This window comes from Diadema antillarum, unplaced genomic scaffold (assembly GCF_040938485.1).
Source record: "Diadema antillarum isolate AM-2024a unplaced genomic scaffold, OU_Dant_1.0 seq00001957_RagTag, whole genome shotgun sequence".
In the NCBI taxonomy this organism is placed as follows: domain Eukaryota; kingdom Metazoa; phylum Echinodermata; class Echinoidea; order Diadematoida; family Diadematidae; genus Diadema; species Diadema antillarum.
The window spans coordinates 244,818-533,175 of NW_027272617.1; the positions used below are offsets into that span (position 1 = coordinate 244,818).

General features: G+C 39.1%; 11 protein-coding genes and 1 non-coding gene across 13 annotated transcripts; 9 read left to right on the forward strand and 3 right to left on the reverse strand.

Annotated features, from left to right (window-relative positions):
* The first annotated feature begins 14,793 nt into the window (after positions 1 to 14,793).
* On the forward strand, positions 14,794 to 22,875 carry LOC139713399 (uncharacterized). Of its 2 annotated transcripts, XM_071625134.1 has the most exons (4): positions 14,794 to 14,982; positions 17,900 to 18,112; positions 19,528 to 19,615; positions 21,319 to 22,875. In XM_071625134.1, exons 1-4 carry the CDS (start codon positions 14,913 to 14,915, stop codon positions 21,998 to 22,000), a joined length of 1,053 nt encoding a protein of 350 aa, XP_071481235.1. In that variant the 5' UTR covers positions 14,794 to 14,912; the 3' UTR covers positions 22,001 to 22,875. The 2 variants fall into 2 exon arrangements, with proteins under 2 accessions (XP_071481235.1, XP_071481234.1); XM_071625133.1 differs by lacking the exon at positions 14,794 to 14,982 and having other exon boundaries at positions 17,784 to 18,112.
* Positions 22,876 to 25,974: 3,099 nt separating this feature from the next.
* On the forward strand, positions 25,975 to 27,203 carry LOC139713395 (paraneoplastic antigen Ma3 homolog). The gene has a single exon (XM_071625130.1). The coding sequence runs from the start codon at positions 26,166 to 26,168 to the stop codon at positions 27,201 to 27,203; it is 1,038 nt and encodes a 345-aa protein (XP_071481231.1). The 5' UTR covers positions 25,975 to 26,165.
* A 24,525-nt stretch (positions 27,204 to 51,728) lies between these two features.
* LOC139713411 (protein aveugle-like) lies at positions 51,729 to 74,997 on the reverse strand. Its single transcript, XM_071625146.1, has 4 exons — positions 74,816 to 74,997; positions 57,359 to 57,485; positions 56,064 to 56,130; positions 51,729 to 54,383 (listed from the first exon to the last, which is right to left on the reverse strand). The coding sequence occupies exons 1-4, from the start codon at positions 74,978 to 74,980 to the stop codon at positions 54,278 to 54,280; spliced, it is 465 nt and encodes a 154-aa protein (XP_071481247.1). The 5' UTR covers positions 74,981 to 74,997; the 3' UTR covers positions 51,729 to 54,277.
* Positions 74,998 to 79,876: 4,879 nt separating this feature from the next.
* LOC139713396 (BSD domain-containing protein 1-like) lies at positions 79,877 to 90,032 on the forward strand. The gene is made up of 8 exons (XM_071625131.1): positions 79,877 to 79,953; positions 80,129 to 80,195; positions 82,187 to 82,303; positions 82,820 to 82,987; positions 84,839 to 85,006; positions 86,322 to 86,481; positions 87,087 to 87,752; positions 89,126 to 90,032. Exons 1-8 carry the CDS (start codon positions 79,943 to 79,945, stop codon positions 89,260 to 89,262), a joined length of 1,494 nt encoding a protein of 497 aa, XP_071481232.1. The 5' UTR covers positions 79,877 to 79,942; the 3' UTR covers positions 89,263 to 90,032.
* A 7,770-nt stretch (positions 90,033 to 97,802) lies between these two features.
* Positions 97,803 to 154,548, reverse strand: LOC139713410 (DNA primase large subunit-like). Its single transcript, XM_071625145.1, has 12 exons — positions 154,358 to 154,548; positions 153,148 to 153,257; positions 152,366 to 152,445; positions 151,740 to 151,860; positions 149,944 to 150,096; positions 148,471 to 148,551; positions 147,288 to 147,434; positions 146,535 to 146,717; positions 144,592 to 144,718; positions 136,765 to 136,847; positions 135,162 to 135,327; positions 97,803 to 98,229 (listed from the first exon to the last, which is right to left on the reverse strand). Exons 1-12 carry the CDS (start codon positions 154,509 to 154,511, stop codon positions 98,042 to 98,044), a joined length of 1,593 nt encoding a protein of 530 aa, XP_071481246.1. The 5' UTR covers positions 154,512 to 154,548; the 3' UTR covers positions 97,803 to 98,041.
* On the forward strand, positions 102,825 to 123,796 carry LOC139713412 (uncharacterized). The gene is made up of 2 exons (XM_071625147.1): positions 102,825 to 103,172; positions 120,745 to 123,796. Exon 2 carries the CDS (start codon positions 121,073 to 121,075, stop codon positions 123,572 to 123,574), a length of 2,502 nt encoding a protein of 833 aa, XP_071481248.1. The 5' UTR covers positions 102,825 to 103,172; positions 120,745 to 121,072; the 3' UTR covers positions 123,575 to 123,796.
* Positions 154,549 to 154,789: 241 nt separating the features above from the next.
* LOC139713394 (enoyl-[acyl-carrier-protein] reductase, mitochondrial-like) lies at positions 154,790 to 163,277 on the forward strand. The gene is made up of 8 exons (XM_071625129.1): positions 154,790 to 154,950; positions 156,000 to 156,097; positions 156,675 to 156,806; positions 157,818 to 157,961; positions 159,839 to 160,041; positions 160,818 to 160,891; positions 161,622 to 161,755; positions 162,899 to 163,277. Exons 1-8 carry the CDS (start codon positions 154,799 to 154,801, stop codon positions 163,057 to 163,059), a joined length of 1,098 nt encoding a protein of 365 aa, XP_071481230.1. The 5' UTR covers positions 154,790 to 154,798; the 3' UTR covers positions 163,060 to 163,277.
* A 27,350-nt stretch (positions 163,278 to 190,627) lies between these two features.
* LOC139713404 (voltage-gated purine nucleotide uniporter SLC17A9-like) lies at positions 190,628 to 208,889 on the forward strand. The gene is made up of 9 exons (XM_071625139.1): positions 190,628 to 190,734; positions 192,309 to 192,435; positions 194,888 to 195,107; positions 196,477 to 196,576; positions 198,224 to 198,511; positions 200,193 to 200,289; positions 201,294 to 201,420; positions 203,603 to 203,719; positions 208,555 to 208,889. The coding sequence occupies exons 1-9, from the start codon at positions 190,649 to 190,651 to the stop codon at positions 208,722 to 208,724; spliced, it is 1,332 nt and encodes a 443-aa protein (XP_071481240.1). The 5' UTR covers positions 190,628 to 190,648; the 3' UTR covers positions 208,725 to 208,889.
* Positions 208,890 to 226,139: 17,250 nt separating this feature from the next.
* Positions 226,140 to 227,703, reverse strand: LOC139713405 (uncharacterized). The gene is made up of 2 exons (XM_071625140.1): positions 227,392 to 227,703; positions 226,140 to 226,824 (listed from the first exon to the last, which is right to left on the reverse strand). Exons 1-2 carry the CDS (start codon positions 227,700 to 227,702, stop codon positions 226,140 to 226,142), a joined length of 996 nt encoding a protein of 331 aa, XP_071481241.1. The 5' UTR covers position 227,703.
* A 5,128-nt stretch (positions 227,704 to 232,831) lies between these two features.
* LOC139713407 (somatostatin receptor type 3-like) lies at positions 232,832 to 233,866 on the forward strand. The gene has a single exon (XM_071625141.1). The coding sequence runs from the start codon at positions 232,832 to 232,834 to the stop codon at positions 233,864 to 233,866; it is 1,035 nt and encodes a 344-aa protein (XP_071481242.1).
* Positions 233,867 to 258,287: 24,421 nt separating this feature from the next.
* On the forward strand, positions 258,288 to 258,360 carry Trnat-ggu (transfer RNA threonine (anticodon GGU)). Its single transcript has one exon. It is a non-coding gene; the product is annotated as a tRNA-Thr (tRNA).
* A 24,666-nt stretch (positions 258,361 to 283,026) lies between these two features.
* LOC139713408 (trace amine-associated receptor 6-like) lies at positions 283,027 to 284,034 on the forward strand. The gene has a single exon (XM_071625142.1). The coding sequence runs from the start codon at positions 283,027 to 283,029 to the stop codon at positions 284,032 to 284,034; it is 1,008 nt and encodes a 335-aa protein (XP_071481243.1).
* The last annotated feature ends 4,324 nt before the right edge of the window (positions 284,035 to 288,358 follow it).

Genomic DNA, 288,358 nt, shown 5'->3' on the forward strand with positions numbered 1-288,358 from the left:
ATTATCAGTATCAGCAGCAGCAACAACATTTTCATTATGACCATAATGCTATAAGTGTTGTCGTCGTGTTTTTTTTTTACTAACAAAAGTAATAATATGCATGCCTATTTGTTTCACCATCGTTTTCTACCTTGCTATTATAAGACCAGAGAGGGGTGACGCCTCTGAGTGCTACGGTATCGCCTGCAGATGACTAGCCATGATGGTTTATGTCTCATGCCCTCCTCTAACAGACATACAAGCGTATTATCATTTTTGGGGGAAAATGTCTGGATTGATCCCGCAAGATGTGGACTATGTAATGTGAACATCGTCATTCTTGTTACAGTTAGACATGATAATTCACACTGATAGTTGTTTAAAGACAGTGGATATCTATTATCATTTTTAATCATCGACACCATGCACCATCAATGTGCGTGTGTGGGTGTGTGCGAATGTGTGTGGGTGCGTGTGTGTATGTGTGTGTGTTATGTTTTGATTAGTGTATGTGTTTTGTCTATATGTGAATATATGATTTGTATGACGTCTTCGCTTAGGAAGCAGTGGGTGCTTGCGAGCGGGTAACCACTGGGGCTTGTTTCACACTTAGTAACGCCAACTGAGTCGATCTTAACATTTAAGATTGACTAAAAATCATGGTATGCTGTGTGTGTCTTCAACGATGCTCAACTTTCTAATGAAAATGAAGATTTTGGAGACATGTTTATGTAGCCATTGATAATACAAGATAAAATAGGTAACAAAGGAATTATTCTGTATAAACATTAATGATAATTTGAAGTGGGTGGTGAATAGGCTAAGAAAATTGAATAGGGAAAGCAGTGGCGTACCATGATTTTATGTAAATCCTATAATTTCAAGTATGACTTAAATTCTTTTGGAAACACCCCCTGAACCTTAGTCCCCTCGTGCAGAAGACTATATAATGCACTGGGATAGGATGGAGTGCATTGCTTGAAGGGCACAACCGTACTGTCAGGGAACTCGATCCGGAGACCTTTATGTTTTGGTAGTCGTGGTCTTATGGGGTACACGTCAGGAGTTCGACACCCACGAATCATGCAGCCCACGAGTCATGTACATCCCATGAGTTCGACACCCACGAATCATGCAGCCCACGAGTCATGTACATCCCATGAGTTCGACACCCACGAATCATGCAGCCCACGAGTCATGTACATCCCATGAGTTCGACACCCACGAATCATGCAGTCCACGAGTCATATACATCCCATGAGTTCGACACTACACAAACAAAAGGCCCACGACCGGCACATGAAGCCCCGTGTTGTAATGCCGAACTTGTGGGCACTGTTTTTACCTAGCATGCCTAGTGTCGAAATCACGGGCTATGTAACTCGTGGGGTGTATATCTCATGAACCTTTTTTCCAATGCGGAACTCATGGGCTGTATGACTCGTGGCTGTCGGTCTTGTGAGATGGTCCCGTCTTATCTAACCACTGATCCACTGAGCCACAAGGCACACAGTGCTTATGTGTGTGTGTGTGTGTGTGTGTGTGTGTTTGTGTGTGTGTGTGTGTGTGTGTGTGTGTGTGTGTGTGTGTGTGTGTGTGTATCTCACATTGCATGTATTATCTTGTATCTTTTTTTTTCATTCTGTTATTTTTCCCCACTTGGGATATTTATCATTCTACATCAAACATCTATTCGTGTTTTGTACAACGAGGTGACACCCAGTTCTGTGTGGCCACTGCTCCAGCCGCCAGAACCCGATTTAATGGGACAATCGGTAGCTTCTATCTGCCCGGCGATGTACTGACCTACAGCTGTGACGTCGGCTATCGGCTGAACTACGCGAATCCAATCAGTTCATGTATCCAGACTCCTTCTGATCCTAACACGGCCTCATGGGAGCCCAGTGACATCAGATGCGACATAGGTATGTACAGAAACTCATACGATCTGTTTGTCACAGTCGGGTTTAGTTCGTTATTCCGAAACACACAAATTCCCTATAGGTACCCTACCTAGAGGTTTGGTAATCCGAAAATGAAAAAGGGTTCAAACATTTGTGGCGTTATTCCGATGGTTCGTTATTCCGAAGGTTCGTTGATCCGACAATGAAATAGGGTCCGTAAAGAACCTTCGGAATAACGAGCTTTGTTGTATTTTCGGATTTACAAGCCTTATTTCATTTTTTTTTTTTGGATTAACCAGGGGCGGATCCAGGAATTCTGTAAAGGGGGGGGGGGGGGGGGGCGTGACTAATATTTCTGGTGGCACTTCCGGGTGTCATTTCATCGTTTTCTTTTTATTTCTTTTGTTTTTCATGAAAAATAAAGGGGGCGCGTGCACCGTTTGCGCCCCCCTCTGGATCCGCCACTGTTAACGAACCTTCGGAATAACAAACCTTAACACATTTTCTGATAAACGAACCTTCGGAATAACGAATCTTCGGAATAACGAACCTTCGGAATAAGGAACCTTCGGATTAAAGAACCTTCGGAATAACGAACTGTAACCGTCACCGTCATGGTCTGCAGAGGATGGTGTTTTGTGCAAGTTCCCCCCCCCCCCCAACTGCATCACTTGCACGATAATCCAAAAAGTAAACACTTACACCAACACTATCTACATTTTCAAATTCTCACATCTTGAATTACCTCAATCACAAATATTTCCAGCTTGAATCTTTTAACTCCCCTAAAACGACTATTCAAAAATGACAAAAGAGTGTGTATAAACAAATTGTCAAAACTTGGCGGAATAATCTCTTCATGTATTCTCTTTTGTGCGTGTTAACCAGAGTTTGCTAGCTTTGTCATTGCGTTTCGCTCTGAACTCAATAGAAATACAATGATCATTATTTTCGCTTATCTGAAAGCTTAACCTATTATAATTGTTGTTGTGAATGCTCTGTTTTTAATGTTTTTTTTTTGCCTGTTCCCCTCTGTTTGACTTCATAGAAGGATTGATTTTGATGCATAGATACCAAGCTTTGTGCAGAAATGCAGTGCTGGATATCATAGTAAACCAGTTTCGGAGGGAAAATCGTACCTTTCTAAACAAAACTTTCACGAGTTCGACACCCACGAATCATACAGCCAATTAGTTAAACATCCAACAAGACATACAGCCCATGAGTTCGACACTAAGCAAATAAGGCCCAAGAGTGCGACACTAGGCAAACAAGACCCACGAGTTCGACACTAGGCAAACAAGGCCCACAAGTTTGACACTAAGCAAACAAGGCCCGCGAGACCGACACATTAAGCTCCGTGGTATAATGTCGAACTCATGGGTCATTTTACCCAGTGTCGAATTAGTGGGTCTTTTTTAGCTATAATGTCGAACTCGTGGACCTTGTTTGCTTACAGTAATAATTTGAACTCGTGGGCCTTGTTTCCCTGGTGTCGGACTCATGGGCCTTATTTGCCTATTGTCGAACTCGTGAGCTGTATGATTCGTGGTGGTCGGTCTCGTGGATGCTAGGACCCCATACAGCCGTAATGGATTGACTAGGCTGGAACGTTTCACGATTTTAATATGTACATTTTCTCCAACAGACGTAGTCTCTCTTGCCGTCGCGTGCGTTGTCGGTTTTGTCGCCGTGGTGTTGATGGTCATTGCTGTAGTGTGTCTCGCACGAAAAAGGTATAGGGTCCTACTAGAGTGAAAATCGGCTGCATGTTTAATTTATCTTAACCCTTAATTTGGGTCCCAGAAACTAAACTAATAATTTGGTTCCCAAGTGTTTGGTACAGTGTATTTCTAATGTGATTTATGTTATTCTTTGTTAAGGTTTCGTAAGGTACACGTGTATTAGTAAATATATGTGTATACAGGTAAATGTACCATCAAATGTATTGTTTCTTCGGTAGAAATTTGAGAAACCTCTTTAATAATAATTTCTTTCCTGATACTTAATTTGGAAACAGATTTCAAATTCATGATCATTTTTCTTTTGTAAATTTTTGTGAAATTCCGAAGCTTTGGGATTTTTGTTTACTGAAATAGTTGCTGTTTCGTAATATTTTATCTTCCGTTTTATCTATATAAACGTCAATTTGAACAAGGGGCGAAAATTATTTTGGTAACAATGTTGTACTGTATTTTTTGTATGCCTATTAAAGCAAATCTATGTGGCCAACACTGATTCTAAAAGGACTGCAAGTTAGCATAGAGGCATTTGCTTGTTTCATTTTGTTGGTTACCCGGTAATTCTGACAAAGTGTGAATCAAAAATTGAATGAGGACACTAATGGACATTGGATATTCATTTCTTATTCTCATATTAGTTGCTGTTGTTATTCGCTTTATTTGCTTCCCTCTTTTTAGTTGTTTGGTGTGTGTCTGTGTGTGTGTGTGTGTGTGTGTGTGTGTGTGTGGTTTTGTTGATATTGTTGTTACTTAATTCCCCTCTTTTGATCATCAAGTTCTGATTTCGTTTTTTTTTTTTTTTTTTTTTTTCAGCGGCAGAGCTTCGTCGGCACCAAAGGAGCCAAAGGTGAAAAGGCGACGACATGATCCCGCGTTTCTTGAGGGGCGGACGACAACGTCCATGTACGACTCCATCGTGATCGACGATAACCAAACGATTGTGATGGATGACAGTACGGGTCAGGCATCGTTCGTCAATCGCGCCGCCGTGTACGAATCCACGATGGTGACTGACGGCGAAGCTGTAGACGGCCGCGGTGACGAAACGGGCGAGACAGGTGATCAGCGCCCCCAACGACCACTTTCGACAGTGGCACCGGTTAAATCTCACCACGTCGACGAGAAAACTGGGCATCGATACGAGAATACGATTATCAAGCCTTCTGGTAAAAAGACTAGCAAACCGAGGTCAGATGTCAATGAAAACGTAGATGCAGTCGATGGCGATACCGGCTATGATCAGCTTAGCCCAACATCAGCCGCGCCTTACTCTGCACCTGAAGGGACAACGACTGGGAACCCAGCGGCGCAGTACGATCAACTACTACCCAGAAATAGTGGGCATGTTGACACCCATGCAATTGAGACTTCGTTCCCGGGTGGAGGGAAAATCGAATTGAGACGCCCACAAGAAATGCACGAGAAAAGCCTCAAGGAAGGAACAAAGCCGAAACACGACTACGATTCTAGAATACACCGTACGCCGAATACCTGGAAGGAGGAAACGAAGTCGACGCGCCCGAAGCACGACTACGTAAATACCCCTAAGAAAGAGAAGACGGGACGTTAATTATGATCGACTAGAATCACTCTGAGTGCTATTTTCGTTGTGCCATCTGACTCTATAGGTACAAAGTTTAATCATAGTGACATGAAACAGTATCGTATTACATTGACACTTCTTACATGATTATCATTTGCGAGCTCTTATCGTGAGCATTTTATGTGGGCTCCCAAAAATACTATATGAAGGAATACATGAAGAAAATATAGGTGCCTGCTGCATATCTGACCAATTAAACGGCCACCTGTCTCAAGGCTGGTACCAGCTAGTGGCCGCTTAATAGTTCACTGTCTTGTATAGTGGCATATAGACTCCGGGTTGTGTTATGTCTGTCAAAGTACAAATTATTGTTTATTATATACCTCATATGTAGATTCCTCTCATCTGATTGCTTAAAAGTGGAGTCATGAAAATAGCTGTGCCCCATTTTTGATCAAAATGACGTCATGAATTACTATGCCCTGTAAATAGGTTTGGGTCGAGACAGTCACAACCCCGTACACATAGATCGCTCATAATAATTATGTACGATATGTACGCACCAATGATACGACCGCCGCGCTGTCGATCAGCGTTGATTGCGAGTCCTTCTTTAATTCAGGTAACCTTTTAACCAATCAGATAAGAAGAATCTATATTTTCGGTATATAAAACAAATAATGACAGCTTGATATTCGGGGCACAGTTAAGATTATGAAGCCCTCGGTGATGTAAAAACCATAACTATGCCATCAGCTTCGCTTCGGGCATAGTTATGATTTTGATATCACATTGGGCCCATAATTTTAACTGTGCCCCTCATAGCAGTCATTTGTATACTATTTCAGTCTCGATCTCTAAGTGAATGCTATACTGTTTAATCATTATTCTTTATGCAGGGACCAGCCAAATTGTTAACCGAGAGTGGAAAGGGACACTATATTATTATTGTTTTCTACTCATATTTAGTCAGTCTAAATGAATAGTCCAAATTATTATGGCACTTAGCAGCCGTAATGTGTATACGGGAGACATACACCCATGCGCGTAACGTGACTTGCAGAATAAGATGATAAAAATAATAATGATGGAATCAATATGTAAAAAGTGTCCACCTCTCTGCAAAGGCCAACGTTTTGCGCTTCCATCAAAATGGCCGCTATATATACACAGATTCGACTATATATCATCAAAAGATAAAATGCATTCATATCATATCGCACGTATTGACTGTGCAGTATCATAATATGCAAGCATAATATATAAAAATAAAAGGAAAAAAGAGCATTTCAAGTGGCCATGCGCAGTTACACTACGTCGCATTTAATCGTATTGACAATTAAGCCACACGCCTAAAGTGAAATTCATGTTGTGTATGATACAAGGCTTCCGTCACAATAAACTCTGGGATGTTTTCATGATTGGTATATCTCTCACGTATACGTGTACAACCAGAATGATTTAATACATGTATTATCTTTATTTTTTTATGCATTATACTGTACCATTGTATTATTTGGATTTGCAGTCTTGAACAACTCGATGATCAATCAGCGGTATCCGGACGAAAATAGATGACCTGAGCTTGGAGTTGTGTATAGTTTCTATCGCATCGCACGAGAAAAGATAAAGATATGTATAGGCCCTATTTTGCGATTCAATTATTTAACCCAATTTCCTCACTGTTATCCCTTTTTCTACTCAATGGACATTTATCATAGATCCAAATGCGATAATAAAAGACGATACTTCTTAAAAACGAAACTTGGACCTATATAGCAGACAATACAATGATGTGAAATGAGCGTTTGGAAGTGCATAACACATGTACATGTATTATTCGTATGAAAGTAAGTGTATACTTAACCCCTCCCCACCCCCCTCACACACAGACACACATCGGAGTTTAACTCACATGATTTCATCGAAAGGTTTATAGTCAATTGAAAGTGAAGTATCGAGTGTCATAAAATAACGACTATGAGGGGGAGGGTCGTAAAATACACTGGAAGTAGTGAACAATATTATGTGGCAAACTGGCGAAGTAGAATAATAAATTCAATATGTCATCATGCATTCTCATCCGTCGATAATATCATACTTTCATTAACTCAGTCATGCGCTGACTAGTTCAGGGCGGGCGATACGTTTTTAAAAAGTGAAGGGGCCCAGTTTAGATTTCTGGTGCCACTTCCGAGTTTAATCAGCTGACAAGAAAAAAAAAGGCTTAACCGCATTTTTCTGGTGCCACTTTCGAGGTGAAAAAAAAAATGGGGGCCCAAGTTGTAAGACCCTATATTCCTATTATGCAATTATGTATTATGCAAGAACAAAACAAAACAAAACAAAAAAGCAGGGCCTGTATAGTAACTACACACGCACATCCTAATCCGTTCTTTTATGCGCTAGCTCTTCTAGTACTTTGTCAGTCATGATAGTAGATTTTTTTAATTTGTTTTCTGCACGTCCGGAAAATAGGGAGAATTATGCTGGTCTTTCATCATAATCATGTAAATTTGTCAAGACTGAAAACTGGTGATCCGTTCAAATCGTGATCGGGGCAATTAGCCATGCAGTTTCTGAGATGTTCAGCAGAGAACAGATACATGTATTCGCACCTGGCATCTTGCGGACAATAAGCTACGTGTTCAGCTCATTCACGATGAGTATTATGCACAAAATCTCACTAATTCCAGGCCTAAGCTTTGATTTCAGTCCAAATTCTATACTTAGTCTTAATATCCTTAATCATGATATACTTAATCATGACATGTCATTATAATAAACAAAGGACACAACTGAAGGGCGTGTTACAAAAGCTTTAAGTATGAGCCTACAACTTATCGAAATCTGATGGGAGAAGTATAGATGTCTAAGGATAAGTGAGCTACTGCTCAATGAATACAGTCATGTGCATTGGCATTAAAAAAAAAACAAGGAAATTTAGAAATTACACGGTGCGTAATATATGTCCCCGCCGGAAGTAGCATTTAGTAGCAAAATGTACAATATAGGTAAAAAATCAAGGTCAAAGGTCAAAGAAGTCAAAGGTCAAAATTCTGTGTAGAAGTTCTGAAGCCCTCACCTAGTGCCATCACATATAGCAAACGGAATCGAAATCGGGTTAGAAATGGCGAAGGAGTAGCATTTTGTAGCAAAATGTCCAATATAGGTCAAAGGTCAAGGTAAAAGGTCACAACTGAAATTCTGTGTCTAGAAGTTTCAAGGCTCCCATGTAGTGCTATCATATAAAGCAAACAGAATCAAAATTGGCTCGTAAATGACAGAGAAGTAGCAAATTGAACATTTTGATCACACACGGACGCACACACATACACACACACACATAAACACGGACACACACACACACACACACACACACGGACACACACACGTACGGAGCCCGTTTCATAGTCCCCTGCTCGAACTCGTTCGGTGGGGACAAAAAAAAAAAAAGACTACCATGGAGACAGCACGTATATGGTCAAATTTTACATGGTGAACTTTAATCGATTTTTTTTTTTTTACGATGATGACGCCATTTTGTTGAAAAACTGTCAGAGTGACTTCGATGGGGGGTGGATTCAGCTACAACATACTGAAAGTTAGTCGAAAATCAGTCAAGAATGTGAGATATGCTTTAAAAGATTGACATTTGATGACGCCATTCCGTAAGATTGTCAAATTTTAGGTTAACTTCAATTAATGATTTCATTGATGAAAACGGTCATAATTTACAGGGTTAACGTTAAAAGAATGGTACAGTTTTGGTTTAGATGGGGCTTCAAGTTTCCAACTTTTTTATGGTGATTCTTAGAGATAATGAGAAACATCTTATGATAATGAAAGAGCATCTAATTCTAGAATAAGAGGAATTCAAAGTTTATTTGATGAAAATTAGTTTTAAAATGGCCGAGATATCCAAAACAGAGCAATCCTAATAAAAGGTGTTACCCACCTTTTATTGGGATCGCTTTGTTTTACTTTGTTTTCGGATAGCTCAACCATTTCAAAACTGATTTTCATCAAATAAACTTTGAATTCTTTGAATTATCTAAGCTATCCATGACTACGCCCCTTCATACCTACAGAACCTAATCTCCCTCCGATCCTCATCAACTTCTCCTGCATCTCAACGTCTGCTCGCCAATGCTAATATACTGCCCATCTTCGTTACCCGGACCTCGCACCAAGACACGCTACGGAGATCGCTCATTCCCATATTGATTATTTCCCTAAGTTAATGTGCTGAGCGTAACCCAATTATTGTACATGTGTATGTGTTTTTTCACGGGTACACACTGATGTATGTCATATCATTCTTACTTATACAAGTGTATTTTGACTTGTCACCTCTCGTTTTTCATTTTTCCTTTCGTCTTTTCCCTCTGCGCTTCGAAACATTGTACACGTATCAAGTGTACTACAAATGCAATGTATTATCATTATTATGAATTTCAAATTAAATCAAAGAAACGGGACATGATCCCTTAACCCAGAGTATCAGCTACAACATAATGAAATCTGGAAGAAATTCGTCCACGGAAAAGCGAACTTTTGCTCAATTAAGTCATTGTCAATTGGCATTTCGCAAAAAAAAAAAAAAAATGTACAGTGTACTGTCATACCAATAACATGTAAAATGGTCAAATTTTGCAAGGTTAATTTCAATCAATATCTTCACAATGACCTTAAATATATATATGTATATATATACATATAATATACATACATACATATATGTATAATCATATATTGAGAAAAAACACACAGGCGAGTTAAAAACAACATTTGACAATGATAACTTTCTAAGCAGACAAATTACTTTTATTTCATGATCAGTTCAGCTCATCAATAATATAAAACATAAACACACAAAATCTGCTATACTTTATTTTCAATCAGATCATTTCATATGAACTGGTGCAAGATATTTACCTTCTCAACTAGTGAACATGACAGTCCACTCCCCCCCCCCCCTTTCCCATCCAAAGATAATGGCCAATTCTTGAGCTCAGATGAATACATGTACTTCTTTCAAACTCATAGAGTTCTCATTATATTAAGGCACAAGTTTTCATTCTTCATTTTGGTTGTTGTAGTTCCCTTCCCCCTCCGCCCCCCACCGGCATCCCACCATTTAAAGGTGCCTGCTACACTGACCAAGGACTGGTAGATCAGCCCTCCAACCATTTCCAATGCTTGCCGACAGTACTAACCCAAAGTCAACTGACCCAGGTCAAGGTCAAGTGACCCAGGTCAACTAACCCAGGATAGCATCAATGCACGTCATGTATTGGAAGTGGGATGGGGGCTTAAACATAAATGTACATTACAACATTAGTTACATTCAGACGGTGATCCTTAATAACTTCAGGAATAAACTTGCAGGCAAGTATGGAGCGCCAAGTGTAGCCTGGTCTCTTTCATCACAAAATTGGTCATTTCCTCACGAAATGACAATTCTGTCAACGGAATGACAATCTCGTTGACAAAACTGTCATTTCGTGACAAAAGAGATCATGCAACACTTAGCGCCCCATACTTCCCTACGAGTTTAACCTTGACGTTAGCTTATCCTTGAAGTTAGGGATCGCTGTGGAAACAAAACTAACATCAAATAGGGAAATGTTACATACAGTCTACATTATCATGAGAATGGAACAAGTAGGAAGTAACATGGGGTTTTCCAGTTTATACATCAGTAAACCTTGAGAAGAGGCAAACATTTATAATTTCATTCCGTCATGGTCTCTTTGTTTTATTATAATTATAGCGGGTGGTATCATTTTCAGTAGTGCAGAACAGTATCACAGACTGTAAGGCTTTATCCAAGTTTTGTTATCATTAGTTGACAAGTATTCAAGAGTCCTGTTGTGTTTCTTTTTTCTGCACTGCGATGACACAATACATCCCATGACATCCACTTATAATTGACTAATCATCTCGTCAAAACTAGGTTACAATCTGCAAATATTGTTAGAAACTGAGCAATCACTTGTTAGATATAAAGTCATACAGTATGTAGTTGCCTTCAGCTATTGTATCACAGACAATTCATACTCTTGAAGGAATTGTGAATATTCCTTTCATAATAATCAGCCAGAGTCTACATGAGAAAAAATCCTGAAAAATCGGAAGAAGCTTCAAATTTTATCTTTCAAGAATGTTAACATTCTGCAAGGGTCAAAGATGAAGGCAGTATTGTACAAGCAAAGGCCCTCCACAACAAAAGTCTGCAATACACGGTTGTACTATGATCACTGATACCATGTTATCTCAACTGGTAACCATGAGACACTGTACAATGTAACTGTTGTACACTCCTCTAAAAGGACAGCAATAAGGCCAAGAGGGTTGATTGTTTGTCAAAATATTGAATATCGATCAGTAGAGTGGGCTGATAAAGTTACCGACATACAATATTTCCTCCTCTGCAAGTTGACATGTATTCATACAGCATTGTTGAGTGTGAAATACAGTACATTTGAGAACATTATCCTGAAGCTGACCACACAAAGGGAGTAAGAGCTCTGGAATATTGAATACTGAACAGGCTAGGAATACTAAATCACATTCCAGAAATTAATGGAACTAGAGGAAATCATTCTTCATGGTGATTTCTCAAACTGCACTTGCTCTATTCCTTTGGTGCCCACGGGTACATACTATAGTACTAATATATACCATGATATGCATATATAGACGTAGAATTGAATGTGCACAAATTATTGGACAGAAACAATGTCATGCTCATATTATGGAAAATGTGTATCCCCAAACTCTCATTTAAATGTCCTTTTCGCCAGCTTTACTACAAATCTACTCACAAATCTGCCTTCTGGGTCCTGTTGCATAAAAAGATACAATTACACATACTTCAGAAAATCAGACATAAGTCAGGTATCAGCCAATCAGTATTCAGTACTCAAAGACTTATATTAACAGCATGTTTGATCTAAACTTTAATGCAACAGGACCCCCTGTTATAGTAGCCAATCATAATTATGTATCAATGGCACAAAAATGAAAGCTGCCAGTTGGCTTCTTCACAGTGTCATAAAGATTTCATGTAATGACACTTTATGGGTTTTCCATGAAGCTCACTGAACAACTCTTTCAATTTCGAGTTAGCACATTCTCTTGTTACAGAACCCTTGCTCTTTTGTTAATAGGAATACAGTTTGTTTTATTTCCTCTCTTTTGTCATGCGTTTTGTCATTGTGACCTTCTGATACCACAAATATCAAAGACAAGCAATTCCTAAACCTCCATTTACCATTATATTAATGTGCTTGAACATGACAAATGCGATACATTAAAGATAAAAACACCAATGTGCACGCAAGCCAAGAAGGTGTAATTGTAGAAGCAAAATATAGTCGGGACCGCAAGAATTTCTCTCTGTAACAAAATCTCATCAAAATGGACAAAATGTTGGTAAGCAAAATAATGAGTTTTATGGGAAAATTTCTTTTTCTAAGAAAGTCTTGTATCCGTTCTGGTTGTAACAGGGTTTGCCTGTAATTGGGAAATTTCATTCCAGTATTTGGTCACAATACACTGGGAATATCTGAAACATGCATCAAGACAATACTGTCTAAAATTCTTCCAGTGTGAAATACTTCAAAACCTCTCACAACAAAATCTGTCTTCACATGACAACTAAAATCTACAAAAAGAACTTGCAATATCAGTGCTAATGGCGCGTTTACACCGAGCATGGTACGGGCAACGGGCCGGGTTTTTGCTATGGTACCCCAAAAGGAACCATGTCTGGATCTGTTAAAACGAATCAGTACTTCGGTAAAAAAAATCACCCAAAATATATTCTTAAGTCAAAATCAAGAGCAACAAAATCAACAGTAGAGGATCAATTTTGTAACAAATATTAGCGGGAAGTGATATTGTAAGAAAGTCAGACATAATTCTTTTTGGCGCAACACGCAGCAAAATCCCAATTCCTTGACCCATGCTGGATTTGGTGTAAATGTACCAGTGCTACTCACTTTCTTTTTCTCTTGTCTGATAAACCTAACACACATCACGTGACTATCAAATTGATTGTGAACAACTGTGCTTTGTTGTTGTTGTTGTGGTGGTTTTTTCTTTTGTTGATAATGATGTTGTTGTTGTTGTGACCCGGTTCTGATGAAACTAAGGGCATAATCATCCCGAAGTAATGTGGGATGGGCGCTATAATTATGATCAGACTGATTTTGCGAATTATTCGGTTTGTAAGCCTTCACTAAAGCGGAAATGTCGCTTTACAACTTCATCCCTTTGACTGATGATGCCACATAATTCTTCCATTGTTTACCTTTTCCGATGCCCCCCCCCCCCTCCCTCCCCCCCCCCCACACACACACATACATACACATCCCGTTAACATGATATATTTATAGGGAGACTAATCAGGCATCGGTGATCTTAACATGTAATTTGATTAAAGTTGATTAAAGTTGCGACGCGGGGACAGCCACAAGAGATCCTATCTTTTTTACGACTGACCGTCCACACTCCCCGCGTTCATATTGGTCCCCGCAGACGCGGGGAAAGTCCCACGCTGTGCTGTATCCGGCGTTCAGTCTGTACGTTTGTTGCTCGAGGAGAAGCGTATATTTGCGCTTTTCATGTTACATCAATAGTACAATATGACATGTGACACAAAGCAAATATATCTCAGGGGCGGATCCAGGAATTCCGTAAAGAGGGGGCGCGTTTACAAAATTAAAGGGGGGGGGGGCGCACGCACCCCTCCCCCAATTTTTTTTCTTTTTATTTATTTTGTTTCAACAAAAAATAAAGGGGGGCGTGCGCCTGTTGCGGTCCTCCCTGGATCCGCCACTGTATCTGATTGTAGGGTAGCTGTGTTTCGAAAAAAAAAATCCCCAAGGACGAAAATTCCCTCAGTTTGATTGCACTCTGAGGCTATAGGCGCAGTTGGTTCGTTCTTGGTACTAGGGTGTTGACTATGGGTTCTGCACAAGTACCCTTTGACATGTTTGATAAGGCATGGTGTTAAAGGCAGCCGATCGCCATCCCTAATGGTACGTAAACTCCGAACGACCGAAGTTTGTGTAATGCTACCACTGAGACAAATTTTAGTGTATGTGTGTGCGTGTGTGTGTACGCATCATACACAAACATTGTCACCACGAGCTGCGGTGACTGGAGGAGAGAGGCCAGAAGACGCTGCGGCGTGTGTGTGTGTGTGTGTGTGTGTGTGTGTGTACGTGTGTGTGTACGCATCATACACAAATATTGTCACCGCGAGTTGCGGTGATTGGAGGAGAGAGGCGCTAGGCCAGAAGACGCGTGGCTCTTTTGGCCTCTCTTCATGCGCATGCGCACTGAGAGTGTGCGTCCATTCGGAAGCTCTCGGGGCTCGCTGGGACAGCCATTTTGGGTTAGGAGATGAGCACAGGGAGCTCTCTTGTAGCCTACCGTATTTTCGCTGACCCATTGAGCCAGCGCTATTCTCATTCGGGGGTCACTACATTTGATACAGAATGGGGGAGGCAGCGTGTTGCGTTCGTCTCCGTGCCGCACAAACCACTCGCCACGACTGAGTGTCTTTAAAATGAATGGACTTTTATCATCTTCTTCCGTCTATGCAGTTGAGATACATAGTGGGACGCGCACGAGACGCGGTGTAACAGGATTACACTTGCGGTTTGTTGTGAAGACAATCGGATAAGTAAGCTTTCAGTGTTCTGCCAGTATCGAGAAAATTTGATTAAAATGAAGAACCGGACGATGATGGGATTTTGGGCTGCTGTTCTCCTACTCATGGGATGGAATGTATTGCAAGGTAAGACACCAACGATAACCATTTTTTCTTCTTTCTCCTCCTCCTCCTCCTTCTAATTTTCTTTTTACGTGTTGGAATCTCCACAAGGTGGAAGAAAAACAGTTGAAACATCGCTCTATTATGTATTCGATGCCAAAGTTACAGGAATGTGGATAAAAACAGTAGTTTACAGAGAATACAGCAATCCTCATAACTGTACTAAATCAGCTGCGATATATATCTTCTGTATAATGATGTGATCACTAGCGATGCAGGGGGAGACTTCGACACGAGACTACATCTGTTACTTCTATTATACTGCCTGACTATTCCTACTATTCTATTATGTGCTACTACTACTACTATACTACTACACGTACTACTACCAGCATGACCAGTGACTACTGGTGCTGTTGCTGCTGCTACTACTACTATACCGTATGTATAACTATTACTACTACTACTTATACTACTGCTATACTACTACTACTTATACTCATGATGGTAATAACTATGGCAGCCATAACTATAATCATTATCAGCAGCAACAGCATTATCATTACCATTTTTTTTTTCATTGTGACTACAATGATATAATTATGTTATTATCGTGATATTTTCTTTTTTATAAACCAAAGTAATAATATGCATGCCTACTAGTATTTGTTTCATCATCGTTTTCTGCTATTAATATAAAACCAGAGAGGATTGACACCGCTGTGTGCTACGATATCTCCTACAGATGGCCAGCCATGATGGTTTATGTCTCACTTATATAGGCCAAGTGTATTATTATTTTTGGGGGAAAACGTCTGGTTTGATCCTGCAAGATGTGGACTATGCAGTGTGAACATCATCTTTCGTGTTATAGTTAGACATGGTAATTCACACTGATAGTTATTTCAAGACAGTGGATAACTATTATCAATTCTAATCATCGACACCATGCAGCATCAATGTGTGTGTGTGGGTGTGTGTATGTTTGTGTGTTATGGTTTGATTAGTGTATTTGTTTTTGTCTATAGAATATGTGAATATAATTATTATTTGTATGATGTTGTCGTTTAGGAAGCAGTGGATGCTTGCGAGCGGGTAACCACTGGGGCCTGTGTCACAAAATAAGCCAAGTCTATCTTGAAATAACTAAGATTGACTAAAAATTGTGATATGCTGTGTGTATTTTCAACGTTGTTCATCTTTCTAATGAAAATGAAGATTTTGGAGACTGTTTATGAAGCTATATTTGTAATATAACAAGATAATATAGATTAAGAGGAATTATTCTGTAAACATTAAGGATGATTTGAAGTGGATGGTGATTATCAATAAAATTGAATAGGCAAACCAATGGCATACCATAATTTTTAATCAATCTTCAATTTTGAGTTTGACTCAAATTCTTTGTGAAACACCCCCTGAACCTTCATTTTTTTTAGTCCCCTCGTGCAGGGGACTAAGCACTGGGATAGGATGGAGTGCATTGCTTGAAGGACACAACCGTACTGGGCTCACACCTGTAAATAAAATGAAATGTCCCAGACCCCTTCACAAATTCGTACCAAAGATACCAAAATAAATGAAGACAAAAATTAATTGAAATCATTAATGCAGCTTGGCATAAAAATAACTAGCTGCAGATGTTGTTTGTTGTTGTTTTAAAGGAAGAAAGAAGAGAGAGAAAAAAAATGGGGCCCTATACAAATAATTTGCCCCAGACAACACTATAACATATACCAAAACAATATAAATCTTAGAGATATAAACAAAAATATTAGATATACCAAGTCTCCACAAGGGAGCTGCAGATATTGAGTAGGATTTCCTCTACAAACTGCATTTCGGTTTGAATATGAAAGCTTTTCTCATGGAATTTGAAGGGACTATATTTCATTGGGTGCATGTGCGGAAAATAGGTGATCTTTTTTTGAGTGACAAGAACTCGTAGTCTGGCTTTTTTCGGACCCTTGGACAGAGTTTGAGCCGATGAACCCACCTTATCCAGGTTAGTGAAGATGAAACACCGTATTTCTTCCAGCTATTTTACATAATTTTTTGAATTTTGAATTTTAACACACGTCTCTATGGGGAATTATTAATAATGATAATAATAATAGCTGGTTTTTGTATAGCGCATTTCACACTTAAGTGTCTCAATGCGCTTTACAGACTATCATTACCCCGGTCACTGGATACATGATTTCCAACCAGCACTAAACAGTGCTCATTCTCCACTCCCTGGGGAGCATTCCAGCCAGTCGCAGCCATTTTACAGGCGCGCACATGCTGATCAACCAACATAAGCTTTCTCATCCTACCGGGTACCCATTTATACTCCTGGGTGGAGAGCAGCAATGTGGATAAAGTGCCTTGCTGAAGGGCAAACGTGTCGGGCTTGGCATGGGCTCGAACCCACCATACCAGGCTCATGTCGTTCACAGACGAGCGCTCTTATCCACTCAGCCACGACACCTCCACTTAACCCGTGTAAGCCCTTCTGCAGGAAACTCGTTCCGGAGACCTCATGTTTTGGAAGTCGTGGTCTAATGGGGTGCACGTCACGAGTTCGACACCCACGAATCCCACAGCCCACGAGTCATGTAAATCTCATGGGTTCGACATTAACGCAAACAAGGTCCACAAGACCGGCACATGATGAAGCCCCGTTTTGTCATGTTGAACTTGTGGGTTGTTTTTTTACCTATATCGTGTCGAACTCATGGGCCTTATTTACGTAGTGTCGAAATCACGCACGGGCTATATAACTCGTGGGCTGTATTTCTCATGGACCATTTTTTTCCAATTCCGTGGCTGTAGGTCTCGTCTTATCTGCTGATCCACTGAGCCACAAGGAACACTGTGCTTATGCATGTGTGTGTATCTCACATTGCATGTTTTGTCTTGTATCTTTTATTTATTCTATTCCTTGTTGTAAAACGAGGTGACACCCAGTTCTGTCAGGCGACTGCTCCGGCCACTGGAACCCGATTCAACGGTACAATCGATAGATATTATCGGCCCGGCGATGTACTGTCTTACAGCTGTGACGTCGACTATCGGCTCAACTATGCGAATCCAATCAGTACATGTATCCAGACAACGTCTGATCCTACCACCGCCTCTTGGCAGCCCAATGACATCAAATGCAATTTCGGTATATACAGAAACCCATACGATCTGTTTATCACAGTCATGGTCATACAGAGTACTGTAGTATGACTTTTTGTGCAAGCTCCCCCCCCCCCCCCCCACTGCATCACTTGCACTATAATCCAGCAAGTAAACACATACAATAACACTATCTACATCTTTCTTCGAAATTAATGTGTTTCACATCTTGCATTACCTCAGTCAAAACATTTCCAGCTTGAATCTTTTAACTCCCCTTGAACAACTATTCAAAAATGACAAAAGATTGTGTATGAGCAAATTGTCAAAACTTGGCGGAATAATCTCTTCATGTATTCTTTTTTTCGTGTGTGTGTGTGTTGATAAAAGTTTGCTAGCTTTGACATTGCGTTTCGTTCTGAACTGAAAAGAAATGAAAAGACCATTTTTCCAGTTATTCTTCAAACTTAACCCATTGTTGTTTTTAATGCTCTGTTTTTAGTGTTCCCTTGCCTGTTCCTCTCTGTTTGACTTCATGGCAGAATTAATTTTGATGCATAGATACCAAGCTTTTTGCAGAAATGCAGTGCTGGATATTATAGTAACGAGTTTCGGAGGGAAAATCGTACCTTACAAAACAGAACTGTCACGAGTTCGACACCCACGAATCATACAGCCCATTAGTCATACAGCCAACGAGTCATACAGTCCATGAGTTCGACAATAAGCAGATAAGGCCCAAGAGTGCGACACTAGGCAAACAAGACCCACGAGTTCGACACTGTTAGGCAAACAAGACCCCCAAGTTTGACACTGAGCAAATACGGCCCGCGAGACCGACACATTAAGCTCCGTGGTACAAAGTCGAACTCGTGGGCAGTTTTACCCACAGGCCCGAATTTACGAAGGTGGTACAAATGAAACCATGGTTTAAACCATGGACAAAAACCATGGAGCGCCAAGTGTCGCATGGAATATTTCGTTACGAAATCAGTCATTTCGTCGATGAAATGATTATTTTGTAACGAAATGACAAAATTCTGTAACTAAATGAACATTTCGTCCGCGAAATGATAATTTCGTTAGCGAAAAGGTCATTTTGTTGACGAAATGACCAATTTCGTAATGGAATATTCCGTGCGACATTTGGCGCTCCATGGTTTTTGTCCATGGTTTAAACCAAGGTTTCATTTGTACCACCTTCGTGAATTCGGGCCATAGTGTCGAACTCGTGGGTCTTTTTTTTGCTTAGTGTCGAACTCGTGGGCCTTGTTTGCTTATAATTTTAAACTCATGGGCCTTGTTTCCTATAGTGTCAGACTCATGGGCCGTATTTGCCTACTGAACTCGAGAGCTGTATGACTCGTGGTAGTCGGTCTCGTTGGATGACCCCATATAGCCGTAATGGACTGAATAGGCTGGATCGTTTCACGATTTTAATATGTACATTTTCTCCAACAGACGTTCTCTCTCTTGCCGTCGCGTGCTTTGTCGGTGTTGTCGCCGTGGTGTTGATGGTCATTGCTGTAGTGTGTCTCGCACAAAAAAGGTATAGGGTCCTACTAGAGTGAAAATCGGCTGCATGTTTAATTTATCGTAACCCTTAATTTGGTTCCCAGAAACTAAATTAATGGTTTGATTCCCAAGTGTTTGGTACTGTATATTTCTAATGTGATTCATGTTATTCATTGTTAAGGTTTCTTATAAGGTACACTTGAATGAGGAAATATATAATGTATATAGGCCTATACAGTTTTTTTTTTCATTCGAGGTCTATGTTACTAAAACTATTAACTGTATTGTTTCTTCGGCATAAATTTGGAAAAGCTCTTAAATAATAAATTCTTTTCTGATACTTAATTTGGAAGCAGATTTCAAATTTACAACACAAAAAAATATTTAGTAAATTTTTGTGAAATTCCGAAACTTTGGGATTTTTGTCTATTGAAATAGTTACTTTTTTATCATCTGATTTTTCTTTTTATCTATATATAAACGTCAATTTGAACAAGGAGCGAAAATTCCGATCAGTGGATCCACGCAATAATACACACCCATATGCAAACATACAGTACACACACACGCGCGCGCGCAAATACACACACACACACACACACACACACACACTCTCATAAAACGATGGCAGAGTAACGTATTGTAGTGGGTGTTCGAACACTATATTTATGCATCGTCTTGTCATGCATCCCTGTGGTTACACACAAGAACTGCACTCCATATTCTTGACAGTCATAGGAAAAATCATCACGCACACGCGCACACACACACACACACACATGCACACACCCTTACAAACACACACATACACACACTCTAAATGTTAACTGTAGTGTGACAAGTGTTATATTCTACTGTAGTACAAGAATATATTTAAAACGCTGTCATCGCGTTCTCGATTACTCGCATCTACATTTTGTGTACAAAAGCGAAAAGTTGGTATTCAAATAATGATTCTTTGGATAAGAGTTGTTTATTTGTTTTTTGTTTGTTTGTTTGTTTGTTTGTTTTTTCAAGTGATTGACAAAGTGCCCTTCATCGACGTAAATATACCAATACCAATTACTATTCAGCTTAATTATTCTTTAATTGCGACCTCTGCGTGCAAAATACTGTCAACTATTATGCATATTTATGACAATAATTATGCATGAAGCCAGCATGACTAACTATAGATCATGCCTTACCGCTGTAACTTTGACTGCCGATTGTAACTTGTACATGTATCAGAAAATGTACAGTGGTCTTACGTTCTTCCTTATAAAATAGTGTAATCGTTTACTATACAAATGAATAACTAATCATACAAAAATGTATATAGGATATGCTTGGGTAGATTTTTAAGCAAAGGCTGCCTGGAGTTTACACATTTCAGTCACCCCAAAAAACGGCATAACGACTCGATCTAAATGCTCACTGACACACACACATCTTAATCGAAAGCGTCATGGTAACAATGTTGTACTGTATTGTTTGTATGCCTGTTCCTTACCCGGTAATTCTGATATAGTGTGAATGAAAAGTCAAACGAGGACATTACAATATAATTATTATTTATGGACATTGAATATTGGTTTCTTATTCTCATATTAGTTGCTTTCGTTATTCGTTTTGATTATGTGCTTCCCTCTTTTTTGTTGTTTGTTTGTATGTGTGTGTTTGTTTGCTACTTAATCCCCCCTCTGATCTTCACGTTATGATTTCTGGTGTTGTTTGTTTGTTTGTTTGTTTTGTCAGGGGTAGAGCTTCGTGGGCACCAAAGGAGCCAAAGGTGAAAAGGCGACAACATGATCCAGCGTTTCTTGAGGGGCGGATGGCAACGTCCATGCACGATTCCATCGTGATCGACGATAACCAAACGATTGTGATGGATGACAGTACGGGTCAGGCATCGTTCGTCAATCGCGCCGTGTACGAATCCACAATAAAAAGGACTGACGGCGAAGCTGGAGACGGCGGTGACGAGACAGACAAGACAGGTGATCAGCGCCCCCATCGACCACTTTCGACCGTGTCATCCAATCAATCTCACTACATCGACGCGAAAACCGGGCATCTATACGAGAATATCAAGCCGTCTGGTAAAAAGACTAGCAAACCGAGGTCAGATGTCAATGAGAACGTAGACGCAGTCGATGGCGATACCGGCTATGATCAGCTAAGCCCAACATCAGCCGCGCCTTACTCTGCACCTGAAGGGACAACGACTGGGAACCCAGCGGCGCAGTACGATCAACTACCACCCAGAAATAGTGGGCATGTTGACACCCATGCAATTGAGACTTCGTTCCCGGGTGGAGGGAAAATCGAATTGAGACGCCCACAAGAAATGCACGAGAAAAACCTCAAGGAGGAAACAAAGCCGACGAAACACGACTACGAGTCTAGAATAGCGGTTAGTTTCGATTCAGAAGTATAGGGATATAACAACGAGACCAAATGGGTTAAAAATTCATTTATTATGACTAAGCTACTCATTTGGAAATGCTATCATAGCTTGATAAGCATATCCTATGCCCGACAAACAAAATGACACCAAAAAGGTTTTGCCACCTCAGATGGTACCAATATCTGGCCTGGCCCATGGACTAAGAAGACGGGACGTTGATTATGATCGACTAGAATCACTCTTAGTGATATTTTCGTTGTGCCATCTGACTCTATAGGTACAAAGTTTAATCATAGTGACATGAAACAGTATCGTATTACATTGACACTTCTTACATGATTATCATTTGCGAGCTCTTATCGTGAGCATTCTATGTGGGCTCCAAAACATACTAAATGAAGGAATAGATGAAGAAAATATAGGTGCCTGCTGCATATCTGACCAATTAAACGGCCACCTGTCTCAAGGCTGGTACCAGCTAGTGGCCGCTTAATAGTTCACTGTCTTGTATAGTGGCATATAGACTCCGGGTTGTGTTATGTCTGTCAAAGTACAAATTATTGTTTATTATATACCTCATATATAGATTCCTCTCCTCTGATTGCTTAAAAGTGGAGTCATGAAAATAGCTGTGCCCCATTTTTTATCAAAATGACGTCATGATTTACTGTGCCCGGGGCATAGAATCAACTGTGCATGCCCTGTAAATAGGCTTGGAGACAGTCGCAACCCCGTACACATAGATCGCTCATAATTATGTACGATATGTACGCACCAATGATAGACCGCCGCGCTGTCGATCAGCGTTGATTACGAGTCCTTGTTTAATTCAGGTAACCTTTTAACCAATCAGATAAGAAGAATCTATATTTTCGGTATATAAAACAAATAATGACAGCTTGATATTCGGGACACAGTTAAAATTATGAAGGCTCTCGGTAAAGTGAAAACCATAACTATGCCCTCAGCTTCGCTTCGGGCATAGTTATGATTTTGACATCACATTGGGCTCATAATTTTAACTGTGCCCCTCATAGCAGTCATTTGTATACTATTTCAGTCTTGATCTCTAAGTGAATGCTATACTGTTTAATCATTATTCTTTATGCAGGGACCAGCCAAATTGTTAACCGAGAGTGGAAAGGGACACTATAATATTATTGTTTTCTACTCATATTTAGTCAGTCTAAATGAATAGTCCAAATTATTATGGCACTTAGCAGCCGTAATGTGCATACGGGAGACATACACCCACGCGCGTAACGTGACTTGCAGAATAAGATGATAAAAATAATAATGATATGGAATCAATATGTAAAAAGTGTCCACCTCTCTGTAAAGGCCAACGTTTTGTGTTTCCGTCAAAATGGCCGCTATATATACACAGATTCGACTATATATCATCAAAAGATAAAATGCATTCATATCATATCGCACGTATTGACTGTGCAGTATCGTAATATGCAAGCATAATGTATAAAAATAAAAGGAAAAAAGAGCATTTTAAGTGGCCATGCGCAATTGCAGTGCGCCGCATTTAATCGTGTTGACAATTAAGCCACACGCCTAAAGTGAAATGCATGTTGTGTATAATACAAGGCTTCCGTCACAATATACTCTGGGATGTTTTCATAATTGGTATATGTCAGGTCCTGTTCCCTCGCTGTTGACAAATATGGCTCAGGAATATGGATTGACTTAATTCCTCTTGTTGATATTGAGTATATTGTAGGAATAGCATTAAACATTCTACCCCAACCTTTTTTTAAAATGTTATACAAAATGCATTAATTGTGTGTACATACTTTTTGATCGCATGTTTATGTGCAGTTTCCCCGCACATTATTATTGTAGATGGAAGGAGAACCCCCTCCCCCTCTCCATCCTTATGAGTATAAAGCTTTCAACTCTCGTCAAGTATGTTACATCATTACCAAGAATGACCTCCAACCCTAAACGTTGGAATGTAAGGGTGAGGCTCAGCCTAGCAGCTGTTTCCATAAACCAGTGGTTTTGAAGAGATTGCTCTCACTCACTGAGAGCACATTCTGACACCAGCGAGTGCAGACGCCTTTTCACATACTGTCAAAGATCCCTAATTTTTGAACAGTGAATAGCTCTCATAGCTGGTGTATTATCTTCCCGAAACAGGTAAGCTTGAATTATCCTTGTTTCATTGGTAATGTTGCCCACTTTGTATTGGATTACCACCTTGTATAGGTTGTATACATTTCCAGATCACTACTGATCTTTCCAGTGATTAAGTAATGATTTCATGTGGGATATGTGTCTTACCACCTTTCAGAAGAATAATAATTACAAGTTAATCTGAAAGTAGGACTGTGACAAGTCATTTCAAGACGTGTAATTTGTCATTCTGACAAACCAATTTTAATGTATATAGCATTTGCAGATTCGCAAGTTTATAACATTGTATTTCATAATTAATGATCTACAGCAGTTATACAATTGCAGTTGTTTTAAATAGCCAGATACATATGTAACCCCGGTGATGGCTATTTAATTGTTGAGGTAGTTTATGGTGAACAGTGACACAAGGAATGATCACTTACTCTATAGTGTAAATTGTTACATTGTACTATTTGTAGGACAACAGAAGAGAAATTAAACATGGACTGTTAAATGATGCGGTAGTGCATGTTAATATACCATATATCAGTTGATGTATGTCAAGTACGATGATATCATAAAGTTATGCCTATCGGAGAATGTTGTAAAAGCCAAGCGCTGTAGATTGTGACAGTTTGAAGTGTGAATGCTCAGGCTGCCCTTTAATGACATCGAGCCTTTAATGTGCACCTCTGCCATGACTCTGGCTGGTGATGTTAACCAAAATCCCCCTTGCCTAGCTTTTCCATTCTCTCCCTCTCTCTCTCCCTCTCTCTTCCTCTCTTTACCCTGGTGGTGGTCAAGCTGTCCACCGTAAATAATGTGGAATGTTCGGCCTTGGGTCTCTCTCTCTTCTCGGCCGGAGAAAGTGGAGAAAACTGAGAAAAAGAGGAGATTGTGGAAAAAGAGGAGTTTGGTCATGTTAGTTGCGTTTAGCTGTATAACTTATTTTTTCAGAGTTACTTTTATCCTGCAAGTTTGTAAAGCATTAAATGTTGTTAACCAAGACATTATACAATAGGAGAGCACATTCTGACACCAGCGAGTGCAGACGCCTTTTCACATACTGTCAAAGATCCCTAATTTTTGAACAGTGAATAGCTCTCATAGCTGGTGTATTATCTTCCCGAAACAGCCACCCCCCTGATTTCTGACTGGTTTCGAGTGTAGCACTGTGGGTCTCCACTATTCTGTCCCGTCGCCAAGGCAACGCTCTCCACCCTGGTCGACTGAGCTGACTTGTCCGAAGAGAAGTTTATATTGTCAACCACCCTCAGTTGTGAACGTCAATTGTTAATAACTGTGTTAAATTGAAGTAACAGTGGATAATATTGTGTAAACTCAGTTGTGTACATTGAGCCATACTTTCATTCACATACCAAGGTGTCATTATATTTTACTCAACTCGACACTGCGGTCGAGAGTGAGATAAAATAAATTAATATCTTTGCAGAAGAATCTGGCACCAAAGATGATTGTGTGAAGATTGTTTTATTTATGTAGTTTCTGTTATCAAATCTCCTGTGAGTAATCTAAAACCCGAACTGGGCCAGGTTATGAATTAACCTGTGACAAAAATGGAGGCACTGCCCGGATTGTAATTTTGAAGAGAAATTTTTGTATTACCTTCAAACTCTTTCAGATTTGTTGATAACCTTTTTAAAGCAGTTAATTAACTTTTTTTTTGCACCTTATGCTAATTGCACACACAGAATTGATTTGAAGGGTTAACTTTGATATATTTGTTCCTTGTTGTGATACTATGAGGTAACTGCAATTCATGTAACCCCAAGTTGACATAGCATATCTTTATGTTTAAGTGTGATCATTTCAATAATCACCCTTAATTTAAAGTCATTTGTGCAGTAGTGGCCTACTACTGACAGGTGTCAATTTCTATACATTGTTAACTTTATTTTAGTTGTTGTGAACACTTTATAGTTTTGACACAATTTTTCCATAATATTTGAATTTTGAAATTTTGGTGCTTTCTTGTTCAATTCTATTTGTTTTTGCTCTGCAATATTTTCGTTCCTGTCGATAAGCTAACAAAGATATTGCAATCATGTCCCAGCAAGAAGAGAAATCTGATTTCCAAGCTGCCCTGGCTAAGCTACTTGGAGAACATGGAAAAACCCTTGCCGATTTGTCTTTAGATCCCCCTGTATCCTCCCAGTCAAACCCAGAGGTGACCATACCAAAAGCTGTCCAAGAAACCATAGTCAAACACGTCGTGACGTCATCTTCCATCCAGCGAAGGAGACTCAGACTCTTCTCTGGACGTTCCCCTGTGCCAAGTGGGGAGTTTGATTTCGAAAGCTGGCGGCGTCCTGCCCAACAGCTCGTGGAGGATAGAGATCTGTCAGACTCCGAAAAGTACAACAGGATTGCTGAATCGCTACTCCCACCTGCCAGTGACATCATTTGGGCACTGGGGAAGGATGTTACAGCAGCCGAGTGTCTTGAAGGTCTTGAGAAGGCATACGGGTCGACGACTGATGGGGATGAACTCTATTTGAAATTTAGCGAGTGCTACCAGCAGGAGCATGAAGCGGCAGCTGAATACCTCCTTCGTCTGCAAAGTCACCTCTCACGAGCCCTTGATGCCGGCGGAGTTGCCAAAGAACGAGGAGATAATGTTAGAGTGCAACAGTTTTTGAGAGGTTGCCTTTACAATGATCCTCTTCTGGTGGCACTCGACCTCAAACGGCGATCTACACCCCCCACTTTCGTTGCCCTTCTCCAGGAGGTTAGACAGGAGGAGCAGAAGCAGCTTGACAAGGCGGAGCGCCGGAAGGGAGGACACATGGGCAAGAAAAAGGCTTTTTCGGCTGAACAAATTGCAGCCTCCCCTTCTGATGAACGCATTGCTGAGCTTCAGAAGCAAGTCATGTCACTCCAACAACAGCTGGCAGCAACTACCAACTCATTTCCAAGGGGCCCCCCACGCAATCAAAGAAGAAGGCGGACAATGTTTTGTTACAACTGTGGCGAGGATGGGCACCGAATGGAACAGTGCGAGGGAGAGACGAATGCCGCCCTTGTGCAATCCAAGATGGTGTCGCGAACCCAGTCCACGGGAAACGACGGCGGCCACCAGTAGTGGGACAACAGGTGGCCAGAAGGAGAAGAAGACGTCCCACAGGGCGAGTCAAGACAGTCCAAGATCAATCTCATCAATCTCCCACTAAAGTGGGATCCCAAATTCTGCCTTCCTCACTTGTGGGTGATCAACCCATAGTCACGGTGGAGGTTGATGGGATTTCTTGTGAGTGTCTGATGGATACCGGCTCTCAGGTAACCTGTGTGTCTGAGGTGTTTTACCATAAACATCTAAAACATCGCCCCCTGGAGCCTCTCGACAACTTGCTTGTGGTTGGTGCAGGTGGTACCAAAATACCCTACATAGGATACATTGAAATCCACTTGTACTTCCCAGCAGACAAAGCCGGTGTTGAGGTGGAGACAACCACCTTAGCACTGGTAACCCCTACAAGAGACGGCAGTGAGAAAGCACCCCTCCTCATGGGCACCAATACCAATGTAGTGCGAAGGATGCTTGAAGGCTGCAAGCAGAAGATGGGAGAAAATTTCCTACAGACCATGAAGGTGAATAACGCCCTCACTTCAGCATTTCACCAGCTGGATGCAACATCCAATGATGTTCCGGATATTCAGCCACCTGCAGTACGACTCCCCAACAAGGTGAGTGTTCACATGAAGGCTGGCGAGACCAAAGTGGTTACAGGTGTTGTCGAAACCCCTCTCCAATCCTCCGCAACCGTCATGATTGAAGAAGGAGAAGGATGTTTTCCACCAGCTGGATTGCTGATCAGAAGGAGCGTGATTACTTTGCCTCAAGATCCCAACAGTGACGTGGATGTAATCGTCACCAATACATCTCAGCATGACATTGAAATTCCAGGAGGATCGATTATCGCTACGGTTCATACTGCTGAAGTTCTAATAGACCAATTAGAAACTAGTGCTCCCCAAGAACCCCAGCCTTTTTCTCCTCCAGTAGGATGTGATGCTACTGAGATTGGCGAAGCTGACCAACAACGCTTAGCCAAGCTGCTCCAGTCCTATCAAGATGTGTTCTCCAGAGACGACCTGGATATTGGCCGCACATCAGCAGTCAAACATCAAATCCGCCTGACAGATGATGCTCCATTTCGTGAGAGTTCCAGGCGTATTCCTCCTGCGGATTATGCAGATACTCGTCGCCATTTACAAGAGCTCAAGGACAAAGGGATCATCCGTGATTCGCAAAGCTCATTTGCATCACCAATTGTCCTCGTTAGAAAAAAGAATGGCGACTTGAGGCTCTGTATAGATTACAGGAAGTTGAACAGCAGGACAGTACGGGATCAATACAACATACCAAAGATAGAAGATACCCTCCACACCCTATCTGGAGCAGTCTGGTTCTCAACACTGGACCTTAAATCTGGATATTACCAAGTGGAAATGGCGGAAGAGGACAAAGCAAAGACAGCCTTCTGGTGCCCTCTTGGCTTTTACGAGTTTAACAGGATGCCCCAAGGAATAACGAATGCCCCAGCCACATTCCAGCGTTTGATGGAAAAATGCATGGGAGACATGGCTATGACAGATGTGCTGGTGTATCTTGACGACTTGTTGGTCTTCTCCGCCACATTTGACGAGCACCTCACCCGCCTCGAAAAGGTCTTCACCAGGCTTAGAGAATTCGGCCTCAAACTCAACTCGGAGAAGTGCTGTTTCGCTCAAACCTCAGTTAAATGTCTAGGACACGTGATCTCCAAGGAGGGAGTGAGCACCAGCCCTGACAAGGTGTCTGCCGTCCAGCAGTGGCCAACTCCTGCAACAGCTAGAGAGTTGAAGTCCTTTTTGGGCTTCACTGGATACTATCGGCGTTTCGTTCCCGAATATAGCCGAATTGCAAAACCACTCCACGACTTGATGAAAGACTACGACCCTATCAGAAGGAGGGGGAGGAAGCCAACAAAGGCACCACTAGCCATGAGGCCCAAACCAACAACGCCCTTTGGTGAGAACTGGAACTCACAATGCCAGAGTGCTTTCAGCAAACTGAAGGAAATGCTCACCTCAGCCCCCATCCTTGCTTTTGCAGATTATGCTGCACCCTTTATCCTTCATACGGATGCAAGCACGAGTGGGCTAGGTGCTGCGCTCTATCAGCAAGTGGATGGGAAGGAGCGGCCTATAGCCTACGCCAGCAGGGGACTCTCCAAGAGTGAGGCCAACTACCCGGCTCACAAGCTAGAATTTCTGGCTGTGAAGTGGGCTGTCACTGAGAAGTTCATAGACTATCTCCATGGTGCCACATTCACCGTAGTGACAGATAACAACCCTCTCACCTACGTTCTTTCATCGGCAAAGCTTGATGCGACAAGCCATCGTTGGTTGGCAGCTCTGGCTAACTTTGACTTCACACTCAAGTATAGGCCTGGCAAGACGAACGCAGATGCAGATGCCTTATCCAGAATACCCCAAGCTTCTCTCGGGGATGACGAGGAATTCATGAGCACACAAGAGAAGATCTTCAGACTCCAAGAACGCCTCAGAGACCCTAGTGATGGTATCTGTTCACAAAAGGCATTCCGAGCAGTCTGTCAGAGTCATGAATTCAGCATTTCTGGCCAGGACACTGAGGGTGAAGATGCAGAGAATGATGGTGGAGGGTGTGCCCTAGTGGATGTCATTACTGATTCAGAAGGGGCCATTCCTGATGACTTTGCCTCAGGCGGTTTAGGAGAAACTGCATTGCCAAGCTTAAGTCCTGCAGACTGGAGAAGGCTGCAGCTAGAAGATGACCCCATCCGCCAAGTTATCGAGTTCATAGAGAGTGGCACTCCTCTAACAACGAAGATGAGATCAGAGATGGCAGAGGAAGCCAGAGTGATCCTGCGGCATCGTGAAAACCTCCAAATGGACGACGGTGTATTATACAAGGTGAGCGCCGCTCCTCGAGGCAACCGGGCAAGACAACTCGTTCTACCAAGTAGCCATCGAGCAGAAGCGTTTCGCCTTCTCCATGATGACGTTGGCCACCTGGGACAAGAGAGGACCTTCGACCTCCTTAGATCCAGGTTCTACTGGCCGCGTATGGATGCAGAAGTAGAGCACAGATGTCGTATTTGCGAGAGGTGTGTGCAACGGAAGCAGAGAGCCCAGAGAGCAGCACCCCTAGTTAATATTACAACGACTGCCCCCATGGAACTAGTATGCATGGATTTCCTGTCCTTGGAGCCAGACAACAAGAATACTTCCAACATACTAGTCATAACTGATCATTTCACCCGTTATGCGCAAGCATATCCAACCAAAGATCAGACGGCCAAGACTGTTGCAAGAGTGCTGTGGGAACAATTTTTCATCCATTACGGGTTTCCTGAGAGGCTGCACTCCGACCAGGGGAGAGATTTTGAAGCCAGCCTTATTTCGGAGCTGTGCCAACTGGCTGGCATCCGTAAATCCAGGACGACTCCCTACCATCCTCAGGGGAATGGCCAAGTAGAAAGGTTCAACCAGACCCTTATCAACATGCTTGGCACCCTTGAGGACGACAAGAAGCAGCAGTGGCGGCTCTACGTTAGACCCCTGGTGCACGCGTACAATTGCACGAGACACACCTCTACGGGAGCATCACCCTACATGCTCATGTTTGGGAGAGAGCCCCGTCTACCCATTGATGTGCAGTTTGGCATCACCACGCCGCAAGCCTCCGCCAAGTCCCATCACAAGTACATCCAAGACCTGCGCCGCCGCTTAAACCAAGCCCATAAGCTTGCTGCTACCCAAGCCCAGAAGAATGCGGCCTACCAAAAGAAGCGTCATGACGTGTCTGTTCGGGACCATGCCCTGGCTGTTGGAGATAGAGTATTGGTGAAGAACGTTGGCCTCAAGGGCAAACACAAACTGGCAGACCGGTGGAGAAGTAAACAATATCGCGTCATTCGGCGAATCAGTGCTGACATGCCTGTTTACGTCGTTAAGCCGATGGACGATGATGGCCCTGAACGTACACTCCATCGAAACCTTCTCCTCCCATGTGGTTTCCTTCCATCTGAACCAGACATCCCTGTCACACCCCCAAGACCAGCACCGACACCACGGCCCAGGACATCCAAGCGACTAGCTGCTAAGAACCCTCAGCCATCTCGTGTCCCTGATAATTCATCTACCGACTCGGACATTGTATCGGACATTGTAGTACATGATACTTTGGACCCTGTTGTCATTAAAACTCGTCCAACCCCGGCTCCCCGCCGACGTCTATCCATTAGTAAACCAGACCAGCCCACTCCCATCTTGAATCCTCATGCCGAGGAATTCATACCTGAACAGAGGGAGCCTGAAGAAGAATTACCCGAAGTGACTGATATAGGCGAGGCAGAGGAAACCATTGAACATGAAGCTACGGATGACACATCGGAAGATGAGTCATTACCGTCAACCCAGTCCGATGTAGCGGAAGAACAACCCATACCTCCTAGACGGTCTTCAAGGCGTCGGGTTCCACCTGACCGACTTTGGTATGGCACTCTGGGGAGTAGGAAGGTCAAGCTCATTGAAGAGCAGTTGGCTTTGCAAAAGCAGAGTCTTGCCTTGCTTCATGCTTACTTACTTCCATAGCGTCATGTCGGGACGACATGATTCTAGGAGGGGAAAATGTCAGGTCCTGTTCCCTCGCTGTTGACAAATATGGCTCAGGAATATGGATTGACTTAATTCCTCTTGTTGATATTGAGTATATTGTAGGAATAGCATTAAACATTCTACCCCAACCTTTTTTTTAAAATGTTATACAAAATGCATTAATTGTGTGTACATACTTTTTGATCGCATGTTTATGTGCAGTTTCCCCGCACATTATTATTGTAGATGGAAGGAGAACCCCCTCCCCCTCTCCATCCTTATGAGTATAAAGCTTTCAACTCTCGTCAAGTATGTTACATCATTACCAAGAATGACCTCCAACCCTAAACGTTGGAATGTAAGGGTGAGGCTCAGCCTAGCAGCTGTTTCCATAAACCAGTGGTTTTGAAGAGATTGCTCTCACTCACTGAGAGCACATTCTGACACCAGCGAGTGCAGACGCCTTTTCACATACTGTCAAAGATCCCTAATTTTTGAACAGTGAATAGCTCTCATAGCTGGTGTATTATCTTCCCGAAACAGGTAAGCTTGAATTATCCTTGTTTCATTGGTAATGTTGCCCACTTTGTATTGGATTACCACCTTGTATAGGTTGTATACATTTCCAGATCACTACTGATCTTTCCAGTGATTAAGTAATGATTTCATGTGGGATATGTGTCTTACCACCTTTCAGAAGAATAATAATTACAAGTTAATCTGAAAGTAGGACTGTGACAAGTCATTTCAAGACGTGTAATTTGTCATTCTGACAAACCAATTTTAATGTATATAGCATTTGCAGATTCGCAAGTTTATAACATTGTATTTCATAATTAATGATCTACAGCAGTTATACAATTGCAGTTGTTTTAAATAGCCAGATACATATGTAACCCCGGTGATGGCTATTTAATTGTTGAGGTAGTTTATGGTGAACAGTGACACAAGGAATGATCACTTACTCTATAGTGTAAATTGTTACATTGTACTATTTGTAGGACAACAGAAGAGAAATTAAACATGGACTGTTAAATGATGCGGTAGTGCATGTTAATATACCATATATCAGTTGATGTATGTCAAGTACGATGATATCATAAAGTTATGCCTATCGGAGAATGTTGTAAAAGCCAAGCGCTGTAGATTGTGACAGTTTGAAGTGTGAATGCTCAGGCTGCCCTTTAATGACATCGAGCCTTTAATGTGCACCTCTGCCATGACTCTGGCTGGTGATGTTAACCAAAATCCCCCTTGCCTAGCTTTTCCATTCTCTCCCTCTCTCTCTCCCTCTCTCTTCCTCTCTTTACCCTGGTGGTGGTCAAGCTGTCCACCGTAAATAATGTGGAATGTTCGGCCTTGGGTCTCTCTCTCTTCTCGGCCGGAGAAAGTGGAGAAAACTGAGAAAAAGAGGAGATTGTGGAAAAAGAGGAGTTTGGTCATGTTAGTTGCGTTTAGCTGTATAACTTATTTTTTCAGAGTTACTTTTATCCTGCAAGTTTGTAAAGCATTAAATGTTGTTAACCAAGACATTATACAATAGGAGAGCACATTCTGACACCAGCGAGTGCAGACGCCTTTTCACATACTGTCAAAGATCCCTAATTTTTGAACAGTGAATAGCTCTCATAGCTGGTGTATTATCTTCCCGAAACAGCCACCCCCCTGATTTCTGACTGGTTTCGAGTGTGGGTCTCCACTATTCTGTCCCGTCGCCAAGGCAACGCTCTCCACCCTGGTCGACTGAGCTGACTTGTCCGAAGAGAAGTTTATATTGTCAACCACCCTCAGTTGTGAACGTCAATTGTTAATAACTGTGTTAAATTGAAGTAACAGTGGATAATATTGTGTAAACTCAGTTGTGTACATTGAGCCATACTTTCATTCACATACCAAGGTGTCATTATATTTTACTCAACTCGACACTGCGGTCGAGAGTGAGATAAAATAAATTAATATCTTTGCAGAAGAATCTGGCACCAAAGATGATTGTGTGAAGATTGTTTTATTTATGTAGTTTCTGTTATCAAATCTCCTGTGAGTAATCTAAAACCCGAACTGGGCCAGGTTATGAATTAACCTGTGACATATATCTCTCACGTATACGTGTACAACCAGAATGATTTAATATACATATATCATCTTTATCTTTTTATGCATTATACTGTACCATTGTATTATTTGGATTTGCAGTCTTGAACAACTCAATGATCAATCAGCGGTATCCGCACGAAAATAGATGACCTGAGCTTGGAGTTGTGTATAGTTTCTATCGCATCGTACGAGAAAAGATAAAGATATGTATAGGCCCTATTTTGCGATTCAATTATTTAACCAAATTTCCTCACTGTTATCCCTTTTTCTACTAAATGGACATTTATTATAGATCCAAATGCGATAATAAAAGACGATACTTCTTAAAAACGCAACTTGGACCCATAGCAGGCAATACAATGATGTGAAATGAGCGTTTGGAAGTGCATAACACAATGATGTACATGTATTACTCGTATGAAAGTAAGTGTATACTTAACCCCTCCCCCCCCCCCTCCCACACACACACACACACAGAGACACATCGGAGTTTAACTCACATGATTTCATCGAAAGTTTTATAGTCAATTGAAAGCAAAGTACCGAGTGTCATAAAATAACGACTATGAGGGGGAGGGTCGTAAAATACACTGGCAGTAGTGAACAATATTATGTGGCAAACTGGCGAAGTAGAATAATAAATTCAATATGTCATCATGCATTCTCATCCGATAATTATCATTCTTTCATTAACTCAGTCATGCGCTGACTAGTTCAGGGCGGGCGATACGTTTTTAAAGAGTGAAGGGCCCAGTTTAGATTTCTGGTGCCACTTCCGGGTTTAATCAGCTGACAAGAAAAAAAAAAAGGCTTAACCGCATTTTTCTGGTGCCACTTTCGGGGTGAAAAAAAAAATGGGGGCCCAAGATGTAAGACCCTATATTCCTATTATGCAATTATGTATCATGCAAGAACAAAACAAAACAAAAAAGCAGGGCCTGTAGTAACTACACACGCACATCCTAATCCGTTCTTTTATGCGCTAGCTCTTCTAGTACTTTGTTAGTCATGATAGTAGATTCTTTTAAGTTGTTTTCTGCACGTCCGGAAAATAGGGAGAATTATGCTGGTCTTTCATCATTTATCATGTAAATTTGTCAAGACTGAAAACTGGTGATCCGTTCAAATCGTGATCGGGGCAATTAGCCATGCAGTATCTGAGATGTTCACCAGAGAACAGATACATGTATTCGCACCTGGCATCTTGCGAACAATAAGCTAATACGTGTTCAGCTCATACACGATGAGTATTATGCACAAAATCTCACTAATTCTAGGCCTAAGCTTTGATTTCAGTCTAAATTCTATACTTAGTCATAATATCCTTAATCATGATATACTTAATCATGACATGTCGTTATAATAAACAAAGGACACAACTGAAGGGCGTGTTACAAAAGCTATAAGTATGAGCCTACAACTTATCGAAATCTGATGGGAGAAGTATAGAATATCGTCTAAGGATAAGTGAGCTACTGCTCAATGAATACAGTCATGTGCATTGGCATTTAAAAAAAAGACAAGGAAATTTAGAAGTTACGCGGTGCGTAAAATATGTCCCCGCCGGAAGTAGCATTTTGTAGCAAAATGTACAATGCAGGTCAAAAATCAAGGTCAAAGGTCAAAGAAGTCAAAGGTCAAAATTCTGCGTAGAAGTTTTGAAGCCCTCACCTAGTGCCATCACTTAAAGCAAACGGAATCGAAATCGGGTTAGAAATGGCAAAGGAGTAGCATTTTGTAGCAAAATGTACAATATAGGTCAAAGGTAAGGTCAAAGTTCAAAACTGAAATTCTGTGTAGAAGTTTCAAAGCTCCCATATAGTGCTATCATAGAAGCAAACAGAATCAAAATTGGCTCGTAAATGACAGAGAAGTAGCAAATTGAACATTTTGATCACATACGGACGCACACACATACACACACACATAAACACGGACGCACACACACACACACACACACACACACACACACGGACACACACACGTACGGAGCCCGTTTCATAGTCCCCTGCTCGAACTCGTTCGGCGGGGACAAAAAAAAAGACTACCATGGAGACAGCACGTATATGGTCAAATTTTACATGGTGAACTTTAAAGGGGATGGCTAGTAACCGATCAGTGGGAATCAGTGGGAATGCTGAGGGATGATTGTTCCAATCTTTCATGGGATTCATTTAAGAGTACATTATGTATCTACTGTTGTGTGAAAATTATTTGCATCAGAGCGGTCTGATATTCAAGTAATGAGCAGATTAATGTCCCGTCACTGACCAGGCATGCTAACCTGGAAACATTAAACTGCACATTACTTGAATATGAGACCATTCTGAAGCAAATAATTTTCACACAACAATAGATATTGTACTCTTAAATGAATCCCACAAGGATTGGAACCATCAACCTCCAGCATTCCCACTGATTCTCACTGATCAGTTACTAGCCATCCCCTTTAATCGATTTTTTTTTTTTTTTTTTTACAATGATGACGCCATTTTGTTGAAAAGCTGTCAGAGTGACTTCGATGGGGGATGGATTCAGCTACAACATACTGAAAGTTAGTCGAAAATCAGTGAAGAATGTGAGATATGCTTTAAAAGATTGACATTTGATGACGCCATTCCGTAAGATTGTCAAATTTTAGGTTAACTTCAATTAATGATTTCATTGATGACGCCATCATATAAAAAAAGCCCATAATAAATAACTTCGACAGAATGATAATCAATCAAATCTAAACATACTGAAGTCTGGTTGAAAATAAGTCAAGAATGAGTGGAATAAACACAGATAAGTTTGACATTAAACAGTCCAAGCAAGTACCCTGTGAGGGATAAACCTGAAATACCCTCTCAGGGCTATTCAGCGGCTCAACGAAGCGTTGCGATCGTTATCTCTGTTCTCATTGCCGGTCGTTCCGATTTATGACTGGAAATTCTGCGGATTTTGCTGGCTCGTGCGAGCGCTGCACGCTCGCCGTGAGCTGGGTGGCCTTGTACACCCACATGCAGGCCGGACAAGTCGCAGCGTCACGTACCAGCGTCACGTACCAGCCGGGGAGATACCAAGGAGGTACTAGGCTCGCCTAGTACCTCCTTGGAGATACCACACACAGTCTTCACATCCACCAAGTATAGTAACCCGCGCTAAGATGGGTTTAACAATTTGCACAAATCGAAAACTACACTAAGTGCACATAGTCGCTGCAGGATGATAACAAATAATAAAATAAAGATAAAAATAAACAAAATACATCGTCCCCCACACTCACGTACGCACACAAGCACAAGCACCCACAGCAAAAGCAACAAGGGTGTCAACAACATCAAAAGCAAAAACAAAACAAAAACTGGCATCATTCAGAACGTGTTGAATTCGGAGTATCAAGATACAGTTGTGACTTATATCTTGAGAAGAACGTATAACCATTTTTTCTTTTCAAATCATGTTCATGATGTATCAATTATTAAATCTGTATTTAATAGTCACATCCAGTATCAAACCGTATCACTCTGTGACTGAGAAAACAGCCATCTGCAGTATCTATGATATAAGAGTAAGAACATCTTCTATAGACGATCAAACGCAATTTCAAAACCCAGTTTTGGCAACTGAATGGATTTCGTTCTCCTACCTTCCCGTGGCCGGTACACTTGCCGAACTGTAAAGACGATGGTATCACACATCTCCTCAACTGGAACTACAGCTGTATTTTCAGTTATGATTCTATCACAGTCCCAAGTAGATATAACACAAAACGCCATCTTAGTCTCCAAAAAATGTTATCGATGCAGTCATGGCAACGTATATTCCATACCATCAGGGAGGTGGAAAGAGAATTGAATAATTATGCCTAGTTAGTGCACAGGGATAAACTGTACCGTGCTAATGGTCTCAGTGGCAGCTGACTGGAATCCAGGAAACCCGACTACGGAATTAAGATAAAAACACAAAAACAACATCACTCCCCCACCCCCACCGAAGAACCCTGGATGGTATGTGTATGTGTTTCACAGTGATTTTCCACAGCAGACACTCTGCCGAGCGAGACTGCCTTTTCAATGTCACAGCACTTTCCCAAGATCAACGCAGGGACGTGATCAATGCACATTTGATTTTTCTGATAAACTGCGTTGATACCATCTTTTAATGTCTCCTGAAGATCATACTATAAAGATGTAAGCATCGATTTCATCCTACATAATGTATTTCCAAAATTTACAGTTGTGATTACATGTACATTATATCAAATGTGAGATGAGTGAGGTTCCTTCGTACAGCAGGCCCAAAACCACTTTTTCGGCACAATTGGACAATCACAAAACGGGAAAATTAAAGTTGTTAGAACAGGTTTCATTTTTATACCAATCCACGAGACAAATATTCAATTTTGTAGTTTAAAAATATGAACACATAATTTTGCTTTATTTTTGTGGTGTGATAATTTCTTTCATGAGGCGTAAATTTCATCATGTAACATACGTTACCAATGTCATTCTATTTCAAATGCTTTAAGATTGGTGACTACAGTCTATGATTGAGATAATTATATAACTATATAACAATAATCACATTTGTGGCACAGACACTATGGGGCCAGGTATGCCAAGAAAATTGAACGGAAAGGAAGATATGCAATCGGCGCCACAAAAAACATAACGACAACAATAACAACACAAAACACAGAAATAACAGAACTTGAGGAAATGCACTCAGACAGATACTAGACAACGAAGAACGAGGAAAGAGGAGCAGGGAAGAATAGAGAAGGAAAAGGAGAGGGATGGAAAAGGTCTATGGACACACTATACAAAATCTCAAGGACAAGTGAAACATGACGGGTTTTTTCATTAGACAAAATTAACTGGTATGTTTAGAAAGCAAATACTTTTTTTAAGTTTATACTTAAATGTAATTAACTTCACAGATTCTTTTAAATCATTATCCAAGCTATTCCAAAATCTGGGTCCGGCGTAAACAAATGTATTTTGAGTGTGTACAGTTCTCACTAAGGGAAGATGAAATTCTTTAGATTGTCTCGTGGGATAATTATGTACGTGGCTGTTACGGTGCAATAAAGAATACAATATTTTGGGTAAATGGATGCAGTTATAATTAAACATGAATTGACCAAGTTGAAACAAATACAACTCTTTTATTTCTACCCCATAACACAACAGTGAGACAGGCTCCCAACGTTGTTTTTTTTTTAACTTTCTGGTTCAGCGCGTTCATTGTTCTCGAAGAGCAGAGAATGACTCCACGATTGTATTGCAGCCCTTTGTCAAGGCCGATGTGACTTTTGTTAGAATCACGGCCTGGTAATGTAGGTGCCACTTCTCAAAGTCGAATGTAGGCTATGTACATAGTGACTGCAGATCCCTTTTCGAGGCGTGGGAAAATACGTTCTAGGTGCTTCAGCGAACGATAGCCCACGAAAGCGGCAACCAAGCAAGCAAGGCGAGCCAGAGAGCAATACGATCGCCATTCCACGTGGGCTAACTGCACGGAGGCACGCGGTGTGTGCGCGTTTTTCTCTGTTTCAGTAGCGATAGCCTGACAAATTCAGGCCGGATTGAATGAGGCTAAGTGGACAAAATTTTCGAACATGTTGTGCTATGAAAGAGAGCGTGTGAATTTTGCTCACCGCGGATTATCCTGCAAAAGGGTCTATGAAAGGAAAGACTAATAATCTTCACTCTGAGGGAAAACGAGCGCAAGCCGCGGTGAGCAAAATACACCGTGTGTGTTTAAACACACGCATGTCGAAGCGGTTTTGCCGGTTCCCATAGACTTTACACGTGAAGGCGATTCGCTTGGCACTGAGCCAAGTTCGGCGAGCTCGCTCGGTCCTCCCCTTTTATCCTCTATAGGGTATTTCGGCGTTATCCTTCACAGGGTATTTGCTTGGACTGTTAAAGACATCAACATGTAAAACGGTCATAATTTACAGGGTTAACGTTAAAAGGATGGTACAGTTTTGGTTTAGATGGGGCTTCAAGTTTCCAACTTTTTTATGGTGATTTTTAGAGATAATGAGAAACATCATATGAAAATGAAAGAGCATCTAATTCTAGAATAAGAGGAATTCAAAGTTTATTTGATGAAAATTAGTTTTAAAATGGCCGAGATATCCAAAACAGAGCAATCCTAATAAAAGGTGTTACCCACCTTTTATTGGAATCGCTTTGTTTTACTTTGTTTTTGGATAGCTCAACCATTTCAAAACTGATTTTCATCAAATAAACTTTGAATTCTTTGAATTATCAAAGCTATCCATAACTACGCCCCTTCATACCTACAGAACCTAATCTCCCTCCGATCCTCATCAACTTCTCCTGCATCTCAACGACTGCGCGCCAATGCTAATATACTGCCCATCTTCGTTACCCGGACCTCGCACCAAGACACGCTACGGAGATCGCTCATTCCCATATTGATTATTTCCCTAAGTTAATGTGCTGAGTGTAACCCAATTATTGTACATGTGTATGTGTTTTTTCACGGGTACACACTGATGTATGTCATATCATTCTTACTTGTACAAGTGTATTTTGACTTGTCACCTCTCATTTTTCATTTTTCCTTTCGTCTTTTCCCTCTGCGCTTCGAAACATTGTACACGTATCAAGTGTAATACAAATGCAATGTGTTATCATTATTATGAATTTGACATTAAATCAAAGAAACGGGACATGATCCCTTAACCCAGAGTATCAGCTACAACATAATGAAATCTGGAAGAAATTCGTCCACGGAAAAGCGAACTTTTGCTCAATGAAGTCATTGTCAACTGGCATTTTGCAAAAAAAAAAAAAAAAAAATGTACTGTCATACCGATAACATGTAAAATGGTCAAATTTTGCAAGGTTAATTTCAATCCATAATTTCACAATGACCTTAAATATATATATATATATATATATATGTATATATATAATACACATACATACATACATACATACATACATATATGTATAATCATATATTGAGGAAAAAACACACAGGCGAGTTAAAAACAACATTTGACAATGATAACTTTCTAAGCAGACAAATTACTTTTATCTCATGATCAGTTCAGCTCATCAATAATATAGACATAAACACACAAAATCTGCTATACTTTATTTTTAATCAGATCATTTCATATGAACTGATGCAAGATATTTACTTTCTCAACGAGTGAACATGACAGTCCACTCCCCCCCCCCCCTTCCCATCCAAAGATAATGGCCAATTCTTGAGCTCAGATGAATACTTCTTTCAAGCTCATAGAGTTCTCATTATATTAAGGCACAAGTTTTCATTCTTCATTTTGGTTGTTGTAGTTCCCTCCCCCCTCCGCCCCCCACCGGCATCCCATCATTTAAAGGTGCCTGCTACACTGACCAAGGACTGGTAGATCAGCCCTCCAACCATTTCCAATGCTTGCCGACAGTACTAACCCAAGGTCAACTGACCCAGGTCAAGGTCAAGTGACCCAGGTCAACTAACCCAGGATAGCATCAATGCAAGTCATGTATTGGAAGTGGGATGAGGGCTTAAACATAAATGTACATTACAACATTAGTTACAGTCAGATGGTGATCCTTAACTTCAGGGATAAACTTGCAGGCAAGTATGGAGCGCCAAGTGTCGCCTGGTCTCTTTCATCACAAAATTGGTCATTTCCTCACAAAATGACAATTCTGTCAACAAAATGACAATCTCGTTGACAAAATTGTCATTTCGTGACAAAAGAGATCATGAAACACTTAGCGCCCCATACTTCCCTATGAGTTTAACCTTGACGTTAGCTTATCCTTGAAGTTAGGGATCGCTGTGGAAACAAAACTTATATCAAATAGGGAAATGTTACATACAGTCTACATTATGAGAATGGAACAAGTAGGAAGTAACATGGGGTTTTCCAGTTTATACATCAGTAAACCCTGAGAAGAGGCAAACATTTATAATTTCTTTCCGTCATGGTCTCTTTGTTTTATTGTAATTATAGTGGGTGGTATCATTTTCAGTAGTGCAGAACAGTATCACAGACTGAAAGGCTTTATCCAAGTTTTGTTATCATCAGTTGACAAGTACTCAAGAGTCCTGTTGTGTTTCTTTTTTCTGCACTGCGATGACACAATACATCCCATGACATCCACTTATAATTGACTAATCATCTCATCAAAACTAGGTTACAATCTGCAAATATTGTTGACTGAACAATCACTTGTTATAATATAAAGTCATACAGTATGTAGTTGCCTTCAGCTATTGTGTCAAAGAGAATCATACTTTTAAAGGAATTGTGAATATCCCTCTCATAATAATCAGCCAGAGTCTACAGAACAAAAATCCTGAAAAATCTGAAGAAGCTTCAAATTTTGTCTTTCAAGAATATTACATTCTGCAAAGGGTCAGAGATGAAGGCAGTATTGTACAAGCAACAGTCATCCACAACAAAAGTCTGCAATATACAGTTGTACTATGATCACTGATACAATGCTATCTCAACTGGTAACCATGAGACACTGCACAATGTAACTGTTGTACACTCCTTATAAAAGGACAGCAATAAGGCCAAGAGGGTTGACTGTCTGTAAAAATACAGTGCACTCCCGTTATAACGAAATTCTCAAGACCGGCAGTTTTCTTTCGTTATAACGAAATTTCGTTATAACCGAACAAATACAATGTATACCGAAAACAAGGAAACCATGTATATATATATCATATTCTGATTGCTGAATACTCATCATACACTGGAAAGCTATGTGAAATGTGATGGGATATACTAGTAACTGTATTACATTCAATAAACGCAAGTTCCCCTCAGAAACTGTGCGTGACACAAGGAGCGAACACACAGTGGTGTGAAGCGTTCACCCATGCAGAGACGCTGTAAATGCTCGTTCCGCTACGTATTTTCGAAAGCAATTCGCATTTTTTTATAACGGAGCACATTTCTTTTGTTTTTCTTTGTCTGTGGTGCTCGGAAAAGACTTCGTTATAACGGAAACTTCGCTATAAGCGTGTTTGTTATAAGCGAATTTTGCACCATAGATTTTAATGGTGATAATTTTGGGACCAGAAGATTTACTTCGTTATAACGAAATTTCGTTTTAACCGTGTTCGTTGTAACAGGAGTGCACTGTATTGAATATCGATCAGTAAAGTGGGCTGATGAAGTTACCGACATACAATATTTCCTCCTTTGCTAGTTGACATTTATTCATACAGCATTGTTGAGTGTGAAATACAGTACATCTGAGAACATTATCCTGAACAGTTGACCACACAAAGGGAGTGAGAGCTCTGGAATATTGAATACTGGACAGGCTAGGAATACTAATCAAATCCCAAAAATTAATGGAATTAGAGGAAATCCTTCTCCATGGCGATTTCTCAAACTGCACTCGCTCTATTCCTTTGGTGCCCACTGGTACACACTAGTACTAATCTTTACCATGTTATGCATATACAGCGTGTCCCAGAAAAAACGAAACCGGGTTTCCATGCACTTTTTTACTATCGAAATCATACATGTTATTTATGGGATATACATCACCGGAAAGATAAACTTTTCTTCTTTCATTTGATATACAACTTAACGTTCATCGTTCATGCATGACTGAGTTAGAACAATGAACAGTGGTGCTACCAAATTTTCATTTGCACGCGCAAATGGTGAATTGAAGTGACATTTTCAGACTTTTAACGTTACGTTTTCGAAAAACAAAGTTCATAACCCAAATATTACTATTTTCTTCTTTCATATGAGACCATACGCGTCAAATATGAATTACGCATACTTGAGAAAAATTTGCATGAAAACATGCTTCATTTCTACCGATTTTACGGATAGTCGAAAAACGAGCATTCAGCTCTCCCGACTTAGCATTAGACAATAGGCTCATGAGCACCACTGAATTCACACAAAATAACCGCAGTGCTACAGTGAATGTTGTTGTTGGGGGGGGGGGGGGTATTTACAGAAAATGCTGTTTGAGACGGAAAGCCCTTTGTTGTCATTTATTTAGAATAAGCTATGAGATATACAGTACGCGCAATAAGAAACGCCTCCGTCAATTTCGTTTTCCAACGAAAGTTCGTTATCGATCGAGTAGCAACGAAATTTGGACGAAATTTGGACGAAATTTCGTTATCGATCCAGTAGCAACGATTCTGACGCTTTGTGGACGCATTTCACGCACGACCGCCCGCTCAATTTCGTTCGGCAAATGCGTTGCTCGTTCGGAAAATGCGTGTTCGGAGCTCGGCAGTTTCGTCCAAATTTCGTTAAAAGCGTCCGTGATCCAAGGCGCACATGGAATACAGTACACACGTGTGTGTGTAGTGGCCACATCCACAGCCGCAAGAATCACTGCAAGATTAGACTCAACAAGTACTAGTAGTAGCACAGCGGTCGGGAATGAGAACAGTAGACAGGCGTGGAATTCACCTGATTCACATAATACTATTAAGAATGGTAACATGTATACATACATCGATGCCGTTTTCATTGAAGCAATTTGTAAAAGTTTTAGTTTCCCTTACCCTAGCTGTAAGTACGGCACCGTTAGCAGATTATTCACTGCATTTGTAAGTCACCTGATACATCACATGTTGGTATGCGGGCTGCATGTAACCAGGGAATGTGCACGTGTGGGAAAGGCGAGTGCGCCGTATGTGCGTCGCAATTGCCATGGCATGGCTCGCTCGGCTGAACGAAACAGAGATGTACGATACATGACAAGACCCAGTATAAGGCCTACTAATTGTTCACGTGTTGTTTTTTGTTTTTTTACAAGCAGAAAATAAACAACTGTTGATCATGAAATAGACTAAATTACCAATCAGAGATCATTCGGGTTCATAGTATTTAAGAGAAATCACGCAATTTTGGCGAGGGTGAACCCACAGGAACCCACAGGAACCTTATCGTAGAATGCCGACCAAAAAGAAAATCAAATGGTTTCACTAAAATTGCGTGTACGTAAAATCCATTTGAGTATAGAAAGAAAATTAACCCCCAAAAAGAGGAAAAAAGAAATTAGAAGGATTTGTTCGCCGTTATTTGGTCATTAAATATATTTTCTTTCTTCAGCAATTGCGCGTTACATTGCCCGTTTTTTTATTGAATCAGGGCCCTGTTGCATAAAACCCTTACCGCTGGACTTACCGCTCCTTTCTATGCGGTAAGTCTTAAATCAGCGGTAAATTTTATAATCATTGATGCTGACGGTAGTTACTATTGAAATTCAATGGTAAGTTTTATGCAACGGGCCCCAGAAAAGCAAAAAAAAAAAGTAATATTCAAAACAAGACAATAAGTTTAATTCTTAGTTTGATATCGTTTATTTCTTTATTGGACAGAGAGATAATTCAGACGGTACGTGGAATTTTCAAAGCGACTAATTCAGACTGATTCTTAGTTTGACTTGGCTCTTTCTTTCTTTCTTTTTTTATTTTATTTTTTTTTTTGGGGGGGGGGTTTGAGGTTCATGTTCGTTGTACCCATGCACCCATAAGGTTCATTAGGACGAAAATGAAACATTCAGATACACGTGACTTCCCTACACGAAAAATAGATGTTCGTAAATGTGATAGTCAAATTATGATTCATAATTCGAAAATGCACGAATGTTTGTGATTGGATAGGTGCGTTATTGTCGGATTAGCAAACCTTCGGAGTACTGTAGTATCGAGCCTGTTGTATTCAAGGATAAACGAACTTTTGAAATAATGAATTTTACATTCAGAGTAAGACAATAAGTTTAATTCTTATATACCTGTAGTTTGACATCGTTTATTTCCTAGTTGTGAAGCGGGAAGCGAGAGATAATTCTGAAAAGAAGTATATATACAGTCATGCAGACGGAACGTGAAATATTCAAAGCAGCTATGAGATTAAATCTTAAGTTGTTTATTCGTTTGTTTGATTGCTTGTTTGTTGTTATGCTCAAGCGTTGGTGTAATTATATATACATTTTTTTTTTTTTTTTTTTTTTGGGGGGGGAGGCATTTTTGTAGTACCCAATGCACGTAAAGTTCGCTGATGCGAAAGTGATAAAATGTTCCGTAACACGCAAATTCCTTACACCTTGTAGATGTTCGTACCTAGTGTGAAAATAAAATGTATTACTATTATTTTGTTTCCCCCATTGTTCGATGGGTATAGCAAACCTTCGGAGTGTCAATCCTTTCGTTTTCGGATAAACGAACTTCCTTAACTCACAACACCATGTTTCAGAGTAACAAACTAGTCATTATTTTATTCGGGCATTGGGAATAGTTCAGGAATAAAATATAGAAGGGAGGAAAATCTTTAAGGCAAGAATTACGATGGATTCTTAGTTTGAAATCATTTATTCATTTCCGTGGTGTTCATTATTCCGAAAAAAAGAAAACGGGTGCGCTATTCCGATGGTTACGGCTTATTTCGAATCCGAAACACGCATATTCCTTGTGCCTATCCATGTTTGTTGATTCGAAAATGTAATCATGCTGCGGGTAATTGCTACAGGGGGCCATATATTGTTTTATTTCTGTCTATTGTTATATTATTATTATCATTATTATCATTATTATTATTATTATTATTATTATTATTATTATTATTATTATTATTATTATCATTATTTTTATTATTATTATTATTATCGTCTTTAACATTATTAACCAATGTTTTGATTAACGAGCATTTTGTGGGCTGTTTTTTTTTTTTTTTTTGGGGGGGGGGGCATTGCCCGATTAGCAAACCTTCGGAGTGTCAATCCTTTTGTTTTCGGACGAACGAACTTCCTTACCTCAGAAGAAGAAATCAGTGTAACAAACTAGTCATTATTTTATTCGGGCATTGGGAATAGTTCAGGAAAGAAATATAGAAGGGAGGAATCCGAAACACGCATATTCCGTGTGCTTATACGTCATGTTTATTGATATGCTGCGGCTAAGGGCCTATTGGAGGTCGTTATACCTTTCGTTTGGTGTACGATTTCTTTCGTTTCATATCACTTTATTTGTTCCTTTCATATTCTGAAATATTTAAAGGTAATCTTTCAATTGCCTCGCACTGTGTATATATACATGCATTTTCGTAACGGCGATTTCGCGCTTTGCTGCAGTATTTCGAAGGGTGTTTGATGCCAGCCGCTTCGGTGTGCTCTGTGGTAATGTTTATGTGGTTGTCAGGGAGGTTGTTGATACTTTGTCTGTTGACATTTATTTTCGTACAGGCATGGGCGGATCCAGGAATTCTGTACAGGAGGGGGGAGGGGCGCAACTAATATTTCTGGTGCCACTTCCGGGTTTCACTTCTATTTTTTTTCCACGATAAATAAAGGGGGCGTGCGCCTCATGCGCCCCCTCTGGATCTGCCACTGCTACGTGTTTATCTCGAGTGATGGTGATCGTGTTTCTAAATGTTTATAAAAAAAAAAGGACAAAATTATCCGAGTGATGCCTGATGATAGTGCAAGTGATGATAATCAACGATGCTGATGTAAAAGACGGCTTGCTGTGGATGCTGAGCGTACGTGCCCTTCGTTTATTTAAATAAGTTTTCCCTCTTTTACTCTTCTTTCCCCTCCCAAGAATGATAAAAAAAGAAAATACCTACACCTCACAACAAAAGGAACCACGTGTGAACAACCATCGTTAAGTTCAATCGAAATGTTCATTATTAGCAAAGAATAAGGGGAAAACACGAGTGACGGAAAATGATAGAAGCGACGAGATTGTCTTCTTGTGTATAATGCGGTCTCTTGGGATTGGAAAAACCCCACCCTCTCCCTTTGTGGAAATTTCCACAAAACCAGGTGCGTGCCAGACCCCAGGTGCCAGACGAAAGAATGCGCGCATTTGGTGTAGTATATCGATCGAAGAACTCGCGGGTGAGTTGAGTTAAAGGAATCATTGCAAAGATGTTCTGATGTTCTGGTTCCCGAACTGTAAAAAGGAATTGATTAATCACTCAAAAATGCAATCACAGATTTATATGAAAAGTCTCATATGCCTAGACAAATTCACTGAGATGTCCTATGTGATGCAGCCACCACCCGATTAAACGGCAAAATCATGACAATAAAATTTCACGCTCATCAAAACTGCCTATTACTTTTCATATGAATTTTGGTTATCAACACTCGTTCGTGGATTTGTTTGTTTGCATGTTTTGTGTGTATTATTCCTCGATCCTGAAAGACGTAATAATTATTCGCATCGAACGTAAACTGTTTACCGTAACTAAGCCTATGGCGCATTCGATCCATTCAACTTGCAGTAACCTTTAAGGCAGTACAACTGTAAGTAGCACATGGTGCATTCTTTTGAACCACGTGTTTCGCATATCGGCACATCCAAACACATTAGCGATCGTCCTTATGGCAAACTTTCCGATTTTACAGTCAGGGGAGAAGAAATCGTAATACTGTACATGTACTTACGAAAGTGATTATGCTTAAGATCAAATAAAATGAAGAAGAAGAAGAAGATGTATTACTGCTGGATTTCTCCAAGGCGTTTGATGTGGTCCCACACTCAAGACTTCTGTACAAACTGCACTTCTATGGCATTCAGGATAAAACCCATGACTGGATCTCTGCCTTCCTCCGCAATCGCACCCAACAAGTCACCCTGGAAGGAGTTTCATCAACCACAGGCGGGGGTATGCATGTAACTTCAGGCGTTCCACAAGGTAGTGTCCTTGGTCCCTTGCTATTCCTTCTATATGTCAATGACCTACCAGAATGCATATCTCCAGAAACCACTGTACGCTTATTTGCAGATGACTGCATGTTGTACCGTAACATCAAGTCTGAGGCAGACACAGTCAAGTTACAACAGGATCTTGACTCATTACAGCAATGGGAGGAAGACTGGCTCATGCAATTCAACCCCAAGAAATGCCAAACTCTTCATGTAACCAAAAAGAGACGTCCGATAACCAAGTCCTATAACATCCATGGTCAGACCCTCGATCAAGCTGATACTGCAAAGTATCTTGGTGTCCATCTCACTCAAAACTTGAACTGGAACCATCACATCAATGTCATAACAAAGAAAGCAAACTCAACCAGCGCCTTCTTACAACGCAATATCAGGTCATGCCCAAGAAACACAAAGGAGTTGTGCTACAAAGCACTGGTACGCCCCATAATGGAATATGCATGCACCGTTTGGGACCCGTTCACTCAAGACAATATACACAAGCTCGAGATGGTGCAACGTCGCTATGCTCGCTTCATCTGCAATGACTACAGACGAACAAGCAGTGTTGCAGCCATGCTCCACCAGTTACATTGGCCTACACTTCAAGAGCGCAGGGCTCAATTCAAGGTAGTAATGCTGTACCGCATCAAGTACTCACTCATTGACATACCCCCAGATATCATACACCCTTCTTCATCAACATCACTCCGCGGACACTCTCACAAGCTCTTTATTCCATATGCACGAACTGTTAGCTACCAAAGGACATTCTTCCCAGACACAACCAGACTATGGAACGCTCTGCCCCAGGATACCTTCAACTGCACCACTTTAGCTCAGTTTAAGCAAGTGGTGCAGGATATTCAACTCCGCTAGAAGGGAATGGGATGTTTTTAGCTGCACTCTAGAAAATGTAGTCATTTTAACCTGCACTGTACATAAACACCTCCACACCATGCCTGCCAACAGTACGACAATACACCAAAGGTGGACTGTACTGAACAGGAAGAAGAAGAAGAAGAAGAAGAAGTTTGAAAACAACTTGGCAACACTCAATCAAGTTTTGCATTCTCTCACACAAAAGCTCTCTTGAGAAAATGAAAGCATTCCCTCTCCCCTGCTAGATAATGGAAGTTTTCATTACTAGCCCAGCAAGTTTTGGGAGTGTACATGAATGTTTTTAGGATAGAGTCAAAAGGGACCTAAGTTTTCGATCATAGCAGAATCTTCGTCAGAAGCAAAATGGCAAATAGGCAGAAAAAGCAACCACACACATGTAAAGCGACTTCACACAACAAGAACAGTCAGGAACAGGCAAGGGACAAGGAACAAAGAAAACAAAAGGAGAGGGTAGGATGTCATGGGCAAGGAGCCCAACAGGTAAAGGGAGGGGGATTAGAGCAGGAGGATGGACAGACAAAAGGCAGGGGAAGGTTAGTAATGGTCGTGAGGGCCAGGGGGCAACCATTGAAGGAAAAGGATGAATATGGAGGCAACATCAAACAAGATAAGGAACAACAGAGAGACAAAGAAAGGTAAAGAGTGAAATAGCAACAGCAAAGGGGGGGGGGGGGGGTGAGCAAACAGCAAGCCCTAGAAAGGATCTGTACAAGTACCAAGAGGAGGCAACAAAATGAAAGTTAGAGTCAATCAACAAATGCAATTAACCATATCAAAGTATGGTAATATTAATACAGCAATAATGATGATATTGACAAAACAAATTAGAATAATCATTAAAGCACATAAAAAAAGGGGGGGACACAAAGTCCATGGGAGAGAAAATGTATACTTGCAAAGCAAGTATCAATAGGCAAATTAAATACGTTTCAAAGAGCTGGTTCATATGAAATCACCTTTGATTTATGATTTTACAAACAAGAATTTTCATTGCTTACTTATTTCTTTTATTACATGTACTTTAGTAATGTCATGATATTTCATGATGGTATGTGTTCTGTCTTTACATGGCAAGATAGGGTTTTTTTTTTTCATCCAGGGTCAAAAGAAGAAAGTGATAGAAAGATAACTGAAAGGATAGAATGGAACACCTACTCAGCAGGCAACACTAAAACAGCCCCCAGGGCCAGGCCATGTCGTCAGTGTCACTCTCGTCTTAGATCATTACAGGCCTACATTGTACATGTATAGGCTACTCGTTTCGTACTCGTCATCGCCAACGTCATGATGGTCGGTCACACGAAATAAATTGCATCATCATAAGAGCTCTTATATCAACACCACTAGATAGTGTAGATTCATTATCATTATCACTATCATTCCAGTCGATCTCATCCACCGCGAAACCCTCAAAATCCTCAAAATCATCGTGGTTAATACTCTCCACAAAACACATCTGTAAACGATTCAGACATCGCAGACCTAGCTACACATCTTGCACACAAAAATGAAATGGAGGTGGAAAACTACGATGAATACACTAAAAATATCGACGATGGCATTTTACCGTAGCAGAAAATACACAGAGTATCTTGCACCGGAAAAAAAAATGGATGTGGAAAACTACGATGAGGAAAACTAGGGTGAAAACCCGATGCGTGAAGACGAACGATGAAGACACTTTACGGTAAAAATACTTACACGGAAACAAACGAGTGGGTACGATATTCTCGCACACACGAAGATAATCGACACATCGTTCAATCGAAAAACTCAACAAACACTCGAACAAAAACTCACCCCAAATTGTGGCAAACACGGTAATCACTTAATAAAAATGAGAAAAAATACTCTCTAAAGTATGATTGTACTCTGAAAAGAAAGGGATACAATGATACGAAAGCAAAAGAGAGAAAATGAGAGAAATGGACGGGAAACCTAGAGAACTTCGACGAAAGAAGAGCTAGCAATTCGCGATTAGAGCTAACTTTCCTGTGTGTGTGTGATCGCGTGTAAAGGGTTGAAAGCGTTGAAAGCGCTGAAAGCGTTGAATGCGTCCACAGCTTCGGAAAAGCGTTCGGGGATTTCGTTGAATTCGTTGAATTCGTCCAAAATCCGTCCATGAAGTCTGGACGCAAAAAGCGTTGAAAACGTCCCCGACGAAATCAACAACGAAAAAAGCGTTGGGACGAAATTTGGACGCACTTTCGTCGGGCGTTTTCTATTGCGCGTACTGTAACCAATAATTGAAGACTAATGTCGTGAGTATTATCAGGCTGCACGCAGTCCAGTGGCTATGGGAAATCAACATTGCAACAATGATACACATTTTGATGATTTTGTACCTCAAACTTATTTCACTGTTTTCATTCCTCTCCACATTTCCCTCACGCGTGGTTAGTCCTTCATCACTGACAGGGTTTTGAAGTTTTTGAAGGGGGAGTCGAAGCAGAAAGAGAGAGCACAGCACTTTATTTATCACTGAACTTGCGCTTCTAACATTTGAAAGGTACTAGTGCAGGGCAGAAAGTCGTCTTTTTTTTTGGGGGGGGGGGGGGAGGGGCTTGGAAGGGCTTTTTCGGTCCGTTACTTTCCCAAACATTCCGCTGATGAACACCCTTTGCTCTGTAGTTAGCTGCATGGTCAGGCAAACTCATGATCATGTGCTAATTAATGTCCCTATTCACAACCGAGCTGTCTGTAACAATCCTTTTTACCCCTCCCTTCATGTTTGTGTACATTCATTGAAGCATGAAGGCCATTGTTATCTGCCAAGTTGGGCAGGTGTTGGGAAAGCTAACTGGCTCCTTATTTACTATCTATTTATCTGGATGAAATGGAAGCATATTTTCAAATTAAGTTTTCTCGAGAAGGCGTTGATCATTTTTTATGCCTGGGATATCATATGAAAGAAAAAAGAATGGATATTAAGGCTATGATTTCATTTTTTTCAAAAGATTGCTGGACAAGTCTGAAAACTTCATCCAAAGTCGCTATTTGCTCGTGCAAATGAAAATTTAGTAGCATTATTGTCTATTGTTCTAACTCAGTCATGCACGAATTTTGAACAATTAGTTGTGCATCAAATGAAAGAAGAAAAGTTTATCTTTCCATTGATGTATATCTCATAAAGAAAATGTATGATTTCGATAGTAAAAAAGTGCATTGAAACCCGGTTTCGTTTTTTCTGGGACACGCTGTATAGATGTATAATTGAATGTGCACAAATTATTGGACAGGAACAATGTCATGCTCATACTATGGAAAATGTGTCACCCAAAAACTCTCATTCAAATGTCCTTTTCTCCATCTTTACTACAAATCTGTTCACAAATCTGCCTTCTGGGCCCTGTTGCATACAAGAGACAATCACACATACTTCCGAAAATCAAACATAAGTCAGGTATTAGCCAATCAGTATTTAGCACTCAGAGACTTACAGTATGTTTGATCTAAACTTTAATACAACAGGGCACCTACAGTGTATTAGAGAAGCCAATCATATATGCATCAATGGCACAAAAATGAAAGTTGTCGGTTGGCTTCTTCAGTGTCATAAAGATTTCATATGACACTTTATGGGTTTTCACATATGATTAGTTGTAACATGAAACTTCTATAAATCCACAAAGCTCACTGAACAACTCTTTCAGTTTCGGTTTAGCACATTCTCTTGCTACAGAACCCTTGCTCTTCTGTTAATAGGAATACAGTTTGTTTTGTTTCCTCTCTTTTGTCATGCGTTTTGTCATGGCGACCTTCTGATACCACAAATATCAAACACAAGCAATTCCTAAACCTCCATGTATGAAATATATTAATGTGCTTGAGCATGACAAATATGCTACATTAAAGATAAAAAACATGAATGTGCATGCAAGTCAAAAAGGTGTACAGGTATTTGTAGAAGCAAAATAATCGGGACCACAAGAATTTCTCTGTGTAACAAAATCTCATCAAAATGGACAAAATGTTGGTAAGCAAAATAATGAGTTATATGGGAAAATTTCTTTTTCTAAGAAAGTCTTGTACCCACTCTGGTTGTAACAGGGTTTGCCTGTAATTGGGAAATTTCATTCCAGTATTTGGTCACAATACACTGGGAATATCTGAAACATGCATTAAGACAATACTGTCTAAAATTCTTCCAGTGTGAAATACGTTCCTTCAAAACCTCTGACAACAAAATCTGTCTTCACATGAAAACTAAAGTCTACAAAAAGAATTTGCAATATCAGTGCTAACTCATGCCCTAAATAAGACACCCATCCACTAAACTAAGTGGACCGAATATGTTCACCCGTCACGACATCATCTTCAGTAGTTTGACAGCATTTAGGGATGACACTCAATTAAATGATTTGGGTGTCCAACATTTAGCCCTCCACCATTCATACAGCTCTTGTGCCTTCTAACATAAAAGTGTTGCAGTGCACAAGTGCTGAGGTCATGGACACACAGAACTTCACAAAAAAAAAAAGTGACGAGGCCACTTTAAAATACACTTAACAATTAGAGAGTTCATCCACAGTACAAATACATGCACTACCCTTTATGATCTTGTTTGTTTTCAAGAAGACTCTCAGGAACTGGCACAGCTCTTACAAGTTTTGGTGGGCAGCACACAAGTGATCCCAACAATGTACACGTGTATATGCATCTTTTCAGTACATTGTATGCCATCAGACAGTCAAGCCGTGGTACATTGATAGTAAAGTGTCTGACACATGACGCTCAGAATATCAAGAAGTCACAAACTGTTCCAATCCATGTCACAGATGGTCATCTGCACTGGAAAGATGACAACTTTGGTATTCCCTGCGAGGCTCTTCAGGGGGTCAAAGGTCACGGTCTCTGCACAACAATTCCTCTGTCTCCTTTTTTGAGGAGTTTCAGCTCCGTCTGTTCGTGCTTGATGCGTAGCCGCACTATGTGAACGTGAATGTCGGTCCTGTGAACACGGTGAAACAACAAATATAACATTTTGCATTACATAAATAATGTACTAAATATACAGTGCAACAAATGTTACAGTTACAATACAGTACAAGAACATTCAGTATTCTTGATAACATACAGTGTACATTACTAGGCCTACAGACCGAGCAGAGGTTATTGACCGTCACACAAAGACTAAGTTGAAAGTGTAAAAAGTCTTTCTTGCATAAAACCTATTGCAACCAACACTATATTGATGAAAATGTTATTACTTTTACTGTTCCTTCATTTTCTATCACATTTATTCTTCGAGGAAAGCATACTTGTGTATCAAAGCACAAAATGTATGTAGGCTTTCTTGTTGAGCTAGTGAGATATAACACCAGTGACCAGTAGATTCAAATCTCACTGATCTCGACTGCCTACCAGTACAATTGTATATACATATGTTGTAGCCCAGCCTGAGGGTACAGTAAATGAAGACCTTTGCAGGAGATGGCTTGTATCCTCCAAACATTCATACACAAATTTTTAGTTTTAAATACAAATTACGCTTTTTGTGTGTATCTGTGTGCGTGAATTACATGCTTAACAATTAATTTTGGGCATCAAAGTTGATAACATGATAATGATAATGATAATGATAATGAATAACATTTATATAGCGCTTAATACTGATGTTTCTAAGCGCATCAAATCGGGGAAAAATAATACATGTATATATAACGTAAAAACAAAATACAGCATTATGTACATATTATGATAACGACAGCAACAACAACAACAGCAAAATTAAGGTTGTGTAAACAGATGAGTTTTCAACAATGACTTAAACCTATCAACATTTTCAGCGTTACGAATATAAAAAGGGAGTTCATTCCAAAGAAGTGGGGAAATAACTGAAAAGGCCCTATCACCATAACGTGTACAGGTGCGGGGACCACGTGATAATTGGAGAGCGGAGGAAGAACGAAGAGAACGGGTTGAAGTGGAGGAGCGGAAGGAACTTAAATCTTTAAGATAAGATGGGGCAAGATTATTACATATCTTGTAAACAATAAGGAGGATTTTAAAAGTGATACGTTGATGGATGGGGAGCCAGTGGAGGGATTGGAAAACTGGAGTAATGTGGTCAGATCTTTTTGTAAGGGTCACAAGCCTAGCAGCTGTATTTTGAATTCTTTGAAGTGGTGCAGTACTTGAAGCAGGGAGACCAACAAGAAGAAGAACATGCAAGGAAGTGTTTTAGTATAAATTGTACAAAACTAGGTATATATTCCATTCTGAGAGGGGAAGTGTGCAAGCGCATTGTAGTCTTAATAGTATTAAAAGAATACTGTAAACCCTCTGAATACCAGTGTTTACAGCCAACAAACAATTGATATTAAAGCAACTTCAAAATATTTTGGGGTCACACTGCTGCAAATGGTGACAGCAAAGCTGGTATTAACAGTAGAGCCACTGAACCCAAATGCTGAGTACATGTGCTCAAACTTTGGTCTTAATCTCCAGTCTTCTTGCATTGTATAAAAGCCATCAAGAGATAAAACCAGAGTCAAGATGATGGCTACTGCCTGGCAAACGCTTGGAATGGGGCGAAATAAAAAGCATGAAAAGGTTTGTGTGTGCACGTACACTCATGTACATTGGGGGGGGGGGGGGGGGCAGGTGGGGTGGGTTCTCTAGATCTTACCTGTGTTCTTTGTTCTGTATACCCATTCTTTCCAGCTTCATCTCATTCAGTCTTACCAGGGCCTTGCCTACAAATGACAAAATAGAAATAAAGCCAAATGAATATATTTGTGTGCCTCAAACAAGTTCGGGAGGAGGCACGGGACAGCTGTACTTCACACATTCTAAATCAACAGGGCAAGCCATACAGCACAATACTGAGACAAAACTCAATGTGAAAATAGAAGCTGTAAGTTGGCATAATATTCTCAATTTGTTCATAGCAGTTCCACTGATTTTGTTTCACTACCGGTACTTTTTACTCAAAACCAGTAGCTATTGAGGAAGGCTGAGGTCTGTAATCATTTTATAATCACGTTTGCATTCTGCATATCATTCAAATACATGTTTATGTGATCCATTTCATGGAGCATGTTAAAGTACACCTAGGTACTACAAGTTCTAAGTTTACATCAAAGTTTAAATATAATGTGGCTAAAAGTTTGAAGCAGGCATATTCTCCACACTGGCCCACAAAAGCAAATGATAATTTTACATCTACACCTCATTTCACATGCCAGCAAAACTGTTCTCAACTGTAGTGTCAAAAAGCAATAAGAAACACTACAGACAGCAGACAATAAGAATGGACAATGAAAAACTAATCATGCATTCACTGTCTCCTGTCTGGAGTATGCAGGAGTACAATTTCTTGCCAAGGCATACAACTAAAGAGCTAATCTCTGGCTGCAAAACTCCATACATGGACCTCTTGTGTTCTAAGGAGAAACCACATTTATAGCGACAAGAAATGATGCTACACCAGACACTTCCTATCTCTGATGGACTAAGGGGATAACAAAGTTGTCTAGGAAACCAATGTATGATCGTGAGGTTCAAGTTACACTGTACATCCCAAGTGTTAGCATTTTGACAAGTTCCCAGACACTTTACAATCAATAGCAGCAATAAGCAGCTGAAGTGGTTTCTAGAATAAACCATAGATCCACAGTTTGTGGTTTATGACTTCTTGAGCAAACTATCTCCTTATTAAAATTTGTGGTTTTATTGTGAACCTTTTATATGAAAGGCTGTCTTGTGATACAAATGAGCTACATGCACATCAAATGTGATAACTCATACATTTTTTGAATCACTGCTCCCAATGGTAACCTACACATATAGTGCATCTAGAGTACCTTACAACTGTACAGTATTTATCTTCCCTTCATATTTACAGTGTACACACATGTACTGTATTTTCCTAGAGATATCTACAGGGAGAGAGAATTACGTAAAATGTATTAAATTGTATACCTGATATATCATGTTCCTCAAAGAGACCACCATAGAGGTCTAGGTACTCCCGGTGCTTCTTCTGAAGCCATGACAGAACATCTCCCGTGGTCCAGAGGTAGACTGACTTCTTGCTCCTAGAGGGCTTCTGTGGGGTCAGAGGTCAAAAAATATGTGAAATATATGTGAAGTGTATAATTCAAAAGAACATGAACATGATATTGTGTACATGTTATCACCTCAGCAAATTACAATTGTAAAGATGAGTACAGGCTAAATACAATACTATGTTGTACTTTCAGATATTTGAAGAAGGTGTAAAACCTTATTTGTTTCCAGCTTCATGGACTTACAGATAGTGATATAAGCAGATCACGCCATTGTTTCAGGGCTTTACTCAAAATGGCTGCTTTGAAGTGGACAGACCTTCACTGACAACACATATGATGTAGATTAATTTTACCTAATCCTCATAATCCCCATTGTGTCACCATGATCTTCCTGTCAGGCTGAGGCACATTGCTACAATTTGTACATCCAATTCAATTCAATTCATTTATTTTTCATTCTTCTTTTTTTTTTCAACAAAACATAACGCATAATATATTTGGAATTACATCATAAACATAAACATTCGACTTTGTAAAAAATAAATGATACAAATAAACAAAAGAATGCATACTGGCAAAAAAGTACAAAGTTATGCTTCAGTTGAGGAAAAAAAAAAGAACTGAGAGGTCCACTTTAGTGGGCCTGCCAATCTACATACAGTATGTCCCAAAAAAAATTACAACGGGGCCCTCCGCAATGATAGTCCATCAATCTAAATACAAATTCAGGGTATGAAACTATAACTCATTGCCCACATCTTACAGAAAACCCCACTCGATTTGCTTCAGTGGTCAAAGAGAAATATGGAATTTTGTAGAGGATATCGGGAATCTCTTCTGTCCAAGTTCTGTCTATTATTCACACACAAGATCATCGAAATGCTTAACTCTAAAGAATCCGATTCATGACATGCTTTACAACAATCCACATTTCTCTGTGACCGCTGAACCAAATCGAATGGGGATTTCTGCAAAATAGAGCTAAAATGTTATATTTTAAGACCCTGAAGTAGCATTTTCAAGAATTAATCATATTGGGCATTATCATGGAATATCAATGCGAATATCTGATTGTATTTTTTTTTTTTGGGGGGGGGGACCTTCTGCAGTAAGTCACCCCAAAAATTACAATCAGATTTTTGAATTGATAACACCTCATATGATCAACCTGTATTTGAAGTGCTACTTCAGGGTCTTAAAATATACAATGTAACATCTTACATGTACATGTAGCTCTATTTTGCAGAAAACTCCATTTAATTTGGTTAAGCGGTCACAGAGAAATATGTGTGGCGCTCCGACAAAATGAGTCATAAGTCGCACGGGGAGTTTTCCCGTAATGAGCCGAAAATGAAGGGGAAGCACTGCTCGGGTCGAAATTTTTTTATGACGGATTTTGATTCCTTGATGTTTTATCTGTTTGTACAGAAGATTTCAGCGTGTAAAAATGAGTACAAGTGTCCCAAATCACAGTTTTTCTGAGACAATTTTTTTCGGTTAAATTTTTTTCGAACGCTCGCCTTTGCGTTGCGTTTCGCACCTATTGTTCTTGCCCGATCGAGACTCCGCCTCCGTTGCCAGGGTGTATGCTAATGAGGCATTGCTCTTGACCCCATTAAAGACAAAACAAGCATGGTGCGCGCGGCGGCGTCGGCGGCCAAGCGGCGAGGGCTTTAGAATTACGCAATAATAGCGAGCTGACCAAGGCTATCGATTGCATGACCAGCGAGTTTCGTTTGATACATGCACTCCATTTCATGAAGTGGTGATTGATGTGACGCACAAATCGCGCTGAAAACTTAATTTAAACGAACGATCACGCAAAATTTATGATACTTTATCTATGAGCTAATACAATTATCACATATCGAACTTGAAACCTCTTTATGCGTGTGTGTACTCTTACAACGATTATTAATTGGCCTCATTAATGAATTCATTCAAATAATCATAATTTTCGTTCCCTGGCATGTGACTTGCTGTTTTAAGTTCATCTCTGGAGATATAGTAAGGCCTAAGTTGTCAATTATTCTCGTTTTTATAAAGTCGACAATGCGTGTGATAATTCGCCAAATGTATGTAATACGTACTATTATTTCCCTGGTTAATAAAACTTATTGCCCTATTTCTTATGATGGTTTGGGCCGTGACGGCATGGAGAGAAATCGGAAGACAAACATTATTAATGCCCAAATAGCTCGTGTTCCCTTTGGAGGATATTCTCACCCTTGTCATCTGTGTATTTATTAGAAGTAGGACCTATTTGAGAAAGGGACAGAAAGCTGTGTTGCTACTCAAAATTTTATGTGCTTCTTCATTTTGTTTTGTTTTTTAATCAGAATGTTTGTAATGATAGCTGTTTGTCGTGTATTGCGTGTAGCTGACATGTGAGAGGTCAAGTCTGCAAAGAATTTGGCTAACAGCTTTGCGAAGTAGCAGCGCTAATTGCCCATTGAATTTCGTATTCTGAGGAATTTCGAATGAAAGAACTCGGACGACACTGTTCACGCTTTGTATCCTAGTAAACCCCGCATCAACGAAGCCTTAAACAATGAAAGGTAAACTTCCTGCTATCAAGGGGTGGATAATCACGCAACCAGTATTCTTTCTTCGCCATTGATAGCAGAATCAATGACGGAATGGAGCAACAGTGTTGGAGGATCGGCATTATGTCTGCTAATTTGTAAAAGAATTTTTCAGTCCCCTTTTGCGTTCAGAATCACAGTCAGGGACGCTAACTTCCCTATCTCCTACAAGCTATCGTTACTATCTTAAAACGTGAATTTTATGAAAGGTTAAAAGTGATCGCGGAATCAGTTCTTCTGCGTGACACATGCAGGCTTTTATAATAGGATACCAAGCTTACCTTTATAGAAAGGGCGGGGATACACGCGTATCGCAATCATCCGGATTTGAGAGTGATACACTCTACTACTTTTCTTCATTTTTCCCCCGACAAAGACCATGGTAGTTCAAAACAAACAAACAAACAAACAAACAAACAAACAAACAAACAAACAAGCAGTTGCATTTGGGCAATTCCATAAATTCGGACGTACATTTTGAACACATTATTAAGCTGCCAAAGATGCAAAGATTGAGAATGTGACACTTTTTTCTGGCCATGATATGACAAGTGGTTAGTAGAAAACAATTAACTATGAAAAAATTATGTCAAGACCTCAGTGACCTTGGAATGATTAAAAGATAGCATGTGTTCGGACGTACACAGAAAAAGTGAATTTTCTGACTTCATAAGTTCAGTCACAAAGTTCTGTGAAGTATGCAATAGTTTTCTAAAAATTCACATTACATCAGTTAAAGTAGATGTGAAATGATGTAGAAATGTAAAAAGAATTAGCAATTTAAACAATTAACATGGAAATTATTATGTTTGTTTTTTGTTTCGGACGTACAGTTTCGGACGTACACGACCGCCGTTTCGGACGTACACTATGTACGCCCTCAACAAGACTTATAATAAATGCAAAAAGAAATTTGTTACATGACTATTATTCATCCTAGGCCCTTCTTAGATGATAGCACTTGTCTATCATGTCAGCATTACCAGTGTAAATGAACAAAATAGCTTCAGAACATGAAAACTACTGTGTACATAGGGTCTGTGCATTATCAGCTGCCTTAATACATACTGTAACAATATTCAGGCGTGATAAGTATTATGTACTTGTATTACAGAACCAGAATTCTAATAACAAACTTTGTGATTATAACACAAAATACAGCCTAAAAACTAATTGGCCAGAACAACAGAATCACATGTGTTGCAAACTGTAGGTAACCAATTACTATATCAATTATAGAAATGTTGTATTTCTGTTAATTTTTTTTTCACAATGAATGTGATCAAGGCACAAAATAATGTACCATCAATGAAGTACTGTACCAGATGTATTTATTTACAAACAGAAAGAAAAAATAGAATCCGTGGAAAATCGAAAGATTTACATACTTTAGTAGCCAATAACTGCTTGTAACATACTGACTAGATATTTGTTACATGTATACCATGGTGGCAAAACAATACTTTTTTTTTTACAGACAACAGTAGAGTAATCCTGACACAATGGATATTGTTCATGGGCAAGTCAAAGCTATTTGATTTTGCCATCTTATGGGAAATAAGAGTAAAAAATAGGCCTGTTTTGCCAATATTAGAATTACACCCTAGTCTATATTAAAGCATATTGCAGTAGTAAACACGGACCTTAACAATTATGGGAAAAAAATAATCAAAAGAAACCATTTGCTGATTACTTTATGTTGATTCAACAGTAAGTACATGAATTGAACCAGAAAATTTTACATGAATTTTTACTCTGTTCTCAAAACTCTCTGAACTTACAATGAAAAGAGCAAAGCAAAAATTGCATGGTCAAATTCAATTTATGAGTGATTTATGTATTAAACACAACATTCAGTGTAATTCAAACATTATGGGTTCCTTTTTATGTGAGGTCAAGCTCACAGAAACATGCATGGTAATGAAGAAAGTAACATATGGGACAGTTTTGCATTATGCTTGGAATATTCTGGTAATCAAAGGCCTTTTGATGTTGTTGTTTTTTAGATATTAGATTTAGTGAAATGTTATCGAGTACCTGCTAAACAATTGGCTCTATGCAGTGTATTTTTGTTGCATGATTTATTTTATGGAAAAATCTTATTCACTCTGAAATATTTATCATTATTATTATAAATCACTAACACTATCATAACCATCTTTATGGCGAGACCTGCTCCAGTACTCCTTCGGCAGCAACATCAGTCTGTAATTTTCCAATGAATGACTAAAGTGCATGAAGATAAATCACAAATTAGACAGGGCTGCACACTTACCCATTTTTTCTACTGGTGGGACTGGTCTGTCAGACCAGTAGGTACCCAGTTTTTCCATCTTTTACTGGTCCATTCCTTAAAAAAATTACTGGTCCGACAGTAATTTTTACTTGTCCAGGACCATCGGACCAGTGCCAGTGTGCAGCATTGAATTAAATCACTAGATTAAAAAAATATATGATAGGACATGGATACTACAGTAGACCAATCAACCGATTTTGAAAGAAGATAAATACATCATAGCTTTGTCAAAAAAATTGACAATTAAGGTTTAGGAACTAACCAAAGTGAATTGAACATTGTATGTCTATGAGGTCTTAGGTCGTAACAATGATGTACATGTATATCATGTCTATTCTTGTCTAAATTGCAGGCTGTTTGTCCATATACCTGTAATCAAAATGCACGAAGATGCAGATGATAACTTCAAGTCACAGGATTAGGATTGTAAACACCAGCTGACAAAAATGGTAGGAAACAGTACATTGTAGTATTGCAATGTGAATGCAAGGTGATAAGAAGCTGAAATATTACAGTCTTGGCCAAAATAGGAGGGTATTTCATACAACAAGCCACCTTCTCTGCTCTATGTAAGTAAGCAAGTAATCAATATCTGTCCTTGTAAAGACACATTGTCTCAAGCATGTCTCAGAATGTTGATATATGACCATTCCCTACTGTTGGTGGTTTTCATACATTCCACAGTATCAACTTCAGACCACGCTTTCTGTTCAGCCTAACTTGTTTGTGTACACACATACAATGTACATGGACAGAATTTGTTTATTTAATAAATAAATAAAATTTTATTGAATATTATATACCTATGTATACAAGAGGATTAAACACAGAAATGTATTCCTTAAACATGTAAGCTCAATAGGATTGTTTTCAATGGGTTCCAGAGCACAGTAAGAAGTCAACATGAGAAGTGTTTCGGACGTACATAAAAGTTGTTTCGGACGTACATAAAAAAGTGTACGTCCGAACACATATTTTTTCATTAATTAGAGATAATTACAAAATTCTAAAGTTACACATTTGAAAAGCAACCAAAACTTGCTTTGCATTGAGATTTTGCAGTTTGCTGGCATTCAAGTTTTTATGCAAGATTAAAAAAAGGTGTTTTTTTGTTTCGGACGTACATTGAAATAATGCATAGAATAAAAGTGAAGAAGACAACATAAATTGTCACTTTCACATTCTCTACCCTACGGATATGGAAAAAGTGATTCATTACCTTCATATTGAATGATGTAGTGAGTTGAAAAGTTTCCTTTTCCTTCACAAAAAATATCAAATGAAATAGTGGATGATAAAAGTGGTTCCAGAGCAGTTGTTAAATGGCTTCATTGAAATCACTCCTGTGACCTTGACCTTGGTTAAGTGCATTTCTAATTTACATTTTTGAAAAGTTTAAACAATTCCCATCAAAATGATATATGATTTGTGCTGATAATTTCATTTTGAAAAATTGACCCTCTGGTTGACAAATTTATGGAATTGCCCATTTCAGAACGTACAGAATTTTTGTTTCATGTATGTATAGGTCATCTCTTGATGTATAGCAGGCATTTGTTGTCGTTTTTACAGCGTTTCCTAATAAATGCCTATAGCGAAAACCCAACACAACTTTTATCAAGGAGGGAAGGGAACTTAAATTTGAATATAACATAGTTTACAGAAATCAGACATGTAAATAAGGCAATCATATACATCCGCACGGCCGAGTGTAATCTCTTACTTTGATTATCAAACATGATCGCCTGCATTTACGTGTTTTTTTCTAATTTCTTGAAATTTGCCTCATTTTCTCTTTTTTTTTTTAAACAATTGCTCGAAACATTTAAATATCGTAACACAGTCTGCTGTCCCACAACATAACATTCCATTTGATTTGCCACTTATTGTTGGTCGGGTGACGCCAAATGGTGGAATCTGGAGCGATGATACACGGCATTTTGTTTGTTGGTTTTCGTCTCGTCGCTCAAAATAATTTTGACTACGATTACAGAGGTATCATCTACAAGACATAACTGATGGTTTACAGAAGAGATCATCAATTCAGTAAAAATTAGTCAAGTCATGAATTCACTTTACCCATCATGTCTAATCGACCTACAAAATTGTTTGGGTAACCGCGCCTTTTTATTCTCATAGTTCAAACTAATTCTTGACATAATCAAAACAAATAATTCTTTATATAATTTCTCAAAATACTTTCTACAAAGATGCATACGGCAATCTTTACTGGCCTAAACAAGTTTTCTAGAGCCATCAGTTCCCCCTATGACGATGACTTCGATTGCGTTTTGAACTTGTATCGAACTACTTTCAAAACAGCTATTACCTTTATAGTTCGATTAATAAACCAGTCTTTTGAATTCATAACCAACATTCGTAATCGTAACCATACAGTAACATAATACTGCATGTCAATAAAAGTTGAAAAATGTAAATGCTATAATAGTAGCGCAAAATAAATGAGTAACGATTATCTTCATACATTCTAATTCCTAAGTGATGTCGCTACGAAAATGACACATGGTTTGACGACTGCTTCAAGCAAATCCAAAAAAAAAAGAAAAAAAAAAAGGAATGGGATATACTTCTAATGATAGTACCACGCCGTACAATGCATTTCACTGTATTTTGGTACCGTTTGGTTACGTTTCTGTGCGCTTTACGTACGGAAAATAAAAGGTAGATTGATGCTATTAACATGCTTACACACGACGCATTCAAAATGTTTTTTTTTTTTAATACACCGTGTACTCATGTTATAGTATACGGTTTGAAACTTTTAATTTGCGAGTCCTATATGAAGTTATAAGCAGGGTTATTACATTATCAAGCAAATATCAAAGTATTTAGGGATTCGGATTAGCGCAGAAGACTAACAGTGCTATAATATGGCGATCGTTCGCAACAGAGACAATCCTCTTCAATAGATATACAATGTAATTCTGTTTTCATGAATTGAAAGAGAAATGAAAAGAAGTCAACTTTTTAACTTCATTTAGCTTTCTCACCAATTGAACTTGATTTGATCTGCCACGCATGATCGCTGTGTGTTCTATTAATTCTCTTAAAATATTATTTAATCGGCGTGCTTGTTTTTTTATGCAGAATGTCACAGGTAAGTTTAATTCATTGAAGTTCATAATGTTTGTACATACACTGTATGGCGTAATCGTTGTTTTGTATTTTTACTTTTATAATATTGCATGTGTCCATTATCTGATTCTGACCACGAAAATATGGCGACTGTTTAAATGCGGAGCATGTACTGGAAAACTGTAATGTCTCCTGCCAGTATAGACAAACTAATTTCTAGTCTATCCCCGCTTGAAATGGAAATGAAATAAAAAACAACAACAACGAAGTTCGACCTTCAGTAGATTTCAACCGTTTTGTATAGTGCCTGATTCATGTGATGGACACAATTCTTTAGCACATAAGCAATCACACAACTTTCGGGAATAGATGTGTGTCTTAATGATTGTATCTCATGGAAGAAAACTCGTCTCCTTGCCTGAATTTTAGCTTTTTCCTGTTCAAGCTTGCGTGAAAGAAATAGTTGAACATCAATCGCAATCATTGAGAGAGGCACATCCTTAAAAATAAGCACAGGAGTACTGAGGCACACTACGAAATAAAAACGGGCCTTTTATCACTATTGACAACGCATGACATTGAACTGTTTTTTTTTTCTTGGGGGAGGTGGGGGGGGGGGAATACAATTGATTATTCTGAAGGTTCGTTAATCACACAATGAAATATGGTTCACTATTAGCTTAGGTTCGTTAACAAGAAAATTAAATGCGGTTCCTTTCCGGTCATTGCCAATGGTTCCTTTACCCGAAGTAATCAAGCAGTATTTTTTTCTAATAAGGTTTGTGAATACAAAACGAAATGAAGAAGGCCTAAGTGTTAATTCCGAATATTTGTCAGTATTATTATCTATACTCCACTTCTCAAATGCAGAAAGATTGTAACTGCAAATGTGATGTTAAAAAAACAAAACATTCAGCTTAAGCTACAAGTTAATAGTTTTTTATATGCTATGGTATTACAGAAGTGACTGAGAATAAGAAGTATATTTATGATACAATCATTGTAAACCCAACGTGAAGCTGTCAAGCCTACATCAACCATTGCTTCTGATACGTATAATATGTGCAGCATTGGCAAGCGTGATAAGCGATAATTACTGTGCACGCAACGCCTATAAAGGAAATGTGTCTAATATGGCGGGAATTCAGAATGTTACGGCTGTATACAGCTGCGGCAGAACAGACGCGAAAGAAGTCTTTGATGCTCTGCAACATTACGACCATGTGCGTAATTTGAGAGTTTTTAGTACACGCAAAGAACACGATCTCAAAAGACGACTATCGTTAATTAACTTCATTGACTTTTTCTACCGATGCTGTCTTTTTAACCCCCGCCTACATTAGGTTCTCAGGTTCTATTTAGGTATTGGTACTTGCATACTAAACGCATCCTCTTTAGTTTCCATTGACAACAACATCGGAGGAGAATGGAAGCGATGAACGCCCTCGCTACAAGACGCTTCTCGTAAGACGCATTGCGTGCCCGCCTACAATAGGTTCTCAGGTTCTATTTAGGTATTGGTACTTGCTAAACGCATCCTCTTTAGTTTCCATTGACAACAACATGGGAGGAGAATGGAAGCGATCAACGCCCTCGCTTCTCGTAAGACGCATTGCGTGCCTTTTTTCTTTTTACTGTTTCCTATTGTTTGTGAGTTAAAAACTTGCGGCAAACCACAACGCAGCCGACACACAACGCGTACCGACTCATTCATGCGGCGGCAGCGGCACGGACACAAACGCGCCGAAGTTTACATTCGGGCTGCCGTATTGGTCAGAATCGTTAATGACAGACCTGTCCTGCGATTGGTTAATTATCTTACATACCCAAGCTATCGCCTTATACGGTAGTGCGTGCGATGGAGCGTAAACGCCGTCGCTAAGCAGGACTGCTGTATTGTTTCGTCCCGTGAAAGAAACAGGTTGTGAGCTTGAACGTAGCCTGAACTTTGAGAGCGATTTTCTCTGTTATTTAGAAAATGGACTGACATCATAAACGTAGTTTATATTCGTTTTTATGATCTATAGGGATATCGAAATGAGTTGTATTACATATCAGTGTAAAGCTTAGAGTCTGTAGAATTCACATATAGGCATAACTACGATTTCGTTTTTTGCGACTTTTGACTCATTCCGACGGAGCGCATCACATATGGATTGTTGTAAAGCATGTCATGAGTCTGATTCTTCCAATTTTAGCAATTCATTGCTCTTGTGTGTGAATAATAGACAGAATTCGGACAGAAGAGATTCCCGACATCCTCTACAAAATTCTGTATTTCTCTTTGACCACTGAAGCAAATCGAATGGGGTTTTCTGTAAGATGTGGGCAATGAGTTATAGTTTCATACCCTGAATTTGTATTTACTGTAGATTGATTCACTATTTTTAAAGATATCATTGCGGAGGGCCCGTTGTAATTTTTTTTGGGACATACTGTACTATGTACAGTTGTAGGTCGAGTTTGGATGGCTCACTGAATGCTGATAAAAAGGGCTTGGCAAATTAAGCTACTGTACATGCTATTGCAGAACTGAGTGTGTCAAATAAATATGTTAAGTTTGATTCACTTAATCATTGGCAAACAATCTGCCCTACCACTTGAGAAGGAAAGATCATACTTAAAGATAATATAAAGTTTTGGTACCTCAAAAGTTTCCCTGAGTTTCCTAGTCTTAGTTTGTGTTTCAGGTTAAAGTACCTTTCATATAACTAACACTGTGAGACTTACTCGCCCCAAAGTGCTCTCATGTCTTAGTAATCATGCAATAATGGTTTCGTATCGGAGCAGAGCGGGCTCTGAATAATTCGAACGAGCTGTTAGTTTGACTCGACGCGACACCGCGATAATCAATGTACAGTACACGTATTGTACAAAACCATTATTGCATGATTACTATTGTACATGAGAGCACTTTGGGGCGAGTAAGTCTCACTGTGTTTTATGAAAGGTACTTTAACCTGAAACACAAACTAAGACAAGGAAACTCAGGGAAACTTTTGAGGTACCAAAACTTTATATTATCTTTAATCAATGACAAATTACAATAATGATTATGTACATTGATAAACTTTGTATTAGAAAATGCATTCTCCCTGATGTTTGTTTCTTTAATCAAAGACTTGAAACAAGGTATATATGGTTCAACTGCACTTTATAGAATCTAATACGCCACATTTGATTTCAATGAGCACAAACATGTACAGTGTACATCAAAATGTAAGTGTGTGTACCCTGGTATCCTTGTAAAGTACACCCTTTCAATGACAGTACACTGACAATGTGACATATAAAATTACACAACGTACACAATATATGCATATACACATACAATTGTATGATACACACACACAACACACACTCAAATAAATGCATCTACAGAATGAATTGTGAAATCCATATTATCCAAATGTAGTTTTAAATGCCACAAATCATACCAAGTTATTAGGGATTCTTGCTGTCAACTTTCTGGAGACATTCATATTGTATCAATGAGAATTCATTCAAGAATTATGTGCATGTGTGTATGCGCATTAACCCGTCCCATACTGAGTTCTGAAATGCCCAGACTTAAAACGCAGGCCACCAGGTTCCCAAATACATGTAGAACGGGTTAAGAAACATGCCCATCTCTTCTTACATACTGTGTTCATTGTACCAACAGGTCAAGAGGAAGTGCTACCACCATTTACTTAGTTCCCTTTGCAAATAAAGAACGCAATGGGGCATCCCAATCACAAACAGCAAGATTGCCATATAGCACCTTCATGCTTTAACTTAAAAACCCCAGTAGATTCAAAGCAAACTCGGTGCACTGAGATTTATAAAGAGCACAATGTTTGCTTAATTCAGATGGGGTTGTGGAACTGCACCGTGGGGAAATTCCCTTTTAAATCACTGTACAGCAATTAAATTACTGTTCTGTTATACACTACACTGTACATACACTCTGCCCAAAAGTCGCGTAAACGTGATACATGCGCCATTTGCGCATTTCACGAGTTTGTCTGACATGGAACCTTCGTAGTTGTCCGCCGATGTGTGCAAGATCGGCGCTTTACGCGATTCCAGGTTTTGAGCAGCTCAAACTTGGCTTCCAGTAAAAGTTTACTCAGTACTGCGCTATTTTACGTAATTTTTGCATAGTTTGCGTAGTTCTCATGCGAACACTGCACGAAATACATCTTGTATGCGTGGAATATCAGTGATCGTTCGCGAAAATATTGCCTCTATCGCATTTAAGCACGAATCATGCACGATTCCTACTCAATTCATTAGTGATAATGCGCAGATTATGCGTGGTATTCCGTGGACCTCAGTCGTCTCGCACAACCATGTATTTGCCCTGTTTGGGGCCTTTGCGTGCCTTCAATGTATGCGCTGAAAGTGCATGGTTTGTAAGTGATTTTTGCGTGATCTTTCCATAGTTCTTGCACAATTCATCAGTGATTTTCATCACATAAATCAGCGAAAATTCTCGACGGACAAGCACGCCCAACCAAATTTCTTGCATGATTCATGCATTTACGCTACTTTTGGGCAGTGTGACTGGGCCTTTACAGGGTACAAATGTTATGTAATGCATACAATTTCCTTTGATACACGAGACTTTGCTTTCAAAATCACATGCCAGTCTTGCTACAATGTATTTTGATTCTCTAAACCCTTTTTCTCCCCCACTTGATGACGATACTACATTGTAAGAAAATAATGACTAAAGTTAAACCTGTCTTAGCGGCCACCTGTCAAAAGCAACCACCTGCTTTATAGCATTCACTGAAAAATCCCCTGCATGAAATTGTTGTATATGATTAGACCCTCTATGCACCTGCCCAAAGCAGCCAGCGGCCACTCATTTTGTATCCCGTGGTGAATATCTAGAACTGCATTGATAGCAGCCACAAAAATTTACATGTAGCTAAACCATTACATCAGCAATGAATACATTAAATTTTATGTTCGTGGTGTGAATTCATCCAAGTCTTATGAAAAAAACACAAGCAGGCTAATAAAATCCAAGATAATTGTACACACACACACACACACACACACACACACAAATCCCCAGTATAGCTGCTCTGTTTTTTAAGAATAATATGCGGTATTTCATGCTATCATTACATGCAATGTTGAAATTCAAAATGGCTACCGACCTGTCTATAATGGTCACCTGTCTATAGTGGCCACTTCTGCCATTTCCCTTTGGTGGCAACTATCTAGTTTGACGGTAAACAAATCAGACATTCAATGACATTGTACTACAACTTGTATGTCTCACTAGCTTGTGGCTACAACATGGGAACATAACATGCACTTCAAAAAAGACTCTAGAAGGTCCATTGTACAATTGCTGTATGTACACCCCCTATGCTGGACAAAAACATCTCTGCACTAGAGATAAAGTTACTTCCTTGGGCATATCCTTGGATCAATGTTCAGGCCCCATTATCAGGAAGTGAACGAGAGGTGATAATTACGTTCCAGTGTGGATACAATAAATCTTGTGCTAGGTAAAATGTCTTCTTTCATTTTTTATACTGTGTACAATAACCTACTCCTTCGAAGTTGAACAATGTACAGCGTACATACATTTTATTGTATCACATGTTTGCCAGTGGTTAGGTACTGTATAGTGTCATAAGCTCACAGACAGCTCAGGAAATAAATCATAGCAAGCTACAAGCCTAAACGACTAAAGATTATTGCACAAAATGATCTTTGAACAGGAAAACTTAATAAATCAGGACAAAACCTATAGGTTTATGAAGAACTACACATCCTGTACATACCAGATTCTAACCATTTTTAATAAACATTGTATTTACTGATGGGACCAACATTTGGCACTTACAGCAGTTACTGTACTGTACATTTGTACTTGATTCAAGAAATACTTTTCCAACTCAAATTTGATTAGCAACTACAGCTGGGGTTCAAATGGTATCCTTCATAGCAACACTTCTAAGAAAGGAGAAAGCTACACACAAAAAAAAATTTCTGTGTAAAGATGGAACATGACTTGGTGGATACACTGGACATGAAAGTGTGCCAGTGCCCATTCAGTTCTTACTTCTTGCTTGTACACTAAACAGGCTTGAAAAGTGCACAAACAATTTACATCATTTTCTCACTACACAGATCACATTATCTTTAACAAACTTTCAATGTCATGGACATTGAACAACAGATCTACAATGTATTGTATCTTAGCTGCCATTACTACAACTGTTTGTGGTAATTCTCCTTGATCCTCATTCTTACAAGTTTGGTTTTAAAAGGGACTGTACAGTACTGGTTGAGGTAGGGATTCATGTTTTGAACATTCCTAAGTGAGATAATGAAAAGCCTCTTATGAAATATGAAAGAGCATGTAATTCTAAGAAGGATTCAACGTTTATTTGATGAAAATTGGTTTTCAAATGGCTGAGATATATCCAAAAAAGTGCTAATAATAAAAGGCGACATGCCACAACTTTATTAGACTCTCTTTGTTTCACCTTGTTTTTGGATATCTGAGCCATTTCAAAACCGATTTTCATCGAATAAACTTTTGATACCCCTTAGAACTGCATGCTCTTTGACATCTCATGGAGTGGTTTCTGAATATCTCGCAAAATGTTAAAAGCTAAATCTACACCTCGACCAGAACTGTACACACCTTTTAATGTCAAGTGTAAAGAAACCAAACAAAAACGAAAACAAAAACAAAACAATGAATGTAGACTTGATTTTCTTTTTCCATCAGATACAGTTGGACATTGGAATTCTAGAATCATAAAATATGAAGACTGACTGTGAAAACAGTCTGTGCTTGCCAAAGCCAACCAAACCCTACAATGTAGGTCTGTTGCGGATGACTCTGTCTCCATGTTCCCAAGAGGTGAAAGCCCAAGCCTGCAAGTTCCTTGTCCACCCACAACTTGAGTATGGAGTACAGGCCTGGAACCCTACAATGCTTTATGAAGTTACAAGTACTTCTACCAATCCATGCCTCTGAAACAGGTACAATAAGCTGCAGCCCGCTTTGTTATCTGAGACTTTAGACACTCAACTCCTGTCACACCATTATTATCCAAGTTGAACTGAATCCTGTTACGCACTCAGTTACCTAGTGCAAGCAACAATGTTTTATAAAATACAACACAACCTGGTGAACACCTCAGGACTACTGCTCAGCCAAACCCTCAGTCGAGATCACTGAGGGTTTGAGCGTTGTACCTTTCTGCATGCAGTAAGCTGCAACACCCTATTCATCGCTGCTCTGAAGCTCACTCTAACTAAATAAATGTACAACCTGGCCAAGCTTGATGACCTCATTAACCAATTCATGTCACACCCCCCTCATTAATAGAAACACTATCACTGTTCAGCAACACAAGCGAAATCAGTAATTTTGCCGACAAAATGACTATTTCATTAACGAAATGTTAACATTTCGTAACGAAATGACTAATTTTGTAACGAAATAGGCCATGCAATACTTCGAGCTACATACAAAAATACATAGTACATGTATGGTCTTTGTCCATGGTTTAACCAGGGAGGTGTCACCTCCCTGGTTTAATGTACAAACATTGTACCACCTTCGTGAATTCGGGCCAAGAGGACCTCAAAGAAAGGATCAATATCAAGCCCTCACTTGCATTCTGGATACACTGGACCTACAACAACCCTAAGATACTCTACCCCTCGAACCCTCCATCCCATATCATCTGGCAGGCCTTGATATAAAGAGCCCAACTCCTGTCATCCACATACCTGTTGCCGAACAAGACTCCACAAGATAAAGAAGGAAGTGGACCCCACATGCCTACTATGCAAAGAGGAAGAGGAGACTGTACATTTTGTTGCCACACCACTGGAATCCGCCAAGAGTTCATCAAACAAAACTTTAGTGCCTACATGTACTGGACCACCCCTATTTTGTTCCAATGACTCTCTTGCACCCAGACCACATTTCTAATTTTCAGTTCACTTTATTACCTCCGCCAAGGGGGGAGGTTATGTTTTCGTTACCGTTGGTTTGTTCGTTAGTTCGTTTGTCCGTGTGCAAAATAACTCAAAAAGGAGTTAACGGATTGGGATGAAACTTGCAGGAAAGATTGGAAATGACACAAGTAACAAACGATTAACTTTTGGTAGTGATCCGATAATTTTGGGGGAATTGATGAAGGATTTTTGATATTTTGGCAGGTAGGGTCAATGAACTTGGGAGTTCAGGCTGCGCGTATTTGAGGTTTGCCTGCGCGCACTTAAAGTGCATGTTCTAGTTTCTGTTAGGGCGAGGCACGCCGTGCAGCTGAAGGTTTATGACGTAACAAAGGCTTCTATATTGGGAAATTGGGTGACTTTCAGCACACAATGCTATAAATACGTATGGGTGGAAATCACTGATATCTCTGTGGAAGAACAAGATCAGTGGTGGAAATGAGCTGCATGCTTGGCGGAGGTCTGCGCTCTCAGAGTGCTTTTCTACTGTAGTTTTATATGCCACAATGACCCTAACCTTGGCCTCAGTCTGAGTAATGATGACATCCTGATGTGCTTCATCCATTTTAATGATCTAACTCCACATTCCTAAACCCATTGAGGATGGTTAGATTTTACTGCAACACGCATTTCCCATAGACACCTGCCCGAGTATACTCGGCACTCGTCCTCAACGGGTTAAAGCAAGGCACCCATAATTCGACCACAACGCCATCCAAAATTTGACCGGCCGCTAAATGTACATTAAAAGTAAACATAAATTATGCTTTTGGCAGATTGCGTGTGGTTGAATTTTGGCACGGGAGGTCTCACAGTCGAACCTTGGACAATTTGTTTTAATTATCAAACAGAACAGAAAGTGCCTACTACTGACTCGTACTGGACCACCCCTCTTGTTCCTATGACTATTCATTGCACCCAGACCAATTTTCAGTTTAGAAATTATACCTTTTTATTTTATATGCCACAGTTTTTTTGTTTTTTTTTTTTGTTATGACCCTCCGAAAACCCGGGCCTCAAAGTCTGTCACTCTGTGTCAGTCTGTAATGACATCTTGATGTGGTCAATCAATTTTATCTTTAAACTCCACATTAACAGATTGAATCACAATCTCTCCAACTCTGCTCCTTTGACCTTGATTATGACTAAATCTAATCTTGGGAAGGTGTCCACTCCTCACTGAAGATCTGTCTGCAACCGACACTCGTCAATCTCCGACATAAATTGAGGGAGGAAAAGAAGAAGAAGAGGAAGAAGATGACAAGGAAGATAAAGACGGAGAAGATGAAGGAGGAGGAGGAGGAGGCGGAGTAGGTACTAGGATCTGGACTCTGGAGGAGGAGGAGAACAAGTAACACTATGTGAGTATGAATTCATGATGTTATCTTAGCTTTTTCGTTACCTGCAATTGTTGTCTCGACCCATGATGATGGGCATGGGAATAAGGTTGTCCTTGCTGACCCCGTTCTCGTAGAACTCTGCTATCAAGGGAACCATTTGAGAGACCAACACCAAGCCGTCCTTTTGAGTTTATTTCGGTCCGGCTCCCATATTTTGGGTTGCTCATCTTGCGTATTGAGCGAGTCTGACCTGGCTTCACTCCGTTCCCGTGCGGTGGTGGCGATTCGATCACTACTGATCACTAACGTTAGGACCTACACAAAACATGAGCATGATCTATGATGAACAGACGAGATCGAGATCGAGATACAGCCGAGCAAATAAACTGACTGCGACGAACACACTGCACTGCACTGGTTATCACTTCAGTTCAAATAAATTTCTGCGTAGATCTACTTCTGATTTCTAACCAAATACAGCTCAATTTTAGGTCGAACCCAAATAGAAGCAAAGTTATCGGCAATGCTCAAACCATTTTAGTAAATGAGACTCCACCAGATGACAGCGCTCACACCCTTGCTTCGGTACAGTCATGTTTACATACACTGCATGCTGCGGTTCCCTGACTTTTGTACACTCGAGTCGAGTATACTAGTACTACATCACATACATAGTACACTCGCGGATCGCCCGGGGCCGCGCCGCGCCGCAAACTTCCCCACACCGTGCACCTGTGCCTTTTGCACGGTCAACGCAACATGCACACAAAGCAGTCTGCATTTTCGCGTGAACGAAGGAAGGCTTGTAAATCTATGACAAGCCAAAAATGTGCGAAGTATTTTAATAACGAGGGATTTTGAACATGCTGACAAGTGATACCACCGCCAAGGAAGAATGTTGTGTTTTCATCGGCGTAAAATAGAACTTGTTTGTTTGTGTGCAAAATGATTTGTTTGTTTGTTTGTTTGCTTGTGTGCTTAAATAATTTATTTGTTTGTTTGTCTGTGTGCAAAGTAAATCAAAGTTGCGGATTTGAATGAAACTTGCAGGAAAAGTTGATAATGGCACAAGGAACAAAAAAATGATTAAATTGTGGTGGTGATCAGGGGATTTTTAAAGGAAACCAAAACCCAAAGAGCAATGTGGATTGAGTGAAAGCAGCAACATTGGTAGAACACAACAGTGAAAGTTTGAGGAAAATCGATGTGAAAGTTATGCATTTTGAAAGTTGTGGTGTTGAAACCACTGGATCAGGAGACTACTAGACGTTTACTAGTAGTTCATGACTTCATGTGTAGACAACAATTTAAAGAAAATGTAAAAAAAAATCCAACATGCTTTCACTTTTCTAGCGTAATGAAAGAACACTTGACTAACCGCTTCTTCTTCTTCTTCTGATTAAGTCTGTCTCCTTCAAGAGGCTGAAGATTCTTGCAGACTGTAAGAAAGCAGGGGGAACTATTTCTATACCCTTAACGTAATCTAACTATCAAGTTGATGGAATGTGAAATTTTCATGAAAAATGATTTTTTTTTGTGGAGTTCTTTTTATATTTTCTCTTTATTGTTCTCCACACATGACGTCATGAATAAATTGAGCAAAATGAGCAAAAATTTCTAAATGTGCGTCATGATCAGGGTCGTGTCTTTTTGATTCAGCATTCTCATTGTTAAAGGGACTGTAGGGCCTACAGTACTGGTTGAGGTAAGGATTCAGGTTTATAACATTCTTAAGAGAGAAAATGAGAAATCTCTTATGAAATATGAAAGAGCTTGTAATTTTAAGAGGGATTCAACGTTTATGTGATGAAAATTGGTTTTCAAATGGCCGAGATATCCAAAAAAGTGATAATAATAAAAAGCGACAGGCTACGCCTTTTATTAGGATCTCTTTGTTTCACCTTGTTTTTGGATATCTCGGCCATTTCAAAACCGATTTTCATCAAATAAACGTTTGATACCCCTTAGAATTGCATGCCCTTTGACATCTCATAGAATGGTTTCTGAATATCTTGCAAAACGTTAAAAGCTAAATCCTCACCTCAACCAGAACTGTACACATGGCACCCTTTAAAGCATTTGAATATTTTTGGGTGGCGATTGTTGTGAAGAATTGAACCGCGCATGTTTTGAATGGTGTATAGTTTGTATCTCGAGGCCATTCAATATTCTTTGGGCCTGTATACTGCATCGCTCCACATGCGCAGTGCATTATATAGGCATATAAAACTCTTGAAATTTTTACTGTCACCATTCGTTTGATCGCTGTATAATTTTTCGTTTTTTGGCAACTAACTGCACGAATCTGTTCGATTGGGACCGCAACCTAGATCACACACACACACACACACACACACAAATGTTATTTCTATTTTAACTGCTAAAATTTCAAAATTTGGTTCGCGATCAGGACCACCCCACGACCCGAAAAAAACCAACAACAACTTTATTTTGAGTGGAAATGAGAACGGTTTTTTTGTCAAACTGGTATAAGATTCCATAACGTTCCCTGTTTCCTGGACAATCCACGATCTGTGCGCTTGATATTACCCTATTGTTCTTTTAGTTTTATTTAGACATGGTGTTGGTTTTCTACATGTTATCTCTGGAGTGTATGTGTTGCTAAGAAATGACTGGAAGCACGAGGATATACGATGACTATATTTACACAGTATAAAATCTATAAAAGAAAATGCTCTCCTACACTCCTAAACAGTGAGAGTCAGGTTTGAGTTTCTTCAGTTTGTCTCCCTCAATACAAATGAAAATTTGTTAAGATCGCAACTGCAGATCAGCAGTTGCAATCTTTTTAACAAATTTTCATTTGTAGAGGGAGACAAACTGAAGAAACTCAAACCTGAGCCTTCACCCCTCTGAATAATATCTTTCTTTCAAAATGATACTCATTTTAATTACAAAAGGAAGGAGGTTATGTTCTCATCGGCGTTTGTTTGTCTGTCTCTGTGCAAAATAACTCAAAAAGTTGTGAACGGATTTGGATGAAACTTGCAGGAAAAGTTAATGACACAATTAAACACACGATACTTAAAAGGCGTTTACGCTGATCAGTGTTACATGATAATTGTGTATAATATGTTATTATATAGGCCTCAGTTGCGGATCCAGAGGGGGGCGCACCGGGCGCACGCCTCTCTTTATTTGTCGTTTAAAAAAAAAGAAATAAAAGGAAAAAATGAGATGAAAATCCAGAAGTAACACCAGAAATATTGTTTGCATCCCCCCTCCCCTTACGGAATTCCTGGATCCGCCCCTGGGCCTTCAGTAAATTCCCACGTGTTGGTGTGATGATATCATCAAAAATAAAACTGAAACCAAGTTCATGCTGTAGGCCTAATAATCACCAACAGTTTATTTCGGCACACAATGTTTCGAGCGATTCGCTCTTTCTCCAAGAATCGCTTGAAAATTTGTGTGCCGAAATAAACTGTTGGTGATTACAACGTGAACTTTGTTTCAGTTTTATTTTTGAAGATGTATTTTCTGTTAAGGGCAGCACTTAAAAAAAAAAAAAAACAATGATGAAAAATATAGATAAAGAGTTCTCTAAATACATCCAATAGTCTGTTGTACAACTATATCTGATGCGTTTAGAGAACTCATTATCTATATTGGTCAACCATCCTTATGAACTTATTTCGCAGTGATGAAAAAAACTATGTACAGTATAGTGATAAGACAGTAAAGATATAGGTGATGACGATAGAATAAATGATAGTCGTTATTGATATCAACAACATAATCATGAACGCAATGATTCTTATCAGCATTATTATCTTGATGGTGGAAGATAATTTACTCAGTGCCAGTTAATTGATCAGCAGCAATCTATGGCGAGAAGTGGGAAGAAAAACACCGTTAGATTATTACTTTTCTGATCATCAAATAATCCGAGCAAAATGACTTTCGGAGAGATTTCAGAGACAACAAAAAGGCCCCAATGCCTTATTTGATAATGACCGTGATGTTTCAGAGGTATTCTTAGTGTATCTGTATATGATAAAGTAATGCAATTTGTACAGAGACATGGCAGCGGGCCATATGAACCTCAGACTTTGCTAGCAACGATCTTGTAACATAATCTAAGATGTGTTATTATAAAATATATATGAAGAGTTTGTTCGCAAAAACCAATAAGTCCATATTTGCCAAATGGAGATATTTGCGATTATAGGTCAAGAAAAATAAAGAGAATGATAAGAAAATTTTTACTTCTTTTGACCATAACTTAAAATATATACCTTTATATGAAGTGACAATATATCATTTAAAATGTATTATTTTGTACTTTATGACAGAGATCGTACTTCAAAATCTTCAAAAATGGACTTATCGGTTTTTGCAAACAAACCCTTCATATTATATATATATATATATATATATATATATATATATATTACTAGTTCGTACACATAGTCAGGGTAAACGTATTTTAAATGAGGAATGGACGTTTCGGCATGGTTACATGATTTCTTCTCCAAAAGAATGTGAACGGTAATGTATGTCACAATGATATCATTTTAGAGAAGGAATTATGTTGCCGCCCAGAAACGTTCATTCCTAATTTACAACAGGTATTGAACAAAATCACACTAATACCTCGATTCCTAATGCTTGAAGTGGAACTTTGTAATATCCATGTAAAGAAGTCCAAACATATAGTAATGCATTTCAGGAATTTCAATGAAATAAAATACAGGCTTCTTGAATAGATTTTTGTATAATTTCTGATATCAACTCATAAATTCATTAATTCATAAATTCACCCCACTGTAATTTCTTTAAAAATTGAAATTGAAGGAAAGTATTCTGTTATTAGATAGTCATTTTTTTAATATGATATACACGTGTACATTATAATGATGACCACCAACCTACCTGGTATATTGTAGCTCAATGCAAAAAATACACTACTAGTATAATTATGATCGATGGCTCGTTTCTAATCAACCCGCTCTGCTCGTTTCATCGAGCTCCCTCTACGGTCGAATAAAGTTAAGATAGGATTGCCAGCCAGCGAGTAACATGTATCACAAACTGTACACAATGCTATGAGAGCTAGAGTATGCCTGTAAAAGAGATCGTCATAAGGTCATACATCATCGCATCATCAAAACAAAGCTATATCTGTGGCTGTGAGCTGAGCTAGGTGCTGTACTGTGGCCGTCAAAATGGCCGAGAGGTGAGTCCTTGCCCGTAACTTTTCATATTGTGCTTATTTATATGTTCCTGATGATTTAATCAGTATAAGTACCAGTACTTTTGGAACGAAGATATTCTAGTCAATCTTACAAATTGTAATGTAACTGCAGCTGCCATTGGCTAACCAGTGCCTTTCTTCGGATTTTGCCTTGCAGTAACGAGGAAGCGGGTGGATGGTGGGGGCACGATTGGGGAGGCTGGCTGAAAACTGTCCAGGAAAAGGTAAGAAAGCTTCAGAATGCAACATTTGATTTGTACCTTTAAATGGTTCCTTTGAGTTAAACTGATCCAACCAGATGATCTTCTCTCACTCTCAGCTTTTGACAACAGATCAATTCATGTTATTTCAATTGAAGCAATCCTGCAATGATGGGTTTTCTTTAACGTTAGAGTCTAGAGAGGCTTAAATACTTTTACCCCCTTATACAGTTAAAACCCAGGATTGCCTCAGTGCAATGGATGCTGATATTGATAAACAGTCAGTGTACCCGTAACTGGTAGAATTCTAATGCAAACTGCCCATAATTTGACCATAACAACAACATAGACAGAAAGATCCGTCTCTGTCCGGAGGATTCTTTTATTTTTTGAACGTTATCACTCTCTGGAGGGGATCCATGAAGCCAGACGCAGTCTCCGCGGAACATATCCCCGACGACCAGATATAGACCGATCTTTCGGTCAAACAACAACACAACGCTATCCAAAATTTGACCGTCTGCTACATGTAGAAACCTATGCTTTTGCGCACAGTTGAACCTTGGCATGGGAGGTCGAACCTTGGTGCGGGTGCTGATATATGCATGTACACAAAGTCATATAGTCCAAACCTCAACATCAACAGTATAAAAAGCAAAAGTGCAAAGCCAGTCAGATGCATGGTAGGATGTACATACCATAACATGAAATAAATGATGGTGACATATTGCACACCATACAGGAAGTTCTGATGTTGAAGTTGAAATTCTTAAGCATACATTGTAGTCCATCTGTCAAATCATCAGCTGTTCTGAGTGTTCTCATATGAACAAAACCTGCAATTCAATTCAATTCAATTCATTCTTGTCATTGTATTGCCATGTTTTTGAGTCCCAACATGCTCAAGCCAGGGTGATCAGAAGGGAGATATGTATGTGCAAAATGAACTTCAATGAAAGGAAAAGAAGTTTTAAAAAATTAGATAGTAAAAATGAGATGATTTATAAAACTTTTGACTTTTTCTAAAGTTGTAGTAGTAATGATAATACCATGACAACCCTACGACAGTGTTCTCTTTTCCTGTCTATAGTGTATAGAATGTAGCTGAACTGGAGTGTCCTGCACATTTCCATAATGCAGGTTTTGTTCATATTTTGTGCGTACACTACTGTACAAAGGTACACCTGTACATCACTCAGTTGAGGGTGTTCTGCATGATCCCATTACAGCATTCATTTTCTGCCTTTATACACTTTGAAACAATACAACAAAGTGTTGAAGATCTAAATGTAAAAGTCATGTAGAACCTATAACACATAATAGGTTCTGTATTTTGATGCATACGGATAATTGATGCAACTCTGATATCTAAATCGTAATTTGTCAGTGCTCAAATACTTCAATGTTAGCATATATTGGATTATGGTACCTCTTTTACCTAGTATGTAGATTTGTAAAGCAAAAGAAAAGAACTGCCAATGATGCATTTTGATAAACACAACCATATTGATAACTGGGAGAAAAAAAAGAGACAATAAGCACTCATGATCGTGTGAATGACAATTGCTTTTGTGAGTTTACTATGGAGGGAGGATGCAAAGGACTCTATCATGAAATAGCCATCCCCCCCAAAAAAAAAAAAAATAAATAAATAAAAAAAAATAAATAAAAATAAACAAATAAATAAAAGAAGAAAAGGAAGAAAAATACAAACAAGTATGCCTCCTGAAAGTTGAGATTTAGACTAAATTGCTAAACCTGTGCATGACAGACTTCCAAATCCTGCCTCAACTCAAGAAAAAAATAAAACATGAAAAGGGTAATTTTTGAATAAGTGGTTATGCATTGAAAGCGGTTTTTCTCATTGAGAGTTGGAAAGGTTGCTGTTTGTTTTTTTATTTTAGTTTGTTTCAGAGTGTGTATGTGTGTGTGTGTGTGTTGGGGGGGGGGGTGTCTTTTCCTAATATTTTGTCTGTCTTTACACTTATATTGTTGTGACCCATTTTCTTTCCTAGTCTGGCCAGGCCTTGGAGCAAATGAAGAAGGATCTTGGTGAGTTTGGGTCCACCATCCAAAAAGATACAGCTCAAGCAGCCGCCAGTACAGCAACACTAATCAAAGAGAAACTTAAGGTAATTTAACCATTCTTTTTTAAAAGATACAAGGAATTATAGTATCTTTCAGTCACATTTGTGTCTTCTTGTGCAATGCATTATGTGGTTCATAATTTGAAAATGAAGAGAAATGTTTTATTGTACAGGAATAATTTTCCAACTCAAATTTGATAGCAATTTCAGCTGATGAACAATATTTCAAATGGTATCTTGTACACTTCAATGGAAAAAAACTGCTACACAAAGAGTTAATTTGTGTAGCAGTGATGTAAAAATGCTTAGCAAAATGTGATCTGATGCAAGGAAAATTATTCCCTGTGGAAAGAACCATACAGTATCACTGATACCGAAAAGGGAAGCTATGAACGTTGTCTGCTTGTCGATCTACCAGTTCCATAGATGTGTCTTTGTGTTTCTGATTGTGATATCTATGATAAGTAAGCCTCTCTTTGTGCATATTACAATATAATATGATTTATATGACTTTAAAATGATAGAAGAATGCCTAAAATATATATAATCCATCTCTCAAAGGTACCTGAGGATGAGGATGACGTGACGACTACTGCCCGGATGAAAATTGGCTTCTCCAACCTCCTGACTGGCCTCTCCCAGAGTCTCACTCCGAGCGAGAAGACAGAGAGAGGGGAAGATGTTGTCCCCATTGCCCAGAAAGATCCCCACATCTTTGACAAGGCCAGGGTGAGAGTGACCGACTTTGCCTTCCATACCCAGTCATGCTGTTTTAAGGTCCAGGGCCCTGCTTCGTGGGATCTGGGAAACTATATCAAACGATGAACCCACAGTTGGGACAGATCCAGATCAGATCTAATTGGGAACGATAAACAGAAATTCAAGATGTTTTCTGGAACACAGCAAGATGGGCCCAAGATATTGTTGTTCCCAAATGGCTTAGTGAAACAGTTCCTAACTTCTGTGGACTGATTGATCCCAAAATTGTTCTGAAGATCAACAATTGAACTTAGGATTATTTTAGAGCTTAGTGAATCAGCTGTTTTAACCCTGTGCTTATGATTAACTTGGAATATCATGTACAGAGTCTATCTTGGATGGCTGTTTCTCAAAGACAATGTATTGTCTGGTCATGCCATCACATCATAGAAGATACTAGTATTATAATCTGCTAGCCCTCAGAATATTTGTTATTATTACCTATACGAGGTAGTTTTGCGAGGCAATTAAAGTTGATATTTTGCAGGGTCGTGAGTTCAGCAGGCAACATTAGAGCATATCACGAGCATCCGGGGTTTTACATATACAGTGGACTCCTGTTATAACGAAATCCTCGAGACTGGCAGTTTTTTTCGTTATATCGGAATTTTGTTATAACTGAACAAATAAACAATAAAAGAGCACAGAGTGGAAAACGTTGCGGCCCGAATTTTTACTTCGTTGTAACCGGAATTTCGTTATAACCGTGTTCGTTATAATTATAGGAGTGCACTGTGAAACAGGGAGGTGGGAAGAGAAGGAGTGGAATCTCTCTTCCCATCTTTCTGCTTTACATGTAAACATTCCGATCGACCACGAAGAGAAAACATTCAAGGAGGTCGCTGCGTGTCGATTACACGCACCGCAGAAGAACGCCGATAAATCAACTCATACAAGGTCGACAACTTCCAACAGCACTACTCGTCAAACGATGATTAGTCCATTTGTGCTCAATAACTGCACAGTGACCATCAGTTATTACAACTCTCCAAACTGAATTAGAAGCAAAAATAAAGTGCAAAAGCGTTCAGATGTTTGAAGTTCGCCTGTTACAACTACATACACTGTATGTATCTTTGAAGTTGGAGTTCAATGATATACATTGATGAACAATTTTTCAATTATTCGACATGTTGGCGATGATCTACAGGTAGTCAAATGTGGCTTGATCTATATCATAGTGCATAGCCGTATTCACATATTTTCCTAATTTACCTAGGGGATAGGTAATAATTATGATATTGACTGGCCTTGAGGGAGATACCAGATAGATATTGCCCGCACTGAAAGAATATTTTCTGGTAACTCCCTAGAGGCCAGTCAATATTGTGTAAATATTTTGAATACATGTTATGATTTCCTTTTGAATACTTGTTATCATTTTCTTTTGAGTGTTGCTGTGATAATTCAGAAAGTGTTCCAAAGCTGCTGCAATGATATTTCCCCATCATTAAGAGTTGATGGCAACTGAGGCTGCTGGATGGAAGATTTTTGTTTTTGTTTTACATTTCTTATTTTGTGAACAGTTTGATTATTTTTGAGGCTTGGCTAGCTAATGGGGGCTTTCTTTTTTGTATTTTACTGAAGATGTTGAACCATTCCTCATATAGTATTGCTTTATTGGTTTCTTTCTTGAAACTGAAATTTTCTGGTATTCCAGTGAAATATATTTGTAGTGATTATATTTTGGCATTTTATTTGGTCTTTTTCTAAATCGTTCTCAAGGGGAAACGCTTTCAAAAATCTGTAAATATGTGAACTCTTTGCTGAAGAATAGCCAGTGTACCAAACTTTCTGCTCCTTCAATATTCCGTCACTCAGGCTCGCCTGCATGCCATGCAGACCGATCCAACCACCTACTGCAGCGATCCCGATGGACACCCAGATTTCCGTGAGTGGCTGGAGTCTTTCAACGTGGAGTCGTACAAGGGCGACATCTCCGAGCTGCTTGTGGCCAACACCGAAGTTCGAGCACTCTACACCAAGCTAGTAAGCCTTGCTTCCTGCAGAAATCTCCCAAGAGATATCCTGTATCATGGTTAATCCATTGAATATATACTTAACCCTCTGGGTGCTTTGAGTGGCGGAAAAACAAAAACAAAAAAACAAAACATAGCGAAGTACACACTGTCAAAAGCCCCGGCACAAAAAAAAAGGTTAAAGAGCAAACATTGTGTTGTACAGGCTCATGTCAAGTGTCATGGCAAACACATGTTTTACTTACTGTTGTTCTGTCAATGCCAGTGAGGTACTTCTTTACATTGTGTTTATTACACTTGATCACTGTGAAGGATTCCCTACATATGACAAGTTCCTTTCCAAAAGGTGCCAAATCCATTTTTAAAAAAATCAAATTGGACTTTTTGACAGAAATGTACTCATTTTTAGGAGTTGCGTACAATAATCTCTTCAAATGTTTTGAAATTCTTGTGAAAAAATGGAGAATTCAGGCAATGAAAAATAAGTTTGGTTTCAGGTGCCGAGTCCAACAGGATCCAATCAGAGAGCCGTATGCATGCTTGAACGCACTTTGACCCCAGAGTAAGGCCAAGCTGGATAGCTTCCCTACCTGTGTAGCATTTCAGATGACCCTTATTACTGTATAAGCTGTTATTTTCACGAATATCACGAATCACTATTGGATCGCGAATTAAGCAACACGCAAAAATGTTGCTATACGCTATGGTAGCAATGCATTCATGATAGCTTCGGTGTCGATCAGTGAAAACAACCTCCCGCGAAAATGTCTGTGACTTCCTAATTCACGAAAATATCTGTATGTGAAAGTAACAGCTTACAGTACTTGATTAAGAAAAAAACTGTGAAATGTTTCATTCCTGTGCATATAAGTTCTTTGATGGGATTGGGTAGAAATTACAAATCATCCCAGAAAATTCACAGCCACAGAAACTAGTCACTAAAACAACTTTTACATGTTGTACATTACTGTGCTTAAATTTTTGTTCCAAAAAGTGCTAAATCTACAAAATCCTCCAAAATATAAATTCTTTAATAATTAAATGACACTATTTATGGGACATAAAGTCTCATAGAGTGAAAACACTTTGAAGCATTTGAAATAAAAATCCAAGTTTTCCCCTTTCAAATGGATTTAGCACCTTTTGAAAAGTAACTGTTCATGTATGCAGTTATTCTGTTCCTGAGACTCTCACCACATTATGACAATCAGCTAGCCACTTACAAACTCTTCCTAGCTTCAGAATGTCATTTAACGTTTTTCTACCTCCATAACCACAAAGTGTCTGGAAGTGTTGATGTGGATGTTCTCTCGCCTTGTGAACAGGTACCGGCTGCTGTGTCCCATGTGGAGTTCTGGGGGCGCTATTTATACCGCGTCCAGCAGCTGAAGCAGGACGAGGCACGGAGGCGAGCGCTGAAAGAGCGGGCCGAGATGACGTCATCTCAGAAGTTTGAAGAGGAGGACCTCGGCTGGGGGGATGAAGGTCTCTGGAAGATCTTGTTACTTTGACTGCAGAATAAAACTGTTCTTTGTAGAAAACACATGAAATCAGTCCATCAGTATCTCATAGTCTTGTGTTTTCTCTCTTTCTAAGGAGTTCATGTTTACATCCTGTCTTTTTTAAGGTGACAATGTTCAGCATCTCATTGTGGTAATATTAGTGCCATTTATTCTTTATTTTTATTTTTTGTTTTGCATTCAAGCATTCAAAATTTTCTCTCATTCTCTCTGGAAAAGAAAATTCTGGGTCAACCTTCACAACTGCCATTGCACTTCTATGTTGTTTCTTACAAGGTAGTGACATCATTGCCAGATCTATTTGCATCTGTTATTGTGTTATGGTAACGCTGTTATGCAAAATCAAACAAAATTTGTACAATTCAAGAACTTTCTCAGTTTTTATCCAATTTTAGTGGCTGTTTTGTTTATATGGCATCTCTGCTCTTGTGAAAGTTTTCTTAAATGCTGATAGGCAGTTGCTGATAGGAGTTGTTTTTTTGTTTTTTTAATTCTTCTAAGAACATCTCTATCAGTTTACCAAATGAAATGCATTATAATGGCAAATTTTGATTATCCCTTTTCTGTCAGACGAAACTTGGGACACCATGCCAGAAGCTACCAAGAACCAGTCCGGAGTCGAACGATTTGTCGTCCTACCGCAAGATGCGGAGCAGCGGCTCAGCGAATGCGGTGCTGAGGGGGAGACAAAGTCACAAGTGGACCAACCAAACCGATCCTCTGCTGACCAACCCGAACAGTTGCGAAGTGACAGACCAGTAGAATCAAATTCTATGATGCAGGACTCAGAAACAAGTTCACAAATAGCCAAGGAGCAGACTATACCTTCGCAAATGCCCACGACTTCGGCAACAGACTCTAAGACAACGGACCAGAAAGTTGAATCGACGGTATCTTCAACAAGGACTGATGAAAACCTGGAAACGATACAAGGGCAGAAACAGGAACCAAGCAGAGAAAGCAAATCGATGGAGAGAAAAGAAGAGGCAGAATCGAACAGTTCCGATCCCACACAAGTGTCTTCCACAGCCGAAGATGGTGCGGAGTCCCTACCACCAAAGGAGGCTGTTGTTGCCGCGGAGACGGAGAGGAAAAGTGACACGGACATGGTGACCCACAAGTCCAAGGACACCCTGAAACTTGAGGAACTCACAGTGGAAACACCAGGTGCAGAGGATGGCAAGACTGTTGAGACGGAGCAGACCTCACCAGTAGCTTCTGAGGCCAGCAATAGAGGTAGGGCTGTGGAATTGCCATGGTACTGAAATATGATGCATTTCTTTTTTCTTTTACACACCATACCCACCAAGCATTCGGATTGAGTGAATGCAGCAATATCAGAATGCATCAGTAAAAGTTTGATGAAAATTGGACAATCTGCTCAAAAGTTATGAATATTTAAAGTTTCTGAGCAGCTATCGCTGGATGAGAAGACTACTACAGTTTATGATGTCACGTATGTACAACAATATGAAAATATAAACAGAATTCAGCATATTTTCATATTTGTAGCAAAACCAAAGAATGCTTGCCTTACCTCTTCCAGAAAGCTGGGGGAACAATGTTATCCTAAACATGTGTCAGTAACAAGTCCAGGGAATGTGTACATTTCACAAAGAATGAAATTTTGTGGAATTCTCTTCATATTTTCTTTATATCGTGCATATGTGACATCATGAACTGTAGTAGCCTGCTCATCCAGCAGTGGCTGCACAAAAACTAAAAAACTTTGGAATGGATTGTCCAATTTTCCTCAAACTTTCATCAGTGTGTTCCACTAATATTGCTGATTTACTCAATCTACACATATATTTGGGTAAACTTGTCCTCTAAGGCAGAATTGTTCACTCTTCCGGTGTGCTTGAGGGTAAAGATGCAAATGTGAAACAAATAGAAGTCTTTCCGATGGTGTCACACCTTTGGTTAGATGCGTGAATGCCAAGTCCAACATCCTGGTATTTGATTAGCGTAAATTTTGTGAAGTTTAGGCATAGTTAATTATCCTAAACTGGATGGGAGTCTTGCATTATTTCAGTTACTAAACCTTAATTAGCAAGTTGTGGTACTTAAATGTCACTTTCTTTTTTGTGATGTCTGTAAATATAAGCATAACTATTTTTCCATCAAAATATGCCCAGCAGAGTTCAAAGCTCTAAAGTGATAGACTTATGCAACAAAATGTCAGACTTGCATGTTGTATGTTTGACTTTGTTTGAAAGTTGAATTTCCAGTGTAAACAAAAGAAATATTTCATATTGCTAAATGTTTATGAAATGAAAAAGCAGAGAATTAAGCAAAACAAGTGTCCAGAGAACATTACTGTTTTAATAGTGGATGAAAGACGAAAAACTAACAATTACAGTTGCTATTATTTTGCTATTGTGCACTAAACATATGTTTGATGTGATAAGTCTAACTGTCTGGGGTTTCAACACCTTGTGTATAAGCAAAAAAAAAAAAAAAAGAGAAAAAAAATTTACATTTTCAGAGGTGCTATAAAGCTGTACATATTTAGGTGCTCTGTACTCGAGCATATCTTTACGTATGCTGTGACATTCAATTTGCTATTGTGAACATTTCGGATTCCATACAATGTTGTCCTTGAATAGAATCCAGCTTGAGCGACGACTGGGAGAAGGACTTTGATGACATCGAGGTCACAGAGGAGGACATGAAGAACGCCTCGACGAAGCTGATGTCAACTGTCGATGATGACCTTGACGATGACTGGGAGAGTTGGGAGTAGATCCATAATTTTCTTGAAAAAACAAGTCTTTTGTCTCTTTCTCTCTCTATGTCACTACTTACCTAACTTTAGGTTAAGTTTATTTTAACAAAATGATTAAAAAAAAGAATGGAATTGAGACATCATGTCAGTTGTATGGGTTCATGCATGACCACTCAAGCAAATCAGATAGGTGTTGTATTCTCACGATGGAGTAGATCTATATTTCTCTGAAAAGAGCACGTGTGAGGCAAGCATTGCCTCAAGGTTGTGTAAATAGAGTCAGAAATTATCCTACCTTAGGTATGCCAGTTTCTCTCAGCTGCTTTCATCATATGGAAATACTGTATGTCTGACTCTGTGCGTCACAATGTATCTGACATGTTAGGGTATTACGCTTCAAGGTGCTTAGAAAGAAACGCTTTGATAGAATACACCATACTCTGAACAATTCCATTCATCATTCCTTTTTCTTCTTTTTTGCTCTTTTTGTATGCTAATGCACTCCTACTGGCTTACTACTCACTCTGGCCTTGAATGATCTTTTATGGAAGCAAAAATCTTGAACAGTGCAATTTCAACTCAAAATTCCATCTGGGACTTTGTGTCTGTATTCTTATTGATTATTTTTTTGAAGGGAAAACTTTTTTGAGCTATACACTTGAACAAGTTGGAAAAATGCTGACATTTCGTGTGACGAAAGAAGTTTAGAAAACCTAGAGTTTTGACATTTCAGCTGTCACACATATTGATGGTGAGGTTTGAGATCAATGTTTTTACATTGTTCTATGGAGGAGTTGATCAATGACTCTGATTCTTTAATTAAAAAAAAACAAACAAATAGAAACTGGTTTTTCCTTTTGGACGAAAGCATGATTGCAATATGTTAAAGCCAGCAAGTACTAAACAAAATACCAAGAAATATAAACAAAATTAAATAAAATTAAAAAATACCATTTAATGTATGTATGAGAAAACTTATGGTTTATCTGTTTTTTTAGAAATTCTGAGGGTCAGAGATATTCAATATTAAATGAAAACATGTTATTTATATCAAATAATGAGCAAAGACTAGTACTGTTGGTATCTAAGTTATTTGTTTGTTAATATTTCCATTGAGTTGAGCTACACACCTTTCTGATTTACTGGAAGCGAGGTTGATTGATCCTCTATTGTTCTCCTGCATTCATCATGCAAACTAAGATTGATACTGTACTACAGTACATGCAATGCTGCCTGTAGAGGGCAGCAGACATACTTGCACTCCTGGGTCTGTATGTTTGGCCCGAGCATTCATCCTATCAAGCTTTTATTGGGAAATGGGTTCTCTGTAGACTGATCTTGAAGGTTGACTAAAATTATGAAATGTTCACCTAGCAGTGCACATCTTGGTCCAACATACATTGTACATGAAAATCCTACTAGCCTGTGGACAAGAGTTGAAAAATGAAATGTGATTTGTAATCCTGCAAATGTGGATCTCTAGATGATGGGTGCTGGAAGGCTCACAGCATAATTTATAATGGCAAATACATGTAGAATCATATTCAGTGTGTATCAAGGCACCATACACCGTGTAGTGGAAGCTTGGTATAACTCGGTACTCTGTAAAGCAGGATATTTTCAGGGCATGAAAGTTTAGCAAATTGGAGCCGACGTCTTTTTTTCTCGGCGTGAAATGTTCATTAATTGCCATTGGCATTCAGTGCATGTAATGTAGACAACAACTTTCGTGTGCATGTTAATTTTGCAAATCTTAGCTGTTGCTAAATTTGCAAAATTGAAATGCACACGAATATTTCTGGTTTTTACTGTATGTATTTCCTAGGTACAACAATTTTGGGCATGAAAAGAGTAATTTCTGTCATCCTATTAAAATGTACAAAATGTATGCTTTTTAGGGATGTATTGTCTTCTTGTAACAGATACATGTATAGCAAAATCTTTAATGAAATGAACCAGATTGCCAAGTCCTCGGGATCTATATCAAGTTTCAGTTGTGTCAAACGATAACTTCCAACTGGAGTGTTGGTTTAGGGAAGGTAAAATGTTGGGTAAGCTTGTGGAAAAACATAGGTTTCAAGGCCATTTATGTCAAAACCAGTACCACCATTCATCATGCTTTTCCTGTGTACCAAGTCCATTTGTCTTGGTAAAATGGAAATGTATAAATCATGCTACTTCAAATTAATCTTCTACATGAACTCGAGGAAGGCTCCAAGGACCCATTGCAACTTCATTATCAAATTCATTTGACAACATCTGACTAAATTTTGTTTGAGTGGTTACACTGGATTGCAAGCTGTGTTAGTAGAGTTGGTGTTTCGACACTGTTTAATATTGCCTTTTAAGGGGAAGTAGTTGCTGGGCTTTCTTGAAACCTTAGGATATGTGCTTGCACACATTCTTATCATTATGCCTGTTCACATTGCTTTGTATGGTTCCTCCTTGTTCAGACACTGCAATGTCAGTATGAGAGAGAGCAACATGTGACTGCAAATTTACCAAGATGATTAGATTTACTTATCAAGACATTTAAGAGGTGTATCTATCAATATTATTGTGTCAATGTAACTATTTTTTTTTTCATTGTGTACATTAAAAAGAATATTGTCGGATATTTAATTCATCTATTAATTTTTTTCATTATTTTTTTTTAATCGGTATTGAATGCTATTTTTAAGATTTTGTTTTGTACAGGAAATTCAAAATGTGTATGTATTGTATGATGTATCAGACTAATGGACCTTCTTTCCTCTACTGTTACTACTTTAAATATGTGTACCTACTTCAACTGTCTTATCAAAAACTTTAAGGGCATTGAGTACATACTTTACATTTGCCATTGTAGTAAAGCTGTGTTGTATGATGGTGAGGTTTCAAAGGAAAAAGCTAGGAGGAAAAGAAAAATCGACAGAGCCTTCATGTAACAGAAATTCTCCTGACCTTTAACATTGCTTTCAAACTGTGCTAACTTCTTCGTTTTTCAATGAGTGGTATCCTTTTTACGTTCAATGTGAATGGCATTTGAGATGATGCTGAGATAGGCTTAAAGAGTATAAACATGGATGTATGTGTATGTGGAAAATGGCATTTTGCAAATACATTTCGTAGAAGTGCAAAGTTTACTTTGTTAAAAATCTAATACAGTGGACTCTCGTTATAACGAAGTTCTCGGGACTGCTCGGGACTGGCAGTTTTCTTTCATTATATGGAAATTTCATTATAACTGAAAAAAATAAACATATAAAACATAGAGTGGATGTTGTTGCGACCTGAATTTGTACTTTGTTGTAAACGGAAATTAGAAATGTGTTCATTATAACGGGAGTGCACTGTATTAGTTGAGGGATGTGCATCAAGAAGATGACACAGATTGAGCAATTATCAATATCACTTACTTTTACAGGTGTGACCAAAACATATAAACTTCAAAGGAAAGGGTCTAATTCATGTATGAATAAGTGAAGTAAAGGAAAAGTGACTATCAGAGCTGCCCCCTCCAAAATTACAAATTCTTCTTTTATCCTCTTTTTTTTTCACCCCTTTCCAATTGATGTGTGCTCCAGTTGTGGAATATAGAAGTACAGAGAATGGATTATTTAAACATGATTGACAGTAAAGTTTTATTCTTTTGTGAGGTAATGTCTGTAGTGTTAAATTGAAGTTATATTGACAAAGTCCATGTGAGACTTGCTTTGCATATGCCATGTTTAAATCTTTTAACAATACATGTATTGCTTGTAACATCCATGAAATTGAATGAAGTATTATTGATGGCTGAAGAATCAATTTTGTTGTCAAATTATAGAATAACCATTTTGCGAGAGGAAAAAAAAAAAGAACATCAGTGGATGTTACGAAAAAATTCCAGCAAGATATGGGTTCTTTTGGGGCTTATGACAAAGATCTATCTAAAGGTGTTGCAGGGATTTATTTCAAAGTACAAATTTACAGATGCCTCTCAGAAAACCACAGATCGGTCTCATTTTTTTTTCTTTCCTTTTTTTTGTTTGTTTGGTACCTCTAAGTTGTGAGGTAAAGAAAGTTTATGATGTGTCAAACGTTGTGGTCATGGGTTTCATTCCTCCAAATATTGCAGTGATATATGAAAGAATCTTTCATCAAGAGCTGTGACTGAAATCGCCGCCTCAGAAATAATATCTGTACAGAATGATGCAGAATTCAAAACCATGAACGTGAAATGTGATGGTAGTTATGATCTATTGAGGCTATTTCCCCCCTCCTTTTTGTTTTGATCACTGTTCACTGGATGGCATTTGTCCAAATAAGTTGTATACAGAAAAGCTCCCTCTTCTGTGGCCCGTTGCATATAAGTTACAATTATGGTAACTTTGCCATCCAATGGTAACTTCCATGGAATTCTTGATTTTGATTGGCTGTTGATTATTGTTACCATGGTAGTTACCATTGGATGGCAAAGTTACCATAATAAGTAACTTTTATGCAACAGGCCCCAGCTCCCGTAGCTCAAGTGTAATGAGATGGCAGACTGCCATGGTTTAATCCACGTTCATGTTATCACTGTACATCATTGTGTGTGCAGTCAGAAAAAAAAACCAAATAGTTCACTGCCAATGCCCCCTCTCTTGTCTTCCCTTTAAGTGAGTCCATTAGATCCAAACATACCATTCATTTGTCCGTGTTGGTACACATATTCACCAAACAAAATTGTTACTGTAGCGCTGGTGTAGCTGACAAAGACGGGAAACTGTATTGAAAATTGAAGGGATGAACTTTCATTTTCCCCAATGTCCATGGAGATTCCACATTCCTATTTTTTGTTATTTGGAAGATTCTAGTGTCATGTGGTTAATGAGATGTCTTCACACCTATGTGTCAGTGTCGTAATCTGTGGTGTTACTCAATCCCAATCTAAAGTGTGTAATTTTCAGTTTTAACAACAACAAAAAAAAGAAAGAAAGAAAAAGTGTCCACCTTGTGACATCAACCGCCTGAAAATAATGAGCAGATGACAGCTCACATGCTATTTCCCCTCTGGTCCATTTGTGGGATTGATTACAATTGTGTCCAGTCGATAGGTGCCGAGTTAGTCGAATGTCCGTCAGGAGTTTTATCAGTACAATGACACACTAATGATAAAACAATCCTGATACTAGTAGTTTTATGACTCTTGCTTCAGTTTTTCACTCTTAGCCAAAAGATATTTTTGTTGTTTTATTTCTACAGTCAACAGATGGCATTTATTTTGGCAGTATCAAGTGTTGATATGTCAAAGGAATCAAATTCCTGGAAAGGCACGGTTGATCCTGTCATGGGACCTTTGATATCATGACTACACTTGCTAAAGAAATGTTGCCAGGAATTTCAAGGATGGGTCCGCTTTAAATGGCATCTAGAATGACACACTTTTGAGTGTTATCTGAGTGGTGACATAAGAGCTGCTTAACAATGAACTGCTTATGTTAATCAGCAAAGTATATTATAATGTAAGAATATGAAAATAAAATCTGTAAACCATTGGAAAGATATACAAGATTATCCCCAGAGCGTCATACATGTACTCTTTTATCAATGTCAGTGAGTTTGATTTTAGCGGTGAAAACACTTCAATAAGTCTGCCTAATGGAAATTACAATGTAGGTGTAATTCAAACACAACCACATATTCACGTCATGTTAGGCACATACAGCATGCTGTGTACATGTGCATCATTGCAATCTATAAGAGTGCCTCAAAAGAATTTGCGATGAACATCAGCTGAAACTCTCATATATAATGCACTTCTTAATCATGTGGTTTTGACAGTCTGCTAACATAAAGTGGAACAACTTTTTTTCCCGGTTACACACATTATGCATAAATTATTGTCGGGTGCTTACTGAAAACTATGCTAGTACTGTGTATCTGGAAAGAGGTTTTAACCCGTTCAAGACTAGTACTGAGCATACTTGGGGAGATGTCTGTGGGGAGTGCGTGTTATAGGAGAATCTGCTCATCTTCCAAGGGTTAATGAAAGCTCGTTATCATCCCCACAAAGCTCTTGATACTTCCTACTCGTGTGGCCTATCCTACCTATGACGTATGTTCCACTCATATCACATATTGTAAAGTACCGATATCTACAGTGTACAAGAAGATCTTCCAAGTGGTGGTATTGAAAACTTTGATAACCATCTGCTCAAAGCTTTCTTGTACAGTAGGCTTGCAGTCACATGGTATGACTGGGCAATGATGTACATTTAAAACATAACAGTCCAATTTCTTGTTACACTCATAGTAGCTGTTGAAGTTACTGAAATCTATAAAAGTATCTTGAAAGAGTTTGCAAGGAAAACTCTGTTAGCATCCTCAGGAAGCTCTTGTAAATATATATATTTATATATTTCCTTGTTTTTTTACATTTATCGCTCACATAATGCATTACCCATAGAACTTCATTATTCCCACACACATATCTGATCCTTTTTAATATTTTGTACATTTCTTGCTCACATAATGTATTATCCATAGAACTTCATTATTCCCACACACGTATCTGATGAAACAGATTATGCTCACTGATACTCACCACACACTTGTTGCTTCCAAAAGTTGACATTTTTGCCAGAAATCTGGGGTTCTTTTATGCTTTTTGCTTCTCATATAATATGTGCATTGATGAAGAAGCAGTACAATGTGCAAACATTTGTTTGTTTTTCTCAGACATATTTAATAGGCTACACAGAAATCAGAACTTAACATCGGATTGAGAATAGGTAACAGTATGGCTATAACGTCAGTCCAGCATAACTGGCTTGTCTACATACATACACTGTATATTTATTGAATAACGGCTTAAGTTTGTATTTACAGCTTGCATATATGCAATCTGAATTTCCACATGAAAGCTGGTCTTGGTAAGCTCAGCACCCTACATGGTTGGTCAGAATGAGTGCTGACGTAACATCTATATTTATAGGCATTGATAAGGAGGTGTCATTTAATAGTGAGGAAATCGGGCAGATGTATACCTGAGATATATACAGTCACTTTGGCAATGTTTCATAATGAAATTGAGACATGCATATTTAGCATAACAAACACAACAGGTAATTGATCTTATGCAGTCATCCAAACAATTTGTGTATTTTAGGAAATATGAGTATTAAGAAAATATGAAACATTTCAGACCATGTGTGCTTGAATTATCACACAGTACCATGGTTTGGTTGTGGGCTGTTCTGACAAGGTATAGGGTTTATTGATTGTTTAACCACTCCTTAGCCCTTCCGCCCCCCCCCCCCCCCCCCAAAAAAAAAAAAAAAAATCCCGGTCTTCGTAGGTTTAGACTTAATTTGCTACATTTTCTGATTTGTTGATACGTCCGTATCGACTTGCACCAGATTCCTTGTCTATGACTCATTTTCACTTGCGGTATTCACAAATTATCACTGCCATTTTATTCATGAGCGTCCGACAAATTATGATGAAATCTCACATAGATTTTCCTCTCTCCACAACTACCGTATCCATATAATAATATTTTCATCTTTAAATCTATAACATAATGAGTATGTTACCATTATCAATATCATCAACATTTTTATAATCACTGTGATTATCCCTAGAATTATTAGCATCGTTATCACTACATATGATATAAAATTGTACTGTACTATAAGACTGACTCTTATTACGGAGATCTTTGCGTGAAAACAGAGCACATCACTGCAGGCATGTTCAAGAGGGTTCTGGATGGATTATATATGATTAAATATTCCTAAGGTTGCTATGGCATTTGTCATCCAATACCTCCAAAGATCTCATGACATATCCCATACATACTCTTATACTTCCATTAGGAATTATCCTGCACAAAGTATATGAGGCATTTTAGAGTAGTGGTCCCTTAGGTCCATCAAATTTTGGAGTAAGTTTGTGCAATTCTCAGATTTATTGCATGCACCATTTGCAGGAGAAACACATAAAGATAAGCTATCCTCACTTTATTTACTCTCATCAGACACAAAGAAGAGAGAGAGAAAAAAAAAAAAATCCTGCACAAAGTTTCTGAGGTATTTTAGAGTAGTGGTCCCTTAAAGGTCCATCAAATTTAGAAGTCACTTGTTTGACAAGAATTCTCTTATTTACCACACATGTCGTGTACTATCTGCAGGAGGAACACATAAAGATAAGTTATCCTCACTTTATTCACTCTCACCTGACACAAGAAATCCTGCACAGAGCATCAGAGATATTATAGAGTGGTCCCTTACAGAGTCAACAAATTTGGAAAAAGCTTATCTGACAATAATTATCTGATTTTTTGCACGCACGTGCCAACTGCAGGAGCAACACATGCATACATGTATAAGATATGATATCCACACTTTTTTCTGTTTAACCACACACAAAGGAGGAAGAGATATCACATCTTAAAAGCCTTTACTAGGCGCGGTCAGACTGGCAAAAGATCGAGAAGTTTAAGATCGCAAAGTTTGGGCCATTCGTACGCGCGGAAGAAAGGATTGCGCCGTCCGATGGTTGGTGATTGTGACGTAACAATGCACATCTGTACATGACAATGGCTTCGCGCTTCGGAGACACCGCCCGCAAACAGATCGAGAAGTTTCGCGGAAAGTTTCGCGGGAAGTTTGCGGTCACACTGGCAAAACTTCGAGATCTTATAGATAGCGATCTTAAACTTCGCGATCTTTTGCCAGTCTGACCACGCCTTTTGGGTGTGGAAGTTGATGCACTTTTTGTGGAAGTGTACTCCGATCCTGGCCACACGGGAAGAGCTGGTGGCGCTGTGAATTGCCGTCTTCAGTTCTTATTAGGCAGAAGCCTCCGTCAGTGCCTTCTCCAGTGCCTCGGCCTCCTCGAACGAGATATCCATCTCGTCGAACTCCGCCTCGGGGTCCGTCTTCACCGTCGCCTGCGATGACTGCGACGGGGGTTGCGAGCGCTGCGACGACGAGTAGCGCATCGTAGGTCTTCGACCGGCCGGGGTCGATGAGAACCCTGGTATTTCGTACAGAAAAATAGAGATAAACAGAAATTGCATTCACATAAAGTTACAGAATGATACAAGGGGATTTCTGCTTGGTCCCACACAGATACAGATGTATGCAGTTATATATGTATGTTGATAGATGTACAAAGAACTAATATGATTACTCAGTAAAATCTGTTAATAATAATATTTAAAAAAAAACGCACGCAGATAACACACTGAAACACATTCAAAATTTATTTACATTTACACACAATTCAATCTCAATAAAAATGGCATCAAAACAACATCTCTAATAGAGAAATGCATGGAGATTTGCAGAGAAGAGAAATTTAGATACATGTAAAAATTAAATCCATACAGCTGAAGTGAGAAGGGGTATACGGTTTTAAAGTTCGAACAGTATCCGCCGCTAGTGCAAGGAGGTAGGCTGCCTACGTAGGCGCCTACGTAGGCACCTACTACTCGCTGGCTAGGCGAGCCTCGTACCTCCATGGTACAATCGTGATCTAAAACGTTTCACGTTTTGAACACGCACAAGTTTTACGAGAACCATATTAAATTCGCGATCCAACTATATCATGATTCGTGAAATTCGCGAAAATTAAACCCTCGCTAAAATAACAGCTTATACAGTAAACGCGCATTCATTTCACTGTAAAGACTGACGGGTAGATTGACTCTGAAGGATGCACGAGGCTTTTGAGAGTAACGCTTCGCGCCATTCGCCATTACCAACCCGCAACTTCACGGACTTGAATTTGTGGGAAGTCATCTCCGGTTATCTGTCCATTACAAGATTACAACCTCAATTAAAGCCTCGAACAAAGAAAGCGTGACACGTGCATCAATTAGCTCCATTTATCCAGGTGACACACATGCAGCAAAAAACCATTCACACACGCACGTAGGCGTACACACACTGCCATGTTGCTACAACACACACAAACAAAGGGGGACTGTATCAAATTCAAATGAAACTACATTGAGCTTGAAAACTCAACATTACAAAATTTAAGATTGTAATGCATACAAGATGGCTCTATATGACTGGCGGTTTAGCTAAAGAACATTCTTAAAAGATATAAAAACCTTACCCTAAAATGATATGAGAAATAATCGGAACAGGTCTCCTCGTGATATAATATTCTTTTTTTCTTTTTTTTTTAAAACTAGGTTCTATCAAAGGGCTAATCAAACTTTGTCTATTTTACCTTACTCTTTACATAAACAAATGAAAAACAAATGAACAAACAATAAAACAAATCGGTCAAAATTTTAATTTAAATCGAGTTATAAAGTATAAAAGCAGAAATTAGATATATTGTACTAGATAATTTATGCGAGTACAGAAATTTCATTGCTACAGATAGAGCTGAACAAACGAAGTGATGTTTGAGGAAAGTTGGTCGATCCAGCTTGTCTATTAACATTTCCTAAAATTTCACGGATGTGTATTTCTGCATTTACAGAATCCACATAATATTTCGGGTTAAATCCTCTTTAAAAATTGTCTATCATATGTACGCATGAAGAAGGTCTATATGAAAAAATTTGGAAGCCGGCCCACACACCTCGCACTGCTATATATCATAAGCCCTATCTGTGAAGGCTATGAGCCATTTTAACCTTTCAATGATAATCCAAAATTAATATGAAATGATGCTCTGCTTGGCGTTTCAGGGAACTATCCTCCTTATTTTCGACCCCTCCTCCATTAATCACACACTCTCACTGGTCCACGAACATGTTATACTTATCTCATAAATATATACTAATAGGAAGAAGAATGGAACCCAGAAATTCCCGTTTCGTTGAAATAAGTAATTCGTCATTAGGAAACAAGTTTGTTTTCTCGTGTTACAGGTCTATAAAGTAGTTGGTTATGGACCATTCAAACATGGCAATAGACGTATTCTGAAAGTCAATCAACAATTCGATAGAACGATCGTGCATTGAACTTATTTCTCCGGCAGAAAGAAAAAAAAATCGTCCCACTGCACTTTTTCACAGCAATCGTGTTTTTTTTTTTCCCAAAGTGATCACCGAAGTCGTATATTTTTTTTTTACTCCGAAAAGCATTATAATTCAAACTATAGCATTAGTTAATGAAAGCAAGAGAATATTACTCAGAGGGGTGAAGGTTGAGGTGTGAATTCATTTGTATAAGAGGAAGACAAATTGAAGAAAATTTACACCTCGTAGCGTTAGCTGTTTTGTAGTCAAAAACATTAATGATAATATCGTCGCTTTCTTCCTCACTCTAAAGAGAGAGAGAGAGAGAGAGAGAGAGAGGGAGACGGGAAACCACTCTTGCTTGCCTTCATTACTCTGACAACACTGGAGAGAATTAAATAACGAATATATTCATCTGAGTTGTTAAACTATGACGGTTGCTATAAATTGTGATATATGAAACATTAGCACACATCAAGTATCCGGACGGCAGAAAATATGATACATGATACAGACCTGCTAAACCGTTAAAGGCATAATTTACCATTTGCAGATAAAACAAAAACCCAGCATTAGTGCTTCAAAATAGTTCTAAAATGTGAGTTAGGGCTAGAAACAACCACTGTAAAAATTTTAAGCCGTATAATCGATGTTAAGTGTTGTTAAATGCACAAAATGTGAACAATAGTTATAATAAAGATGTTTCCAGATTAAACCGTCTACAGTTACGGTTTATTGAGAAAAACACTTATATCTCCTCATATTTTAGCATTTATTGCAAAAATTTCATATGATAGGATGTTTTGTGATACGACAGACCTACACATATGCATCAAGCGTGATATCTTGAAAATTTTTGAAATCACTACTCCCAAAGGTAAACGACCTTTAATACTTCCCCTATCAAGAATTACGTTTTTGATACCTCGGCAGAAGAAGAATCGGTATATTAGTACACTCTAACCAGGCTGAAAACTTAAGATGATGAAAACTCTGCACACAGCATAGTATCTCGTGAAGGGTAAAGTTACTCGACTTTAATATGTTGTCAAACGACAGGAATATCCATGGAGATTTTATAGGGCTGGTGAACGGAGATGAAGATTAGGCTTTTAACTTTTTGCGAGATACCAAGAAACCACGTATGAAATAATTCAGAGCATACCATTCTAAGAGGAATTCAAAGTTTATTAGATGAAAATCGGTTTTGGAATGGCTGAGACATCCAAAAAGAAGAAGAAGAAGAAGAAGAAGAAGAAGACGAAGAAGCAAAACATAGCAATCCTAATAAAAGGTGGGTCGAACCTTTTATTAGGATTGCTCTGTTTTGGTTATCTCAGCCATTTCTAAACCAATTTTCATCAAATAAACGTTGAATCCCTCTTGGAATTACATGCTCTTTCATTGCATATTTCATAAGAGGTTTCTCATTACTCTCATCAAAAAATATTGAAACCTGAAGTTAGGCCTCAACCAAAACTATGATGTCATCCCTTTAAGATGAACCAATAAATCTTTCAATTGCTGATTCTCAAGCACTATACATGTAGCTTTGTAAAATACATTAGTTTGCAGTTAGGCCTATAATCAGCGTATCATACGATATTGTTCACTCGAAAGCATAGCAATTAATCAAGCAACAAGGGATTTCGTGTCTTGATGTCGAGGAACAGCATACGAGGAATCACCTTTTGACATTGTCTAAACTAGACTCAACACCCCCCCCCCCCCCCCCCCCCAACACACACACAATACTAGTACACGTATACGAACTGAGTACCGGGTAAGTAAAGTTGGTGAATTTTAACAGAAAACCGGACTACATGGCGGAATCGACAATAATTATGTTGTGACATGTGAATATCTTAAATTCATGTTATTTTTCCCCCTTTTTGCTAAATTTTACAATTGTGCAAGCAGCAGACTACTAGTACTCCTCCCAGCTGGCATTATGAAAAAGAAACGTAGGCCTACATGTATGTATTTAGTAATGTTTAATAGCGTCACACAATCCACTCCCATGGTCAACCAAGAAAGCATTCGATCTCGCGTCGTCCGTGAACCTGACGTACGTGACGACGGAACGGTCAACTTGTGACTTCCAGGAAAGAAAATTGGTTAATCAAATCGGATTCGTCCATTCAGAACACTATTCGTGCCTTTGACAAGTGAAAGAAATTTCAATCACTTGTATACGGCACCCGGTCTGTGTATTCACTTTTGGGGCATCATGACTGCTTTACTTGTCACTTGCAACCTTTGTCAGTCACGGAATTTCGGTTTCGTTTGTGGATGAATGTGGTGAATTCTTTCCTTCCACATTTTATCCAGCTCCACACCCCTTTTCCAAGATCGTCATCGCAGAATCAGATATTGAAAATGGAACAGACCAATCTACGCGACTTCCACCTGAAAAAAAAAAAAAAAAAAAAAAAAAAAAAAAACCCGCAACGAACAATATATCTATCAACAGCAATGCAATGCAATATGACGATAACCCGCACACAGCTTCCGGTGTTGGGTGACTGATAACACGCACGAAATCAGGAAGGGAAAAGTGACAAAGGTGAGAGGAAGGAGGAGATCAAAATTACCCTACAAAACGGTTGTAAAGACCCCACGGTCGACACTTAACTTTAAAGTCGTGTTTTGATTTGAGCCGAATCAGTCGCATATGCCGCGTCGAGCCGCGGCTATAATACGTTTAGTATGTCATCGCCACAAAATCTTACGGTAGCGTGCCGAATTACGAGCAGGTAAACGTTCAAAGGATGCGTGACTTCCACAGTGTGGTAGTACGGTACATAAACGTTTTCCATCGCATGGTAACCACACTACCGGTCCTGAGAAGATCCGAGATTCCATACTAAACCAACGGTATTGTCGTCGTTCGCGTTCGAAGGTCGAATAACTCTTCACAGCACGGAGAAAAGGTCTCTCGATAGTATAGGAATCATCACTGATGCCGGCTATCTCATTTTTCGCTTTTTACGCGGTGAGTTCATATCACACTAGGTTCTAGTCCAACTCGTAGATCCAACTAAAGCAAGAATCGGTTCGGGTCATATGCTTTCTAAGTTTCTGGCCTAGACAGATGACAGTGCCTTTGACACAATGCAATGACCGCCTCCACGAATTCTCACGGGCATTGACAAGTGCCATGTCAGCCCTACTATTGTAGCATAGCAGGGACCTACACATTCTTTACATGTAGGCCTAGTTAGTTTACACGTAGCTGGTGATATTGCCAAAAAGGCATTTTGTAATGTAAACACTGCCTAGTTGTGGGCATGGGGCTAACTCATGCATGTGGGCTGACATCTAAATTAACTTCTTAGACAGAAAGATCCGTCTGTCCGGAGGAGTCTTTTTTAAATTTTTTGACGTTATCGCTCTCCTCCATAGACGGATCCGTGAAGCCAGACGCAGTCTCCACGGAACATTTCCCCGACGACCAGATACAGACCGATCTTTCGGTCGACTAATTTCGAAGCCTGTTTCTGATAAAATGAGATGCTTACAGTGTACATTTATTTCAACTCAGGGCACATGTGCTATCCCTAATTCCCCTCTCTACTGACTCTTGGCCTATAATTAAGATTTGCTTCACTCTAACTCCACTATCTCTATAAAGAGACCAATAATACAGTAGAGTAAAGTAGGGCCTACACTGTATTAAATTGTCCACAACACTTCATAATACCACCAGTATCGGTTGGAGTGATTCTTTGTCATAGTCAGTTATCAGCAAGTGCAAAAGGCCACATAACATAAAATATTTTCAATTGTAACTACAGATGTAGGACTCGAGGAGTGGCTGAAAATGGAGCTGAAATGTGATCTTTTAAGTGCCTTGCTTCTATTTGGATTAACACTTGCAGGAAGTTTGCAGTTTGTGACTACTGTCTGTGTGAAACTAATGACCAAATAATTGGCAATTTAAGTAAAACATCACACTATATTAAACGATCACAGGCTACCGAGTGCCAACAACATGTGCTCTGAACTGCAAAAGGTTTTTGTCAATATCATGCTCTAGCTGGGCTACAAAGCGAACTGCAACCACATTCCTTGAATTGTACAGGGCATTATTCGGCCGGTCATCATCGACCAAAGGCGTTTCTCAATCGACAGTCGAGCTTTGCCTGATTCTTGGTGTGTGTTTGCAGTCTGAATGGATTTACCACATGTAGGCCTACTTTTAATGTGTGTTTGGAAAAGGTGGAGCTGAGCTTTTGACCTGGTAATGGTATTTGTAACAACTTCCACCATGCATGGTGCAGACAAAATTGTACACATACAGTGTAATATTTTGATGACTCTTAACCCATTGAGGACTAGTCCTGAGTATACTTGGGCAGGTGTCTATGGGAAATGCGTGTTGAAGCAAAATCAGTCTGTCCTCAATGAGCTCAAAGGGTTAAGGTTTACACGTAGTATTACAATGTACAAATGTATGTGCTGAACATACACTGTACAGTGTAACATTCATTTCAGCTGTAGCTCGAACCCTGATGTATAATAAAATCACTGAAAATGTGTACAAGTGTAAATGTGTGAGTGCAAATTACAGCAGTCAAGTTATGGCATTTTTTTTTTTTGTTTCGGGGGGGGGTGGGGAGGGGGGGGGGGGATTGTGGTTGGTGGCCAGTTTTCAAGGATATCAACCATGAGTGCATTGTGCCCTTACAGGCTGACATTTGACATTTTGGTCTTTTTTTTTGGGGGGGGGGGGGAGGGGTTTTATGATACAGATGAATCCCGATGAGTAACAGAATTTTTGTACATCCTTTTCATGGAACAAGTTGATAAGCTATTAACTTTGAGGTGTGTATTGCATTATTTCATGGAAAAACACAACAACAGTGTAACCCGAAAATGTGTATGTGTGCTGCATTGAAAATTTAACTTTTAAATTATTTTATTTATCTGTTGTTGTGTTTTTTTTGGGGGGGGGGGTGGTGGGGGGTGGGGATTCTTGTTCCTGACTTCTCAAGCACTCCAGCTAGTCTAGATTGTCTGCAAGTACTGTATACAAATTGCATGTGTATGTACAAATGTACACTGTACAACTGTATGTGTACTGTACACTGTTTATTTGGCAGTATTCCTATATTTGCATATTTTGCGAGTGTACTAATACTTGCTATTTGTGAAACCAATTTGTGAAAATAATGCCTTCGTAACTTCGTTCACATGAATTGACTTAAATGGGAAATTAGTCTTAAATACCTACACTGTAAATAGCTCTTTAGGGCAATAAAGAGAAGATGAAATTAAAAAAAAAAAAAAAAACAAGAAAAGTTAATTGTCCCACATGATTAGCTTTAGCGATAAAGCAAGCAACCAGCACATTTAGCAGCCAACTGCATGCCATTTTGCTTGTCTGGCTGTAAACACTGATTGTCCATTGAAGAGTTGGCACGTGAGTCACTCTGTGATCTTGCAGGGAATTTGCAAGATGTACGTATAGATTAGAGCCATTGATATTACCCTTCATAACACTGAAATGTGTATAATAGTTACTGACAGTTTGCTGCATTAGTCCAGACAAGGAAAAACGAAAGATACTGTTTAGATGACAACTATTCACAGTTATGGAGCACTGCCAACGCTAAGTAGCGACAATTTAAATCGTCACAGCACCTGTGGGCATGCATGCTACAGAGGAGAGCCAGCATTTTTCATATTGCTGGTAGTTCAAATGCTTGCTCAATATGAAACAGGTCTACATCTCACAGACTCTTAAAATCTAATGGCAAGTCATGAGTTTGATTTCATTGTCTGTAATCACTTCCAACATTTTGATACATGCTGTGAACCAAGTGTGAGATGATGTCTTTCTAATTAGTGCGCACTATCAATGTAAATATTTGCTGTTATCATACGTGTTGAGGAAAGCACTGAACTTAATCAACATTCATGTTGTATGTCTTGAAATTTGGAAGAAAAATTCATGATGAAATAATACTTTAAGAGAGCTGGCATGAGTGATGAAATTCGTGGAACTACACAGTGTACCGTCAGTTGCTTCATAAGGTTTGTTTTCACCTCTTCAACATACCAATACTGTTCTGTAGATTTCTTCAGTTTGATTTGTGGACAACCCAAAGAAGGAATCAGGAAAGTTTACAGAATGGGCTGTTGTACCAATACGCAAGCTTTGCCTCCATTCAGGAAGTAGCTGTGTTGCAGAATGATAAGAGCAGCACTGTTCGTTGCTCATTTCTCTGGTGTATTACTGTGGTATTTGGCCACTCATGTACTTTAGGGGAGTACATGAATCAAGTTGTGGTATGACATTCAAAGTACTTGAAAGATGTGTTTGATACAATGCATTATATGTGACATTGTAAACCTCAAGTCATTTGCAAGTCTTGCATCCAGTTTACATCATGTATCCCAGATACTGAATATCAATATACTATACATATGCACATAATGTTTTGATGTATACGCATGTACAGAAACTTTTCCAAGGATTAAACATTTTGATCACTTAATCTCTACAGTGTAGATTACTTTTCCCCTGTTTTACAGGACATTACCATTAGACTCACTTGCCAAAAGCTCTGCTGTGACTTTGTACGAATGCTGTATTCAAGTATACATGCTTTGGGTGTCCCTTTTTGGTGCAAATTTAGCTTTTGATCCTGTCATGATCCCATGATTCCTATAGACACCTGCCCGGGTATACTCGACGCTCATCCTCAACGGGTTAAAGAGATGGTATAGTATTGGTTGAGATTCATGAGGATTCAGCATTTTACTTTTTGAGAGATACTAAGAAACCTGTATGTGAAATATTAAAGAGCATACAATTCTAGGAGGAATTATCCAGCCCTTGATGAAAATCGGTTTTGAAATGGCTGAGATACAAGCGTATCAAAAAACAAAGTAAAACAAAGCGATCCTATTGAATAGAAGATGGGTCCCACCTTACATTAGGATCGCTTTGGTTTGGATATCTCAGCCATTTCAAAATCAATTTTCATCAAATAAACTCTGAATTCCTCGTAGAATGTTATGCTCTTTCATATTTCATTAGAGATTTTTCATTATCTAAAAAAAATTGTAGTCAAAAAACATTGGAAACCTGAAGCCCCATGTCAACCAAAACTATACCATCCCTTTACTGAAGTCCTTGGGAATGGCAGTTTTCTTTTGCTACATCTGAAAGGCATTTTGCCCCATCATAGACTTAATAATTTTGGAACCTGAATTTTTACTTCACCATCACAAAATTTTGTTATAACCCTGTATCAAAAAAGTTGTAGAGTATCCTGAGCAGTATTACTGTAAGAAGAGATTTAGTAGCATTTCACAGTTTGTTTTCGAACTGTATATTAAAAAAGAAATAACAGGATTTCTTTCAAAATAATCCTAGAAAAGCTACTGAAGCAGACGTGTCATGTTTTGTCCTAAGAATTGGAAATAGCCAACTAGTGTATGTGGATGTGCTCAAGATTTACAGTACATGTACATGTACAATGTACTTCACATTAATGGCACTGTACTGTGACTGATCTGAACACCTGTGAAATTTGGCACTGGCTGTTGCTAATATTGAAGTTTGTTTTAGCTGTGGGTTCTCTGGCAAAACCATGCCAAATTCCTTCAGTATGTATGTAAAAGGCTAGAAAATAATCAAGTCTGCATTTTCCTGGAATCACAGTGCATCATGTAGTTTGTTAAAGTACATGTTGCTACCCGATGTGTTTAACATCACCCATGCAAGTGCCGTGAAAGGTTTGTATGCACTTTTGGCAATGTTTGGTGTCGGCTATAATGTGTGTGACATGGCAAGACCTGAGAAAGTACAATGCTCACATTAATCAATTATGCAGTCCTCATCAAAATGCAACTGTTGCACCGTGGGTCAGGTCAGGTGTAGTACGTGTATACATGGATGCTAAGAAACGTGTGCCACAGCCACAGGAATACATGTCATCGCCCGCCGAAGTACACCTGCACCCAAACTGTGGAAGCCCAGAGGCCATTTCCTCCCCGCATTTGATTTCCATATCCATATCCTCTGACAGATGCTTTTAGCTTTTAGTGACGGACAAAAGGAATGAGTATAAATAGAAATAACTTCCACAAAAAATATGTGCAATGGCATAGACTGAATTGAGAACAATGCAGGCAGAATCCTGGTGCTGCTGAAAGTCTAATGAGCTGCGGCTTTGTAACATTTATGCTCAGAGTAATGGCAGGGGTAAGTTGAGGGAGAAGAATGCACTTTGTAAGTGCGAAGTGCGATGATTCCTTGGGCCAATATTCTTTGTTATTGGAAGCAACATCAATTCAAATGCACAGTGTTTCAAACACAGATAGAGTCAGGTGAAAGTGGAGTACATTGTTGTGTGGAAAAATCACAGAAATTATGCAAAACAAAGAAACTGATAATTGTGCCCTTTGATGTAGATTGTATGTTCTTTCCTCAAGGTGTGTGTGAATGGATGTACAGAAAGTACACAGGCCCCCAAAGTATTGGTCATTCCAGTCAAGGTACAGTGGTGTACCTGTATTTGGCATCAGGACCATAAAAGGGAGTCTTTAAAAAATACAGTGCATCTAGACAAGCATTATTTGGCGGGTATCGTGAGACAAAATTACCTGGTATGCATGTATCACATTCAAGTGGGGCTCCTACTTCAGGAGTGCCCTATGTATGTTGACCTACATTGTACTGGTATGCAAGTCAGCACTCACAAAAACAACAACAAAAACCAATCTGTATACTATGTTCCATAGAGAGCCTACTACCAATAGTGAGACATACATTGTACACTGTATGCTTCATTGCCCAGAGAGGAAATGGCAAGTGATGAATGTTGCTGTTTTTACCACTTTTATTCTTTGCAAATATAGAAAATTGTAATTTTCATTTTGCAAAACAACTTTCGCAGTTTAGATCTCCTGTACTCGGGGAATATCATATCATGGTACCTACATTATGTGCGTACTGTATGACTGAATGTCATGACATACATTATGTACATTGTACATTATGCACTTGAACCCTGTACTGATAACTTGAGTAAATACATAAGTGTGCATTTTATAACCCGAGTTCACACAAACTTTGATTGATGATGTACAGTACCTGCACATGTTCCAAATTCATTTCATTCTTCATCTTTTGTTTTTCTGTATTCTGTTTACCAGTATGAGGTGTAAACAAAGCACATATAGACGTGTGTAGCACATAATTTTGTCACATTTGAACAGAATTCCCACTCCAGCAGGTCCCGAATATTGGGAGTGCACTGTATTCAGCGCTAAAATGACTTGCCCAGTTGCATGATCTGCACAAGTCATTTCGGTATGGAAGGGAAAAAAGGTGCTTAATATCAACAAAGATACGTGTATACATGTACTTGCCCCTCTAGGCCACTTACATTTTCAGTCACTACAACACACCCAGTACAGTGTATTATACACATAGAGAAAACATGCCAATTCTTATTAATTGTAATTATATTTTTTTTTTGGGTGCGACAAGGAAACATAACTTTTGAACACAAAATGAGTCATATTTTGGAGATGTGCCAGACATACAGACAATAAAGAGTGAAGCGCATTCAGCCTACAATGTACAAACCTATTTGCCAAATCAAGTGTAGGAAATGAAGCAGTGATGAGGTCTAATCAAAGGTAGTGTTATGTGTTTGCCCATGAACATTTTATTGTCTAAATAGTGTCCAGTGTTGCTACATGTGCCTGCCAGGTGTAGATGTTCAGTTGATCAGTGTGTTGATGTTCAATCAGGGGGTGAGTGGTTCCCTCAATTTAACAAAACTTAAAGGACAAGTTCACCTTCATAAACATAAGGATTGAGAAACTGTAGCAATATTAGTAGAACACATCTTTGAAAGTTTGAGGAAAATCGGACAATCCGTTCAAAAGTTATGAATTTTTGAAGTTTTTGTGCAGTAACCGCTGGATGAGAAGACTACTGCAGTGTACGATGTCACATGCGTACATACAACAATGTAAGGAAAATATAAAGAGAATTTCACAAAACTTCATCTTTTGAAAAAAATACACATTCCCTTGACTCGTTACCGACATATGTCATGGGTAATATTATTCCCCCTACCTTTAGAAAGAGGCAAGTACATGTAAAATGCTCTTTTATTATGCAAAAAAAATGAAAATATGTTGAATTTTCTTTACATTTTCTTTATACTGTTGTACTCATATGACATCACAAGCTGTAGTAGTCTCCTCCTCCAGCAGTTCAAACACAAAAATTTTAAAAATTCATAACTTTTGCATCGATCATCCAATTTTCCTCAAACTTTCACTGATGTGTTCTGTTAAATATTGCTGCATTTTCTCAATCCTTATGTTTATGAAGGTGAACTTGTCCTTTAAGGATTTTCAAGGAAAAGAGACAGCCTTTTGAATAGTGTATTGATGTCAAAGTTAGTTTGTCTTTCTCTGAATGGGTTGAACACCAATGCTGTAATGTCTATAGTTACATGTATAATGTGTCTTGCAGAAAAGAAGAAAAAAAAATCATAAATCATACATAATTGTCACAACATAATAGTGGCAAAAGTCACTAGTTTTCTGAAGTCTGGTCAGGCCCAAGATGTGTCATTCTGTTTATTTTCAAGCATCTACTGTACTGTAGTACTGAAATCATTTTAAATGAAAACTTTCTCGTGACTTAAAGTTGATAACTGGTAGCCAGATACCAGTACTTCAGTTTTATTGCACACATGTACAAGGTTGTCTATGTGAACTTCCTTTGTAAACCCCACCCATAGAATGGGAATTCAATATTGACATGGAATATTTCTTCACTTTGCTGGCTTTGGCAGTTTCCTTCAGATACCCAGGGATCATAATTGATTTTCCAAACCCTGTCTGTGTTCAAAAGAAGAAAAAAAAAAAGGATTTTTTTTTTTCCAGGACTGATCCCAGGTGATCTAGGGATTTATGCTGTGTAAGGAGATTTCCTGATTCACTGTTATAAATTTTTTTTTTCAAGAGGGAATATTAGAGTAAACATACAGTATTAAAAGCATTGTCTGTATGGTGACATCCATTGTTTAAACATAGCACAGTTTGTAATCAGGCAGTAATGAATGGTTTTTATAGTAAAGGGAAACCAAATTAGCATTGTACATCAGGCTCATATGCGGGGTACCGCTTCTAATGAGGCAAATCTGGCAGTCTTGATTTTCCATTTGTCTGCATTGTATTTATTGTAGGTTTACGAGATATCAATTTTATACAGGGGAAACTCGGTATAACGAACACTGCTATAACGAGATATCGGTTATAACGAGGAAATTTTCTCGGTCCCAAATTTCCTTCCACACAAGTCTATGTAAAATGCTACTCTTATAGCGAGATCGGCTATAACGAAATAACTGCTATAACGAGATAAATTTTGTGACTTCCAAACAAAGAAAAACATAGTAAATCAAACCTGCTATAGCGAGGTAAAGCAAAATACCTTCGGTAAAGCTTTACTTCGCCTGTGCTATCATCTTCCGAGATTGTAAAGCTTCACACGCCAAAAACTGTCTTGTACATACATAACCATTTTCTTCAGTGCACTCCAGCTAGCACTGCATGTTGTACATGTGAAGTGTGTGTGTGCACGCACACTGATACAGTGTACATGCAGAAAATGTGGTGGGACGGCCATAATACATGACATCATCATGACGTTTAGCAGGTGTGAGGCAATCTGATGCTGTGATTGGCCTTCTACTTAGGGAATTCCCCGTCTTCACACACACGCAGTCATAATGTACAAATGTACATGCAGAATGTGTCACATACACACACAGCATTGTGCAGACCATATTCAAGCTTTCCACACAACACACACCCATACGATAACCACATTACCAATCCATAGACGATCTTGATACAATCGCAAGCTATATAAATTTACAAATTCAAACATCTGCAATTAATAAGAAACACATTCTTGATATTGGATTTCCTTGGCGAAAAACATCTTCTTACCCATAAAGGTGAGTGATTTTCTCACACACAATATCAAGTTATTAGTATTGATTGAAATATGGTGAGTAGTCCCACATGTGCAAATTAATGTCTTTATTTTATGCCTTCTTTTATGCTTACTGATATAACGAGATATCGGCTATAACGAGGAAGATGACTTGGTCCCGACCATCTCGTTATATCGAGTTTCCACTGTATAAGGAGGTAACATTGGTGGACCTGGAGACCTCTTTAAATAATGGGGATTCCCTGAAGCTGAAAATTGTCCATAGTACAATCTGTAGGTGCGCAAATTAAAAATTTGAGTTTGCATTCCAATGAGAGAAAAACCCTGCCAAACCGCAGGCAAAATGTACACTTTAGAAGTTTAGGTTGCATTTCAATGTGATCTTCGCAGTAGAAAATGAGCAATGGTGCCATACAAGATTTACAACCATACAACACAATAGATATCTTTCACTGTCACTTTCTGTCAAAGTATCCCACAGCAAAATCATTAAGTAAAGGAGAGAAATGTGTTACTTGTATTGGTATAACTTCAAGCCCACTTCCAAGGTATGCTTACTTTTTATTTGAATGCCGCACATGATTGGCGATGAGCTTGGCTTATTACAGTAAACAAAGTAATGGGTCTAAGACAACACCCCACACAAAAATACATCAAAATGCTGTTCACAGTTTCATCAAGGAGTTATCAGGTAACTCTTTGGTTACATGATACAGTTTACAATTTCGCAAGACATGGGAACCCTCAGACAAGACAGAGGAAAGTTCAGGAATGCCAATTCAAGTCTGATTTTTGCATTCAAGTGCCAACTTTATCACCTTTGATTTCTTGCCATAAGAGGTCTTGCCAAAGAGAGACATTTGATATAATGTATGCCCATAAAGCTATGAGCTAATTGATCTTTAATCATAGTCAAATCAATCAGTCTGAAAAAAAAAAAATCTTGCTTTGATTTTAAAGAGAGAGTATGACCTTATAGATATCTGTGGATCATGGTAAGTTTGAGAAATCTCAAACTGCTTTACAAACTTTGAATATCATGGGAGTGGAACACATGGACAGACTTTGATAGATTCCCCCCCCCCCCCCACCCCCGAAGAAGCTCATTCAACTTTGGGGGGAAATGGGTCAGAAAAAATGCAGAATAATCAAAGGCATAATATAAAGCTACATTGTACATGTTTTATATATAGTATATATATTATATATATAGGCCTACTTATACATGTATATTAAAATATACATTTTTTTTTTTTTTTTTTTTTTTTGGGGGGGGGGGGGGTCCTTTCTGTAAGGTAAAAAAGAAATACATGAAGAACAGGTAGATAATGTTTATTATGGTGTCTTGCAATACCAGTATAGGACCTAAAAGGAGCATCCCATAAAGATGTATGAATGTTGTATGAATCTAGAAGTGTACGTACATGTACTATTCACTATTTTTTATTTGTCATATTTTCTGTTCTTCAATGGAGGACTCTTCTGTAATTTGACCTGGATAAGGACCAACAACAAATGATTAAAATTATGCATCTGTGTCTGTGCACTGTGCATAATGGTGAATGCCAGAGATTTGTTTGAGTTGACATGACGATTGTATGCATGCATCATATGGCAGATGCTACTAAACATATCGGTTTCTTTTACCTTGGGCTAGTTTACGAGAGTTAAAATGAAAAGAGTGACAAGTGAATGTATATTTAATATGAACATCCTTCCGAGTTACACCACATCAATTGCTTTACCTTGAGCGCATGTGTTAATGCTGTTACATGCAATCCTTGTAATGGTGCAAAAATGTCGGTAAACGTTCACAGCAGGGCAATCAGCAGGCGCGATAACTTGCAGCCATGTGGAAATCGCATCAGAAGCATTCAGTTTCGTTTCCTGTTTCACCACATTTGTCAGAATGTGACAAGTTGTAAAAGTTGTGGCTGGCCAGTGCATTTTGTATCTCACACAAACAAAAAGTGTGTACAACTGAGCATGTTTTGAGTTTGCTCCAAGTTTGCATGGTGCTAACTAATGATAAGCATTCAATGTACTGATTTCATCTGGGATCTGGCGCTTGACCTATAATATGAAATGTAGGAAGGCTATTGGCAGAGGGAGTTTATAAGAACTTTTTTGGAAGTGCATACTTTCCATGGACAGTAGTCGCCAAAATGTAACCATTACTAATGTACACTGTACATGTATTTAGAATACATATTTTGTTGTAAGTTTTATGTACGATGCTTTCCAACTGGCACCGGTCTAACTGGCACCTGTCTGACGGTCCCAGACCGGTCAAAATCACTGTCGGGCCAGCAACTTTTCAGGAACTGCCAAATTTATTAGTCTGACATGACTGTTAAAGAAAAAAAAAATCATTGGGGCCAGTCAAAAAAGAGAGAGAGAGAGAGAGAGAAAGAACAGGACCAGTAAATTATAGATTCGGACTAGTTAAAAAAAAAAGGAAAATTGGGCATCTCTGTTTAATAGTCAAACATGTTCAAGGCTTGCAATGTATCTCAAAATGTTATTCTATCTGTACATTGGACAGCATAATGTATACCATTCATTTAACTGGAAGTAATAGCGCCAGGAAAACCCAAATGTATGGTTTGAATTTTGCTCCAGATAATTTTCCCTGAGCAGATGTCTAGATCCAGGTTTTAGAAGGATCGTGACACAAGCATATTCAACTAAACATTTGTGTCCTAAAGAATAGTCAGATGAAATAGGACATTTTATTCTCAGAAATGTCCCATTGTCTAAATTTGTCGGTTGTGACAAGGGGAATTGGATGTCTCAGCTGCGTGTCCTGTTACAGTATGTTCCAAACAGTTATATGATTTTTTTTTTAAGGTTACAATGTAGTAAAGTATCATGCCCCCAAATTATCATTAAATATCTACATAAAATAATATGTACTTTATTTGTTTGGCTGTAACAAACTTTTGATATTCAAAGAAAAGAAACTGTGGCTTAAATTACCAGACCCAAGGACTTCACTATAATGGGAGTTGCCTGTACTGTCATTTGCAAACTGCATTTACACACTTACTGCTCTATCTGGTTTTATGATAACTTGTAAACTGAAGACGCCGCATCACACGCACATATAGAGCTGGTTTCATAGTACCTTGTAACTGAAGGAAATGCATTACATGCACACAAATTTTTGCGTGCATGAAATTTTCATGAATTTCGTGAGGAACCAAGATTTACAGAATTAAAATTCACGCAAGTTCTTGTCTACTCTACACGTAGATGCATCACTTAAATGCCAGCGACAATTCACAAAATTTCATACAGTGAAGGAGGCTGTATTATGTGGGCTTGTATTCACGAAAATTTCATGAGCACTGAATGCAAAGAAGGCTGTCGGCTCCAATTCGCAAAAAAAAAAAAAAAAAAATCCATACCGCCATTACTTCTAGTTTTGCGGTGATAAATGCTGGTGGACCACAACCTCTGGCCGACTGACTGAAATTCAGGAACACAGGCAAAAGGAAGCGATTATGAACCATAAAGGAAAGGAAGCATAGGCTATCTTTCACATTATCTTTGTCACATGTCTACCCATAGTTTATCTTGTGAGATGTTACAATGTACATTTGGCAACTTTTCGATACATATACAGATATTATAAGTTAACTCACGGTCAATTGTTTTCAGGGATTACATAAAATGAATTTGAAGGTTAAAGGGGGTGTACAGTACTGGTTGAGGTGGGGATTCATGTTTTTTACATTCCTATTAAAGTGAGATAATGAGAAACCTCTTACGAAATATGAAAGAGCATGTGATTTTAAGAAGGATTCAACATTTATTTGATGAAAATTGGTTTTCAAATGGCTGAGATATCCAAAAAAGAGTGTAATAATAAAAGGCGACATGCCACAACTTTATTAGGATCTCTTTGTTTCACCTTGTTTTTGGATATCTCAGCCACTTCAAAACCGATTTTCATCAAATAAACTTTTGAAACCCCTTAGAACTGCATGCTCTTTGACATCTCATAGAGTGGTTTCTGAATATCTCACAAAATGTTAAAAGCTAAATCCTCACCTCGACCAGAACTGTACACACCCTTTAAAGGGCAGTTTGAAGTAATTTACACGAATTTTATATTTAATGGAAGAAAATTCAAACAACAGGACATCTATTTTTGAGTGCAGAGATACAGCAATCTACAGATTTACACCTTTACTTTTTAATCAAAAAATAAAAATGGGTCTGAATACTTTGTCAAAACCTCATAAAGTTAATTTTTTGCATAGAGATGAGAAACAGAACTGTTGTATACAAAGTGTTACTGCAAACCTTTCTTTCTCAAAATTATAATCAATTTTTGTATTTCAAATGGTTGAGCTCTTTTAACAATGTCTGTTTTGCCTGAAATTTTACCTGTAATTCTCCTTGCACACTAACTTTGTCTTGATTGATTATTCACTTGTGGTATGGCTTCCACCTGTTCATTGCAAATTGCCCTCCCTCAACAAAGAGGAGCTTAGTCAGAACGAGGACACTTGATTAGTTAGTGTAGGCGTGAGCAGCAAGTACAGAGGAAGGCACTATTGCAGGAAGGAAGGACGTTTTTCACTCAGTGACCAGGATACGGGGAATGGGATCGTGGGATTTCTGTCCACCGCAAATACCGCACCGATAGATCTCTTTAATTTTCCAGGTCATGACCAGATATCCACACAACCTGAGACTAGTCTTGAATTTGCGGAAACCAGCCCAGCGCCATTAAGTAGCCGTGTGGTGGCACAAGTTTACAATCTAGAGTATCTTTCATATCTTCCATTGTGTTCCATGCCTCATTTAGTGTCAAATCACAGAGGTTGGCGATTGGTTCAGGAGAGACTTAACGTACACAAGATGAATCCACATACTGTATATCGTTTATACCCACCATTGGAAATAAAATATAGTTAGGATGTGTCCTGTAGCACGGTCTTTTCATTCCTTCATATCATACAATATTTACACCATGTACAAGTTGTACATGTACCAGTACACAGAAAACCTAAAATGGAAATATATATTCAAAAATTAAAGGTATAATTGGAGTCTTTTTCTACTGATTATCCATCAGTCTTACAACAAACAGTAAAGCGCTCATTTTCATTTCCTGATATACCAGCACGACTCTGACTTGGCAAAAACACATGCAGACGATGGGATAATTTGCATTTCACCATTCAATTCAGGAACTTACAATATGAAAATCTAGCCAATGAGGAAACATACATCTCTTTCTGTCTGATGTACAAACGTATAGAATAAGATGTGATGAAACCTATACTTCTAAAGATTTAGGTGTAGAATGTTCCAATTGTACCTGAAAATGAATACATGTACTGCCCCTCACTAAAAAAATTGTGTACAATGTATTCACACCAGTCCTTGGGGTATAATCAGGGAATGTAAAGTTTTTAAAATGCTACACAGTAGATAACGGTAATACGTATAACTACGAACACATTGAAATCTTTCAGTTATTATAGAGCAAGTGGGTATGGTTGGTCTAGTGGCATTTACATACTGTATGTGTGCTACGTGTCTTTGCATTGGGGAGTTCTAAAGTTGAACTTAAATACCAGCACATGTGGAGGCTCAACAAGAAAAAGTTGAACAAGTTTTGGTGCGCCTTTCTGTATTTAGGTGTACCTTAAAGGATGTTTTCAAAGAATACCAGTCTTGGTGCACTGCTCCTGGTGTTAATACTGACTTTATATAGTGCTGAAAACATAGCAGACATTTGTTTGCTTTGTGAAGACAAAGGCTGATCCATGATACATTACAGTGGATGCTCTTTGCTGACTGTGCATGTTTCGTCAATCTGACAGTGATATTCAGTATTACTGAGCAAGTTTTGTGATGACTTCTTGGAAAAAGCTGGTTTGTGATATCCTTGAAGGAAGGTGAACCAAAACTTTGCTTGCTTGATTGGAGTTAATTTGAAAGAAAAGAGTTTTAATGATCAAAACAAAAACATGGAGTCTTACGTATTGATGACTATCAAACTTGTTTGCCATATGATAGCTGTGAGTATGTCTAACATTTTTTCATATATCAAGGATGTGATTACCCATAAATGACACCACGCAAATGGGATGGTGAAGATCAAGCGTGTACTGTCAATATTACATGTACACTGTAAGTACAGTATCATGTGGATCAGCATGCAAAGTCTAGCACGCGTGGAACTACAGTATAGGAATTAACCTCTTGTTACAGGTGAAATTGATTTCCCTGCCCTTATTCATCCACACAATGTACATGCAAACACACACACATACAGACTCCTAGTCCTATACATCAGTATGTAGTGCTGTATGTATCAATCAATACACAGGGCAGTTGGGCTATCTGTCATATCCATTAGTAAGGGGGGGGGGGGCAATTTCGGATTACGTCAGCAGTGATTGTAATGCTCACGTACATCAGGGAACAACCTGATTGGTCCATCCACCCAGCCATCATTAGGATCTGTCTGAAAATCAATTAATTTATGTTGCATTACCTTTCCATTGTGTACAGGAAGAGATGACGTAAACTGGTGGACATAGTATGTGTTCTTACCTGTGTTTTAATCATGACCTTGCCTTTACTTTTAATTCAGGTTCTTAACACAAAACTTCATAACCCTAAACGCTGTAATACCAATATTATGACATTTTAGAATAGTGTAAACTGTTCATACAAGAAGACTGTGAATGTCCAAGGAGATACAGCTGTAAATAAGATAAGATTGAACATGTATTTACAGTATAAATGTTAATGTATCAGTGCCTTCGTATTGTATTTGAAGACACACAATCCCGTCTTCATGCATGTACTGACCAAAACTCTTAAACTTACAGTTGTATGAGAAGTCGGGTAGTCTTTGGCTATAGTCTTTGGCTATGATTGCACATATTGTACTTGTACTCATATGATAATATTCATCTCCAGCAATAATAAGTTTTCTTTAATACTGATCAGCCCATCATTTTTACAGGGAAAGAAGTGAATTTTACAGATCCCTTTCGGCTGTCCTGTGTTAGATTTGCATCGAGTGTGATATTGTCTATTCTTAGCACACTGAAATGTCTGGTCAGGTGGACAGCAAGTCAGTATTTTAACGATCTGTGACGTCCATCATGTGACTAATTTGTTTGGCTACGTGCGCACAAAGGATCCTGTTACACTGTTAATTTATGCGATTTGTCTACTGGTTTAATCATCCTGTCCTGCCTGACATTTGGCTTGCCAGATTCTTACTACCTCAATATGCGTCATCATTTGTGAGACATAGAATTGTAGAAAAGGTGTAATTGCATGGATTTACATGTATGACATCCCATGCTCAAAAAGAGACAAAATCATTGTAAGTGTTGGGCGAAAAACCACGCGAAATTACCTGTGATTTGTCCTGAATTATATGCAACAAAATGGATTAGTATTGAGTAGAAGTAAAAATGACAAATATCAGTGACTTGTCCTGGAGAACAATTGTGTGAACGTCTTTACTGGATGCAAAGCTGTTTTGTTTTTTATTTTCATTATCAGGTTATCACAGGGATTTTCTGTCCTTATTTTGTATATTTTCAGGTCTTCCTACCTTCCTATAAAGTTTACTACAATGTAAGTGTAGCTTCCTAAGTTGTGCAGTTTACATATACATCAACTCAGAAATTTCCAGGTGATTGTATGCTTCAAGTCAGCTAAGTGTTGTGTGTCACAACAAACCACTTACCCATTTATTTTGAAGCAACGGGCAAAAGAAGCAATTTCTTCAAACCCCCACACCATTGTCTTCTACTGGTTTCCAATAGATCAACTATGAACACTCAGAAAGCAAGGAGCAATTAAAAAGGAAGAACTTTATGTACACACTCTTGAGATAGTTGGTTTCACTCTACAAAGAATTCACAAGTAACCTGATAAGTGATTGAAACATGTTTCTGGAGCTTTTGATTGCACGAACGCAATACTGTGTGTTCAAATGTCTGCCCTTTGTTCAAAGTTTTAGCAGCTAGTGGTCTTTTCATATATGAAATCCAAATAAAAATACATTAAGATGATTATAATGTATGATCTGAAAAAACATGAATGTGATAATGTACATATGTGATACTAGAAATCTTTACTCTGAAAGGACATGAAAACTAGGAAAATGCACTTTAACACATTTTTAGCTACTGAAATACTTTCCCAAGACAATGTAATACTCCTTAAAAATGAACCACAACTGTATGTGCTTGGCAAACTCAAGTTAGAAAGCTTTCAAATTAAAAATGTGTGGTAGGAAAGTACAGTGCACACACTGCTCAGTGACATGAAATGGGTATAAATGTACAGTTTAGTATGAACTGGTACGTTCATTAACTCAGTATCCTGTACGTGATTCCCAACCTTTAATTTAACTGCACATATGTTTATATTGCTGAGTGATTGCTGCCATATTTCCATTAAATAGTACTTTAATTAATCAACCATCCATTTGCCCTTTCCCTATATCCTTTGATCCTGGCTCTGGCCCACATTTCACTCTTGTTGTATTGTTTGTTTGTTTTCTTGCCAGGTGTTTGCAGAAGAAACGTGATCAGCACGGCCCTTTCCAGCTTGGGTGTTGCACAGACATTTGGAAGGATGACACTTCCTGGTTGACATCACAAGCTGCACAAGGCCAACCACTGACGTGCGTGCATCATAACCCATGTCATCAGTTCGTCAGTTCAGTTCAGTGAAACTGAGAGATCGAGTGACTGCCGTCATTGGAGGGAAATGATTAGATCTGTAGACAGTGAATAAAATAATCCTGTTGATTCTCATGGTGATCCATAAGTGCTGATCTTCGATTTCCTCAAAATTCTTTTGAGCCTCAACATCAGGAGTTTGAATCTGTCACAATGGCTGAGGAAATACAGAGACTGCTGGAATGCCCTATGTGCCTGGAGCTCTTCAACTCTTCAACACGATGGCCAAAACTTTTGCCATGCCAGCATACTCTGTGCTTGGAGTGCATGGACATGCTCAACCAGGGTAGCAAGCTGCAGTGCCCTCAGTGCCGGCAGGAACATGCATGCCCAGCAGAGGGCCCTCAGCAGCTTCCCAACAACTTCACTATGTTGGCATTACTTGAGGTTCAGCAGAAGTCTGGCCCATCCCCTGCCACTCAGAGTTTCAAGGAACATTTGCCATCTGCTCCTAAGTCGGTATCAAAGCCTCCAGCTATAAATGAGGGAGTGCGGAACTCTATCGCTCTGTTGGCAAAAAAGCTCCAGGAAAAGTCTGTGGAACTAAGTAAGATTGATGGCAAGGAAAAGCAAACTGAAGAGCTGTTTCTATCTGTGAAAAGTCAGGTAGACAAAGCCTTTGAAGCAAGGACTCGTGAACTGCAGATGCGTCGGGATCAGATGATCAAACAACTTGCCAGTGCCCGGCAAGAAGAACTGGCTTTCATTCAGGGTCAAAGAGCTAGCGCATATCAGTACCTGCAAAAACTCCAAGTGGACTTCTCCAAAATGCGGCAGTCTCTCATGTCATCTGTTGAACCACGGGAAGCTGACTTGATCAATCTGCTGAGCATGTGTCGAGGATACCTTGCACAGATTGAACACTTTGCTCTGAACATTGACCAACGAATCTGTAATGTTGCATTTTCAGATCCCAATCAGCAGCAACTCTCAATTAGTATCCAGGCATATGGATGCTTGAACATTAGCACAGACAAACTTAAGTCCATGCAAGCTGCAAGATCAGGGGTGATGTCCCTTCCTAGCACTTCCATTACCCAAAGTTCCTCTTCAAATCCTTTCAGTTCTCCATCTTCGCTACCAACTGCTTCCATGAATGCTTCCTCTCCTTCTTTGTCAGCATCAGTCAATAGTTCAGTGTCTTCTTTCTCAGGGCAAGGATCTCCTGCTAATAGCAATACTTCATTAGGTCAGTCAACAGTCACTACATCCAGTACTTCTGATCCCCTACCCTCTTATGACGGTCGAGCTTTTGCTTTAACTCGACAGCAAACTGCATCGAGTAGGAGACTTTCTGAACCAGCTGGCATGCTTACAGGTGCTGTGGTTCCTCCCACTCCTGCAGCTCAGCACATGCAGTCACTTTCCAGTCAACCAGAATCTTCCACTTCCAGTCCAGTACTGTCAGCTGGATTACCCACTCAGTCACAGTCGACAAGACAATCCGCCTTGATGCGACACATATCTATGGAGTCAGTTGGGTCATCCTTACCAACTACCACATCCTCGTCGAGTCAGCAACCAAATCCTGCTGGTGGAGATCAGCCGCCTCCTGTCCCCCGTCGACCTGGTAGCATAAGGCTGTCCTCGACCGGCGCACCAGAAAGACCACGGAGTATTCTGTTGCGGCAGAACACAGCACCATCTTCAGTCCTTCCTCAAGCACCTCCTCTTCCACCAAGGAGGAACGTGCACATCCCAGAGGCATCTGAACAATCCCATCAAACTCCAGTTGCTGCAAGTTCTATGGCTACTGGAAACAGCACACACCAGTGGGTGACTTTTGATATGCCGGGCAGACAAAAAGCCAGTCAAGACCAGAGCAAGCGATGTGTGGTAATAGGGCAAATATTTGAGAAACCAGCGGGAGTACATGTCCTTGACAAGCTCAATAATTGTTTTGCAGTGGTGGATGAATTGCAGCACTGCATCATGGTTGTGAATGAGGAAGGGCGAATGCTTACAAAGATTGGGAGTAGGGGTGGAGGTGCAGGTCAGTTGCAATTCCCCAAGTGTGTGTGTACCAATAGTGCTGGTCACCTAATCATCTCAGATTGGTATAACCATAAGGTGCAAATTTGGGATCTCCATGGAAAGTTTTTGAAGCAGTTTGGATCAAGGGGGCAGGCCAACATCAACTTCAATGGCCCTCTTGGAGTTGTGTGTGACAAAAAGGACAACATCTATGTTTGTGATTACAACAATGGTTGTGTGAAAGTATTTGATCCTCTGGGCAACTACACTCGCCAGATTGGCAAGAAAGGTGAAGGAGATGGACAGTTTCGCAACCCGTCCTACATCACTTTCACCCAAGGTGGGGAGCTCCTGATCACCGATGCGTTCAAGCACTGTGTCCATGTCTTCTCTGCTCAAGGCACCTACCTGTATCGCTTCGGCAAGTGGGGCACTGGTCCTGGAGAGCTGAATTGCCCCAGTGGCATCGCTGTTGATTCCCAAGGATACATCTATGTTGCGAATAGCGGTAACCACCGCATCGAGGTTTTCAACCCGTCTGGATCTTATGCACTCTCCCTTGGACGACATGGGACAGACAGTGGTTTGTTTGATGAACCTCTTGGCATCTCAGTAACCAAAGATGGACGATTGGTGGTCGCAGACTCAGGAAACAAGCGAGTGCAAGTGTTATGGCCATGAGTTCAACCTTAAGACAGCTCATTATTGGCAGTCTATTTGAGATTATGCAAAGTATAATCTACCACATATATGTACTGGCCATTGCAAACTGTGTATTTAGGATTCTCCAACTTTCATGACATGTAGATGTGTACAATATGTCATCCACATGTACAAAAAGTATTCAAATTTATTTTTTCATTGAGAATGATGTGATGGGGGTACTACTTGTATGCTATTTGTTGCAATTGGATAATACAAAGAACATTTTTTTTTTGGGTGGGGGGGGGGAGCTATCTCAGGTTTGGATGTGCTCTGACATTTTCAAGCTGATATTTGGCATGAAAGCAATTTTTCATTAAGATTGTGTCATGCTCAGGTGTATTTACACTGTACCTCAAAGCTTGATATTCTGGTAAATGTGTTTGGCAGAAACTTTTCAATTGCTTTTCCCTACATGTCTGCATACTTGTATGCTTTTTGTACTTCACAAATGTCAATGTTAGGGAAAATACGGCTGAATTCTTATGAATAGAAAGCACCAGTATATTTCATGTTTGCTGTTTTGGCTCTTTGCACTTTTGTCACGGCACACCATAAATGGTCCATGTCCATGCATGAGGGTCATGAGGCACGAGAGCATTTGATTCCTAAAATAGGAGGAGCTACGTATTTCCTGAGTTCCTGAGTTTCATGTGCATACCAGTACTGACAAAAGTAATCCTGTGCTGGTAAGATCAGGGAAAATGCATTTGTCAAGAGATGCTCTCAGTGGAAAATTGTAATGGTTCTCCGTTTGTTGCACATTTATGCTGCACAATATTGTCTTGCCTCAACATCTGTACATTTGCCATTCCATCAGTTACAGACATTGCATTTAGAGGCTTTGCTGCTGTCTGACCTTGCCCACAGGCATATCCAGTCATATAGGCATGTATTCATTTGTATTACAATAGACTACAATTGTAAGTGCGGACAGTGCATTTTCAGTTTTTTCGATGCTAGGAAAATTGGAGAAATCCTTTTTTTTTTGTGGCAGACGTTACATCTTTTGTTAAAAACCAGTAACTGTTTAATTTATTCAGATCTGTAAATAAAGTTATGTAGGTACTATTGATAATATGATTTAGTACAAATTCCATCATGTCCATATTTATGGCTGAATGTACTAGATACAAAGTTTGTGTCTAGTAATTTCTCTGTAAATAATCAGCTGTGGGAAAAATCCACTACAATGTACATACAAAATACAATGTAAGTCTACACTTGCATTAATGTGTTTTGAGAATCAACAGGGAGTACTGGTAGCTTATGTCAGCAGAGATTCATGAACTACAGGTGAGTGTAATAATGTCTGTTTGCATGTACAGTAATGACCATACCAGTGTGACAAAAAGGTATCGTGCACTTTTAATACGATTTAATGTAAGTGTACTAGTAAGTGTCATGTTCAAAAGGACAGTGGTACTTACAACCACAGCAGTTACTCTAATATAACAGTTTGGCCACAATATTTCAACAAGCACAAGTGTTAAGATTATTAGAAAATATAATTGGTTGTGTTAAAAAAATAACATTGAATGTACAGATCAAAGAGGCATTACATGTACATCTTACTAACTGTAGCATATCAATCATACATAGATTGTAAATAAAGTGTGTACAAATGTATATTACTGAGAAATGCTTAAATCCTTAAATACTTTAGTATCCGTGTATTCCAGACAATATTTTAGTAACTGTAAATACACTTTTGATGTGAGGCAAACATCCATTTTATACAATGTATTTTTTTATATGTCTACAAGGAAATCTTCTCATTACTACAGTTGTACTCGTAAGTGTCACCTGACAATGAATTTCACAGGAATGTACAGAATGACAGGAAATGGTGTTGAGATCTGTTTGCACCATGTATTGCTCATCGGGAAATTTGGAAATGTTTATTAATACTGTACGCACCTCATATGCAAAATTTGGATAATTGCATGCCCTGTGTGTCAAATCAAAAGTTACCAAGCTTCACTGAGTAATTATCCACTAATAAATATTCCATGTACACCATACACGTAATCCCTTCTACTGTTGCACTTTATGAATGCCCAGTTCTAGTTACAGGGGGTAGGGTTAAGACTGGCAAATTGCATCATCCTGCAACAGCAATTTTTCATGGAACCTGCATGTCATAGTGGATGATAATTTATTTCATATTAATATACAAGTTATTCATTCTTGGTCATTACAACTTCTGAGATAATGTTTTTTTTTTTTTGTTTTTTTTTTTCATGTGGTTTCAACTAGTGGAAATTGCATTGAATGTACAGTGCACTCCTGTTATAACGAACACAGTTATAACAAAATTCCGGTTACAACGAAGAAAAAATTCGCTCTGGAACATTATCCAGTCTATGTATTGTCATTGTTTATTTGTTCGGTTATAACAAAATTTCGATATAACGAAAGAAAATTGCCGGTCCCAAGGACTTCGTTATAATGGGAGTCCACTGAAACAGGACACAGCTACAGCACATGTCGAACGTTCAGACTTTGTGCTGGATTTGGTACAACTTTTCATATACATGTACATGTGATGTATGTCAACTACATTTAAGGAGAGATTAGCACACTTGGTAACATAAATCCTGGTGCCACTGTCCCAAAAATTCTATTTCATTGTTTGTTTGTTTGGTTTTTGATTTTTTTTTTTTTTTTTTGGGGGGGGGTGAAGCATTGATGCCTGCTTAATAAAAAAATAAAAAAAAAAATCATTGGGAAATGGATAGTATGTGAGCAAAATGATAATGCATTTATTTCAGAAAATATGCATGAACTGGACCGCTGTGCATGGCTAAAAAAAACCCAACTGCACTGCTATAGATGCTGTCGGGACAATCTTCCGCAAATCCTGTGGATATTATGCACAAAAGCTGTCACTTACACTTGTACAGATTTGGCTTCCGAACTGCTCCTGCATTATGGCATACCAGTGCATGCTACTGTAGTTAGTACCACATAATACAAACTAATTTGTGTTTGGTTATATCAAATTTACAAATTGTTCACAAAATGCTTTAATCTTTAGGACATGCATTCTTCATGCATTGGTTTTCATTGCCACGATATACTTGCAGCCGTCACTTTTTTTTTTCTTTTTGGCTTACAAAGACTCATTCTAACTGAGTCATGTGCTCCCACGTTGCCCAGCATTATGGCACACAGTGTGTGTTTTTTTTTGATTTTGTTGAAATCTAAATATTTACAATGGCTGAATATCTTTATGTGGATTGTGTCTGTATCCTGTTGTATTTTATGCCAAAGAGAAGCCTTTTAAAAAAAAAATACTTAATTGTTGCTGCCAAGCAATTACATTGTGGGCACAAATTGCCGTAGAAGTTGCTCTTAAATCATGGCATCGATAAACTTTGGCAAAAAAAAAAAAAAATCTCCAAGTCACTACTTCTACACTATAACTGCATTCAATCAGAACAAGTAAATATTTTTTAGTAGCTGTCCCCAAATTTATTCGCTGACAGGAAGGAAGTATTTTTGCTCCTTTTTTTTTTTCTGTGGAAAGGCGAAGGTGAAGGCAAGATGCAATGCATTCTCTGTGATAGATTTTGTGGATGTGCATTGTTCTATGTTCTATGTGTGTTACATACACGTAAGCATGTTCTATCAAAATTCACATAAATAGGGTAAACATCTGTGACTAATTGTCTTTTTTTGTGTGTGTACAAATGTTTTAATCCCATACATGTTGACATTTGAGCATGTCATCAAATTTGCATTTCCCATTGCTTCACAAAACACAATAGGACTTGGCTTATAAAGTGAGAATCTGAGTTTACTGTTAAAGAAGTACAAGTGTAGATTATTTCTTTTGATTCCAAGTAACTATTAATTAATACATTGTATCTATCATAAGGTGTTTTTATTTTTATCTCGTACACTCTAAAAAGGCATGTCAACTGTTGAAAGTCCTTTAAGATTAAGTGAAAGACATCCTTGAAAAAATAAGTTTCCCTTTTATTTCTCTGTGACCTTAATAAAGAATTATCTACCATCATGTAAAGTACTGAGGCATGGTGAGGGATGACCAGAATTTCCAAATAGCGACTAAACATACACTATAGTGATCAAGTTTAACATTTTGTTTGTGGTCTTTTGTTACACAAAAATTAAATTCAGAAGGCATAAAAGCGCAAGCCAACATATCATCTGTTCTATACCACACCCTGCTATACCATACCGTGTAGTGTGTGCACTGCCTTTGAAATATTTTTAGTATCTGATTTATTGAATGCTCATCACATCACGTAAGAAAGCACACAACCAATCCCTCTCAATATTGTTTGCTAATTACCCGTGTACAGAGACTCCAACCCAAAGCACCTTTTGATCTGGAGATTCTCCCGCCTGAAACCCCTAGCAAACGGGAGACTCCAAGTTGATGTGTGCAAAGCGCGAAGTTCCTAGGGTTCTAGTTGCTCTCTGGTGCTATCTACGGCTTATTTTTTCAACATACAATACCAATAAGTAAGATTAAGAAATCCTTTCCAACGGGAGACACAGAGCCAGGGCGGGAGAAATTAAATCTCAAGCGGGAGAACGGGAGATTTTGCAAAAAATGGGTTTTTGGCGGGAGATCTCCCATTGAAAACAGGAGAGTTGGAGTCTCTGCGTGTACCAAATAAGGATAGCTTTCGATGATATCGCCAAACACTTACAATTGTAACTCACCCCCACAGGTTCTTCATCAAACTCGAAGTTTCACATTGTTATCATCATACAACATATTTAGGCCTTAACATGGACTTTTCCCTTTAACATCCAGTGTTGTATAAAACAAACAGTGAATGGCCTTTGTTCGTGCAGTGAAACAAGATTTCGCCTTCGGTGACAGATGAGAAGCATTGTTCTGCAAGGCAAAGCGGAGTTGAATATCGTGTCTCATCTTTCACCCCGTGGGAAATCTCGTATCATCGCATTTGTGCCTGTTCACTTTTTGTAAATTGTACCAAACTATATCATACTATACAAAGATACATAATTATACCATTCCTCTGTGAGCAAAAGACAAATGAAACATTTGCGAAATATTTATTACACTACCCAGTAGCGAGTATACATGTAGTTGGATACTACATACAAAGGTGTAATCTGTCAATCTGAACAAGTTCATGTGATTCCTTTGAAACCCATTTTATCTACATATATATCTATTGGATCTATCAATAAAACGAATTGTAAATGTCATAAATATACTTTTCATCTCTCTACTGCTTGGAGGAGCATCAATATATTTCATCAGGTACTGTTGTAGATATTTGTGTGATTATTGGTGAACAGAAACTCTATTATGTTGGGCAGTACGTATTTGCAGTGGTTTTGTGTTACAGGTACATTGTATTGGCAATAAATCATCTCATATTGCTGTTGCCGTGGTAATGCGCAGAATGATTCATCATCATCTGCAGGATGATAAATGACTTTGAAGCCTTCGCGTGCACAAAATGACGCAATTTAGGAGAGCTCGTTGTACATTTATGTAGTGCAGTTAATCTACATGTACCAACAATGTAAAGAGTACTTTTGTGAGATAAAATGTAGAAACAGGCCTGTTGTATGCAAGTTTTGTACGACCCAAAGCATAAATATCATTATTCTGTCAATATTATCTTTTGTTACAAAGAAGAAGCCTAGTGCTGGTTTTTATACAATAAAGTTCTAGAAGCATATCACTGTGTTTGATATAATTCTCATTTGTGTGTATGTGAGTGTGTGAGAGAGACAGGAAGGCCCAATTATTGTCTCATGAACAGATGAAAGGAGAATTCAAGTACTAATAAGAGAGCTAAAAAAAATGTTAATGAAGATGCACTGATTAAAATGTCGACACATTCAAGGGGGATAGGGTCTCTATTGTAAACTTTGTGTAAGTCAACCTCTCATAAGTTGAATACAGTGCACTCTCGTTATAACGAACACGGTATAACGAAGTAAAAATTCAGGCCGCAACATTATCCACTCTATATAGTTTATTGTTTATTTGTTTGGTTATAACGAAATTTCGATATAACGAAAGAAAACTGCCGGTCCCGAGGACTTCGTTATAACGGGAGTCCACTGTAATTGTCTAAGTCAAAAGTCTTTTCAAGCCCTCTTCTCTTTCAACATATTGTATTGATTTTAATCCCAAATAACTAAGACCTATTTTCTGTAAGTCAAAGGCATTTCTTCAGTCCAAATAGATTTGACTGAGGCAGGGTTGACTGTACTATACAGGACTAAGCCACAAGTTGAACTTTCATACACATGTGGATTGAGTAAATGCAGCAATATCGGTAGAACACATCAGTGAAATTTTTTAGGGGAATCAGACAATCTGTTCTAAAGTTATGAATTTTTAAAGTTTCTGTGCAGTCACTGCTGGATGAGAAGATTATTACAGTTTATGATGTCACATGCGTGAACGATCTAAGGATATATGTATTTTTTTTTAATTCACAAAATTTCATTTTTGAAAAAGTGCACATTCCCTGGACTTGTCACAGATGTATGTTCACAGTAATATACAATGTATACCCTTCCACCTGCCTTCTGAAAGAGGCAAATCAAGTGCTCTTTTTTTTTTATTCAAGAAAAGTGAAAATATGTTGAATTTCTTTATATTTTCTTTATTGTTCTACACATGTGACATCACAAGCTGAAATAGTCTTCTTATCCAGCCATGGCAGCACTGGAATTAAACCAAAAAAAAAAAAACAAAAACTAGAACTATCACTCATTGTGATTAATATACCCCCACCCACAACTGAGGAAATTAGCTCAACCAGGATTTTTTTAAAACTTTTTAATGAAAAAAAAAATTACCAAGGCAATACACTGTCCAACAGTAAATAAACGTATTGCTCACTGTTAGTCAAATGTCCCACATCTCAAGTCAAGTGCTCAAAAACTGAGTGAGTAAGATAAATAAACTGACGATTTCTATGGTTTTTATTAAAAATTGTATAACCATGGCGCAACACAATGTTGGATATTAAGAAAAAAAATGAGGTTTTGCACAACTATATATCATAGCCATCACATGTGCCAAATTTCAAGCCAAATGCTAACAGGATGAGGGGCTTAGTTGAATTCACAATATTAGTGTATCATTTTCATTCAAAATATACTGTTACCATGGCAACACATTTTCAACACTGACAAAAGAGTTTTTGCACATCTAGGTAATGTAGAGTTAAAACGTGCCAAATATGAAGCCAAAACGCTCTAAACATAGAGAGTTAGGATCTAATCGAAATGTTTGTATGATTTTCATTCAAAATGCACTGTTACCATGGCAACACATTGTTCAACAATGATGAAATACAAAGTTTGCATATCTTTGTACTACAATGGTTGCATACCCTGTACCAAATTTCAAGCCAAATGTTCAAAGACTGAGGGAGTTACCTGAATCCACAATATTTTTATATTGATTTTCATTCAAACTATGCTGTTACCATGGCAACACAATGATCAACAATGATGAAAGAGTAAGTTTGCACATCGTATACCATAGTGGTCAGGTGTGCCAAATTTCAAGCTAAATGCTCAAAGACTGAGGGAGTTGGCAGAATCCACATGCTTTTTGGTGAAAAATGTTGTTACCATGGCAACGCATTGTTCAACAATAATGACAGATTTAGTTTGAACATCTATATGCTACAATGGTCACCTGTGCCAAATTTCAAGCCAAATGCTCAAAGACTGAGGGAGTTAACTGAATCCAAAATATTCTTTCATGATTTTCATTCAAAATATACTGTTACCATGGCAACACATTGATCAACAATGACCAAAGACTATGTATGCTAATCTACGTACTATAGTGGTCACATGTGCCAAATTTCAAGCTTAATGCTCAAAGACTGAGGTAGTTACCTGAATTCACAACATTTTTGTATGCATTTTAGTGAAAAGCTGCTGTTACCATGGCAACCTATTGTTCACCACTGACGAAAGATTGAGTTTGCACATCTATATGCTATAGTGGTTGCATGTGCCAAATTTCAAGCCAAATGCTCAAAGAGTGAGGGATTTAACTGAATCCACGATATTTTTGTATGATTTTCATTCAAAATATGCCGTTACCATGGCAACGCATTGATCGCCACTGACGAAAGATTACCTTTGCACATCTACATACCACAGTGGTAATGTGTGCCAAATTTCTAGCTAAACGCTTGAAGACTAAAGAAAGTTAGCTGAATCCACAATATTTTCGTATGTTTTTTGGTTAAAAAAAGCTGTTACCATGGCAACGCATTGTTCATCACTGACGAAAGATTAAGTTTGCACATCTATATACTATAGTGATCATGTGTGCCAAATTTCAAGTCAAATGCTCTCAGACTGAGGGAGTTAACTTCATCCACAATATTTTTGTATGACTTTCATTCAAACTATGCTGTTACCATGGCAACACATTGAAAAAAAATGACGAAGTAGTAAGTATGCACATCTGCATACAATAGTGGTCACATGTGCCAATTTTTATGCCAAATGCTTGAAAACTGAAGGAGTTAGGCTAATCCACACATTTTTGTATGATTGGTAAAAAAAAAATCTGTTGCCATGGCAACAGATTCATCACCACACACATCAAATGTGTTTTGCACAAACATACATTACATTGATCGCATATCCCAAATTCAAACTGAATTGCTACAAAACTAAGAGCTTAGAGCAATCCACAACATTTTGTAAGATTTATATGAAAATCTTCCGTTGCCATGGCAACGCATTATGAAATAATCACGAAAAAGGTCTCTTGCACATCTGCCTGTGATAGCGGTCACACATGCCAAATTTGAAGTTGATTGCTCAAAAAATGAGAAAGTTGTTCGATCCACAAGTTTTTATGAAAATATGCCGTTGCCATGGCAACGCATGATGCGATACTAATAAAAAAAGGTGTCTTGCACATCTACCTTTGATAGCAGTCACACATGCCAAATTTGGGGTCAATTGCTCAAAAAATGAGAGAGGAGTTCGATCCACAACATTTTGCTAGATTTTTTAAAAATTTGCCATTGCCATGGCAACTCATTATGCAATACTAACGAAAAAGGTGTCTTGCACATCTCCCTTTGATAGCAGTCACACATGCTAAATTTGGGGATAATTGCTCAAAAAATGAGAGAGTAGTTTGATCCACAAGTTTTTACAAAAATATGCCGTTTCCATGGCAACGCATTATGCGATACTAATGAAAAAGGTGTCTTGCACATCTACCTTTGATAGCGGTCACACATGCCAAATTTGGGGTCAATTGCTCAAAAAATGAGAGAGGAGTTCGACCCACAAGATTTTGCAACGGACCGACCGCCCGACCGCCCGACCGCCCGCCCGACCGACCGACCGACCGACCGACCGACCGACCGACCGGCCACCCGACCTCAGGATGATTCCTATATACCCCCCCTACACACTATGTGTGGGTGGGGGTATAAAAATCATAACTCTTGAACCAATTGTCTGCTTTTCTTCAAACTTTCACTGGCATGATCCATCAATATTGCTGCATTCTCTCAATTCACATGTGTATAAAGGTGAACTTTTCCTTTAAACCACTTCATCCTTCAGATTTACAGCATACACTGTACAATGCACTCCTGCTACAAGAAACACAATTACACCTGTATAGCAAAGTTTTGTTACAATGAAGTAAAAATTCAGATCCCAAATTATAATCTATTTTCCTTTACTAGATATATGCATAGTTTGTTCGGATATCCCAAAATTTTGATACAGTGCACTCCCGTTACAACGAACACGGTTACAACGAAATAAAAATTCAGACCACAACATTATCCTCTCTTTTTTATTGTTTATTTGTTCGTGTACAACGAAATTTCAATAAAACGAAAGATATCTGCTGGTCCCGAGGACTTCGTTATAACGAGAGTCCACTGTATAACAAAAAAATATGCCAGTACAGAAGACCTGTGGAGACTTTCCTCGCTCTGATGGGTGAGATGAATTTCGCTTGTTTTTAATTCCTTGGCATCAGAACATTAAATAATGTCACATACAACAGGTGAAAACATTTGGTTTGCTTTCACTTTGTTGTATATTCTAACTTCCTGTCATGGGAAACGCATAAAAATTTCCCCTTTTATAGTTCTAGTATGAAAAGCTTTTTTTATAATAAAACATTGGGATTTGGGCAACTGATTGACAAATTGCCCTACATCAACGTGAATACACCTCAACGGAAGAATTTCATGAATTTGAACATTGGGATTTGTAAGACAATTATTGTCAGAGGTTATTTTTGAGATTGAAAACCAGTGACTGAATGAGAAATAAATAATGATCTCCTCTCAAAAAGCAAAGTTAGTGCACACCTGCCTCAGAGGCAAACGTGTATATAATGCAGTTGCTGCGGGAGGCAATTGTTTGGCATGTTTTTTGTTTTGCAAGTGTCAGCAAACTTATCAAAAAATGAATGGAAAACCAATGCAAAATATGCCGTACCTAGCAAATTGGTCCCATGGTACACAGATCTACAAGGGAAGTTAATATTTCCTAAGCAGTTGTAACTGTTCAGAGCTCTCTCAATATTAATATTTCAATTAATAATTACACAGTCAAGACATTTGTAAAGGTGCTGTATGAAACTCACATTTTGTTGCTGTCACTAGTGAAAGAGAAAGTTGATTTGATGAAAGGAAATGCAAAACCAAAAGATTGGCTCAGATTATGGTAGATTGTGATTGAGGAAAGGGAAGCCATGTCCATATGACTGAAATATGAGGAATCATGCGCAAACTTAGTCATGAGACTAAAACAGTTCTTTCACAATCCTGGCAGCATGCCATTGTAGGATGACTTGCTGACTTTCAATATCTCTTTTTTCATTGACATTTGTCCAGTACTGCTTGATGTTTGCTGATCTGTTGCTTTCCTTCATTTCCAAGTAAACAGCATTGTAACAATGTCTATGAAACAATCTGTGCAAATCAGTACTCCCAACGAATGATAATCTGTGAATGCTAATTATCATTCCGAGTGCAGTAATACTCTTCATCTGTATTTCTTCTGGCAAAATTTTCCTGTGAGAAATAAGCTTTAAGGTCGAGGGATCAAAATGTACAACAACCACACATTTCTCAGTACGCTGCATAGTACTGATATGTTCGCTCATGAGGTTATTACACACACCACACCAGCACAGTATGCCACTTACAGTGCTCATTTCCCGAGGACAGGGGAAGAGCCTAGAATGACCTCCAAGGGAACTCGGTTCAAACTGCTCCACAGATGAAAGCTTTCCATCACTGACTGACAGAAGACCCACAACTAAGCTCCCGGACTGTTTTCACTTGCAATTGATTGCATAAATTTTATTTGTTTTATGCTGTGCATTTTGTTTCTGTGGTACACACACTCAAAGAACATAGAGTTTGAAAAACAAACAAACAAATCTTCAGATACTGGAAGAAGGATGTAAGTCCAACACAAACAGAGGAGATGGAAGATGAACATGAGGAAGGAAAAGAAGGAGAGGAAGACAAGTAAGAGAAAAAAAGAAGAAGAAGCTCCTTATATTCCTTACCTTCACCCTTCCTAGCACTGCTTCCACCGCCACGGACCCTCACACTCTCCTCAAAGTACTGGTTGGGATGATTCAGGAGGAACTCTGCCTCGGGGACGTTGTGTGAGAGCTCAAAGTACCTGGTGCAGGCCAACTGGTAGTGGTTCCCTTTGACCAAGTCCATCACCTGGCGAGCAAATTGTTTAAATACATCTCTTTTTTTTATGATGTCATCTATTGTTCATAATTTTCATTTGGAGCACAGATCATCACAACATTTTGACCTTTTTTTTTAACCACATCACAATCTGCTCTAGCATTTATAAGCTGTTTGATGAAATACAATTTTGACAACAATGCACAGTAATGAAAATCTAGGAAGAAACCAAAAACAGCCTCTAGCAGCTCAGTACTCACCTCAGCATAAAAATAGATTTTATGTTGATGCAAATCCCATGTGGTGCCCCTTAAAAGTATGTCATTAAGTGAGCTGTAGTTATGTACCTCTAAAGGTTATTTCTTTTCTATTAACAGTCCTCATCCTGTACTGTTAAAGGTATCTTAAAACAATACACATTACATGCACTACCGACAGACGGATGATGATTGAAATTTATGGGAGGGTTAGCACAAAAGATCTGTAATAAATGGAAGGGTATTCCTCTTTAAAAGGCCTCAATGAATGGAATGGCAAGCAACAAGGGGACTTTTAGCACAAACACATCACTCCCTCAAAGGCCCAACGGGGCCATGCTGACACTGTTCTAAGCATGTAAAAGTATTTACACACAACATTACTCTGCTAAATCTAAAGCAGATTACAATTGAAATTTTGCCTTTGGGCCCAGGCCTTGGGCCTGCATTAGGGTCACATCCTGTTCTGTTTGAATAACCTTGTGTCCCCTGCCCCTCAATGAAGATTTCTGCCAAATTAGTACAAAATCTTGGCTTGAGTGGTGCAGATTTTACATGCAATGGAAAAATGTTGACAAAATATGCGCAACAGACAACAGATATTTATTATGTACACACAACAGTCTATTTAAAGCCAGTTTAAAAAATTTTATTTTCCAAGAAGGAAATCAATCTGTAAACCTCTCTGAAGCACATGTGGTTTTGAACACTTCAAAACAATCTCTTTAGTTCAAAGTAATGATTCTTGCATCAAGTTATCTTTTATATTTATCAATCAGATGCACTCTCTTCAGCTTTTTTAATTCCTTGCACAGAAGTTTGCAAAGATATGAGAGGCATAGCTGTCGAATTCTTGTATAATGCAGTGATGAGCACACTACAAGTTTCAGAAAGACAGTAAATGAAAAAGAAAACAGATGTTCCTTTACGAAATTATCGTTTTAATCATGATGTCATGCAAAATTCAATAAACCCAACAGTGAAGGAGAATTTAGTCTTACCAGCTAATGTCCACATAATTTCAAAAGTCACGGTTTCTTCTCATTATTCAGTGAATCCTACTTACCAATTTGTTCTTCGATAAGTGAGTATGTTTTCAAGGTAATTCTACCAAATCCCAACCAGCCTACAAGAACTTTATATCTCTAGTCTCAAAGAATATGATAATATATTACATTTCATCATGAACAACAAAAATGTTTCAACCCACCTGATCAACTCCATTTTGGGTCAGACCATATGATGAGAGACGCTGCTTGAGCAAAGGGGCGTCGGTATGACGGAATGGGCAACCTGGGGTTATGGAAATTAAGTATTACTGATCAAAGTGTGTCTGTGTTTGAATGCTGTGTCAATCAAATTAGGGCAAGACAAAACAGAGACAAGATTTGTTACGAAGACAAATCTCTTTAGAAATATGCCCATAGCATTCTGACTGACTTTGGATATAGCAGTATCTCACAAGGCTACAACAGATTGGCCGAAAGCAACCACTACCAAAGAACCAACAGCTGTATGTCTCCCTCTGAAGGACAAGACAATTAAAGATAAAGTGCCTTGTCAAGGTTACCATGGCAACTGCTTCCAATGATCTTGAACTGGGAACTTCAAGACTGAGTGCACACAGTTGTATCTGTGGAGTCAGAAATGAGCTCTTCTGAGTTCATCTTGGGCGCAAAAATGAATGACTTTGGTCAATTAGAAATCCTATATGAATTATCCATCCCCCCCCCCCCCCCCATGACATGAAGGAAGAATTAGTAGACAGCAGTATTTCATCTCAGCTACAAGGGGTTAAGGCTTTTATTTCAACAAAGGTCTTTCTACCAACAAAGGAAGTACTTAAGAATTAGGAGAGAGTGGTCTTTTCAGCATAACCAGAAGTCAAAATGGTTTTGGTTTCTGTGTGTGTGTTTTTCTAACACACAACCAAAACAAAATCAGCTGCACTAAAGGAGCAAATTTAGCAAAGAATGGAGGGAGAAAAAAGACACAATGCTGGTATGTATCACTTAGCAATGCAATAAATGATACGTACATGTATAGTCAGTTCATGGCTACAATTGTAGTATTTGTTTTATATTTACAGCTTTGTACAAAACTGATGGGCTTAAAACCACTGAAATTAAACATCTAAAAACAGAGGTTTTTGGTACCCGAGATATGAGTGTAGTAGCCTTGAACTTTAAATCAACTGGCTGAATGCTACTCTTCTTTTTATTGTAGTCCCTGGGATTTAATGGTTTATTATTATCGCTTTTTTGGATATCTCAGCCATTTGAAAACCAATTTTCATGAAATAAACGTTGAATCCTTCTTAAAATTACATGCTCTTTCATATTTCATAAGAGGTTTCTCATTATCCCACTTAGGAATGTTATAAACCTGAATCCTCACCTCAACCAGTACTGTACAGTCCCTTTAAATCACAACTCTGTGTAACAAGTCCCTGCCGCTCAGTGTGTGTAAACACAGGATATTGAGTGCAATAGTTTTCTTTTTCCATGAGTTCAATCAGTTCATTACAACTATGTTTTTCATACATCCATCGAAATAACAGTGCCCAATGACAGAAAATATTATGTTCTTAATATTCACATTTTGAAAGATAGCATATGACTGTGACTATTTTACATTATCTGTCTTTTCTTATTCTCAGGCATTTACCAGTTTGCATTTAAGAATTAGAAATTCATACAAGCTACACCCTCCTATACAATAGTATTAAAAAAAGGTTTATGCCCATTACAAGTGCATTGTAGCATGAAATACCTGGCTGCATTGTAAACAATATGGTTTTATATATGTAAAGTAAATCAGTTGTAGTTTGCAACAATGAGTCATAATGTAAACAGTTCAGTGTGATCATAATCATTACTATCCATGACGGAAATCATTGCTGTTACTTGGAGGTATGCAAACTACGAGACTAAAAGAATAAAGAAACAGGAAAGTTCAAAGGTGAATGCAAAAATAAATACCACTTCATTAGAAAACAGGAAAACCACTGTATCAAGCATAATCATATTTCAGGAAAAAAAAAGGAACTTTGTCATTTCGAGAAGAAATTCTTATTCTAGATGAATATCATATGAAAAATTGGCAGATGTGCTCGACCCTCCTCCCCCTCCCCCCAAAACCCCCAAACAAACAAACCACATACAGCACAAACAGATATTAGACAAATGTAATTATTCTGTGCATGCAAAACTAGTACTGTCTGCCAGTAGAACATCATAATATTGGTATTGAGCAATCTGTCTGCACCCGGGATGGATACAAACGATTTCTTGTCTCATATAAATGTGGAAAAACAACAGTACAGCTAATTTCCTAGTAGTATCTAGTGAGTCTAATGTCCTTGCCAGTTTCCAGTCATGCAACTACAACGTTGTATGTCGTAATGCCAGTCGTGAAGATTTGACATGTTGAATTTCCACGACCGGATGTGGAACTTTCAGCCAATCACGCTACTGTATGTACTGATGCCAGTACAGTTGTAAACCTACCCTTACAAAAAAGAACCATGGTTTTACCATGGTAATACCATGGTATGGTAATGAACCATGGAAACCTGGTAATTTTGCCCTAGTAAAACCATGGTACATTACCATGGTATTACCATGGCAAAATACCATGGTATTACTGCTCTTACCATGTACCATGGTATATTACCATGGTATTACTGTGCTTACCAAATACCATGGTACCGGTACCATGGTACAATACCATGGTATTTCTGAGGTGAATTTACCATGTACTGTGGTGATTTGACCATGGTTTTACCATGGTATTACCATGGTATTACCATGGTAAAATTACCATGATATTACAATTTGAAAAGAAAAATAATATTAATGATTGTGTATTTCCAACATGCAGTACTAGTATATTACCTACTTGACATGGCCTCGAATCGCATACACCTGTTTCTACACTATTGTACAAGGACATACATCCTACTCTACACAGGACTACCTATCTGTATACCTAGAGTATACTTCCTATTCCTAGATACATTGCTAGTGTATCAGTTCTTTATATATGGGATGATATCTGAAAAGGTTTAAGGCATGGTTACTAACTACATGTCATACATAATATTAGTCCTATCAAAATATGAATATGCATTGTTATAACACAAGTTAAAATAGTTGGTAACAAAAGAGAAATTTCCCAACATACTTCAAAGTTTAAACCCAGACTATATACTTTGGGTTTTTATGTCTTCTTTCAATTTTCTCTCCTTTTGCATGTTAGATGCTCTCTCATGAATATTCATGAGCGATACAGAAACCAAGTCAAAACAAGGATCGTGCAACTTGAATCAACTTGTGTTACATTTTCCAGTTGGGTAGATGAGGTTTAAACTGCATGGGAAGAAGTCAGTTGTGTTCGTGGATATATTAGTACTAACCGGGTGTTTGCACTCACCCACACCCACACACACACAAGCACACACATACACACATACACGCATACACACATTCACACATATATACTAAATACAGGCTGTACATATTTATTACATGAACGTACCGGTATAATATTTTGGGTCGTACTTGGAATTTGTATGAGATAACACACAATGTGAATTAGTTCCAAAACAAATGAACTGTTATATATAAAGAATTAATTAGTTTGCTTATTTTTAACGGGCCGGGCTTATTTGGCTATAAATGCTAAAATTTGCATTTTGGGAGGGAATTTTGCCTCACCCCCCCCCCCCCCACAAGATCTTGACCATTAGTATTACGATCGTTATAGCAAAATTTGGCACGTGTTACAACTACAGTGTAATCTACAAAATTATGTCTTATATGTCTTAAGAATTTTTTTTGATTGTCAATTTCTAATTTTAATTCATCAATTAATTATTTGTGCAAATTAGGCCCAACATCTTATTTTAGCCCAATTAAAAGCATTAAGAGTCTATTTCTTAATTATTTGTAAGTCTGTTTTTACATGTTTAAAGACTGTATGCATCACACATTAAAGGACTTCCAAAAGCCATTTTTTTAATGTATATGATTGCTTTTGGAGTTTCAAATGTATTTCTTTGTTTTTTAATTTTTTCCTTTGTGTTCTTATTGGAGATTCTCATTGACCACTTTTATACCATAATTAGCATAAGATCAATCAATCGCAGTGATTAATGTTACAGCAGTGATAGCTCCAGGGGGCCCCTTCTTTAATTTTTGATAAGATAAAAATAAATAAATAACAAGAAAACAAAATGAAAATGGGCGTGTGTGCCCCCTTTAATTCCGGAAGTGGCACCATGACAGATCCCTCCCCCCCCCCCCATTTACGGAATTCCTGGATCCGCTCCGCTAAAGAATAGTCAGATTTTTCAAGAGTTTCTTTGTTGCTGTTTTCAATCAATCTTTGCATCGATTTTTTTTTTCAGTCGGAGAAGGGACCGCACTTCACTAGCTTTGTCTTTTTAGTGGGTCCCTCCTTTTTTCATACAATGCATATTTCATTTATTTCACTTTTGTTACCTCAGCAACCATTGTATTGTACCCCTACTTTAGGTTTTCAATTATTGCTTTCTCTGTACAAATTACCTGCATTATACTTTCATTGAAGAAAGCGAGATTTATGTTCACCAAATATATTATTTTGCTGTGGAAAAAACAACAATGAATTTGAAGTTGAACTTGAAAAAAAAGTCAAAATGTCTCATAACAGGGTCTCTTCCATCGCAGACTCAAAACGTCGAGGGTGGATTCCGCCCTTCCCTCTCCTGCCACGTCCCTTAGAGTTTAAGGGGTTTACCTTAAGAATCAGTTGATATATATTTTGATTTTTCCCATTTGTTGCAAGTATACTCATAATGGTCCAATAGTTTTGACTGTAATGTATTGGTACGTTTATAATCGTTTAAAAAGTGGAATCAACTGGTAAAACTGCCAGATTTGATGAACTGGTATGAACTTCCCCAGTCATGCCAGTTTGGTCCATTTATCCCGGCTTGGTTCTACTAACTGTTACGGCCTAAACTTTATCAAAGTGCATATGTAGGTTAAATCTGCATTGCTTTCAAGTTGAATAAATCTATCAGTTGTGTCAAGTCATTTGCAACAGGTATACAAGAGCCTGGTTCAAAAAAGCTGAATCTGCTGGAATCATGGAGTTGATGTTTTAGTATGCCAGTTTTTACTGGTAAATCTGCCAGTTGTGTCCAGTCGATTCGACCTGCACCAAATTGGTCCAATTTTTCGGGGTCATCCCACAAGATTAGTCATAAGGCCCACAAGCTCGACATTGCATCATGGGGCTTACGTTATTGTAAAAGTGTCGTGGGCCTTATAGTGTCGCAGTCATATGGGCCTTGTTCGCTAGGCGTCAAATTTATGGGTTGTTTGATTTGTTGGCTGTATGATTTGTGGGTGTTGAACTCGAATGTGCACTCATTGTTTCTACTGGAATCAACTGGTTGTTGTATGCCATTTCACACAATTTCTTTCAAGTGGATCATCTACTGAAAAATCTGCTTGTTGTGTCCAGTTGATCCCACTTTGTCAAAGGGCATACTTTGGTCTATCTCTTCCTACTGGAATCAACCAATAGGCTTTAATGTTCCAGTTTACACAATAGATCTGATTTTTTTAATCTGTCATTTTCATTAGAACAGTTCAACTGTTAGTGGTATGGCAGGGCCCTGTGGTATAGAGCAGTGGCAACAGTGGAGAGGCTCTCCTGGATAAGACCTTATTATTATTATTATTAATATTATTATTATTATTATTATCGTCATCATTATTATTATCACCAGTACTACTATGCTACTACTATTATGTGTGTTATTATTAACTCACTCATCACAGTTTGATCCATTTGTTCAAACTGGAGTCAGCTGTTTTCTCAGTGTACCAGTCCATTCCATCGCTTTCAAGTGGAATCAACTGGTAAATCTGCCAGTTGTGTCTTATAGTCAATTTCAATACAATTATTAAGGGCCCGTTTATGTCCAGCTGTATCTATACAGGAATCGGGTAGTTGATATTTCAGTATGACACTTTATTCCGTTTCTTGCAATTGGAATCCAGTGGTGAATCTGTAGGTTATGTCAATAAATTCTAATTGGTAGACAATTGCGCAGTTTATTTCATTTGTTTCAGTCTGTCAGTTGGAATGAAATGTTAGTTTGGAGTCAACTTGTCTAAGTGGAGTCAACTAGTGAATCTGCCAGTTGAGCGGCATGTTTTCCAGTTGGTACAAATAAAACTTCATAATCAATGATTTAGAGCCAGGCCATATATTCAGCTGGAATTGATTGGTGTTTTTCAGAGTGTACCAGCTCATTCAATTTAGTGTCAGCTGGAATGGTTTGAGTTGGTATTAATTTTCATCTTTAACTGTATGGTAATTCACACCATGGTAATGTGAACGAGTATCGGCCTACTTCCAGTTTGCAACTATTTGAACAAGTTGGGTCAAACGGATAGCTATAATGGGACCATTTTTTCCTTGTGATACCAGTAGAGAATGTACCTTTTTTGTCATTATTTGACATTTAAAGGGAGTATACAATACTGGACGAGATGAGGATTCAGCTTGTAACGTTTTGCGAGATATTTAGAAACCACTCTTTGAAATGGTAAAGAGCAGAAGAGGACTCAAACGTTTATTTAATGAAAACAGGCTGAGAAATGACTGAGATATCTAAAAACAAATTAAAACAAAGAGCTCCTAGTGAAAGATGGGGCCTGTCAATTTCATTTTGATTTTTTTAATTTGGGGTGGGGGGGGGGTAAGGGATTGGTAATCTCAGCCATTTCAAGACGAATTTTCTTCAAAACGTTGAATCCTTCTTGAAATTACAGCTGTACATGCTCTTTCATATTTCATAAGAGGTTTATCATCTGAATGAAAAAAAAAAGTTATAAATCTGAATCCTCATCTCAACCAGTACCTACTGTACAATCCCTTTCAGCTATAAGAATATCATAATTGATATTTTGTTGTTGAACCACGGTATCACCATGGGTATTTTTGTGTACCTTTAGAAATACAGAAGATAACATAAAGACTATGATTATATATGCTGCGGTACGATTAAAGACCCTGTGGTTGTAGTACATGGTATGATGGTGGTTATATGGTATCTCCATGGTTATTCTATGGTACAAGTAGGCCTAGTAGTGCCATAACCGTGCTATGGTATGATGGTTATTACATGGTATATCCATGGTTAATTAGTGCAGCAATACTGAGGAAATGCCCTATATACCATGGTTATTTTATGGTACAAGTGGTAATACCGTGGTGACGCCATGGTATGATGGCCATAACCCGGCATCACCATAGTTATTTTATTGTACCTGTATAGTTATACCAGGCAAATGCAGTAGATGGCATGGTTTTTCCATGGTACTGGTAGTAATACCATGGTAGTGCTATGGTATAAAAATTATAACATACTATTACTGTGGTTATTTTGTGGCGCCTATGGTAAGACCATGGAAATACCATAGACTTCACGGTTATTCTATGGTATACGTATCAGTACCATGGTTGTGTCATGGTAATGATAGTTTACCATGGTTTTTCTGTGGTATCACCATGCATCACCATGGTTTTTCTGTGGTACTCATAGTAATACCATCGATACCATCGTTGTACTATGGCAATTGAGGTTTTACCATGGTTTTTCTGTGGTATCACCATGCTCACCATGGTTTTTCTGTGGTACTCGTAGTAATACCATCGATACCATGGTTTTACTATGGTAATTGAGGTTTTACCATGGTAATACCTTAAATTTCATGGTTATTTTTTGTAAGGGTATAGCTATGTGGTTTGATTGCTCAGTGTGTGGTGTCGAGTCACGCCACTAGTCATATGACCCGGCTTGGTTCCAGAGTCATAAAACTGGTCGGATCATGTAGTGTGCAGCACGCTTGAGAAGTGTGGTTAATCTTTTAAGCTTTTGAGGACGGACTGATTTTGCTACAATACGAATTTCCCATAGACACCTGTCCGAGTAAACTCGGGACTCGTCCTCAACGGGTTAACATTTGTGTCTTACCATGATAGTCCCCCTGACCGGGGGCGTTGCTCATGATGACCTTCATGCAGCTGTAGGGAGTGTAGTTTGCCCTCTTTCCTTCCTTCCCGTAGTTGTGGCGGATGTTATACGAATACTGCTTCTCAAACTGCAGGCAGGAAGGGGGAAAAAACCAAAGATGTGTCATCAATAGGGCTTTCAAGGTTCCCAATGATGAAACCATAGAATTTTCTCATGTTTCAAGTCAAAGCCCTTACAATTTGACTAAATCATTGCCTTTATCTAAAATTATTCATTGAGTAACAAGATATACCATTCAAGTTTGAGGTTTACTTGCACCCAAGCCTAACCAATGGGGAAGAAAACATGTACATGTATCATTGAATAAAAGAGGCATCTGTTTATTAGCTGTTGCTGAATATTAAAAGTATATGCAGTTAACAACAAAATTATTCATACCCCTGAGAAATTATTAGTTCTGAGCAAATTTCTTACAAGTGAGGGATGGAGTGATGGTGATTGGGTATTAACTTTTTACTCTTATTTGTCCTCTGTAAATTGCCATTCATTCCAGTTTCACCTCATTTGCAAAACAATAGAAATGTTGAGATATAACACCCAGTCACCATCACTCCATCCTTTACTTGTAAGAAATGTGCTCAAAACTACAAATTTCCCAGGGGTATGAATAATTTTGTTGTTAACTGTATATTCAATTATGGACATTTTTTCTCTTGAGAACATAGTGACATGCTAGTCCATCTGCACATTCATTTTATGATACTTGGATTCCAGTTTGCAGACATTGTTGCTTTTCTTAGTTGTAAAGGAAAGCATATAATTGAATATATTTGTAAATGTGTCTCTTCCTCTGACATCAAGAAGATTACATAATCAACCCAGCTTTTTTTAGGCATTTCAAATTGATTTGATTTTATGAGTATGTATCATTTAGCGATTCATCTTTTATCATTTTAAGTGTAGGAGGGATATCTATGCTTTCTCTGATGATGATAAAATAAACACATAGCTCATAACACTTGTATTGCACAGATAATTCAATAGGGCAGTTACACTAAGGACTATCTGCCATTAACTCTTTATGTGCCTTAGTGCAAACCCCCTGTGTGCCACCTCATTCTGAGGCAGCAACGTAGTCATGCTTCGGGAAAACAGTCTGTATTTCAAATCTATGCCACTTTGATAGATTTTTGTTACCCTTGACATGCAATGCGTAAAGTTGTGGGGGAGATGCCACGCTTTGCTTTGATGTAAATTGTATGACAAATCTATGATTGTCTTTCTTTCAAATGACCAGAAGCTACATTATTGTAGAGACATGACTTCTGCACAGAAAACAGTGCCAGGAGCTTAGAATTTATTCGCAAATCCAGAAAGGAACTCCGCTTGATGGTCAGTCACCACATAATATACAAGCTACATGTAGCAGGAATCGAATCGCGAGAAACGCTTTCATTGTTTTGTGTCATTTGGCGATTTATCAGTTGGTTTGGGCAGGTTTGCACGTTCGAGCAGAATATACAAAGTTGGCACACCGTCGACTGAGTCGAACGTGCGAATGTGGCACACAAAGAGTTTACATACTGCTCTTGGCAACATACTTTGAGGCATAGCTAAGTCAAATGACTCGCACATATGTCTTTAAAATATCCAGGATTGGATTCAACCATACTTGTAACAATTTTCAAACATATTAGTGGAAAAATAAGCAAAGAAAATGGGATTTCATTTGGATTCGAACCCGACCCCTATGAAGCTAGCTGACGGACTGAGCTCTAGAAAGCCCTAGTGCAGTGTTCGTCCCAGAAACCCTTAATTCTCAATGCTGGTGTGGTCAGAAGCTATAGCAGTGTGTGTGTGTGTGTGTGTGTGACAAATTTCTCACAATGAACCTAGCTAGGGCACTGCAACTTCCTTTTCTCTCATAGCTCAGGCATTCTCACCTTGTCCATGTCCATGATGCGAGTGAACTCTGACCTCCAAAAGGTCATGGCCTGCTCAAGGGTCATGCCGATTCCCTTGAGAAAGAGGCCGTACTGCATCCTGCCTCCATGACGGAGGTGGTGGTGCTCGCGGAGGGACATATGGAGCTGACGCATGCACAGCGGGAATGACTGCTTGGCTAGCTGCAGGGCACGGGAAGGAGCAAATATTTATGAACAAAGTAAAACAATTTTAGAAGGAGAATGATCAAATTTAATGCCAACATGTGCATTATGGACATTCATTCATATTAACAAATAAACTCCTTTTTACATGTTAAATTTTATTGGGTATTTTTCTGGAACACGGTCTGGAATAATAATGGAAAACTTCATATACATTCAACCTGGCCTATTAAAAGGCAAATCTCTTGAACTTGCCAGAACTTTGATAAGTACAGATAAGTACTGAACAAGTTTGGATCCATCCAACAAACAAGAAATCTTTCACAGTACGAGAAATTTCACAAGATTTGCAACCAACTGAAATAAAACAAAAACTCACACATGATAACTATTTGGGAGATGATATAGAGTCATGTATAAATATACTCTCATCCTCGGGTAGGTGTACAAGCATAGTAAGTTGAAATTTAGCTAGTGGAACAACAACAACAAAATAATTATGATAATAACAAAAAGGTAAAAGATGAAACTGGAGTTTCAATTTTTACAGCAAGTCTTGGTCCTGGGCATATCAAATTCAGAACTCACATTGTTGATGTCCTCAAGGTTGATCTTGCAGTTCCCAGACCTCTTGTTGCTACCGTAGTCCTGGCCCAGGTACTGTTTGCTCAGGTTGTTTAGCATCGGCAGGAGGCGGCCATCTTCCTCCAAATGGGGAACCCCCCTTGCTGTGATCTGAAGAGACACAAAATGGAAGAATGCGTGATGCTACAAGTCAACCAAACAAGAGGGGGGGTTGAAGTTTTTATTCACTGCAGAAAAGAGAAAAGAAAGGGCATCATGAAAGAAGGGTAGCCAATCCTAGCAAATTTTCCGCAATTGTCCAAAATCTCATTCCTGAAATTGTACCTCTCCATGGAACCCTCTTCTTCTGACTCAAATCATGTTCTTGACAGTTTAAAGGCAGATAAAAATTGGCAGCAAAGGAGAATTGTGTATTTGTTTTGATTTACATAAAAAAATACATACAATATTCCAATTCAAATCAAACTTGTTTACTAATCTTTCATTTCACTTGTACAGTGGACTCCCGTTATAACGAAGTCCTCGGGACCGGCAGTTTTCTTTCGTTATATCGGAATTTCGTTATAACCAAACAAATAAACAATAGAAATACATAGAGTGGATGACATTGCAGCCCAAATTTTTACTTCGTTATAACCGGAATTTCGTTATAACCGTGTTCGTTATAACGGGAGTGCACTGTATTGCCATGCTCTTCCCTTTTCACAGCATGAGTGATTTTATCCATCAGATTGTTTATATCAAGAAATAAGAGTTTTGGATTGATTGTGGTGAAACTGGGTGTCTCCAAACACATTGTCATTACCAAAGCCTATTTTTCTAAAATCTTCTTGCCCTATGTTTATCACTCTCCTCCCCTACATTGTATCTCTCTTTCCATCACTTTCACCCTGTCTCTATTCATATCTACATCTAGTTAGCTTCCTTTTTCTTCCAGTCATTTACCATTCCGTCTGCTTAACCTGTTGAAGACAAGTCCTGTATACGCGGGCAGGTGCCTATGGGAAATGTGTGTTACAGCAAAATCAGCCCGTCCTCAACAGGTTAAATTCATTTATACATATGCTGCTCTCTCTGTCTGTCTGTCTGTCTGTCTCTCTCTCTCTTTCTCTCCACTACACTATTAAACAGAAATTAAATTTCCATGCATATGTAGAAAGTGAAGAGACAAAAACTTCTCACATACTGCTAAAGCGTGAGAGAGGTGGGAGCGGAAGGCCGTCAGTACTATGGACACCAGGTCACCGTGTGGTACAAAGGCGTATCCCTGCAGAGAAGAGAACAAGAACATGTTTTGGAGTTAACCTTTTTTTCCAAGTCTGCATATGAATTTTTAAAGTCATTTAGATATGGCGAATGGTATTTCTCTCTGTATTGACTTTTTTAAAAAAATTATAAATATGTGTCTTTAGCTAAGATTCAGACAGAATCTTATACAAAGTACCAATACTTTGCGTACTCCTAATAAAAAAAAAAAAAAAAAAAAACTGAGGAAAGTTTCTCTTAGTGCCCCGTTTCACCCTGCCTTGCCCCCTTCCCCTATCCCAAATATCCATTACACTGACATGGAAAAAAAAATGAAGCAGAGTTCATTCTCCCTGGCTACAAAAAAAAAAAAGAAAGAATAAACCTAGTAGTGTGAGTTTCATTATTTCCTTGAAGCACTTAACATTTTGCCTTGTTGTCCTACAGGATATAATATAGGAAAACAAATAGAAATACTAGTTAACATGTACAGTTCATCCTCACGCGAAATTAAAAAAGTAAATGTAATAATCCTGGAATTGTCTCACATTTCCTAGAAACACTTGCAAATTTTATCTTGTTGCCTCCCAGGAAACCAAAACTGAAGAGCACTTTAGTATGAGTAGTTACAAAAGTATCAAATAATGGACTGACTGTGTACAACACAATTCAGCGTCATGCCTGTATGAAACATTAATCTGTGTGGCATTTCTCTGAAAATTATGCAAAAAGTTTGATGCTATACCCTGAAAATAATTCCCTGTCCAATCATAATCAAATCTGTATAAAAACTTACACTGTATATAAAGCTGGAAAATGGCATAGGAGGATTGGGGGGGGGGGGTATGGTTCAAACCACTCCATCATGCACTGGTTAAGTTACAATCTTTGCATCCTCTCACATTTTTGCAAAGCATTTAATCTACATTCCTGTTGCATCACAGGAAATAATATTTGGCAGCCAAAGCACTTTGATAACAAATGAGATCACCTTTCCTTTGACATGGCATGGTGGCAGCATCTTGTGGTAATGCAGCTAAAATTCAGACAGAAAAGTGATTTTCACCAAAATCTGAGATACAAGTCTTGTCACCATAACAATGATAGATCTGTTGGGTTTGGATGTTTGGTTGTTTGTTTGTTTGTTTGTTTGTTAGTTTGTTTGTTTTTGTTTTTGTTTTGCTCTGCTGATAGTTTGTGATTTTCACTGTCAAATGCTGGTAGCAAAATTCAGCTGTCCAAATGCACAAGTTAAGAAATTTGGACAGGTCTTCAAAAGACCTCTTGATGGAGCTTGCCTCCCCTTGGTAGCTTGACTCAGTTTCACATCATCAGCCTCTGCTCACTATTCTTACAAAAACCACAGCAAAGAGGGCTATAGAGCATTTTGATTATGACAAAGGTCAAAGGTCACCTTCTGCACAAAGACCTTCCGTCCTCGCACCAGATCCAGGGCCTCTGTGAAGGGCACCTTGAAGAAGTCAGTGTGGGCCAACATGGCTGCGCTGATCCCATGGGAAGACTTGACAAGCTTGTCAGCCAGTGCATCCTTTTCCTGTTGGGGGATCTGCGAAATGTGAACAGGAAAACGTTAAGAAGGGGAAAATTGGGTTATAAGGGAGAGAGGAAGACGTTTGAGACAGTGAATGCATTGCAATATTTATAAGAACTACTGCTAGATGTGGCAAATATATTTATAACATTCCTAATATTCCCATGATATATGCTCAACTATTCAGAAGTAGGCAGCATTTTTTTTTAATACAAATGACTATTTGTGACCCGCTACAACAAAATGATCCTGAAGTCGGGCGAGGTCGATTATTTGAAAATTGCATGACACAATTCCCTAATCTTTCTGCTTTAAATTGATATATAACACGTCTCATAAAAATAATTGGCTGCGGAGATATCGATGTTTAAAAGAGAGCATGTCAACACGTCTGGGAAATCACTGTTTCGAGAAAAGCGCCCTAAAAGTTCTCCTTGCGACGCAATCACAATCAAGAGACACGCAAGTCAGTATTCACCTTCGGACAATAGAAGTGAAGCCCTAGCAACCCCCGAAATGCTCATTCAAACACAGCGTCGGCGGTCTCCTCACCGACCAATCAGTGACCAGGATGTCAGGAGAAGCGGCTAGGCATAGCGCAACCCACCCGCACGCACCAGTCGACTGGGCAGTGTGAGAGCTTCACGCTTCGGTTAGCGGCAAGCAGCAAACTGACCAATGAGATCACTCTGGTCGTTGTTAGGGGCGGAGCCTATGTGTGGCGCTCAATCCAAATGTTCGAACCAGTTTCTGCTTTGTTGAAACGCCAAAAAAACATGGCCCAGAAAAACGCTATTTTTTGGTCTTTCCTTTCATCATTTTGCTTCAAAATTTCGACAGATGATAGAAGACATGTCAGACTCTAATAATATGTCAAATTCAGAAAATCATAAGTTTTGACCAATTTTGATGCTCTAACTTCAAACTCGATTTTCACGGCTTCGACCATGCGCGACTTTAGGACCTTTTTGTTGTAGCGGGTCACATTTTATAGTTTGAATCAATAAGCTCAACTCACAATAGATAGAAATACATGTTGTAATGTTGTGATGATATTGATGTTAATAATGGTGATCATAAGTTTAATCATAACAATAATGTGATTTTTATGATTATTATACATACACATTATTGTGTTTGTGTTATGTGTTTCTTTTTTCATTTTTTTTTGGGGGGGGAGGGGAGTGCTCTGATTTTTCCAATCTGTTTTGCATGCCTGTCATATTGTAATTTGGCTGGATAGACAAAGCTAGGAAAAGCATGTTATGCTGTGTCTTTAGTACTACTTTTACTGTCTTAACTACGCACAACATGCCATCAGCCTGGTAATTTGGGTGTGTACATTTATTTCAAAACCTTAGTGATCCAAAACTTTAACACAGCACTAATGCATCGTTCTAGACAATTAACTACATTGTATTTACTTGATAGCTATCACAATGTATTTGAATATATCTGTTCAATCCAGTCATGCAGGTATTCACATTCCTAGATCAATGACATGGAAATTTTCTTGCTGAAGGATGAAAATGAAGATACGAATGTAATTTGAACACCCAACCTTCTGACCAAGTAGTACATATTGCATCCTCCCCCCAAAAAAACAAAAACAAAAACAAAAACTAAGCCCTACTAAGGTTGATCTTCTCTATACTAACTGGAGAGTAGTGCAACTTGTTTTCCGCCAGGAACTGGGTAATGGCTTCACTGTACTCTCGCAGGAACCGGTAGCGGAACAAATCAAGCTCCTGTTGAATGAACCACCTCCGCAAATCCTCTCTGCAGGGATGGATTAAACAAAGACACATCATTAGAATATCTTGTTTTGTTGTACTGAGAAGTTATGCGTGAAATATTTTCAAAACCAGTGTACAGTACTGTGTGACCATCACATTTTGAGTTTAAGACTATATTATGAAGGAGGTACATGTAATAGTAACTGAGCAAGTGGGATCAGGCAAGAATACAAAAGAATGTGAGACTAACATTTTGATATTAGACAAAGTTTCATTTCTAAGGTACCTAAAAAAGTTATACAAAATAAGATTATAACGAAGTTGACATATCACAGTATCCCATTACGACATTTCACACATCTATTATCATCAAGTTCCCCCAAATGGGCATTTGAGACAGAGTTCCACAGTTTTAAATGGTAAGTGTCACTTCGTTTTACTTCCTTTTCAGTAAGTTTTATCAACTCCCAAGCAAGTGGGCCAATGGCTTTGTAGTCCCACCAGTAAACTTGTAAGGGTATCCTGTATTTTCCTCGGACTTTACTTACGATCTGCAGTAGGCCAACCTCAGGATGAAATGTGAGATCCTGTCATCCCGTAAATGTTTGGCCAAGTCCTCCCCGCTCATCTGTACGTAAACCCAAAACAAGAAATAATGGATTGGATGGCGCTGGATGAATATTGTAAAAGTGAAAATTTTCATGTGAAAAATTTTTCATGCTTGGCCTGTTTTGTACACATACTCATTGGCAAACATTTGTGTATTTTCATTTTCAAGCAAGGATCATGTCTTGCGAAAATTCCATTTTTAACAGTAGGCACCCTATGTCTATATATTGGAATTTTTATCATTGAGGTTTGGGGACTGAAACAATATAAAAGTAATTTTAACATATTGTCAGCAATAGCAAAACAAAAACAAACAAAAAATAAGAAAAAACAGCTATGATATCCAGGAAAGATAACACCACATCTGTTACTATCAAATTTAGATTGTAATGTTTTAATTGTAAACACTTGTTTTGGAAAATATGTATCAATTAGAAGTTCAAGCTCCATTTCAAACTCAGGAGAAAGCATACTATACAGACAGTGTACATTATAATTTCATTGAAATCTTCATCAATTTTGGCCAATCGAAGCCACTAGTCTTTTTAGTCATTATGAATAAAAAGTCACACAAAGGGTATCAAAAATTTATATCAAATCAAAAACACCAATGTTGAGTTTTAGACAGGAATCAAGACCACCAAACAGATGGGCATCAAAGGACAAGGCCTTGGGGACCTTGGATTTCTCTGAACCTGGGATTATCATTTCCATTACTTACTCTCTTGTGAGCTACAGGCATCAGCTTCTTTAATTCCTTGTCCATCCTCTCATTGTACTCATCGCTTCCTTTGACATGACGGATCCCGACTGATTCCACATGCTTCAGAACTGTTTGATCAGAAAGACAACGACAGGTCTAATACTAGGCCATATACAAAAACAAACAAACAAACAAACAAACACTTTGAGCACCAGCTGTCTGCACTCGGTCTCGATGGGGTATTATACCATAGATTATCCTAGATTCCCTTTTTGTCATTATGAAGACAATTCATTTTTTTTTTCATTTCATACATGATCATTAAATATAACTGTTGGTGTCTTACAAACTAGACACAGCCCATCCAGTCGCTTTAAAAACGTGACAGGGCTGTACCAGGATGGTGCACAACAACAAAGCCAACACAAAGCGAGCATGCTGATTGCATTGAGTTTTGTTACTTGACATAATTTTTGTCACCTCAAACTCATTAAAGACAATCTTCATTAATAACACTTTGTGTCTATGTTCAACTTAACCCAAAAAGCAGATTATATGCAACGTGCGTGAACGGTACATCGTCTTTCACTCTCAGCCATTTTGAGTACCGGTGTCAGACGTTCACACGTCCGATGATACGAGTCGGTACCGTTCGCACACGCTGCATGTAATCTTCATCTTTGGTACCGGTAAGTTGTTAATTGTGTAATGAATATTGTCTTTAATGAGTTTGAGGTGACAAAAACGATGTCAAGTATATTTCATCAAAAGACAAAACTAAACGCGATTGGTATGTTCGCTTGTGTTCCCTTTGTTGTTGTATGTGCACCATCCTGGTACTGGTCACCAGCCCTGTCGCGTTTTTACAGCGACTGGGCTGTGTAAAGTTTAACTGGTGATATATGAAAACAGTTTTGTGCATCGATCACCATCCACATACAAAATGTATTAAATTTATTATGCATACCGTGCAGTGTATTCTAGGTCACAATCAGTTTGTCATCAGTGACACTGTCTATTGACTTTAGATGACTTAAGATTATGGATACAGGAATGCGCTTTTCTTTGGTGATCTTTTGTCTTGAATTTTAACAGAAATTAGATCTCTGGTTTCACGTCAGGATCATGTTGCTTGTCTAGCCTCGTTAAACACATGTTGGTACTTAAATGGTAGGCTGATTACCATGATCATGACTACTGTGCAGTATTTCACTGAATCATTACATACCTTCAAGCCTTCTCTTCGCCAACTCCTCGAACTCACTGAGGGAAATATTTTCAATCGGGGGGATGCGATAAAACAGCATATGAGGTTCTTTGGTTCTATCCAGGAAAGACTCCTTCTTAATCCTTTTCTTGGTGCTAGTTTCAGAGAACTCCATGGTATCAAAGTAGAGCTAGACACGACTTGACAACAAAATTAAGTTACGTATTCCAGTGGCAGTTTACGGCGCTAGCCTAACTAAACCGGTTATACACGGTGTTGGATCCGTCGACCCGGTACCCGGTGTCGTCCGCAGAACTCTCCTGCGTTGATATGCATTCATTCATTCCCACAAACTGGGCTACAATAGCTACGTACAACGTCGTCGTACGAAATTTCCCGCGTTTGCACACAAACCGCGCGATAGAGGGTGCACTTCCGTTCTGATTCAAGATGGCAGCGCCCATGGTCACCAAAGGTATTTCGCTGTTAGGTTCAGAACTGCTGAAAATTTCATCAACACATCGATTAAGGTCATGCAGACGACTATGTTCCTCAATAAGCAAAGGAAAAGCGTTGATATATCATGAGCGTGGTGACCCAGAGAAGGTGATAACGTAAGTTGACTTACCCTAAAATAGATATGTTAGAAATGTTGTGCGTGTAAAAAGTACATGTCATTTAGTACTAGCACTACATGTAGCAGTCCCATGTGTGCAAAACTATGTATCTTTTATGTATGTGTCAACCTCAGTGTGCAGCAGTGTGTCTTGGCTTGAAATCGAACTTATCTTGTTTAGGGCCAGATATGACTGGTATGCTAGCTTCATGTTGTAATCCGACTGTTCATAACTTTTGACTCAGCTCAGCTTCATGGAAGGCAATCAATGGCAATGTCGATATCAGTCACATTTTCTCTCATTGCTTTTTCTTTAACGTTAGAATTTTGACATAAATTTGCAAAAGAAGAAACTAAGCTAGAAAAACTCTATGTAGAGTGTAAGTCAAGACTAAAAGGTGTAGGTTTTATAGTATCACTATCAGGACATGACAGACGCAGACAGGGATTAAAATGCTTCATGCACCTGAGTATTATTAAATTCTAATAGTAATACAGTGTTGAAAGAACAGACAGAGTCATTCATTAAATTCAAAATTAGGTATGTGTACTATTACTATTAATGGAATATTTACTGCAGTACTGGCACATTTTGACACAAATCGTCACAGATGTCCGATGTACATCTACATTGCATTGTCATTGATTATTTGATGTTATCTATGAATCAATGATGCAAGATAGCAATGTAAATTTAAGGGAACACATAATTGTCAGCATATACAAGTATTACAAGTACCTGGTACTACAATTGTACCTACTTTTCTTGTCACTCGACTTCATTGACTGTTGTCTATTGTGCCACTGAGTAGAGTCCCAATTTACTTGTACTTTGTTTATCTGAGCTGACCCCACCCCTTGCACTCACAAACCAAAAAGGAAAAAAAAATCATGTGTAACTCAACTGTAAATTCTTGTAATATTTTTGTTTCATGCGATTTTGTTATACATGTATGTTTGACTTTCAATAAAGTTGAAGTTGAGGTTGAAGCTGAAGTTGGTAACTGCTAAAAGTGCTTTTTTTCTGATTTTTTTTTTTCTTTACAGTCTACAAGAACAAACCTTACCTGAAATCGGTTCAGACTCAGTTCTGGTCAAAATGGTAGCAGCCCCTATCAACCCATCAGACATTAATGCCATCCAAGGTGAACCATGAACGTCTTTTTGCTATTGCTAGTCACAGTGATTAATCATTTAAGAAGAAAAAATACATTGCATTACATCTGCAGTGCAGATGTTAGAAACAAAAAACAAAACAAAACAGAGAACAGAATAGATAAAAGATATGAAAAAGATGTTTGTTGGAGGCTTAATTTTGAAGAAATGTGAAAAAGCTGATTATTTACCAAGTTGTTAGGCCATGTCATGAATATTAATTTCTACCTGAAAGATAACTTTGTATGTAGTGTTACATGTATTTCACTTTGTGTGATATGTATATATGATTTTGTGTTGTCATTCAGCAGTTTTTATCCCGAGTACCACTACCAGCTGTTGTTGTATTGTCTACTAAATACCACTGACTGAAAGCCCTGTATCAAATCTTGACAGGATATCGTACTTAGATTGTTCATACTTGTAGCTCATTTGATGCAGAGTGTAGATATTTTTTGTTCTAATGACAGAGTTCAACATTGATATCCACGAATGGAGCCAAGGTTAAAATACTTGTTGAACAGATGAGAAAATAGATAATTTTAATTCATCACTGTTTGCTGGCAGGTATCTACCCCATCCAGCCCTCCCTTCCAGCTGTTGCAGGATTTGAAGGTCTTGGAGAAATTCTTCAAGTGGGAAGCAATGTCACGGACATGCATCAGGGAGAGAGAGTCATATTTCCTGGAAGATTTACAGGTGAGAAAAACTCTGTGAACTTCATCTTTTGTGACATTTTAGCATTTTGATGTACCTTTCAAGATGGCATTTGTAGTCAGTTACTGGCTCATGGCTAAGTCTGTAAAGGTGCATTTCAATATGGTTGCATGAACGCAGCATAGCATGTTAAAAGCTACAGATCAGTGAAATATTTGGCCAAATTGGACAATTTGAAGTAATAAAATGAATGGATAGATTTAGCAGAGTATCACAGGAAGTGAGATCTTCTATCATTTAGCATTCAAAGCTACATAACTTTATATGAGTTGTTACATCACTTGTCTCTTACCTGTCATTGTGATATAATGTATGATGGTGTTTAAAGTGTATTTTGCATTTGCTTGAAAGACATCCTTCTGTAATAACACTGCCCAAAAGGATATTGTATTATCACACCCTCTCCATGATAGCAGAAGTTAAAATTCTTTGTTTTCTTATAGTTTAAAAAAAAAACCAAGGGTTTGGTTTGTTGACAATCAAGTGTTTCTATTTGAGTCACTTCAAGGTCACATGACCAAGAGTACTGTGCAGGTGCTGTGGCACTGGGTGGGGAGGGGGGAGAAGCTGTAGCCCCACACCCCTTCCCCTCCAGCTTTGTGAGTCTATTTAAAAAAAAAAAGAGAAGAAAATTGTGGGTACCAGTGACCCGCAGGCCCCCCTCCCCCTCCCACTTTATAAATTATTCCATGGCCCTCGCTATGGAGAGTCCTTCTTGTGACCCCAAGTCATACAACTGATTGACCTTCAAATTGTTGTACAATTAATGCATCAAATTGGCAAAATATAGGATATATTTTCTTATCTTTTATGTTGATTTCATAGATTCTAGTCCAGGGGATATTTTTTTTGTAGGGTAACTTTTACATAATTCAATGCTCCTAGACCTAGAGTTGTTATTCATTGTCAAGAACTGCAGGGAGAATTGAACTTTTCATATGTACCATCTTTACTGATTATTGAGCTTCCTTTTGTTGACTTACCATACTGTAGGCACATGGCGGTCACATGTAGTGTGTCCAGCCGATGCTGTGATGACCGTGCCGGAGGACACACCCCCTCTAGTGGCTGCAACGCTAAGAGTGAATGCATGCACAGCCTACCGGATGCTTGCTGACTTTGAGCAGCTGAGGGAAGGTTGGTTAGCTAAAAAAAATTTTCAATGCTGTTCAGGTTTTCTTTTGGCACCAAATAATGACAATTAATAACATTGGATGTTTAACCCTAACTAGGCCGGGCTATTTACCGGTAGGTAGATGATAGAGCCGGGGGGGGGGGGGGGGGGGGGCTCCCAGGCCCCCCCTCCAGATCTCGGCCGTCGACCGCACGATCACGACGAAAATTGGCCCACTCATTGCCTATGATGTAATCTAAAGTACCATGAAGTTAATTTTTTCAAAAATTATCATTTACACCAAATTATGCTAATTTATGCATAATGATGCATGAAATCGGACAATTTGGTATAAATCACTAAATAAAGCTAAAAACAGGCACATTTTTGGTGTAAATATTCTATTTAGTGTCCTTAGCAAATGTAAGAGAAAAAAATTGCACAATCAGAAAAAATTTTCTAAGTATTTTATTGTTTTTTGAATTTCTTATGTATTTCTTTGTTTTTCGACTTTATGTTTTTCATTGTTTTTTCGATGAAATTTGTCCGCGACATTGTTCCGAACAAGAAAATGTGTTATTAATTGATTTTAATCAATAAACCCCCAAAATAATCATGCTTTTATGAAATTTGCCTGTAAACACAGTTTGCATTGAAATTGTACACAAATTCACGTTTTTGAGCAATTTTTGGTCTGACATGCACGTGCATATTTATGCGCAAATTCAAAACCGTGCACCCGGGCATCGCAAATTTGGTGTCAAAAGATGCGGGAGACTTGAAAGAAAAAAGTCATGAAACGTCGCGGCGATAGCTTCTCGCGATAGCGATACATCGCGCGAAACGTCGAGGGGGGGGGCCTCGGAGGCCCCCCCCCCCGGCCTAGTTAGGGTTAAAGAAGTTAGAACTCTGGAAAGTCATGGGATATCAGTCTATTTGAGTGTATGTGGCATCTATGTCAGTTTATGTCTGTCATCAATATGACATGCTTATGATAGTCATGCTTAAAAGTGTTTACCCTCTTTCTTTGCAGAGATTCAAAGTGATGTTAGCAATGATGTGCACTGTAAAAGGAAAAAAATTCTATATCAGACAAGAAGATGCAGTTTTAAAATGTGAGTGAGGATAGAAACAACCAGTGTAAAAAAGTTAATCAGTATAATCAATGTTAAATACTGTTAAATGTTAAAAATTTGAACAATAGATATAATAAGATTGTGTCTAGACTAAACCGTCTACAGTTATGGTTTAGTGAGAAATATAGTGATATCTCCCTATATTTTAGGCTTTATTGCAAATTTTTTGTATGGCAGGATGTTTTGTGATACAACTGACCTACACATATGCATCAAATGTGATCATTCGAACATTTTTGAAATCACCATTCCCAAAGGTAAACAGTACCTTCAACAAAATTCCACTGAGTGATTATAGTTTGTTACAGCTGTTTGATTCCATTTGTGCTGTCGATCTCATGTGTACTATGAAATCTGTTTACAGTAACAATGGGCTGCATGAATCCCTTTATAAAGTTATGTTTCCCCTACTACATTGTACATACTATTGAAAAAGAAAATTGATTTAGATAGATTACAGACACACAGGATTTGCATTTATTCTTTTCTTTAAGTTACCTGCTGTTGGAGTAGACTGTGTTGCTATTTTTTGTTGTTGCTGTTGTTGTTGTGGTGGTTGATGGGACCAGGTATTGGTCAGTGTACTAGACATGAAGGCAGCATTTCCCTTGATATGAAATGCAGGGCTATTGATCATGTTTGTTTAAATGAATGAAGTGTGTGAAATGCATGTTATCAAAGATTTATACATTTCAATGCTTTCTTGTTTTTAAGTGTTTGTTTATTTGTTTGTTTGTTTGTTTGTTTGTTTGTTTGTTACCAAGGTGACACAGTATTACAGAATGCTGCCAACAGTGGGGCAGGACAAGCTGTGATTCAGATTGCTGCAGCTAGAGGGTTGAAGACTATCAACATAGTTAGAGAACGCCCGAATTTGACAGAACTCTCAGATTTCCTGCGTGGACTTGGTGCTACCGTGGTAACGACGGAGAGTGCCCTCAGGAAAGAAGCCTCGACTCTTCTTAAAGTAAGACAGAATATAAATACCAAGTGAGAGTACAGGTCATTTGGATGACTAATTAAAAATGATGACTAATTAAAAAATGTTAAGAAAAAAAATTAATTTAATCAATCAAAAATGTTAAGAAAGAGCAGGAGTTTGTAAAAATAGTTCACTGTTCTATCATTACTCCCCCATTACGTTACTTTGTTTTTAGTTTTCTATACCCTTTGAATAATTAAATTTCAAAGTTTATTAAACACACACCCATTAAAAAAAAATATGAAAAAGAAGACTTGTTATGATGAACACATAACACATAGTGTATGATACAGGAACAACATAGGGTTACAGTCACTAGGGATTAGTGAAATATACAATGCTGGAAATGAATTTTGAAGGCTGCAGATGGGTTCTAAAAATGACTCTTTACTGTGTGCTTACAGAAGATGTTCATCCAGGACGAGTCTGTAAAGCCTTAAAAAAAAGGGGGGACATTGTAGTTTTTTATCATTATATGATAATTGCCCTTCATGTGTAAAAAAGACCTTGTTACATATTCCTATGCAGTCAACTACAAGTTGATCCTGCTGATAATGTTGAATACTTGGCACTTGCCTAAATGGAAAGCTCCTTTACGAAGAAGAAAAAAGATATATTTCCAATCAGTGTATGCCGATGAAGTGAGGAATGTAAAGAATTATTTTTCTTTTCTTTTTCTCTTGATAAGCCCCATCAGTGGAATGTATGCACAATCGCAACAAAACTAGAATGTTTTGTCTCTCTGTCATTGTTGCCAACAGGGACTGCCAAAACCCGAACTTGCCATCAATGCAGTAGGTGGGAAGAGTGTCATTAGTCTCATCAAGAATTTACAGTAAGTAACAGAGGAACTCAGTTAAATGTAAAACAGGAGAAGCTTGTATTGTAGTGTATCATGTGTGATACCTCCTTGTATTGACCAAATTTTTGCTTTTCATCATGCTTGTCACAGCATGAATTTTGACATCTGCATTGCTATTTCACTTGCATAAAAATGAAAGTAAAAAGTCACAAAATTTGAATGGGAAAGTGATACTTATTAGAAGGAAAATCAAATTGTCAGTGATATGTTGTGAAATACTAGTAGTATGGCAAAAGTGTATAAATTTCTTATTTTAATTAATAATGACAGCACATTTATGCAATGATATAAAGAAAATATAAAGAGAACTCAACATTTTTTTTTGAATACAGAGTAACTTGACTTGTTACTGACACATGTTAGAAATATGAATCCCCTGCTTTCATTTTGAAAGAAATATTGAAATATGAATTCTATTTATATTTTCTTTGTATCATTGTCCTACAGTGACATCACAAGCTGTAGTCGTTTTCTTATCCAGTGAGGGTGGCAAGAAACTTTAAAAATTCATAACTTTAGATGGATTGTCCAGCTTTCCTCAAACTTTCACTGATGTGTTCTACTAATATTGCTGCATTTACTCAACCCACACATATATTTGGGTAAACTTGTCCTCTAAGTAAAAATGCATCATGCATGAAGCCGATTTGATATTGATATTCTAATTCTTGTTTCTGTGTGTACCTGTGATCTGCACATCCAGGCAAGGGGGAACGATAGTAACATACGGAGGGATGTCCAAACAACCAGTCATGGTGCCCACTGGGTCCCTGATATTCAACGACATCAAGTTCCATGGTTTCTGGATGAGCAGGTGGCATGAGGAAAACTCTGGAGGTAAGACGTGATTTGTGCTTTAAATGCTTGAAATGCTTTCTTCATCAATTTTGCACATTGTCTGGCTTGCTTTCTTTGCATGATAAGTAGGAATCACGTGGTCCTGGAATCTGTGTCATACTGCCAGAGAGTTCATGTGGAACATATCAGGGCAATTACCCCCTGGCTAAATACTGGTTAGTGATAAAGTTAGAGAAAAGAATAGGGTTAGGTTTAATATTAGAGTTTGAGTTACGGTTAGGATTAGATTCAGGACTAGGATTAGGGTTAGGGTCAGGGGAAGGGTCTGGGGTAATTGCCTAGGGGGTAATTGCCCTAGACCCCAAATGGAAATATCAGACCAGTGAGTTTTATGTAATAAAATATGTTAGAATCGCAATTTGTGCAAGAATGGCAACTTCTTGTAGCAACAGCCAATCAAGAAGCAGGATTCTTCTCATTGCCATGACAACTGCCATTGCAGCAAGAGTTGCTGTCATAGCAACAATTAATGAGATGGAGCCCAGCTGACTTGAGTTTGTTCTTTCAATGCACATATTGGTTTATGGTTTGATTAAAATTACAACTTGGTAACTGCATGCCAATCAAAACCTTGGCAAGTTTCAGTCAAGTGCACAGACTTGTAAAGGGTTAAAGGTAGTAGCCTTCTCATATGATAAGCTCTTTCAGTGTTAAATTATTTATCAACTTATTTATTAGTTATTTATTCACGTAAAGCATACAGAGAAGTCATCAAGTTGCAGTAAACTATGCTCACAGAGGTGAAATTTCATTGTCGAGAACACTTTATTCTGCTTATGTTTCTCACCATTGTGTCTGAAAATGACTTAAGCCCGGCAGAGCAACAATTATGTTAATCAATGTTTGTAAAAGATACATGAAAAAGACATAGACATCAAATCAAGTTTACGTAGCCATTTTAATTTTCTCTTCAGCAATGTAGTTTTGTAACCACCTTTAGAGAAAAGATAAACCAATTGTAATATCATGTTGTAGTGTTACATTTTAATACAACTGTGACAAGCAAACTCAAGCAAATCTAAATATTGTCACAGGTTTTCAAACATGCTATATATATTGACAAAGTTCCAGACCAGTCAACTTTTTTTATTCTATTTTGTTTTGTTTTGTTTGTTCTATTAGGAGAGGCATCAAGGCAAATGTTCCATGACCTTTGCAGCTGGGCCAAGTCTGGCCAATTGAGGGCGCCACAACACAAACTGGTTGCCCTTGATGACTACAAGATGGCACTAAAGATGGCACAAGCGGAGTTTACTACAGAGAAGCAGATACTGACTTTTTGATGCTCACATGTAGGCTGTGTCCTTTCAAATGAATTGCTCCATATTTCCTTCTCACAAGTGTGATACAATCGGTGCATACATCATGTTGTTCTGTTTGGAACCCAAAAGCTGTGATGAAGTGGATTGGTTTCAGTTTGTGTTTGAACTTTGACCCAAAAGGGATGTTTCATTTAACTAATTTCCTTTCTTATATGTCTAGTTTTTGTGTTTACTCATAAAACTGTCCAGGTGACATAAAATGTTTGGGAAATTAACGCACATGCTGAAAGTGTTGTGCATGTTGGAACAGAAGGTATGTGACCATTATAAAACTGTGCTACAAAGTACAGTCTTGTATGAGTTACATACTGTATGTAGGCCTACAGACTGTCATAATTATGCTAGTATGCCACGCTAGTAAACTGTATGAATACCAAAGGGTGTTTCTGCAGTCATCTTTTCTTCCTCTTCTCCTTCATCTTCTTTTTGTTCTTTTTCATCTTGTTATTCTTCAAGAGTATCACTCTCACATTGAGTAATGCAGACTGTGGACGTATATATACTGCGTAAAGGGACTTTGCATCTTGCAAATAGGGAACGTACAGAAGAAAACAAGGATAGCCATATCAAATCACTGTTGCGATACACATGACATGATAAAGTGGTGCTTTGATAGACTATGGAGAAGTGGGACTATATGTATTTCATTCCTGTAATGTAAATGTGATGTTGGTGACAGAGTTTTCCATTATGCTGAGTGCTGTGTTATGCACAGCACAGGTGACAAGCACATTTACCTTCAAATGACATTCAAGAGCAATGAGTTTTAGATATTTATTCCTTTTTTGTGACGGGGGAGGGGGGTACATTTCTGACTGAGAGGAGAAATTCCTTATGGCTATGCATTTGGGTTGCATGTGGTATAGACAGTATAATGTGGCATAGACTAGTATGAGAGATAAACCAATGCCTGTATCATAATGGATTGAAACATTTGCATCTGAAGGAGCATTTACAAAGCTTTTATGGACAGGAGAGAGCAAAGGAACATGAATCTTTGCTGTAAATCACTCCCTCTCCAGGGACCAAGACACTTTAGAAGAGCTCAGAAAATAAGCATTTCCTTAGTTGGCCTCTCTCATACATATCACATAACATTGCTCAGCTTTGTCATGAGTAATTTGGATGGTTTGTTGAGAGCAGCTCGCTCTTTTGGCACAGACGGCAAAAACGGAAATCATGACATTGTGTTAGAGAACGAACATCGACCGGTTTTTATCTATCCCTGACAAAAGAAGGCAGAAGTGGCTTTATTATGACCCAACCCTCTTTAAATTAATATGGCTTCATGTGTCCCAATGTTCCATTTGATTTCTGGAATTTCCCAACACAATACGCCATTCACACAATCCAGGTCCATCTAGGACCCAAGATTTAGAATAGCAGATGCAAAATTTTGCTTCTCAGAAAGCTTACAGTAGAACTCCCTAAAGGTCCTGGAGTTTGACCAGTTTGCCTTAGACAATATTTCCTGGATTACAATCGTGTGACAAACAGCAGAGGAACTGGTTGCACTGTAGTAGCTGTTGGCTGAGAAAGGTGACGTCTCTGTTTAAGCTTTAAATAGAACATTCTTTAGCCACTGATTGCTATAGTGGTGTTGGATGCCTTTACTGGTTGGCTTCCTTGAAGAAAGAAAAGCTTTGTTTCTTTATTAGACTGACAAACCACCACAATTCTTTTTATGTGTTCTTTTAGAGTAGACGAAATGCAAAGTTCCTCATTCCTCATATGGAGTGTACAGTGTAAGCTGCCGACTGGGAGGTGATACTTGCCTTAGGCAAAATTGTAAATTCATAATTTTGAAACCTGCAATTCATCTTCTATAATCATTGTAAGTGGCAATCTTAGCCTTTAGCTTGACCTGGGCCAACTGATGCTGGAGCTCAAGAACCTGAAGTTCGAACTCTTGCTGTTCTTTCAACACCTCAGTTTCTGCCTCAAGTGCAGCTTTCGTAGCTGCTGCACCTCTCCTTGCCTTGCTGCTTGTAGTCGAGGAAGAACCTCCTTGCTGACTGACTGAATCTCCTGGGCCATCTTGGCTCATGATGGCGTCGTAAAGTGCAAATGATGTTATTGAATCGATAACTCGGACTTGAAACCCATAGCCTGAAGTGTCTGCACGACTAAGTCTTGAATTCCTTTCTTGTTATTGGAATCAATCCTGCTGCCTTGAGTGACTCGCTGAATCCATGCATCTGCGATTCTGTAAGGATTCCCGTACCTTTCCTTCAGCATCCTCTTGGCAGTCTTGTATCTCTCCGTTGGTTCCATCACAATGCTTGGTTCCATCACAACGCTATTCTCGAGTTACCTGGAACAAATTGCCTGTAATACCCAGTAAACCCAAGAAAGCGGCGAACCTCCTGACTGGTCTGTGGGTGTGGCCAGTCTGCAACCACCTGGATTTTCTCTGGGTCTGTCGCAATTCCGTCTTGGCTGATGACATGGCCAAGGTAGTGTACCTCTCTTTGCAATAGGTTGCACTTTCGTGGCTTCAGTTTCAGTCCATGTTGTCTCAGTCAGTCGAAAACGAGTCTCAGTCGGGCTATGTGTTCATCAAATGTCGCCAAAAAAACAATGATGTCATCCAGGTAGATGAGGACTGACTCAAAGTTTTGGTCACCCAGGCAGTAAGTCATCAGCCTCTGAAAAGTCGCTGGAGCATTTTGTAGCCCAAAGGGCATAGAGTGCCCTCATAGAGGCCCATTGGGGTGATGAAAGCAGTCTTTGGTCAATCTTAGACAGCGGCTTGCTATTCTCGAGTAACCTGGAACAAATCGCCTGTAATACCCAGTAAACCCAAGAAAGCGGCAAACCTCCTGACTGGTCTGTGGGCGTGGCCAGTCTGCAACCACCTGGATTTTCTCTGGGTCTGTCGCAATTCCATCTTGGCTGATGACATGGCCAAGGTAGTGTACCTCTCTTTGCAATAGGTTGCACTTTCGTGGCTTCAGTTTCAGTCCATGTTGTCTCAGTGGAAAACGAGTCTCAGTCGGGCTATGTGTTCATCAAATGTCGCCAAAAAAACAATGATGTCATCCAGGTAGATGAGGACTGACTCAAAGTTTTGGTCACCCAACAAGTAAGTCATCAGCCTCTGAAAAGTCGCTGGAGCATTTTGTAGCCTAAAGGGCATACAAGTGCCCTCATAGAGGCCCATTGGGGTGATGAAAGCAGTCTTTGGTCAATCTTAGACAGCGGCTTGCTATTCTCGTGTAACCTGGAACAAATCGCCTGTAATACCCAGTAAACCCAAGAAAGCGGCGAACCTCCTGACTGGTCTGTGGGCGTGGCCAGTCTGCAACCACCTGGATTTTCTCTGGGTCTGTCGCAATTCCATCTTGGCTGATGACATGGCCAAGGTAGTGTACCTCTCTTTGCAATAGGTTGCACTTTCGTGGCTTCAGTTTCAGTCCATGTTGTCTCAGTCGGTCGAAAACGAGTCTCAGTCGGGCTATGTGTTCATCAAATGTCACCAAAAAACAATGATGTCATCCAGGTAGATGAGGACTGACTCAAAAGTTTTGGTCACCCAGGCAGTTAGTCATCAGCCTCTGAAAAGTCGCTGGAGCATTTTGTAGCCCAAAGGGCATATGAGTGCCCTCATAGAGGCCCATTGGGGTGATGAAAGCAGTCTTTGGTCAATCTTAGACAGCGGCTTGCTATTCTCGTGTAACCTGGAACAAATCGCCTGTAATACCCAGTAAACCCAAGAAAGCGGCGAACCTCCTGACTGGTCTGTGGGCATGGCCAGTCTGCAACCACCTGGATTTTCTCTGGGTCTGTCGCAATTCCATCTTGGCTGATGACATGGCCAAGGTTGTGTACCTCTCTTTGCAATAGGTTGCACTTTCGTGGCTTCAGTTTCAGTCCATGTTGTCTCAGTCGGTCGAAAACGAATCTCAGTCGGGCTATGTGTTCATCAGATGTCACCAAAAAAACAATGATGTCATCCAGGTAGATGAGGACTGACTCATTAGTCATCAGCCTCTGAAAAGTCGCTGGAGCATTTTGTAGCCCAAAGAGCATACGAGTGCGCTCATAGAGGCCCATCGGGGTGATGAAAGCAGTCTTTAGTCAATCTTGGTCTGCTACCCGGACCTGCTAGTATCCACTTGTCAGATCAAAGGTAGAGAAATATCTTGCCTTGCCAAGGGAGTTGAGGGCTTCGTTGATCCGGGGCATTGGGAAGGCATCTCGGCGGGTTTTGGTGTTGAGGCGTCGATAATCGATGCATAGTCGAATGGTAAAATCCTTCATATGCGAGACACCAATGGGAGATGTGTAGGGGCTGGTGCTCTTTTGGATAGCGCCAGCTTCCTCCATCTCTTGAATGTGTTTCCGGACTTCCTGATATTGTGCGGGAGGGATTCGATGGTAAGATAGCCTGAAGGGTTCATCAACAAGTGGGATTTAATGTTAAACTCCCGTCGCACATCCAGAGTTGAGGTTGTGTTGGGAGAGGACATTAGCGTATTCTTGAAGGAGGAAGACCATCTCAGCTTCCTCTCTCGGGTTGGAGAAAGGGCATTTGACAGATCTATCACAGGGGTTGTATTAATTGGGCCACGTGTAGGAGGACGGTCCGCTGCTAGACTGTTCAGCCTAGCAGATTTACTTCGTGGAGGTGACGGGGATCTCCGTAGGCATGGGTGACGTACAGTTGTGCTACTTGTGTTCTTGGGTTTATTCTTACAGGCTGGTCAGAAAAGCTGAGCACTATAACTGGAACACTCTCCCCTGGTGAGACTTCAACCATAGATCGCCCTACAACCATATGGAGACCATGTCGAGCTGGTTTGAATGGTTCAGTCAGAGCGGTGCACGCTTCCCACGGTCCCATCGGTGGATGGCAGGGAAGGTCAACCTCTCCACCCGGTTGGATCACTCTTGGTGCCCCCAAGTAGGCAAGGGTTCCCAGTCTTCCCTGGTCATCACCAGGCATATTGTCATCTATAGCAGCACAGGCAAGGTACCACCCAGTGCTAACCTCCCTTACATGAGAAAGGTAGGTTGCGCCTCGCATGCACCGCTGCTCGTTCCGAAAGGCCCGGATTAGATTCGTCCCAATCAGTGCTTAGACACCATGCCTGTAGTTGTCCAAAGGGACAACTAATGCAGGTACATTTGGGTATCGATGTCCATGTAGTTCAACATTAATGGGGAGAAGGGTGTGACCGCCAGCACCTTTGATTTCTATGGTAGAGTGGGAAAGGGGTATTTTGGAGAGGATTGGATGGGATTTAACAAAGGAAGATGACACAGTCGTCTCCTGGGATCTGGAATCAATAAGGGCTGTACACTGGATGTTATTTATGAAAAGGGAATCTACATTGCTGGACCCTGAAATTTGACTGAAATTTTGTTGCCAACACTCACCCCGTCTACTGCTGGTGCAGGCCTTGCCCGTTTAACTGTTGGGCCTGATGAAGGGCATACCTCCAGCCAGTGTCCAGGTTGGCCGCACTCCCAACACTCCTGGTGTTGGCCAACGGACTCCTTAGGGCTGCTCGACGTCAATTTCAGTGCCTCAAGTCTCTCCTCAAGCGAAGCCACCCTCTCCGTGGTCCTCTTTTGTGTAGCTTTCACACCCTTCAGTAAGGTCAAAGTGTCCTCTGACGTTTTACTGATATGGAGGAGTCTGGCCTTTGTGCTGGTGGTGTGATCCTAACTTCCTCGCGGAGTCCCCTGAATGATATGGTGCGGGGTCTCATTGGGGCAAGACGAAGTCGGAGCTCCTCATCTCTCAGGCCACGCATGAACTGATTTACGAGGATGCAGTCCCCTTGCCCATCATGAATGGCCTGAGGATAGCCATCTGCAATGTGTGTGAAAAGGGACAGGAGAGCAATCACGAAGGACTGGGCACTTTCTCCTTTCCTCTGGATGCGCTCATAGAAGGCAGTGAATGGACCATCAGTGGAGGCGTCTCCATATTCTGCTCTCAGCTCATTGAAGACCGCTTGTGGAGTCTGCCCGTCAAAGCCCATGCTCTTCAGAAGTATGGGACATGCCTTGAGAATGTTTGGGATAAACATGTTTTGAAACCAGTCATAGAAGGTGTTCTTTTCCATCCATCCATTGGTCGACATTGTATATCTGGCATCATGTACTCCGCAAAGAGTCCATATTTTGTGCAAGTTCTTTCCACGATAGACGACATAAGGAGGAATTATATGTCCGGACCCAGATCAGCATCCTTGGACAGTGATGCTTTCTCTCCCAGACCCTACTATAATGCGGAACACATTCTTGGATCCTTTTTCAGATCAGATTTTTGATGGGTCAAGTGGCAAATCTGTCTCATCCATATTGTAGATCTGGGCTGCTTTGTTTTCCAGGCCAAGTTCTTTGAGGGTTTTGCCCAGTAGCTCAAACCACTGATGAACTACCCCTTTTGTTGTTGCATTGGCATAACTGCTTGTCAGTTCTGGTTTGCGTAGAGCCAGTGTTGGATGTCTCTTCAGAAAGTCCCGATACCAGTCAGTTCCTGGACGCCTATCCACAAATGGTGTCTCTAGGTTGCAGGTCTTCACATAGTCTTCTACAACATCCAAGAGTTAGTTGTTTGTTTTTTTTTGGTAAATCCAAGGCCCCAGCTGGCTAAGATACAGAGGCATCTTGCCATTTTGTCTTCTGCAGATTTTGGAAGTGCTGTTTCGTGACCACGACCAAGAGACTCTGGAGATTTCTTACCTTGTACACACTTTTGAAGTGCTGTGCATTTAACTCCAAATATCGCACATGATTTCTTTAGTCCCATTCTGCGTTCTTTGACTGCTTTAACTGCATTTGCCATTGCTTCTGAAGAATATGTTAAATAGTCCTGTGTTTTTGGTCTGTAACTACGTATTGTGATGTTTCATGTTAGCTGAATGTGAAACTTCACGATGTAGAAAAGACGGTTTGTTCTGAAAATATAGAGAAAGAAAACACAAAATATTAACAATTTTTTTAATTCACTATATTTTTCTTAAATAATGTGTTCCACTAAAGATACACACAACAACACAGTCTGTGTTATTTGTTTTTACTGTCCGATTTCACTTGAATGTGTATTGTTGGGTACATCACAGAGAGCTCAAAGGGGAAACTCTGGCTGTTTTTCACTTTTACATTTGAACAACTGTTAATTGGTTATACTGGGTACAGAGTGTCAGAATTTATAGTAAATTGGCTTCAGACTTGGCTGTGGTGTACGCAGCCCTCTAGGGATGAGTTAGGGGCCAAAAGTAGGCTTAAGCCTGGTGACCAGCTGGAGGCATTCGGGAAATGGTTGCTTGGGGCTTCGATTGGCAAAAAGCCTTTCTTCGAGATGTGGCAGGTTCACGGTGATAAGCGCCATTGTCTCTGCGACGGCATAGGTAATAGACTTGCCAATGATACCTTTCTGGCCCACGTTTGAAGCTTCCAAAATGCTTTTCAAAGTCTTGAACTGATTTTTTTTTTCCAAATAGGGAGTCAGTTATCGGCACTGTTTTCGCACACAGGCCCTGATATTGTGGTTAAGATAATGCTTAATGTCTTCCCGACGCCTTGTAGTAGTTTGATAGCTGGCATAACCAGCCAGTGTGAGGCCGTCTGAGGCCAGACGTTATAACTTCTCGATACCGACAGTCTTCTTGCCTTGTTCGGACCTCTTTGATGTGGGATGGCATCTCCACAGTTGGAAGGAAACTTTTCACAGTATTCAGTTGCTACTTTTGTGACATTGCATCGGTGGCCTTTGCCCTTGGCGGAAGGAAATTCCAGATTTCGTGGTCCACGAACACATAGACCACATCCTGGCTATGCCAAGGATTCCTGTCGAAAGATTGGGGTACATGTTTTGCATGATGCCCGATGGGTGGTTTGGGTTGAGGGTCTGACAGTTGATTCTCCATCAAAACTGCGAGTTGATTTTTGAGCTGCTCGAAGTCTGCCATGGAAGACACAGCTGTGGTGGGGCCTTGGCCTGTCGTCTGTCCCCTGATGTCCACTGTATCCGTGGTAGAGAACCTTGTGTATGATTAAGCATCGTGTTGCATCGGAGATGTAACCTTCCTGCTGTTCACACAAGAAAAAGTTGACAGGCATGGAATATCCACCTCCTTTCTATACAGTCAAAGATTCAAGACGCATTGTCATGACAATAGACTATATCTTCCACCTGTGTGAAACTCCTGCCTATGCAAGTATGGATTACTGTGCTTCCCCAGTACAATCTACCCTCTCCACGACTTTCATAGCTGCATCCCTTGGATGAGCAATGGCCTTGCAGACCTTCGGCAAACACTTGTCGGCAATCTTGTGTCGACCTGAAGGATGGCTATGAAGGTAGACCTGGCACCAATAGTTAAAGGTCTCTTGTCTGTAGTCTTATTGAGATATTCCCTCCAGATTGCTGCATCCTGAACAAGTCACTCTTCTGCTTTTTTATATGCCCATTCAAAAGTCTTTGAATGGTCAGCAAGCTAGTCACCTGCTTCTCCATTTGTCAATGGCTCTCCTGTGATAAAGTGAAATCTTTGAGACTACTTTCATTATTCTTGGTGTTGCTGTCACCCTCTTGATAAGGGGCAGTTGTCAGTCTCAGATAGCCAGTTCACTGTTGTCTTTTAATCTCAACATATTTGTTAAGCACCTGACACTATGCAGGTACAATGGGGCTGAGCATCTTGAGGAACAACACACAGGTTGAATCTCTCCCTCTTGTAATTAGTGATCCAACTCGTCTTTGACATGCTTTCTCAACAAAAGGGGGACAGGTCACGCTTTGTGGTACTTGGGCTAAGCATCCTTATAAATGACAATCTGCATTTGCCCTTTCAGCTTGCCCAGTCCATCTTTAAAAAGGTCACTGTACTTTGAGAGAGGTCATGTTAAAACGAACTGCTGGTTTGGTCAGTGAGCCTTTTGTCTTTGCCTCCTGCCCTCTGTCCCATACAGCACTCTGGTCATCGATCATGATGGCCTGCTGAACACAGGCGCCAGGTGTGCAGCGTTTCATAAAGACGTCTTCCCCTTTTGTGTTGACATAACACTCACATCCTTTCTTTAGGAGCACAAGTCACCCAAAGGTTACACCCGATTCCTGTTAGAGATTGTAAGAACCAGTTGACTAGTTCTGATGTTCATGTTTGGCCAGTTGTAGTGATGACTTCGGAACTGTGGGCAGGGATCAGAACACTTTCCTTGCCCGCAATGTACACCAGTTAGAGAATGTTTCGTTGATAATTTGAATGCTGACATCATTTGCACCAATTGCTGTATGGTCTTGCGTGAGCATTCTTATACAGCCATCGTAAGTCTACACTCTTTCAATGTCAGTCTTCAGGGTTTTTTTTTCTTTATATCCCAAAACAAGCCAGTTCTTTCTTTTATCAGACTTTTGTGTATGTGAACTCCAAGCTGGTGTGTCCTATCTAGGTTGTTGACTTTGAGGTCGTTATCTAGCTTCTCACAGATCTTTTTAACAACATCATCCATGTCCTCTCACTCCTGTTCAAGCAGACCATGAAAAATCAAGCAGGTTCTTCCTGAGTTGGTACTTCTCCATCTCGTCATGTTGTAACTTCATGCCAGTTCCCTTTCGGAGCTCAGAAATCTGTCTATCTCTGACCACTCTATCAAGTTCTTGACTCTCAAAGACTCTGCAGCCTTGTCTCCAATATCACCACCTGCCAACTCGCAAATTAGTGTTTCCGTGATTTTCAACACAAAAATGTCCACTAACTCACCGTTGACGTCCAGAGCTTTCCGCATTTTGTCACTAATGTATTCTCCGATATATCAATCGGTGATGATCATGCTCTGCATTTAGACTAATTTGACATGATTCAGTGGTACAAATGACAACAAAACCATTCGAAAACATAGTTAGTTTTACCCAAAATGTTAAAGCTCCTAGAAAAAGAATGGAGGGGCTCCAACCCAGCCAAGCTATCCTTTATCAGTAGGTCCATCACAAAGTGAATAGCTTCCTGGCTAAAATATAAAACTCAATGAATATTTGATGTTAAGTGACTCATTTGAGAGCTTTAACGGGAGATGTCCACACACAATGGCTGATGATTTGATATGTTCTATATTCCCTTGCAAGAATTATCTTAACAGAGCGGCAGTCCCCAACAAACCGTCGAATGTATATCTTGTTTTTGAGCTTTTATCCACTCTCTCTGACACAACACCCAGAGTTTGGCTCTCAGCACTGGGTTAAGTTTCCCAGCTGGATTGGGTCAGTACACTCTCTCGAGAAGTGACCATGTTTCTTTCAGTGGTAGCACTCCACACTTTGTCCCTCGACAGGAGACCGTTGATGCTGTAGGTTGCCACTCTGCTCTTCAAGCCTTGACAACCTTCCATGGAGGGTTTTTGCAGTGGTGATCGTAGGTGGCATTCCAAACTACGCAATCCAGTGGTCGATGAAAGTTTTCGCTACGGTGTCAGTAGTGATGTTCACGATAGGTATGGTGATAGGCCATCGAGTGAAACGGTCAACACAAGTGAAAAAGAATGAAACTCCTTTCGAAGATGGCAACGGGCCGACGAGGTCGATATGAACATGGCTAAAGTGGGCATAGGGCGTTACGAATGTACTGATGGGTGCCTTGGTATGGCGATGCACTTTTGCTCGTTGGCAAGAGGTGCACTCTCGAGCCCATTTACGAACATCTCGATTCATGCCAGGCCACAGGTAGCGCTCTGCAATCAGGTGTTGAGAAGCGCGAAATCCAGGGTGGGTGAGATTGTGGGTACCATCAAATACGCCTCGTCTGCACTCGCGGGGAATAAATGGGCGAGGTCACCCATTCAAGGTATCGCACACAAGCGTAACATTGAATCGGGTATATGTGTCTAATCACAAGGTGGATTTGATGAACATAATTACAGAGTAAATAAACTAACCTTCACTCTCTTCATGCTTCCTCTCTCTTGTCTCAGCTCTCTGGAGTTTCCCAATGTGACAAAACTTTTGGTAACAGCCACGATGATAACCAGCACTGCTTGCTTCTCTCTTTGGATAAGTACTAGCATCACGAGTGAGTGCAAACTGCTCCACACATTTCTTTGCAGCACATCCCTCTTCTGAATCTGGAATACTTGCCCAGCGAAAACAGCAGCTTACAAACTTTGTCCAGCTTTTCTCTTGGAAAGGTATTACCTTTCCCTTCTCCTCTTTAGACACATGAATACAACAAACTATAGGTTCAAAATCAGAAGAATCTGATGATTTCAAAGTCACTTGGGCCTCCATTGTGCTCCCATGCTGTCTGCATTGCTTACATCAATTATGTGGTTCACATCAAAATATTCTTGAAAGAGCCTGATCACACAGCACAGGAGCAAATGTGCACGCACAGAGACATGCACCAATGCTTTTACACATACACTATACTGCATGTGTCACTAACACTTTCATCTTAAATACTGATACAAAAAAAAAAAATCAGTTTTTAACTAGATTGCAATTTTTGCAGCTGGCAACATGTTGCATACGTATTTCTATATTTTTAGTGATATTTACAAATAAAAATTAGGTGGGGCGAATTCATGGACCACGAAAAGTGAGAATTTCAGCGGTCATCCCATGGTCTAGTATGGGGACGTCGTCAAGCTGAAGTGAAGTCGTAGTCGGATTACTTCGCATGGCAGCCAGTTCTGGGCAGTCACGTTGATGCGTAGCTACCTCAGTAAAATCAATGGCAGGCGGTGACATGGTACTTGAATAAAGGACTCCCAAGAGCCTCCCGAAAATGTAGCTTGCCAAGAGAGAGGCACTTGGGAGTAGTATGCTATGTGCCCTAGTACAAGACATGTTCTTGGGTGTCATCTCGCAGCATCCAGGCACCCATCCTGTTCAAATACCTTACTTGCTTGTCTGGTTTGATGAGGGCTTCAATGGCATTCCCGGCTAGAGCCACGTAAGCCGAGTCCGTGTCCATCTGACACATTGAAAAATCACAAAGATCCAAGTACTTTACCAGAAAGCTGTAGTAAAAGTCAAATGGTGGAGCTTCGCGTATTGATATATAAAGAGAACGATTTGAATGAGCAAATTCCCCAGTCCTCTTCGCCATCTCAATCTCGTCAGTTTATATTTGATATAAAATGACGAAGGTTTATATCTTGCACACACTTTGATGCGTCGATGAAATTGCCGACTTTTACGGTGCGATGCTTCGCCTTGTTGGTGATACACTTGTAGTTTTACCACACAATGAATTGCATATGATAACATATGCGATAATGGCTGTGTCTTTATTCCCCTCACCATCGCGTCGAGGTTTTAAGACGGAAGGTTTTTATCTTGCACACACTTTGATGTGTGGATGAAATTGCTGACTTTCACGTGCAATGCTTCTCCTTGTTGGTGATAGTTTTACTGTACCATGTGACGAATTGCTGATCAATTTCATGGTGTCTGCGATAATAGCTTTGTCTTTATCCGATTACTCGGAACGGATTCAATTTTCCGAACCAATTAGGATCATGATCACGAATCAGTTCTCGAATAAAGTATAATCCAACTTCGAGCATCACAGTAGAACAGACAAAACAATGATGGTTATATTCTCCTTTTAGAGTCTCGTCATAGATCCTTGTGAAAAAAAAAGTCGCCCACGAGTCTCGATGATTTTTATTACTCAATTTTGTCAAGCAATGGCATCCCGGCGGTTGCTGTGACTGGAACCGTTGTCGTCATGGAAGGGGGAGTTGTCGTCGTGACCGTTGTCGTCATGGATGTCATCATAGCCTTCTTGGGGGGTGGGTCAAGAAGACACTGTAGTGTAGAGGCTGCTCTTTTCATGGCTCGCTTCTCATTTACCACAAACCGGAGACGTGGCTAAATCCGGACCGAAGGTTGTTGTTCAGCTTCTCAGAGCAGAGCCTTGACTCTAGCGAGCGCCGATGAACGGTGGCACCCAGGACCTCGAAGTTCCGACGGATATTGTCGACATCGGCTGCCACTGCCCCTATCCACCGCGTTATTTTATGTTCCATTTCGGCGATGGCCTGCATCACTTGGTTTAGATTTGGCTGGGGCCGTTGGGGGGCATGTCTATTGGGGGCGGTGGTTGCAAAAGCTGAAACTGGTGGGGATGGGTCAGGAAGTGGGTCCAGACTAAAATCATATGCGGCGGCACCATCGCCTGCTTCCGAAATCGGAGAGAAGGCAGTTGTGGAGGTCTCCACTGGTGTTCTTAGGTTCGATGAGGGCGTCGCAGCCGGTCTTAATGGAGCTAGTGGTGTCGGCGGCATCCCGGAGGAGACGAGTTTAGAGATAAATTCGCTCACATCCATTATGGCGAAAAAAAAGAAAACTCCAACACAGTCCTGTCCAAAACGGTAGAGAATGAAAGATTCCAAAAATGAATGGGCCGGTTAAAATACAAAAGAGTAGCTCATTGCGTTGGGAGAGAGAGAGAGCGAGCGATTTTGTCTTATTCCGGCTGTGACATTACCAAGAGTGACCAAAACGGTCAGGGGTTCAGCGGGTTCGAGCTAATCTCCTTGGGGTCATAATGTCCTTCACATTAGTCTGAGTTCCAGTCTGCCGCATGTTTGGGTCCGAAACTTTTACTCTTTGCAACAGATTCAGGGCCCACTGTGGTACATCGTTATTAATGTAAGGTTTAAGTCTGTCATGGTGCAACGTTTTGCCCTTACATTTAGCATTTGTCCGAATTTCAAAGTTGACATCGTTATGAATTCGGACAACAACACATGGGCCAACAAATTTATGAGGATTAAGCTTAGGTGATAGTCCTTTCCTTCGTGTAGAATCCAAATAAGAAGTGATCCCTGGCCAATCTCGATGCATCGGTCATCATGGAGACTAATCCAACTGCGTATTCGTTGGGGAGATGACCACCGCTGTCGTCTTCTGGCTGTCCTATCCCCATGGCAACCTCATGGGCGTTCGAACCTCATGACCGAGCATAAGGAAATTCGGAGAAAATCGGGTTGATTCATGCTCGGTGCTGCGATACATCGACATAAGGAGGGATAGGTTTTTGTCCCGATTTGTCTGTTTCTTGTCGACGAACGCCGTAATCATGTCAACAAGCATCTTGTTAGACCGTTCGATCATCCCGTTTGAATTAGGTCAGTAAGGGCTAGTGCGTGTTTTGGTAATCTCGAGAAGTCGGCAAAGCTCGTGCATTAGGTCGGATTCGAAGTTTCTCCCTTGGTCCGTGTGTATCTCTAAGGGCGTTCCAAATCTAGCTATGAACTCATGTACGACCAGCAGTTTCACGATTGTCGGGGCTAGCTGGTCCGCGATGACGTAGGCCTCTGTCCACTTTGTAAACATATCGCCAATGACGAGTACGTATCTATTTCCTTTCGCGCTAGATGGAAATGGGCCAAAAATGTCCATTGCGACATGATCCGTCGGCGACCCGGGCGTGTATTCTCCGAATGGAGCTTGTGGTTTTGTCGTCGGCTTCTTCCTCGCTCCACGAGATACGCAGTTAGCCAAATATAATTTCACTGACTGCTTCATGTTAAACCAGTAGAAGCATCGTGATGTTCTGCTCAAAGTTTTCTTAATTCCCAGGTGGCCTGACATTTTTTAGGAATGGTTGGCCTTCATGACTTCATCATGAAGAGTTGCCAGGACGACGAGCTGTAAACTTGTCGTCAGCCTGTTGTTCGTATAATTCCGCTTGTACAGCACTCCATCAATTATTTGTAGTTGTGTCCACCGTAACCACAAATTACACACTGCTGGACTTTTGTCGTGAACCCTGCTTCGATCAGGTCTGTCTGCTAATGATTTTAGTTGGTGGCTACGGGAGGGCCAGTCCCTGGTCGACGGTTTCGGCCCCGCTTAGTTTCCCGATTGAGAAGCACGATTCGATGTCGGGTGATCCTGAACGCCCGATGGTGGCATGTCCTGGCGTTGTAACGGCTGAGGTTGTGGTGGTGGCTGTGGGTGCCACTGTTGTTGTTGAGGTGGTTGTCACTGTTGATATTATGACCGTGACTGTCACGCCAGTCTTTGATACCACTGGTATTGAATCGGGCACTGCCTCCTGAAGTGTCCCTCTTTGTTACATTCATAGCAATGTCCACCGCCACTACGATCCCGATTGCTCCTTTGGCCCCCATCGCGATCACGACTTGACACTTCTTTATCTGTGAGTGCACTCAACCGCCTCTCCATTGTTTCCATCACCCACTTTTCAAATGAAAGAAACCGATCTTCCGTGACCGCGTCTGATGCCGAATTCGAAGTGGGGATCGAACGAATCGGCCTCTTGGCCGTTTCCTCCCAAAGGCTGAGATACCTCTCGGTAATGTCTTGTGCCTCTTGTAGGCTTTGCGGTTCCTGCATTCCAATTGTCATAGTCATTTGTTGATTCCCCAGGCCGCGTAAGAAGTGCCTGGTCACGATGCTCTCTACTGTCTTGGCATCCACGGCCTCTATCCGTCGAATGAATCTTGTTGTGGCAGCTGTACGTCCATCTTTCCCGCGTAGTCGTGCTTTGGTGAGACCACCACCTCCACGTCATCGCAGTCATGGCGAATGGTGTCTTTTAGTTCATGCAGCTCCCGTCTTGCAGCATCCAATTCGTCTTGTAAGTGTCTGAGCTCACGCTGGAGTTGAACTGCTTTTCTCTTCGGTGTGGTAGACATTGTAGATCAATCAAATGGATAGTCCTCAGTAGAAGAAATAAATGAAATTGAAACAGCTGAATTTTATGCGCAGAAACAGTTGGACATCATACGCAGCAGGCATCGTCATTACAAATTTCTAATACATATTTTATTCAAGGTCTTAAGACACTTTGAATCTTGTCAAAAAGATGGGGAAACTAGTAAAATGCTGTACTTACATTAACATTTGACCCTTGATTTTTGATCTCTGTCTATACACCTTCTTATTGATAATGTTTTTCATGGCAAATGACGGCAGACATGAAATGTGGAAAAAAACAAACATGTCTGTAACATTATTAGATTATATTGAATATCATCAATGTTTTTCCGTATGCATGATCATTACACTGATACCAAATTGTCATAGGGATGATAGACAGGAATCCAAACCTCACCGAACTCCATACTGTGAGTGACCACTCGGGTAAAATATCCCACCTTGGGCTAAAATGTAGCCTAACAGATATTTCAAATCATGCTTTACACGATGATGTCTTAACTCACCAATTCTCCACAAAGTGGCGAACCTCGTATTTTGAAGTCAAAATAGTTGAAGTGAGCCGGTGGATCTGTCGTTGAAATGAAATTTGGAGCTATATGCTCAGCCCAAACATGCCCACACGGTACAATAAGCCAAGTCAAAGTCAACTCATGTGCTCATTGCTACAAGTGGAACCTTTCTTTTTTTCCCAATCCTCAATAATTCTCAAAGCGACATATAATGCATAGAATAAGTTTGCCCCACGCAACAATTTGATGAATCCATAAATCATGTTCAAGCAAAGAATTAACATGCGTTCTAGACCAGTGGACATGTTCTGTTTTGCATTTGTTTATCATCCATGTAGGACTTGTAGGTTTTGTTTTTGTTTTTGCTGAATGCATCTTTGTCACACACTTCTTCGTCTTACCTATGCTCACAGCTCTTACCTCTGATTTCTGGTGGTTCTTAGTTTTCGATTGAACATCAGCTCAGCAGGTGTTACATCTGTGTGCAGTGTGGAGTTGTCTGATATTTGAACAAATAAGGTCACACTTCTTTTTTCCAGTTCTTACCCTCTGCATGCGCAATTCTAATGCATTCGAGAACCTAACTATTCTGTCTCTCCACTTCACCATTTGCAGATGGGTGTCGTAGCAATGGCGTCGTTCGCCTAGCTATGACAGGTATTATTCTCTGTCATGTAAGTCTTGAATGTGTCTGACCTGAATTGTGGTCCATTGTCTGACGTAACAGACATGGGGATTTCTACCTATACACAGAACATCTTTTCCAAGGTGTGTATGATGTGTTCACTTGTTGCATCCTTGAACATTTCCACTTCATAGTATCTACTATAGCAGTTAGAACAAGGAATTTAATTATGGATGAACAAGAATTATACCCTACCAAGATCTACTTAAGGACACTTTGTAACACATGATAAGGCCTACATAATGATAAAAGAAAAAATCAAATCTCAATAATCAACCAGCCATGTCAAAATAGTCATCCCTCATGTAGGTCTTGTCATGTGTTCTGTTCTATGAGAGAAAAACTCACACAAGTCTGCATCATTTTGACGTTTCTACCTGTAATCGCACTCTCAATTTCACTTTCAACGAGGTTGTAACCAGACTCCTTGATGTATTCGCTGGTAGCCTTTGTCTCGGCAAGTAGATCAGTCATGCATCACTTTCGCCTTTCGTTGAAATCTTTCCCTTGTGTAAGGTGGTAATTGTGGCTGTGCTACCAGTATCAGTGGAATTGATAGACCTTGTTGACGAAGCATTGAAACAATCCATACGGGTATGTTTCTTAGTCCAGTCCTCTTTTCATGTTTCGCGGCATGCTGAATGTAGACTCCCCCAGAAAACGCTGTATAGTCTAGCCACTCTTGGGCGACTGGGCGTTGAGATTCTCGTTTAAACTGTTATTGCGATCAGACTGATGCCTTGTATAATGGTCCGGTAGGCATCTCCTGCATGATAGCCCACAAATAAAGTGCATTAGCATCGTACCATTGCACCTTCCAACAAGTTTTGCCACTGCGTATTTTGGTGACGCCTTTCTTTTGCTATCTCTGAAACAATGGATGGTCCTCCAATGAGATTTGCCTTCATGGGTCTGAACAGGCCTGCATTGTTATTGTGAATCAGGCTGAAGTTGGTTGCGGAGGAAGTAGATGCCATAAGGTACTTTAGCGTCAAACCTGGAACAGATATCCCATCCTTGAACATGTTGATATAGCCCCGTCTTTGTAGAAAGATATCATCTTTTCTACAGCTTCGACAAAAGGTTGGGTATCAATGTGCGCGTATCACACCCTTCCCAATGACGGTAACAGTAGTCATACTCGTCAGATGTTATGTTGGAACTTTTCAGACGAGAGGTGAAAGCTTCATGTCAGGGCAAGCTTGGGTGGTCAAGTTTTTCGGGAGAGTCGAACCATCAATAAGAAAAATAGCCCTTCGTCTGTGAACAGTGGTAAGCTTATAGAAATACACAGTGCATCGTAAGAAATGCCAGATAGTTAGGTAGTTGACAATGTCGAGGAAGAGTAGACTTTCTGTCTTGAGGGCCATGTGGTTGTTGTTCCTCTTGACGACAAAGGAAAGAGTTGTATGTTTAGACAGGAGCTCGGGGTATAGGTGTTTTTTTTTTTTCATGACGTGTTGATGTCATATTTTCCACTGTTGAAGCCTATGTCAGATGGTTTGCTGATATACGCAAGTAGTCGTTTGAGTCGCATGAGGAATTTAATTTTAAGGAATGGGTTCATCCCCTTACAGTAGACTGCTTTAAAAATACTCACTCTATTCTAAAGTGACTGTAACAGATCACCAAATGTGGTCTGGTCTAGGGAAAGAGAGTCTGCTTGGGGGTAGTCAACTCGAAAGGGGGGCTCATTAGTGGTACAGAGGAAGAAGGGAAGAGCCACAGATAAGAACAATGTTCTCATAAAAGGTGTCTGCCCATGAGAAGCTGTCCTATAAACTTTCAAATGGAGTCCTAATTTGCCTAACTCTGGGACTAACCAGTAACAATAACCTTAGCGGAATGTTTAATGTGAAACATGCATATTCTTTCAAAAATATTGTCATGTAAACCCTTCCCACTTCAGAATATAAATACGCTGTAACGTATAAGTCTTGTAAAAACCTGACAGCTCGTACAGTTGAGGATAGGACTGTGCTTTGTGTTTCCTTGAACTACAGCATCATATTCTTTGGATGATAAATCAAATGCAAATACAGTTGATGTTGTACATGTGTGGTATTGGCCCAGATACAAATGTGTGATATCAGCACCATCCATTCTATTACTACATGTATAAGTGTACTCTGCATCCAGTTCATGTCGTCAGTCTGTAATCTTAATCAGTCATGAAAGGCAGTTGATCATAACTTTTTAATTCATTGTTGCCATGGTGACATCATGGCAGATAAAGTTTATACATGTAAAAGAAGATAATGACCCCGTTTGCAGTGAGTAAAAAAGCTGGGCTCTGCCCGGGCCAAGCCCGGGCTTCATTTCACTGTAAACGCATGATAGGCCAAATGCGGTACCAAAAACGGCCGCGCATTTGGCCAAGCTCTAGCTGGAGGTACATGTAGTCTCGGCCCGGCCTTTTCTCACTGTAAACGCAAACTGGGCCCAATGCGCTATCGAATTGTGACCGGCGCACTCCTAATGATAATCGTTTGTTTACAAGCAGAGTACCACTTTGACAAAATATTGAAAGGTTTGAATTAAAAGCCCGCGGGCCGAGCCCTCCACTGTAAATGGACAGAATTGCGGGGCCGAGTACCGCAATTGAGGCCAGGCTCGGCTCAGCCCTGCTCTGTAAACGGGGTCATTGATGCAGGTGTGTGTTTCTTCAATTTGTCTCCCTCTACTTTTGTTAAGATTGCAACGGCTGATCTATGAATTAACAAACATGTCGGGGAAAAAATGAACCAATGAGACTCGAACCTGTCATCTACTGCTTTCCGGGCAGCGACACTACCACCAGGCTATCCCTGGTTGCCGGCAATGACACGATGAACTTGGAACAAATACCCAAGCTCCGAAATTCTGGCGTTGTTATGTTAAGTAGTCCAAGGCAGACAAGGCATATTAAACGAAAGCAATTAGATATTATCCAGAGGGATACAAATTGAAGAAACTCACCCCTGAACCTCCGCCCCCTGAATAATATATTGCTTTCATTTAAGATGTTGATGCTCATCAAAATTTCAAATTTGACTCTTGAAAGCATAGGTATCATATAGGCGATGACTGATAATATCAGTGGGTTGTGTATGCGATATGTCTTAAAGACAAATCGTCATTGTTATGTCATTGTTATTGTGTTTGACTTACTGAAAGAGAACACACATATCAAATATGTATAATTGTCAAGTTATCTGATTACTGAGTTTCTGTTGTAACACTCAGATTCATCAATCTTGAATAAACATGTGAAAATAAATGAAGGCGTGCATGCATTATTCCATTTTGGTGATTATTGGGAGAGATATGCTGGAGTGCAATTCTGTGCATGTATAAGTTATCTTGAATAAAAACAGAATCGTAGACTCCAGGTTTCATGTAATAAACACTTAAAAGAAAATGAGAAGTTTAAAGTTATTGTAAAAGAAAATTATAAAACTGTAAAGTCCATGTAAAAGAAAATTCCAGAAGTTCAAAGTTTCATTTCTTTTTAATGGAACAGTCATAAGATTAGCAATATAATTATATGGAAAATAGATGAGGTTATGATGTCATGGCCTGTTATTGTTGTTGTTGTTGTTGTTATTTGAATTTATTTGGCATTTATCATTCCTCTAGGAATATTTACACCAAATCTATATTCATAAAATTACTTTATATTTCCAAATTTTACCCTATATTATTTTCATTTTATTGAAAATAATTCAAAAATAATATATTATATTGAATAAATCTCCCTCACTGGCCTCGGTTCGAGCTGCCCAATTGACGAACTCTCTTATTTCGACCGGAATAGTATTCCACATTTTGGGTCCATTAAGAAATATAGAATTATATGATGGCATGATAGTTCTGGCATAAGGCAATGTGAATTTATCTTTAATTCTCATATCATATCTTCTGTTATCACTCATTTGAAAATAATCAAACATTTTGGAACATCTTCCTAAAACATAAGTACATAAAAAATGCACTTTGTAAATAATATATATCATTTGATTTTAAGATCTTCAGATTAAAAAATATATGTGATGTATGGGCATGAATTAGAAAACAAAACAACGCTAAGATATAAAGCAAACATCTGGGCTTTGTGCAATGTGCAGAATGATTAAATCAAAACATAAATGCTTATCTAACAAAATTTTGTGTTAGAGTGAATCTTCTTGTCCTCTGAACATACTGAACAAAATCATGCATATGCTTTGAGTCAGTAGTTCCTACAAACAGCAAAATGTGACGCACATCAGTGATATCTATTTCTGCCAATATTATACTTCTTTCTATTATATACTTTGGACATTCACATAAAATGGGGGACTGTTTCAAACATTTGTGGACAATTCGGACACATTCCATTTTCATGCATATTCAATCTAAACAGATCATAATTTAGAGAAATATTTCTCATTCTCAATTTATGCATAACAGATTGTTCCTTCCAGTTGCTTAGCAAAGCTTGAAGAGTTTTCTTAACTGTTTTTTGTATCAACTTCAGTGGAGATTCAGCTTCTTCCCGTCGTTTCTGCCATTTTTCCATAAAATACTCTCGCTAAGCAAATGTTTACATTCTGCCATATTCAGACCATTTTCAATATCAATAACATTTCGACATAAAACAGTTTTTGCCTCTCTGTCCGCAACCTCATTTTTCATTAATACTACAATGACTGGGTATCCATTCAAAATTTACATTTATTCCTTTGTATTTCAATTCCGTACATCTTATAACAATTTCACTTACAAAACTTTTCGGCTTATTTGAATTACATAATAGCCTGTAGAACACTTAATGAATCACAAAAAATAACCACTCCGGCATACAGATTCGGGACTTGTTCTAACCAGATCAAAGACATAATAATAGCAATCAGTTCCGCTCTGTACACAGACATAAAGTCTTGTATGCGTTTTGCTTGTGCATACTTCCAATGAGAAACATAAAAAGCAGCAGACACTTTGCAAGTTTTGGGACACTTTGAGCCATCGGTGTATACATGAACATAATTTTGCCATTTCCTGTTTATCAATTCAAGAGCGATTTGCTGCTGATGTATATTATCATGATCACACTTTGACAGTATCACGTCTGAACTTAACTCTGTGGACATTGCTGGCAGCTGCCAGTGCCAAAACGGTTGATGAAAAGGTTGCACTTTTTCCATATATTGAGAAAATAATATGTCTTCACTTTTCATGGTTCTTTCACCAAAAGGGGTGTAGGGATTTCCACTTCCGTAGAAATTAAATTGCCAGCATTTTTTATGGTTTGGAACAGTGTCAATATGCTTATCGAGCAGTCAACATTTGCCTTCGTAGATCTAGTAGTAATTCACCTGATTCTACTTGCAGGGTTGTCAGAGAGGTGCCTATACTGGCTCCTAGACAGATTTTGAGGGCTTGGAATACTGTACTGAATTGAGAATGTTTTTACATGCGATGAAGCTGAATCATATGCTTCACAAGCATAATCTATCAAAGAACGAATTATTGCTCTATATACAGACAGTAAATAATTTAATTGAGCCTCTAATCCATTCCACATGAGTTAAACTCTTCAGAATGTTGATTTTACATTTGCATCTGAATGCCCCTTCATGTATATGGCTCTCCAATTTAACTTCTTATCGAAAATTACTCCTAAATATTTATGTTCATCCTTTATTTGTCGTTAAAATATTTCTCTCCCTATCTTGAGGGACAAAATAGCTTCCTTAGGAGTGTGAGAGAACAGCATAGGTGTGGTTTTTGTGTGAGAGATTTTAGGTCCCCACGATAAAAACCAGCCATCCAAGGTGTTTAAATGTTGTTCTAACGCGGTGCTCATTATCCTAATGTCCTTTCCCGACTGCCAGATTACACAATCATCAGCAAACAGCAAGGTTTGGATGTCGGTCCTGAGCAGAATGTCAGACATCATAATGTGTAATAACAATGGGCTCAATGTACTCCCTTAATTGCGGAAGCCCATTCGGTATAGTTTCATTGTTTTGGATAACTCATGCTCCACTCGAACTTGAAAAGTGCGTTTCAATAAGAATGCTCTTAGAAATGAATACATATTTCCACATACGCCAAGTTTCGATAACTTTATAAGAAGAGTTTTATTCAACACAGAATCAAATGCTTTCTTTAAGTCAATAAAAACCGCCAGGGTCTTGGCGTTCACTTTCAGATGTTTCTGAATTTCGTTTTCCAAATTAACAATGTTATCCACACATGTTCGGTTTTTCCGAAAACCTTGTTGTACTGGGATCAAAATATTATGTTTTTCTATGTACGTATACTCAAACGTTCTATTCATATAAATGCTGACATACTTCATATCCTACCCTGTCTTCTCCTGGGGTGGACCTTTTCCTGGATTTTATAGGCCTACATGTCCAACTCCGTCATATGAAAAGATTCATTTAGGACGGACAACACTGAAGTATTTTCAGAATATTTCACTTCTTGAAACCCCTACATTTATGTCATCAGATGTTTCTTCTTGTCCACATGATCTATAATATTCTCCCAAGTAATCTGCTTTCTTCCTATCTTCCACAATGGGAAGCCCATCCACCTTTAATGTTGGGATGGTTGGTATACCCGTGGAAGGGGTTCCGTTTAGGATTTTTACCGTTTTCCAGATTTGAGATACCGTCGTGAAACGATTAAGACCGAGTTGAAAAGATAACCAATAATTTTTTTGCTTGTCTTATAATTCTCTGAGCTTGAGACTTTTTCAAATGATAGTCTTCTTGCAATTTCTTAGTCCAATGTTTAGTTAACTTATTTCTGATTCTGTTATACGCTCCCTTGTGATTGTGGAGCACTCTTTTGTCCACCATGGAACTGGTTTGCTTTTGCCCTTTGATTTGATCGGACTTACGTCTTCTAAGATTTGTGTCTAACATCGCATGAATTTACTATGCAGGTCTGGCGATGTGGACATTTCAAAACTTCCGAAACACGTTTCATTTAATTTTTCCTCACACTTTTTCTGAAATATGCCCCAATTTATATTTTTCGTCGACCATTTCCTTTCCACTTCATTTTGTTCAGTGCGGGATTTCAGTGCACTTCCTAAAAATAACTTTGTACCAACTATAACATGGTCACTCCTGTGTTCCACTGTGATGATTTCCCAGATGCATTTGGTAGCCATATTCAGCTGACACTATAATCAAATCCAAACATGACATTTTTCCTGAGGACGGGTCCTTTCTAGTACCTGATCCGTCATTTAAAACAACCAAATTTGTATTTAACAAAAACTCTTCAAGTATTCTTCCATTGGTATCTGTTTTTATACTGCCCCACAAATTGTTGTGGGAGTCACAAGTCCCCAACAATGATTACTTTCTTGGGGTTTGTTACATACGTCATTAATGCATTTGTGGTTTCCATATATGCTGATCTTTTTGCATGGGTTATAGTAGTTAACTATCGAGATTTCTGAATTTTCTATATACAGCTTAATCGTCTGCATTTCTACATCATTTTCATCTGTCAAATAATCAAAATATAATGAGTTATGTATATAAAAATCCACGCCTCCTCCACACTGGTTTGTGCGATTTTTCGAAAGGCATTTATAATTCGGAATTTGGAAAGACTGTTTATGTGCAAACCATGTTTCTTGCACACCATGACGTGGACTGTTTCATGACATTCAGACAGTATGCAGGGCTCGACACTAACGGTGGCCCGGTGGCCCGGTGGCCCGGGGCCACCAAAAACGCACGTCGGGCCACCAACATTTCAGAAATGAATGTTTGGTGGCTCGATTGGGCCACCAAAATGCCAAGACAAAATGCCAAAGCAAATGTCGGATGTTTACAAGTGTCTGCAAATGCTCCCACTTTATCATTTCAAACATAAGTTTTGACCACCTAAATAGGCATCAACTTTTAAACTGATATATAATTATAAGCCTATAATATTTGCTAAATCTTAGAACTCGGAATAACGGTAAGATGATTGAATTTTCTATTCATTTGTTTTAGATATAGGTACCTGTATCACTTCAGTAATACTTATTTTATGTTTTATAAGACCTATCTATTTTTTCTTATTTCTTATGTTTTTCTTGATATTTTTTCAGGCCACCAGATTTTACTTTCGGGCCACCAAAAAATAAAAATCAATGATTTTGGTGGCCCAATCGGGCCATCGGGCCACCAAAAAAAAAAGTTAGTGTGGAGCCCTGCAGTATGTATGCTATTACATCTCCTCCTTGTGAGTGCATTCCCTGTGCATTCCACTGGAGGATCTATGAATGAACTTGTTATCACTCAATGTGACTTTAGAGACATGGTAAGAATTGCTGAGCATTGCAAATCTCCCATTGACCTTAGTACAAGATACTTACTTACTCAGGATACTTGGTTGATTAGCCCTCTATTCCTGTGGGAAGGGCTCTGTCTATTCTTGAAGGATGCCACAGTGGGTGCAGACACAACGTGCTCTGGGAGGGAGTTCCACGGCTTGACCACTCTATTAGAGTAGAAGTGGCCAGCAAGTCGGGTTTTGTAGCGTCTATGATACAACTTGTAAGAGTGACCTCTTAGTGTTTTAGGTGGGGTAGAGAAGAAAATATCTGGCTTGGTTTTGTAATGGCCATTTAGAAGCTTGTAGGTATCTATAAGATCAGTCTTGATTCTTCTCCCCTGAAGAGGTTCCAGTCTGATTTTGTCGTTACATAAACGTAAGCATCTTGTCTGCACCTTCTCCAGTGCTTCAATGTCTTTCTTTGTAAAAGGACTCCAAACTGTGGATGCATATTCCAATGCTGGTCTCACTATAGATTGGTAGAATGTGGTGACTTTAACTTCACTGAATCCTGTAAAACAGCGTCGAAACATGGCAATCTTCTGATTTGCTTTTGTGACTATCTGTTGGATATGATTTGCTGGAGTGAGAATGTTGTTTACAGTAACACACAGATCTTTTTGGCTAGACACTTCTTGTGGGTAGATGCATGCCATTAAGGGAGTACTGATAATCCAAAGCTGCACGTACATGCGTAAAACAACACATTTCTCAGCATTGAAGTCAAGCAACTAGCGTTTGGACCACGCTGCCAGTTCATTTAGGTCATTTTGAAGAGAGTCGCAATCTGATTTAGTGAGAATCTTCCTATAGGCCTAAACTTTAGTGTCGTCAGCAAACATCTTGGCAGTGGATGAGACGGTGTCTGGAATGTCATTGACGTCAAACAAAAACAGCAAAGGGCCTATTATATATATATAGACCCTTGCGGAACTCCGCTTGTCACATTCTTCCAAGTTGAAACACCATTTCTAAGGACAACTCTCTGTCTTCGCCGACTTAGAAAGGATTCTATCCAGGCTAAAACATGACCACGTACTCCGAGATGCTTAAGCTTGTAGAAGTGACTTGTGGGGGACACAGTGTCAAATGCTTTCTGAAAATCTAAATAAATAATGTCGACTCCTACTTTGTCATCATATGCTTGCGTCCAGTCAAAAAGGCACTCCAAAAGCTGAGTGACACACGAGCACTTCTTCTGAAAGCCATGTTGGTGACATGATATCAAATTGTTAACCACTGCATGCTCCATTAAGTGATCGTACATGATTCGCTCGAGCACCTTGACGACATGGCTGGTTAAAGACACTGGAAGGTAATTGTTCGGGTTTACACGAGAACCTTTCTTGAAAAGAGGGGTAATGTTAGCATCTTTCCAATCCTGTGGAAAGTCTGCTTTGTGTTTTTTTTTTTTTACATAAAAAAGGATTGACAATGACATTCTAGCATCCAGTTTGCATAAGTGTCTTTGAAGGGAAAACAAAAAGAAGTTTTAAACTTTTGAAACTTTCTTTTATTTTGTCCAAAGTCAATACAACTAACACGGATATATCTATGATAATGATACCATAATCTGCTTTGCCAAATTGTCCAAGTGAAATTGCTCATGGAAGCGCAAATTGTGCTTCAAATTATGCAATTGTATTCTCATCTTACTATGCTGTGAGTCTGCATAATTTTGCGAGGATTATTTCAAAATGTGGCGCCTCCAAATTGTGTTCGTTTCGGATTTGATGAGGTATTGTACATGTTGGTGAAGTACTAGTGGTTTACACTTTGGGGAAAGAGGGGGGGGGGGGGATCGTGATCAGTGTATGCGTGCTTCTACAGTGCTAATAACGCGCAAGTTTGAGACGAGTACATAGAGATGTATACTAATAATCTCTATGGACGAGTACGCACGCGCGCGCACGTCACATAAAGCCGATGCGAAAGTGATGATCTCGAATTCTTGGCAGGTCGTAAGAAGACACTTAAATCACATTCATTTTCATAACCGTAATTGTTAGATTTGTCCTACGTGTGCTCATCTCGGGATGATGTGACATTAAGCCTGTTGGAAAAACTCAGATCTTTATCTTGATCGATAAGAGACAAACCTGTTGAAGTGCATCTGAGGCCGTGCCTAGCCTACTACCGACACCTCAATGAGATACCCGCCGGAGCTGCCGGCGTGGCGTGGTGGTAGCTGCTGTTGGATCCAGGAGGTGTGACGTGGGACCCGTGCCCCTTTTTACCCCAACCAACCCCCAACAGTCGCGGCGTTTTCCCACGGGAACAAACTCACCTTACAACACCTGCAGGAAACATTCCCGTTTCTAAGTAACCCAGGGGTCGGGGCTTACTAACGGTCAGCGTAGAGAGGTAGGCAGACTTCCTTTTGCTGAAATGACGAAAAAATCTGGTAGTGGCAGTGCCAGCTCATCGCCTCGGCCAGGGGCCAGATCTCCAAATCATTCATCACAGTGGTCAGAGTAAGTGAACAAGAAAAACAACAAACACACACCACATTATCATGTGCAGTACCGTAGGAGGCCTACGGCACAGGTCTCACAAAGTTCCATGACCATGCTGAAGTGTGATGTTAACTCTCCGTAAGCAGAGACTCCAACTCTCCCGCTTTCGACGGGAGATCTCCCGCCGAAAGCCCACTTTTGCAAAATCTCCCGTTCTCTCGTTTGAGATTTAATTTCTCCCACCCTGGCTCTGTGTCTCCTGTTTGAAATGATTTCTTACTTTTTGTCTCCGTATGTTGAAAAATAAGCCTTAGATAGCACGAGAGAGCATCAAGAACCCTAATTATTAGAGCTTCCAGGGCCCAAGCAGGCCCTGGACCCCGGCCACAAGGAACTTAGCGCTCGTGATATGCGCTTCGCGCACATCAAGTTGGAGTCTCCCGTTTGCTAGGGGTTTCAGGCGGGAGAATCTCCAGATCAGAAGGTGCTTAGGGTTGGAGTCTCTGCGTAAGGGATCGGATATAGCAGGGTCTATGTATTTTGTAAATTGTATTGATGTTGCTGTTGTGAGTGAGTGCATAGCATAGCCATAGTTTCAATATGAGAGAGTTGTTTGTTGCTTCTTCAGCAGACTTGTTGGAAGATCAGTGCTCCATTAAGATAAATTGATTTTAAATTTCCTTAACACACAGCCACAGGCTGCCATAGACTTATGATTGAAATCAACTATATAATCAGTTATAACTCTTCATAAAACAGGGCCCAGAATTAGAAATGTAAAGCATTATCAAAACAATTCACATTCTTTCTAAAAGCAATCAAAATTTGATTTCCAGAATATACCAATGTAGATGTAGTGTATATTAAAATTGATAGCAGAATTTAAACTTGATCCCTGTTTGCAACAGCTGACAGGGTGCCTATTATTCGCGGCAGGAGCCATTTCATTTATTGATGAAAAGGCCCAATGAGGTGCAAGAGTACCCTCACTTACACTCTCTAGCTGTTTTTATCAATGATTGAAACTGCCCCTGCAGCATATACATGTAGGCACCTAGTCTTGTCGCAATTAAGGATTATTACCCTACAAATGATAGCAACTGAGATTGATTTTTTGAGATAATATGTAGAAATATTCTTTGATACTTAAAATATCATGTCCTAATAATGGGCATGTCAACAAGTGTCCACTATTCTCTAAGCATGCAATGTAAAATGCCTATTGGCATTGCATACATTACATAGAATGTAAAATGTCTATTTCATTGTGATTCATGCGATTTAAGTGCTTCACATCTTACTGTATTTGAATATTATTTCCAGACTGTATGGCATGCATGCTTGAACATCTCAATTTTGAGTTTTCATCTCCTTGTTCCATCTGTTTTTCAGCTGTATTGAGTCTTGTCTTGTCCTAGTTTGATTATCTGTGTACATTGTCTTTTTTGTTATTTAAATGCATTGTAATGATCCAACTCGCAAGTTTGCAACATTACAATACAAGTGAAATATGGAGAAATGCATGATACAGTGTATTTATGTATAGGTTGCATAATCAAATCATATCTTGTGTGTTTGTATACTCATTTCAGGAGGGAGCGCAAGCAATGGACTCTTGTGCTGTTTGTTGGGACTACCCTCGCCTACTCTTGCCGAACTGCCATGTCCATTGTAGCTGTTTCTCTCGCTGATGAGTTCAACTGGGATAAAGCACAACTGGTGAGTATACCACAGCATTGAGGAGAAAGGCATTTAAATGATAATTGTTTTAAAAACTCTGCTCTAAAACAAATTGTAAAGTTGAATTTTACAAATCATAAGGAGTTAAAGGGATGGTACAGTATTGGTGGAGATGAGAATTGGGTTTGTAACTTTTTGCAAGATACCAAGAAACCACTTATGAAATAGTCCAGAGCGTACCATTTTAAGAGAAATTCAAAGTTTATTTGATGAAAATCGGGTTTTGGAATGACTGAAACATCAAAAAAACAGAGTAAAACAAAGCGATCGTAATAAAATTTGGGTCCCACACTTTATTAGAATTGCTCTGTTTTGGATATCTCAGCCATTTCAAAACCAATTTTCATCAAATAAACGTTGAATTCCTCATGGAATTACATGCTCTTTCATATCGATATTTCATAAGAGGTTTCTCATCTCACAAAAAAAAAAATGTTAGAAACCTGTAATTAGGTCTCAACCAAAACTATACGATCCCTTTAAATAAGAGGTACCATCTGGGCGTTTTGCAGCTTGGCATGAAAACTTGAATAGTACAGTGCACGCTCATTATAACGAACACGGGTATAACAAAATTCTGGTTGCAACTAAATAAAAATTCAGGCCACAACATTATCCACTCTATGTTTGTTATTGTTTATTTGTGAGGTTAGAATGTAATTTCGATGTAATGAAAGAAAACTGCCAGTCCCGAGGACTTCGTTTTAATTTAAAGCGAGTTTACTGCAATTACAACAATCTGTGAGAAAAATGTCGTGATAGAAAAATGTACACCAATAGTAATGGTGATAGTTATAGTAATGATGATATTACTTGTAAAAAATAATACAAAGCTTAGATTTAGATCTGAATCTGATTTTTAGCTCACCTGAGCCAAAGGCTCAAGTGAGCTATTGCGATCGCCCTTCGTCCGGCGCCCGTCGTGCGTCGTGCGTCGTCCGGCGTCCGGCGTCCGTCGTCCGTCGTCCGTCGTCCGTCGTGCGTCGTGCGTCGTGCGTCGTGCGTAAACTTTTTACATTTTCATCTTCTTCTTGAAAACCCCAAGACCGATTTTCATCAAACTTGGCAGGTAGCATCCCTAAGGGGTTAGGAACTCAATTTGTTAAAATGGGCACCATGCCCCACCCAGGGGGCCCCCAGGGGGCCCAAACCCCCCAAAATTAAGGAATCTGTAAAAATCTTCTTCTCTAGAACCAGAAGTGATAGAGCTAAGTTAATACTATGAGTTAGTACATTGATGACTGTAGTTTCAAGTTTGTTCATGGCAGAATCAGGGGTGCCCCCCTTGGGACCCAGGGGAGGGGGGTGGGGAGGGGTTCTAATGGGGCCTAAATTGTACATTTTCATCTTCTTCTTGAGAACCCCATGACCCATTTTCACCAAACTTGGGAGGTAGCATCCCTAGGGGGTTAGGAACTCAATTTGTTAAAATGGGCACCATGCCCCGCCCAGGGGGCCCACAGGGGGCCCAAACCCCCCAAAATTAAGGAATCTGTAAAAATCTTCTTCTCTAGAACACGAAGTGATAGAGCTAAGTTAATACTATGAGTTAGTACATTGATGACTGTAGTTTCAAGTTTGTTCATGGCAGAATCAGGGGTGCCCCCCTTGGGACCCAGGGGAGGGGGGTGAGGAGGAGTCCTAATGGGGCCTAAATTGTACATTTTTATCTTCTTCTTCAGAACCCCATGACCCATTTTCACCAAACATGGCAGGTAGCATCCCTAGGGGGTTAGGATCTCAATTTGTTAAAATGGGCACCATGCCTCACCCAGGGGGCCCCCAGGGGGGCCCCAAACCCCCCAAATGAAGTAATCTTTAAAAATCTTCTCTAGAATCAGAAGTTATAGAGCTAAGATAATACTATGAGTGAGTACATTAATGACTGTAGTTTCAAGTTTGTTCATAGGAGATCCAGGGGTGCCCCTCTTGGGGGCAGGGGGGGGGGGGGGGGGGTCGGTTGGGAAGGTCCAAATGGGGGCCTGAATTGTACATTTTCATCTTCTTCCTGAAAACCTCATGATGTATTTTCGTCAAACTTGGCAGGTAGCATCCCTAGGGGGTCAGGATCTCAATTTATAAAAATGGGCACCATGCCCCACCCAGAGGGCCCCAGGGGGCCCCATTCCCCCCAAATTAAGGAATCTTAAAAAATTTGGGCCCTTATTGTACATTTTCATTTTCTACTTGCGAATGCCTGGTAAAAATTTTGGTAGAGCTGTGAATAATATTAGATTAGTGACTGCGTGAAAGGTGAACTTGCGATACTCAGGTGAGCGCTAGACCCGCGGGTCTCTTGTTCTTAATGCCAACTTTATTGACTGGTTAGTGTAAGCGCAGTTGTGTCTTCAAAAACTCAGTCAATTGCATCCAGTCAATTAATGTGATGGTCCTGGTGATGATGTTTCTGTCTTTTCCGTGTATGCTACAGGGTTTGGTTCTGGGTTCCTTCTTCTGGGGTTACCCTGTCCTGCAGATCCCAGGAGGGGGTCTGAGTGACCGTGTCGGCGGGGATCTTGTAATAACTGTGTGTGCACTCTTCTGGGCCGTCCTGACTGTGATAACTCCCATTGTGCCTTACCTTGTGGAGTCAAAAGAGGGCGCCCTGGCACTCATGATTATTGTACGCCTCCTGCAGGGCTTAGCTCAGAGTGAGTATAGTGTGTATATCAAGTTAAACCTGTTTGCTGCAATATGTGGTAATTTCCCATGGATATACTTTTCTGGAACGATGCTGTAGGTCAGAGCCTGTTTATCAATCAGGATTGTATCCTCGGCTGCTCTTGATCCTTCCAATTAATATAGCCTGGGCTAGTCTCATTCAAACATACATCTTAAAATTCAAAAAAAAAAATCTAAGGGACCTACACATGGCAAGGAAGGGTGAAAACTGCTTGAGACCAAGGACATACATAGTACATAGCTACTCATAATCAAATACACACTTCTTCCAATGCTCGTCCAGCTTATTCTTTAAAGCATACACTGTAGCATAACCTCTTCCTCAAAGAAGGAGATTCATGCACCATTTTTTAAAGATTTTTTTTTTTTAATCATTCTGTCTAAGTGCAAAAATTTTGCATCATATCTTCATTTTCCATTCATTGTAATGTAAATCTAAAGAGATGCAGGCTTTTGGGGTCATTCTCACATTCATGGTCATAATGGACATACAGAATGAAATTTGATTTTTAGAGCAAATTAAAACCCAGTACGGTTCAAAGTGCAAGTTCAAACGTGAGTGCTGATGTGGACAACTGAAAATTTTGGATAGTGAAGAGCTTGTACCAACCATTTTCGTCATATTTTATCCCAGATTTTGTTTTTTACCTCCAGATATTTCTTTTTTCTAGCCAGGTATGACTTCTTCATTTCAAAGCAAATGTTTTGTTTATGTCTTTACTTTCCCAAATTTATGATGTCTCCATGATCATCTAAACTGATCCTGAAAGAAAAGCGCTGTACCATTAGCCATGTCCTTCAAGCCCTATCAACTTTCTGATTGCTTTATTTCTTGTAGAAGAAAAGAAAAGAAAAGAAAGGAATCTTGTTCTGTTTAGAATTATGTTTAAATCTCAGTCATCCACGCTTTATAATTTCCACTGAAATGCAAATTTTACAATGTCAAGAGATTTGTTGACTGTGCATAGAGTAGTTTTACTACTATTTTAATTGTGTAACTTCAAGTTGTGTTCTTTTCTTTTCATTTCATTTCAGTTTGAAATTATTGCGTGTAGTCCACCATTATTTTATCTACCAGTTTGAATTTTATCATTGTAGGTTTACAGATAAAGCTAGAATAATGATCATTAGTCACCATCAGTCATCATTGGTCACTGGCCCAAACAGTGCAAACAGTTATATTAAATGAAGGATGGAGCTCAGGCCTAAAGGGTATCTTTGCCATTCTGAATCATCTCTTACAGTTTACACTGTACCTGTTGAGCGTTAAATATTTCATTATATCTTCCTCTCTCCTGTTCTGGTACCTTGTCCTTCTGGCCGACTTTGTTGCAAAAGGTCCTCATTACCCTTCCATGAGTAGTCTAGTCGGAGAAAAGGTGTCCGCCGCCAGAAAGGGAAATGCCATAGCAACTTTATTTGCTGCCACAGGATTTGGGTAAGAATGAGAACATGTCTTGATAATTGCGATCCAGGATTAGGAATCACCCATTTGTAGATGGATAGATATTGGTTGAATACATACATTCTAAAATGAGCTTCTACTCCATACCAGAATATACCAAAAATGTCACCATGATTGTGTCTCATTCGGGCTGTCGTGCAAGACACCACAGAATTACGAAGCTACAATGACTGAAATCCAAGTAGCAAAGAAACTCCTGTGGTCTTGAAACTATCTGCTATGAGCTGGATCTGCTTCTATGGTGTAATGTCTGTGAGTGTTTGTGTGTGTGTGGGAGAGACAGAGACAGTGTATCTGTGCACGCTCTAATAATTCCCTCCCCCCCCCCCCAAAAAAAAAAAAGAAAAGAAAAAGAAAAGAAGAAGAATATTCACATGTTCTTATTTTTACGCTAGTAAGTTGAGCACCAAATGCACAAAAATGCCCACCATATAATCATTCTAAATTTACCATTGATATTCGAATTCACTCTCTCTTCTTATCCCTCATTTTGTTTGCAGGTAATTAGCTCAGAATATAGTTTTTCATATGCATGAAATGCAGACATTTGTAGGATGCATAGTAGATTATGATTTCATTTTCAGGAATATTTCAGAAATCACTTTTTTTTTCGTTCATTTTTACATTGCTGAAGGCAGTCCATTATCTCATATAGCACATTCAAATGACAGGTCTATACTGTTAACAAATATGCAAAGTTATGTACATGTGTTATAAACTCTCAAGTCCCCCACACCACATTTCTGTGGTTTATAGTTTTATCTTTTCTTGCAAATTTCTACGTTTTGAGTTAGTGAAGATAGAATAAGACCCCTTTCATTTGAACGAAATTTTGGTCATATACAATTGTGTATAATTTCAACTGCAGAATCACCAACTGCCTCCGAATCACTAATTACGTTAGTGATCCTGAAATTCATGCAACCAATTTGAGAAGACTGAAGTTATTACATCTCTCTGAAATTTCCATTTTTTTTTTTCTGATATCATGCAGATTCAGTGGATTGAATGAGTTCTGTCAAGTCTTTCTTAATATACAGTTAGATTTAGAATCACCAAGTTAATGAAAACAAGATGCAGAAACCTACACCAGGATTCAATGAGTTAATGTAAACAGGATTGCCAGAAGGGACAGTGCAAGAGTTATAGGAACATGCATTACTGGAGGGAAAGGGAGATTATTCCAGAAGAAGTTCCAGGTTATTTTTAAGACATGAACGCAGAAAGGATAGAACTTGACATTTCACCAATAATCGTCTTCTTTTCATGTCATTATACTGCAGTGGACCTTCAGGCAATCAAGTGTGTTAATTGTTTGGGTGTTTTTTCAATAAGAGTAATGGATATTGTATCATTGCTGTTGTATGCTGGATCTCTCAGCTACCCTACAGTGACTCGGGTTCACTATCAATGGTGGGGAATCATACTGATTGAAGACATTTTACATCGGGTCTAAGAGTACAACTGCTAGACTTTATTCACTGTAATGTTTCTCTCTAGAGGTGGCGCTATACACCTCTTACAGATATCAGATCATTTTTGAAAAGGGATTACCAATGATGTGAATGAACTAAACCACATTACATGTATGTGTATGGGTCCTCTTCAATTATCCTGCAGGACGCTGGTAAATGGGTTTGTGGGTTCCATACTCCTGGAGCAGTATGGCTGGCACTCCGTCTTCTACCTTTTCGGTTCGCTCAGCATCCTCTGGACCGTTGCCATGCGCCTCTTTTCCAAGCATTCCAGACAGCGGGAAGCAGCAGCAAAGCGGATGGAGCACCAGAGGGACGACCTGGAGCCACTGGTATCCAATGGCAACGGATCTGTCTCAGAAGAGAAGTCGTCTTCAGGGAAACAAGTCAAGCCATTCTCCTGCCTTACATTAATGTCAAAAGTGCCTTTCTGGTAAGTTTGTTTGTTTGTTTTTTATGTAGAAAGTAAAGACTCGACATTATGAGTTTTGGTTGGTTTGGTAATATCCCAAGAGAAAATATCCAGCTTGGCAGATATGACAATGCCTACATGTACTGTGTACAGGATTTTACCTGTATTTTCATCTGGTAGGCAGAATGAGCTCCTTGGAAAGCCCATGATCTATCCCAGATATTTGAATGGAACTGAAATACAAACTCTCCAACCATGTGATGTTAACAGAAAAGATGAATTCTTCCCCAAACTTTTTTTTTCCAAGGGGATGGGGAGTAGATTGTCACACCAGGATCATTGTAACTTTTCCCTGTAGGCCTTGTTTGTTGTGAATTAGAAGCTGATGTGGTTCAGTGGGTAAGATTAGTGACTTTTACTCACCTCCCTGCTCACATGCAGTGTGCTATGTGACTTTTTTTTTCACCACTTGCCTAGTCAGGCAAGCAGATTTTCAATTTGTAACAGAACACTTGCCCAAACATGAATTTAACTTGCCCAAAAAGATATAAAAAAAGAGAAAATGAAATGATAAAGAAAATTTGTAACTCAAGGGCCTTATAAAATGCAATCATTTGAACAAACAGTACCTATGATTCACACATTTATAAAACTTGGTTCAATCAAGTAATGGTGTTGCCATTGCATTGGGGTGTCTTTAGATATTTACTAGTGTTGGAAAGTTGCAGAAATGAAGTGAAAGTGTGTACATCTCTGAACAGTCATTATTTTTGGGGTTTTGCATAGTTGACTTTGTGGGTTTGAAGGGGGGAAACATGAAGGAAAAAAAAGTTGGTTCAAAACTTTGTGCTTGCCCCAATATCTGTATCAGTATCTTCACAACTCTGGTATTTACTGTGTTCTTGCACTGGCTAGCTACATCAAAGACCATACAGCGTGGGGAAATACAAGTGTAGTGTTGGTTTGACTGACTTGATCGTCATTTGCTGGCCACCAGGGTACATTCGAAAATCACACCTAGCCTAATGCAGGCCCTGTAGAATAGAATTGCTTGTCAGTGAATGTGTGTACCAAAGCATACATTCAGTGGTAATATTCTATTCCAATCAAGCTTCTTTGGCTGTGTGTGTGCTGCATACAAAGCTGGATTTCTGAATACATCCAAGTTGAGCAAGTATCCCATTCCATGGTCTTCCCACACTCCAGGCTCCTTCACACACATGTGAAGCAGTCAACCATTTGGGTGCACAGTGCTACAACTATATTCTGCCTCTATAAAAAACAAAGAATGAATAAAGAATTAAAAGAATAAATGATTAAAAAAAACAAAAACTTGCTCCAATGTGAAACTTGAATCATGCTAACTTTGTGACTGCTACTCACACAATTTTGAGTATTGAGCTGCAAAGTAAAGCAAGAATACCCAATGCTGTAGTGATCATTGACTCGTTTTTTCATTTAAACTAACGTAAACAAAATTTAGGGTTTCTGGGACGAACACTGAACGAAAGGCTTTCTATAGCTCAGTCAGTAGAGCACTGGGCTAGCATCCGGAGGTCTCGGGTTCGAATCCCGATGGAATCCCACTTTCTTTGCTCAATTTTCCAATAATAAATTTTATATAAACTGTTACATTGTCAACAGTTTCCTGTTTGTGGCTTTGATTGTAGTTTTTTTTTCCTTTTTGTCATTTGTTTTCCAGGGGCATGCTGTTATCACACCAATGTATAGATTTTGTTTTCTTCACTGCACTGTCATGGCTACCAACTTATTTCACAGAAAGTTTTCCAGAAGGAAAGGTAAGTGACATGAATGTCTTTCACTCCTCATACAGCACTCATTTTTTCAATACTAGATGTAGTCATGTCCCTGAGATATTGACACTCCTCCCTGTAATGTAAGATCATGCATAAAGTTATGCAATTTCGGTACTGCACATGTGGTATATTTCACATTGTGTTTGTTTTTGTGACTGACAGTCTGGCATGTTGACTGATATTAGCAAAAATTCACAGTAGGCAATGAAATTTCCTCCTGATATACAAATGCATTTTAAGTGGTATCCAGGGTGGGAAATTGTTAATTTTTTCTCAAGAAAAGTGATACTTCTGTTTCACTGTGTCATTTTGGTTCTAGATCATGAATTTTCATGTAAATCATCTCACAGGTATCAATTCTCTAAATCACAATATACGTGCCATATATGGCATGTATGTACGGTAAGCCATAGTTCTCCTTCCCTGAATGCATGAAGTAGATAGATAAACCATTTAAAGCATTATGTCCTAGTGTCAATGCATTTCATATCTGTGTTCCAACACAGAATATGCAGAAAGATGTGATGAATTGCTATCCAATTGTGTTGGTTGTGATACATGATTTAATGAAAACCTCATTTGCAAGTCATCTGAATTGATGGCTGAATAGTGAATATCAAATCTCACTTCAGTTTGACCCATTGCTTCCTGTCCATAGGAACGGCAGACTCCTACTGCATTTTGTGGATGTCATAATTATAGGAATAGTTTGCAAAGTCAAGCTAAACATAGAGTGAGGTTTTGCCTATCATCACTACCGTCAAAGAGAAACATATTTCTTTCTTTATATTTCATTGAATGTCTAAACAGTATGACCCAATGGGCCCTTCAGACACCTTACACAGTTAATCTAAAGGTTGCTACTTATTATGGTGAGGACATCAGGAATGATTTTAAAAGATAAAATTTACCAGCAGGTTTAGTCACGAGAAGTGGCCCTTGAAATTTATCTCCTCATGCTTTGGCTTGATTTACACTCTGTATAGGGCTGGGTGTTTAATGTCCTTCCATGGGTGTTGGCTTTCATCGCCTCTGTGGGATCCGGCTGGCTTGGTGATTGGCTAATTGAGAAAGGCTTTCGAGTGGGAGTGGCAAGGAAGGTTGTTGTGGTAGGTATACCTGTCAGTAAATTAGTACCTGGGGTGACAAGACCTTATATCTCAAATTTTTGGTGAAAATGGCTTTTTTTTAAAATTAATGTTCAGATAATCAGTGAAGTGATGTCCTGTCCAAATCCTAGCTGTGTTACCCCCAAATGGAGCCACCATGGCATGTCAAAGGAAAGGCTATCCCATTTGATATAGTGCTTTGGCTGCTATGTTGTTGTTGTTTTTTTGTGTGTGGGTTTTTTTTTTTTTGGGGGGGGGGGGGAGGGTTGTTTGTTTGTTGTTTTTTTTTTTTTTTGCTCTCCTGAACATTTTACATTTTGTAGATACAAAGTCTTGTCACCCCAGAAACAATTATAAACCAGTCATTATGTGTTATAAAATAATTTACACTTGAACTGTGTCTTAGACATGCTTGTATTTGAGCAAATGCACCAATTTTAATAGTCTCAATTTGTTTTTGAAATCAATGAACTTATCCTTTTTGTAATTTAGTTGGAAACAGTTTGTGGGCATTTACCCGATGTATGCCCATCAAGCTGCTGACCTGCATTATCCAAAATTTAAAAAATAGATGTATTCAGTGGTTGTAGTTCTACATCTAAATTTTATCTTCCCAAAACATACTCGCATCATGCCTATAATCTGTATGAATGCACATTGATATACATATGAATTCACCACGTACTGGTTACTTAGTATTACAAATCTATGTTAGTGTGTCAGGTGTGTATGCACACATCTGAATGTGAAATTCTATTCAGATTTGTGTCAATATGTATGTGTATTGATCAATTTGACATACAGCTGTAATTTAGGGCTGCCTTTGTATTTACATTGTATATCTATACATTTTCAATATCAGTAAATGATATATTTACCGGTATGTAAAATACTGTATACGCTATAATTTTCGTGTACATAAATTTTCGCGAATTGCCGCTGTCACACATTTTCGCGATTGGGGGACCAGAGAAAATATGAAGTGGCAAAGAAAGTGTGAATTTTCAACTTACTTGCAAATAAGAATGATACTAGTTATACACTGCATGAAAAAGACTTGCCAAACTCTGCGAACCAGTAAGTTAGAATTCAACATTTTTGAAGTGGTTAAAGGGATGGTACAGTATTGGTGGAGATAAGAATTGGGCTTTTAACTTTTTGGGAGATGCCAAGAAAACACTTTATGATATAGTACAGAGCATACTATTTTAAGAGGAATTCAAAGTTTATTTGATAAAAATCGGGTTTGGAATAACTGAAACATCCAAAAACAAAGTAAAACAAAGCGATCGTAATAAAGTGTGGGTCCCACACTTTATTAGAATCGCTCTTTTTGGATATCTCAGCCAGTTCAAAACCAATCTTCATCAAATAAATGTTGATTTCCTCATAGAAATACAAACTCTTTCATATTTCACAAGAGGTTTCTAATCATTTCACCAAAAATTGTTAGTAAACCCGAAATTAGGTCTCAACCAAAACTGTATGATCCCTTTAAGTCCATCGCGCTAGATTTCTGACGAGTGGTCCCCTTGCGATAATGGATTGGCTCTTTACAGTATTCGTAAGTAGACGTGGACGTGCGTAAACAAGCTAATAGCCAGTATGGTCTGTTCGGTAAGCCGTGACATGGTATACAAGTACTAGTACTGAAATGTTCGTATCATCAAGGCAAGGGATTCATTTTGGAAGGTAATATTTTCGCGTGTTGTTAATTTCGCGAATAGCTCCCGACTCGCGAAATTCGCGAAAATAAAACCCCCGCGAAATATATAGCGTATACATTGCTGGTAAGAATTTTGTTAAGGAGATACCACCATTCACACTAGAGTAAGAAATCATTGCTCTTTCATATCTGAGGTTCAGAGCATCAAGTTTTAAAGGTCCAGTTTACCTTTGGGAGCAGTGATTTCAAAAATGTTTGAGATATCACATTTGATGCATATGTGTAGGTCTGTTGTATCATCATCCTACCTAGTTTTGCAATAAAGCCTAAAATATAAGAGCAGTTTTTCTCTCTATCAGTCTTGCTCTGTTCATTTTGTGTATATCTGAGGAACTATTTTCAGAGCATCAAAGTAAATTATGCCTTTAAATTCTTCTGCCACTTTCCTGTCTCCATGGTAACAGACGATAGCCTACGTGGGCATCGCCATCCCGTCCTTCCTGGTGACCAAAACACACAGCTACCACTGTGGCACTGGCCTGTATGGTGGTCATCGTCGGCTCACAGGCCATGTGCAACGGCTCTATCAGTGTCAATCCCCAGGACATCACGCCGGACCATGCAGGGCTTGTGTTTGGTGAGTCCCTTCTGTGTGTGTTCTCCCTGTTATTGTTAAGGAAAAGAACGCCAAATCTATAAATGAGTAATTAAGGAAATGCAAGAATAGAACACATAAGCATAGTTTGAGAGAAAAAGATATGTTGTTTTTTGTGGGTTTTTTTAAAGTTTTGGTGCACCCATTGGTGGATGAGAAGACAACAACACTTTGTGATGTCAAGTGTGTGACTAATGCTATGAAGAAAATATTTAAAAAAAGTTCAACATATTTTCACTTTTCTAGCATAATGAAAGAGCACTTGATTTACATCTTTCAGAAAGCATGGGAACTAATTTAGATTTTCATAGCCAGTTTCATTGCTTTGTCATTCAATTTCGTATACATGTAAGAAGCATTTATGTTCATCAAATGTGATCAGGAATCGAAATGCCGTTACCGGTATTCAAAAGTGTTTTTCTGCGTTCAAATTGACTAATGTGGCAACCTAACTATTTCATATTTGGGCATTCTATTTCATTGAATGCACATACAATTTTGACAATGGTTTTCAGCTTCATCTCCACCTGTAACATTCAATGATTAGCTTGATATGATTACTCTTGCCTATTTTTTTTTCTATTTATACATGCATAAGAAAAATTGATTGCTCAATTGTCAGAATCACTTGCTTAAAAACGAAATTGAAAGTGCTTTTAAGTGCTTATTGAGCCCATTGCACTAATTTGAATGCACAAACTTGATAATCCATGCCCAAACTGGAAAATGAATGCTTACATCCAACTTTGAACTTGTGACCAGGGATTTGGGTGCCTAAAACATATGTGAAAGCATTAAATGTGAAATCGTGTGACCAAAGTCACTGCACATCTTCAAACATACAAATTTGAATGCACATTTAAAAATTAAAATGAATGACAATTTTACAAAATTGGCTGGGAAAACCTACATAACCATTAGCAGTATGTCAATAACAAATTGAGGGAATGGGTACTTTTCATTGAAACAAATTATTTGTTTTTAAAGGACAAGTTCACCTTCATAGACATGTGGGTTGAGTGAATGCAGCAATATTAGTAGACCACATCATTGAGAGTTTGAGGAAAATCGAACAATCCGTTCAAAAGTTATGAATTTTTGAAGTTTCTGCTCACTCAAGGCTGGATGAGAAGACTACTATAGCTTGTGATGTCACAGGAGTACAACGACATAAAGAAAGAATAAAGAAAATTCAACATATTCTCAATTTTCTCGCATAACAAAAGAACACTTGACTTCTCTCTTTCAGAAGGCAGGGGGAATAATATTACCCTTAACATATTATGTCAGTAACAAGTCGAAGAAATGTGCACTTAATTCAAAAAGTAACGTTTTGTGAAATTCTCTTTTTATTTTCTTTATATGGTTACCATATAAAGAAAATAAAAAGAGAATTTCACAACAGGTTGTACGCATATGACATCATACACTATAGTAGTCTTCTCATCCAGCAGTGACTACGCAGATACTTTATAAATTCATAACTTTTGAACGGATTGTCCGATTTTCCCCAAACTTTCACTGATGTGTTCTACTATTAATATTGCTGCATTCACTCAATCCACATGTATATGAAGGTGGACTTGTCCTTTAATATATTCTATGTATTTTATTGATGTTGTCGAATATACATGACATGAACTGTATTAGAGTTACCCTTCTTATCCTGGTATGGCTGCACTGAAAATTTAAAAATTCATACTTTTCAACAGATTATCTGTGATTTTCCTCGAACTTTCCTGATGTGATCTATCAATGTTGCTGCGTTCACTCAATCCTTATGTTTGTGTGGGTTTCATTCCCTTTTGACTTGTTGCCCTCAGGACTATGATAGATCCCATGCAAAGTCTACGGGGATTTCAGAATCTCATAGAAAAGGTGTTATGTGTTTTATAAAATGGTGACATGGATCCTCATCAAATGACTGGCCAAGAGCTATCATGTGACCAGTCTTTTGTTTTACTTTAAAGGGACTGTACAGTACTGGTTGAGGTGGGGATTCATGTTTTGAGCATTCCTATGTAAGTGAGATGATGAGAAACCTCTTAAATGGAAAATAAAATAGCATGTAATTTTAAGGATTCAACGTTTATTTGATGAAAGTTGGTTTTCAAATGGCTGAGATATCCAAAAAAGTGATAATAATAAAAGGCGACAGGTCATGCCTTTTATTAGGATTCTTTGGTTCACCTTGTTTTTGGATATCTAAGCCATTTCAAAACCGATTTTCATCTAATAAACTTTTGATACCCCTTAGAACTGCATACTCCTTGACATCTCATAGAGAGGTTTCTGAATATCTCGCAAAACGTTAAAAGCTAAATCCTCACCTTGACCAGAACTGTACACACTCTGTAAGGCCCAACTTTCCTTTCTTGGGTTGTAAGCGTACTAATCATCAGTACTAACAATTGCCAGTCTGGGCCTTTCTGCATTGCCTATGTATCACAAATTGTTTCTGTGAGCATTTCAGTTAGCTTTGAGTGGGTGCCATCCTCAGAATTTTTTGAAAATTACTGCTTTGTAAAAACAAATAATGCACAGTACTTGGTCAAGCTTTTCTAAGATTTTCCACCGTCACTAAAATTTAAACAGTCCAAAGCACACTCAGCATCACCTTGTGTGTTTGGAAAGTTACAATCAGAATGGATAATTCTTACTGATGTCCTCTGTAATGTGCATTATTTGTATTAGATCATACCATGGCAGAGGAAAAGAAAATACTTCTCAAAATTTATGTTAAGCTGTCATGTATCCCCCCCCCCCCCCCCCCCCCCCCCCCCCACTGTCTGAGCATATTGGAATGCCAAAAAAATCCACATATTTTTGTTGAGACTTTACATACTGACAGCAAATGTGATAAATATTTGTTGAATTCCCCATCAAGTTGCTTAGCCTGCTGTTTTAAGTGACATTTAGCTTCACCTGGTTCAATTTATATGATTATCAGCCTTGTGAGAAGACTACCTCCACTGAGTACAATCCATGGGTCTTGTCTCTGTTACCCAAACTTGGAAAAACCCACTTGGAGTAAATCAGTGTCCAGTAGACATCAAGGAGGATAGTTTCACCTTGGCAGTAAACTTAATAACAACTCTGTTTCACTTTCCTCTGCCTCTTGTGCTGCAGAATAAAATGCTTATTACAATCTGAAGCCATGCTGCATAATGTCTTGTAGAATCTGTATTCATAGGTTTTGAAAAAGGTGGATGTTATTGCTACTTAATGTAGCCACTCGTGCCGTTTTAATTGGGTAGCTGGCATAAAGGGGTGAGATAGATCCTTCCATTCACACTTATACTGCTCTCTGATCTCTCATTTTACCTTTGTGTGTCAGTGTTCATAGCCGTAACTTGTCTAGGTGTTTGATGAGTAGTAAGGGCCTCATTTCAGAGAACATGGATTGTAAGGATAACAATTCTCGTTAGAGTGACAACTTCTGGTAGCAATCTGGGGGCATTTCATGAAGCATTTTGTCAGATATTTATTTTTCTGACAAACTGTTATAAGCTACTGACATCCTTGCATCTGATTGGCTGAGAGCACATTTGAGCGACCAATTTGTCAGACAAAACGCTTCATGAAATGCCCCCCAGGAAGCAGTATTCTTGTACATTATAGTAATTGCCATGGCACTTGCCACTGCAGCAAGAGTTGCCATCATAGCAGCTTTTTTATGTAAGAGGGCCCTGGTTATTATCCTCCCCATACTTTGACCATAATAGTTATAAACCCTAATCAGGCTGGGCCTTTTTTGGGCTAAATGCTAAAACTGGAGGGGGGAGGGGCGGATTCCCCCCTTCCCTCCCCCCCCCCCCCCCCCCACTTTTCTACCATAATTAGTATAAAATTAATCAAATTGATTAATAGTAAAAAAAATAATCAGGATTTCATGAGTTTCGTGACAGGACACTGTTTTCCATAGGAAATGTACACAAAATCACAAAATTGTGTCCATTTGGGGTGACATGCAGTTACAAAAGTGGGCATGACTTCGTAACAATATGCTCAAATGTTGCAAATTTGGTCTCAAAAGTTGCGTGAGACTCGAACAATAAAAGTCAAGAAGCCTCATGATAGTGCCTTCTTGCGTTGCTGAATCATCTTTTAGGGTTACGGGATCTACTAGGGAGTTACAATAGGATGCTCTCACACAGATTTCTTCATGATAAGATGCGACTGCCCAGCTCAATATCACAGAAAGTCACTAAGTAGGGTCTCTGTAATGGACCAATAGTATGTAATATGGGTTGCCCTACACAAATCTTTAAACTTTGTCTTACCTGGAAGAGTATAATCTTTTCTGTACCTATTGTTAGAATTTGGCTGCTTAAAACTTATAGATTAACTGAAATCGAGATATTAGCAGTTTTTCTTTTTTCTTTTGTGGAGTCACATTTTTTGCACAGGTGCTGCTTTCACTGTGAAATAGAATGCATTTTCATTGATACAACTGCACAGCATGCCTGAGTGGCCCTAATCCTTTTTTTTTACTCCTTTTTTTGTGAAACTGCATCTCCTAACTCACTCTTATTCAAATCACTTTTTGCATGAGTAAGGATTGTCCAATTTTAACAAGTTATGTATCATTTTAAAAAGCTTAGAACTTAACTAGACTATGTAGAAAAGTAGAAATTTATATTGACCTGTGGGTTTTTGAGCTGTGTGGTCACAGATAATCTGGAGGATTGTCATCAACACCTGTTCACAGTTAGTTTGTAGATGTCTGTGCTGATGTTGGCAAAGAAAAACAATGTTTTAGATTTAGCGTCTTCATAGTTTTGATCTCCTTAATTTGATATTTTGGTGTGTTGTAGGCATCACCAATGGACTGGCTGGACTGCAGGGATTCCTGGCCAGCTACATCGTTGGGGTCATCCTCCACAAGACCGGTCAGTGGAGCATCGTTTTCCAGATGGCCGGAGGCATGTCCATCGTGGGGTGGTTCATTTTCGTGTTCTTCGCAGCAGGGTACCCGGTGATGTAACTGTCATTCTTTCACGAGTATACCGTCCCCCCATCAGGCGAAGGACTCCACTCTAAATCAAGTGGTCGCACCTGTCATCTTTGAAACAGGGTATCCAATTATGTAACCATCATTGAAACAGTACATTCCTCTAGTGTGGGGGAAGATGAGGATTTGCCCGTAAGTAGTGACATTCATGTGTTTTGGAACAGAATGTTGAATATGTAAACATTTCTTTTCCTCCTGTATTTTGTGGAGCACCACAAACAAATGATTTATCTTTGTTTTCCAAGGGGCAAGTTGTTCTGCTCATGTGTTTTCGAAGAGAATGTTGAATATGTAAACATTCTTTTCCCCCTGTATTTTGTGGGGCACCACAAACAAATGATTTATGTTTGCTTTCCAAGGAAGCAAGTTACTGCTCATAGGAAGTGACATTCATGTGTTTTCGAACAGAATGTTGAATTATGTAAAAATTCTTTTCCCCCTGTATTTTGTGGGGCACCACAAACAAATGATTTATCTTTGTTCTACGAGGGGCAACTTACTGCTGTATGTCATCATCATCATCATCATCCAGTTACGTCCTTCCTCGTCTCCACCTCTCAACTCTCATCCGCAACTGGCTGCCTCATAGTTTCTGAAGACTAAGGTATCATCAATCATCATCAAGCAATCATGCTCACTCTTCTGCTGTTGGCCAAGATGACACAGCGTTGCCATGGAGAAACATCCAGCTATATGCCGTGCTGTACCATGTCCTGAAAGAAGAATAACGTGAAAGCTCACATCACTTATTAATTCCACAGGGTAAACAGGCATCCTTGTTGATAAAGTTGTTTATGCTTGCGCCGGGCCATTATCATATCCCTTTGCTGGGTGTACAATGCCAGCAAATCTCCCATTCATATCTTGTGAGGGCCAAGCCCCAGGCAGAACTGCACTTGCCATTTTGGAAATGCGGATCAGTCATTAACTTTTGTGTTCATGTGGAACTTGTGGTGAAAGTAGCTCAAAAGCCAGGGGCCGTATTTTAAGTGTCTGATTAGCATTTAATTACAGAATTGGTATTCTGAGAGCATGATTAAGTTGGGGGTATATTAACTACCATAGCAACAAGCGTTTTGGTGGGAAAGACTTACACGTTTGCGCATATCAATGCGCATGCACCTCTGAGAGGACTTAATCACAGAGTTAATTACGAAAAGGCAAGAAATCAGCATTTTTCTGGGCCATGATTTTCCGACTTTCTACAGAACAGAAACTTGTCCGAAGATTTGGATTTAGAGCCGCAGCTAGACTCCGCCCCTAGCAACGAGGGAGTGATCTCGTTGGTCAGGGCGTGGCATCCTGATTACTGATTGGTCGTGCGTAGACCGCTGGCGCTAAGCTTGAATGAACATCGGGGAGGTTGCTAGGAGCACACCTTCTATTGTCAAGCGGTGAAAACTGTCTCGCCTCCCCTTGATCATGATAGCGTCGGAAGGATACTTTGAAAGCGTTTTTCTCGAAACTGATTTCCTCAACCACTTGAAATGCTCTAATAAATTCAGCGATATCTCCGCAAGCGAGTACTTTTATGAGTTGTGCTATATATTAAATTAAAATAGAAGAGTTAGAGTATATTGTCATGCAATTCTCAGAAAATTGTCCTCCCCTGACTTTCGGATCCTTTTGTTGTAGCGGGTCACGAATATAGTTCTCTTTATATTTTCTCAATCTCGCAGTCCATACATGATGTCAAAAGTGTTGTAATCAAATTCTCATCCGACAGTGGCAGGACTGAAACTTAAAAACCTTATAACTTCTGAACAGATTGTCCTATTTTTCTCAAATTTCATTGATGTGTTCTACCAATATTGCTGCAGTGATTCAATCCACATGGATATTTGGGTTCCATTCTCCCTAAAAGTGTCACATGATGTACTTTGCTGATCATGTGACCTCCTCTGGGCTCTCACAGACTGCACAGGGTATTCAATATGTGCACCATGCCACATTTTGTACAAGTTTTACTCAACTGAAACCTGCTCTACGTGAACTCCCCAATCACTTTTCATGACTTCACAAGAAAAGAATGGTATTTTTCATTTGATATGAATGTCACCGTTTTTTTTATATTGGCAAAAATGCTGGACATTTGTGGTTTTGTATCCTCCTGTCCATTCGGAGGTTTTTATACATTCCTTTCCTGAATTCACTGCAAAAATTAGTTTCTAGATTTTAGCATAAGTTTGCCACCACTGTGATTATAGTATGTGGGATCATAATTACCCTGCTAAACAGGAAGAACTTAAACCAATAGCCATGAAAACAAATTTGTTTGTGTTTTTAATGAAAGATGCATTTTAGTCTCGATGTGTTATTGAAAGTGAAATATTGAAAATATTTTTCTGTTGAGATAGAAAGTACAAAATTCTCATTTGTATCGGGACCATGGCGACCAGACCTAAGGCAACACAAAACTAGTTTGATATCCAAATTGTTATGCTGTTATTCAGTATCCAATTTGTTTACATTGATGTTGGGCAATTTGTGAATTAGTAGCAGTAAAAACAGCGCGATGCAAGAATCGATGTCATTTGAATAGATGTGCTCTACCTGCTGCTGTAAGGGATAAGAACCAGCACTGGCTATCAGCCAGCAGCTCAATAGCCTAGTGGATATGACACCTGTCTAGTAATCTGGAGGTCAGTGGTTCAAGTCCAACCCGAGTATGTACGTCCATGATATTATGACCACTTCTAAAACACTGAGTAATTGGTGTTTATATATGTTGATGATGGGTAAATTGTCAATCAGTTACGCACAGTTTGATGTCATATGTCTGAAATCATTCATTGAGACTCTGCAGCAAAGCAACTACAAGTGTACTCACTTCTTCCTCACAGTCTGTATTGTGTACAGTATGTCCCAAAAAAAAAATTACAACGTTGCCCTCCGCAATGATATCTTTAAAAATAGTGAATCAATCTAAATACAAATTCATGGTATGAAACTATAACTCATTGCCCACATCTTACAGAAAACCCCATTCGATTTGCTTTGTGGTCAAAGAGAAATGCGGAATTTTGTAGAGGATGTCGGGAATCTCTTCTGTCCAAATTCTGTCTATTATTCACACACAAGAGCATTGAATTGCTAAAATTGGAAGAATCAGACTCATGACATGCTGTACAACAATCCACATTTCTCTGTGACCGCTTAACCAAATTGAATGGGGTTTTCTGCAAAATAGAGCTAAGATGTTACATTTTAAGACACTGAAGTAGCACTTAGACAGGTTGATCATATTAGGTGTTATCAATTCGAAAATCCGGTTGTAATTTTTTGGGCGACTTACTGCAGTATGTCCCCAAAAAAATTACAATCAGATTTTCGCATTGATAATGCCCAATATGATTAAATTTTTTAATGCTACTTCAGGGTCTTAAAATATAATATTTTAGCTCTATTTTGCAGAAATCCCCATTCGATTTGGTTAAGCGGTCACAGAGAAATGTGCATTGTTGTAAAGCATGTCAAGAATCGGATTCTTCCGAGTTTAGCATTTCGATGATCTTGTGTGTGAATAATAGACAGAACTTGGACAGAAGAGATTCCCGACATCCTCTACAAAATTCCGTATTTCTCTTTGACCACTGAAGCAAATCGAGTGGGGTTTTCTGTAAGATGTGGGCAATTAGTTATAGTTTCATACCCTGAATTTGTATTTAGATTGATTCACTATTTTTAAAGATATCATTGCGGAGGGCCCCGTTGTAATTTTTTTTGGGACATACTGTATACTAGCACCCAAAGTAATAAAAGCAGAATGTGCAAGGATCGTATAAGATTTATCATATGGGGATCGTCATTTCCTCAGTGTTCATTTGGTTGATTGAGTGCAAAATATAGATCTGTTCTGTGCTGATTTATGTTGCCTCCATGTAACCAGAGTGAGCTGTTTCCTCTCGCGACCATGTAATGGTTGTGGTAATTAAATCAAGTGTCAGTTGATGTTGCCTAGCATGCTATGATGTGCTATGTGCAGAGTGTACTTACTGTGTGCAGAGGCAGTGAAAGATGATTTAATTAGGTAGAACTTATTGAGATACCTGAAGCTCCTATTATGTTGTTGAGCAACACAGACATTTGTTATGGTCTACCTCATGTATACAGTAGATGCTGAAGTGAATGCTGTATCCGTTGCTACCATTCCATGCTCAAAAAGTGATATGTTTTAAGTGGATTGTTTACCATTACAAACTAACGAACAGTGGACTGCCACTACAATGAGGATTGTTATAACAAGACTCTCATTGCAACAAAGTTAAAACCAGCTCCCAAAATTAATATCTTTATATCTTTACATACTTTATTGCTCGACTGGAACAAAATTTTGATATCTAAAGGAATCTGCAGGCCCTGAGAACTTTGTTATATTAGGAGTTGCCTGTATTAAATGTTGTGTGTGGATTGTGATCAGATTTGAGGCTTAGAATGGAATATCCATTTATTTTCCTAAAATAATTCTTGCCCCATGTTGCTCGTGTAGGCTGATCATGATGTGTAATCCCTAACTTTGAATACTATGAGTTGATGTAGAAAGAAAAAAATGATATGCACAGGGAGTATTGACAGTGTCTTTTTCCCAGTCGTAGATTTTTGTAGTTTAAAAAACATGCAAATTCATCATGCTCTGATCAATATTGCATGGTTTTCAGAATAGCACACCATCTCGAAATTTCATTGGAGGGGACTTGACATCCTTACCAGTATTTTATGTAGCACATGCACTTGTTCAAATTGTTAGAATTACCGGCCCCACTGCATTTTTTTTTTTTTTTTTTTGCAACGGCAGTCCTTAGGAATGTGAACTTCTCAGATCGATTTATCTGTCAGCCACTTTACATTAGGACAGCAATAAGTCAATTGTGCATACCAAGGGTATGTTGAACAATTCTCCGTTTCGCCAATACCTAGGTACCGTGCGCAGAGCAGCATTTTAGATGCATTATGGGATAGCTCAAGGGACAAACTTGCCCCGGTTTTGACTGCACATGCACTCAGATCACGCTCTGTCTTTATCCAGAGATATTTTTTGTTGAAGATTTCTTCCCTTTCCATCATGTGACCAGCACATTTGAAGCCTTGCAGTAGTGAACCATGACTCTAGTTACTGCAAATCAGTAAAACTTGGAAACTTTCAACTCTTTTAAGCTGAATTATAGCCAAGAAAGAAAGGGATAACAACGGAAAAGCAGACAAATAACTCCATTGAATCGTATGGGAATTGCGACTCACATGGAAGCGAACAAGGGCACCAAGGAATCCCACACTGCATCTGTGATAGAGCTCTTCCGCGTGCGCAGAAATTTTGTGCGCATTGGCGTTACCGAGAAGTGGCTAAGTTTCAATTTATATTCATAGTTTTGCATGTGTTCTTCCTCTGTACACACAGAGGTCTAATATTGCCAAAGTCAATATGTTTTTCTCAGTACCATCAAGGTCGACTTTAGTGGTGCTGATTATGTTTAAAAGGTGTGAATATGTTTAGAATGTGTTCATTTTGAGGGAATTCCTGTAATGCTGACCACCATTTTTATTTGTATCTACTTTTACCTTTATCAGGAATTTATGATGGGTATGTCTCAGCTAGAAAAAGGAAAAAATGAAGATATAATCACAAGGAGGAGAAGCATTGATAATGTGAAGATTTTTTGTTTTTAGCATCACTTCATAGAAATATGAAAGGAATCAAATCATCAGAAATAATGTCATTGATCTTTCTTTTGAATAATGGCATACATCACTGTTCAGTATATGAGATTAAAACGGGGTCTTAATATTATGTTTTTTATTACACCAAAATGTCTACTTAGTATGTACCTTGCACGAAGTCAGCTTGACAAGGTTATGATTCCAGTGTCTCATGCAGAAGTACACAATTATCATTTTCGTATTTTCTGAGTGAAATAGTGCTATACATGTGTGTGCGCGTGCGTGTGTTTTGAAAGATTTCTTTGTAATGCTATGAGATTTGTTTCAAATTTTATCAGGCTGCAAAGATTGCATTCCTTTGGTTTTCAACATCTGCTGAAATATTTTTCATATTCAAGAGCAAATTTCTGAAAGATGACTTCTGTTGGATGTTTCATTCACACAATACATTTTATTACTTTTTTTTCCAGTTTGTCAAAGCAGCTTATATAATACCTTCATTTATTAAAAGAATAAATGCATTATTTGATGCTTGTGGAAGAGGATATATTTGATGGCTGTCTGTGCATATTTGGATAATCAGTGCCGAGCCAGCGTAAGTTTATACTTTTTAAATACAATGTACCTGTGTGCTTCTGAAGATTGTCTCCAATTCAGACCCTGTTGTAAAAATTTCAGCATTATGTCAGCAACCAAAAGGAAAACAGTGTTTTTCTGCTTTGCTCAAAGCAATCACAGTGAATCAGTAGTGAACAGCAGTTGATTTTTGATACCATGTTTAATAGAGTCCAAACATTATGGCCCGAATTCGAGAAGGTGGTACATCGTACAATCTTGTCCATGGTTTAAACCACGGACAAAGATCATGGGACGCCAAGAGTTGCATGGAATATTTCGTTACATAATCAGTCATTTCGTTGCAAAATAATCATTTCATCGACGAAATGAATGATTTCGTAACGAAATATTTCATGCGACACTTGGCGCCCCATGGTCTTTGTCCATCGTTTTTAAAGCCATGGACAAGATTGTACCACCTTCGTGAATTCGAGCCTGTGACTTTATGAATATTTGAATATGACATGAATTTGAAGAGAAATTATGTGAGTATGATCATGAGGGTTATGAGCCCATTGGCTATTAAAATAAGAGGTATGGAGTAATTCTATAAAGCTGTAAGAGTTAGTTAAGCACAAGGGTGATGGCTTAGATTCCATGTACCTCAACATTGGTTTTTATTTATTCCTGTGTGACCTCTTACATAAAACACAAAGTCAGTGAGTTTATGAGTGTCTCCTGAATAATTGAATATGCAGCAGAACTTTGTGAGAAACATCTATGCCCTATATGAATATGTTAATTCTTCCAAGTCAAACACTGAATCATGTTTAAATTCATCGAAAGGTCCAACCTGTGCGCTGAAGCAGTATACTTGCATCTATGGATCGATACTGAAGACTGGTGTAGAACTGGGAGAATTCAAAATTACAAGCCTGTTCGAACAGTCGATGGTTGTATGTTGAATTGACAAAATACTTTTTTCTCCGTTCTCAACTGATGTTAATCTTGTGTCAACTTATGTAAATGTTAGTGGTATGGAACTTAAATCGAGTTGTAACCAAGGCAAAAACTATGAATTTTAATGTGGTTGATATTTACTCCAGTCATGAAATAAGAACCCATCATACTTGCAATACTTGTCCTACCTTTGACATTGTATACATCTGTAGACTGAAATCAGTGTTCACATCACTATATTGACCAATACTATCTGTATGAAACTGACTGATGGGTGAAGTCGTGTTAATCCATAATCTGCTATAAAGAGGTTGACCTGTGCAAATCCATGGGGATATCAGAATGACGTAGAGAGTGGGATAATGTTAGAATTAAGCATCACTTGATAATCTCTACTTGTGCTTGTGCTTAGTGACATAAAGTTTTTATGGAGAATAGAATTTATTTTTCACATTGAGTCTTTCAAAGAGGGATTTAGAGCTGCCAATAAATGTTACAAACAATATTAATTTACACCTGAAATCCTTTGTATTATTTCGACGCCATGAACGTATACCCAAATATGTTCATGGTGTGTTGTGTTAATGGACGACTGCAATAGTGTTTGTGCGTTGGGCGTGTGTGTATATTTGACTATTGATGTTTTCGTCAATGGGAAATGAAATATAATATAAATATGTATATATATGAATGTGTGTGTGTGGGGGTGTGTGTGTGTGTGTGTGTATGTGAGAGAGAGAGAGAGAGAGAGAGAGAGAGAGAGTCTGTGTGTGTATACAAATAATGCACAGGTGAGAGTACGCTGGTATAGAAGAGGCAAGATTGTGCTGCATCTCCACTAACATCACGAACTTAACCGTGTGCATTATTTGTTTTATAAAATGGGTCTATAAACTATTTTTGACACAATATTGCAGATGGGACCGATATCCGGTGGCCGTGTGAATCAAAGCAATGGATTTTTGTTCGTGCTGCACGCACGCTGAGCGATGGATTATATGCCAGACTATGACAATGTGCAGTGTTGTCTATTAATATTATGCACCACCACCCCTTCCCCCTCAAAAAATAGAAACAAACACTTTTTTCTTAACACCCACGTTCAAAAGAGGTTTGAATATGGTAAAAAGAATTCAAAGATTTTTCAATTCGTTGAAATCATGCAAGTACAGTTTTCAGGTAGGTCTGCGTAATGGTGACAATCCAGCGGTCAGATTTCCAAGTTATTTTCATCGACTTGCACCTATCTTTTTCACTTCTTTTTCAAAGTACGCACTTTGGCACAAAATATATTGTTTAAACCAGAGAAAAGTTTTACGTCCAAGTGTCGTTAGCCTTTCATCCATCACAAGGAGCTCTTGGCTTCCCTCATCAGCAGAGGATGTATTAACCTATAAGAGGGAGACTCCGACCTGTGAGCGACTTGTCAGAGTCGGTTACAGTTCGTCATTCCGAACGCTTCGTTCATCTGAGATTGAGGGGGGGGGGGGGGGGAGTTCGTTATTACACGTACGACGGTTTGTTCAATCCGAAAATGGAATAAAGGTTCCTTAATTTGAAAACGGAATTGGGTTCGTAATTCGATCAGGATGTTCGTTTGTACGCACCAACTTTAAAGAAATAACGAAACTTATTTCATTTTCGGATTAACCGAACCTGCGAAATGACGAATCCTCGAAATAACGCCACAAAGTTCGGATTCACGAACCCCTTATCATTTTCCGATAAAACGAACTTGTATTATAGGTATGGGGAATTTGTGAACTTCCGAATAACAAACCTTCGGAATAACGAACCTTACGTCATACCTTCGGAATAACGAACATCATCCTGAGCTATCACACTATATGCCAGGTTGAGTCAAACGTGATCCTGCATTCGAAATGGGGAGTATACAAGCAATGCGTGCTTTGAATAAAAGACTACATTCTACATAATTACGCACCCTTGCAGCACGTCTATTGAAGGCTTTCATTGGATTATTCCATTACACAGATGAGTGTCCGTTTGTAAAGCTGACAATGTTGATTCTTTCCGTCAAATTTGACGAAGGTTTTGCTTCAAGCATCCTCGCTTTTACATAGCAATTTTGACCTCGACAAACACCCCTCTGACACCCGATTCAACCGTCATGTATTCCCCGATGACGCAGAACAAGAGTAAATTGTTTTCGTGTCTGTACTTAAGCGTGATTTGTACTACGTGTCTGGTCAGTCGATGTGCTATTTTATTTGGCAACATTGCTCAGAAGTGTGACATAATTCATTTGTATGGTAATAGATCACCCTAGACGTTTTCCATTGCAGCTGCGAACCAGCATTTGACATTCTTTTTTGTTCTTCCTCTTCCTCTTCTTCTTCGCGTATATTACATTTAACGCAACAATCTAATCATAGTGTTGCTCTCGCTAAATTGATTTTGGAGAAAAATCATTAGAAACTATACTTATTGTACAGTTGGTAGCTCTATCGATCTGGTACTTTGGGTTCCCCACGCTTAAACCCATCAGGATCAACACCTCAAAATGCATTTGACAATATTGTATACGAATGCTGTGTTTGACAGTGTGAGATAATTACATAAACGTGCGCGGCAGATACCATGCGTGTTCTCAGCCATGAAACAAAACTTTCCTTTTGTTCTCTCACCTGGTGAACTTTTTTTTATCTAGTAGAGTTTTTCTTTCGTATAATAAAATATATATTGTACAATCTCAATACGTCCTGAGAGGTAAATATATTATGATACTCCATTGATTTTTAAATGCAATAAAACATCTCTTTTCCCTCACTAATTCCAGAAAAGAAATGGGGGAGGGGTGGAGTGGGGGAGCTGAGGGGAAAGAAGTTGCTCCCTAGAATGGTCATACACTTTTGAACTGTAGAATGTGCAGAAGAGCATAAATATTATTTCTCTATTACAGGTCTAAGGGACACACTTTCGTTTCTCAGAATCGTGATACACTATACGAATATGTTTTTATGATGTGATAATTGCCGTACGAGTTTTGATAAGCACGATAAGAGCAATATTGTCTCTTTCTGTTCAAACAGTAACTGCTTTTTGGAGAAACGTACGTGAAGCTCTTACACCGCTATTTTGCAGGCAATCTTAATGGTGTGTGTATGCTGAACATTCTTCCCAAAAGATTCATTGTATTTAAATGTTTGGGTTGTCCTTTATCACGGACATTTAATGTAATAATTAGTTATTTCCTCCTCTGTGGAATAATTTCATGTGAGTTGTAGAAGCATGAAGGAGAAAGGGGACAGAGAGAGTCGTAAGGGATAATAAAGTGATTCGGACATCGTTGGGAGGAGAAAGATGAAATTTGAAGGGGGGGGGGGGGTTGAGGGAAAAGTTGAAGATTGAAATAGCATCGAGATATAGAAGGGAGGAGTGGAGATTCATGAAACCAGGAAGACATGTATAAGAAGCATGTCGTTGTAGCCATTTCTTATCAGCTTCTGTGCGGTCAGACTGATCACAAAAGTTATACACAAACAGGAGAAGGGCAACCCATAAGATCAGGGTATTTACGTAAATATAGGCCTTTTGCCTCTCACACCGAAAAAACGACAATTACACGACGACAGGATGACAGTCACACATTTCCGAATACATGTAATACTTTACCATAGACCTTTAGTGGCTGATACACCACACGGTATCATTATATCTTTTGCTGAGAAGTGTGAAAATAGATTGAATTTTGATTTGTATCTTCGGTTGTTGTTTTGTTGTTGTTGTTGTTCTTCTTCTTCTTCTTCTTTTCTTTTTCTTTTTCTTCTCGCATATATAGCATCACCTGCCAATAATTAATAGCTTAAATTTGCTGTATGGTGCATGCTAGTAATCTCCCGCCCATTTTCCAGTGTGCATTTTTGGGCGATGAATGTTTGGGAGATTGCACTAATACGATCTTCAGCACCAAACTTGAAATCGCCCGTTATCTGTCACATAGGTTGTGACATTGCGATTGTACCTGAACTTGAATGGCTCCGTAGTATATATGTATATTACCACTCTAATCAACATACAGGGACGTCGCACAGTGGGCCAGAATGGCTCCAAAGTGCGCCAAAATTCATATTCACCGAGATCAACTTAAAACGTATGTTAAATTGGCGGATCTAGAGGTAATCAGACCCGTAGAATGCAATGAAAACATTTTCAAACACCTATGACGTCATTTATATAGCGATTTCTGATTGGCTGTGAACATCCAATGAGAAACATAATATTTCTCACGTTACAATAGTTTTCCCATGTCAGAAAATTGATAGTGCGAACTGAAGCTGCAACGCATGTACAGAAACAATATGAAAAGTAAAAAAAAAAAAACCAAAAGAAACAAATACAGGAAAGACGTCAAAGGTTCAGACTTAGGTCACACTTAGAGGGGCGCCCTTCAGGACTTTTTTGGTATATTTAATCAATAGTTTGCTATATATGATGTCCTCTCTTGAAAATGCATGCGTTAACAATGTAAATAAGAGACAAGTGAGAAACAAACATTGTACACAAATTGAAAAGGAAATTTGCTACATTTATTTTGTTAAGAGCGCCCTCTGTAGCCCGGAAAACTAAAAAAACAAAAAAAAAACCAAGGAAAAGTAGAAATTACGCGGTGCATAATATATGTCCCCGCCGGAAGTAGCGTTTTGTAGCAAAATGTACAATATAGGTCAAAAATCAAGGTCGAACGTCAAAGAAGTCAAAGGTCAAAATTCTGTGTAGAAGTTTTGAAGCCCTCACCTAGTGCCATCACATAAAGCAAACGGAATCGAGGTTAGAAATGGCGAAGGAGTACCATTTTGTAGCAAAATGTACAATACAGGTCAAAAATCAAGGTCAAAGGTCAAAGAAGTCAAAGGTCAAAATTCTGGGCGGAAGTTTTTAAGCCCTCAACTAGTGCCATCACATAAAGCAAACGGAATCGAAATCGGGTTAGAAATGGCGAAGGAGTAGCATTTTGTAGCAAAATGTACAATATAGGTCAAAGGTCAAGGTCAAAGGTCACAAATGGAATTCTGTGAAGAAGTTTCAAAGCTCCCATGTAGTGCTATCATATAAAGCAAACAGAATCAAAATAGGCTCTTAAATGACAGAGAAGTTGCAAATTGAACATTTTGATCACACACGGACGCACGTACGGACAGACAGACACACACACACACACACACACACGTACGGAGCCCGTTTCATAGTCCCCTGCTCGAACTCGTTCGGCGGGGACAACAAAAACAAAACAAAACAGGAAACAAAAAAAGTACCGCATACCTGCATCACTGAAGCAACCTGTTCAAAATATTGAAATTACTCTGAATCGCAGTCACTCTCTGCTGCGTCGCCAGCAATGTCCTGGATTGCTGGATCTTTCAACATCTTCTGAACATCATCGGGAAGCGGCTGTGATTTCTGTGTTTGCTACTGATTACGATGTCACCCGTTACCATCAGTCTGCGAAAAACATTGCTGATGTTGTCAGTGCGAGATGTTTTTCTAGCGTGCATTCGTCTACAGGCATGCATAAGGCATGAAGAATTCTGGTTCGGACGAATGCATATAAATACAGGGGAAAAAAAAAAAGATCATTGACACCCACACTGGAAACTAACCTTACACCTCAATAACCCTACACAATAACAGAAACAGAAGCCTATGATATGTACCGCGAAAACATCATGCTAAAACAAAGTACACTGTAACATGATCTGTTTATTGACACTTTAGCATTATTTTATGATAAGAGGATATTCCTTACCTTCAAAGAAGAATATAACTCTGGCATCAAAATATAATGTCATTTCACTGGCTTGATATAAACATTAAAACCTATCAATCATGATTAACATGACACCCCGCCCCTCCCCAGACCCCCCCCCCCCCCATCTCTCTCTCTCTCTCTCTCTCTCTCTCTCTCTCTCTCTCTCTCTCTTGCAACTCTGTGGTCTCTGTTCTTGTGTGTGCCTTGCCTGCGTATGAGGATCCATTGGGTGCATGCGTGCTTCCACCGCACGCGAGATTTTGGCAAAAACCAGGCAGACATGCGGATGGAAAATTGGGTTTTCTTCACAAGATTGCGGAAGGTTGCAGCCAAGTTTGGTATCATTGTAAAGCAGGAACTACAACAAAGGTGATTGTGATATTTTTAGCGCGGGAATCGGCGGGAATGTTGACCATTTTTGCACATGAAAAGAATTTTGCTATTTTTAGCCAAAAATTCCTTGTTTTGACCCAAATTACTTTCAGAAGTAATAAAATTTAGCCTGTAGAGTTTATGATCATTTAAAATAGTTTATTTGGCATACGTGTTGAAAATTTGAAGTGGGTCAAACGTCTTGTTCGGCGGAAACGTTTTGAAAACTGAAATATTGCATTTACTCGTTTTTTACCTAGTATTCACAAATTTTTAGTCTTTTTGTAGATAAACAATCCACTTAAAATTAATTTCAAGAAAAAGTACTGATCAGAGGTGTTCAGGAGGATGTAATCTGTGCCTAGGATATGAAAAAAATAAATTTCCTTCCATTGACTAAATCCCTATTTTTAGACATCAGATAAGAGGAACAGGTAAAACATGAGCATCATATAGTGAGGACTGTCGTTCCAAATTTGAATATCGACAACACGTTGTATTTATCAAAAGTGTCCATCTGAACTGGGTAATCAGAAGAAAATGCTTGTTTCTTTTTAAAACAAAAACTTAAATCTAATCACCATAACTGCCCTACTTTAAGTCATAAAATATGAGATGATGGCTTGCAATAAAACGCCCTGACATAACAAACATCACCATCTTGACCATGTAAATAACATGCTTAATCAAAGTTCCTCTTCTTTATTTATTGTCAACATTTCAAGAATGTCACGTGGCGCAATATAATAATAGTGTCAAATGTCACAATGTGATCTGGAGTAATCCATTTTCTGAGCTCACTGCCGTCTGTACATTGTCCTGCTATCATATGCAACACTAGCATTTCCTCTTGAACTTCGTACATGCATGAGGACACAGGCATGGCGTGACATAATTGTAATCCTGCCATGCTCTTCACAAAGGTCGTTAATGTGAAGTATGTGATAACCTTCCGTGATCGTTTAACAGGCAAGGCAATTTGTCCTGATAGAGTATAAATAGTTCTTTAGCGGTGACTTAAAGGGAAAATCTGTATCCTTAAAATTAGTTTCAGTGAATATAGAAGCAAAAAATTAAAGGACCACAGCTGTGAACGATTCTAATGAAAATTGAGAAACTTATACATGATTTCTTTTGTTGTTATGATCACTCAAACAAAAGCTGGCAATTCTGTGATATCGTACGGGAGCTCATCTCCATTTGCTGTGTACTTTAAAATAAGAAATTTTCATTTTCCCGTCACATAATTTCCCAATCCTATACACATACACTCTTAATACAAACATTGCAGATATGATTCTGTACCATACGCCCCTGCATGTCATTATGATGTGCATGTATAAAGATTCCATCATGAATAATGTCCAAAAAGAGAGATTTTATGAAATGTTATTCACAGATCACGGAAGGTGAGCTCGCATGCTGCATCACGGGATTGATGCTTGATAGACTACAACTTGCCAAAAAGAAATCGTAACTTTCATAGTTTTAAAGGTATTGTTTACCATTGGGAGCAGTGATTTCAGAAATTTTCAAGTTAGCACATATTTTGATGCATATGTGTATGTCAGTTGTATGACAAAAACGTCGTACCATATAAAAAATTTCGCAATAAAGATATATCACTGTTTTTCTCAGTGAACCATACTGTATGAGACGATTTATTTTAGAAACAATTTCATTATAACTCGTGTTCTCATTTGTATACTTAACAGTAACATTTTACATTAGTTGTTTCTCTTCCTAACTCACGTTTAAGAATTATTTTGAAGCGCTAAAACTGGTTTCTGTTTCATCTGCAAATGGTAAATTATGTCTTTAATCAGAATTTGCTCAAACTTACACTGTCCTGTTCATTTTTTCTGCTTATAATCATACAAACAAATTATCAGGGTGGACTAAACGTCCCCTTAATGCTACAGTCACACACGGCAGGGTCACAAAACGGATTTGATCCGGGTGAAAATGAGCCGGACTAGTCCCGGAATGGAGGGTAATTTATGCTACAATCACACACGGCCGGATTTCGAACCGGGTCCATAAGGAATTCAAACCGTATCGACCCGGTTCGACCGTAGAGACCCGCATCGACCCGTTTCGACCCGTATAAACGACCCCTATATATCGACCCGTGTCAACCCGCTTCGACCCGTACCGACCCGGATGTAAACCTTGTCATCATTCGTTGCATGAAGGCAATGCGGTATACGGCAAGGGTCCATACAGTTTTACGCCAAACACACACACACACACACACACACACACCCCACTGATATATATATATATATATATATATATATATATATATATATTATATAATATGTATATTTCACTTATTATTACATTAATGTAATGTGATAAAAACCGGAGAAAACGTTTTAATGCCATTTTATGTTATTACCACATGACATTATATACACTCAATGTTTTGATGAAATCTAAATGCAACTAAAGCACGTCCTGCCAGGTTAACGGTGAACGAAACCGGACGAACAAATTCTTCTTTACGTGATAATTTTACTAAAGGTATCTTTATTTGATAAGGGAGTGAAGATACGTATTACTATATCAAAGAGCCCATATGGGGGAAAAGAACATTTTCAACAGAGTTCTCGTGAATATACTAACGCGCTTGTGTAATTACAAACAGACAAATAAACAAAAACCTAAAGCTAAATAAAAATGTGGATTGGGTAAACGCAGCAATACATATTCATAAAAACATTAGTAAAAGTTTGAGGAAAATCAGACAATCGTTCAGAAGTTATGAATTTTATAGTTTCTGTGTCGTCGTGGCTGGATAAGGAGACTGCTACACTTCATGACGTCATTCTGGCAAACGATGGAAAAAAAAAAACTATGAAAAAATTTAACATATTTTCACTTTCCGGCATAATGAGAGAGCACATGGCAGAACCCAGAAAGCAGGGGGGGGGGGGGGATTATACCCACTCGCCACGATTGAGTGCCTTTAACATGAATTATGTCAGTAACAAGTCGGTAAAATGTGTTCTTTTCATGAAAAAGAAAATTTGGTGAAATTTTCCTTATTATTTTTTTCTCTTGAAGGTCCGATATCGATCAAACTTTCACTAATGTATACTACTAATATTGCTGCGTTCACCCACTCCACATTTGATGGGCTTTGATTTCCTTCAAAGGCAGGAAACTGTATTCACTTTCGACCATAGCAGCGACATGAGGGAAAATCCACGTCGACAGGATTAGGGAATTATCTTATATCAACTGTCGCTTCACAATAAAACCATCTGACCTTCCCAACATTCATTTAATTTCAAAACGAAAGTAAAATTTGTTTGCTGGATCCGGGGGCGGCATGTAACTTGGAAAGCCAAGCAATGGGTTCCATTACTCATTTGCCATTGAAAAAATGATAATAATAATGATAACAATGATAATAATAATAATAATAATGTATATAATAATCACGTACGTCTGAAATTCGTACCATTTATCATAAATCTGTCACGTGCATTATGATATCATCTTAATTTTGAAGTTCAATTCATATCTAAACCATGAAAGAGTGACAAATGCACATTCACATTTTATTGTGTCATATTTTATTATTATGTGTGTCTGAGATTTGTCTTTCTGCCAATATACTATAGAATAGAGGAAGCTAGCTAATGATAAGATCACGGACATTAATTAAAATGTAATGATGTTGATCATTCTTCTATCCATGTTTGCTTTGCCATGTCTGCATGCTTTATTCACTGAATAAGTTTGGCAATTTGTTTTTCTCTACTATATACTACATACTATGTTTCTGACAAAAGCATCCCTGACGGTGTGATCATAATTATACCTGTTCGTGTGTTCTACAATCACGTGACAATATGTGCTGATTGAAGAAAAGAACTTGGACTACATCGCATTCGATGTCTCTGTCAGCATCGAAGCCTACAACTATTCAACTTATATGAGTCTGCATTGGAAAATGTGACATATACTACTTATAACGATAAAGAGCAATACATGGGATTTTTGCCTGGAGAACTTGTCCGAGACATGGCCAGTCTTCAAGGTCTTATTGATGTGATGCTGCCTCATGGTAACATACGAGCCTCGTACATCTCCTGGTAATACGGCATTGCACGTTCAGTGGCCTTCCTCACATCTTCTGTGACGTCATCGATAGATGGGATGGGACTTGGAGGAAGGAAGTGGGTGGAGTTAAGGGCGTTACCGCAAAATATACGCCCTATTTTGAAGTGATGGAGGGGCGTCAATACATTCTTCCAATTTGCGCAGCATTCCGGATCGGCCTCCCACTTTAAGAGACCATCACTGTACTCGACGCCGACGGCTGCACAATACTTGGACAGCATTCCGGCGGGGTTGCTGAGCAGGTCGTCGCTGTCGATGATGATGGGATTCGGGTCGAGATGCTCCTTGACGTGGATCCAGGCATCATAGAGTTCCTTGAAGAAACATCTCTTGGCCACGTAGCGATCAGGCGAATCCCGTGCGAAGTGGAAGTCTGCAGGGCTTGGTGCTTTACATCTGGAAGGGTCTTCCGCGTACAAACTCATCTCCGTAGCTACCGAGTAGATGACATTTCGGTAGGACTGGAAAACTTTTATCGGGTGACGAACGAGGAAAGTGTACTTGTAGTTCGAGCATTTCTCAGGTGGGAATTGCAGGCATTCTATGTTAGGCAGAGCAAGTTTGCAAAAGATCAGATCCTTCTCGGGGTTAGGATTATCCAACAATTTCTTGATGTAAGGCAGTCTGCAAATGGAAATAGATTGGAAAGATACAAATGAACTTATCCACCTGCTTACTACTCATGATAAAGTTAGGTCCAAGAACATTCTCAAAGTCATTATCTGGTCCATCTTGTTAGCTATATAGGAATGTCATTTAATGCAGCTGGAAAATAAGTGGACACGGCAACTCGGAAGTAAATGGTTTGCGAACATATGCCGTCACCCATGCATGATCCCTAGAAATCCCGTGACTTTCTTGGTTTTGCTTCGGATATCTTGTTTGTCTGTTTCTAGTCTTTATTAAAACCTACTTTGAACGAGAAAAGTGTTTTATACATGCGCTCACTCTCACTCACTCTCTCTCTCTCTCTCTCCCCTCTCTCTCTCTCACTCTCTCTCTCTCTCTCTCTCTCACACATACACATGCACTCCTGTCTCTATGCTTCTTCAGTTAATTCTCTTTCACCTTCAAACTTGCTAAGTATAATTTTTTTTCTGAAACGAAATAGCTCGTCTTCATACGACGGAGCGAAAAAAAAAATGTTTAAAATAAGTTAAACGGGAAGAAACACAAAACAATAATACTAACTTCAGGAGTCTAACATCCTGTTTACTACAGTCTTCACCGACTAGCATCTCCAGCGCTTTCTGCCAATCTTCATCCGGGATATCGTCGGCTTCGTGATCGACGGTCTTGCCCATCAGATGGAGGTTATCCTCAGCTTCTATGCAGCAGTACTGGGCGTCGAAAAACACCTCGGAATTCGGCACTTCACTCATGCATCTTGCAAAAATCGAGGAAGTAGACCGGGGAAGACACACCGCAAAGACCCTTGCTTGTTTTCGTGGGGTATCTTCAACGGGCGAATCTTTCGCGGCCGTCTGCACTGTCTGTGCCATTTTGATTTGAGCCTTACATAAGATGCTGCGCTCCTAAAGAGAAGAATAGCAAACAATTAGTATGTTCACCAACGAGTTAATGTCAAAATGACATTATGATTTTGTTCATGCGTTGGATGTGAAACACTATCTCATGCCCTGTGCACTGACTGTCAATATCCAGGGTTCATTATGACGTAGACTTTGATTGCAAACCGGGGGGGGGGGGGCGATGAGTGATGATAGCTCAGACAAACACAGCGGAGTTTGTAGACGTTCAATGGGGATGCATTCTATTATTTGATTAATCAAAAAATAACAGTACACTGTACTTATATTTCAGCTCATCATATTTCGCTCAGGCTACCACCCTTCGATTCAATGTGAAATTTTCCTTAAGAAAATAAAAATAAAGTTTAGTATCAAAAATGAAAATACAGATTAAAAAATTGCCCCTTTTAAACCCTTTATTGTGCCTGGGATTCAGTGTGTATACGACACTATGGGGTTTTCTGTGCCAAACAGCATCTAAAGCTCACAAAGGATTTAGAAGAAACTTGTTGCTATTTCTATCTACATGTATGTTTCTACTTTCTTTGTTACGAAGCATATACCACAGCATGGGACGAAACGTTAAAGAAAACCCGCAGTGCAGGATTAACATTACCACGGAGTAAGAGTTAAAGGGATGATGATATTGATTGGGGTGAGGATTCAGCCTTTTAACTTTTTGCAAGATGCTTAAAATGATTTGTTAAAAATGTTGAAGAATATATAGTTCTAAGAGAAATCCAAAGTTAATTTGATGAAAATCAGTTATGGAATGGCTGAGATATCCAAAAACAAAGTAAAACCAAGCGATCCTAATAAAAGGTGGGTCTAACCTTTTATTAGGAATGTTTTGTTTTTGGATATACAGTCAAACCTGTCTATAGCGGCCACCCAAGGGATACGGAAAAAGGTGGCCGTTATAGACAGGTGGCCGCTATAGACAGGTAATCCATCTTTGTGTGCATTGCCTACATGTACATGTATCATTGTTGTATATACATGTACATTTATGTGTGTACCTATGCACACGTGTGTATCATGCATAGAACAATGCCGGTGTTTATGAAATTGTTGCACAGTACACTAGATGTATGTGCACAGTCATGAATTAGTGCATTATTGTGAATGAATAAGTGATGAATGCAACGGTGGCGATCACTAAATGTTGCCCAAAAATGACTGGCACGTCTAAAAAGCAGAAAAACACCCTGAATTATCAGCTCGGCTACGGTTCCATCGGGTTTTTGGCCGCTATAGACAGGTTAAAATCTACCGCGGGAAACAAAATTTGTGGCCGCTGGCCGCGTTAGACAGGTGGCCGCTATACACAGGGTCTTTAACATGGCTTTTCTCTCGGGGGGATTTTTCAGTGGCCGCTATAGACAGGTGGCCGCTATAGAGAGGTGGCCGCTAAGGCAGGTTTGACTGTATCTCAGTAATTCCAAAGCCAACCTTCATAAAAAGATTAGAATTCCTCCATGCTCTTTAATATTTCATAAAAGGTTTGTCATTATCTTTTAAAAAAAAATCATCATAAAAAAAAACGTTGGAAACCTGTAGCCCCATATCTACCAAACTCTACCATCCCATTAAGAATATGGGAGAACTGTTTCATACCCAGAGGCCGTTATCCAAGTCAAGCGAATTGCTTATTTCTAACGGTCTCCTCCTCCTGTATTATTTCAGATTACGATGAAAATGTAGACCTACATGTACAATACACATAAGCATCTATTTTCTTTGAGTATTTTTGTTTATATTTTGATGTGAAAATGGTTGATTTTGTCATAATGATGCATCTGTTGAATAGCTGGTTACAGCTCGTCATTCCGAATGTTCGTTATTCCGAAGGCTCTTCATTCAGAAGATTCGTTATTCCGAAGGTTCGTAATTCCGAATTTCATTTTGGGATTAACAAATCTTCGGAATAGCGAACCTTCGGAATGTCGCCACAAATGTTCGGATTGACGAACCCTTTTTCATCTTTTAATTAACGGACCTCTGTTATAGGAAATTTGTGTGTTTCAGATTAACGAACCCTCAGAATAACGAACAAAAAACAGAACAAACTGAGACTGAAAAAACTTAATCACCTTTGGTACAGTGCATGTCATGGTAACAGAAATATTCGCTATCATAAATCATACATGCAATGTTTATTGATCTGTTAGCGTGAGAGTATGATTGCATGATCGACCGGCTATCTATAGCTACACATGAATTTATTGTGGAAGAGATTGATATCATACACTGATTGTCACGCAAAGTGAATATCTGTCTCCAGTCAAGTTTCACATGGCTGTTGGCGCAGTGCATTCGCAACTTTCATAGGGAGTTGTTGTGGATACTGCTGCTGCAGTTTTTGTTCCTGTTCTTCTTGAATTTTCTAATATCCTTGTCATTTTTTATAGAATGATTTTGACGGAAATTCAGCGATCGGCAAATAAAAAAAGAACAACGGAAGAAACAGAGAAACTAACCTTACTTAATCGGACCATCTCCCTGATAGGACGGAAATAAAGATATCCGCGCGAAAATGTCCACTCTGTGCGTTTATACGGTATGTAGGCATATCTTGATGTATCTGCAAACCATGTTGGCTTTCAGATTTTGTATAAAATGATTATGATGCTTTGGTGCGTTAAATGCTCGCAAAAATACTTCTTTGTATAGTTTCTACAGTTTTAACTGATTTATCAAACACGACACCAACACACACAGAAACACACACAAATTTGCGTCTCTTGTTTTTAGAGATCATCTTTTGATCATGCGACGTTCATGTGCTTGGCATGCAAGGAGGTATATACATTGCGTTTTGTACTGCCCTTCTCTAATATCCTACTGTTTTATCGGATTAGATGACGGGTTTTTTTTTTCTGAGAAAATCAATCAATTTAGCATCATATTTTCAGCCTCTGAAGCAATTCAAGTGATTGTATAGTTCCTAGTGTAATATTGACGCAAGTGATCAATGGTCTAGGTCAGCTTGTGTGTGTGCAAATTACTTCAACAATCTTTTACAGCGTCAAGAGAACGTCTCCTTCCGCATAATAAGAGGAGTAGTTTCTTGAGATGGGGGAGGGGTGGGGATCCCCCTCCCCATTTCCGGTAGCGAGGGAAGTTCCGAACTCTTCACATTCACTTTTCGCAAAAAAAACAAAACAAACAAACGAACTAATTAAGGCCCTTTAATTACGATAATAAAGATAGCAGCTGCCTTTATCGTTTGCTATCATCACAATTTTTCCTGTTAATGTACCCATTATAACAATATTGCATGCCTATATAAGTATATTTGGCTTTGCAAATCTTTTCCATATTTTGATCATGGTAATCCTGACTGATGTTTATCATAAGTGTGCAAAATGATGAGTCTTGTAACAATGGAAAAGATTATATTTTACACTGCCACTCTGCTAATTCGTCCATGCAGTATAGCTGCAAGATTAATTGGTCTATTTTGACTAAGTTGGTAGAAATTTCAAGTATTTTTGTATACGTATATACTAGGTGTTTAAAAAAACATTCCCCGCTTTTGATATTCAATAGTTCGAAAACTAGATAACACTGTCATTATTGATTGATATAAATAATAGCTGAAAGTGAATAAGTTTCATTAAATCCATAATTGATTTTAAAGTAGGTTTCAGATTTTGGTCAGATTTTAACCCTCAGTATACGAAACTTGAACTTTACACAGGAACCAATGATGTGTATGTTAGCATGTGCTTACAATGATCATGAACAATGGACATGAATACTATCTTTTCAGAGCTCTGCTGACTATACGCTTTTGGTTTCTTGCTCAAAGGCACATTAACGCTTTATCAATAATTCATGATGGATCGCTCTGGACACTGCTAGTCTGAATTCATGACAAAGAGTAAAATGAATGCAAATGAAGAAAAAGGTACGCATATGCTTCCATGTGCTTGCATACATAGTAACATTGCATTTCATTCCAGCTATCATTTTCATTTTTTTTACATTATCACTAAATTTGGGTTATAATCACGCATAAAATCCATTAAAATGATATCTCTGTGAAATGACTTTACACAGTTAATGACAGAGGATGAATAAAGACTAGCAGTGATAGGGGAATTCCTCATGAATGAATAATAAACCCTGGCCATTGTCCAAAACCATTGTCTGGGTGTTAACCACACACTCCCATACATATCAATATATTGACCCCTGTGCCGCGTTATAGTTTTGTGTAGAGGGTTGAAAACAGAGAAAAATCTGAACCCTTACTTAAAAATTAATCTTGAAATGCATGAAACTGATTTATGCTTTCATGTTTAAGTTACCTTCAACAAAATTGTACACTATTTAGCTATTGCCCACATTAATGTCAGTGTTGTCATTCTTTGTTATCATTCAACTATGAAGGATCAAAAGGTGGAAATGTTTTTGTAACACCTAGTGTGGTAGACGTTGAAGTACTCCAAATTTATGTTAGATTTCACTTTTTATTTGACATTGTACTTTGATAATGCCCCCCCCCCCCCCGCGGCCCACGTGAGATGAGCCGCTCCTCACTTCTCCTCCTCCTTCCTCTTCCGCCTCTCTCCTAACACCGCTCACCCCCCCCCCCTCACCCCCTCCCTTTCTGGCCAAAAAAAATCCACGCTACTTCCTTCCTCAAACAATCCTACACCGTCATCATTCGTCGCTCCGGTAGAATATCAATCGACGGCTTGGCACGACTACTACCTCTTAAATTATGTTTTGCTTTCGCATCAACTTAGAATAGAATGAGATATAGCATCCCCTTTCGCGCTCTATGTATACTTGTGATGTTACTTTCAGATCGACTAACATTCTTACTGAATGCCATGGTGTATTGTGGCAAAGATTATTGTTAGCTTGTGACTCTTGGACCTCATTCATGCCAGCGGTCTCCAAATTGCGTACATTGTTTGGACACTGTTCAGTTGTTGGAGGGAACGTTTCAAACGCGAAGTGACTGTCGAACCGCTAAGAAGTTAATGTGCCCCATGGATGATGGTGTCTGTTATGTGACACACATTCATCTCTGATGTGATTGATGGCATAGAATCTTAAGAGTTGGAATCTTGGAAGCTATAGAAATGGAAAACTGCAGCAATATTACGAGAAACGGTTATTGGATCCTCAAAGAGGATACGACGTTCGACATTTATAGCTACATCAGCTGCGTCATCATTCTTGTGGCGATAGTAGGAAACACGTTTGTCATCGTGATTCAAAATCGACTTGGAGGAGCTCGCGTTGGAGGAGCGACGGCGAATCGCCTCATCATCGGCCTAGCCTTGGCCGATCTCTTAACCGCCTGCTTCCAGATACCAATCCCAGAATTTGTCAACGTACCGAACACAGCTGCCGGTCAGTTCTACTGTCGCATCATCGAGTCCGATGCGTTGGCCTGGGTGTGCTTCATAGCGTCCGTCTACACGCTAACCACCATCTCAATCGAGCGGTATGCAGCAATAGTTCACCCTTTTACGTATCGTATCTGGGTGCATCGCAATCTTGCAAAGTACGCTTTCATTCTGATTTGGCTTGCATCATTTATTGTCAATCTCTACATCATCATCTTCCGCACCATCGATGAATGCGGCGAATGCGACTCCGTCTACCCTTACCAGTCATCTCGGCCAATAAATGGGATCTTCCTCTTTTTGCTGGAGTACCTCGGCCCTCTCTTAGTGATGCTGTACACCATCAGCCGAAGCATCGTCAGCCTACGTTCGGCTAGGCTTGGGGACGACACAAAAATAGTGACGTCAAAAAATAATCATTCGAGAATGCAGCAAGCCATACACCGACGCTTAACGGCCACGTTCACCGTCGTCTTCGTCGCTTTCGTGGTCGTCTGGACTCCTGATCAGATCGCTTTCCTCCTTCATAACTTGGGTCGCCTCCACGATGACTTTCGTCAGAGCTTAGCGTACATGTTCTTGGTGAAGCTCGCCTTCCTCAACTCCAGCGCTGTGAATCCGATCATCTACTCCTTCTGCCTTCCGAGATTTCGGCAGGAGCTCAAACGTCTTCTGCTCTGCCGGGGGAGGCAATATCGTTATCAAAGCGACACCCCGGAAGAGACACCGAGTTCTGTCAGTAAAAGTGTAACGTCGACTCAGTAGGCCCATAGGCATGTCACCTGATGAAAGTGTGTTGCAGCTTGTGTAAAATGACAAGGACCTTAAAGGGAAAATGATACTCACAACTATCCGTTTTTCAAGCAGATGCGGACAACTTGATTTATGCCTCAAGTGAGAGTTTCATGACACTTTCCCCTCCTCAAAACAAAGCCACGAGCTAACGTCACTCACAGACAAGTCTTGTCAATACTTCAAGCATGATAAGGTTTGGTCAAATGGTAATAACTGAGCTATTGTTTGGTATGGGCCCATCTTTACAATATTCTAACGACAAAGCCCTGGACTTTCTGTAGCATTTTATGTTATGAAAATACTCTGCAATACTCGAGGAAGTACACTATTCCTCGCGATTAACGCAGAGATATTGCAGCTGACATCGACTGTGTCGGTCGAAAATCAATGACCTTCATGGCGTAGCTTCTCCGTATTGATAAACATGCGTATGTCAAGAGAGTGCCAATTTTCTTAATTTTCTGCACCTATTCCAATGTTTATTACTCTCTGTCGTCTCTTTGAGGGTCTATGGCTTTACAATCGAATGGAGGGAAATATGTCGTGCGTATATTAGTAATCTTTGAATGAAATGCAAAGCAGTAGATATGACGCCCGAAGAAACAAGACTTTTGTCAACAATTGTCAAGGCTTCTGTGATATACTGAGTATGCTCAATTTGTCTTTCATATCGTAATCAGTTGTCAGGATGTACATGGGAGTGTCACAAAAGTATTTATGTAAGGACAGGTAAGGTTTATGTTAATATCAAATGTTGGCATTTTGAATCAAATCACAATAGCGCTGAGTATATTTTTATCACCATAGGATACAGTAGGCCTATCTAACCTTCATGAAACAGAATATCGTATTACGATATCATAGACGAGACTATAAACAAACGACATCAGCTGTTTCGATAGAAGTGAGTTAGTAATTCATCAAGAGTAATGAGTTTATTTTCACTTTTAGTACACTACTTATGTATTACTGTTGATTGTCTAGAAGTGTGTGCTTGTTTAATATGAATAATGGTTCCTTGTGGGCGTTCTCTTTCTCTTTACCAGAGACATAAAAATGTCATTGCAATCTGATATTTTATACGATATCATCACAACCTTTTTAAGTAGGCCTACAACGTTATCATGGTTTTTGAGTAAGAAAAGCTAATTTTCTAGTTCACATTATTAGACATTGCTGCGGACAGTGTAATGATAATAATGATAATCATCATTATCTAAGAAACATACCGTGTATTACAAAATGTTTCAAGAATTTTGCATAACATCGAATTGAATTATGAAAAATCGAATAGCCTACCATATTATAACATCGATTGAACCTGAAATAACAAAATAAACAAACATGTAAATCAATCGCAAGTTCAAATTATTCATGAATCATAATAGTTTAGACATCGTTCTTCAAATAGGTGCGTATAGATTTTTTTTTAAACGTCAATCATGGCGTTAAACATTAGCAAAGCATGCAGTGGGGTGGTTTTTCCCCCGCATGAAAATTTTGACGACTGTCCTGTAATTCTTTAGCAAAGTTTTAAGCGTTAATTTCCATACACTAGTCTGCATTGATTGTTAAGAATGTGCTTAAATGCGTCTGCATGTAGTTTGATATTTTCCAAGAACATAACCAGTGTAAATATCATTCATAGCTGCATCGTGTGTTTAGTATACATGTGCAATGGTATATAGCACACGTGTAATATCGTGTGCTACATGCGTAGCCATATAGTTCTACGATTGATTACGATCGACGTGATCGATCCGATGAGTTGAGAACCTAGGTTGTATGCACATTTGAGGGATAGGGCAAATATACCAGTATACATGTAATATGAGTGAATACAACAGTTTGGGGTAAGGACTAAGATATTGTATTTTAGCATACGCTGACTGTAAATGAATAATTCAGGTCAAAATTATCATACACTGTGATTCATAGTGGGTGTAATGTTAAAAATGGAATGACTTGACAAGGAATTTCTCGTGGTGTATTCCTCGATGAACTTTCACATTGAAGCACACACGCGCACACACACGCACACACGCACACACATACACACGAGTAACAACCTCACCATTATCGTCACTGTTAGCGTTGACTGTCAATAAAATGTCATTTAGTGACATGATGTGAAATATTATAACACGGCTTGCATGGTCTGAAGATTGAATTACTGTTGGTATGAGTGATGGTTACAAACGCGCAGTCAACAGGCTTCATTTTTGTTCCTTTGCCTGTGCTGTATCATCTTACGCTGTCGTGTGAGCGGTCTTATTTGCTTTCTTTTCACTTCGATGCAACGTAATCAAAGCTGTAATTTTACAATTATACTGTCATGATGTAGTTCTGATGGAATACCAATGAATAAAGGAGCGATACTCAACCGACTCCAGGCAACGATTATTAGAAAAATGCTGACCGAATGCGTTTGAATATTGTTCATTACAATACAAAGACTAACGACCGGCAGAGATAAACAACAGTGATGAAGTATTGCTGGATGCAATGACCACTAATTATTATTTTAGCTCTTTTAAGTGGCATCATGCCCAACAACTTCCAAGTTCTTGTTGAACCAATCAAATGCAGAAGGTACAATTTTGTGGTATGATGATACGCCATCTCGCTTTTCCATAGTTGTGTCCGTATAGCTTTTGAGCTCATAGTCTGCGAGAGGTTTCACTTTCGACATGTTCGAAATAATCATCTTGACAAAGACTGCCAATAAAATGACGGGTACCAATTCACTAATCAAAGGGGGAATTGTAATGGGACTTACATAAAACGAGGGAGCTTGTTTTGATTGCAGTATTTCAAAAATCAATGTATTCAAGGTTAACAAAATCAGACAAAAAGACAATCAAGTAATGACGGCGAAACAAAAATCAGATTAAGTACTACAAGAAGCGCAATATGCATTATATGCTGTTCAAGTTATAACACTTCCTTCCAGTCAACAATTAAATGCGCCTGTCAATGCAAATAAACTCTGGTAATTCATTATAGCACTCTTAAATTAGAGGTAGTATAGTTTAAAACATAACATCACAAGTCAAGACTAGCAATAGGGACGTGCATTTGGGAATAAGCATGATAGGTATAGAATAAAAAAAGTAACAAAGTATAAAGTGTAAATGATATATATGTATCCATGAGATCTGTGAAAGATATGCTAGTGACTTCTAAATGGACTCTTTCGATTAATCAGCCATTACGTTGCCCTAAAGACGGAGAAAAAAAATGTTGTCAGATCAATCACATCTATGAGAATGACGGAAAATATAAACCGATACTAACATGTCTAAAAGTTTTGAATCCCCCTTATTGTTTGATTTAAGAGCTTAAAGGTACTGCTTACCATTGGGAGCAGTGATTTAAAAAAAAAGTTCGAGTTGTCACATTTGATGCATGTGGGTAGGTAAGTGGTATCACAAAACCTACATATAAAGCCTAAAATATAAAGATACATCACTATTTCTCCTACTAAATCACAACTGTGCACAGTTTAGTCTGGAAACAATTGCATTATAACTATTGTTCATATTTTGAATATTTAACAATATTAAACATTGATTATACTGATTATCTTTTTACAGCGGTTGTTGCTATCCCTAACTCACATTTTGAACTTCTTGAAGCACTAAAGCTAAATTGTTTTTTTTTTTTGATCATCTGCAAAATATGATAAACAATGCCTTTCATTGATATGGTTCCAAATCAGAACTTCTCCAATAGCTTCCGTTATGATCGGCCTCCGTAATGTACAGACACACAGACACAGACACAGACACAGACACATGTGTATATATATATATGATATATATATATGTAAAATACAATGTATGTATATATATATATATATATATATATATATATATATATATATATATGACAGTATAAGTAGTATTCCAAGGAAAACGTAGCTTCTTCTTCCTTTTTCCTTTATTTTGTGTTTGAGCTTTCGGCCGTGTCGACCTTCATCAGTACCTATACAAACAAACAAAATGATGCTTATTATAGATTGTGATGCTTTGTTTTCGTATAGTTTTGAGTTATAATTTAACAAACTTGTATTACAAACATCAGCAATATAATGAGTGGATAAAGTTGTGTTTATCAATGTTTAATGTTAAAGGATGAGGTCAAGGTTAAATTTTAAGAATTTTATCATTGCAGCCATATTCATGTAATGACCAAAGTTTTTTGTTTGTTTGTTTGCTTGTTTGAAACTCAGTGTATATGTTATATCAATCATTAGACAAAGATTCATCAGTGCAAGCTCTGGGTTATGGGGTCAAATGTCAAAGGTTAAATATAGGTTTTCCGGCCAATTTCATACTTTTGTCATTCAAATTCATTAATGTGCATTCAAATTCACACAGCGCACGCACGTGAAAATATTCGGGCATTCAAATGCAGAGTCCGAGCGATCAATTTCATTTATAGGCTTTCTATTTCGTTTTCGTCAAATCAAATTCAGGATTAGGCATTTAATTTCCAAATGTGAACACTGACTTTCTTACTCTTGCATTCAAATTCATGCGATAGTCATGTGATAGTGCCAATGAGCTTGTTTGTCACCGAGCGTTCAATTTCATTTTAGGCGATCAAGTTCCTACTTCGTGCAATCAATTAAACGAGGTGAAATGGTTCAACCAAGTCAATCTTGAGTTTTTCATATTTTCTGAAAGAACTATCCTTCTTCTACAATATTCTTCAGTTTGATCTCATAACATGAATATGAAAGTGTGTTTTTAGCAGTTTTTCTACAACCTTTTTTTTTGGGAAAAATATATAATGATCAGATTTGTCTTAGAGACCGCTTTTCATGTCTTGAAATCCTTTGCACACTTCACTTTCAAGTCAAATAACTTTTGAAAGAATGACGCTACTGCTTTTAAAGCTATCATTAATCATGGGCAGAATGTGCTTATAGAGCATGCTTAATCTGATAATCCCTTCATTGTTGTTGCTCCAGTAGTTTACATTCTGTGTTTTGTCCCTTTCATGGCACTGCAGCTAACACGGCTTGGTAAAGATTAAGCGCTTGAATAGACCGTGTACTTCAAAGCCTCTTTTCTCAGTTAACACTTTTCCAGAGTGTGTGCTTTCTTTCCAATGTTTACATAGGCTAGGAGAGTCCATTTGAATTGAGTTATACATCATTTTAAAGCTTAGAGTCTATTCTTTCAGAATCTGTCCTTAACTGAAAATCCACGTCTGGAGTACTTTTGTTGGTTTTGTGGTGCAGGGTCGCATATGGGGTCCAGCTGGATGTAAGCCTTAAACACCCTGCTCTTTGCGATGAATAAATGAAGTGGGATCTTTTATGTGCATGAGTTGTGACTCTCTCACACACGGGACCTCCATTTTTTATGTCCAATCCGAGGGACATGCGCCTGTATATTCCTTTTCGCTAAGCGCGAGTTCAAAATTCTCAATGAACAGGTGGACCTCTACTGCAAAATGAATGCTCATGATAAATCCTAATAATATTCAAAGCCAAATGAAAAACAAATGCATACACGGCCCCAAACTAACTAAATTCAGGACTTCTTTTAAATTGAATGGAGTTATTTGGAACATGGTTGCCTATTCACGAATTTGAATGACCGACGAGATTCCGTCGCCAGCTTGACATGAATTTGAATGCTCATTGATGAAATACGTGCTCCTCTCTTAAATTTGAATGCTCCAATAGTGAATTTGAATGTTCCGATAGTGAATTTGAATGTTCCGATAGAGAATTTGAATGCTCCGACAGTGAATTCGAATGTTCGGATAGTGAATTCGAATGACCGGATTTTAGATTTGATTGCTTATTCAGTGCTGCGAGCGTGGAATTCGTGAAATCGAATGCTCGGAATAGGAACTTGAATGACAAAAGTATGAAACTGACCGGGAAACCTATATTAATTCAGGAGAATGATAAACTTTTTTTTAAATCAAAATACATTGTAGACACACATTTTTGTATGTTCACACATATTTACACACGTGTACACACACACACACACACACACACACACACACACATTTAACCTGCAATTTTTTAATATAATTATTATAGAAATAAAAAAATGCATTCATTCATATCGTTTAAAATTCTTGTATAGTTGTTATTAAATTGAGACACATTATACACCTTTATGTATGCACATAACACCCAACATAATGTTTACTCATGTAGATTACTTTTGCCTTTACAATTATGTATTTTTGAAATTGATATTGATATTGTATTGCTGTATATCTCTTGTATGTCTATCATGTTTATGTATCTATGTTATACGTGTGCTAGCAAATCACACGTAACAGAATCAGAACAGGCCACCTCTGCGTTTTTAAATGTCAGATTTTGTTTTCGTTAAACATAGAAATACATTTTCACTTTGTGAATTCTCGTTTATCAACAACAAAGATTTTTTTTCTTGACTCTCAGTTGTTTCATGTTGATGGTGTTTGTTTCCAGTTGATTTCAAGCCTGATGAAATACGATTATGGAGCTTTATGTACATTCTTCACTATAAAAAGAATCGCTACGATTCAGGAAAGCATAATGTATCCATTATTCTCTCATATTCCATACAAAGAACTCCATGGGGCCAAATTCTCATGGAAACAAAAGCAATACGCTGTTTGATTTTGACTGGCAAATTATGTCATTGCCGTATAGATCATTGATAAAGTAGTACCTTCTTCAAGCGAGAATAAATACAAAGGTCGAAAATTTAGAAAGTAAGTGAGGGTGCATTTTGCATTTTTGCGATCGAAGTGGAAAGATCTGGGTCACAAAAAAAAATAAAGGTCTCGAAAAATCGTGGGGGAGGTGAGGAAAAGCAACTGCCCCTGCGTTCGGCCATGGTAACTATACTATATAGCGCCCGTTAGAGCAAAACGCCTCTCTGACATCATTTAGTAAGTTTTCTTCCTTATGCCATTATCGGGACACCCTGTAAAACTCCGCACTTTTTATAGGTTCATAGATGGCGCTATTCATCCTGTCAAACTTGTGGCGCCTTATCTGCTTATGGCCAGCCTCGTGAGCCCTTTTTGCGTATATAGTGTCGAACACATGCAACGGCGTAGCCAGGATTTCATCTTAGGGGGGGCGGTTAGTCTGCGAGGGAGCGAAGCGACCGAGCCCGAGCGAGCGGAGCGAGCGAGGGGGGAGGGTGTGGGAGGGGGGTGTCCCCCCTCCCACGGTAAGAACTTTTTGCATTTTGATGTCGTAAATGGTGCAATTTGATGCATGCTTTTGCGCGTTTTATCGACGTGAAACAGTCCCGCTTGTTTAAGGTAGCAGTTTATTTTGATGTAGATTTATATTATTGAACAATTTGCCTATAAAATGGTATACACTTCTTGTATTAATTCTTTTCACTGAATATCATGAACGCGACTGAACCCGAGCAAGCGGAGCGAGCGAGGGGGGAGGGGAGGGTGTGGGAGGGGGTGTCCCCCCTCCCATGGTGAGAACTTTTTGCATTTTGATGTTGCAAATGGTGCAATTTCATGCATGTTTTTGCGCATTTTATCGACGTGAAACAGTAACATTAGTGTAAGGTAGCAGTATATTTTGATGTAGATTATTATTGAACAATTTGCCTATAAAATGGTATCATTAAAATAATCTTCTTGTATTAATTCTTTTCACTGAATATCATGAACGCGACTGAACCCGAGCGAGCGGAGCGAGCGAAGGAGGAGGGGGAGGGTGTTGGAGGGGGTGTACCCCCTCCCACGGTGAGAACTTTTTGCATTTTGATGTTGCAAATGGTGCAACTTGATGCATGTTTTTGCGTGTTTTAACGAGTTGAAACAGTCCCACTTGTTTAAGGTTGCAGTATATTTTGATGTAGATTATCATTGAACAATTTGCCTATAATGGTATGATTTAAATACACTTCTTGTATTAATTCTTTTCACTGAATATCATGAACTCGACTGAACCCGAGCAAGCGGAGCGAGCGAAGGGAGAGGGGAGGGTGTGGGAGGGGGTGTCCCCCCTCCCACGGTGAGAACTTTTTGCATTTTGATGTTGCAAATGATGCAATTTGATGCATGTTTTTGCGCGTTTTATCGACGTGAAACAGTAACATTAGTGTAAGGTAGCAGTATATTTTGATGTAGATTATTATTGAACAATTTGCATATAAAATGGTATCAATTTGAATAATCTTCTTGTATCAATTCTTTTCACTGAATATCATGAAAGCGACTGAACCCGAGCGAGCGGAGCGAGCGAAGGGGGAGGGGGAGGGGGTGTCCCCCCTCCCACGGTGAGAAATTTTTGCATTTTGATGTTGCAAATGATGCAATTTGATGCATGTTTTTGCGCGTTTTATCGACGTGAAACAGTAACATTAGTGTAAGGTAGCAGTATATTTTGATGTAGATTATTATTGAACAATTTGCATATAAAATGGTATCAATTTGAATAATCTTCTTGTATTAATTCTTTTCACTGAATATCATGAAAGCGACTGAACCCGAGCGAGCGGAGCGAGCGAAGGGGGAGGGGGAGGGTGTGGGAGGGGGTGTCCCCCCTCCCACGGTGAGAACTTTTTGCATTTTGATATCGCAATGGTGCAATTTGATGCATGTTTTTGCGCGTTTTATCGACGTGAAACAGTAACATTAGTGTAAGGCAGCAGTATATTTTGATGTAGATTATCATTGAACAATTTGCCTATAATATGGTATGATTTATATACACTTCTTGTATTAATTCTTTTCACTGAATATCATGAACGCGACTGAACCCGAGCAAGCGGAGCGAGCGAAGGGAGAGGGAAAGGTGTGGGAGGGGGTGTCCCCCCTCCCACGGTGAGAACTTTTTGCATTTTGATGTTGCAAATGATGCAATTTGATGCATGTTTTTGCGCGTTTTATCGACGTGAAACAGTAACATTAGTTTAAGGTAGCAGTATATTTTGATGTAGATTATTATTGAACAATTTGCATATAAAATGGTATCAATTTGAATAATCTTCTTGTATCAATTCTTTTCACTGAATATCATGAAAGCGACTGAACCCGAGCGAGCGGAGGGAGCGAAGGGGGAGGGGGAGGGGGTGTCCCCCCTCCCACGGTGAGAAATTTTTGCATTTTGATGTTGCAAATGATGCAATTTGATGCATGTTTTTGCGCGTTTTATCGACGTGAAACAGTAACATTAGTGTAAGGTAGCAGTATATTTTGATGTAGATTATTATTGAACAATTTGCATATAAAATGGTATCAATTTGAATAATCTTCTTGTATTAATTCTTTTCACTGAATATCATGAAAGCGACTGAACCCGAGCGAGCGGAGCGAGCGAAGGGGGAGGGGGAGGGTGTGGGAGGGGGTGTCCCCCCTCCCACGGTGAGAACTTTTTGCATTTTGATATCGCAATGGTGCAATTTGATGCATGTTTTTGCGCGTTTTATCGACGTGAAACAGTAACATTAGTGTAAGGCAGCAGTATATTTTGATGTAGATTATCATTGAACAATTTGCCTATAATATGGTATGATTTATATACACTTCTTGTATTAATTCTTTTCACTGAATATCATGAACGCGATTGAACCCGAGCAAGCGGAGCGAGCGAAGGGAGAGGGAAAGGTGTGGGAGGGGGTGTCCCCCCTCCCACGGTGAGAACTTTTTGCATTTTGATGTTGCAAATGATGCAATTTGATGCATGTTTTTGCGCGTTTTATCGACGTGAAACAGTAACATTAGTGTAAGGTAGCAGTATATTTTGATGTAGATTATTATTGAACAATTTGCATATAAAATGGTATCAATTTGAATAATCTTCTTGTATCAATTCTTTTCACTGAATATCATGAAAGCGACTGAACCCGAGCGAGCGGAGGGAGCGAAGGGGGAGGGGGAGGGGGTGTCCCCCCTCCCACGGTGAGAAATTTTTGCATTTTGATGTTGCAAATGATGCAATTTGATGCATGTTTTTGCGCGTTTTATCGACGTGAAACAGTAACATTAGTGTAAGGTAGCAGTATATTTTGATGTAGATTATTATTGAACAATTTGCATATAAAATGGTATCAATTTGAATAATCTTCTTGTATTAATTCTTTTCACTGAATATCATGAAAGCGACTGAACCCGAGCGAGCGGAGCGAGCGAAGGGGGAGGGGGAGGGTGTGGGAGGGGGTGTCCCCCCTCCCACGGTGAGAACTTTTTGCATTTTGATATCGCAATGGTGCAATTTGATGCATGTTTTTGCGCGTTTTATCGACGTGAAACAGTAACATTAGTGTAAGGCAGCAGTATATTTTGATGTAGATTATCATTGAACAATTTGCCTATAATATGGTATGATTTATATACACTTCTTGTATTAATTCTTTTCACTGAATATCATGAACGCGACTGAACCCGAGCAAGCGGAGCGAGCGAAGGGAGAGGGAAAGGTGTGGGAGGGGGTGTCCCCCCTCCCACGGTGAGAACTTTTTGCATTTTGATGTTGCAAATGATGCAGTTTGATGCATGTTTTTGCGCGTTTTATCGACGTGAAACAGTAACATTAGTGTAAGGTAGCAGTATATTTTGATGTAGATTATTATTGAACAATTTGCATATAAAATGGTATCATTTTGAATAATCTTCTTGTATTAATTCTTTTCACTGAATATCATGAAAGCGACTGAACCCGAGCGAGCGGAGCGAGCGAAGGGGGAGGGGGAGGGTGTGGGAGGGGGGCGTCCCCCCCCCCCTCCCACGGTGAGAACTTTTTGCATATTGATGCTGCAAAATGGTGCAATTTGATGCATGTTTTTGCGTGTTTTAACGAGTTGAAGCAGTCCCACTTGTTTGAGGTTGCAGTATATTTTAGTGTAGATTATTATTGAACAATTTGCCTATATTTGAATACACTTCTTGTATTAATTCTTACACTGAATATCATGAACGCTGTCTGTTCAGCAATCAAACAGAAAAAGCATGCACACGAGGTTGTAGATAGGGGCATATCCCCTCCCACACGAAGGGGATTTTGCGTTTTCAGACCTGAAATTCAGCGATCTTGTGCAAATTTTTGGTGCAATACTTTTTCATCGAAGTGTTAAAATCACGGAATTTAGCTCTTATTCCGAATGTGCACCATCTGTGTGTCAGTGTATAAAGTATAGTGAGGAAGAGCTTAGGGGAAGGGGAATTCCGCCTCCCACTCGCGGAGCTTTTGCGTTTTTAGAATTGAAATAAAGCGATCTGGGTATAGCCACAGTCTACTTATATGCATGGCGGAAGGGGGGGGGGGAGGGGGGGCGGGTGAGCAGGGAGAAGGCGTGAGCGAGTGTTATCTCCACCTTTCCCTTCCGATGGAGCTTTTGCCTTTTTAAGGTTGAAATTGAGATATCTCGTATACGCATATTTGATGGAATTAACATTTGGGAAATGAAAAAAAAAAAACTGATGGGGGGAGGGGACTGAGGGAGGAAAGGGTCGATTAAAAGGGGAAATTCCCCTTATACAATATGAGGGAACCTTGAGTTTTTGGAAGGTATGTGATAAGTCTTGTGCACTCAGAATTATTCATAATTTTGTTGTAAATCTAAAAAGTGTACTAAGCTAGGGAAAGAGGCACAGAGGGGGAGGGTTTGGGAGGGGGATACCCCCTCCCAAGCACGAGAGATTTTGCATATTTTGAATTGAAATTCAACGATCTGGTGCACACTTTGAGTGAAATATTCAAAAAAATATCTTATTTGATGGAAGGTTGCAAAGGAGACCCGCTTCATATGCATGTATACAGTATACACGCATTTTTTTTTTCCGCCTCCCAAATCCCCGGTCCAAATCTTAGGGGGGGCGATCGCCCCCATCGCCCCCCCCTGGCTACGCCAGTGATTTACACATGAACCTGTTTTGCCTGGCTTCGAGCAAAAGGACCTAATTTGCCTAGCGTGGCATGGTGGTTTTACTTGATTTCGATCTCGTGGGCTTATTCCACTTGGTTTAACTCGTGGGATGTAGTGGGCAGTATGACTCGTTGGTTGTATGACTCGTGGGTTTCATAACTCTTGGGCTGTATGACTCGTGGGTGTCAAACTCGTAACGTACACCCGTGTAAGCCATATTTTACGCTGACATGCATGGACACCTCATTTTTTTTCTTTTCTTTTCCTTCCCTGCCAGTAGGTCCTACTTCCCCAACGATTTTGAATACACAGTGCCGAGAATATCTTACAGGGAATCTATGAATAATAGAGTTTGAAAGACGGGAAACAGGATATTACCAGAGATCGACGCTGTGCGTTAAAACGCAATTTGAGAACGTACTTATTGCTCTGCCCATCTCTGCGCCCGCCTCACAGGATATTAAATTTAAGTTCTGACAAAAGGATTGCAGTGATGCAGAAATATCATGAGCTGAAAGGACTTGCTCTTGACAATATAAATACGGACATCATCGCATATCGAGTCTCATTAAATCGTAGATGCATCTGTACTTAACAGCAGGTGATTGTCCTTCCTGATGGTGGCTAGTTCTTATGTCTCTCATACTTTAATTCTGTCAAGACATCTGGACCCAAATCCCTGCATTTTCGACTAAAACACTGATTTAAAAGACTGCGATAGAAATGTCTTGCGAAAATATTTCAAATGCAGGGGAATGGATTTTGATAGAAAGTTTCTCCTTTTTCTGGTATGATTATGCGGCCTTCGTACTTATCGTCATAGCCATTGTGGGAAATAGTTTCGTCATTCTCATCCAGAGTCGTCTAGGCGGGGCCCGGGTCGGTGGGACATCAGCGAACCGTCTTATCATTGGTCTGGCTGTAGCTGATCTACTGACGGCGTTCTTCTACATCCCTCTACCAGAATACATCAACGTACCACCCACGGCCGCTGGCGAGTTCTACTGCAGGGTGATCGAACCAAAGTCTTTGGCTTGGGTTTGCTTCATGGCATCCGTCTACACTTTGACCACAATCTCTATTGAAAGATATCTGGCCATCGCCTATCCTTATTCGTATCGAACCTGGGCAAAACATGGCTACGAGAAGTTTGCTTTTCCTCTGATATGGCTCGCTGCTGTGTTGATCAACCTGTTCACGTTTGTATTTCGTGATATGGATGAGTGTGGTAGGTGCTTTCTCAGTTTCCCTTCTGCTAGATCAAGGAAAGTGTTTGGCGTCTTTCTGTTTATCTTCGAATATCTCGGACCACTCTTCGTAATGTCGTACACCAACCTTCAAAGCATCCTCAAACTGCGCCAGTACTCGCTGAATCCAAGCGATGCTAGCAAGGCGACGCTTTCCCAAGACGCACAGGCAATTCATCGTCGGCTGACCACTATGTTCACAGTCATCTTCGTCACATTTTTTGTTCTTTGGACGCCGGATCAGATCTGCTTTCTGCTGTATAATCTGGGCGTTCTGAGTGGTAACTTCACCAACACTGTTGCTTACAAAGTCTTAGTCAAAGCTGCTTTTATGAATGCCTGTACTATGAACCCTTTCACCTATTCTGTGTGGGTGCCCAGTTTCCGTCGCCAGGCAACGGCCTATCTCACCTGTCAGGGTATTCGGAACCTGCATGGGACGAAAAAAGACACGCGCTAAGTTTCAGGTTTCTCCGACCTGTAAAACAACTCTGAAACTGTTGAAAGGACTCAGCTCATGTAATTTTTGAACCACTGACTTATATCTTCAATTTGCACTGTGCTTAGTCATGTTATACCCCCATTCCACAGAGATTTTTTTTTTCTCATCGGTCACTTGTCGGAAGCAAGGTTTGTTGCTTCCGGTCACTTACCGAAGTGTATCGGATCACAGTCTGATGAATCCGGCTTGTGTTAGGCGACTATCAGGTCTGTGTCAAACATTTCGGGTGTAATCCAAAGAACCAAAACGTCCTATGAAGAAACTTAGCTCATAGCGTTGTTCGTCATCTTTCCCGATCGCAAGTAGAATAAGTTTCTGATGATTGCTCAGATATCGGGCGTGTCTGGCCGACGTCCGGCAACAATCTGAGTGTACGATGATAAACCGTAATCGGACGCTCATCTGATTCCAATCTACCGCCTGCCAGACGTGTTCGAGAGCCGCCCAGCACAAGTACAGCACTCATCGGAAGGTTAAATGATACGGTCCGATTACAATCCGTTGTGAGATTTTTTGGGTAGATAGATCATTAACTAAAAAATCACCTGACACTCATTGTACACTCATCGTATACACCTAGTGACATCCGATGGCCAACGGTCTATAAAAGGTAGGGTGATCCGACGGCCAACCAACACGGGCTCCTTGACAGACTTTTTATTGAACAATAATCGTTAGCTTTGTCCTGATTATGAAGACTGGGATTCGACGACCAAGTACCCATTTGCGCATTAAAGTAGAATGAGACCTATCCTTAATAAAAATGTGGATGGAGTGAATGTAGTTGCTGGATAAGAGGACTACAACATTTGTGACGCCACGTATCGACAACGATAACGAATTTCACAAAGTTGATTTTTTTTTTCTGTGAAAAGTTCACATTGTCTCGACTTGGTACTGATAGATGATAAAAGACCCCCCCCCCCCACTCCCCCTTTCTCGTGAGTTAAATAAAGTTATATTATTAGATATACCATAGAAGTGAAACAACTAATATGTTATCTTTTTTCTTATATTTTCTTTACGTCCTCTTCCATTTGTAGACCTCTCACCCCACGACAGCGGCACCGAAACTGTGGGATTCATAACTTTTCAACGGATTGACCGTTGTGGTTTTTTTTTTCTCAATTATTGTGAGAATTGTTGAGAAATTATGTTTGTTACAAAAGCGTGCGATAAGATTGATTTCTAAGAGCAATTCTCAAAGTTCAAGTTTACTAATCTTTGTCAAGTTAAAAATTCTACCCATATATGAACTTGTTCGATTTAATATATTAGTGTTTATGTTTAAGTATGATTAAGGCATTCTCCCAATTTTGTTTCATGATATGTTTAAATGTAATTTGTGTTTTCATGATTATTCTACTCCGGAAAGATATAGCCTGAGAATGCCATTAACCCGCTTAACAGTCAGCACTCATTCAATTCATGTTACAGGTGTGAATTCACTTAGTTCAGATCTCAAGTCCAGCACTACACTTTCTCGCTTCAGAACATTATTCAAACAACATACTTTTAAGAAACTGTTATCCATGACTGAGTAGACTGCATGATACCAAATTTCTTCTTCTCTTTACTTCTCTGATCCAGACATTGCTACTGAATGTGTGTGTAGGGTGTGCCCTGCGTGAGTGATAAAAACATGGTGTGTGTATAGTGTAGTGCTACTAAGATTTTTGTGTTTGTTTTTTTCTCTCTCTCTCTTCATTTTGCACAATATGCCATTTAACGACTGTACTTTGTGTAATCTTGTTTTGGGCCTCAACAACAAGCACTAGATGCTTCAAAGGGGTCCCGACATTAATTTCCTTAACATGTGCATGTATATATTCGCATTGCTTTTGTTTTTATTGTGTACATAATGTACTTTTGATTTATTTTGTGCCGCATAAAATTGAATTGACTCGAATTATTTCACTAACGAGTTCTACTAATATTGCTGCATTTAGGCCTACTTAATCCATGCGTACATTTGAATGTATTCTTCTCTTAGTGCCCATCAAACCTAATATGTCCGTGATGGGGCCATTGGACTATTGTACTCATGCACTTCTGCGCCTACCACCTGCCTACGACTGCCGTGGATTCAATGACAGACATTGTTACAAAAATTACGTTACAATACTTTGGTCCCCGTCACCCCTAATTGTATTGTTGCAAGGGGCGAATCCCCCTTGCACCTCACGAGGAGCTCTGTCCCTTCGAAGCTCACAGACCCCCACTGAATCAGTACCACTATTTAAAAAAAAAGTTCAAATTTACATCAATACTTTATCGTATTCTGTTGAAATTAATAGTATTTGACATATCTATATTATCCTTCTGTGCATGAATTTCACTCTCACTGAACTTTGATTACGTTCAAATTGTTTCTGCATACAAGATAATTTGCATGAAGTGTGGCACTTGTACTCTATGAATGATTCCTTTGACCATCAAGATTGCAACAATAATCTCTTTAGGTGAGCAGCAGTAAATCTTTGCCTTTATTCATTGATTTGATTCATTTATAAGTCTTGTTTTCACAAAAAGGCTCCATCAGTGACTTGAACACTGTTGTTCGTGGAGGCCCTGCATGGACAATATACCCACATGTATTCACAAACATCTAAACAGCATAATGTCAACAAAAACAATATACTTGTAACATACAGAACATATACATATAGAATGAAACAATACATATCTAATCATAAAGAATATGTGACTGCAAAACAGTTATATGGATAATCATGCAGGTACAAAGAAAGAAGTCTTTGTACTCCATGGAATAATATAGGTTTTCCCATCCGTTTTCGAACTTTTGTCATTCAATTTCAAAATTTTTTACTTCAATTTCGTCGCAGGATGTTGGGAATAGGCCAATCTCACTTTCAAATGCGTCTTTCGTCGCTCATTTTCAAATAAAGTCCATTCAATTTAGTCATTTGGCATACATTTTCGTCATTTACAGTTCAAATTCGTCAGTCTCACTCGCAGCACTCAAAACAGCAGGATCGATTTCGTCTTTTGTCAATCATTTTCGTTAAAATTTCATTCATATTCGTCTCATATCTCTATCCAATGTGATTTTCCAGTTTAGTCATTCATGCATTTTTTTTCTGTAACCGTTGACATTTTACATTCAGGAGTTAACACACACCCAAGTGTCCCCCTCCCCCCCCCCCACACACACACAGAACCACAGATGCAGACACACACACAAGCAATCCGAGTACACACTGATACAAGCAGACGTACCGTCTCGCAAACGAAAACACTGACAAGCGATTTCTAGGCAAACGTGACTAAAGACGAAATTTAAGTGTAGAATTGTAGCCTGTTTAACGTCAAAGAATGGATAACATAATTATGTTTGCTGCTTTCAAGGGTACAAATATTAAAGTTTGCTTCATGCATTATGATGCAAAAACCTGAACATTACGAGTTAAAGTTCAAAAGGTGACACTGACATACTGTCCTGGGTTATGTCTTTTGACTGTCGTTTATCCTTCCATCAATTTTGGTTGGCAGTCATGTTTTTCGTGTGTATTGTCTAAGCAAATGGTTAGGGAATAATGTGTAACGTTACAATTTACGAGAGAAAGTAAAAATATATCCGGTTAAAGTTGGTTCACCATCAAAATAAAGAATCGACAACATCTGACTAATTTGAATGAAAAATTCATGAAATTGTGTGAACAAAAACGAATTTGATCTTCACATTCTGCGATCCGTCAGCGGGAGGGATGAATTTGAATGACAATTGACGATTCTGAATGCTCTGTCTTCGAAAATGTTTGACGAAAAACGAATTACAATGACAATTGACGAAATTGAAGTTAGGATTTGCGTTCCACGTGCTTCTCGGGACGAAATTGAATAATAAATATTTGAAATTGAATGATAAAAGTGCGAAAATGGATGGGAAAACCTATTCAATATCTCTGATATATCACCCTACCTCCTTCCTTTGGAAAAAAAAAATCATACTAACAAATTATTCTTGAAGAAAATTAAGTGCTCTCCAGAACTGTGCTGAAAATCTGTTTTGATGAAGCATGCCTGATGTTCTTTGGTAAACTGTTCCATTCAACAACTCATGTGTGAAAGGCTTGTTTTGCAACCTTTGTTTTCGATCTATAGTACCGACAGCCCCTCCGAAACAGCAGATCTAGGCCCTGTTTTATGAAGAGTTATGATTGATTATATTGTTGATTTCTATGGTCAATCTATGGCAGCCTATGTAGTAAGAAAATTTATGATCGATTATGTCTCTAAAATTTGATGAAACGGGGCCCTAGTCTCGTAATTGTGAGTATCATTGGCTTTCTTAAACAAGTGTCGGGTATTTAGGAACTTCCCCATTAAGTGCTCTTTAGACAAGTTTGCATCGTTGAAGTTTCCACCTGTCCTCTATGGTGGTCCAGTTAAGCTGACTTGATACGTAGTAAGTTGACGTTCGGTTGTCTACCCGTAAGACAATTCTGGCCATTCTTTTGTGTTGCTTCACAATGATTGTCTTTTGTGGTGGTGGGACAAATTGACCAGACCACACAGCAGTAGTCAAACAATGGGAGAACTAATGAGTTTGCCAAAAACTTTCAACGAATTCAGCGGTATGGATTTTTTTTTTCAGTTGACTCGGTAAGCGTAATCTTGGACCAATTTTCTCGATCACGTGGCATGCATGATAAAGATAATGATAATGAATAATACTTATATAGTGCTTTTTACTGATGTTTCTAAGCGCATAAATCCTGAAAAAAAAATTAAATTGAGGTAAGATACAGCATTATGTTCATATGATATGTACAGCAACAACAACAAAATTAGGATTGAGTAAACGGATAAGTTTTCAACAGTGATTTGAACTTATCAACACTTTCAGCATTACGAATATAGACAGAGAGTTTATTCCAAAGAGATGGAGAAATAACTGAAAAAGTCCTATCACCATAACGGGTTTGTCAGGATATACATGTTCCTTCTGATTAAGATCTGGATCTATGTGTACCCAGTATATTTTTAAGACTTTACTTGCAGCAATGTATAACTTTCTAATTTTACCGCCTTCATCCAAACATGTTTTGCCCTTGATATGTTTTGGCTGTGACAGTAATGAGTATATGATAATAACACTTGTAATGCATTTAAGTAAGAAAATCTGGAACACAAAAAGGGGGTAACTATTTGATAATTTCTTCAATGTTAATTGACTCGTCAAGTGTTGATAGGTTGAGGAAAATGGTTAATATCAATTGTCTGTGTTCAGGAGGTGACGATATTTCTTTACAGAGACGTTCGTAAAAATGTAACTCGAGAAAGTAAATGCTCTGTCCAACCATCGCTGCGCTTGCGCCACAGAATATTGAATTTAAGTTCTGACAAAATGCTTATACCGATGCAGAAATTTTATGAGCTTCAAAGGCTTGCTTTTGCCAATACAGTGAAAGCCCGTTATAACGAGGTCCGTGGGACCGCCGATACTGCCTCGTTATAACCGTACGCATTAAGAACAAGGAAACACATAAGCATGGAGTCACATACCAAGCAATCAAATTTATGAGCAGTCTTTGCGTTGTTATTACACAAGTAAATGGATCATTATTATTGAGAAAGAATAAAAAGAAATCATTTGTGAGTTGATAAGAAAAAATTAAAAAAAAAGGGTTGAAAACGCGTTCTTTGTGTTTCTTCCGAAAAATCTCTTCGCGTGTGTTGGGCATACGTTCTTGAAAAGTGCACTGCAGGGTTGAATTCGTGATCCGTTCTACATCTATCTCTTCCTCGTGTATTGAACCATTCTGAAAGAATGAAAATATCGTTTGTGAAATACAGTATAAAATTTTGATAAACAAAATCACATTGTATTAAATTCGTTTGTCAATGTTTGTAACTTTTTATGTGAACATGGGCGCAAGTAGAGTAACATGCATTATTCAACTTAAAAGGAAGCAGTCCTCACGAAATTAAAAAAAAGATATGTTGTTGTTGGTACCTCCAGTGAACTACTTTCACCGAAAACAAACTTTCAAATCACCAAATAAGCTCGTAAATTTTGGTTGAAAAAGAGTGAATCTGCATGGTGAATATGCTAATGAGCAAGTCCTGGCGGAGAGTCAGATGTCACCGAGGCACAACTCTTCCCAGCCGTGTTCTGCTCGTTATCCGTACGCTCCCTAGTTACCCGGATGCATGAAGACGTCGGTGGCTACTACTAGTAGTATTTGACATTGTTTCTACGTTGTGTGTGTGTGTGTGTGTATTATAGTAGCACAGTACACGTGTGGACGGTACAATTAGATCTACGGTAGATACCCCGTACGCGGTTTGCCCTTCACACTTTTCCAGTCTATCACAAGCGCAGCTGCAGCCCTGTCGCCGCTCATGGATGTTCTAGTACGTACAGATTGTAGGTAGAAACGGTTCTACACAGCTACAGGTGCAGGGGCGACCGCATTCAGCGTCGTCTGGTCAGGGCCCAGGCTATCTTACACCAGTAGTTTTGCTCGAATCGTGCAGAAAATTTCCCAGGAAAATCCTTTTTTCCGTCCCAGACCCACAAAAGTATCGTGAAAGGTGAGCTGTATAGCTGGGAAATCTCGGTACAACAATGCCGAACATAAGAAACTTAGGGCCTACAAAATCTCGATATCGTGTTGTGACCTACCTGTGCGTGGACCATTTGAGAAGCGATCGCGATATTTTTACGTGGACCGGCATGCTGTGGCCCTCGGTTATAAACCGAGAAAACTCCTGAAGCCGGATGCAATCCCGACCATTTGCTCACATGAGTTATAAAACAGAAACACCTTGAGCATCGACTTCGAAGAGAACCGAGTGAAAAAAAAAAGCGTAGAGAGGTAAGGAAAGTGGCTAGCTATGTTTCATTTACCGTGGGGCTGCAGCCGGGGTTGGACTGCAGTACAGTGCCACTGAGCTAGCTGCTGCCAGCGCCAGTATACAAATGACGCACAGGTCTGAGTGCGTCAGTCGGAATTGTGTACATAAGGTAACTATGGAATGCATAACCCACGAGGCGAAGCCGAGTGGGTTTAGGCAGCGTGCGGCCAGTAAAAATGAACACATAGCTCTCGACCAATCAGATCGCAGGATTCTCGCTACCCATTCTATAATGCCGACTGGACATGCACGGCAAAGTGGAGCGAAATCATATCCCTACGACCCCGTGTGTTTACCCTTCCCGGCTCACGTCATAGTTTGGTTTGTTTGTTTTTTTCGAGGAAAGGCGATATCTGACTACTTACTGAAATATTGAGATACAAACAATATTTTCTTTGAAGAATTCGACTCTCTCATGCACAGGTTATCTTCGGCAAAATCAGCTAGACGGAGTACTGTGTACATTACACAGAACTCTAAGTTCTGTGGTACATTAGTATGGTAAGAATTCGCGCGCGAGAGTGGTTTCTACGCTAAGAAGTATGCAACACGGATGGAATCTAGAAAAGGACCGTGCCTATTTGATGTCAAGTTCATGGTATATTTGGTTTAAAAATACATATAAATTTATGTTAACAATATTAATTTTTCATGAATGATATATATATATCTAACCTTGAAATATTTTGTTTGAAATAATAAAACCACAAACTTTCACATTATGAGATAAAATTGCAACTAATCATTTCAACACTTAAATTGGTTTTTAGAGGCACGGCTGTCAACTTGGTGAGTAGGGCATGCATGACGTACCATCTTTTTGCCGGCTCTTACACGATCGCTTGCAGGAATTATTTTTCAAAAATCGCGTACGGAGACAGTTTTTCATTTCCACGCGTATAAACTGGTGAAAGGTGATGTTTTTTACTCTTCTTAATTATCATTACAGTGAAAATCTCAGGACTGCTTCCCTTTAATTACTTTACGCTGTGTGCGCCCAGCGGGATTGCGATGATTTCATGGATCATTTAGGCTGTATTCCATGATGTTTCCACCAGCATGGGTTGAAAATGCGTTTGTATTTTTTCTCCCCAAAATCTCTTCGCATTTTGTACATGCGTTCTTGAAAGGTACACGACATGGTTGAATTCGTGATCCTTTCACGCCTATCTCTTCCTCATTATGACGGACTATTCTGAAAGAATTAGATTATTCATTTGTGAAATACAGTGTGAAACAATAATGAAGATCATATTTCTGATTTGTCACTGGTAATGATGGATAAAAGAGTGATAGCGGTGGGACGACTGAGCCTATAACACGTTTGTTTCCTCTTCCCGCCTCAGATCATTCATGTAGAGAGACAGCATGGAGATCACTACAATAAAGCTCACGTGTTTATACACATGCAGTATAGGCGCGCGCTATGTGTTCAGAATAGGGAGTTAACGCTACACGACAGGAAGACCGAGAATACGCGGAAGCAATCACTTGTGACAGTCCCCATACTCGGACTCCCGTCTCCATATCTACGCAGTTTCACTTTCCTGTACAGGACGGGAGCGTATGAACAAGATCGCTGACTGGCTGGCTGGCTCACTCACTGCCCAGCATTGGGACCGCACGCTATTTTGGCCGAGTACCGTACTCGTTTTCCCCAGGACGGGACGTTTCTCGGCTTTGATCATGGGCAGAAGCAGATTTTGCACACGGCAAGCTCAACTCCCGACCGCGTCGTGGTTGCGAAAACTTCCTATTGACTTTGCAGAACGGGAAAGAGAACAGAAGGAACGTGAATTTGGTTTTCAATGTTTCGTCTGTCTCGTATTTGAAAGCGACATTTCAAGAAATGAAACCTCCTTGTATCCGACCAAATTGCTTGTGTGTTTCTTTATCATGATGCACCGAAGATGTCCTCGTTATAACCGGAATCTCATTATATAACCGAACTCGTTGTAACCGATCCATTTTGCCATATATAGTTCTACAAAGAAAAATGGGACCGACGTGATCACCTCGTTAAAAACGGTTCCTCGTTATAAGCGAACTCGTTATAACGGGGTTTCACTTTATAAATACAGACATCATCGTATATTACGCCTCATTAGATCGTAGATACATCAAACAGCAGGTGATTACCCATTCAGAAGCTAACTGGTTTTTTGTGTCGCTCAGAAAATCCTGTTAAGACATATGGAGCATATTCCTATCACGCCTAGCACATTGATTTACAGACTGCAACATAAATGTCTTGCGTTAACATTACAAATGCAGAACCGTGGATTTTGATAGAAAATTTCTCCTTTTTCTGGTACGATTATGTGGCCTTCGTACTTATTATCATAGCCATTGTGGGAAATAGTTTCGTCATTCTCATCCAGAGTCAACTAGGCGGGGCCCGGGTCGTTGGGACATCAGCGAACCGTCTTATCATCGGTCTTGCTGTAGCTGATCTACTGACGGCGTTCTTCTACATCCCTCTACCGGAATACGTCAACGTACCACCCACGGCCGCTGGCGAGTTCTACTGCCGGGTGATCGAACCAAAGTCTTTGGCTTGGGTTTGTTTCATGGCTTCCGTCTACACTTTGACCACAATCTCTATTGAAAGATATCTGGCCATCGCCTATCCTTATTCGTATCGAACCTGGGCAAAACATGGCTACGAGAAGTTTGCTTTTCCTCTGATATGGCTTGCTGCTGTGTTGATCAACCTCCTCACGTTTCTATTTGGTGGCATGGATGAGTGTGGCAGGTGTTTTTTAAGTTTCCCCTCCGTTAGATCAAAGCAAGTGTTCGGCGTGTTTCTTTTCATATTTGAATATGTCGGACCACTCTGTATAATGTCTTACACCAACCTTCAAAGCATCCTCAAGCTGCGCCAACACTCACTGGGATTACACGGTGCAAACCAAGACGCACAGGCAATACATCGTCGGCTGACCACTATGTTCGCAGTAATTTTCGTCACCTTTTTTGTTCTTTGGACGCCGGACCAGATCTGCTATCTGCTGTATAATCTGGGCGTTTTGAGTGGTAACTTCACCAATACTGTCGCTTACAAGGTCTTAGTCAAGGCTGCCTTTATGAATGCCTGTACCATGAACCCTTTCATCTACTCTGTGTGGGTGCCAAGTTTCCGTCACCAGGCAACGGCCTATCTCACCTGTCGGTGTATCCAGAACCTGCATTTGACGAACACAGACACACATTAGGTTTCAGGTTTCTCCGACCTGTAAAATAGCTCTGAAACTGTACAATTTCTGAACCACTGACTTATATCTTCAATTTGCACGGTGCTTAGTAGTGTTGCACCCCCATTCCACAGAGATTTTTTCTCATCGGTCACTTACCGAAGTGTATCGGATAACAGTCTGATGAATCCGGCTTGTGTTGGGCCACTATCAGGTCTGTGTCAAACATTTTGGGCGTGATCCGAAGAGGAACATAGGAACATAGCTCAGACCTTTCTTCGCCATCGGACGCCTTTCCCGACGTTCGGCAACAATCTTTTGAGTGCCCGATGATTAATCATAATCGGACGCTCATCTGATTCCAATCTGCTCTCTGCCCAACGTGTTCGAGAGCCGCCCAACACAAAAACAACACTCATCGGAAGTACAAACGATATAGTTCTATTACTATCCTTTGTGAGATCTATGGGTAAATAGCTCATCAACTCAACAGTCACCTGACACTGAACGACAGACTTTTATCGGACAAAAAAAAAGATCATGGGCGTACATACTTATTTACGTCGATGTGGGGCAATTTGTCAATCAGTTGCAATGACAACATCTCAACGGAAGAATTTCTTGAATTTGAATAACTACTCAGTACCCCCTGCATGCTGTAAGGATTAGAACCAACACTTGCTGTCGGGCGAAAGCTCGGTGGTCTAGTGGAGATGACGCCTGTCCGGTGATCAGGAGGTCGTAGGTTCGAATCCTACTCGAGTATGTACGTCCATGATTTTTTATCATGGCTATTACTTAGAACACTGATCAATTCAGTGCTTATTTACGTCGATGTAGGGCAATTTGTCAATCAGTTGCAACTACTATGTTATTTTTCTTATATTTTCCTTACGTCCTTTTTCATTTGTTACTGTTGAGACCCAGGTCTCCCTCATAATTGGGAAGTACAATTGAGTTTACGAAACAGAAATAAGAAGTAATAAGATAAGTATCTGTCTATGATACAAGCATTGTTGTTTTGTATTGTTTTAGCTTCCTTCTTAGACTTCAGGGATACATTCACTTAAACTATCGTCAGGAGTTGTAATATTTTGGGGAGTCTATTTGACCTGGTTCCGAGTTGGGCGCAAATCAGCCCAGTATCTGGTCTGAGTTTGACAACTATGCGATTACTGACCGACTAGTCGGACTGGTGTCCTGCAATTGTTGGAAGTGTTAGATCAGTGTCAGGTCACCCTCCCATTACAATCAGATGAACAGAAGACAGTAACGGGGGTCTACCAGCCTTCGATCCGATTACCCCAATCAACGTCAGATCTTTGTTAGATTTGCTAAAAATCAGGAACCCCAAATATCGCTTGTCGGCTCAGAATTCATCGGAACGCCGGAAATTTTGGTATTTCGGGGATCAGTATGAGCCTCCGATGCTCAGTTAAATGGGGCCTTGAAGTCCGCCATCATTTTCGGCAGCATCTCAGATCCAGTGTCGGATAACAGTCACCTGACACTCATCGTACACTCATCATATACACCAAGTGACGTCCGATGGCTAACGGTTTATAAAAGTAGGGTGATCCCACAGTCAGCCAACACGGGCTCCTTGACAGACTTTTATCGGACAATAATCGCTAGCCACATCATGATTGTGAACATTGGGAGTCGACGATCAAGTACCATTTTGTGTATTAAAGTGGAATGAGACCTTCAGTAAATAAAAATGTGGATGGAGTAAATGTAGCTGCTGAATAAAAGGACTACAGCATATGTGACGTCACATATGGAAAACCAACGAATTCCACAAAATTATTTTTTTTTGGGGGTTGAAAAGTTCACATTCCCTCGACTTTGTAGTGATAGATGATAAAAGAACCCCCACCCCACCCTTTCTGAGTGAGGTAAATAAATTATGTTGTTAGATGCCAGAAAAATGTGAAACAACTAGTATGTTTTATTTTTTATTTTTTGCTTATAATTTCCTTACGTCCTTTTCCATTTGTAGAAATCTCATCCCACGATATCAGCACCGAAACTGTAGGATTCATAACTTTTCAACGGATTGAACGGTGTTTTTTTTTCCTCACAATTATTTCACTAACGAGTTCTACTAATGCGTGTAGGCCTACTTAATCCATGCGTACATTTGAATGTACTAGTATTCTTCTCTTAGTGCCAGCAGACTCTCCTGTGTCCCCACCTAAAGTGCCAGTGGACTATCGTACTCATGCACTTCTCCGCCTACGGTTCGCGTGGATTCAACGACAAAGGATACTCTGGTCCCCGTCACCCCTAAATTGCTACTGTTGATACCCAGGGTTCCCTCATAATTGGGAAGTACAGTTGAGTTTACGAAACTAAAATAAGAAGTAATGAAATAAATATCTGTTTATGATACAAGCACTGTTGTTTTTAATTGTTTTAGCCTCCTTCTTATCTATAGACTTCAGGGATACATTCACTTAAACTATCGTCAGGCATGTCAGGAGGTGTACTGTTTGGGAGAGTCCGTTTGACCTGCTTCCGAGTTTGGCGCAAATCAGCCCAGTGTCGAGTTTGAGCCGGACTACTGTGCAATTACTGTGCCTCTGATGATCAGTGGAATAGAGCCTTGAAGTCCGCCATTATTTTCGGCAGCAAATCTAATCAGTGTCGGATAAGCTTCGAGTCACTGCAGTATGCGTCAAATTTCTGATGTGTGTGTCGGATTTGTGTTGTGTGGCTATAATAGGTGTGTGCTGCCGCCGCTCAATGGCAATCTATTAAGCGTCCGATAATGAGCAGTCATCATCTGATTGCAATGTGCTTTCTGCCCGAAGTGTTCGATACCTGCCTAACACAAAGTCAACCCCTTTTCGATGTTCCGTAATTGGTGAATACTCCTCCCGGTGTCGGGTCTGTTTAAGATTACCCTCCGATCGAAGTCAGATCAAGATCAGATTTTCCTTGGACATCCCAGGAAACAGTCCTTCGTCGGCGCAGATTCCATCGGAATTTTCACATTAGGAAGATACGGCTGGGATAGTCAATGGAAGAGAACTTTTAATCACACTATTCTTTTTTTATTTCTTATTTTTTAGTTTCATTGGTACAATGTTGGAGGAGAAAGTTGATTATCAGAATTGTTCAATTTGATTGTACGAATGTGCACTGGTGCACAATGAACGCTTTCTGAAAGGAGTTATCGAAATCATCATTCCACTGAATTGTATCACTTGTGGGATGCAAGTGGGCGAATCCCCCTTGCACCCCCACGAGGAGCTCTACCCTTCGAACCTCACAGACCCCAACTGAAACAGTACCACTATACTAGTATTTAAAAAAAAAATGCTCAAAATGGCCTGCTTTATATCATTAGTGATCATTTTCATTAATACTTTATCGTGTTCTGTTGAAATTAATGGTATTTGACATATTTATTATCCTGTGCATGATTTTCACTCTCATTGAACTTTGATTACGTTCAAATTGTTTCTGCATACAAGGTAATTTGCATGAAGTGTGGCACTTGTACTCTATGAATGATTCCTCTGACCATCAAGATTGCAACAATAATCTCTTTACGTGAGCACCAGCAAATCTTCGCCTTTCTGGATTTCATTCATTCATCAGTCTTGTTTTCACAGGGTGGCTCCATCAGTGAGTTGAACCCTGTTGTTCGTGTAAGCCCAGCACAGTATGGACAATGCACACATGTATTCATTAACATCAAAATAACATAAGATCAACAAAAATGATTATATCACATGTAACATACAAAACATATACATAAAGAATGAAACAATATATCTAATCATATAGAATATGTCACTGCAAAAACAGTTATATGAATAATCATGGAGGTACAAAGAAAGAAGTCTTTGTACCTCCATGGAATAATACAGTATTTCTGATATATTACGCCACCTCCTTCCTCTGGGAAAAAAGAAATATTCATACTAACTAATTGTTATTGAACAAAATTAAGTGCTCTCCAGAATTGTGCTGAAAACTGTTTTGATGAAGCATGCCTGATGTTCTTTGGTAAACTGTTCCATTCAACAACTCATGTGTGAAAGGCTTGTTTTGCAACCTTTGTTTTCGATCTATAGTACCGACAGCCCCTCCGAAACAGCAGATCTAGGCCCTGTTTTATGAAGAGTTATAATTGATTACATAGTTGATTTCTATGGTCAATCTCTGGCAGCCTATGTAATAAGGAAATTTATAGTCGATTATGTCTTTAAAATTTGATGAAACGGGGCCCTAGTCTCGTAATTGTGAGTATCATTGGCTTTCTTAAACAAGTGTCAGGTATTTAGGAACGTCCCCATTAAGTGCTCTCCAGACAAGTTTGCATCGTTGAAGTTTCCAACTGTCCTCAATGGTGGTCCAGTTAAGCTGACTTGATACGTAGTAAGTTGACGTTCGGTTGTCTACCTGTAGACAATTTTGGCCATTCTTTAGTGTTGACTCACAATTATTTCTTTTGTGGTGGTGAGACAAATTGACCAGGCCACACAGCAGCAGTCAAACAATGGGAGAACTAATGAGTTTGCCAAAACTTTCAATGAATTCAGCGGTAGGGATTTTTTTTTCAGTTGACTCAGTATAAAGCGTAATCTTGAACCAATTTTTCTTGCTTACGTGATATAATATATTCCTTCCTATTAAGGACTGGATCTATGTGTACCCCAATACATTTTTAAGACTTTACTTGCAACAATGTATAACTTTCTAATTTTACCGCCTTCACCCAAACATGTATTGTCCCTGATTTGTTTTGGCTGTGACAGTGATGAGTATGATAATAACAGTTGTAATGCATTTCAGTAAGAAAATCTGGAACATGAAAAGGGGGTAACTATTTGATAAAATCTTCAATGTTAATCAACTCGTGAAGAGTTGATAGGTTGAGGAAAATGATTAATATTAATTGTCTGTGTTCAGGAGGTGACGATACTTCTTTATAGAGACTTTCGTAAAAATGTAACTCGAGAAAGTAATTGCTGTGTCCAACCATTGCTGCGCTTGCGCCACAGGATATTGAATATGGAAAAAGCTTACACCGATGCAAAAATTTAATGAGCTCCACAGGCTTATTGCCAATACAGTGAGAGCCCGTTATAACGAGGTCCGTGGGACCGCCGATATTGGCTCGTTACAACCGGTACCTCGTTATAACCGTACGCATCAAAAACAAAGAAAAACATAAGCATGGCGTCACATACCAAGCAATCAAACTTATGAGCGGTCTTTGCGTTGTTATTATACAAGTAAATGAATCATTATCATTGAGAAAGAATGACAAGGAATCATTTTGTGAGTTGATACCAAAAAACTAAAGAAAGGGGGAGTTTGAAAACGCGTTCTTTGGTTTTCTTCCGAAAAATCTCTTCGCGTGTGTTGTGCATACGTTCTGGAAAAGTGCACTGCAGGGTTGAATTCCTAATCCTTTCTACGCCTATCTCTTCCTTGTGTATCGAACGTTTCTGAAAGAATGAAATAATCGTTTGTGAATTACAGTATAAAATCTTAATAAACAAAATCACATTGTATTAAATGCGTTTGCTATACTTTTTTTCTAGACATTGGCGCAAGCAGAGTAACATGCATTATTCAACTTAATTAGTTCTTTACGCTGTGTGCGCCCAGCGGGATTGCGATGATTTTATGGATCATTAGGCTGTGTTCCATGATGTTTGCACCAGCATGGGTTGAAAATGCGTTTTGTATTTTTTCTCCCCCAAATCTCTTCGCATTTTGTACATGCGTTCTTGAAAGGTACACGACATGGTTGAATTCGTGATCCTTTCACGCCTATCTCTTCCTCATTATGACGGACCATTCTGAAAGAATTAGATTATTCATTTGTGAAATACAGTGTGAAACAATAATGAAGATCATAATGATTTTTCGGCATTTGTCACTGGTAATGATGGATAAAAGAGTGATAACGGTGGGACGACTGAGCCTATACGTTTGTTTCCTCTTTCTGCCTCAGATCATTCATGTAGAGAGACGGCATGGGGATCACGACGATAAAGCTCACGTGTTTATGCAAATACAGCTATGTGTTCAGAATGACTCTGCAGAACGGGAAAGAGAACAGAAGGATAGCGTGAATTCGGTTTTCAGTGTTTCGTCTGTCGCGTATTTGAAAGCGGCAGGTCAAGAAATGAAACCTGGTTGTATCCGACCAAATTGCTTGTGTGTTTCTTTATCATGATGTACCGAAGATGTCCTCGTAATAACCGGAATCGCATTTTATAACCGAACTCGTTGTAACTGATCCGTTTTGTCATAATTATATAGGTTTACACTGAAAAAAAATGGGACCAAGGTGATCACCTCATTAAAAGCGGTTCCTCGTTATAAGCGAACTCGTTACAACGGGGTTTCACTGTATAAATACAGATATCATCGTATATCGCTCCTTATTAAATCGTGGATACATCTAACAGTAGGCTATTTTCCATTCAGAAGCTAGCAGGTTGTTTGTGTCGCTCAGAAAATTCTGTTTAACCATCCGGAGCATATTCCTTTCACGCCTTACATATTGATCTAAAGACTGCAACAGAAATGTCTTGCGTAAATATTACAAAAGCAGAACCGTGGATTTTGATAGAAAATTTCTCCTTATTCTGGTACGATTACGTCGCCTTCGTACTTATTATCATAGCCATTGCGGGAAATGGTTTCGTCATTCTCATCCAAAGTCGTCTAGGCGGGGCCAGGGTCGGTGGGACATCAGCGAACCGTCTTATCATCGGTCTGGCTGTTGCCGATTTACTGACGGCGTTCTTCTACATCCCTCTACCGGAATACGTCAACGTACCACCCACGGCCGCTGGCGAATTCTACTGCCGGGTGATCGAACCAAAGTCTTTGACTTGGGTTTGCTTCATGGCATCTGTCTACACTTTGACCACGATCTCCACTGAAAGATATCTGGCCATCGCCTATCCTTATTTGTATCGAACCTGGGCAAATCATAGCTACGAGAAGTTTGCCTTTCCTCTGATATGGCTCGCTGCTGTGTTGATCAACCTCTTCACGTTTCTATTTGGTGGCATGGATGAGTGTGGCAGGTGTTTTTTAAGTTTCCCCTCCGTTAGATCAAAGCAAGTGTTCGGCGTGTTTCTTTTCATATTTGAATATGTCGGACCACTCTGTATAATGTCTTACACCAACCTTCAAAGCATCCTCAAACTGCGCCAGTACTCTCTGAATCCAAGCGATGCAAGCAATCCGACGCTCTCCCAAGACGCACAGACAATTCATCGTCGGCTGACCACAATGTTCACAGTCATTTTCGTTACCTTTTTTGTTCTTTGGACGCCAGATCAGATCTGCTATCTGCTGTATAATCTGGGCGTTTTGAGTGGTAACTTCACCAATACTGTCGCTTACAAGGTCTTAGTCCAGGTTGCCTTTATGAATGCCTGTACCATGAACCCTTTCATCTACTCTGTGTGGGTGCCAATCTTCCGTCACCAGGCAACGGCCTATCTCACCTGTCGGGGTATTCGGAACCTGCATTTGACGAACACAGACACGCATTAGGTTTCAGGTTTCTCCCACCTGTAAAACAGCCCTGAGACTGTACATGCAAAGTTGGAATGTCATTACACAGTCCGTTCAATCATCGTCTACTCTGATATTTGCTTCACTGAAAAAGAAAATGTACACGCAATGTATTTACGTTATATTTGACTTTCTTTTTCACCTTAATGTACTCCAGCCCCTGAAAGTAGCAGTAGCACTAGAAGAAAAATAAATATGATAGATCATGCTGAAATAAGGCACCTTGGTGTGTCCTTTCTTTATAAGTTGCTGAATGGAAATATTTTCTTTCACAACAACGCAAAACGCTGGACATTTCAAGCTCACGGTGCTTGAGCAAGTGCCCTACGGTACGTACCCCCCCCCCCATGAAGTAATCAGGTAATCGATGTACATAACATTTACCTATCAATTTTGTTGATTGTTTTTGTTGGGGACCTTGATTCACTTCAACTTGTATCAAAACCAATATTGTCCATCAGCATTTATAGATTCGAGTCAATGATAAAAGTTCACAACAACAAATTACACGTTTTTTTTTATAAAGTCATTATAGAATGCTGTTACCAATAGGGCTACATTTATTGCACTTTTGCTTTAAAGGGACTGTACAGTACTGCTTGAGGTGGGGATTCATGTTTTGAACATTCCTAAGTGAGATAATGAGAAACCTCTTATAGAATAATATGAAAGAGCATGTAAATTTAAGAAGGATTCAATGTTTTTTTTATGAAAATTGGTTTTCAAATGGCTGAGATATCCAAAAAAAGTGACAATATAGGTTTCCCGGTCAATTTCATACTTTTGTCATTCAATGTTAATGTCCATTCAAATTCACACAGCGCACGCACGCGAAAATATTCGGGCATTCAAATTCAGAATCCGAGTGATCAATTTCATTTTTGGGCGTTCTATTTCGTTTTTTGTGAAATCAAATTCTCGATTGGGCATTCAATTTCAAAATGCGAGCACCGACTTTCCTACTCGTGCATTCAAATTCATGTGATAGTCATGTGATAGTCCAAATGAGCTTGTTTGGAGCGTTCAATTTCATTTTTAGGCGATCACGTTCCTACTTCGTGCAATCAATTTAACGAGGTAGACTTTTTAAGAAGGAAAAAGGGCCAACACAACCAATGAAGGCTTGCATATAGTGTGATTATGATTGTTTGCAGGTTCTACATTGTTCTCTGTTCATGTATTCTTTGTTTTTCATCTCAATAAATTTCAAATTGTAATGTCCAATCAGCAGTGCATCCAAACAACATAACGACAATCTTATCATATTTCTTGATGATACTGCATGCTGTCAACGCCCCACCACTAACCACATAATGACAATTCTTCAATTTAAAGACAAACTGACACATCACATAGTCCCGCAAAATAAACCAATAAGACAACAATTCACAACAAACAAGACGTATAAAAATGTTCATGTATCAGTTTCAACATAGTCGTAATTGTGGTGGTTTTTTTTTTTCTGGAAGGTGTCAACTATAGGCCTATACAGTGCCTAATGTTTGTTTGTTTGTTTCATTCTCCATCAAAGAAGATGGGTGGATAGGCCATATTCAGCTGCAATAGCTGGTCTTCCATATGGGGTCCAGTTGGATGTAAACACCCTGCTCTTCGCGATGAATAAATGAAGTGGGATCTTTTACGTGCATGAGTTGTGACTCTCTCACACATGGGACCTTCATTTTATGTATAATCCGAGAGACATGTGCCTGTATTTTCCTTTTCGCTATGCGCGAGTTCAAAATTTTCAATGAACAGGTGGACCTCTACTGCAAAATGAATAATCATTATAAATCCCAATATATTCAAAGGCAAATGAAAAACACATGCATACTCGGCCCCAAACTAACTAAATTCAGGACTTCTTTTAAATTGAATGCAGTTATTTGGAACATGGTTGTCTATTCACGAATTTGAATGACCGACGAGATTCCGTCGCCAGCTATACATGAAATTGAATGCTCATTGATGAAATGCGTGCTCTTCTCTTAAATTTGAATGCTCCGATAGTGAATTTGAATATTCCAATAGTGAATTTGAATGCTCCGACAGTGAAATTGAATGCTCGGATAGTGAATTCGAATGACCGGATTTTTAATTTGATTGCTGATTCAGTGCTGCGAGCGTTGAATGCGTGAAATCGAATGCTCGGAATAGGAACTTGAATGACAAAAGTATGAAATTGACCGGGAAAACCTATATAATAAAAAAGACTACAGGCCACGCCTTTTATAAGAATTTCTTTGTTTCACCTTGTTTTTGGATATCTCAGCCATTTCAAAACCGACTTTCATCAAATAAACTTTTGATACCCCTTAGAATTGCATGCTCTCATAAAGTGGTTTCTGAATATCTCGCAAAACATTAAAAGCTAAATTCTCGCCTCGACCAGAACTGTACAAACCCTTTAATCTTAAGAAACATCGTGTCCTGCTGTATGTCATGTTTTTAGTGCCCATAGAAACCAGCGGTTAACGTATAAATGTTATCCGATTACATTCTACTTCTTGTCACTAGCTATCTATAATTCACAAGAGAGCATCAGTTGTATTTTCAGTACATGTTTTAAAGCACTTTCAATTAGGGCTACTACGCTAAGACTATGTCAAAACGATTGGGTATATTGTCTTTCACATAATTGTTACACTGTAATAACATCGGTGTGAGATTTAACACCACGGGTGTTAAATCTTACACCGATCAAACGTCAATAAAGGACCACACCCACAGGTGTTAAAAATGCACTGTGATGGTATTGAAAAGTGTTCACCTGACACTTCGTGGTGTTAATTTGACACTGTATCTGGTGTTATTTTGACACTGTACTGGTGTTAATTCAAAAATGACACCACATGGTGTTGATTTGATATTTGTTGGTGTTAATATCAATGGTTTAACACCCGTCCAGCTTCAATAAGAGACCACACCAGCTGGTGTTACTTTGGTGTAAATTTATTTTCACATTTTTTTTCAAAAATCGAGTATTTTAATGTAAAATTCTTGATCGTCTTGTTTAAATTAAAAATCAACAAGAAGTGCAGTTACTAAGAAACTCTTCAAAAAACAGTTTAAAATTTGGAAATGACACCCGTTGGTGTTAATTTAACACCATAAATGAGCATCGAAAATTTAACACCAGCTCGGTGTTCACTATTTAACACCGGACTTTTTGCAGTGTAGTAAACTATCCCGACTTTTCGCTCAGAGAAGGAGTGTATATATCCTTCAAATTTGGTTTAATAATGACTTTTCTTGCTCACATCGAGTGGCTTGAGACTTAAAATCAGGTCGGTCGAAGCCGCTACGGTTGGTACGGGATTGACCTTAAAAGAATAAAGGGAGAGAAAAGAAAATAGAGCTGAAAAGGAAAGGAGGAGAAGAAGACAGAAGAGAAAGAAGAGAGAGTGTCGGAGGGTGAAAACATGTCATTCATATCAACTAGTAAAGGCTTATCACCACATGGCTGCACACACGGGGTAGGAGTGGCATAAAATGCAAAAGTGTGTTCCAGATTATGAAATTTCAATTCTATAATACGTAAAAGCCCCGCGCGCTCCACTTCCACAAAATATTCCCTAAAAACAGGGAGGTGAGAACTGACAACATGAAAGACGCCCACACCTATAAATACTACGATGACGTAGCCATTCGCATTGTCCTGAATATTGATGTTATACCCACACTTCTGATTTAAAATTTTCTTAATTTTCCCCATTACAGTGTGCATCGTGATCGTTGAAGCAAAATTTTAAATATGTAAAAGCTTCTTCATCATGCGGAAAGGGGGATTCCCCTTCCCATGCCCATCTCAACAGACTTTGTACTTGAAGTGACAGAAAACACGAGAAAAAACTGGGTGGCACTGTACCATAATACTATTTATAGCCATTCACATTTTCTATATACTATATAATTTTTTGCTCTTTTTAATAGATTTTTTGATACATTCTCCCGAGGTGTTCACCCGATCATTGAATTTCAGGTCCAAAATTTGCAAAAGCTCCCTCGCGTGGAAGGGGCGACCCCCTTTGGTCTATCTCCAGAGAGCAGGATATTTAAGTACATTTTTAAAGTTTCACTATTGTAATGACGGTGGAGAAAGCTAATCACCAGAATTGTTCAATCTGCACTGGTGCACAAGGAACGATAGAGGAATTAATTATCACTCCACTTGTATCACTTTTGGGATGTAAAGGGGCGAATCCCCCTTGCACTCCTATGAGAAGCACTGCCCCTTCGAACCTCGGCGAGTTTTCACCTCCAGACCCCTGCTGAAACCCTACCACTATCAAAATGGAAGGAAAAAAAGTTTCGACGGGCACGCTTTATATCACTACTGATCATATTCAGCAATATGGTATTCTGTTGAAATTAATGGTATTTGACATATCCCTTCTGTGTCTGTGCATGATTTCTCACTCTCACTGAACTTTGACTATACGCTCAAATTGTTTCTGCATACAAGATAATAATTTGCACAAAGTGTGACACTTGTATACTTTATGAATAACTCCCTTTTGACCATCAGCATGATCTCTTGACGTGAGTATCAGTAGGCTTAAATCTTCATCTTGATCCAAAGATATCTTGTCCTTATTCTGTTTTGGCTGCAATAGTAATGACGATGATTATAACACTGGTAATGCACTCCACTAAGCAACTCAGGAACATGAAAAGGGGGTAATTATTTGATAATTTCTTCAGTGTTATTTTGAAAGGCTGAGGGAGTGGTCAATGTTCATTTTTTATGTTCAGGAGGTGATGGTTATTTCTTTACAGAGAAGTTCGCAAAAATGTAACTTGAGAACGTAATTGCTCTGCACATCCATTGTTGTGCCTGCCACACAGGACAATAAATCTTAGTTGAGACAAAGGGTTTACACGACGCAAAAATTTTACGAGCGTTATAGGCTCGCTATTGGCAATTGTAGGTACGGACATCATTGCATATTGTTCCTCATATATATCTAACAGCGGGCGGTCACCCATTCTGGAGGATGTTATGATTATGTGTCTCTCAGAAAATTCTGTTCAGACATCTGGAGCTTATTCATTTCACGCCTAAGACATTGCTCTAAAGACTGCAACAGAAATGTCTTGCGTGAATGTTACAAATGCAGAACCGTGGATTTTGATAGAAAATATCTCCTATTTCTGGTACGATTATGTGGCCTTCGTTCTTATTGTCATAGCCATTGTGGGAAATAGTTTCGTCATCCTTATCCAGAGCCGTCTAGGCGGGGCCCGTGTCGGTGGGACATCAGCGAACCGTCTTATCATCGGCCTGGCTGTAGCTGATCTACTGACGGCGTTCTTCTACATCCCCCTACCGGAATACATCAACGTACCACCCACGCCCGCTGGCGAGTTCTACTGCCGGGTGATCGAACCAAAGTCTTTGGCTTGGGTTTGCTTCATGGCATCCGTCTACACACTTACCACGATCTCTGTTGAAAGATATCTAGCCATCGCCTATCCTTATTCGTATCGAACCTGGGCAAAACATGGCTACGAGAAGTTTGCTTTTCCTCTGATATGGCTCGCTGCAGTGTTGATCAACCTGTTCACGTTTCTATTTGGTGATGTGGATGAGTGTGGCAGATGTTTTTTCAGTTTCCCTTCCGTTAGATCATGGCAAGTGTTCGGCGTGTTTCTTTTCATCTTTGAATATGTCGGACCACTCTGTATAATGTCTTACACCAACCTTCAAAGCATTCTCAAGCTGCACCAATACTCACATGGATTACACGGTTCAAGCAAGGCGACGCTCTCCCAAGACGCACAGGCAATACATCGTCGGCTTACCACAATGTTCACAGTCATTTTCGTCACCTTTTTTGTTCTTTGGACGCCAGATCAGATCTGCTTTCTGCTGTTTAATCTGGGAGTTCTGAGTGGTAACTTCACCAAGACTGTCGCTTACAAAGTCTTGGTCAAAGCTGCTTTTATGAATGCCTGTACCATGAACCCTTTCATCTACTCTGTGTGGGTGCCCAGTTTTCGTCGCCAGGCAACGGCCTATCTCACCTGTCGGGGTACTGGGAATATCTATTTGACGGACACAGACACGCGTTAAGCTCCATGTTTCTCCTATAAGACATCCCTTGGGGAGTTCATACGAAGTGGGGAAAGCCCTTGCAGTCCGTTCAATCATTATTTCGTCCGACATTTGCATTACTGAAGATAAATATACACACAACGTTTTAACGTGTTGGCTTTCTCGCATCTACACCAGCCCCTGAAGGTAGTAATATTAGTCGTGTAGTAGTAGGAGGAGGATGAGTAGGAGTATACGCACTAAAAACTTGCAGTAGTCTGTCTGTCTGCTGGACTAGCATAAATGCTAGTCCCGCAGGACGGACTAACAGAAATGCTAATCCAGACGGGCACCGTCTGGACTAGCCTTTTGCTAGTCCAGCTACCAATTTAAGCTTTCTGTGGTGTATAGTAGTAGAAGAAGAAGTCAGAATAAGATAGAAAAACAACATGATAGATTATGCTGGAAGCAGGCACCTCAGTGTCCTTTTGGCGTTGCTGAATTTCCAGATTTTCAAACCTTTCACTGCAGCGCAAAACGCTTTGCACACTGAGCTCACCGTGCTATTGAGCAAATGCCCCCGCCGCATTATACTTATCAGCCAAGTAATGTATTTGTATACGGTGTATATCACTCATCTATTAATTTTCGAGTGATCCCCATTTACTTATATAAAGCTCGTATCATCTTTTAACAATTATAGATTCCTATATGATAAAACTTCACATCCACTAATACTTTTTGGTAATAATGGAAAGTTCTTCCCAACAGGGCTATATTTTTTTTTATTTCATTCTTGCTTTGATTTAAGTTACAAATGTACGGTATTGCAAAGTTTGGAGTACCGCAGGGGTCCATATTAGGACCTCTGTTGTTTACTATTTTCATGAATGACCTGCCAAGAGTAGTTGATGAGTGTGATATAATGATGTATGCAGATGATACTGTTATGATGTTCAGTGATCCAAATCCTGAAAGAATAGAAATGGTTTTAAACCGAGAACTCAAGAAAGTGAAGTCTTGGTTAGATGAGAATCACCTCACACTCAATGTAGATAAAACACAGGTACTTGTTGTTGGCGCACAACAGAAGTTTGTTCAGTCCAATCTGAATATGGTCTTTAAGGTGAATGATGTAATCATCAAACAGGTCCAAAGTGTGAAGTATTTAGGGGTCTGGATGGATCAGCATCTTAGCTGGCAAGAGCAAATCAAATATACCTCAAAAAAGATAGCAACCAGATTAGCATTACTCAGACGAGTTAGAAAATATCTAACTCTTGACAGCGCTAGATTGCTTGGTAATGCATTGGTCTTACCTTACTTTGACTATTGCTGTAATGCCTGGATGAATTGCAATCAGCGCAACAGGTCGATACTGATCAAACAACATAAAGAAATGGCAAGGATAATACTGAAAGCAAATCCTTTAACACCCTCCTCTCAAATGTTCAAAACTTTGCATTGGATTCCTATGGAGGAACGTTGGCGGTTCCATCGGGCTAAGCTCTTATATGATGTAATTAATGGTTCTGCTCCATCCTATTTGATTGATCGCTTCACGCTATGCAGTAGTACACATCGGTACAGGACAAGAAGGGCGGGCACCCATGGTCTTGTTTTGCCCAGAGTCACCTCTGAGAGTGGGAAAAGGGCTTTTTCTTTCTCTGGAGCTATGCTTTGGAATGCACTTCCTGCAATTATACGCAGTTCTCCTTCAAAAGCTATCATTTGCGGTAATTATTTGAAACATTTCGCCTCATAACCTGGGTTATTTGCTATCTGATATATGTAGATCTTCTTAGATCCATTTTCTGTAATCTCTGTTGTATATTTCTGTAGTGTTATTTGTTTGTTTCGTTTGACTTTTATGAATGAGTTTGTGACACAGGGCCTCTAGGGAGAACAGTGCATTGACTACTGATAGGGCCACCCTGTATAAATATGACTAAATAAATAAATGAATCTAAAAAAATATGAAGAGTTTGTTCGCAAAAACCGATAAGTCCATATTTGCCAAATGGAGATATTTGCGATTAAAGGTCAACAAAAACAGAGAGAATAATAAGAAAATTTTTGCTTCTTTTGACCATAACTTCAAAAGTGTACCTTTATGTGTAGTGACCAATATATCGTTTAAAAGGTATTATTTTGTACTTTATGACAGATACCGTACTTCAAAATCTTCAAAAATGGACTTATCGGTTTTTGCAAACAAACTCTTCATATCTTGTAAAAAGACAAATGGTAAATGATGATTTTAGTGCCCATAGAAACACGCGAAAAACTGATTAATGTTATCCGATTAGATTCTACTACATGTTGTCGTTATCTATATTTTACGAGAGCATTGTTCTGTGTTCAAGTACATGTTTTAACGTAGTTTCAATTAGGACTACTACATTATGACTGTAATTATGTCAGAAGGTGTGGATAGCCTATACATGATTTATACCATCCCGACTTTTATCTCAAAGTAGGAGTGTATCTATCCTTCAAATTTGGTTTGATATTGACTTATCTTGCTCACATTGAGTGGTTTGAGACTTTTAATCATCAGTGACAATTGTCATGAATGTTACATTCTGTTGAATTCAAAGGTGTTTCGCGTATCATCCGGTCGTCTGTGCATGATTGTTAAAATTTACTAATGACTTTAATCACTTTCGATTTTCTTTTTTTTTTACATGATTACGTACTTTACAATGTTGTGTGACATTTGTACGTTATTTATATGTATAGCACCTTAGGCCATTATTAAGATCGATATGATAACCGCTAGCGCTTAGAGACATTTCATGTGATAATGTGCCATATAAATGTTGTGAATCTTTATTATTATTATTATTATTATTATTATTATTATTATTATTAACCTCTTATACCACTATTTGCATAAGTAGCAGTAAACCGTTGACATGTTTCAAACATTTTCTAGTGGTTGTTTTTAGTATTGTTTTGTTTTGTTCTTTTTTGGCTGTGACTGGTATAACATGAATGACGATAATGATGATAATAATACTTGCTGTGCACGTGATGCACACTTCAGAAGGAAAACCAGGAACACGAAAAGAGAAAATTTGATAATTTCTTCAATGTTACTTGACTCGTCAAGTGTTGAGGAAATTAAGTAGTCAATGCTTTACTTTGTTTCGAGAGGTGACGAAATTTCTATATAGAGTAAATGAAAGGAGGAAGAAGAATGCTTAGATACAATCTAGTAAGTTCTTTTAGTTATTTTAAAGAAATTATTGCCGTCGTGTTTAAGAAATAAGATTTATCCATGTTATAATTCATGATTGTAATTTTTTAAGGTACTTTAAACTTTTTATTAAGGAAGGTAAAAATTTGAAATATTATCATTACCATTGTCATTGTCATGTCATTCTTTTCATATATGATATTTATATCGAAATTATTATTATTACTACTACTATTATCATTATTACCATCATATTCATCATCTTTTTACTTGACTGTAATTTAAACGAGTTGAAAACAGGGAACTAATACATTTTGATGACTTGCAAAGAGTTTTAGTGTGGAGGGCGTCAGTGATGTATACTTACATACCGTAATTGAACATTACACTATGTTTTACTTTGTCACAAATGTCATAGTTGGTTGGGACGTGGTCATGGTCATGTTACCTTTCATCTCCAGCAGATTCCCTATTATTAATTTCACTGCAATTGCTGTTTTCTAATCATCTTTACCATAGGTTTATTGATAGCATCTTACAGGGCAAGAATGATAGTTGTATCATACAACAGTAACAATATAATGATGTCATCTCGTGGTCATATTGAGGTAAGATACAGCATTATGTACAAATGATATAACAACAACAACAACAAAATCAGGATTGAGTAAACGGATAGGTTGTCAACAGTGATTTGAGCTTATCAACACTTTCCGCATAACGATTATAAACAGGGAGTTTATTCCAAAGAGATAGAAAACTAACAGAAAAAGCCCTATCACCATAACGAGTATAAAATGTCATGATATATTATGTTCCTTTCGATTAAGGTCAGGATCTTTGTGTACACCACTTTGTTTGCAACAGTGTATAACTTTCTTATTTTATGACCTTCATGCAAACATGTCTCGTCTTTGATTTGTTTTGGCTGTGACAGTTGTGAGTATGATTATAACATTTGTAATGCATTTAAGTAAGAAAATCTGGAACACGAAAAGGGGGTAACTATTTGATGATTTCTTCAATGTTAATTGACTCGTCAAGTGTTGATAGGTTGAGGAACATTGTCAGTATTCCTTGTCCGTGTTCAGGAGGTGACGATATTTCTTTATAGAGACATTCGTAAAATGTAACCCGAGAAAGTAATTGCTCTGTCCAACCAATGCTGCGCCTGCGCCACAGGATATCGAATTTAAGTTGGACAAAAGGCTTACACCGATGCAGAAATTTTATGAGCTTCAAAGGCTTGATATTGCCTATATAAATACCGACATCATCGTATATCGCTCCTCATTAAGTCGTAGATACATCTAACAGCAGGTGACTATCCATCCAAAAGCTAGCTGGTTATTTGTGTCGCTCAGAAAATTCTGTTAAAACATCCGGAGCATATTCCTTTCACACCTTACACATTGATCTAAAGACTGCAACAGAAATGTCTTGCGTAAATATTACAAATGCAGAACCGTGGATTTTGATAGAAAATTTCTCCTTTTTCTGGTACGATTATGTGGCCATCGTACTTATTGTCATAGCCATTGTGGGAAATAGTTTCGTAATCCTCATCCAGAGTCGTCTAGGCGGGGCCCGGGTCGGTGGGACATCAGCGAACCGTCTTATCATCGGTCTGGCTGTAGCTGATCTACTGACGGCGTTCTTCTACATCCCCCTACCGGAATACGTCAACGTGCCACCCACGGCCGCTGGCGAGTTCTACTGCCGGGTGATCGAACCAAAGTCTTTGGCTTGGGTTTGCTTCATGGCATTGGTGTACACATTGGCCACGATCTCCATTGAAAGAAATCTAGCCATCGCTTATCCTTATTCGTATCGAATCTGGGCAAAACATAGCTACGAGAAGTTTGCTTTTCCTCTGATATGGCTCGCTGCTGTGTTGATCAACCTGTTCACGTTTGTATTTCGTGATATGGATGAGTGTGGTAGGTGCTTTCTCAGTTTCCCTTCTGCTAGATCAAGGAAAGTGTTTGGCGTCTTTCTGTTCATCTTCGAATATCTCGGACCACTCTGCGTAATGTCGTACACCAACCTTCAAAGCATCCTCAAACTGCGCCAGTACTCGCAGAATCCAAGCGATGCAAGCATCTCCCAAGACGCACAGGCAATACATCGTCGGCTGACCACAATGTTCACAGTCATTTTCGTCACCTTTTTTGTTCTTTGGACGCCGGACCAGATCTGCTATCTACTGTATAATCTGGACGTTTTGAGTGGAAACTTCACTAACACTGTTGCTTACAAGGTCTTAGTCAAAGCTGCTTTTATGAATGCCTGTACCATGAACCCTTTCATCTACTCTGTGTGGGTGCCCAGTTTTCGTCACCAGGCAACGGCCTATCTCACCTGTCGGGGTATTGGGAACATTTATTTGACGGACACAGACACGCGTTAGGTTTCAGGTTTCTCCTCTAAAACATCATATGGAGAGTTCATACGAAGTGGGGAAAGCCCTTGCAGTCCGTTCAATTATCATTAACTCGTCTGACATTTGCATTACTGAAGAAAAACTATTTACACACAACGTTTTAACGTGTTGCCTTTCTATTGCACCTACGCCAGCCCCTGAAAGTAATAATATCAGCACGTGTAGTAGAAGTAGGATGCTACTCTGTCTGTTTGCTTGACTAGCATAAATGTTAGTCCAGCAGGACGGACTAACAAAAATGATAATCCAGACGGGCACCGTCTGGAGTAGCCTTTTGCTAGTCCAGCTACCAATTCAAGCTTTCTGTGAAAGAAGAAGTCAGGATTGAAAAAAACAACATGATAGATTATGCTGGAAGCAGGCACCTCGGTATCCTTTTGGCGTTTGCTGAATTTCCAGGATTTTCAAACCTTTCACTGCAGCGCAGAAACGTTTTGCACACCGAGCTCACCGTGCTATTGAGCAAATGCACCCCCTTAAAGTAATCAGCCAAGTAATGTATATACAGTGCATATCATTCATCTATTAATTTTCGAGTGATCCCCATTTACAAACTCGCATTATCTATCAACATTTATAGATTTTGATATGATAAAGTTTCACATCCACTAATACTTTTTTTGTAATAATTGAACGTTCTTACAAATAGGGCCAAATTTTTTTCATTCTTGCTTTAATCTTAAAAGATATCTTGTAAAAAGACATCTGGTAAATGATGATTTTAGTGCCCATAGAAACAAGAGAAAAACCGCTTAATGTTATCCGATTAGATTCTGTTACATGTTGTCGCTATCTATATTTTACGAGAGCATTGTTCTGTGTTTAAGTACATATTCTAACGCAGTTTCAATTAGGACTATACTACATTATGACTATCATTATGTCAGAAGGAGTGGGTATATGATAGCCTATACATGATTTATACCATCCCGACTTTTGTCTCAAAGTAAGAGAGTATATATCCCTCAAATTTGGTATAATCATTGTCATTAATGTCATATTCTGTTGAATTCAATGGTATTTGACGTATCATCTGTCCGTGCATTTTTTTTTAAGTTTCACTGGTAACTTTCACTTTGAATTTTCTTCTTTTTCTTACACAATGTTATGTACTTAATATCTGGTGTGACATTTGTGCCTTATTTTATGTATAACACATTTGACCATTAAGACCGCTATAATAACCTCTTTACCATTCTTTACGTAAGTAACAGTAAGCCGTTGACCAATTGGTCCAAAGAAGTATTTTAAACGTTTTCTAGTGGGTTTTTTTTTTGTTCTTTCTTTTATGGGGCTGTGACTGTAATAGCATGAATGACGATAATGATGATAACAATACTTGCTGTGCACGGGATGTATTTCAGAAGGAAAACCAGGAACACGAAAAGGTGAAGTTTGATAATTTCTTCAAAGTTACTTGACTCGTCAAGTGTTAAGGAAAGTAGTCAATACTTGTCTTTGTTTCAAGAGGTGACGACATTTCTATATAGAGTAATGAAAGGAGGAAGAATGCTTAGATACAATCTAGTAAGTCCTTTTAGTTATTTTAAAGAAATTATTGCAATCATGTTTGATAACATTAAAAATTATAATATATTGTTTTAATTTATGGTTGTAATTTTATAAGCCACTTACAACTTTGTATTGAGGAAGGTAAATATCTGAAGTATCATAATTACCATTATCATTGTCATGTCATTCGTTTTTCATAATATATGATATTCATATTGAAATTATTATTACTACTATTATTATCATAATTATCATCATAGTCACCATCGTCATCATCATTTTACTTGACCGTGATTTAAACGAGTTGAAAGCAGGGAACTAATACATTTTATTGACTTGCAAAGAGTGTTTGATCGGAGGGCGTCAGTGTTGAGTATACTTACATACAGTATTAAACATAACGCTATATTTTACTTTGTCACGAATGTCATAGTTGGTTGGGACGTGGTCATGGTCATGCTACCTTTCATCTCCAGTAGATTCCCTGTCATTAATCTCACTATAATCGCTGTTTTCTAATCCTCTTTACCATAGGTTTATTGATAGCATCTAGGACAAGAATGATAATTGTATCACATAACGGTAAGAATATAATAATGTCATATTGATGTAGTGGTCATGTAATAGGCTACAGTGGCTACACGTATGTATTTTCAAAATGGAGGTCTCGAGAGATAACAGTAATTCCGAAGGTTCGTTAATCCGAAAACGAAATAAGATCCATAATTCCGAATGTTCGTTAGTACGGATGAACAAACCTTCGGTAGAACGAACCTTATTTCATGTCCGGATGAACGAACCACTGGAATTACGAACATTATTTCATTTTTGGAATTACGAGCATTCGGAATAATGAACTTTCGAAATAACGCTACAACGATTCGGATCAACGAAACCTTTTTCGTTTTCGAATTAACGAGCATCTAGGTAGGCAGCTTCTGTGTTTAGGAATAGCGAACCTTATTTCATTTTCGGATTAACGAACCTTGGAAATAACGAACATCACCCGACTCAAGCCGGAGTCCTCTGCAGTGTTTGGATGAAAATTACCTTTCCTATCACTGTTTACATGAGGAAAGATCGGTAACAAAAATTTAGAGTGAACATGTGAGCTGGGAGAAAACGTAGGAAGGGTATGTTGGAGGTGTTTATTGTAAATATTGTAGTCACTTGATGCAAGAAGTGCAAGTGTGTTCAGCCGTATTTTGCTCATACTTACTTTAATGTAGATTTGTGTGATAATGTTCGTCTCGTCGATGTACCATAACTATATTAAAGAGCAGAAATAAAAATCTCATCGAAGATAGCATGTTATGGTGGGTTTGATGTTTTGGTATTTCATGAAATGCAAGAGATGGCCATAATATTTGAGGATAAAGCCGATAAAGACATGAAAATTTGATCTTGTCGTCTTATCTAATTTTCGCTGAAACAAAATCAATCAAGATACAGGAACAAAATAATAGGAAAAAGGATCTTTGACTCATGCGGAGTATATTTCATACACACACACATTATGTATAGTATATAATACATATTCATGTACATATGATATACAATATATATAAGTAGTATAAAATTTAGAACGCAGCATGAAAGTGTTGCTAAATTAGTGACAGTAGCTGGATAGTCAAAATCTACAAGCACCGCTGTATTTGTAAAGTCTTATGTTATATCGACCATGTGTGCTCATTAAACTGTACAAAGAAAGCATCTTTATAATATGGGAGAGCAGTCACTTCGTATGTATGTGCGTGTATGTGCGTATGTGTGTTTGTATAACCACACGTCCAGGATAACATGGAATGAAAGGGAGTTCCGGATCATTCATAAGTTTGGTTGAAAAGAAAAGCTTGATATTATCAGCAAAGCAGTGAAAACTTCAGTAGAATCAGATACAAACTAGGAAGGTCGCTGAATAGCTTCAGTTAGACACATAATGATTTGAGTCTGGAGCATAAGTACGTTTGAGCAAGAGGGGAAAAAGGCCCTACAGGAAATTTCAAGATTTTATTAACAAACTATAATGATATGACAAGTACAAAATGACATCGTCAGTTCACTCATTTCCGTATTCATATTGACTGTTCAGGAACTTCTTTGTGAAAATTCATATCGGGTTTAGTTTCAGTTTTCACTGAAGTACTGTACAAATTACTTCACACTTTCTTTTCAGAGTTACTTTTAATTGATCCAGAATATCCCATTAAATGTCTTGGCTCATTTGTGGAAAATAATCAACATGCATGGTTCTGAGGCACCTTTTTCCTTCCGGAGCGGGCACGTAAAGTGTTGTCAATTGAAATATCAAGCGTGTCAGTTAAGCGCAGTGATAGTTGAGTCCCACTAATATAAATTTTTACTTTATTTTTAGATACGCGATTTGTCCCAATTAGATAGTAGAACAGCGTTGCGCTTTGTTCATTAAGTTTAGTTTCAATAATTGAGGCACTTTGTTTCAACTGAAACCGGATATATGCTCTAATTATTGCACTGTTACCGTGGAAATTCGTATCCACATTAATTTGCTTGTAAGTGACTGATGGGAATGGATCAGCATGCTCATCACAAAGTCTTAAAATCAAAGTGTATAAAGGTTGAAAACAGTGTATGTTGCTCACTTCAAAACACTCCTCTCTTTCACACTCATATCGCAGGAGACATATTATTATTCTATATGTATTAAAGCTTTCTACTGAAATTTCGACAGAATTGTTTCTTTAAAGCAAAGCTGTTGAAAATCAATTGTGTGGTGTACATGGTCTCTGATTCTTTTTGCATCATAATTAATTTGATACTGTTGAAATCACAGCAAATCAAAGGAATGAAATTAAGTGAATTATAGAAAATTCTCCAGCTCAAATTTTGATTTCCAAAAAAAAAGATATTGGACTCTTAAAAAAAAACAAAGTTAACTGTAAGTCTGCTGATGAATGGATGTGTACATGGATGTAGGGTATGTTTGAGTAGTTTACATGAAAGGGTTATACTGTATCCATCGGTGCTTCTGCATTCTTATCGCATAATAAAACCATATTCCATAAATGTTTTTGTGTTAATTAAAGTGAATAATCGAAATTTCTTTCTTCCTGCTTTATCACATATTAATTGCTCTGTAAAGACAGACAAGTCTTCACCAGCTAAGGTTTGAAGGTGATGCCTTTACGTGGTTTTTTTTTCATATTTTTATTGCTCTTTTGTGTCTCTCTTGAAAAAAAAAAAAATTAATTGCCATGCACTGTTCGCCATGTTAATCATATAGGTAAACCTTTCTATTTCTGGGTGTGCCATTAGAGGATAGTGATTCAGGACTTACCCCCCCGTCATTCCATTTGGACTCTTCCTCTTGATTGGTTTAGGCAGTCGAGAATTCGATCGTGCCTGGAATACATATTAGCCCCTCTAACACACAGTTTTCATCAAAAGCGTTTACACACATACGACACAGGTATCTATGATAAATGGAGGTATACCAAAAACGTACGGTGGACGGAAATCATGTAAAATGTTGACTGTTCATCCATCCTTGTCAGACGAAGTAGGCACTCACCACTCACTCACTCTCGAATGCGCATGAAATCCTGTTTCCGAGATCGCTCGTATTTTTGTCACTTCAGTGGTTCGTGGATCCATTTACCCCTCCTCCTGCCACTCGAGCTAGATCTGTATTTGACTGCGAGAGTCAAAATGACTTCTGAAGATGTTAATCTACTTCTAAAGAAAATAATTATGCATCACGTCGTTACGGCCAACATTCGCACCACGGAATATAACAACTCTTGTGCAGATGCCACATCGAGAATGAATGAGATATAGAGGATCGATCCATGATTTAATCAAACAACTGATCATCGTCTCAGAAGTATTTCCATGCTGATGGCCTGAAGATTGTTGAAGTGCTGCTCATATTTCTGCTACCTTAGCACCCAGTATCCAGTATTTGTTGTCTAGCCGTGATATATCACCGAGTCAAGTATACGGCAGACTGTGGAGTGACTCTTATGATGTTCAACATTCCTTGTGAAGAAACCGGGTCAAGAGAAAAATCATCTGTCCTCATATACTACTCTTGAGATTTTGTTTTTCACTTCGAAACCTCGTCAATCCATCTCCACATACAGCTCTCATTATTGATAGATCTCCTTGTCAAAGAAAGCTTTTCACAGTATATGAATACACGTATATTCCTATCAAATGAGTTATAACCGTCAAGCCTGACTTTAAAGTTTAGGAAATCAATTCAATATACTTGAAAGAAGATTTAAGCAAAGCGACTGCTACGGATGCACCTGTTTTCTAAAACCACGCCTACGTCACATGCACCACCATCGATCTCATTCTGTCAATCGATGCATCGATGTGTAAACAGAATTTCGAGCGTATATTTAGTACCGCGAAGTATCTTTCATATGATTTGAGGAGAGAAGTCTCTAGACAGAAGATGATATTGCATCTGTACAATGGATATTAAACAGGATGACCAATGTGACAGTGACATGGGTGTACTGGGACAGCTCAAAAATGTTGGCCACATTTCAAACCAGCAATATCCCATCTAAAGGTTTATCTGGGCTGATCACTTTCCATCCACCGCGGCCCAAGCTCTTCGTTTTCCATCGGAATCGATTTTACTTTCAAGACAATAATCAAGGAAGCAATCACTGAAGGATGCACGATGGATTTTTTCCAAGAGAACAGTCTGCCACGGAATAGCTTCCACAATTCCTATTTGCACAGGATTATACTGTTTCTCGTGGTCGTACCATTAATCTTGATTATTGCGTTCGGAAATGGCATGGTTATTCTTCCCGTCCTTAGCCGACGACAGTTGAGAAAACCAAATTATTTCATTCTCCTTAGTTTGGCCTTGAACGATCTCATGAATGCTTGTGTTTCCCTGCCACTCGAGCTCTATATACGAACCGTTCGCAATGAGGTAACTTGCTCGCTCAGCAGCGCCGAATACTTTTATCTTTGGAGCTACGTCTTCGTTTACGGATCTCTGACACATTTACTTTTAGTTAGCTTAGATCGTTACATTGCTGTGACAAGGCCACTGCGTTACGAGAGCATCGTTACAAATTGGAGGATTGGTATCGCAGTGACTGCAGCCTGGGCTTTAACGCTGACTTACGCCGTGGCCAGAATCAGTGTGGACAGTGATGGGTCTGCGAAACACTTCATCTATTCCTACTGTCTGGGCGAGCGCAGCAGCTCCAGCAATATTTCGATGGTGTTCGACCTATTGGTTCTCATCTCCATACTAATCGTAGGAGCTTTTCTCATGGTTCTCAACATTCGCATTTTGCTCATTGCTATCAGGCAAGCGAATCGTATTGCCATCGTAGAAGACGCCATGAGAGCTCCAGGCGCGCCACGGAAACGCGGGAACAGTTCCCGCCACGTCAAGGCAACAAAGATCACTCTCTTGATGGTATCTTCTTTTCTCGTCTGCTTCATGCCTCTGGCTAGCTTTCTAGGCGCGGCGCGATACATCACAAGCGACCGCTGGTACGTCACTGCAGACGACTGCGCCTTCTTTCTTGTTTGCGTTAGCTCAATGACAAACCCGCTAATTTACTTTTCCCGCGATACCATATTTCGAGAAAATGCCGTGAGCATCTTACGCTCTCTTCAAACAAATGTGAGGCAAAAGCTTACGAAGAGTACGCCGCTTGTGTGATGGAGGAGTCAGCGGCAAGCAGAGAGGAGCTTTTTTTTTCATCCAGTAGGAATATTTTGTCTTATGTATAACCCATGTAGAGGAAAAGTAATGATTGTGTTTAGGTATATATTTGATTTGATTCATCAAGTCTCCGTATGGCATTGCTTGACTGTTCCTGTTTTCAGCACTATCGCTATTATCATAAGTCATTGGCGGAGACAAAGACGCAAATATGCCAATGCAAATTGCCTTTATTGTTCCTATCCTATTCGTCTCTAGCATACTAAGAGCGACATTAAGTATGCCTATCATCACAGTAAGATTGTCTATACATTTTCAGTAAAGATATTAAATGTGCATTGATTAATTGTTAGACAGATATGTATGCATGCTTAAATATTCATAGTTATTAGCATCACTAGTGAAGATGAAATAAAAGATGATAAACTGAATTCATGGATTCTAGTCAATTTGCAGAAAACCACCTTTGTGTGAGAACAAAGTAAGTCACTTAAATAACCGTAAGCATTACCTATATGAAATACAAAATAAAACATCACTTCGGTGAATCGTTCTCTACTACATGCCAACCTCCCTCCAGAGCGCTATATAACACCATAGTCGATCAGGTACAGTTTCCCCCAAACTGTTACAAACCATCCGTTTCGAATACGGGAGTCTGGACTAAAATGTGGGGAAAGAGAAAATATTTTCCTTTGGGACAATTGATGTATTCACTGTGCTAATTTCAACTATTGCAATATTCGGGCGGGGTCTGTCCAATTATCTATTTTATTTGTTCTTTCCACTGAACTTTTTAGGTTCTTCTCGAATACCCCTTGAGGGATTTTTCACCACACTTAGCAGGTAGCATCCCTGATAGGTTAATATGGGATCTCAATTACAATAGAGCACACACCCCTTCCCCATTCCAAATATCCTCTCCTCTATGACCAGAAGTAATCGTGGTAATAGAGTTAAGTTAGTGCTATATCAATATTACTATTGATCACAATAGTTTTATGTTTGTTCATGGCGGATCCATTGGACCTTGGGACACCTGAGGGGAGGGAGAGTTTGGTCCAATTTTAATATTCTCAGCGTTTTCTTCGAAGCCTCAGCATAAAGGCAGAATAATCGCGGGAAATAGGATCTCAATTCTTGCAAATGAGCACAACGCCTTGAAGTGATCAGAGTAAATTGAATTTACACATTTTTTTTTCCAGTTTGGAAGCTGTATGTATAATACAACAAACGCGGAAGAACTTTATGAAATTACACTTATTTCTGAATTTTGCGGTACGTTTTTGCAGGTTTTAAAGCTGCCTATAGGACTGTGTAATCTATCAAAGAATTAAAGCATTTGTGAAAGTGACAAACAGTGGTAGATTGTGAAATACCAAAGTCATTAATGAAAAAAGAACAAATTGCAGATGAAAATGAAAAGAAATAAAGATATTAAATTTTATGGGATTTCATGTTTACAGCTAATTTATAATGGGTATTTAAGATAACACATGAATTCAAAAGCGCTCTATATAAATACCACCTGTAGGTACTATTTCTGGAACAACACCACTGGCTGCAAACGACTTGGAAACGGCAGTTTCAAGGGACTATTAAGGAAGTATGAATGCCTGAGCAAGATGTAATCATACCGGTAATAGAGGTGACAGTCATTGACAATAATAGTTATGATAGTGCTGTAATAAGAATGAAGACAACGTTGCTGTCGATGCTTTTAGTTACATGACACCATCTGAACCATGCGCAAAAAAAAAAAAAAATTACAGTGATGATTCTAATCGCGATGATATTGGTGATAGCTATATTTATGATATGATATAAATCATTACTATATTAAGTAAGCTTACCCAAGCAGCCAAGTTTGGTATAACTGAGCAGGAGACCCTCTTTGCACTGCATTACAGTTTTCACTACTACTATTATTATTGTTGTTGTTGTTATTGTTATTATTATTATTATTACCATTATCATCATCAATATTATCATTAATGTTACTATATACTATATTTTTTTACTGTCGTTATCGTAGTACTTTATCTCTTTCACAGTGACGATATCAAAAAGACATTAATATAATAATAACTCTAATAAGTACACCAATATCAAAACCAATATTGATGATAACAAAAACGGCTTTAAGAATTAAACGCAAAGGAATAGAAATAATTGAGTCTACATGTTATATTTTCTGTCGTAAATATGCTTTCTCGCAGATCCTTTAAAGAGTTTCAAACACTTTATATGAAGGTAGCAGTGCATGTAGATTCAGCAGAGAGAAAGATTTAGAGAACCACTTAAAGAAAACCAAACCTTCATATAAATGTGAATTGAGTGATAGCAGCAATATCCGTAGAAGAAATCAGTGAAAGTTTGAGGAAAATCGGACAATCAATTCAAAAGTTGTAAATTTTTAAGTTTTGGTGCCGTCATCGACAGATAAAAGACTTTTACAGTTACTGCAGTCACTACTATACAGTTCACACGTCATGTATTGGAAACAGTACAGAATAAAATACAGAGAAAATTTAATATAATAAATCTGTTCACACTTTAGCGTAATGAAAGAGCACTGGACTTACCTTCTTTGGAAAACAGAGAAAATAACGTTACTGCTAACATGTTTGTCAGTAACAAGTCAATAAAATATATTTTTCATGAGAAATAAAATTTTTGTGTAATTTTTCCTGTATTTTCTTAATATCATTGTCCCTGTATGACGTCATGAACTGTAGTAATCTAGCTAGCCAACGATGACGGCACCAACATTTTTGAAAATTCATGGATTTTTAAAAATTGATTTTCCGATTCTCAAACTTTCATTGATGTGTTATTGCTGCTGTCCCTCAGTCCACATTTATAATCATTTAGGTTGGAGTTATTTTAAATCTTTTTAAAAGTTATTTGAGTAATCGTAAGCAGTTTGTATCAATTGATAAGAATGTTTCTGAATATAAAAACATAAGACGTGGAGTGTCCCAGGGATCGATCCTTGGGCCTATTTTATTTCTTTTATATATAAATGATTTGCCAAATGTTTCTAATATTCTACAATGCATTTTATTTGCAGCTGACACAAGCATATTTTTGTCTCATGATGATATGGATTCTTTACAAGAGATTTTTGATAAGGAATTGCAATATGTTACAAGTTGGCTGCGAATGAACAAATTATTAATCAATATATCAAAAACTAATTTTATGATATTCACAAAGAAAAGAATTAATATTGACACTGTATCTATTAATATGTGTGGTTCTCAAATCATGCAAGTTTCCTCACTGAAATTTCTTGGAGTTTTTGTAGACAATAAGTTGAATTGGTCTAATCATATTAATTATATTTGTAATAAATTATCAAAAAATATTGGTGTGATGTACAAACTTAGTTTTTTCCCGAAGCCTGTTTTGAAATCAATTTATAGTGCTATAATTTTACCTTATTTGTATTATGGAATAATTGTTTGGGGTAATGCTCATGAATGTCATATTCAAAGACTATTACTACTTCAAAAACGTGCAATACGAATCATTGTCCATGCCTCTTATCTTGCCCATACCCCACCACTCTTTTTATCCCTGAAAATATTGCAATTGAATGATATGTATAAATACCAAGTGGGGATTTTTATGTATTTATGTAAGAACTCTATATTACCAAAAACTCTTTTGGACTTTTTCACATACAATAATCAAATTCATAATTATAATACGCGAACCGCGAGTGATTTTCACCTACCTCTATCTCGTACATCTTTTTATCAACGATCTATTCTTTACAGTGGTCCTATTCTGTGGAATTCTCTCCCCTTTGAAATACGCAATGCTAACTCTTTGAATATATTTAAATCTGGTTATAAAAGAATTCTCTTCAATAATTGCAACCAAATTCATTCAAGTTAGAGTATCACTTTTTATCCTTCATGTTATGTGACATCAGGTGTTTTGGTATTGTCATTGTGTGTTGATTGTTATGTCTTAGTCCTGTCTTGTTCTTATGTTTTACTTGCTTCGAACACATTGGTAACAGAAATTTAACGAATGTTTTTAGGTCAGCCGAAAATAAGGGACATTTCCTTTCTGGCTGCTGCCTACCATAGCAATTCCTTTTACACTGTTTAACTGATATTTTGTAATTGTATTCTAATGTTGTTGTATGTGTTTGTTTGTTTGTTTTTATATCTTCTTTGCTTGGTGAAATAAAGAAACTAGGTTTTCGTTTCTTTCAAGTAAAATTAAAGGGGGATTCCATTGTAGTTATAAGTTAGCCTGAAAGGAAGGAGTAAAATTCTCTTAGCACAACAATAAAAATGTTATC

Bases quoted from the DNA above. Each gene is read 5' to 3' on its own strand.
- LOC139713408 (XM_071625142.1), top strand. From the start codon at position 283,027: ATGGATTTTTTCCAAGAGAACAGTCTGCCACGGAATAGCTTCCACAAT.
- LOC139713396 (XM_071625131.1), top strand. The intron at 80,196-82,186 runs GTAAGAAAGCTT...TTTCTTTCCTAG, and splicing joins TGAAAACTGTCCAGGAAAAG to TCTGGCCAGGCCTTGGAGCA. The intron at 85,007-86,321 runs GTAAGCCTTGCT...CCTTGTGAACAG, and splicing joins GAGCACTCTACACCAAGCTA to GTACCGGCTGCTGTGTCCCA.
- LOC139713394 (XM_071625129.1), top strand. From the start codon at position 154,799: ATGGTCACCAAAGGTATTTCGCTGTTAGGTTCAGAACTGCTGAAAATT. The intron at 157,962-159,838 runs GTTGGTTAGCTA...TTTGTTACCAAG, and splicing joins CTTTGAGCAGCTGAGGGAAG to GTGACACAGTATTACAGAAT. The intron at 160,892-161,621 runs GTAAGTAACAGA...CTGCACATCCAG, and splicing joins AGTCTCATCAAGAATTTACA to GCAAGGGGGAACGATAGTAA.
- LOC139713410 (XM_071625145.1), bottom strand. From the start codon at position 154,511: ATGGAGTTCTCTGAAACTAGCACCAAGAAAAGGATTAAGAAGGAGTCT. The intron at 153,258-154,357 runs GTATGTAATGAT...CTGATCAAACAG, and splicing joins GGCGAAGAGAAGGCTTGAAG to TTCTGAAGCATGTGGAATCA. The intron at 148,552-149,943 runs GTGACCTTTGAC...TCTTCTCTGCAG, and splicing joins GGAAGGTCTTTGTGCAGAAG to GGATACGCCTTTGTACCACA.
- LOC139713407 (XM_071625141.1), top strand. From the start codon at position 232,832: ATGGAAAACTGCAGCAATATTACGAGAAACGGTTATTGGATCCTCAAA.
- LOC139713404 (XM_071625139.1), top strand. From the start codon at position 190,649: ATGACGAAAAAATCTGGTAGTGGCAGTGCCAGCTCATCGCCTCGGCCA. The intron at 190,735-192,308 runs GTAAGTGAACAA...TACTCATTTCAG, and splicing joins CATTCATCACAGTGGTCAGA to GAGGGAGCGCAAGCAATGGA. The intron at 200,290-201,293 runs GTAAGTGACATG...CACTCTGTATAG, and splicing joins AAAGTTTTCCAGAAGGAAAG to GGCTGGGTGTTTAATGTCCT.
- LOC139713399 (XM_071625133.1), top strand. From the start codon at position 17,824: ATGCATGTGTGTGTATCTCACATTGCATGTTTTGTCTTGTATCTTTTA. The intron at 18,113-19,527 runs GTATATACAGAA...TTTCTCCAACAG, and splicing joins TGACATCAAATGCAATTTCG to ACGTTCTCTCTCTTGCCGTC. The intron at 19,616-21,318 runs GTATAGGGTCCT...TTGTTTTGTCAG, and splicing joins GTGTGTCTCGCACAAAAAAG to GGGTAGAGCTTCGTGGGCAC.
- LOC139713405 (XM_071625140.1), bottom strand. From the start codon at position 227,702: ATGGCACAGACAGTGCAGACGGCCGCGAAAGATTCGCCCGTTGAAGAT. The intron at 226,825-227,391 runs GTTAGTATTATT...TTCCATTTGCAG, and splicing joins CAGGATGTTAGACTCCTGAA to ACTGCCTTACATCAAGAAAT.
- LOC139713412 (XM_071625147.1), top strand. From the start codon at position 121,073: ATGGCTGAGGAAATACAGAGACTGCTGGAATGCCCTATGTGCCTGGAG.
- LOC139713395 (XM_071625130.1), top strand. From the start codon at position 26,166: ATGTCCCAGCAAGAAGAGAAATCTGATTTCCAAGCTGCCCTGGCTAAG.
- LOC139713411 (XM_071625146.1), bottom strand. From the start codon at position 74,980: ATGAGCAACCCAAAATATGGGAGCCGGACCGAAATAAACTCAAAAGGA. The intron at 56,131-57,358 runs GTATACAATTTA...TGTCATTTGTAG, and splicing joins TGAGGAACATGATATATCAG to GCAAGGCCCTGGTAAGACTG. The intron at 54,384-56,063 runs GTAAGATCTAGA...CCGTGTTCACAG, and splicing joins ATACAGAACAAAGAACACAG to GACCGACATTCACGTTCACA.